Below are 250420 nucleotides of genomic sequence, written 5' to 3' on the forward strand. Positions count from 1 at the left end.
GCATAAGCACTTTCGATTCAATTGTTCATATTTTCATCAAGAATGCTGAATGTTAGAAATTAGTTGTAATTAGTTTTTTAGAGCTTGTTGTAATAGTGTGTTCAAGATCAGAAGAACAAAAGAAGGAGAAAGTAGAGGGAATATTAGAATAGCTAAGTAGTTAAGGGAGTTAGAACTGTTAGTAGTTAGTTGAGTTAGTTGTAAAGCTTCTAGACTTGTGCTAAGCTTCTACGAGCTGCTATATAAACAATGTAACTGATGCACTGAAAGTAATGAGAAATAATTCAATGTTTGTTGAATATTGAAGCTCAATCTAGTTTTCCAACATAACATCACTCCTTTTTATCGTTAAGATCGCTTGATGTATTTAATTCTATGAATTTCTTTAAAAAATATTGTTAAGTGTATTAATGACAAACTTTTAGAAACGAGTTTAAAATAGTAATAAGCGTATATTCTTTTAAGATATAATGATAAAATTATTTTCAATGTTTATATAAATGATCATTTTAATTATATTTTTATTTAATAACGGATGTAACATGTGTTATATCATCCATGGTAACATGACATGTCATCGTCACTTAACCTAAAGTAATTATACAACACATTATTTATAGTGATGATGCGTTATGTGCCACATAATGTTATATTACTCAATTAGTTATTGGCTAAAAAAACAAATTTGATAAGTTGAGTGATATTTTATAATTTTTAATAATTAAATAATCAGACGAGAAAAAGTTAGTAATCAGGTGACTATTTACACAGTAAATATAAATTTTCCTTTACTAACAACGTATCAAATGATTTTCCTCTTAGTTTAACGATATATAATACTTCAAACTTTTTTTAAAAAATTAATATGATCTTTGAATTTTTATTACACTTAATATGATATTGACTTGTTAGTTTACAACAATTTTAGTATCAGATAATTTCTTAAAAATTAATATTAACTAAAAGATAATATCAAATAAGTGTCAAAATGAAAATTATTTTTAAGGGATATATTTGAATTAAAAAAAACCTAACAAACAAGTGTAATAAAATTCCAATATATAAATATATTTGCTCCAAGTAAAGTGGAAAAGAACTAACAGGCTTTCATATTAACACCAGACGATTCCTAAAACATCACATTAGTTACAGCCAACTGCAAGTTTCAACACCATACCATACATTTGTCTTCAAAACACTGTATACGAGAGAAAGAGCAGAAAAAAATTGTTCACAAATTTAAGAATAAAAATAAAATAATCATAAAAAATATTCTTTCAATCATCATTTTTTTTATAAAAAAAAGTTCTTTCAAGGTTTCAATTTCAACCCAAAGAACGGAAAGGAAAACCCAGAAAGAAAATGGCAATGGTGACTGTATCCAGTTTAGTTTCATTGCAAAAGGTGAATGTTTTTTCTTCTTTTTCTTAATATATTTTCCTTTTTGTTTTTTATTTTTTTAAAATAGAAACTAAATCTGGGATTAAATTACTTTAGTGACAGAGTCATGGATTCCATGTAATTTGCAGAAGGGGAGAAAAGGGAAGAGAAAATCACAGTAGTTACCCCTACAAAGTCGTCGAAATTACACCCCCGCCCAAGTCCCTTGGCGTTCGTTCCTTCCCTCCCGTTAGTCCCACTTTTTTTCTTTCCTTCGGAATCATAAGTTTTCTGTCTTCTAATTTACTGTCATTTTGTTGTCTTAATTTCTTTTGTTTCTTTATTTATTGATTTGGTCGGAAAATTAATCATTTGGAATTGTATCTCTATATTTTTTTAGGCGATTTTCCCCAAATATCACTTGACAGGTTTTTATTTTCCTGTCAGACACATATGTAGGTTTATTTTCGATGTAATACTATTTACAAAAAGACGCGATCCATGTACCGTGTCTAACGCTGATGTGATGCTACATGTTGAAAGGTGCGGCTCATGCACCGTGCCTCATGTAACGTGTAAAAATCGAGTGTTAATTTTTTAAATATTTTTAAAACGATGCTAATATGTAATTATTTTTTATTAGGGTGATATTTGTGTAACAACATCAACTTTATTTTTTTTTGTGTGTGAAAAAAAAACTTTCTATATTAAAATCTTTAAATATTTTTTTCAAATTATTTTATAACTCGATAAATTTTGATTTTTGTATGAAATTACACAATACATATAATCTAGTATAGAAAAACTTTGAGGGTAAATAATTTAAAATATGAATAATTTTATAAAAGTTTTATAACTAGTATTTCTTTTACAAAATGATGATGATAATAAGAAATATTTTATAATTTAAAAAATTATAAATTTCATATATTTTTGAAAAATTTATTAACTTTTAAAATTAATTGTTAAAAAATAAATTTTTAATTACAATTGAGAGATCAAATGAATTATTATTCGTTAATTATTGTTTTTTTAACAATAGTTAATAATATTTATTCATTTTTAATAAAATTATAATTTAATATTTATTTTATATTTTTTAAAATTAATATTAGAAAGAATATTTTAAATAAAGATGTGATATTTTACATTCTTTTTTATTGAATTTTATTCACTTTTAATTCTTTTTTTATTACATTTTTATTGAATTTTAATTATATGAATTATAATTCAAATTAATAATTTATTCTACTATTATTCAAATTAATTAAGAAAAATTATGGTAAAATGTTTCTAAAAAAAGTATAAATACATATATGAAAATCTAAAGATTTTCCTTTCTTTTGTGCTACTCTCTAAACTTGTAACAAAATTCAATAAAAAAATGTAAAGCTAAAAAATATCACTTACATATTTAAAATATTCTTTCTAATATTAATTTTAAAAAATATAAAATAAATATTAAATTCTAATTTTATTAAAAATAAATAAACATTATTAACTGTTGTTAAAAAATAATAATTAATGAATAATAATTCATTTGACTCCCCAATTGTAATTAAAAGTTTATTTTAATATTTTTTATATTTTTAAAAAATTAATTTTAAAAGTCAATTTTTTAAAAAAAATATATATAATTTATAATTTTTTAAATTATAAAATATTTCTTATCTTCATCATCATTTTGTAAAATAAATACTAGTTATAAAATTTTTATAAAATTATTCATATTTTAAATTACTTACACTCAAAGTTTTCCTACACTAGATTATATGTATTGTGTAATTTCATGCAAAAATAAAAAAAAATTCGAGTTATAAAATAATTTGCAAAAGAATATTTAAAGATTTTAATGTAGAAAGTTTTTTTTCACACATAAAAAAATAAATAAAGTTGATGTTGTTACACAAATATCACCCTAATAAAAATAATTACATATTAGGCATCGTTTTAAAAATATTTAAAAAATTGACACTCAATTTTTACACGTTACATAAGGCACGGTGCATGGGCCGCGCCTTTCAACACGTAGCATAAGACGAGATGCATGGGTCGCGCCTTTCTATAAAGAGTGTTAGATCGGTAAATAAACCTGCATGGTGTCTAACAGGGAAATAAAAACATGTCAGGTGATATTTGGGGAAAATCGTCATATTTTTTATGGGGGAAATGAAAAAAAAACAAACAAACAAAGGTAGTAAAGCATTTGAATTTAGGTTAAATTTATGACTACAAAATTGACAAAAGTATGCTTCTTTTCAAAACATAATGTTGGTTTTTAAATCATGTGTTTTGCAGTAGCTTTTTTTTATGGCATTCTTGATTATTTTACATATTTAAATTATTATTTTTTATGAAAAACAAACATGAGATAGCAAGTTTAGTCTTACACTAAGAATTTGACTAGCTTTTCCGAATTCAAGTGGATTATGTTGCGTATTACTCGGATAAAGGCGATCAAAACTCACTAAGATTTTGAATTCGCTGTCTTAAGTTCAAGTTGATTATGTTTTGCCTCTTTCTTAGAGAAAAAACAATCAAATGATTCCCGATCTAGTTCTAGAGTAAGACATATAATGGAAGAAGATATGTTATAGAAAAAGTTGATTACATTTTGCCTCTTACAGTGAGAAAGGCAATCGAACAATTCCGTACCATGATCTTAGAGTATGTATGTATGTATGTATGTATGTATGTATGTATGTATGTATGTATGTATGTATGTATGTATGTATGTATGTATGTATGTATGTATGTATGTATGTATGTATGTATGTATGTATGTATGTATGTATGTATGTATGTATGTATGTATGTATGTATGTATGTATGTATGTATGTATGTATGTATGTATGTATGTATGTATGTATGTATGTATGTACGTACGTACGTATGTATGTATGTACGTACGTACGTACGTACGTAATATGATGACAAATGTTGATTATGTTTTGCCTCTTGCTCAGAGAAAGGTGATCGGATAATTCTGGATCATGGGTTTAAAGTAAGATATCTAATAGAAGATACATGATGGAAATGATGTTTCCCCATGAAAGCAAAGTTTTTACTTGTTTTGCTCAACTGTGAAGCAAGGTATAGTTCTATACCTGTGAGGGATGGCACTTTGGACTTTGGTGTCGAATCTTTGTTGTTCAGGATGTAGTAAAGTGAAGTCGAAGGTGAAAAGTACAGATTTGATATTTTCCTAGCGTTTTAGAGATTCTAGTATATGCAAGTGAAATTGATTAATGATTAGTGAGTTTATGCAATGGCGACTGTCTGAAAGCTGTATGGGATATGTAAATGCTGGATAGTTTATGAGATCGGATTGAAGTAGTGGTAATCAGATTTTCAGCTTTTGATGATCTCGTTTGTTGTTTTCCTCCCTTCCCCTAATTCAGGTCTGTACTGATATCAACGGCACGATGATACCGAGACATCAGGAACTTGTAATCGCTTTTGGATAAGTGAACGAGTGCGAGTCTCAGGCAGGGGTTTATGTCTGACACATACCATATATTAGGATGGACTATCGATCTCTCTTGTACTGATGTTCGAGTTTAATGAGTTTGTAAATGCCAATGGCGATTCATTATGTGTTTCAATGGGGACCGATAGGTCCGATACAGTTGTGAAACTCAAACTCAAAAATCCTTTATATCATCAAATCACTGTATGGGTATTTATGTTCCATCTCTGTTAGTTCTTGTTGCAAAATATTGAAAAATAGTGTTGTAGTATTATAATCTAAAAAAAATTTCGTTTCAATAATAAAGTTAAAAAAAATGTGAAATTAAAATAGAACTTGTAATCGGATGAAATTGAATGTGTAGAAGAAGAGTTTTGTTGAGGCCTGAATGAACAGTTTCCTTAAGACAGATTCGTCCTCTCCTCGGTGCTTTGAGTAACGTTGGACGCCGGTCTCCCAAGATACAACAACAAACGTTCACAACAGTAAGCACAACCATAGTGAACAATCGAACACAATCTTTGTCTTTATCTATCACCGGAAAATGACTTTTGAAGAATTGGAGAATTGAAAGGAAAGTACTTAAAAGAAAATAGTAAAAGTTGTGTGTTTAAATGTGTCACAACTTAGCCTTTATATAGGGAGAGGATTGAAAGGTTAAGACCTTTATTGAAAGGTTAAGACCTTTAAATGAAATGACTTAATCATTTGATTAAAAATCATAACCTTTTAATCAAAAGGTTATCATGGAAAGACATGACCTTTAGAGTGAAATGAAATAACTATTTTCATGAAAAGACTTAATTATTTTTCATGAATAGTCATGATTCAATCAATTCATTTATATTTTTTCTATAATCCCCCACATGAATGAATTTGATTGTTTAAAACATTGACTCGATGTAGTGATAGATTCTACGTTCGATATTTGCATAGGATAGGTAGGCGTCCCCCTTTGAACCTTCCCTTGTGAAAATATGTTTACCTTACTGGCTGTCCAGTAGACGTGATGTCCTTGAACTGTCTTACCGTTTGTGTAAGCGATGACATACCTCACACAAATATCTTACTGACAAGAGTTTGGTTCTCATGGTTATGTTCATTTAGACGTGGTCATCTCCTGGTTCTATAAGAGCTTAGAGAACTATGCCCTAATAGTCTCTTTGAAGCGACTCCACTTCACTCTCACATAGGTGACTTATGTTGTTCGGTTCAACGAAACAAATATTGGTCATTAAAAGCATTGCTTAACCTTATCCACATTTTAGTCACTGTTTTAATCATAGGAATGGGCTTGGGGATAAAACCCCCACAGTGACCTCACCAGGTTTATGCAAGTAGGTTGTCCCATTGAACCTAGATCTTGGGATCTCCAGTCAACTAGGTTGGGTTTTCTTCACATAGAGCCTTAACAATTCATGGGCTTTAGTCTCATTCCTCTTGATGTTTTATCAGCTTGATCTCGATTCAACCCTTTGGTTAGCAGATCCACAATGTTATCTTTTGATCTTAAAAAATCAATAGAAATAACTCCAGTTGAGACCAGTTGTCTAATGGTATTGTGTCGACGTCGCATGTGTCTCGACTTACCATTATACATTACATTTTGTGCTCTACCAATTGTTGCTTGGTTATCACAATATATACATATTTTGGGTACATGCTTTGGCCATTCAGGAATATCCTCCAAAAAATTTTGTAATCATTCTGCCTCTTCTCCAGTTTTGTCCAAGGCTACAAACTCAGATTCCATCGTGGATCTGGTTATAATTGTTTGTCTTGAGGATTTCCATGACACAACTCCTCCTCCCAATATGAAAATATAACCACTTGTGCCTTTGGTATCTTGAATATCATATATCCAACTGGCATCAGAGAATCCTTCTGACACAGCAAGATCTCTAGAATAATGCAATCCATAGTTTCGAGTATATCTGAGATATCTCAATACCCTTACAATTCATTTCCAGTGTTTCTCCCCTGGATTGCTTGTAAATCTGCTTAAACTGCTTACAGTGAAAGCAATATCAGGTCTAGTGCAACTCATAAGGTACATTAGACTGCCTATGATCCTTGCATATTCCACTTGATTAACACTTTCACCTTTATTTTTAGATAGATGTTGACTTGTATCTATCGGAGTTTTGGCTACACCAGAATCATCCTTGCCAAAATTTTCAAGAATCTTGTCTACATGGTGTGACTGAGTCAATATGAGACCTTCAGATGACCTTTTGATTTGGATGCCCAAAATCATGTCAGCAAGTCCCATGTCTTTCATGTCAAATTTTGAATTTGACATATTTTTGGTACGTTTTATCATTTCATTGTTACTTCCAATAATGAGAATGTCGTCAACATAGAGGCATAGGATTACATATCCATCAACAGTGATTTTGACATACACACATTTGTCACACTCATTTATTTTAAATCCATTTGATATCATAACACTATCAAAATTTTCATGCCATTGCTTTGGTGCTTGCTTAAGTCCATATAATGACTTTACCAACTTACATACTTTCTTTTCTTGTCCTGGAGCTACATAACCCTCAGGTTGTTCCATGTAAATTTCCTCATCAAGGTCTCCATTAAGAAAAGTTGTCTTAACATTCATTTGATGTACTTCTAAATTCCGTAAAGCGGCTATTGCAAGTATCATTCTTATAGAAGTTATTCTTGATATGAGTGAATATGTATCAAAGTAATCAAGACCTTCCTTTTGTCAGTACCCTTTAATAACCAATTTGGCCTTGTAATTATCAATTGTTCCATCTGCTTTCATTTTTCATTTGAAAATTCATTTAGAATTTAATGGTTTAATTCCATGAGAAATATCCACTAATTCCCACGTATGATTTTGCATGATGGAATCAATTTCACTTTTGATGGCATATTTCCAAAAATTACTTTAAGATGAATGTATAGCTTCGCTATAAGTTACAGGTTCAGTCTCTAGGATATAGGTTAGAAAATTTGATACAAAGGATTTTTCTACTCGTGCCCTTTTACTTCTTATTGGCTCTATCTCGACTTCAACCTCTTGTTGGAAGTCTTGATTATTTTCATTAATAGTTTCTAAAGTTCGTTTCCTTGAACTTGAGCCAACTTCTCTAATTTTACAAGGAAATATATTTTCAAAGAATGAGGCATTTTTAGATTCTAATATCGTATTCTTGTGAATTTCTGGATTCTTTGATTCATGCACAAGAAATCGATATGCATTGTTGTGGTGAGCATAGCCAATAAAAATACAATCCACTGTTTTAGGACTTATTTTCATTTGCTTTGATAAAGGAGTCATTACCTTTGCAAGACACCCCCACACTTTCAAGTAATTATAGGAGGGTTTCTTGCCTGTCCACAACTCATATGGTGTCTTGTCTTTTTTTCTTGCGAGACACCTTATTTAAAAGGTAATTTGATGATAAGACAGCTTCCCCCCACATGTTCTGTGACAACCCAGAACTTCCTAGCATAGCATTCATCATTTCCTTTAATGTTCGATTTTTCTGCTCTGCTACTCCATTCGATTGAGGAGAGTCATCATGAATAATACAATGTTGTGCTCAATATTGACCAAATGGTTTAACGTATTCACCACCACGATCACTTCTCACCCTCTTAATCCTTTTGTTAAGTTGGGTTTCAACTTCTTGCTTATAGAGAATAAATTTTTCTATAGCTTCATCTTTGCTTTTAAGAAAATATACATAGCAATATTTTGTGCTATCATCAATGAAGGTAATAAAATATTTATTCCCTCCTATAGTTTGAACAAATTTTAAGTCATAAACATCACTGTGTATTAGATAAAGAGGTTTTTGTATTTCTTTCAACGGATTTAAATGAAGACCTTGTTAGTTTAGCTTCAACACATGTTTCACATTTATGATTATAATTAACGTGAAATGGAGGAATATGTTCTAAGTTAATTAATCTACGTAAAGTATCATAATTAACATGTCCGAGTCTACCATGTCATAAATTTAATGACTCAATCATATAAACAGAAGAAGAAGAATCATTCTTATTTATATTTTTAGCTTTTACAGAGATAGCATTAAGTTTCCACATATTGTTCAATACATATCCCCTTCCCACAAATATTCCCCCTTTTGATAAAACTAACTTCTGGGATTCAAACACCATCCTAAAGCCATGTATACTTAGGAGGGTCCCAGAGACAAGTTTCTTTCGTATGTCAGGCACATACAACACGTTTTGAAATTTCAACTCTTTGCCAGAAGTCATCTTTAAAATTACAGTGCCTTTCCCCTTGATCTTGGAAGTTGCAGCATTGCCCATATAGAGTTTTTCTCCTTTCTCACAAGAAACCAACTCTGCAAAGGAGTCCTTGTCACAACAAATATGGCGTGTGGCACCAGTATCAAGCACCATTATCTTGGATTTGAATCAACCATGTTAACTTCAGAGACCACAACACATAGGTCAAGTTCAGATACTTAGAAATTTCTGTCACAACATTAGCCTCTTTTGTTCTAGACCTTTTTGGAAGCCTACATTCGGATGACATGTGTCCCGTCTTATTGCAATTAAAGCATTTCCCTTGGAATTTTTGCTTCTTAGAAACATCGCCTTTTGGTCCTAGTTTAGACTCAATTTGAGCTTGCTTTCTTTTCTTGAAGTCCTTTTTTGACTTCCACCACATTTGCCTTGACAATGTTATGATTGACTGTTTTGTTTAGCCTTTTAGCCGCACATCGAAGTCTCACAATCAGATCTTCACTGTCATTTCTTTTCTCTTATGCTTAAGATAATTCTTAAAGTCATTCCAAGCAGGCGGAAGTTTTTCAATAATGGATGCCACCTGAAAGGATTCACTTATAATCATCCCTTCTGCGAGAATACCATGAATGATCAGTTGGAATTCTTGCACCTGATTCACAACAGTTTTAGAATAAACCATTACAAAGTTTAAAAATTTGGCAACGAAGAATTTCTTAGCACCAACATCTTCAGTTTTGTATTTATGGTCCAATGATTCCCATAGTTCCTTAGTCGTTTTCTTTACGCTGTATACTTCATAAAATGCATCAGATAAACCATTCAAGATGTAGTTACAGCCTAGGAAATCAGAGTGCTTCCATGCTTCGGTAATGTTGAACGCGGTTGCAGCATCCACTTCATCCTCTCTAATAGTAGGAGGATCATCCTTCAAAAATTTGGCCAGATTCAATGTCGTCAAATAAAACAACATTTTTTGTTGCCATGTTTTGAAATTCTCTCCATTGAATTTCGCAGGCTTTTCATTATGACTCATGGTCATAGGTAACGTTTGGCTCGCAGCCTGAGTCTGTGTAGCGACAATCACATTAGATTGTGAATTGGATGAAGTATCAGACATTTTTCTGTAATCAGAATCAAAACCGAAATAATAAATATAATATGAAACGAAATATATATTTACCTAAATATATTACCACAATAATATGTATGAGTTTAGATTGAACTACAACACAAGGAATCTGTCTTAAAATTGTTGCAAAATATTGAAAAATAGTGTTGTAGTATTACAATCTTAAAAAAATTCGTTTCAATAATAAAGTTAAAAAATGTGAAATTAAAATAGAACCTGTAATCGGATGAAATTGAATATGTAGAAGAAAAGTTTTGTTGAGGCCTGAATGAACAGTTTCCTTAAGACATATTCGTCATGTCCCCGGTGCTTTGAGTAACGTTGGACGTCGGTCTCCCAAGATATAACAAAAAATGTTCACAACAGTAAGAACAACCGTAGTAAAAAATCGAACACAATTTTTATCTTTATCTATCACCGGAAAATGACTTTTGAAGAATCGGAGAATTGAAAGGAAAGTACTTAAAAGAAAATAGTAAAAGTTGTGTGGTGAAATGTATCACAACTTAGCCTTTATACAGGGAGATGATTGAAAGGTTAAGACCTTTATTGAAAGGTTAAGACCTTTAAATGAAATGACTTAACCATTTGATTAAAAATCATAACCTTTTAATCAAAAGGTTATCATGGAAAGACATGACCTTTAGAGTGAAATGAAATAATTAAGTATTTTCATGAAAATACTTAATTATTTTTCATGAATAGTCATGATTCAATCAATTCATTTATATTTTTCTACAGTTCTGACGATTAATTGTTTCCACTGCATCAGAATTTGCAGTGCGGGGAGTGCGTGACAATCGAAGGCCAAACATATATGATCTCAGCCGTAACACACCGGTACCAGCTTCGTAAAGGAAAGCATGAACCAAGCGAGAAGCGGCTCGATGTTCTGTCGACAGGGAGATACACCTTAAACTTATATCTCGAAAACTTGCTAGAACAGTCTTGATGCGTAGTTTTCTTATTGTTAACGTTCAACTAATGTATGAATCCTGTAGTTGGATAATGATTGGTTATGAAATTATTCTCTCATTATCTTTGCATCAAATCAATATGTTCAACTAGAATAACGAAAGGGGTTGCGGATATTGCGATTTGAATCCAGAATTGCCTAGATGCCATCTCTTAAAACGAGTTGCACAAGCCCATCCGAGCAGAGCCGAGCCCCGGATTTACTAGAAGGCTCAGTTTTCAGTTTTAGTGCTAATTTATGCCAATTCTTGCCATTGGAAAATTTGTTAATGTTAGATAATCATCAAGTAATGCAAAAGGAAACAGCTTTCAATGGCCTATACCAATATTATTTACAGATATTTCATTTCAATTGCCCTGAGTAAGCCTATAATTCTAAAGGCTAAACTGAAATCATCCTAAAACAAAATAAATAATAACAACAAATATTTATAAATTAAGCTTGTTTATCATCTCTTGAACCAGTCTGAGTGTAGTTCCATCAACCTTCTCTCCATCAACATCGATTGCCTGCATAATCTGCTCCATAAGTTCGTGTCTCGACTGTTTACTCGTTGAAGCGTAATCTGTGCAATCTCTGAGAAGAAACAACAGATCCCTAGCCATGTTCTTGGCTCCCCAAGTTCCATCAACACTGAGTTGAAGCAGTCCAGGCATTACACCTTCCATTAATATCAACCCTCTGTATCTATCCCTACAGCTTTGGCATATATGAAGAAGGATCCCAACAGCATGTTCTTTGCACTGCGGCGAACCTTCTTCCATCGCCTCAACTATGATCCGTATCGCACCGGCAATTGTGGTCGTCTCAGAAACCGCATCCTCCGATGAAAAGACGATGCTTTCAAGTAATGAAATCGCCTTTTCAGTCAAGTCCGATGATTTCTCGTAACCGTGGATGAGTTGAAGCAAGGTATAGATTGCACCGGAAGATGCAATCAATGGGATTATTTGATGACAAGTTGAGAGATTCTGGAGTGTTGCAATGGCGTCTACCCTTGCTTGAATACTGAAGAGAGTATTATTAACATCGTTCAGGATTTGTACCAGTAATTGGATGGCCCCTGATGAAGCAATTACCAACTTGTTTTGTTTACAAGAAGATAATATCAACATTGCTGCCATTGAAAGCTCAACGAGTTCTTCACTTTCACATTGAAGAAGCTCTAACAACACTGGTATAATCCGAGATTTTACAATCCGGATTTTGTTTCTGATATTACAAAAAAAAAAAAAAGAATGAGAAATTTGTCTAAAGAAGAATTGGTCAAATTCTTTAGAAATTCCCTGTACTACGCATTTTTACATATTTAGTCCCTTTTTGAAATGTGTATTTTTTAGTCATGAGCCTAACCTTTTCCCATTAATTCTCTCAAGTAATTTGACTTCACTTGTTTTTTTAAAGCATGTGATTACGTGACACATACACCTTTACGTTATTGTATAAGTTAAAAATATGGGTAAACTACATGTTTAATACCAAAACTATCATTTTTATTTTGTATTGGTCACTCAACTATTATTTTCTTTAAACTATACCTAATGTTTTGTTTTGGTCACTCGTAGTTAAAAAATTAATAGAACTATTGATGTAATATTTTTTTAACTTTTTTCAATGGTGACATAGTATTACCTTATAGTGATACATCAACATCAATGTTAGTTATTTTAAAGGCGGGAGATCAAAATGAAACCAAAACATAACGTAAGGTTTGATTTTGAAACAAAAGTAGTTTGGTGACTAAAACGAAACAAAAGTGATAGTTAAGATACTAAATATGTAGTTTAACCTAAAAATATTATACTTTCTCTTTTTTTATGTCTTAGATAGATTTAAAATAAAAAATTGAAAATCCACATTATAAGAAAGGATCAAACTGTAGTGGAGGGACTAAACACATATCAATGCATAATACAGGGTCCTACATAGTTTGACCAAATAACTGAGAAATTCATTGGATTCTGCAAGCAAAAGAAAATGGAGGAAAAACGACACACCTTTCACTGCCAAATGCAAGGCCAAGAAGGGCTAACAAAGAAGCTTCAATGGCTTCAAAATCTTGTGATTGAAGCATTGAAATCAACGGTGGAATAATCCCAGTGTCAGCCAATCTATGCCTTTGTTTGCTACTCAGTTTACTGAGTTGAGACGCCGCTTGAATCTGCGATTCTCTATGGCCATTGCAGAGGCTTTCCACCACCCAATCCTCCATTGACAATAGGAAAAAAAAGAAATATTTCTCTTAAAAAGATTGAACTCTCTGTGGTATTATCAACTTGGGGAAATGCAGAGGGCATACAAATAGGTTATTCGGTCCTGGTTGCTTCAACAAGTGATCTTAAGCTTTTGTGGGCATCCATTGTTTCAACTTGAAGCAAGCTTCCTATTCTCTTTGGTCAGCTTTTTTTTTTTCTTTGGAAAATAATACAAAATAGTCATACACAATTAAATGATTCCCAAGCATGAATCTTTAACTTGTATAGAATCAGACACCCTTAGCTTTTAAAATAAATAAATAAATTTTCTTTTCTTTTTTTATATACTAGAAAATATTACTGATTTTCGTATTAAACTTTGGGTTTATTTTATTATTTGAAAATCAAATAAAGATCTTTTTTTTTCTCATTGGCATTTATGGTAGGAGAAGAATAGTGTATGGGGAAACTAAGGATTGCTTAAGAAGGTAAAAAGTAGTAGTAATTATATGTTAGAGGTTTCTTGGGGCTTTAATTTATGGAAGAGTGCTTAATGGTTGGTTAGGGTATTCATTTTGGGAAACCGCTAAAGATTTTATAATCCATATTTTTTTATTAATAATTAATATTAAATGCGGGTTTAAAAAAATTAAATCCCAAAGTTAGAATCAGAGACAAAGTCAGAATTTTAACTAAAGTAGAATATATAATTAACCATAAAAAATAAGTATGACAAAGTATAAGTAACCATAAAAATGAGGGGATAGAATCAAAATAAACTAAAATTCAGAGTAATTGTTTAATATTTAATTATATATTTTTAATAAAAAAATAGGGGAAAATGGCCTCTGGACGAAGCATACTTGGTTAAAATTTAAAAAAATATATATAATTTTTTTTATAAAAAAACATATTCAAATTATAAGTGTTGGTCATTTTTTTAAATTATTTTTAACATAGTATTAATATTAATATTAATATTAATTTTATTTTAATATTTTGATATAAAATTCATAAAGATATTTTCTAATTTTTTAGAGGTCAATTGAGTCCTCTTTTATAAGAGTGATATCAGCGTTGATTAATATATAGTTTAATTATGAAAATAGCATGTGTTATGTATTGCCTATAACTTTAATTACTCCTTTTATTTCCTTTAATTATTTGGGTGAGAAGTTCCTAGAACAAACTACCCATAGTTGTTATGACTCAATATTGAGGTCTTTTTGGCACCTAACTCCTATACTCTTTGTATTATGATATATTTATATATAATGATTAAAACCAAATATTACACAATTTTATTATTTTAATTTAACTTCACTAATTTTTATTTCTATAATTTTATTCTATTCATAATTATAAGTCACTTGATTAAATCATTTGATCTATTATCACATTAACAAAGAAAGAGTAGTAGGATTATAGGGCTTACTGGAAACTTCAATTTTCGTATCCCAAAAGGAAAATAATTAAATAAAAAATATAGTTTTTTTTCAGAAATGCATGGGATATGGGACCATTGCGTTATTTTTAGCTTTACTTTCGCCGCTATTCGGCTGCATTGCCTTTACGGAAAATATTTCTCAAAATTTCATGATGATTCATCTTTCGAAGTTTTGTATTTAACAAAATAATAATTGCTCTTCCTCCCTCTATTTTCTAAATTCGTAATATACCATATAATGACACACAAAATTATAAGCTTAAATAGTTAAACCCCATCGAAAATAACGAAAGAATTAAGTACTCGATATACGAAACAACACTTAATTACCTTTTAAATTAAGAATTATAATCAAGTAAAATTCTATCAATATCCTTAATGGCCCCTTAAGTAATGAAGTAATATGGGACATGATAAATGAATTAGAAAAAAAATGATGATGTGATAGTGGACATGAAAAATGATAATGTATGAGAAATTTAATTAACATTTAGTTTATAAACGTTTTTCAGATTTTTTTAATAATTTTTTTTATATATTTTAAACATTATTTAAAAAATAATTGATTAATGAATTAAATAATAAAAATTATAAAAAATTGAATACTAGTTATAAATAAAAATATTAATAGCAATCTAAATATAGTAGTATTTGATTTAATTATATTCTAAATATAAAGACATTTAGAGCACGAACCAAGCGACTTTTGTGGTAAAGGGTGTAAGCGTTTAATGTTTAGAGGTTGAGAGTTATCTTTGAACATATATAATCTTAATTAATATATATATATATATATATATATATATATATATATAAAGACATTTAGAGGATTACATTTCATTGCAAATATATATCACACTATGGATCTTGCCATTTTTTATCGTTGAAGTGGGTTGGGTGTAGGGGTAGTAACAAGACAGGTCGATCAGGTGTCGTAACCGTTTTTACCCGGAGGAAAAAAGATCGATACCGACTCGAGGTTTCTCTTTGAAAATCATTACGAAAGGTGAGGAGTCGCCACCAATCATTTAAGGCGAGATTGGAACACCACAAAAATCGGATGCTTTTAATAAAACATTTTTGTTTTTATCAAAATACCGGGTTTGAAGGTCTATGAAAATCCAGAAATCAGGTTCGGGAGTCGGTTACGCATAGGGAATGATTAGCACCCCCACAAGCGCCCAAAAATTGGTACCCAGTTGATTACTCCATATTTAAAATCAGAAATTTGGAGTTCGATATTTATTTAATTTAAAAATCATTAAGGATGCAAAGTTGAAAAGGGTATTCGTTTATCGAGACCGATAGCATTTGCCCCCGAGCGTAAATGCGGGAGATCAGCTATTGTGCCTAAGAACCGAATATTGCCTCTTTTTTTAGAAAACATGATGTGGTTTTGAAAAGGATGTTGACTTATTCAAGGAATTACTAGTAGTCACCCCCTGAGCACAATCGCGAGAGATATACTATTAATTCCTTAATAAGTGAACAGTACCTTAGATTTGTAAAAACAATGCAATCAAACAAAATTTTATTTGTCTTAATTAAACTAAAAGTAAATTAAGGCATTTCCTAACTTAAAGTGTCAAATTATGAAAATTAAAGATCCTAGGAGCTCAAATTTAAAATGTAAGTTCTAGTATTAATACTTAATGCTATATATTAAAATGAATTAAATATTCACGTATTATAAATTTTCCTTTTATAATTTTAAAATGATCGAATATTATCCTTAGTCAATTTATTTCGATTTGAGTCAAGTAATGCTTGTGAGGGTAACATACTATTCATGTAAAAATTGTCATATACTCAAATAAATGTTTGAACCTAAAAATAATACAACAATAATACATGCACCTGTAAATACGAATATATATATATATATACTTTATAAACATGCTAGTGGATTCCCAATATTTTAAAATGGTTAAATTTATGTATTTTGCAGGCATTAAAATATGTAATAAATATCTACAATGCTTTTTCATGTAACAACTTGAAAGAAGAATGTCTATCGTATTATGCCTAGTATATGCATGAAATATTGATACAAAAAGAAAAAAAAATCAAGTTCTATTTAATATTTAAATACACGCAGATATACGGCTACACAAACACCATATAATACCTTAGATGAAATAAACGTTTCAAATATATTAATAACTATAATTGAGTGAAACAAAACACGTCACTAGTAGTTCATATCACACTCACACATGCATATATATATTTTCTGTTATCAAGGACGAAAACAGGAAATAACAAAGACAAGCAAACCAGAATGCAAGATATTAAATAAATGAAATAAGCCTACTATAGGACTAAATTGAGAACTAATGAAAATGCAAGTCAAATGTAGAAAGTAACAAAAATGCAAGGAATTAAAAATGAGGATTAAAATACAACATACATAAAACCTGATGACAAAATAAAATTTAAAGCACCTTGATTTTAGGACTAAAATATAAAGCGCGTAACATACATAGTCAAAATTAGAAATCAAGAAGCCTCGATTTGGGGATTAAAATGAATTGAAGCAAATATGGGCATGGTTCCTGTAGTAACAAACCCGCGCGATCTGACCACTCCCAAAATGCTGCTGTTTCATCAGGCTAATAAATAGAATATATGGGGTAAAATTAAACCCTAGCCTCACTTAGTATCCTCTGCGCTGTTCCTCTCAACTCTTCTTCTCTTTTTCTCTTCTTCATCTCTTCACTTTCTCACACTCTCCTCGACAGCCACCTTCAAAACCCATCAGAACCAAAGCTGGCCACCGTAAATCGATGGCCATTTTTACTCTGATCTCCCCCTAGCACGACCGAAAGGTCCAAATAACCAACCTAATTGACTTAAAAACCTTATTCTCCCTTCTAGATCAAAAAATCCGAAACTAAAACCTATTAAATCAAACTCTAAACTCTATGAACGACTCTCAAAGCATGGGAACTTCCATCTTCGGTGACTTTATACTTCTCAACCGCTCATCTCTTCCACTTCGATCGACGCTTCTTCTCTACTCCAATGAAACTCCAAACATCATAAGGTAAATAGATCTCATTTCTATTTCATTTTTATTTTAAAATCTCAACCGATGAGAGCTAACCCAAATATACTACAGGCGAGGTTCCAAACGACAAGATGAATCGACCTATTTCTGGCGACGCGAACTACTCCGATGGTTTTAAGATCTCCAAAGAACTCGAATAAACAAGGTAAAACGCTAAAACATCTCTACTTGAATGTTCATTTTTTATTTGATTTTATTTTCTGTTTTTTTTATCTCTTAAGCTCGCAAATAAATTAATGGAAACCGACCCTTTTATGCCTTGGATTACAGTAGCTAAACCAACATGCAAACTGTCGTTCATCAGCGACAGTAACCTCACCAAAGCGTGGTAAATTCCGCAAAGGGAACCCAAACGTCTCAGGTAAATAAAATCATGCCTTCTCCCCTTTATGCTTTTATTATCTGTACACTTAAATACAACTAAAAAACAATATAGAAGGGCTTTGGAAATAACAAATATGAAATTTCTTTAATGCTATTTGCTTGGTTATCTCAAATGGTTATGACATTAGTTTCCTTCAATTTCCTTAGGTCGAATGGCTGCCATGGGTTTTTATCATTTTAATCGAATGGTTTGTGGAAAATTAGTTGATAATGTATACATTGCTATAGGTTACTGGTGTCGATTTTTCATATTAGTACTGCTTTTTTTTTTACATTTTGCTTCGAAAATAAATAAATAAATAAATACATGCAAAAGTTTAACGCATACTGGAAATCAAAAAGAAATAAAATACCTCAGGAAATTACCACTGACTTTCGTTAATTTCACGAAAAAGAAAGGGAGTGAAACCCTTTGCTTACAGTGCTTTCAAAAGATAAATATCATAAACCCCTTTCAAAATTTCCCTGAATTTTTGTGTTTTTCCTTTCCTCCCCCTTTCTTTCTCACCAAATGCCTTCCCTTTTTATTTTCCACTTCTCTCGAATCCCTTGTCCTCTTGTTGCATGTTGATTTTTAGTGGGGATTAGGTTTGTATTAGGTGAGATTTGATGATGGGTTTAGGTGAAATGAAATCCCAAAATTTTCGGGATTAAATTGCTTTCTTTTTCTTTTGACTTTGGTTGCTGCTGATGATATTTTAATTGCTTGTTTGCAGGTCTTGGTTGGCACAAGCTGGGTCAGCATGGGCGCTCGTGGGTGGCCAACATGTAGTTGTGGTGGGATATGCACAAGCTGCTGCTCGGTTGGAGAGATCCACGTAGGAGGCATAGATGACTGTGGTAGAGTTGTTGCCACTGGGTCGGGTCTTATAACCTGTAAAAAACAATTATATTAATAATAATAATATAATAATAATATTCAGGACAAAAAAACGAGTGTCAACAGCTGCCCCTCTTTGTCCTATTTTTGTGTCAACAAGAATAGGGAAAAGACGAAAAGACAATACGTTTTTTTGTCTGGTCAACTTCATGGTTTGAAATATGATAAGGGATATGCTACGCTGTCACTCAGGGAATATCAGATCTGGGGATGTTAATCCACTCCACTGTTCTTCAGGGAAGATTAAATCAGGGTAGACTTGTTCCGCTGTCACTCGGGGAATATCAAATCTTAAAAGAGATGGATCTGTTCCGCTTCCTCTGAGGGAATATCAGATCTGGGAAAGTTGATTCATTGAATCAGGGTAGACTTGTTCTGCTGTCACTCAGGGAATATCAAATCTTGAAAGAGAGATCTATTCCGCTTTTTCTGAGGGAATATCATATATGGGAAAGTTGATTTATTGAATCAGGGTAGACTTGTTCCGCTGTCACTCAGGAAATATCAAATCTTGAAAAAGAGGGATCTGTTTCGCTTCCTCTGAGGGAATATCAGATCTGGGAAAGTTGATTCATTGAATCAGGGTAGACTTGTTCCGCTGTCACTCAGGGAATATCAAATCTTTAAAAAGAGTGATATGTTCCACTTCTTCTGAAGGGAATATTAGATAGATGGATTTGCTTCACTATTCTTCCGTGAAGGCTTAAAATGGCCCAAAGGATTTAAGCATCATGCTCGAAAGACTTACTGATGACCCGAAGGATTTAATTTTGGAAATAGTTTACTAGGTAAGAAACCTTTCTTACTTTTCAAAAATTTCAATTTTAGATTTAAATGAGAAACCTTTCTCATGTGAAAAAATCTTGCCTGAAGGTCTTATGGATGACCTGAAGGATTTATAAATTTTGGAAATATTTTACTAGGTAAGAAACCTTTCTTACTTTTCAAAAATTTCAATTTTCAAATTTGAATGAGAAACCTTTCTCATTTTTTCACTTATAAAATAACTTAATGGCTGGGGAACATACCCCACTTCAAAGTAATGTTTTCTCTGTGGATTGGACCCACCCTCTTCTTCAGGTTCACCTCTTCTTTAGGTTTACCTCTCTAAATACGATTTCTTGCATTTGAGGTTTAAATTCTAGATTTATTGGGATTTGGATATCATGAATCTTTTTTCCTTGAAAGATCTGTAAAAACCAAATATTTATGTGTGAAATGTGAATGCAATGCAATGCATTTTTTATGCAAATGATGTTCTCATGCATATATAAATGTTGATTCAATTTTCCTTTAACTCCAAAGTGGGAAACTAAGCCTTCTTCCTCTTGATCATTCTTCTCTAGGGTTTATGCAGACATCGATATAATAGCTTGAAGCTTCTAAAGATTTGCCCAATCATCTTGTCTTTGTTTTCTGTCTTTATTTTGGAGGAAGTGTTATCTCTCTCGAATTTTTGTTGCAGTCAGTAATATGATCTTGATGCCCCCTTTTCATCATTGGCTCAATTACATTTTAGAGTTATTCTTATAGGACTCTGCCATTGATTTATGATCAACTGATTTGACTTACGAGTTAAGCTCTGCTCAAATTCAGTGTTTTCCCATGACATTTCAAATTGTGAGACTCATTCTCAAGGTCTTCTTGGTATGAACCTTGTTATCTCAACATGATATGGGTTCCTAGTCATGCCCCAATGTGGGTACTCATGGCTCCCTTCGTGCCCAAAATATCTTAACCTTGAATGTCTCAATCTGGTGTCACTACACAGTAGTGTTGTCAAGTAGTTTGAGGGTGCTTCTTCACATTGTCATAAACACTTAAGAAGTGATCAATTCTCCTAACAAAATGTCTTGCATTTTATACAAGATGTAATATGTGCCCCTTCTGAATAATGAGGTCATCTTCTTCTTGATAAGTTATTGACAACGTTACAAATAAATGTTACAAGTTCATATTCTTCATCCACTCTGATCTCTTAGACCATCTACTTCAAGCTTGTGGAATGCTTCATGTTCCGACATTGTTTATTCTTCTTCCCCAATAGAGGCACAATGAGCCTCATCGGCTTCAAGAACATTTCACATTTGAAACTGTCATGTTTGAAAATGTTTTTTCCCTTTCTCTTATTTTAGGGATCAAAGAATAAAAGAATTTTATAAAACATTGCCTCTTAATTCAGGCTCACAATCAAATCAAATCATAAACATGAGTTAACATAATATCAAAAGAATCAATAGCTCTTTAATGTTTTCAGGGTTATAGCTCTTTGACAAGTGTCAAAATCGAGGGGTTGGCTTCCTATTTTCTAAGGTTTCGACCACCAAAATGTCATTTCTTTCTTGATCATTATGAACATTGCAACATGCCCTTCTTTCTTGGCTTGGTATTTTAATCGGATGCGGACCAAATGATGCAACTAGCATAATCAATTACTAGACTTTCTAGAACACTTCTATTTCAGTTCTCTGAAATCTTCCATTTGTTCAAGCTTCGTAGACTCCTCTAACCATGGAAGTGCAGAAATATCGATCTAAAAATGAAATTCCTGAGTGCTCGTGTGAAATTGACTATAACAGGTGTTCCTTAACTCCCTTAGTCCATCTTTACCGAAATTCCTTATTCATAAAATTGACTTAATTTGCCATTGTCTGGCCAGCTGAAATCAGCTTTATTGTATATATATATTATAATCGCCTTTATCGGGCTAGCTGAAGGGTTCATCTCATTAAAAAGTCTTCGACCTGACAATCGCAGTGGAGCAAACACCGAACTACCAAGTATCCGATCAATGTCATGGTTTGAATATAATTTATTCATAAAGCAAGGGCTTTCGAGTTTCCTCTATAACCAATTGCCTTAGCGGAATAGCTCAGCTTTATTGTATATATATATAATTATATTTTGGGTCTACGGATTCAATTTCTTAAGCTTGTCAAGAAGAACCTGTTATAGTCTAGGTGTTATTGAAAGTCAGAAAATCTATCTTTAGAGTTAAATTTCCAAGCAACTGACCTAAACTAGATTCACCTACTCGGCTATTCCATCTGTCAAGATCATAATCATCATTGAACATCATCAACAAAAGTGTGGTCTAGTCAATTTTGTAACATCATATACAAGAGATGCCCCATGTTGTCCACTCCTGTACATACCTGAATACCAAGCCTATTGTTCATTCCCTTATAATAAAAGAAGGTTGTATCGGTCCCTACAATAAAAATGTATGGTGTTCGATTTTATCTTCTATGAATAAAGTCAAGGTCCTTGTTTTACCAGGTTTCAACCTTGTCATTTTGTCAAAGATTTATAACTCTAGTCATTTAAAGAATTTTTAATTCAGTTGATATTCAAAGAATTTCAAGTCGTAAATTCGATTCAATGCTCACCATCCTTAAAGTAATATAGATTCATTTAAATATCCTTACAAACATAAAGATGAGAAAGAAGTAAAAAAACAAGTTCAAACAAGATGCCGCAAATGGAACATGCGATTGTGGTGGATCATAACCTTCACTTGTTCAGCCAGAATGCCCTATTTTCCCTAGAATGATGGGTGCCCAGTCGGATTAGGATTTTTACCCTTACTCCCCATTTCTCAATCATATCTCTTGTCAAGACTCATTTGTCAATGAGCCTTTCTATTTCTTCCATCAATGGTATGCACTTGTCAGTATGATGACCCAATGCCCCTAGATGAAAATTACAAGCACTATTCGGGTCATAGCCATAAGCGGATGAGCTAGTCTTCATTCTTAAAGGTCTTGGAGTGAGGTACCGATTCTTGATTAAAGGGGATAACAAGTCAGAAATGGGATCTTGAAAAACCTTGAGGGTCGTATTTTCCCAAGATATTTTTTGCGGCCAGTCTCGGATTACCTCTTATTTGACTTTTTTCTCGTCACTTCCCACCTCTATCTTCTGTTTTAGCATCAGAGAGGTGCCGAGAGTTGAGTCCTTTATCTCTACCTCACATACCTTGCTTTTCTTGATTTCGTTTCTCCTTTTTCACATGTACTTCACTTGTTTCGACCCCATCAACTCCATTACGAGGGTTGACTTAAAACTGTTTGATTGAAACAGACTGATTCTTACCATCCACCTTTATAACTCAATAAGCCAAAATATCTTGTACTTGTCGTTTGAAGTTATTACAATTCTCGATAGAGTGTCCTCGAGCTCCAGCATGATATTCACAAGAAACTTTCTCATTATACCAACTCGGATAAAGGGGTAGCAGAGGCTTAGCCAGACGTGGAGCAATCAGCTGGCCTTGGAGTAGCTTGTGATATAACTGGCTGTATGAAAGCTCTTTTGACCTCACTTTCTCCTTGCCATTATTATGAACAGATATAAGACCTCGTGATTGATCACTGAAATACTCGCTTTGAAGTTTTAACGTTTGACCAGCATCTTGGGAGAGACATTGGTTTGTAGATCTCCCTTCATCGTCAAGTTTTAAGCTTTCGGGGAGTTTAGGTTTTCCATTTTCAAAGCCTAATAGCCCTTCAGTGATGAGGTTTTGAACTTAAAATCTCAGGATCGTACAATCTTCTGTAGAGTGGCTAAACTCTCCAATATGATAATCGCATGAATTTTTGACATATTGCCAGTCTAGACGCGAATAAGTATTGTACCTCGGAGGAAAATGTATCAGGAGCCCACTTTCAAAGAGAAAGGGTAACAAGTCTGAGTATGAGATCAAAATCAGAATCAGGGGTATCATCTTCTTCTTCTTTCTATTCTTTTTGGCCTTCTTTACTGGCATTTGAACCTCCTCTATGCCTCTCTTCTTTGAGTCAGACTCAACTTTTGTGTTAGCAGTTTCACCTTCAATTTTTTCTTTTCCACGCATGATATCGGTCATATTTCCTAGAATCGTGATCGATTCTTTGAGTTGACATAGATTACCACACTCCCTAACAGGTTCTTGATCACTTGCTATCATCGCATTGGCTGCCCCACTAACATTCATATTCTCACTTAAAGTCATCATATTTTCTTGCATAATAGGGTCCTCTAATGATTTCTCCCCATGTATTACTGTAACCATCATGCTCATCAACTTGGACATATGTTCCCTGGACTCAACTCGAAACTTTCTTGCTTCCTCAGTCATTTCTTAATGTGTCCTTACGAGTTGTTCTTGGATTCTCTCGATCCTACTAACACGTGCTAATATTTCATTCATTTCTTTCAATTTTTTTTTCAGAAACACGCCTCGGGTAACTTCAGTTTGCTTTTAGAGCTTCTGTCACATTATCTTTCATGAGTTATTCTCATGTTTTCATGATTGATGCATGTAAAAAAAATTTAAATTAAAGCAATGCGAATGAAAATGTGAATGCCAAATTCAAATGCAACCCGATATTGATTCCAAAATAACTTAGTTTATATAAAAAGTACTCAACAACACACAACGTCTAATCACTCAGGCAAAGAGATTATATCGACATAAATACTAAACGTAGAATCTTGCCTTATTCCCTAATCTCTCGAGCTCTATCATCAATCCCATGATGCGCCGTTTTTCCTCTATTTCTAGAATCACGAAAACTCTTAAAGCTGTCGCTTCTTCAGATAATTCGTAGAATTGGCGAGCTACATTATGGGTCTGATCCATTGCTCTCTCCATTGCTTCATGTTGCCTTTGAATAGTTTCCTGAGCCTGCCGTAGAGTAATTCCAAGCTCTGGATTAGTTAAGGGTCGACTCTCTTCTAGCTGTTGGATCCGCTGATGGCATCTATGCACTATGACTTCTAATTCAACAATCTTCTCTTTTAAGGCCTGAAAATATTGGTTTAGCGCATCGAAATTCTCCTGGACCTTCTCTTTCTCTTTGGCCAATTATTTTATCACTCTGTCCTTCTTAATCATTTTGAACTCCCATATTGCCTTCTCATCCGAGAAGCTTCTCTGTTTTTTTCTCTCTCCAAATTCATCAATCGTATTTCCTCTTTTAACAGCTCGGCTTCTGTCGGGAGCCTCCTCAATCGCTCCTCCATAGTCCACTTGTCCTCTAAATTTGGCTTAGGTGTGTTATTGTTAATTCTCTGTGACCTCCAAACCTCATAGGTCGGCGTGAATACAAGCTCTATCATCTTGAAGCTCAGGCATTGAGGCTTCTGCCAAGCCGCATAGATCTTTGAAATCCACTCTCGGTAACCTGGAGTAGAGAAAGAAAACTATGCCTCTTTCAGGCCGTGGGTAGCTGGTACGAACTGTCGGGTACCAAATTGTCTGAGTGCAATTAGCGGAGTATACCCGATCGCTCCCCATAATCCGTGCAGCATTACAAAACTATCGTTACCACACCTGAAAAGTATGTCCTCTTTGGGTAACCAATAAGCCTTCCATACTATCTCAGTATCTTTCATGTTACGGAGAGATTCAACCCAGTCTTTCCTCTTACGATACTCTGGGATCTGGCATTTGTTGAGGAAATCCACTAGAGGCAAAAAATTTGATTGATGTCTCTGAGCCCAGCCTTTCTCGACTATCCAGGAGTGGCTACACCATCAAACTAGTAACAATGAGGTACATCCGGTGAACTGACCTCCCCCCAATCGTCTACACTGGTTCAGTGACAAGAATGTTTCCACAAGGATGGCTGGTGCAGGATTCTTTCTAGCGATAGCTTCGACGAAATCGATTAAGGCGATGTCGAAGTGATCCTCATTCCTGGGAAAAATTACCAAACTATATACCGCAAGGGCGAAGTGATCTCTTCTTCTTTTCGATGGAGTTTACTAGTAAATTAGACTTTTCAACTGAGCCCAGAAGATTCCCTCATCACGAATGTACTCTTCGACCCACTCCTTGGTTTTTCCCGTCAGCGTTATCATCTTGGTTATGATCCCCTTAGGTCGAATTGTCTTGGTGTAAATTGAATGTCTTCTAACATTCGGGATGTTCAGCAAAGCTGTATACTCCTCCAAGGTTGGGGTCATGTCTACTTTACCAAAAGTGAAAAACATGTAAGTTGGATTCCAACACTCGGCAAGGGCTCAAACCACCATCGAATCTATTGGTACTCTCAGTAGCTCTACGATGTCGCAGTATATCCATCTGAATATTGTCTTCTCATTATCATCCCATGTAAGCCAAATTATTGATAACTCAGCCCAGTGTGCCTGTCTAACTCGAATAGTTACCTTTTCTGGCAAAACTGAATCTTCGGTAGTGACAAGGCTATCCCCAAATTGTATCTGCCCATATTCAAACTAGGTATGAACACTGATTACATTCTCAGTCCCATCGGAAGACATTGCTGCCTTAAGCTTTTTTATAATAACTAGGTGATCTGAGAATCAATACCGTTTATGAAATGATGTGATGTGACAATGATACATGCAAAAATGCAATAAAAGAAAATCAATCTTAATAGAAACAAGACAACAAGAATCAAATTAGTTGAAATGATTAGTCAAAAAAATATATAATCTTAAATATGACTTAAAGTTGAGACTAAAAAATAAAACATACAAAGGAAATTAATGGTCATAACCGCATGCGTTCTAGTTCTCCTAGGTTATCCACATGACTTTAACGGGGTAGGCTTACTAAATTTTGTATATGAGGTTGGGTTCTAGAAAATGGTTCCCAAGCCGTCTTTACAACCTGATAAGGTTGCCCCCCAATTCTGGCCCATTACAGACTTGCGAATCGGGTTCAGCTTAGGGGATCACACCACTAAAAGCGTACCTCGGATCTGGAATCCAGATAGGCAACTTAGGATGCTTTCCAGAGATACTTTGTCAGACCCACATAAGAAAGCCCAATGCTCAATGTGAGGTGTGACGTTTCTCTCTACTTAGGTATACCGGGATTGAGCTCGGGTTTAGAGCTATGATATGCAACAATTCTAAATATTTCACAGAAGTGTAAGCATTAATCAGAGAGAAAATCATTTTTTTTATTTTTTGAAATAACATAATGAACCATAAATTAAACAAGATCGAACTCGTAATTTCCAAATAATCAATATAGGGTAACCACCTCGTGGCTCGACTCTTAAGTTGTTTTAAAAACCAAAAGTCCCCAGCGGAGTCGCCAAGCTGTCGTAACCGTTTTTTTCCCGGAGGAAAAAAGACCGATACTGACTCGAGGTTTTCTCTTTGAAAATCATTTCAAAAGGTGAGGAGTCGCCACCAATCATTTAAGGTGAGATTGGAACATCATAAAATCGGATGCTTTTAATAAAACATTTTTGTTTTTATCAAAATATCGGGTTTGAAGGTCTACGAAAATCCAGAAATCAGTTTCGGGAGTCGGTTACGCGTGGGGAAGGATTAGCACTCCCACAAGCGCCCAAAAATTGGTACCCAGTTGATTACTCTATATTTAAAATCAGAAATTTGGAGTTTGATATTTATTTAATTTAAAAATCATTAAGGATGCAAAGTTGAAAAGGGTATTCGTTTATCGAGACCGATAGCATTTTCCCCCGAGCGTAAATGCGGGAGATCAGCTATTGTGCCCAATAACCGAATATTGCCTCTTTTTTTAGAAAACATGATGTGGTTTTAAAAAGGATGTTGACTTATTCAAGGAATTACTAGTAGTCACCCCCTGAGCACAATCGCGAGAGATATACTATTAATTCCTTAATATGTGAACAGTGCCTTAGATTTGTAAAAACAATGCAATCAAACAAAATTTTATTTGTCTTTATTAAACTAAAAGTAAATTAAGGCATTTCCTAACTTAAAGTGTCAAATTATGAAAATTAAGGATCCTAGGAGCTCAAATTTAAAATGTAAGTTCTAGTATTAATACTTAATGCTATATATTAAAATGAATTAAATATTCACGTATTATAAATTTTCCTTTTATAATTTTAAAATGATCGAATATTATCCTTAGTCAATTTATTTCGATTTGAGTCAAGTAATGCTTGTGAGGGTAACATACTATTCATGTAAAAATTGTCATATACTCAAATAAATGTTTGAACCTAAAAATAATACAACAATAATACATGCACCTGTAAATACGAATATATATATATATATATACTTTATAAACATGCTAGTGGATTCCCAATATTTTAAAATGGTTAAATTTATGTATTTTGCAGGCATTAAAATATGTAATAAATATCTACAATGCTTTTTCATGTAACAACTTGAAAGAAGAATGTTTATCGCATTATGCCTAGTATATGCATGAAATATTGATACAAAAAGAAAAAAAATCAAGTTCTATTTAATATTTAAATACACGCAGATATACGGCTACACAAACACCATATAATACCTTAGATGAAATAAACGTTTCAAATATATTAATAACTATACATGAGTGAAACAAAACACGTCACTAGTAGTTCATATCACACTCACACATGCATATATATATATTTATTTTCTATTATCAAGGACGAAAACAGGAAATAACAAAGACAAGCAAACCAGAATGCAAGATATTAAATAAATGAAATGAGCCTACTGTAGGACTAAATTGAGAACTAATGAAAATACAAGTCAAATGTAGAAAGTAACAAAAATGCAAGGAATTAAAAATGAGGATTAAATACAACATACATAAAACCTGATGACAAAATAAAATTTAAAGCACCTTGATTTTAGGACTAAAATATAAAGCGCGTAACATACATAATCAAAATTAGAAATCAAGAAGCCTCGATTTGAGGATTAAAATGAATTAAAGCAAATATGGGCATGGCTCCTGTAGTAATAAACCCGCGTGATCTGACCATTCCCAAAATGCTGCCGTTTCATCAGGCTAATAAATAGAATATATGGGGTAAAATTAAACCCTAGCCTTACTTAGTATCCTCTGCGTCGTTCCTCTCAACTCTTCTTCTCTTATTCTCTTATTCTCTTCTTCATCTCTTCACTTCCTCACACTCTCCTTGACAACCACCTTCAAAATCCATCAGAACCAAAGCTGGCCACCGTAAATCGACGGCCATTTTTACTCCGGTCTACCCCTAGCACGACAGAAAGGCCCAAATAACCAACCTAATTGACTTAAAAACCTTATTCTCCCTTCTAGATCAAAAAATCTGAAACTAAAACCTATTAAATCAAACTCTAAACTCTATGAACGACTCTCAAAGCATGGGAACTTCCATCTCTGGTGACTTTATACTTCTCAACCGCTCATCTCTTCCACTCCGATCAACGCTTCCTCTCTACTCCAATGAAACTCCAAACATCATAAGGTAAATAGATCTCATTTCTATTTCATTTTTATTTTAAAATCTCAACCGATGAGAGCTAACCCAAATATACTACAGGCGAGGTTCCAAACGACAAGATGAATCGACCTATTTCCGGCGACGCGAACTACTCCGATGGTTTTAAGATCTACAAAGAACTCGCAAATAAATTAATGGAAACCGACCCTTTCATGCCTTGAATTCCAGTAACTAAACCAGCATGCAAAATATCATTCATCAGGGACAGTAACCTCACCAAAGTGTGGTAAATTCCGCAAAAGGAACCCAAACGTCTCAGGTAAATAAAATATGCCTTCTCCCCTTTATGCTTTTATTATCTGTACACTTAAATACAACTAAAAAACAATATAGAAGGGCTTTGGAAATAACAAATATGAAATTTCTTTAATGCTATTTGCTTGGTTATCTCAAATGGTTATGACATTAGTTTCCTTCAATTTCCTTAGGTCGAATGGCTGCCATGGGTTTTATCATTTCAATCGAATGGTTTGTGGTAAATTAGTTGATAATGTATACATTGCTATAGGTTACTGGTGTCGATTTTTCATATTACTGTTGCTTTTTTTTTTACATTTTGCTTCGAAAATAAATAAATAAATAAATAAATACATGCACAAGTTTAACGCATACTGGAAATCAAAAAGAAATAGAATACCTCAGGAAATTACCACTGACTTTCGTTAATTTTACCAAAAAGAAAGGGAGTGAAACCCTTTGCTTACAGTGCTTTCAAAAGATAAATATGAGAAACCCCTTTCAAAATTTCCCTTTATTTTTGTGTTTTTCCTTTCCTCCCTCTTTCTTTCTCACCGAATGCCTTCCCTTTTTATTTTCCACTTCTCACTGAATCCCTTGTCCTCTTGTTGCATGTTGATTTTAGTGGGGATTAGGTTTGTATTAGGTGAGATTGGATGATGGGTTTAGGTGAAATGAAATCCCAAAATTTTCGGGATTAAATTGCTTTCTTTTTCTTTTGACTTGGTTGCTGCTGATGATATTTTAATTGCTTGTTTGCAGGTCTTGGTTGGCAGGGCGTTCGTGGGTGGACAACATGTAGTTGTGTGGGATATGCACGAGCTGCTCGGTTGGAGAGATCCACGTAGGAGGCATAGATGATTGTGGTAGAGTTGTTTCCACTGGGTCGGGTCTTGTAACCTGTAAAAAATAATTATTTAATAATAATAATAATAATAATATAATAATAATAATAATAATAATATTCAGGACGAAAAAACGAGTGTCAACATCGGGTTTTAATCAATCCAGACTCAATTTGATGTAGTCCTAATAAAATTTTGTTTTGTTTTATTTATCTTAAACTTGAATTGAAAATGTAAGAAATTCAATTTAATATTTTTTATTTTATTTTATGTATTTTGTTAAAAATTAAATTTTATAAAATTTTTAATTCACAAATGCATATATCAATCTTAAAAGTAAGATAATCAACATCCTACAAATATTAAAAAAGTAACAAGTTACTCGTAAACTTATCGAGTTGAGTCGGTCGTTGCTTGACTCTACACGTTAAGATCTCGAGTTGAGCTCGAATTCAAATTAAATCAACTCAAGTCTAGTGTTAACCAAATTTTGATCGAATCGAACTCAAACTCCTCACGAATTACTCAACTCAATTAACATCCATGTAGTTGACTATCCCTAACCAGATGTGTCATCTGATGATTGAATGTGATTGTTATAATGTAGTTGCTTGGCTTAGATATCCAACTAGGGGCCCCTTATATATTAAGAAGCATGCCTCATTTAGGAATTTATTCAATAGAGACTTTCCTATATGGTTATTTTTAATTTCCTTTAAATATTCCTTTATGGTAATTAAAAAAACACACGAGGTTAATTTCTTCATTGATTCTCGGATCTTAATCATTAATTCTCTCTGTCTTCAACCATGACCTAATCTTTATATAAAAAAGCATGAACAAAGTTACAAAATTATGTCAAAAACAATTAATCAAAACACTCCCAGTGTTCATCAGAAGCAGATGAAGATGTTTTTCTAGATCCCACATCGGATTATCAAAGCTTCTCTAATTCAACCTCAAGAAAACGAAAAAGAAAAACAAGAAGAGGAAAATGCAAAAAATCGCCATTTTCATCGGACGATCCTTCGGTACGTATGGCAATGTATGTCGCCATGGCCCATGCAGGCCTCGTTTTAACCTAATTCTTCTCTTCGGCCTCACCAAGCTCCTTCAAAACTACTGGTGACCGATCCAATGGGCGTCCTTTGTTCCATGCCTTTACGCGAGCTTCAAACGTTAATGGTCGCATTTTGGGCACACCCTCTTAGCCTAGGCCTTTTCGAAACCTAATCGCCATCCCGATAGCCATTCTACGTGCCACCACCGCCTCTCTCCTCGACTCGCACGCCGTCTTCCTCCACCTCATCAGTTACCGCTCCTCCTCATTCCCTCGGCGGGCGGCATCCGGTCGTAAAAAAGCACGTGTAATCGGATTCTTCCAAACTTATGCAATGGCTCATCGCTTTTGGCCTTTTCGTTATTCTTACGAGGGATAGGGTTCTTCTATATCCTTGCTATTACACTTCCTTTTTTTTAACTTATATATCTGGTTTTGCAGTCATTATTAAGCCTGGCCTTGCTTCAACTCTCACAAAATCGCATCGGCTCGAAAAAGGAAAAAATTAAATTATATTCAGAATCATAGAAGTTTTCTCATTTTTGGCAAGTTAGATCAAAAGATTACTTCAATGTTGTTCAATAGATTGAATACAATAGTGGGAATGGCCTAATTTTGTTTTTGATCTTTAACTGTTCAACATAATGTGACAGAGATCGTCGATGGTTTCAAGCAGTATTTGTGTCGACATCACAGTTTCCGCCATTAATAATGAAAAGTCTGATGCAAAAGGCATGTGTACGAGACCCTTCACAGCATTTCAAACTTGTTCTCGTGTTAATCCTCATCGTTTCAGGCGCAACTGGATTGGTAAATTTCATATTCGAACTAATGGTGTTTCTATGGTTTTTGTATTATATTATTGATAGATAGTAGTTTAGCTATCTAAGAAACAAGAAATGAACTGAAATCTTTGTAATTCTTTTATTAATGAAAAGCTGATCTCTCATGAGTTAGAGAGTAGCTATTTATACAAGCAAGAAGAAAATGTAACTGTTGTGCAACAAACCATTAACAATTTAACTGCTCATAACAAGAAGCTAACAAACTGTTCTAGAATTATTCTATAATTTATAGCACATGCTCGTATACATAAAACTAACATTCACCCTGCTTTATTAACTTCTTCAGTATTTGCCTCAGTTTCTGCAACAAACTTCTTGACTTCAATATTCCCCTTGTCATTCCCACTTTGTAAACCTGCAGGAAGCCCTCTTAGCTGTGTTACCAAGAGTCTTTGTCTGTGCTTGAGAAAAGAGGCAGAAGACAGTGGCTTTGTCAAAACATCTGCCACCTGCTTATAAGCTGGAACCTCATTAACCTGTAAATGACCATCAACAACCATTTCTCGTACAAAAATCAAGTCAAGCTCAACATGCTTGAACTTAGAATGCTGAACAAGTCAAGCTCAACATGCTTGAACTTAGAATGCTGAACAGGATTGGCACAGACCGCAACAGTGTTGGAATTATTACACCACAGGGTAGCTTTGCCATGTGGAACCACGCACAACTCTTGTAGTAATGACTCGATCCAAATAAGGTCAGCAGCGACAGAAGCAACACTCCATACTCAGCTTCAGTCGGAATGAGAAACAACTTGCTCTGCTTGGTGAGCTCCAGGAATGAGATTTCCACCAAAGAAATGTAGTAGCCAGTCATGGAATGCCTATCATCAGGATTAGACCCCCAATCTGCATCCGCAAAACCAGTCAGAGACATGCGAGAAGATGCTGTAAAAAGGAGACCATAATCATCGTCCTTGAAGATAACGTAAAATCCTCTTAAAGCCTGAAAATGGCTATTGCGAGGTGACTGCATGAACTGGCAGACTTTGTTTACTGCAAAAGCAATATCTGGCCGAGTGACTACTATGTATTGAAGAGCTCCTACAATGCTTCTGTATTGGGCTACATCTTCAATGGGATTACCGGCAGCAATGACAACTTACAATGGAGACCATGGGAGTAGGAAGGCTCTTGACATCATCAAAACCATGCTTATGCAACAGCTCACGAATATATTTTTGTTGAGTCAAAGACCATTGTCATTAGAACACACCTCAATGCCAAGGAAAAAATTAAAAGAGCCAAGATCTTTTAAAGAAAATCGTGCATGCAACTTTTCAATAACCATTGCACCTCACTAGCATCACTCCCTGTTAAGATGATATCATCTATATACAAGCATGTAGACACACTACTAGTTGACTTTCGAACAAACAAAGATGAATCAGATTTAGACAAAACGATCTTTCAGAGACCAGATACTCTCGAAGGCTCTCAAACTAGGCCCGAGGAACTTGCTTCAAGCCATAAATTGCTTTATGTAGCTTGCAAACTAAACCATCACCAGCTTGCACAAAATCAAGAGGCTGAGTCATGTAAACCTCTTCAATCAAGCCCATTTAAAAAGCATTATTAATATCTACTTGACGCAACAACCAACCTCTTGTCATGCAAGAGTAAGAATCACTCGTACCGTTACAGGTTTCATACTGGACTAAAAATCTCATGAAAATCAATCCCTGGTCGTTGAAGAAACCCCTTCGCAACAAGACGAGCCTTGTTGTACCGAGACACTGAGCCATCGCATTACGCTTCACCTTAAAGATCCATTTGCAGTTGACAGGTACACTCTTTAGGAAGAGAGACCAGAGACCATGTGTTATTTTGCATCAAAGCATCAAACTCTTGCTGTGCAGCTTTCTTCAATGAGGAATCTTATAGCTTCTTAATGGACGACCGAGGCTCTTCATCAAAGTATTCAAAATGCAGAACACGAGTTTTCGAATGCCATCTTTGGCCTTGGCAACCATAAAGTGTGTTATGAGGGACCCGAGATGGAGGGCAAACAATAGCCTCAGGCACACGTGCAGGCGAGACATGTGCATCAATCTCGTGGGCTAGGGAATCTCGTGTAGTCAAACAACTTGTTCATCGTTCTCGTGAAACAGAGGATCACGTGGATGGTTGCATGAAAGGAACCACGTTGAATTAATCGAGCATGCATTGAATATGAGTTGATGGAGAATCACGTGAGTTGCTTCCAAATAACGTGTGGTCCCAACACTTTTTTCCTCCTTTGATTTTTCTCATGCGCTGAAACAGCTTCCACTTGCGCACTAGTTGATGTGGTCCCATGAGTTTCGTCACCCATGAGTTGAAGAAACACGCTGAAATGGAGCAGCACAAAGGCTGTCCGTATGTGTTCCACTTGCTGTTAGAGCACTTGTTGATGAAGAGTGCACATGGTATGTGTTCCACTTGCACTTGTTGATGAAGGGCACATGGTGTGGGTTGTCTCCACTTAGTGGTGTGGTCTCAACTCCTTGATTATCGGCATTTGTTGGAGACAATGGTGCAACATGTGGGCCATTTGCAAATAAAAAACCATGTGTTGATAGTGGAGCACCATGCATAGAATCAATTGCACGTGAAATGTTTTCACCTAATGGAGCAATCATTGAAGACACTGGCGCAACACGTGGGCCACTAGCAATCAAAGAATCAAGCGAACATGTTGAAGGAGCATGCATGGGACCAAGGGCATTATCAACACGCATTGAAGAAGCATCATGTATGGGACCATGAGCATTATCAACAGGCATTGAAGGAGCATCACATGGGTTGTTTCCATTTAATGGAGCATCGGTTGATGGAGCAGGTGATGGTGGAGCAGGTGCAGGTGGAGCATGCTCTGGTGGAGTATGTGATGTCTGTGCAGGGAAGACAAGAGGAATAATGACCGTGGAGACTCCATTATCAGAAGCAACACCTGAAAAATTACACATTTCATAAGGAAAAACAATTTCATCAAAAACAACGTGCCTCGAAATTATTACTCTGCCAGAGTCATCCAGACATTTGCATCCCTTATGAGTAGTGCTATATCCTAGAAACGCGCACTTCTTTGATCTGAAATCCAGCTTATGACTATTAAACAGACGCAAGCAAGGATAGCAAGCACAGCCAAACACCCTGAGAAAAGAATAATCTGGCAAAACACGATGCAGAACTTCAAATGAAGACTTGTCATGCAACACAGATGTGGGTAATCATTGATAAGATAAACAGCAGAAACAAAGGCATAACTCTAAAATTTCTGAGGTAAGGAAGCCTGAGCTAACATTGTCAATCCTGTTTCAACAATGTGCCTATGCTTCCTCTCAGCCTTACCATTCTGCTCCGAGGTACCAGGGCACGAGAGACGATGCTGCACTCCATTGGCACAGAACCATTTTCGAAGTGGTTGATACTCCCCACCACCATCATTCTGCAGTGCTTTAATTTTATATCCAAACTGTACTTCAACAAATTTTGCAAAATCAAGAAAACATTGAGCCACCTCAGACTTACGTTTCAAGAGATACACACAGGTATAACGACTACAAACATCAACAAAGGAGACATAATAATGAAATCCCTTAGTGGAGCATACAGGAGCTAGTCCCCAGACATCAGAGACAACAAGTTGGAAAAGCTCATTATATTCAGTCAAAGATTTACAAAAGGGCAACTTATGAGATTTCCCTTGCATACAAGCAGAACACACATTCACTGCTTCAGTTTTATTGAAAACAAAACTACACGACTTCAAAACACGTTTAACAATATCAAGAGATGGATGGCCAAGACGTTGATGCCACAATTTCAAAGACACGTGTGACTTTGAGACATTATTCACCAAGCAAGAAGACCTCTGATCCTCACAAGGCAGCAGCTGATACAGCCCATCATCCGTGAGCCTCCCTCGAAGCAGAACCACTTGAGTCTGAGCATCCTTCACAAGACATTCAGAATGGTGAAATTCCATGAAGACACCATTGTCACGTGTGAACTGAGAAACAGACAACAACTTTTTCTTTATGTTAAGTACGTGCAGCATATTTTGTAAAATTAAAGGCTTCCTATTTGAGCTCAAAAAACCTTGACCAACATGAACAATTGGAATACCATCACCATTACCCATAAGCAAGGAATTACCACATGTATAAAGAGTACCTGATTGAAACACAGAAATGTCATTTGTTACATGATGTGTAGTACCAGTGTCAGGGTACCACAAGGAGTCGGTTGATGCTGAAGAACAAGTCCCGGAGTATGTTGGAACAGGGGACGCATATGCTGAACTAGGAGTCAAAAAGGAGGGGGATGTACCATGAGGACCATAAGAGGTATTCGAAGCAAAACCAAGAGAGAAGCCAGGAAAGGGATAATATCCAGGAGCATACGGGAAGGAAAGTAAAACGGAGTGGGAACAAAGTTCGAACGAGAAGGCATGGAAGTTACGGTGTGAGCATAAGGTTGTCCACCAGATTGCGAGTGTTTAGCAGAATTCCCAGCATCAGTGGGCTTCGAGCCATTCTCTTGCATTGACTCAGACCCGAACACACCAGTGTAGTCTCTATCAAAACGATGATAACACTTTTGGTCCACATGTCCAAACCGGCCACACAACTGGCATTGAGGACGATTATTATTACGCCCTCGACCTTGACCACGATATCCATTCGACTATCCACGAGATGGATGATCCTGTGATGACCCAGTATTAATATCCTGAGTTCCACAAGAGTCAGTTTCAGCAGTAGCACCTTCCCGAGAGTGAAAAACAAGATTTGCAGAAAAGTTTTCACTCAAGAACATCTTCTGTCGAGCCTCACAATCTAACAACATCTCAGTAAGAACATCAAGAGAAAAATTTTCTCGTGATGCAATTGCAATAATGGACTCAAACTCCATTGTAAGTCTAGCTAACACAACATTAACATGTTCTTGCTCAGTAACCACACTACCTGAAGCATTCAACAAATCACATATGGATTTGACTTTGGCAAGATACTCCCTAATCGTCAAACCAGTCTTTCGCTGGGAATGAAGATTATGGCGAAGAGAAGAAATCTTGGCACTGGAACGAGCACCAAACAGACGAGATATAATATTCCATATTGACATTACAGTTGTAAGTCCGGTCAAGTGAGGCAGAACCTCTGTACTCACAGTAGTTAAAAGCCAGGAAGCAAGCAGTTTATCTTGCTGGCGATGAGCTGCAAACACTGGATTCTCTTCAAGTTGTCCAGATGCATTAGTGATGAACTCATCTGGTGCAACAGAACCGGCAGAGATGAACCTCAGCAACCCATAGCCATCAATTATCAAAGCCATTTGATGCTTCCAAAGAAGGTATATGGATTCAGTGAGTTTAACAGTGTCATGCTTTGGTATGTGTTGAATGCCAAACATACCTCGAGAAGTTCCAGGACTCAGGGAGGAAGTATTCGGAGACACATCCTCGGGATCAACAGTCAAATCAACCATGACGCCAAGAATACACGATGTGAGAACTTAACCTCGTGCAGCTACTGGAATGAAGAAGAAACAGCGGAAGAAAACACCCAGGTATTGGCGAAAGATACCATGATAGATAGAAGTTTAGCTATCTAAGAAACAAGAAATGAACTGAAATCTTTGTAATTCTTTTATTAATGAAAAGCTGATCTCTCATGAGTTAGAGAGTAGTTATTTATACAAGCAAGAAGAAAATGCAACTGCTGTGCAACAAATCATTAACAACTTAACTGCTCATAACAAGAAGCTAACAAACTGTTCTAGAACTATTCTAGAATTTAAATAACATGCTCGTATACATAAGACTAACATTGATCACTTCAAATTCAGGAGGGGTAATGGATCATGTTCTGGGAATGTTACCGGTTTCGAAATCAACCCGAAACCGATGTGCTCAAGTTCTGGATCATGTTGTTAGCAGTGTATTATTAGCCACTGTGAAGCTAACATTGTTCCAAGGGTGTTTTACTTATCTCTTGTGCAGATTTTACCGGATTCATTTCCTTTATATGTCGACATTTCTAGCTATTTTCAATGCTCTGTTGCCGATAACACCGACTTGGATCTCGTCGATACCAGCGACGACTCAATTGGCAATGGAGTCGAGATATATCGAAGCTATCTTACTTACAACGGTTCATATGATATTTTTGGATTATGGAACAATGGCCATCCAATATGAGATTCCGGGACACAATGCTTACTTGACCGGCCTAAGCATCTTTGGCGGCATTGCTTTTTCCCATCCATTTTAGAAGTACCAATGCCCTCTTCCTTTTGATTATATTACTAAAAATGTTTTGAATTGTGTTTATAATATCATAATTTTTGTGATATTGTTTGAACTTGCAGGGAGCAATTATGGGACCTTTAGTGATGACAGTGATCATTGCTTTGAAGAATCTTTATGTGGAGTTTGTTCTTGCCTTTTGATCCTTAAAACAGTCATTGATTTGTATAATTTGCTACGCATTTTATTTTTATAAATTTTAATCTCTGTTACTCTTTAGAAAACCCTTAATCTAAATTGCAGGTTTTTTTACATGCATGAACTGAGCTGGTTAACAGTGAGATCAACTAGCTTTGAATCTGTGTAGAATATGTTTATTTTGTTTCACTTTTTTATTGTAATTGGAGATCCTAATGATTTTATATCTGTACTCATATTAAGTTAGATTTCGGTCTCATTTCTTTTCCAGATTTCAAACCAAAAGTCAAGAATAGAGTTGTGATTACTTATATCCACCCCAAACCCATATACAATTATATGGGTAAAACATTTCGAGACATGAATTCAAAACTTTATATATATATATATATATATATATATATATTTCATATTGCACATCATAAAACTACAAAATTTTACATTGATTTATAACAGTTAAATGAGCGTAAGTGTAACTTAATGACTGTGATTAAAAATAAAGAATAAAGATATTTTTATAAAAATAAATAAATAATCTCAATCATCAATTTACATTAATCCAATAATGTTAAATCAATATATAAATATATTATGCAAGTTTTCCTAGTCATATGTATATCAATCATAATGCTCAAGATTGTTTTTCTATAAATAAATCTACGTCGTCAAGATGGCGTCAACTCAGTATATTAATATAAACTTTCTAATAATATTATAATAGTAGATTAATTAAAAACAGGAAATCCCCGGTAATAAATTGGCCTGTTCTTGAAATCCTTGTCGATTCTTGTGAGGGTGGAACGTTCAAGTTCAAGGGACCTTGGTTTCCAATCTTGGACTTAATTCTCACAAGCAATCCCATGAACGTCAATTACATTTTCTCCTAATATTTTCCAACTACGTAAAGGGCTTCGAGTTCAGAGAAATTTTCGAGCCCTTTGGTGAAGGAATCGTCACTTCAGATTCTGATCCATGGAAGAGCCTGTATGCAATAATGGTGAAGAACAACATGTACTTGAACTACCGGGACATGGTTTTCAGACATGTTTTGGAGAAAGGTTTGGTTCCGGTTCTTGAACAAGCTGTGAAACATGGAACTAAGGTTGATCTTGAAGATGTTCTCCAGAGGTTTGTTTATGATAACATTTGTTTGTTGACTTTGGGATTTGACTCGAAGCTCTTTAGGTTTCGTTTCCCGTGGTTCCGAGCGAGGTGTCTTTCCATGACGTAAAGGACTGTTTGTTGCTCAGATATGTATTGCTATTAAGTTTTTGGAAGCCTCAACAATGCCTGCAAATCGGGGTGGAGAAAAGGCTGAGAGAATCTTTGGAGATTGTCCATCGTTTTCTTTAAGATTGCATTGCCATGAAAATAGGAAAGCTGAGGGGGAAAGTCATTGTTGAAGATGATGAATTTGATTTTGTGACAGCTTTGTTGGTCGAACAGGAAAAATTGAGTGTGGGGGAGCCACTGCATACAATTTCATGGCAGCTGTGAAACATACTGTGAGCGCGTGTTTATCTTAGTTTTTCGGCCTTACTGCAATGAATCCATCTGTGAAAACCAAGATTTTGGGCTTACTGCAATGAATCCATCTGTGAGAATCAAGATTTTAGAGCAGATCGAATCAAGTCTTACGACAAAGTTATAAAGACCGGAACACAGTCACGTCTTTCATCGGTGAAGGACTCAATGGATTCACTTACATACATGGGGCCATGTATGAGACATTAAGACTTTATCCACATGTACCTGTGAATCATAAAATTGCAGTCCGGCCGGATGTTCTTCCGAGCGGTGACGGTGTCGATGAGAACGAGCGAATCCTGATTTCATACTATTCAATGGGATGGAGCAAAGAAATCTAGGGTAAAAATTGCTTCGAATTCAAAATGGAAAGGTGGATTTCTGATAAAGGAGGCAGCTTATTGAAATGGTGGAAGGGCAGCTTATTGAACCAGGCAAATGCATCATACTTCGCATTGGAAATGGTTTGAAAGTTAGAATCAAGAAAAGAGTTCTGATTGTATCAGAAACATGAAAAAGGTAACACTAGCTGCTCTTAACAGCATCTGTGTTGTGATATTTGAGCTATTTTTAGCCAAATTGTGAACTAAAATAAAGTCAGTTGTGTGTATTAGTTGTTTGGTTCCTATGAAAATCTACAAATTTTCAATCTTTTCTACCCTTTTTCATCTGATTGCATCAAACAAGATGGACAACCCGAGTCTATATGATGTCATGTCAAACACAGATCTCACACCACACTGTAAGACATATTAGAATTGAAAGAAAGAATTCCGAAATTCGATAAATTAGAATTGAAACCTTGAATTAGACCTTTAAGTTTAGTGATCAAGTTCTGCAGAAAGGTTCTGCCGACTTGAAGGCTTAAATTGACATCAAAGCTACATATTTTTTTAACCAGCTGCATTTCCATTGTCATCGGCCTTATTAATCAACAGCCCTATTCCTAGAACCTGGATATCTAGAACAGAGAAATCAAGGACATCCCAAACTTATCTTTGGCATCCTTGTCAAGTGGATCATCTCCCAGATACAAATTGATATAAGACCTGCAGAGAAGTTCACTCTCGACCTTGGATATCACTTCTCCCATCACTGCAAATCAGTGCAAAATACATAATAATACTTGAGATATCAGAATAAACTATTTCATCTTAAAACACTCACCCTTCATCTTTAGAACATAGACTGGAAGCCGAGAAATCTCGATAAGGGAGCCCGACGTTAGCTTGATGTTATCCGATACTTCTCCCAGTGAGTTCTGCTCAAGGGTCTTAAGAGAAGTGAAGGGTTGTTATTACTTGTTGGCTAGCTCGTCGTTCTTCTTTCCACCGTTTAGTTTCTTGATGTATGCTCCAAGACCTTCCCCAAATTTCTTTCTTGCCATGCTCATGGTAATGGTAAGGCTGGAAAATACTATCACCAATCTTACAACCATTTCTACATCACTGTCGATGACCAATTGATAGAGTTCATTGTTGGGCTTTTCCGGGGCTGTCCCAATCAGGGATTCAAATTGCGGTCGCGGTCACGTTTTCGGTCACGTTGCATTTATCGCGGTCGCGGACGTAACGATGCTATCGCGGACGTAAATTTTTTTTAAATTCGCAAAACTTATTATAAAATATAATAATTATAATTATAGAAAATCACTTTTAATGATTTTTAGAATATTTTGTAACATTTATAGATTTTTATTAATACATAAACACAATTTTTACCATCATTAATTATTTTTCTATTTATTTATAAATTTCTTAAGAATATTATATTAACTTATAACAAATAAAAAATAAAAAATATTAAGTAAATAATAAGATTTAAAATATGAATGTGATAACTAAGAATAATGATTAAATCTAATGTCGACACCGTCTTTCGACCCTCCTTAAATTTCTCAAATCTAACAGTTCGACATCAAACCATTTTCCCACGACATTTACCCAAATTATGTAATAATTAAAAGGAATCTATCACACAATTATTAAGAGGTGCATCCACGTGCCTTCTGTTCTAAATTGTAATTAAAACCAGTGTTTGACTCAGCTACTCACCAGCAATTCATCCACCATACCCACTCTTCGAAACCCATTGTCTTTTCCTAACTCAACCGATCCAACTGGGTTGTTAGAACCTTTTGGCTTTCAGAGACAAAAAAAGTTCTCTAGTTGATTTTTTTAAGAATAACTCGCTGCTGCCTCTGATGCTTACTTCCCTAACTTTGGAATTACCGCAAGTTATAAATATTTATCGCCAAATATGGATGTTTCTCCCTCCATGAAGAAGGCTAGCGAGCTTGATATGCAATTCCCACCCACAAAATTTCATTCCAGTTGATAAACTAAGATATAATATGGTTTTTTCGTCTTTGAATTGTCTGTAAAAAAAATACTTTTTTTTGTTTAAGTAACTGTGGTGTTGGTGATATTTGATGTTGTAACGGAGATTAACGAAAACATGATGTGTTATAGCCGCGATCGATCGTTAACCGTTAAATTACGGTAGTTATGGGTGTGATTCCATTTTACACCGTGATTTCGACTGATATCGATAACGGGAACCGCCGATTCCGCAATATAACGACCGTTATACCGTTACACGGCCATTTTTTTAATCTCTGATCCCAATCTTCGACTTCAACACATCTTTCAGTTTCTCATTGTCTGCATACATCCCTGTAAAATCGTTGAATGTCCAGTTCAATATTCAGTTGGGACATTAATCAAACACATGGTAAACAAAAAAACCAACAAAATCTTCTCTTAGCATATTGATTATTCAATGATCATCATGCAACATATTGAAGAAAATTTACCAAAGCCATAAATCTTGATGCCCATTCTAAGTATAGATTTCTTCCTGACACCAACGCAGTTGAGTTGTTTCCCGTCATCCAATTTAACTGGGAATGGAACCCCAGTCTTCGGTTCAACTTCAACTGCAACTTCCTCTTCTTTATTTGCCGCCTCACTTCCATTTGTTTCCTTCCCATCGATTACTTCTTCGGCAGCTTTGGCGATGGCATTCTCAACAGTGGTCGCCATCGTAGAAACTCGAAAACAGTGAAGCTGGTTGATGTTGTTGTTGGTTGGAAATTTTGGAGAGAATCCATGGGTTTATTAATAGAGAAGGAGCCATGAAACGCATTTAATTGGCATCAAAGTGGGGAAGTTAATTGTTGGAAATTTATCCGTCAATTGGATGTAAAGCTCCACTCAATCAACTTAAATTTTAGGGTAAACTATACGAACGGTCCAAATTAAATGAATTATGCTCAATTTTTACCTGTCAAAATTAGGGGTGTGTAAAAAAATATTTCGATCAATTTGATCTGAACTATTTATCTGATTCAAAAATTTGAATATCTAATTTAATTTTTAATTTTTAAATAACTTAAATCAAATATTTGAAATAAAAATAAATGATCAGATCAAATATAAATAGAATAACGAATGTACTTTATGAATATCAATTTTAGTCCGGTGAATGTATGGGTTGAGGTGATGTTGCATGGGTTTGAGTTCAATTTTTTCGCTTAGACTATCTATTTTTTTTATAAGTTCAGACGAAATATAGTGGTAATATTTATAATTTATTTTTATTATTTATGATACAAAATATTATTTTTCATTAAAATTAATTTGTATTAATTAAGTTTAATTTGATTTAGATAATTATAATTATAATTTTATACTATTAATTGTTAAAATATATTGATTCTATTTGATTTTCAATTCAGTTGTTTTTTTCTCAGTCCTAACGAAAGTGTATTATAGTAAACATCTATTCCATGATGTATTATTAAGATCTAAACTTATATTATTTAGGTATGCATGTTTTATCCCATTAAATGATTGATGGTTAACATAAAATTTAAAAATTTTAATTAAAAGAAAACAGTAAAAACCAAAAAGTCAAGAAGTAAAATGTAATACCCCAAATAATAGGCCAGTGATTAAATTGAAAGGAATTAAAAATTTGGATGACTAAATTGATTAATTGATAAATATGAGAATGAGTTGGGAATAGTAGTTTAGACTAAATTGTAGTGATGAAAGATTAAAAATGGCATTTTTGGGTATTTGGAATAAAATGAATTTAAAATTCATTCTATATGGTGTATTAAGTAGAGAAATAAGGAAAAATGGAAAAAGCAAGGTCAACACTCTCTTCTTCTTCCTCTTTCACGTAAGAAGCTCTCAACCCTAGTTAAAGGTGAGGTTTTAATTTGATGGTTTATCCTTTCATTTTAGGTTGGTTATTGAAGATTTGAGTATGATAGAAGCCTAAGGAATGATTAAATGAGATTAAAACTTAGAAATTATGGAAATAATGGAGATTGTAGAAAATGATTTTGAAATGATATGTTAATAAATGAGTGTTTGTTGATGTTTTCTGATAGATTTGACTTGTCGAAGAGGTAAATAAGAGATTAGAAGCATTGGATAGAATTAAGAACATACTAGGAAAAATGGTGTGATTCTTAGAATTTAATGTTCTTGAAAGATTTTAGATGTTTTAAGAGGTTAGATGAAGGAATATTAGTATGGATAGTTAAAGAAGAGTTTAATAGTATTATATAGTGTTAGTATAACGAAATTTGACCCCATTTGGGTGATACGAGTATCGGTCCTGATAGAACAATACCGATATTATAGGCTAAAATGGGAGGAATTTGCTAAGAAGTATCGAACTGATTCAATCAGTATCGATATCAAAGGGGGTGTATCGATACCGAAGGGAAGGTATCGATACCATTTCAAAACAGAATGAAAAAATGGTATCGATGCCATAATAGAGTATCAGTACCATAATATGGTAGTATTGATACTATGGTAGCGATATCAATACTGAGGAGACATAAATTTTAAAATAGGTTGATACTGTTGTGGAAAAGTTGTTAATAGATGCTTTTAAGTAATGTTTAAGTATAATTGTTAGGAGATATACTAACAATTGACATTGAACATGTATTTAATAGATGTTGAATAGATCGAAATCAAGCTCCTGAATCAAGTAAAACAAAAGGCAAATGCCAAGTTTCGGAGTAATCAGCTTCACATATTGGATACCGAAACGAGGCAAGCCAGGTGAGTGCTTTAATATAAGTATGCGAGATGAAGAATATTCAATTTAGTATGCTTTAAATTTATATATGTTTATAATAGTGATTATGATATCTTTATACGTATGAAAAGAAGATTATGAATAAGTTTGAGTATGAATTGCTCTAAATCGAATCCATAAACTAAAATGCATGAAATGATGCATTAAGGCATGAAAGGATGCCATAATTAAAATGCATGAAAATATGGATTAAGGTATAAAAGGATGTCATAAACTAAAATGCACGAAAGGATGCATTAAGGCATGAAAGGATGTCATAATTAAAATGCATGAAATGATGCATTAAGGCATGAAAGGATGCCATAAACTAAAATGCATGAAAGGATGCATTAAGGCATGAAAGGATGCCATAATTTAAATATATATAAATGAATGTGTTAAAACTTGAAAAGAGACATAATTGAAGCTAATAAACTAAAGAGAAGTGTGTTGGACATACCAAAGGTGGTTATCAGATTAATATGAAAAAGGTTTGGTTATGGTAAGAAGGACTTGTGTAATTCCTATGGATGTTATAACTTAGTTTGAAGTCAAATAACTATGAGATACTTATATATCCATTAATGTTCTTTACTATATTATATCTCACTAAGTAATTGCTTAGCGTGTGTTGTTTCTCACGCGTAGGTAAAATCAAAGATTAACTGAGTAAGAAGTGTTTTTGTAGCTGTGGTGATCATCAACTAAGATGGACTCATCTGTGACACCAAGACAATCTAGTTTATTTTGGAAAAAACTTTGTTGGCATGTAATCACGATATTTAAATGTTTTCAATTTAATTAAGTAAAACTTATAATAGTTTGCAATCAAGGTTTTGTTTTATATTAAAATGTTATGTTTTCAGAAAAAAAAATATTTTCGGTATTTTCAAAAGAATAATTATTTTAGACTAATGTGACATCTATATCTCATGTACGGAAGGGTATACGGGAGATGGGTGTTACATTTATTGGTATCAGAGCTACAGGTTTAGCCGATTCTCAGCCGAAACCAGTTTTAATTTTAAAGTAGAAAAGAGGATTACATGTCATAAAGATTGTCAATGTTACTAGTATGGTGTCATTTTAGCGAAATTGATGACACCCCTTATTAATTGAAATGTTATTATTATGTATGTTATTATAGATGTAAGAATCTTTGAATTCGCGAAGAGCTGGGGGACAGGAGATGCAAGAAGGAACTGATAGTGAGAGCTATGAGGCAAATAGTGAACAACCTATCCCCTCTGAAAATGCTAGTGCACCTCAAGGGATTCTGGTGCCTGAGATTAGAACTTTCATGCAAGCCCTTGATGCCTTACTGACTCGGTTTCAACCTCCCCCTGCTCCTCCAATACCGAGAATGTTAATCCCAAAAGAGCTAAAGAGCTTGGGAGCACCAGAGTTTCGTGGAGAATAGAGGTAGGGTTCCATGGAGGCAGTCTTGTGGTTAAATGATGTTATATTAATGCTCGAGAGTCTTCAATGCACGGATTCAGAAAAGTTGGGAGGAGTTGTGTCTTTACTTAGAGGATCATCTCGAGTATGGTGGTCAAATACTATGATGTATGCACCACTGGAGCAAGTGACCTGACAATTTTTCTTGGAAGAATTCAAGAACAAGTACGTGGGTGAACAATTCAAAAGGGCAGTGTTTCTAAAGTTCCTTAATCTGAAGCAAGGTGATCAAGTTGTATATGAATTTGAGGTTGAGTACAATAAGTTGAGCCATTTTGCCAATGAAGTAGTTCCAAATGACAAGGCAAGACACGACTGGTTCATAGAGGGTTTAAGGCCAAAGTTGAAAGAAATAATGTTGGCCTTGAACTTGCCAAGTATACAAGAAGTCATAAACAGAGCTAAAGCTATTGAAAGAGATTAGAAGGAGACGTTAGCTGCAAAGCAGAGTGTCCAGATGGGGAAAAGAGTGGGAATGCCTTCCACTCCCTATCATGTTAAAATAGGCAAGGGCTCGAGTTCCATATATTCAGATAGAGATAGTTTTGCACCAGTTTCACAAAAAATAGACAATCTCAAGTTTTTTCTACGAGCTCGGGTAGAGCACCAGGGGAGAGAATTTCATGTCAAACATGTGGAAAATTACATAGTAGATCATTCAGACTTCTGAGCGGATCTTGTTTCCAATGTGGCAAGACTGGTCACTTTGCTAGAAACTGTCCTAAGAAATTTGGGGATAATTCGGCGCAGTCTGAAAGATCAGTGGCATCCTCAAATAGAAGTAGAGGAAGAGATAGATCCAGGGGACAAACGAATTCAATGCAGAGATAAGAGACTCGGGGAGTCGCTAGAATTTACAATATTAAAACCAATGAGGATCGGGATGAACCTGAAATTATGATAGGTATTTTTATCTTTTAAATGAGCCTATATTGGTTTTAGTTGATCCTGGTTCTACACATTTATACATTAGTACCAAATTGGTTAAAATTAGGGGAATCCCTTTAGAACAAATTGTGAGTGAGATGATAGCGGTAAACCCCATGGATCACGGTGCAAGAGTCACTAGAATATGTAAAAAAATGCCCTATAAAGATCCAAGAGATTATATTTTCGGCAAATTTGATGGAGTTGCCCTTCGATGAATTTGAAATTATTCTGGGTATGGATTGGTTATCTTCACATTATGATAGGTTGATTGTCGTAAGAAACACTTGTTCTTAAAGGATGCTGAAGGTTAAAAAAATCGTAGTGATCGGTGAAAGAATGAAATCACCTTCAAAGGTGATATCATCCATGATTATCAGGAAGATGATGTCGAAGGGATGTATAGATTTTCTAGCCAATGTGAAAGATACTAGACTTCTAGAAATTAAAGTAACTGATATTCCCACGGTTAGAGAATTTCTGGACGTTTTTCCTAAGGAGTTACCAGGATTGCCTCCAGATCATAAGGTAGATTTCAGGATTGAGATTTACCCAGGTATCGAACCCATTTCGATGGCTCCATATAGAATGACTTTGACTAAATTGAGAGAATTAAAAGTCTTACTGCAAGAATTACTAGATAAGAGATTTATAAGACCTAGTGTTTCTCCTTGGGGAGCACCTGTGCTGTTTATGAAAAAGAAGGACGAGTCTATGCGATTATGTATCGATACTGTCAGTTAAATAAAGTCACAATAAAGAACAAGTATCCTCTCCCGAGGATTGATGATTTGTTCAATCAATTAAAAGAAGCAACAGTGTTTTCTAAGATATATTTAAGGTCAGAGTATCATCAACTAAAGATTAAAGAGGATGATATCTCAAATACATCTTTTCAGACTCGGTATGGGCACTATAAATTTGTAGTGATGCCATTTGGTTTGACTAATACACCGACGACCTTCATGAATTTGATGAACCGAGTATTCCAACCGTATCTGGACCAATTTGTGGTGATATTTATAGATGATATCTTGGTATATTCCAAGTCAAGAAAAGAGCATAATTCTCATCTTTGAGTAGTTCTTCAGACATTCCACGAGAAGAAGTTGTATGCCAAATTGACAAAGTGTAAATTTTGGTTAGCCAAAGTTGCTTTCATGGGTCATATAGTCTCTACCGAAGGCATAAGAGTAGATCCAAGAAAGATTCAAGCTATAGTGGATTGGCAACCTCCAAAAAATATTTCTGAGGTCCATAGTTTCTTAGGACTTGCTTGTTATTATAGACGGTTTGTGAAGAACTTCTCAATGTTAGCTTTGCCACTAACTAAATTGTTACGGAAGGATATGCCATTTGTCTGGACGGAGAAATGTCAAGAAAACTTTGAAAGGCTCAAGATGATAGTAACAGAGGCCCATGTACTTGTACAACCTGAGTCGGAAAAAGTCTATGTTGTGTTTAGTGATGCAACCCAAAATGGATTGGGTATGTGCTGATGTAAGATAGAAATGTTGTAGCTTATGCTTCAAGACATTTGAAGAATCATGAAAAAAATTATCTGACGCATGATTTAGAATTGGCGGCAGTTGTGTTTGCACTGAAAATCTGGCGTCATTATCTGTATGGTGAGTGGTGTTATATTTATACAGATCACAAGAGTCTAAAGTATTTATTGACTCAGAAAGAATTAAACTTGAGGCAAAGAAGATGGATTGAGCTTCTAAAGGATTACGATCTAATCATCTATTATCATTCGGGAAAGGCGAATGTGGTATCAAATGCATTAAGCTGAAAGATTTTTGCTTCTTTACGGGCCTTGGATGTGCATATGTCATTAAACAAGATGGTGTCTTAATTGTTGAGCTTAAGTTAAGGTCGATGTTTTTGGATCAGATTAAAGAGTTACAAAATCAAGATGAGAAATGTTTGGCGAGGATGATACAAGTCGAAAAGAATGATACCAAAGACTTCGAAATAAGAGTGGATGGATGTCTATACTACAGGGGAAAACTTTTTATTCCCGACGATAATGATTTGAGGAAGGATATTTTTTGCGAGGCACATTATAGCCCTTTAACTATGCACCTAGACGGGAATAAATGTATCAAGACTTAAAGAGTCGTTATTGGTGGCCTGGCATGAAAAGAGTTGCAACAGAGTTTGTTACCAAATGTCTGACATGTCAGCAAGTGAAAGCTGAACATCAAGTGTCATTCAGGTTACTGCAGCCAATAACCATTCCTAAGTGGAAATGAGAGCGGGTTACAATGGATTTCGTTTTGGGGCTACGTTATTACCAGGTAAAAAGGACTCGATATGGGTGATAGTAGATAGATTAACCAAGACAGCTCATTTTATCCTAGTTCGAGTAGATTACTCGATGAATAAGTTTACGGAGTTGTATATAAAAGAGATAGACTGCATGGAGTGCCGATTTCGATAGCATCCGATCAAGATCCAAGGTTTACCTCAAGGTTCTGGAAATCTTTACATGAATCATTGGGTACTCGATTGAACTTCAGCACATCTTTTCATCCGCAGACATAAGGGCAATCAGAGCGAACTATCCAGATATTGGAAGATATGCTAAGGGCATGCGTGATTGAATTAAAAAGATCATGGGATAAGTATTTGCCTTTAGCTGAATTCACATATAATAATAGTTATTAATCAAGTATTAAGATGGTCCCGTATGAAGCTCTGTATGGGAGGAAATACAGAACACCATTAAATTAGTTTGAACTGAAAGATCGAGACCTGATTGTCCTGGATTTGATGAAAGATATGAAGGATAAAGTGAAACTTATCCAGAGCAATTTAAAGGTAACCTCAGATCGCCAGAAATCCTATGCATATTTGAAAAGAAAAGAAATAGAATATCAAGAGGGAGACAAAGTATTTTTGAAAGTATCACCATGGAAGAAGGTATTACATTTTAAGCGAAAAGGAAAATTAAGTACGAGATTTATTGGACCGTATGAGATATTGAAAAGGGTTGGACCGTAGCTTATCAATTAGCTTTGCCTCCGGATATGGACAAGATCCACAATGTTTTCTATGTATCGATGCTTAGAAGGTACATATCAGATCCATCTCATGTTATCAGGCCAGAAGAAATAGAGATCCGACCATATTTAACTTATGAGGAGGAACCAGTGAGGAACTTGGCTAAGAAAACTAATGAATTACGTAACAAAAGGGTTTCGTTGGTTAAAGTGCTTTGGTAGAATCATAAGGATGGGGAAACTACTTGGGAATGAGAAGAGGATATGAGAAAACAGTTTCCACACCTCTTCGTTTCAGGTACTTCATTTAAATTCGATGACGAATTTTCTAAAGGGAGAAGAATTTTAATACCCAAAATAATAGGTCATTGATTAAATTGAAAGAAATTAAAAATTTGGAGGAATAAATTGATTAATTAATAAAGATGAAAATGAGTTGGGAATAATAGTTTAGACTAAATTGTAGTGATGAAGGATTAAAAAGGGCATTTTGGGTATTTAGAATAAAATGAATTTAAAATTCATTCTATATGGTATATCAAGTAGAAAAATAAGGAAAAAACAATGTCAACACTCTCTTCTTCTTCATCATCTTTCACGTAAGAAGCTCTCAACCATAGCTAAAGGTGAGGTTTCAATTTGATAGTTTATCATTTTATTTTAGGTTGGTTATTGAAGATTTGAGTATGATAGAAGCTTAAGGAATGAGTAAATGAGATTAAAACTAAGAAATGGTGGAAATAATGGAGATTGCAGAAAATGGGTTTTGAAATGATATGTTAATATATGAGTGTTTGTTGATGTTTTCTGATAGATTTGATTTGTCGAATAGGTAAATAAGTTATTAGAAGCATTGGATAGGATTAAGAACATATTGGGAAAAATGGTGTGATTCTTAGAATTTAATGTTCTTGAAAGATTTTAGATGTTTTAAGAGATTAGATGAAGGAATATTAGTATGGATAGTTAAAAAAGAGTTTAATAGTATTATATGGTGTTAGTATAACGAACTTTGACCCCATTTGGGTGATAATCAGGTTGAAAACTAGAAATTCTGGGAACGGGTATCGGCACTGATATAACAGTACTGATACTATAGGCTAAAATGGGAGGAATTTGCTAAGAAATATCGATATTGATTCAATCAGTATCGATACCAAAGGGGATGTATTGATACCGAAGAGAAGGTATTGATACCATTTCAAAACAGAATGTAAAAATTGTATCGATACCATAATAGGGTATCGGTACCATAGTATGGTAGTATCGATACCATGGTAGGGGTATGGTATCGATACTGAGGAGTCAGAAATTTTAAAATAGACTAATATTATTGTGGAAAAGTTGTTAATAGATGCTTTTAAGTAATGTTTAAGTGTAATTGTTAGGAGATATAAGTGTAATTGTTAGGAGATATACTAACAATTGACATTAAACATGTATTTAATGGATGTTGAATAAATCGAAATCAAGCTCCTGAATCAAGTAAAACAAAAGGCAAAGGCCAAGTTCCGGAGTAATCAGCTTCACATATTGGATACCAAAACAACTCAAGTCAGGTGAGTACTTTAATATAAGTATGCGAGATGAAGAATATTCAATTAAGTATGCTTTAAATTTATATATGTTTATAATAGTGATTATGATATCTTTATACACATGGAAAGAAGATTATGAATGAGTTTTAGAGTATGAATTGCTCTAAATCGGATCCATAAACTAAAATGCATGAAATGATGCATCAAGGCATGAAAGGATGCCATAATTAAAATGCATGAAAGGATACATTAAGGCATAAAAGGATGTCATAAACTAAAATGCATGAAAGGATGCATTAATGCATGAAAGGATGTCATAATTAAAATGCAAGAAATGATGCATTAATGCATGAAAGGATGCCATAAACTAAAATGCATGAAATGATGCATTAAGGCATGAAAGGATGCCATAAACTAAAATGCATGAAAGGATGCATTAAGGCATGAAAGGATGTCATAATTTAAATATATATAAACGAATGTGTTTAAAACTTGAAAAGAGGTATAATTAAAGTTAATGAACTAAAGAGAAGTATGTTGGACATACCAAAGATGGTTATGAGATTAATATGACAAAGGTTTGGTTATGATAAGAAAGACTTAAGTAATTCCTATGGATGTTATAACTTAGTTTGAAGCCAAATAACTATGAGATACTTATATATCCATTAATGTTCTTTACTATATTATATCTCACTAAGTAATTGCTTAACGTGTGTTGTTTCTCACGCGTAGGTAAAAGCAAAGATTAACTAAGTAAAAGCAAAGATTAACTGAGTAAAAAGTGTTTTTGTAGCTGTGGTGATCATCAACTAAGTTGGACTCATCCGTGACATCAAGACAATCTAGTTTATTTTGAAAAAAACTTTGTTGGCATGTAATCACTATATTTAAATGTTTTTAATTTTAATTAAGTAGAACTTATAACATTTTGCAATCAAGGTTTTGTTTTACATTAAAATGTTATGTTTTCAGGAGAAAAAAATATTTTCGGTTGTAGACACCCGTTTTTGACATGGCTTAAAAAAATATTATAAATATTATTATTATTATTATTTAATTAATATTTTGATGCATACCACATACAGACCCGAGACATCTCCCCAGCAGTTTCACGACATGTTCACCAACAGGCCGTATCACGTGCACCATACTAGTAGTGACAAGATTCAAGGATATGGGCACCATCCTCAATTGGATTTATCTGCATGATGGAAGGCTAAAAAAATTGTTAGTGGAAGTTATAGACCCACGCAACTACATTCTACCTAAACCATCACCAAAGTCAGCAAATCCAACAAATCTCACCTAACCCATCAACATCTTACCAAAACGTAAGAAAAAAAGGAAAGGAACAAGGGATTCGGTGAGGATGGAAACCATAAAAGGAGGAGAGAAAAAAGAGAGGGAGGGAAGAAAAACAGGGGAATTGAAAAAAGATCGGAATCCTATTCGAAACACTGGTAACAAAAAGAGGGGGTTTCTTTTTCTTTAAAGAAAGAACTGTAAACAGGGGAAATATTCCATCTATCTATTCGAAAGCAATAAAAGTATTTTTGAGGTAATCCTAGTTTCGTTTTCAATTTCCACTATATATTACTTTATTTGTTTTTTTATTTCGAACCCAAATCAGCAGTAGAACAATATGTTCTTTATGTTTATAACCATTTTCATATTCCAGTAATTAACCCAAAGAAATCAACACATGTTTGATCATAAGTAAAATAAGTAGGTTGATATAAAAATAATAATATAAATAAAGAGGATTTGGGGTTTATTTACCAAAGATGTTCGGGTTCCCTCACGGGAATTTACCACACTTTAGTGAGGTTACTGTCGCCAATGAACGACAGTTTGCATGCTAGTTTAATTGCTGTAATTCAATGAATGTAATAGTTGGTTTCCATTAGTCACTATTTGAGAGTGTAAGAGATAAAAAAATCATAATAAAAAAACGAATAGTCAAGAAGAGATTTCTTTGCTTACCTTGTTTATTCGAATCCTTATCGTTTTTTTTAAAAGCTGTCGGGTAGTTTACGTCGCTGGGAATAGGTCAATTCTTTTCGTTTGAAACCTTGTCTGTCGTGTATTTGCGTTAGTTCTCACCTTTCAAAACTTTAAAATAAAATAGAGATAACTTAGATTGTTTACCTTTTGAAGCCAATAGTTGAACTCTTTTGAACACATCCTTTCTTTGTAAGACTAAAGGAATAATCTTGAGAGGTAAAGGAGGAATCAAAACATCTGCAAATAAACATAATAAAAATATAATAGAAAATAAAACTAAAAAATGAAAGGAAAGTCTTCTAAGATCTGTTATTAGGCAACCATAGATATGTATAAGAGAAAGTGGAGTTGATTTTTGGGCTAGGAACCGACCAACATTTAGGAGGGTGTGAGCGGCCGAGAAAGATGAGCGGGATTGAGAAGGGTTTCAATTAGATAATACCGAAGAATAAGAAAAAGATGGGAGAAGAGAAATGAAGAAGAAAAACGGCACAGAGGGAGAAACAAATAAAAATTAGGGCAAATTTCATTTTAAAATAATATGTTTATTAAATCTTTAAAATAACGTCTTATGAATGTCAGGGAAATATATATTTCACGCATGGCCTATTTGTTATGTAAACCATTTAGGTTTTACTTGTAACTCATTTTAGTCCTAAAATCAAGTCTTTGATGTTTTAATTTGGTCTCTTCATTTTATGTATATTTTATTTTAGTCCTAATTGTTTGTTTATTTAATTTTGGTTGTTTAGAAATTTAACCTCTAATTTTCTGCATGTTTCTTAGTCCTATGCATATTTAAGGTTTATTGTGATGTTAGTTCCTTACAATGGTGTTTTGTTTTGTGTCAGTTTCATTTTATAGTATAATTCTGGAATTTTCCCTTAATTATTGTATGGTTTGTATTTAAAATACTAAAGATATTTAATCAATATTTTAATTTGTATAGTTTTTTTAAAAATTTGTAGTTTGATGTGGTATGTTTTATTTTTTTAAGTCATATTGATTCATAACACATTAATATATATGAATAAGTTATAATATATAGTTATAAAATATGTATATAATTCTTGTATAAAGATGTCATATTGCATGATAATTTTTCTTATTTATTTAATATTTTTATGTGAATGAGTCAATGTGGTTCTATTAATTTGTTTTTTTTTTATTTTTTATGCAAAACTCAATTTTTAATTTATATTTAATTCGTATTTTATCACTAAAGAGAAATATTTTTTTTATGAATGAGAAATATTCAAAAAAATTTATCGAGTTAAAAGATTTTCTTTAAATTACTAGTTCGAAGCAATTAATTAAATTTCAATAAATGGATCATAATTTAATTTTATATTTAATTCATGATTTTCACAATTTACGACAACGGGTAAGCGAAACAGTACCAATTTTGGGCGCTGTGGGGGTGCTAATCCTTCCCCACGCGTAACCGACTCCCGAACTCGTTTTAAACAAATCTTTGGTAAACGTAGGCCAACTTTTGTCTTAAAAAATGATTTTTCTTAAAATTGTTTTTAAAAGACGTTTTTAGGTATTCGACCTACCTAACCCAAAGGTTGATGTCGACTCTTTTTAATTCTTTTTAATTTATTTCAAATTACTCCAAAATCACCCATTTTCCAAAATTAAAAGTCGTAACTATTTTTAAAACAATCAAACGATTGTCCCCTCAGAAAAACGGTTACGACAGCTTGGCGACTCCGCTGGGGATCAGAATTTTTTAGAGAGTCAGTCTGTAAGTCACTTACACATTGTCGTTTGGTAGAAATTATGAGTTCGAGTCTTTAGTTAACTTATGATCCTTTTATTGAAGTTTTTAATTGCTACATTTTATTATTGTCTTACTAACATTTTTATCTTTGTTTTCAGATTTGTCCAAAGTTTTGTCGAATGGTTTCATTTTCCTTTTGAGTCAAAGGGTTGAATGTTCCTCCTCACACACGTCACGAGCATTTGCATAACATAAGCTCTATACCCGAGCTCCGAACCTTTCTAAGTGGGGGCGAAAGCGACGCCTTCGTGAGAATTTATTCTCCGTGCAGGCCTAGCAAGTAACCTTCGGTATTCATATACCTTATGTTTTCGTGAGAATTTATTCTCCGCATAGACATAAGGGAATGTATCCTCTCGAATTGAACTCAATCCGTTTAAGCCTATAATGGGTGAGGATTGAGGGTTTGGCAGCCCAAGGGGGCACTAACATCAAGGACAATTCGAGTACCTTTTTTGTTAGAAACGGAACCACGCATATAATGAACCGTAGAATGATCACCTGAGGTATAGATATATCGAACCTATGTTTGTCAGTAGGTACCCAAAATAGGTGTACACAAAGGAGGAGCGTTTCTGAACTTTTTCTTTTTTGCTTTAAATATTGTTTAATAACAGCATGCGAACTAGATACCATGTGGTTAGGATTAATTTCTTGAAAAATCATTGTGGGTATATAACATGTTTGGGTAGATATCATGACGGGGTAGGTGTTATATTCATCTTTAAATGACATTTTTATTTGTATTCAATTTTTTTACTTACACTAATTCATTTTCATTTTTTGTGTTTTTTGTTATCTGCATTGCATCATTCAAGATTAAGGGTGTTGATCTTTAGTTAATCGTCAAATTGGAAAGCTTTCAATAATGGACGAAAAGTATTTAAATCAAGTAGTTCAAAACTCTGAGGTACGACAGTGGGCTGAAGCATTGCAAAGATTGGAAGGGGACAGTTTGCCAGCTGATCACATGTCAGATTTAGCGGGTTATGCTTCCGTTTCTCTTAAAAGAAATGACATCCAGGACTTACGAGACATTTGGGAAAAATGGGAGTCGAGTAAGTAGCGGCAGTTTTACCAGTGTTATGGGGATATTTCCTATCTGCTATATGTTGATATAGATGATGAGTTAATCCGAGCCTTGATTCAATTTTGGAATCCAGGGTACAACTGTTTCACTTTCAATAAAGAAGACATGGTTCCTACCATCGAAGAATATATTGCCTTGTTACGCATAGAGGATGCTCAAGAGAATCAGATTTATTCCAAGTCCATCAAAACTCAACCCTTCAGAATCAAATTAGCCAAAATCGCAGGAGTGCGTGAGGAATGGGTGGTTGCTCGTACCAAACAAAAAGGTGAAAGTGAAGGCATTTCTTGGATTGCTATTAAAGGAATCATTCAAAGTCATCCTGACGAGAAGGTGCGATTTGACCTCTTTGCACTGGGTATTTATGGCTTAGTCATTTTCCCGAAGGCCTTGGGATTTATTGAGGATGCAGTTGTGGATTTATTCGTGCAATTACAAAAAAGGGTCAACCCTGCTCCTGTAATTTTAGCAGAGACTTTTCGATCCTTGAATGCTTGTCGAAGGCTTAGAGGTGGTCGATATTCAGGATGTGCGCAATTACTATATGTCTGGATCCGTAGCCACTTCTGGAAAATTGAAAAAATTTCATATCATCGGTTTAGTACAGGTTACTCGCCTTTGAGAGAATTTCTAGAGAAAGATTGGCCAAAAAGAGTCACTAAAGACATGTGGATATATGCCCTTAAGAATATGCAAGACAAGGATATCGTTTGGCGTGCCCCTTGGCAAATACAAAGTGAGTTCCTCTATAAATGCGGTGACTATAATTGGGTGATGTTGTTCGGTTTATGGGGAGTAATTGGGTACGCACCACTTTTGGTTATGAGGCAATATGGTGGCCATCAATTTATCCCAGTCACTGCTGGACTGCACTCATCTGAGTTTGTATTCTATGGAAATAATTACAAGAAAAACATCTCGGATGCAGTTAGAGGATGGAAGAAGACTTTCTGTACTAGAGCCGATGCAGCCAAGGTAATGTTGACGCCAAATTATGAGGAATGAATTCAGATAGTCCCATCGGAGATAGAGATCCTAAGAGCAGAATTCGAAGCTGAGAAAGAAGGTTGGTCGAAAGAACTAGAAGAGATTCGACAAGATAAATTCATGTTGAGTATTGATGTTGGCTTTCATGCCGCACAATTTGCAATGCTAAGAAAGAGAAAAGAAAAAGTAGATTCGGAGTTGAAAAATCTGAAGAAGGGTTACTACAAGCTGCAAAAATCTAGGATAACAATTGGATCAAGTAGAGCATCAGCCCAGTTAACCAAAAAGTTAAACGCAGAGAAACATCGAAGTAGAGATTTGAAGGAAAAAAACGATCGTCTACTCAAGAGCTTGGAGAAAGGGAAAGAAAAAATAGAAGGGCTTGAGCTTGATAAGAGGGAGCGGATCATAAGATACAAGGCCGAGAGTCGCAAAGCTATGGAAGAACTAAAAAGGGAGAAAGATCGAGTCAAAGAGCTAGAAGCTAAGAAGACCATCACGATCAGGGGATTTGAAACTGAAATAAATAATATGCTTGTCAAACTTGATATTAGAGGACAAAAAATCGAAGAATTTGATATTAAAAGAAATAGGTGGGAACTAGAAAAGAAACACTTCAATACTAGGCTCGAAGCAAGACAAGAGACAATCAACAGCTGAATAAAAAGGTGTGGAGATAAAAATGTACAAATACAGAGTCTCAATCGAAGAATGCAGGAAACAAAAACGAGACTTGAAGAGGATCTGGCTCAATGTCAGGCTAAAATCACAGAATTCAATAATTATATCCTGCAACTCGAAGAATCCTTGTTCCGAGGAAGGATTATCATGGGACCAAGTAACCTTCAGGAAAGTTATGAAGAGAATGCCTTACTGTGAAATCGAATTCGAAGCCTGGAAAGCACACTGTAGAGTTGTCAAGTACGAATCACTGAGCTAGAAGGAAATCTCCAAGGAACTATTGAACAGTGGAAAACATCGAATGATTTCTATGAAGAACAGAGTGCAGATAGAAGCAATATGGTAGTCGAGGCTATAATACAGATGAGTGAAGTTGCCAGATACATTGGGGAATTAGCTGTCGAAGCAAAGGTCATCGAGCATCACATCAATCCAGTTTCTGAGTTTGGGAAGAAGATGTCTTGGTTGATTAAAGAAGTTGTCGAACTTAATCGGATGGCTAGGTCGTATATGTAGAAGTGAACTATTGTGTAATAAAAACTTTGTGTTCCAATGGAAGTTGTTCTATGATAATTAACTTTTTGAGATCAATACCTTTTACATACATTCATTCTGCATTACATTTATTTTAAATATTTTGCATTAATACATGCATTCATTCATTAAAACACCAAAAATAATGTAAAATATAATTTTCAATCATTGTAGTTATTCTGGCATTCAATTCACACCCGTACGGTACTTGGAATACAACTAAGAAAATGGAAGCTAGAATGATTCAACTTGAGCAAGAACAAAAACAAGCTCAAGAAGAAATGAGAGAGAGATTAAATAAGATGGAAGCAGAGATAACAAATTCACAAACTGGTCTACTACAAAGGATGGAAGAAATGTTTAAGAAACATTCTATAGGTAGAAGGATCACGAATGGCCAAATAACGTCATCCAAGCAAGATTTATCATATCCTCCAGGGTTTGAACCAGGGGTATCACATCATGCGGGGTTTACTTCTGATTCCCAGCACCCACCAAGGTTTACACCAGAATCTGGTCCTCCTCCTGGTTTCACACCTGTACACATCTCTGCTCACCCTTCGGTACCTCAAGAAACACGACCTCATGTATATGTCAGCAATGAGAATCAGCAACACCATATGGGATCTGCATTCCCAAACAATTATCAGCCTGTTAATGAACACTTAACTCCAGATCTAAATGAGTTAGCTGAAAAGGAAAAAGCCAATGAACAAATAACTCAACAGTTGAAGAAATTGGAAGAAATGGTAAAATCAGTAGAAATGATTGAACCGTTCTATGGGTCTGACGCCAGAGAGCTGAGTTTGGTCCCAGACTTGATCATCCCTATAAAGTTCAAGGTTCCTGAATTCGAAAAATACAATGGATCCACTTTCCCTTCCTCTCATATTACTATGTTTTGCCGGAGAATGGCTGGCCATATGAATGATGAAAAATTATTGATCACTATTTTCAAGACAGTTTAACAGGTTCTGCCGCCAAGTGGTATAACCAATTAACTAGGGCTCACATCAAATCATGGAAGGACTTGGAAAAAGCATTCCTAAAATAGTATCACCATGTTACAGATATAGCTCCTGATCGGTGGACTCTTCAGAATATGGAAAAAAAGAAGTAATGAGACTTTCTGACAATATGCCCAAAGGTGACGTGATGTTGCTGCCCAGGTCCAACCCCCTTTACTCGAAAAGAAAGCTACTATAATTTTTGTCAACACTTTGAAAGCTCCATACTTGGGGAACTTGCTTGGAAATGCCACCAAAAATTTTGCTGATTTGATCATCTCTGGTGAGCTCATCGAAAATGCTATAAAAAGTGGCAAGATAGTAGTAGCTGAAGGGTCTATCTCCAAAAAACCTGTATACCGGAAAAAGGAGAATGAAGTTGCAAGTGTATAGCACAAGAATACTGCAAATAGTGTCACAATAACCCAATCAAGGGCGGAGAAGAATGATATGAACACCGTCAGAAATAATTTCAAGGGACCTCGCAAGGAGAGAGAAAAAGTATCATTCACACCACTACCCGTACCCTATTCAGAGATATACGCTTCATTATTAAAAGCAGATGTGGTACGCCCCTACCATTTGACTCATCTTCAACCACCGTACCCTCATTGGTATGACGCAAATGCACATTGTGATTTCCACGATGGAATTGTTGGCCATTCTATTGAGAATTGTTTTGCCTTCAAAAAGATAGTGCAAAATCTCATTAACACAGGAGGATTACAGTTTGACTCACCAGATGTAAAAAAACACCCACTACCAAATCATGGAGGCAAAGGGATAAATGCAATCCAGGAGGAGAATAGGAGGAAGGCAAAGAAAGACGTTCATGAAATTAAATCTCCTTCAGTTGGGTATTCCAACAACTCTGTCAGGCTGGCATGATTCGACAAGATCCTAAGCCAAAGACCAATGAGTGTGGACACTATTGCAAATATCACCAAGAAGAAGGACATGAAATTCAGCTTTGCCCTGAATTCAGGGGGTTATTACAAAGATTGATGGATAATAAGGAGGTAGAGTTCTTTGAGGAAGATAAGGAAAAAAGAGAAGAAGATGTCTTCACGACAGAAAATTCTGAGCCCGTTCACAGAACAAGTAAGCCAGTGGTCATTACTGTGAAACCATCAGCAATGAATTCTGGGTCGTCAACACCAAAAGTTGTAATCACAGCTCCTTCACCATTCTCATTTAAAGACACCCGTAAGGTGCCTTGGAACTACACTGCCAATGTTTCATTGATAAGGGAATCTGGTTCGCTAGAGAAAATAAAGGTAGTTGAAGGTGAAGCACCAGGAGGCAACTTGATGACTGAAATAGTGAATGAAGTTGGTCACTTCACAAGAAGTGGGAGGTGCTATTCTCCTGAGATATCGAAAGAAGTAGACAAAGTGAAAGCAAAAGGAAAAGTTGTAGTGGTACCGCAGAATATATTCAACGATAAATCCCCACCAATGATCAATGAGCCGGTAACAGAAACACAAGCTCAAGAATTCTTGAAGTTTCTAAAACATAGTGAGTATAGTGTAGTTGAGCAGCTACACAAGCAACAAGCACGGATTTCGATTCTGGATTTGTTAATAAATTCAGGTACATCGGAATGCTTTACTGAGAGTGCTCAATCAAACGTTTGTGCCTGAGGATATACCAGTGAACAAGTTGGATCAATTGTAGGGCACATAGCTGCTGACAACTACATAACTTTCACTGATGATGAAATTCCTGATGGAGGAATGGGATCGGTAAAAGCCCTCAATATCACAACTCACTGTCATGGTCATGTCTTACCAAGTGTTTTGATTGACAATGGGTCTGCACTTAATGTTATGCCTATGGCCACATTACGAAGGTTACCGGTGGACAACTCACATATGAGGCCTACCAAACATTGTCAGAGCCTTTGATGGAACTCAGTGGGATGTGCTTGGAAAGATAGAGGTACCACTGTTGATTGGACCAACTGTCTACAATATTGATTTTGTGGTGATGGACATCAACCCATATAATTGCTTGTTTGGGAGGCCATGGATTCATTCTGCAGGGCAGTCCCTTCGTTCTTACACCAAAAATTAAAATTAGTGTCAGATGGTCAGTTGATTAGTATTGGGCAAAGGAAGAATTATTGCTTCTGTGACGACTGACGCCCCATATTGAGACGAATGAGAATGCTCTAGAGTGTTCTTTCAGAGCCTTAGAATTTGTCAATGCTACTTTTGTTGCTGAAGGAAACAAGATTCCTCGCCCACGTTTATCTGATTGTACTAAGATGATTGTGCGAGAGACTCTAGGAAAAGGAGCCAAGATAGGAAGGGGTCTTGGTAGATACCTGCAAGGGACTTTATATCCCAAATTTGTCATGATGAAGAGCGATCACTTTGGGCTAGGATTTAAGCCTGATTTTCAGCAAAGAAAGAAAGAAACGAAAAAGAAAGGTGAAATAAGAGATCTAGACTGAAAGGAGAGGACATTCCATGGGAGCATAGTCTTTTCCTCCTCTGATGAGCTCTTTCAAGTTTGGAGGAGTGTTTGATATAGAGCAACAGTTAACCAGAGAGCTTGACGAAGAAGAGCAGATGAAAGACAGAAACTTGTTCAATGAAGTTATGGAGGGTTTGGTCATTAACATGATAACTGGGGATGATAAAGTAGGAAGATATTTGGTTGGAATCCTTGCTTCCCAGGGGAAACACTGAAAAATTGGACTGCAGAGGATCTCCCTATAGTTTTTAAGATTAATTCAGAGTAATACCCAGTACTAATCTTATACTTGTGCCCGCAAGTATTAAGGAATTTTCATAAGGGCAGCTATGTTAACTCTACTTGCTTTCAATAAAAGACAATCTTTGTTTCTTAATGACCATCATTATTTTATATTTTCATTCTTTATTCTTTATTCTTTACATTCATTTCATAAATTTTGATCTCCTTCAAAATATATATTCGATTCAATTTTTCCCTTTGTAGGTGTCACCATATCAATATCATGAATGTTTATGAATTTAATACTGAGATAAACTTTGAGCAGCCCATATGTCTGGAAGAAATCAATGAGTGTCAAGATGAGGTAGAATGTGATGTTCCTAACGAACTATTAAGACTGGTAAAAATGAGGACAAACAGATTTTACCTCACCAGGAAGAAACTGAGGTTATAAACTTGGGAACTAATGAGATAAGAGAGAAGTAAAATTGGCAGCACACTTTCTGCTGAGATAAGGCAAGACTTGATAGATCTTCTTCGAGAATTCAAGGACATCTTTGCATGGTCTTACCAAGATATGCCAGGGCTGAGTACAGATATAGTAGTGCACAAGCTTCCGATAAAGCCTGAGTGTAAGCCAGTTCAGCAAAAGCTCAGAAGAATGAAGCCAGAAATGTTGTTGAAAATTAAAGAGGAAGTGATAAAACAGATTGATGCAGGGTTTCTTCAAGCGGCAAAGTATCCAGAATGGGTTGCCAACATAGTCCTGTGCCAAAGAAAAATGGTAAAGTTCGCATGTGTGGATTACAGAGATCTTAATAAGCAAGCCCGAAGATTTCCATTACCTCATATAGATACTTTAGTGGATAACACTGCTGGTCATTCGTGGTTTTCTTTTATGGATGGCTTCTCGGGGTATAACCAAATAAAAATGAACATTGAAGACATGGAAAAACTACATTTGTGACTATGTGGGGCATATTTGCTATAAAGTGATGCCATTTGGTTTGAAAAATGCTGGGCAACTTACCAAAGCTATGGTGACTCTTTTCCATGACATGATGCACAAAGAAATTGAAGTGTATGTGGATGACATGATTGCCAAGTCCAGGACTGAAGGTGAACACATTCAAAACTTGAGGAAGCTTTCCAAAGGTTAAGGAAATATCAATTGAACTTAATCCAACTAAATGCACATTCGGGGTAACGTCAGGGAAACTCTTGGGTTTCGTGGTAAGTCAAAAAGGAATTGAGATTGATCCAGATAAAGTAAAGGCCATTCAAGATCTTCCACCACCTCGTACACAGAAAGAAGTTTGAGGATTCTTAGGAAGGTTAAATTATATATCTCGATTCATTTCATAATTAACTGAAAAATGTGACCCAGTTTTCAAATTGCTTCGAAAGAACAACCCTGAAGTTTGGAACTACGAGTGCCAAAAGGCTTTGGAGATAATCAAGGGATATTTGTCTAATACTCCAATTCTGGTATCACCAGTCCCTGGTAAACCATTGATCCTTTATCTAACGGTCTTTGAAAATTCAATGTGATGTGTATTGGGGCAACATGACGAATCTGGAAAGAAAGAGAGAGTTATCTATTATCTAAGCAAAAGTTCACTGATTGTGAGATTCGATACCCGCCAATTCAAAAGCTATGTTGTGCTTTGGTATGGACTACTCGAAGGCTCAGGCAATACATGTTATACCATACTACTTGGTTGATATCTAAGCTTGACCCTTTGAAATTTTTAATGGAATCGCCAGCTTTAACTGGTAGATTGGCTAGATGGCAAATGTTGTTATCAGAATTTGACATTGTATATGTGAACCAAAAAGCAATCAAAGGGAGGCCATAGCAGATTTCCTTGCAAGTCGTGCCTCAAATAATTATGAGTCCTTAAACTTTAATTTTCCAGATGAGGATCTGATGTGCATCACAACCAAGGAGGAAACAATTTCAGATGATAAATCTTGGAGGTTGTATTTTGATGGGGCATCTAATGCTTTAGGACAAGGAATTGGAGCAGTACTGATTTCCCCGGAAATGTCTATTATCCTTTTACAAGCAGATTGGAGTTCTTTTGCACCAATATATGGCAGAGTATGAGGCTTGTGTCATGGGGTTAAGAGCAGCTATAGAAAGAAAAATCAAAGTGCTCCAAGTATATGGAGACTCCACTAGTGGTGTATCAATTGCGAGGAGAATGGGAGACGAAGGATCCAAAGTTAGTGGAATACCGAAGATTGATCCTTGAATTGGTAAAAGAATTTGAAGATGTCACTTTCAATTATCTCCCTCGAGAAGATAATCAAATGGCCGATGCTTTGGCCACACTTGCTGCAATATTCCAAGCAAATAGAAGAGTTGACATGATGCCAATTAATATGCAAATGTATAATACCCCGACACACTGTTATGATCGAAGAAGGGTAGATGGTCGTCCATGGTATTATATATTTTGCAATACATCAAGCATCAAACTTACCCACAATATGCGTCTGAGATCATAAAAAGACAATAAGGAGAATGGCTGCGATATTTAGATGGGGAAGTTCTGTACAAAAAAGGGAGTGATCAAGTTTTGATGAGATGTGTAGATGCCCGAGAAGCAAAGGTATACTTGAAGAAGTGCATGAAGGGATATGTGGAACACATGCAAATGGGCTTGCTATGGCCAGGAAGATCATGAGATATGGATACTATTGGGCCAATATGCATTCAACTGTGTTGATTATGCAAGAAAATGTCACAAATGTCAAATCTATGGGATAAGATTCATACATCTCCGTCACCTTTGCAAATGATGACCACACCATGGCCGTTTTCTATATGGGCATGGATGTCATTGGGACAATTACACCAAAGGCTTCGAATGGACATTGTTTCATATTTGTGGAAATTGATTACTTCACTAAGTGGTGAGGCTGCCTCGTATGCAAATCACGAGATCTACAGTTTGTAAATTCATAAAAAAGGAGATAATTTGTCGGTATGGATTGCCAGAAAGAATGTCACAGATAATGCGAGATCTACAGTTTGTAAATTCATAAAAAAGGAGATAATTTGTCGGTATGGATTGCCAGAAAGAATTGTCACAGATAATGCCACTAATTTGAATAACAAGATGATGATAAACTTTGTAGTTCAAGATAAAACATTCTAATTCAGTGACCTATCGTCCAATGATGAATGGAGCAGTGGAAGCAGCAAATAAAAATATTAAAAGGATCATCACAAAGACCACTGATACTTAAAAGATTGGCATGATAAATTACCTTTGCCTTGTATGCATATGAACTACAGTGCGGACTTCGACAGGGGCAACACCTTTCTCTTAGTATATAGGATGGAAGCAGTCTTGCCAGTGGAAGTAGAAATCCCATCACTTCGAATTTGAAAGAGGTGAAATTGGATGAAGCTGAATGGTTCAGGCTCGGTTTGACCAATTGAATCTCATTGAAGAAAAGAGAACAAATAAAAGATGAAAAAATGAAAAAAAAAGAAAAAAATGAAAAATGAAAAAGAAATGAAAAAATGAAAGAGAAAAAGGAGGGTTTGAGATGAAAACCGCAAAGGACATCTTGAAACCAAGGAACTTTGAGTTGAAAACCTGAAAAGGCGCTCAAAAGCATTTTGAGATTAGGCATCAGACAACTAATCTTCTTGAGGATATTTTGAGAGAAGCTTCACATCTATAGACATTTTGGCAATTCTTGAAGTCCTCCAGACAGAAGCTCAACTCAATAGTTATATCAAGTGGATTGATTTAGGAACATTCGTGCTAATGATCCATAAGGACATTTGACTTATGGTTTTAAATTATTATTCATGTTATTGCCATAACTTTGTAAATTCAATTTCTTGTCAGTAAATTCGAAGTTTGTTATTTCAAGTTCCAATTTTATTCATTCTTCTTATAAGTAGATTGACATGACATTAAAAATAAAATTTTTGGTATTACTCTGAATTAATACTTCCATATTAGAGATTCTAGCCCTATGATTAAAAAGATTAGGGTATGATATGGCCAAAGAAAATGCATGTGTTGAGAAAACACATTGAAAACACTGATATTTTGATACGCTGACAAAGATGAGCAGTTCAAAAGGAAACATAAAAGGATTTGCATGGGAACAAGAGAAATGAGAATTTGCGTAAAATAGCCCAAGCAAATGTGGAGGCAAACGAAAGGACAAATGACGCATTTAAAATGAAAATTTGCAGGACCACAAAGTTCATAATAATAAAATGCCATCATGCATACATCAGTAAGCATCTATAAATAGGAACATGCTCATTCATTCATATTCATTGAAATGCTTTGAATGTTTTGACAGAAATTCAGAGAGTCAGTAACAATTAAGATCCATCACAGAAAGAGATTGATCAACATTTCCAATGAAGAGTTTATAATGAGAAGAACTCATCCGACAGAGGGAGAAGAAGTTCATAATGAAAGAGCCTATTCGACCTATCACTCGATTCATGGCGTTTCGAATCAGTGACACCGCTTCACATTAGATCAACATTTCCATAGTTCATAGAGAAGAACTCGTCCTAAAGGAGAAAGTTCATAATGAGAAGAACTTGTTCCTTTCAAATCCATCAAAGAAAGATGGATTAAAATTTCCAATGGAGAGTTCATAATAAGAAGAATTCATCCAACGAGAGAGAATAATTCATAATGAGAAAAACTTGTCCAACTTCGCATAGTGTTTCCAATGGAGAGTTCATAATGAGAAGAACTCATCCGACAGAGGGAGAAGAAGTTCATAATGAGAAGAGTTTGTTCGACCTATCACTCGATTTACGGCATTTTGAATCAGTGACACCTCGCTTGAGGGATTGACATTTCTATTAAGAGTTCATAATGAGAAGAACTCGTCCTAAAGGGAAAGTTCATAATGAGAAGAACTTGTTCCTTTCAAGTCCCATCACAGAAAGATGGATCAACATTTTCAGTGAAGAGTTCATAATGAGAAGAACTCATCCAAAGGAAGAAGAAGTTCATAATGAGAAGAACTTGTTCAACCTTGGTTTGATTTCATCACAGAAGGAGGTGGATCAACATTTTCAGTGAAGAGTTCATAATGAGAAGAACTCATCCAACAAGAGAAGAAGTTCATAATGAGAAAACTTGTTCAATCCAACGCTTTACAACGAAGGATATCAAAATCAACGCTAATAAAAAAGGAAGATCGGACAAAAACTGGTTGTCTTTTTCATCTTTGCCCTATTCTTGTTAACACAAGAATAGCAAAGAGGGGCAGCTGTAGACACCCTTTTTGACCTGGCTTAAAAAAATATTATAAATATTATATTATTATTATTTAATTAATATTTGATGCATACCACATACAGACCCGAGACATCTCCCCAGCAGTTTCACGACATGTCACCAACAGGCCGTATCACGTGCACCATACTAGTAGTGACAAGATTCAAGGATATGGGCACCATCCTCAATTGGATTTTCTGCATGATGGAAGGCTAAAAAAAATTGTTAGTGGAAGTTATAGACCCACGCAACTACATTCTACCTAAACCATCACCAAAGTCAGCAAATCCAACAAATCTCACCTAACCCATCAACATCTTACCAAAACGTAAGAAAAAAGGAAAGGAAACAAGGGGATTCGGTGAGGATGGAAACCATAAAGGAGGAGAGAAAAAGAGAGGGAGGGAAGAAAAACACATTGAAAAAAGATCGGAGAAAAAAAATTGTTAGTGGAAGTTATAGACCCACGCAACTACATTCTACCTAAACCATCACCAAAGTCAGCAAATCCAACAAATCTCACCTAACCCATCAACATCTTACCAAAACGTAAGAAAAAAAGGAAAGGAACAAGGGGATTCGGTGAGGATGGAAACCATAAAAGGAGGAGAAAAAAGAGGGAGGGAAGAAAAACAGGGGAATTGAAAAAAGATCGGAATCCTATTCGAAACACTGGTAACAAAAAGAGGGGGTTTCTTTTTCTTTAAAGAAAGAACTGTAAACAGGGGAAAATTCCATCTATCTATTCGAAAGCAATAAAAGTATTTTTGAGGTAATCCTAGTTTCGTTTTCAATTTCCACTATATATTACTTTATTTGTTTTTTTATTTCGAACCCAAATCAGCAGTAGAACAATATGTTCTTTATGTTTTAACCATTTTCATATTCCAGTAATTAACCCAAAGAAATCAACACATGTTTGATCATAAGTAAAATAAGTAGGTTGATATAAAAATAATAATATAATAAAGAGGATTTGGGGTTTATTTACCAAAGATGTTCGGGTTCCCTCACGGGAATTACCACACTTTGGTGAGGTTACTGTCGCCAATGAACGACAGTTTGCATGCTAGTTTAATTGCTGTAATTCAATGAATGTAATAGTTGGTTCCATTAGTCACTATTTGAGAGTGTAAGAGATAAAAAATCATAATAAAAAAACGAATAGTCAAGAAGAGATTCTTTGCTTACCTTGTTTATTCGAATCCTTATCGTTTTTTTTAAAAGCTGTCGGGTAGTTTACGTCGCCGGGATAGGTCAATTCTTTTCGTTTGAAACCTTGTCTGTCGTGTATTTGCGTTAGTTCTCACCTTTCAAAACTTTAAAATAAAATAGAGATAACTTAGATTGTTTACCTTTTGAAGCCAATAGTTGAACTCTTTTGAACACATCCTTTCTTTGTAAGACTAAAGGAATAATCTTGAGAGGTAAAGGAGGAATCAAAACATCTGCAAATAAACATAATAAAAATATAATAGAAAAAAAACTAAAAATGAAGGAAAGTCTTCTAAGATCTGTTATTAGGCAACCATAGATATGTATAAGAGAAAGTGGAGTTGATTTTGGGCTAGGAACCGACCAAACATTTAGGAGGGTGTGAGCGGCGAGAAAGATGAGCGGGATTGAGAAGGGTTTCAATTAGATAATACCGAAGAATAAGAAAAAGATGGGAGAGAGAAAGAAATGAAGAAAAAACGGCACAGAGGGAGAAACAAATAAAAATTAGGGCAAATTTCATTTTAAAATAATATGTTTATTAAATCTTTAAAATAACGTTATGAATGTCAGGGAAATATATATTCACGCATGGCCTATTTGTTATGTAAACCATTTAGGTTTTACTTGTAACTCATTTTAGTCCTAAAATCAAGTCTTTGATGTTTTAATTGGTCTCTTCATTTTATGTATTTTATTTTAGTCCTAATTGTTTGTTTATTTAATTTTGGTTGTTTAGAAATTTAACCTCTAATTTTGCACGTTTTCTTAGTCCTATGCATATTAAGGTTTATTGTGATGTTAGTTCCTTACAATGGTGTTTGTTTTGTGTCAGTTTCATTTTATAGTATAATTCTGGAATTTTCCCTTTAATTATTGTATGGTTTGTATTTAAAATACTAAAGATATTTAATCAATATTTAATTTGTATAGTTTTTTTAAAATTTGTAGTTTGATGTGGTATGTTTTATTTTTTAAGTCATATTGATTCATAACACATTAATTATATGAATAAGTTATAATATATAGTTATAAAATATGTATATAATTCTTGTATAAAGATGTCATATTGCATGATAATTTTCTTATAATTTTAATATTTTTATGTGAATGAGTCAATGTGGTTCTATTAATTTGTTTTTTTTTTTTATTTTTTATGCAAAACGTCAATTTTTAATTTATATTTAATTCGTATTTTATCACTAAAGAGAAATATTTTTTTATGAATGAGAAATATTCAAAAAAAATTATCTAGTTAAAAGATTTTCTTTAAATTACTAGTTCGAAGCAATTAATTAAATTTCAATAAATGGATCATAATTTAATTTTATATTTAATTCATGATTTTCACCATTTACGACAAACGGGTAAGCGAAACAGTACCAATTTTGGGCGCTGTGGGTGCTAATCCTTCCCCACGCGTAACCGACTCCCGAACTCGTTTTAAACGAATCTTTGGTAAACGTAGGCCAATTTGTCTTAAAAAATGATTTTTCTTAAAATTGTTTTAAAAGACGTTTTAGGTATTCGACCTACCTAACCCAAAGGTTGATGTCGACTCTTTTAATTCTTTTTAATTTATTTCAATTACTCCAAAATCACTCATTTTCCAAAATTAAAAGTCGTAACTTTTTAAAACAATCAAACGATTGTCCCCTCAGAAAAACGGTTACGACATCGGTATTTTCAAAAGAAGAACTATTTTAAGAGTAATGTGACATCTATATCTGTACGGAAGGGTATACAGGGATAGGTGTTACATAAAGAAATTTCCTCCCTTCTATTATTTGTATATCATGTAGACTATGTATATTGTTTTAAGAGATATATTAATACAGAAAAAATTATAAAATCATTTATAAATGTGATTGATAATTTATTTTAATTAGTATAAAAAATAAATCATTTAAAAATAAAAAATATAAATATTATTTATTGAATTTTTAAGAAAATATTTCGAATTGAATAATTTTAAAAATAAAAGGTACGTTAATTGGACGAAAGAATACTACGCACTACGGTTGTTTTTCAGACAAAGATTCACCAGGTTAAAAATAAACAACTATAGACGTAATAATTCGTTTTCATGTCATTTCCATTGCAGTGCGATGAATATTAACGCGTTGAAAAACAAAAACAACTCTTCTTCCTTGCGATCTTAAATAATCAATCTCTCTCTTTCTTTCTCAATAGCCAGTAACCACATCCCATCAACCATTTCTCGATCCACACTCTCTTCCCAATCCTCCATTAAAATCTTCCTTTATATAATTCAACCTTCCCCCTTTCACAGTTCACTTCTTCACCAAAAAGAAATAAAGAAGAAGAAAAACATATTTTGTTTTAATTTCTTGTTGTTTGTCTCAGTGCTTGATTCTTAGCTGAAAGTCTTTTCTGTTTTTCTGTTAGCTCTGTATTATATATAAAATTTTGTTTTGTTGCGACTTTTTTATAATCATTGCCAATCATCGAAGGACAGTTCTTGATTATTTTTTTGGATCTGAAATCCATAATTTTGGGATGGGTTTATTGTTGTAAAACTGTGGAAATAAGTAAAATCCGGAGTTTGAGCCTTGTGTATTGCTTTAATGTATACAAAGGCATGACCCTGGTAACTTTGATTTTCAGCTATGAAAAGTTGTGCTTTTTAAGTTTCAGAAGTGGGATTTCCCCCCAAAAGGGTCTCTTTTTGATTGATCAATAAATGGTAGTTCTTCAATTATTGTTAAAACAAGGGTGGTTTCAAAAAGATGGGATCTGGGAATGGATTTTTTTCAACTGAAGAGTTCAATTTAGATGCTAAATGGTTGATTGATCCTCAGCAGCTTTTTGTTGGTCCTAAAATTGGTGAAGGAGCTCATGCTAAAGTATATGAAGGAAAGTAAGTAATTTTTCGTTTGAAATTCTAATTAAATTCAATTTATTATTTCCTTTTTGGGGTCTTTTAAATGAATCGTACCCATTTAAAACTTTGGTATAAATTTTATTTATAATTTGAGTAGATATGATAATAATTTATTATAAAAAAACTGGAAAAATTTGATCATTAATGCCTGTTATTACATGTCAGTTAACTTATGTTTTGTTTTCTCCATTTGATTTTTTTTAGATACAAGAATCAAAATGTTGCTATTAAGGTTGTTAGAAGAGGGAACACCCCAGAAGAAATTGCAAGGAGAGAAGGAAGGTTTGCAAGGGAAGTTGAAATGTTATCCAGAGTTGAACACAAAAATCTTGTCAAGGTTTGTTGATTCATTATATATGCCATTGATTCTTGTTGCTGAATATTATGTTGTTTCGGGTTTTAGTCAATATTCGATGAATCCGCAAAGTTTTAGGCTAACATAAGCGCACATAGACCCACGTCAATAGTCATAGCAGAGCTTGTGAAGGTTTGTTGAATCATATATATGCCATTGATTCTTGTTGCTGAATATTATGTTCTTTCGGGTCATAGTAGATATTGTTGGTGAATATCTGTGAATCCGCAAAGTTTTTAGGCTAACATAAGCACACATAGGCCCGCGTCATAGCAGAGCTTCTGAAGGTTGTTGAATCATATGTATTCCATTGATTCTTGTTGCTGATATTATGTTCTTTCCGGTCATAGTCGATATTGTCGATGAATATCTGTGAATCTGCAGAGTTTCTGGATATTAAGTGGAAATAGGCTTGTGTTTGGCAGAGCTTGTGAAGGTTTGTTGAATCATTACATATGCCATTGATTCTTGTGGCTGAATTTTATGTTCTTCCGGGCTATAGTCAATGTATTGTCGATGAATATCCTAGAATCTGGAAGTTTAGGTAGATTAAGAGGAAGTTGTGTCTTAGCAGAACTTGTGAAGGGGTTTTTTTTGGAATCATTATATATGCCATTGATTGTTGCTGAATTTTATGTTATTTTGGGTTTAGTGGATATATTGTCGATGAATATCCGCAAATCCAGAAATTCTAGGTTATAATAAGCGGAGATAGACTTGTCTTAGCTGAGCTTTTGTTTATTTTCCAGTTTATTGGAGCTTGCCAAGAGCCCTTTATGGTGATTGTAACTGAACTCCTACTAGGTGGGACATTGCGGAAATACCTTCTGAACATGCGACCAAAGTGCTTGGACATGTGCGTAGCGATTGGATTTGCACTTGATATTGCTCGTGCAATGGAATGCATACACTCACACGGGATCATTCACCGGGACCTGAAACCTGGTATGATCATAACAATTTTCTAGGCGCGCTTTTATGTTCAATGAGTTGCATTTTCTAGTTCTGTACCTTATAACTGGTCTTGTATTAACTGTGACTAACCAAGAAGAACCAATTTCATAATGAGTTCTCTTTTAAACTGTGAACCAATGCATCATGTTTTATTGTTCGTGTTCAACGGATTGAATACGTTATTAAGATTCCAACGACTAATTTAACGGACAGAAATGAAAGCAATAACAATCTTTATGCCAATTTCATTACCATACTGCGGTATCACCTTTTATAGGTTTGCATGGTCTTGATAAACTATTTCCTATTGCAGAGAACCTGATCTTGACTGAAGACCATAAACGGTTAAACTCGCGGATTTCGGTTTAGCTCGGGAAGAGTCATAACTGAAATGATGACTGCTGAAACCGGACATCGTTGGATGGCTCCAGAGGTAATATGGTTGAATTATTCTATCCTTTTTCTCCACATAAATGTCAGGTTTCTTTATGTTTAAGATTCTGACTCCTTACATATGCTAACAGCTTTATAGCACGGTCACGTTAAGGCAGGGAGAGAAAAAACATTAAAACAATAAGGTGGATGCCTACAGCTTTGCTATCGTGTTGTGGGAACTCATCCATAACAAGTTGCCGTTCGAGGGCATGTCAAATTTACAAGCAGCGTATGCAGCGGCTTTAAGGTAATGAATGATGTGTAGTCTTGTTTTGTAGTGATAGTCTCGAGTACGAACTTCGGACAACCTTTGAAAATCTCTGCCTGACACTATAAGATTTCGGATTAGAAATGATCGATGACCTCTGTTGCCCATTCGATCAGTCGGACTTTAGTAAGTCTAACTGAAGTGATATGGGCATGTGTTTCTTCAAATGCAAGTAGGGAATTCTGATATAGGCATGTTGGTCTGAGTTTTAACTATGTTGTTTCGAATGTTCGGCCTAGTGCTGAGGACCTTCCGGAAGATTTGGCATTGATTGAGTTCATGTGGCAAGAGGATCCGAATGCTCGACCGAATTTCACCCAAATCATACAGATGCTATTACACTATTTGTCGACCATTTCACCGCCCGAGCCGTTGATGATGCCGCCCAAAAGAACAACTTCAGAGAATGTTGTATTCCCGCCGGCGTCTCCAGGAACAAGCTCGTTGATGGCTGCTAGAGATGATGTGGTGGAAACCCCGAAAGCAGCGGAGGAAGACGACATGCCGGGAGGCTTATTCTGCTTTAAAAAGTGTTACTGATCCCTTTGAAGGCACAATTTGATTTTCAAAGGGCAGTATCGCCAAATTAATTTAAGGAAAGTTCAATAAGGTAAATTTGTCTCAATCTCTAGATATTAGAAACAAAACAAAAAAAGAGTTGATTAATCAGATTAATTTAGTTAAAAGTCTGTTAACTTTGTGTACTGATTTACATTAATGGATAAGAACTTTTGGTGGTAGGGGTTGCCTTGATGGAATTATTGTGTTGTTTAAATTGCGATAAATATTAAAATTTTATAACATTAATCAGAAAGCCCAAATCTTTTATTCAACCATCTTAGCACACAATGTCCTTTTTAAAAAGGAAAAAGGTCAGTGCGTAGCCTCTGTGAAAAGCGGACAGGAAATCTTTGCATGGTACAATAAAGCTAAGTCCTTTTTAAAAAGGAAAAAGGAAAAGTTTAAACGCCGTTGCCGGGGATCGAACCCGGGTCACCCGCGTGACAGGCGGGAATACTTACCACTATACTACAACGACTTACGTGCTTACTATTTTAATATATAATATAAAATAAATGAAGGACCAAAAGCAGTGGAATAAGGGTCAAGCGCGTAGCCTCTGTGAAAAGCGGACAGGAAATCTTTGCATGGTACAATAAAAGCACAAAGTGCATGCAGGTGAACATTCAAATTATTGTATTCGTTTTTTAGTGTGTGTATATTTGTTTACATTGTAAATTGATGACTGGAATAGTTGAGAAGCCGCGATTCTCTACTTCACAGAAGCATAATTATGTGTATAATTTAGGTATTTTTTTATTATTTTTAATTAATAATTTATTTTTGTCTTTAAAATTTTATAGGTTCATATCTTAACATAAAATTATGTGTTTGTTCGTATTCTTGGTGCTCTTCAGCGAAGTTGAAATCCCCAAACAAGAAACATAAAACTGTTGGAGATTCTGTCAGCACACAAGAATCATTTGCTAGTAGACAAGCAGTTGAAGAAGGAGGAGATATGAATTGGCTTGAAAACTGGAGCAATTACAACCTGCTCCGCACACAAATAGGTCGAGAAAAGAAACAAAAATGTACAGCCAGCCACCATTTTTAATCTCCTTTGAAGATCAGTTTTCTTTTAAAAATATAACTATAGTATATGATCCTTAGCAACTCAACATATATAGGAGAAACTATACCAGGGGAAATTCCTTCAGCACCCTTTGTGTTGGTTTTCTCTGAAACAACCATATTAGGCTTCAAAGAATTCAAAGCATTGAAGGGTGTGTTGAATTGTAAATTCAATGTTTGAACAAACACATGAAAAGTGAGTTAGAAACAACTAAAAATGTAATGTAATTATGAGGTATGTCAAATAAGAATACTTCTAGAAATGTGAAGAGTCTAATTAATATAAATAAAGAAATACAATGAGGAAAAATAACATCTATTTAAATAGAACATGAAATTCAACGGTTGAATTATTAAAATATCAATATATAAAAACTTATTTAAGTATTTAAAAATAAGCTTACTTTTACAGTAACATAAGTGGAGGTAAAATGAGGAGAAAATTGTGAATATAAAATTAATTAGGAAAACGTTGTGAATGCAACATAAACTGGCTTTGTTCCATGTTTTTGCATTTTCTGAGACAAATTGTAAGGAAATTAAAAATACATAAACTAGGCATGAACCATCTTATCTTAGTAGTCAAAGGAATCGTTATTGTTCCTAAAAGTCACATAACAGCGCCTGTAACAGAGTGATTGAGCGTTCACTGTCAAATGATTGATAGTATTTAGAACAAATACTAATCTTAGCTTAATAAAAAATACATAAACTAGTATAATTTAAAAAGAGTAAATTATCGCTTTCAGTGAGACGATAAGTCTTAAAAAAATCATATTGGTATATGAGTTATACCTATAAGTATGAGTATAACCTAAAACTTTGAAAGACTATAATTTAATTTTGAAAATAAATTAAGGGTAAAGTATAGTAATGGTCACTAAACATTTCTGAAGCTTGCATTTAGGTCCCCAACTTTTAAAACTTGCATACAGTCCCCCAACATTTATTCCGTTTGCATATGGTCCCCCAACTTAAACCCCATTAGAAATTAGGGTAATTATATAAAAGGTTATTGAACTTTTTAGACACTTGAATTTAGATCCCCCAATTTTTAAAACTTGCAAAACAGTCCTCAATTTCATTCTAAACCCCATTTCCAATGTAATTCAATTTTATTCTAAACCCTAAATCTAAAATAATTCAATTAAATTCAATTATAAATATAGTTAATATTTAATTTAATTTAAGGTGTAATTTAATAATTTAATTTTTTTAATCTAGTTAGGTATATGAATTTAGTTTTTAGGTTGAAATGACTTCATAATCTAAACTGGTTCAAATAAATTTTAACGTAAATATTAAATTAAACAAAAAGTATAGTCCAAACATCAATTTGAACTAATAAATCAAGTTCAGAATCTTTGATTAGACTAAAAAATTAAATATAAAATTAAATTAAATATTTAATTCGACTAAAATCTTTTAGTGTCATACTGCACCTTAAATTTAAAGTTGAATATAATATATATATATAATATTAAAAAAATATATAATGTATTTTTTTTTGGGTCATAAATTCATTTTAAGTCCAAAGTGCAAACTTTGATTTCACTGAGGCCCAATATGTAAAATGCGGCATTTTGGATCTAACACGTGGCAAGAAACAAAGGAAATAAAAAGTTCAGTTATAATTCTTCCACGTGTCAAAACTGGTCCAAAATAAAGCAAAAACGTACAAGTGAAAAAAAAATTCAAATTATCCACCGATTTTCGTTTTTTTTTCTTTCTCTTGGTTATTTTTATTATATACTTCGATATTAGAAAGATTTTCTTATTATAATACAAATTTCTAATTCAAACTTTATTGAAAGAGAAAAAAAGAGTATAAATTTTGATCAAACAAAGGATTGAATGAAGTGAAAAGACTGTGTGGAATGAAGTAATCTGGCAAAACAAAAACATTGTATTTCAGACGAAGATAGGAAATAATATTTGAACGATGTCGTCGCCGGGCATTGCTTCAATCTTGGAAAACACAGGGAACTCGATCGGTTAAGGAAAAACAAAGAGGTGCTTGTTGAAATCAACAAGCTTCACAAAAGCTTCAAGCTAGTAAATTTTCTCAACTTCTCTTTTTCTCCTTTAGCTTCAAATCTTATGATCTGGGTCTGTTCTATATTATCAAATGGTGTTTTTTAAGCTTTTAGTTGTGTTGGCTCTCTGGTTTTTTTTTTTTTTTCCTTATTAAAAACATGCTTTTTTTAGGTAGGGTTGGTTTAAAAGAGGTTAAATTTCGTTGATGATGGATTTTATTGACAAGGGAGTTATTTCTGTTATACATATTATTGCTGATTGTTTTAATTTATGACTTTTTTTTGTTGGTTTATTGAAGAAAAAAGAACTATAGTAATCTGATCAGATAGGAAAGGAATATAGTTCCTATTTGTACTTTGATTTGTGACTTGGTTTAAAACTTAATTTGAATCTAAGTTTTAGTTTAAACTTCATAGCTAGCAAACGTTTGAGGTAATTTGGGTGTAGAGGGTTTCGCCTCTTTTTATCAAAAAATGTGATTTACCTGAAATGGCTGCTCACAGGGCTTAATTTTCATGGAAATTGTGTGTCTTCACTCATTACATACTTGTAAATCCATTTTGAGAGTGGTTAGTTTTGTGTACATGTAGAATAATGTTCAATGCTTCATGTATAATTTAGCTTATAGGTGTGAGCTTCAAATATCCATTTCGTTGCTTTAGTTCGGATTTTGTTATTTTCTTAACATAAACTTACTCATGGTATCTATTTTTTTCGAAAATGTCTTGATTGATTTAATTGAGAATGTTAGCATGAAAGAGATCCAAGTTCTAAGCTTACTCCTGATATCTAGTTTTTCGTATTGAATTGCAACAAGACGATAAATGATTTTTTTTTTTGTCAATTCATTGGGGTTTAAGGAATTTTGAGATCCATATGGTCATTACCATTTAAAAGCTATACTCTGAATCAACTATTTTCTTGGTTTAAGAGTATTTTTTTTCTTCCTTGTTTTGCTTTATTTCATGTTCTTATTAACTATTACCAATTGTTTTTTGCTAATTTTGAGCTTTGATATACCTATGCAGCTCCTGAGTAGTTGAAACCTGGTGATTCTTCATTATCAAGCTAAAAAGTTTATATACTCAAGCTAAAGATCTTTCAGAGAGAGAAGTAGTGTACGTTCAGTATCTCTATTTTCTACCATTTCTTTGTACTGAGCATGAACTTACTGGTTCGGTTCGGCAGGCCTTTTTAAGATTCTCATTACCGTATTTTGTTTATGAATACCTGCGTTTTGGCATTGGTACAGGATTTCCAGCTCATTAGTTTGGTCAACTTGACACTTATCTGCCATCTGGACCTCCGGGACAACAACGAAGAAAGATGGGTGCGTGCTACCTTCCATGTCTGTATGAGACATTTAAGTTGCTTCTAACCTCTCTGTCGAGTTCTCTCTTGCATGACGATATTTAGGGATCCTAGCACGTACATTCTTATAATGCCTGAGGTTATGGTCCTCTCATAACCATCTTGGCAGTTGATTGAACTTATCCTTAAACTTGTGGAAGGGTTCGATTTAGTTATCGAGTAATCAAAGAGGATGTTAAGATATAGCTGTAATTTTCTGCAGTTTGATTTTCTCCATCCTCTTTTGTTTCTCTTTTCCTTCCTTGACCTGCAACTTTTGTTTAGTTTAACGAAATGCGTAATTGCTTGGCTAATTCCTATGAATTTCTTGTGTTTAAATGACTAAATTTGCATACTATCATGATAGCTAAAATAAATAAGGACTCGACAATTAGTTGAAACTACGAAGTCTTTATGATCTCTCTATTCTTTTGAATCTAGAAGGTTGAATATATGGCATGTGCCAAAGCAGAAAGTCATTTTCATGTGTAGATTTCTGATACTAGAACTAGTGTATCGAACGGCCCATTTATGCTGCTAACTTTAAACAAATTGCAGATGGCAATCAAAAAAGGAAAAGAAAAATCTGATTCAGATATCTCTCGCATTTCTCCTTCTATGCGGAGTCATATGAGGCTTGTGTTAGTCTCAAAGATGAACAAGTAAGCTTGTAGACCATAATTGTCTGTGCAGCTCTGTCACAATCTATTCAACCGTTGTTTTTGGTTCTTAGACCAAATTTACTTTCCCTTACCTCTTGTACTCAGGTAGCTGCAAGAGTCACCGCAGATGCTGAGAAGGATGAGTGGTTTGTTGTAAAAGTGACAAATTTCGATGAGAAAAACAAAAGTACGGTTCATATAGGACATTTCATTTTGGCTTGCGCAAAGATCCTGTCCAGAATCTTCTTTATTCCTGTTTCTAAGTTGATCTTCATATTTGCAGATTTGAAGTATTGGATGAGGAGCCAGGTGACGATGAAGAAGGTGGCGTCCAAAGGTAAGGTTTTTATACTTCGTTCCATATCATGTTCTTATTCATTACTTTTTGGTCCAGGGGACTCTACCCTGTTTTTATTTGTTTTGATGATTGAGACTGAATTACGAGATTTATATCAAGGCTCAAATTCTCTTATGCAGTCAATTTTTGAATCAATGTTCGTTGGTAGCTTCTGTTTTTCAGTTTTTCATATAGCTGGAACTAGTTCATCCAGAAGATCTCAATTTTTGTTACTGCGATTTCAGAAGTACAGCTGCCTGCATCTTGCATTATACCATTTCCCAAGAGGAATGATCCTCCTAGTACTCAAGAATTTCCTGCTGGTAGACATGTTTTGGCCGTTTTATCCGGAACAACCGCACTCTATAAAGCAACCGTCGTTAGTACGCCTCGAAAGGTAACTATTCCTGTCACCACCATCATCATTCATACCCGATATATACTTTAGGATCAATTCATATTCTTTACTTTTTTCTTGTTCATTTGCTAAAACAAAACTGACTATTACTTGTGTGCATATTCTTGGCGGGCTGTCCCACCGTATCGTGTCTTTCCAGAGGAAATCCGATGAGTGAGTAACATCCTCCATACTGATGAGTGAAACCCTGTTGCTTTGCCTGTTTGTGTTCGGCCTCATTTGTTAATCTTCCCCATAAACAATCTTATTACTAATAATAATAATCTATTATTTATCATGTGTTACTGAAATGCATGGCCATTCTTTTCGGTCTCGTGTAGGTATTTACTGGAATTTGATGATGATGAAGAAGACGGAGCTTTGCCGCAGAGGATGGTACCATTTCACAAAGTGGTTCCATTTCCAGAAGGACATAGACAATGAGATGTGTGTATAAAAATGTGTCTAATAATTCCTAGAGTTGGCGCCTAAACCATGTTAACGAGGATTTTCACGTGTTGGATCAGTAATGAAAGATGCCAACTTGTATCCATTTTCGTTAGTTAAAGGTCTTCAATGCTTTCTCAATAGTAGGTTAGGGTTTCCATCGCACTTGGACTCGAGCATTCGACTAGATAAGGATGCATTTTACTTGAGGAGCGGCCGTTGCACTCTATAAGGGTTTAAACCTCCGTATACAAGATCCGGAAATTGAAATTGATCATACTCGTGCTCGGACGCTAAAGTCCGGAAAAGCAATATTTCTATTGGCCCTCAATATTTTTAATACTTCTCAAGGTCTTATTGTATGATTTGAGAGCAATTTGAACGTAACAAACCTTCAATACATGAAATGGTGCTCCAAATTGTTTTTTTTTTTCACCAACGCTAATCAACAATGATTTTTCAGTATCAAAGGTCTTACTGCTTCTGACATGCTTGAGTGATTGGAATTGCCGGGTCTGATAACGATCCTTGAGTACGATCTGCAACGTATTGATTTGCAACCTGAGAGTAGTGAACTCCATCCCAGCTTACAAAGGCAGAAGGGTTTTTGCATGAAGCTCCGAATACTTCGGTTTTGTTGACGATTGCTTTGTTCCCGCACCATACATGATCATAGTTCACATGATATCCGCAGCAGGGATTTAATGGATCTGCCATTCCTATAAACCAAGCTTAAACTAATAAAGAAAAGCATTCAAGCATATATTACAGCAAAGATCGAAGATAGCCTTGCATTGCGTTTATGTCGCTTAGATGCAATCAATCCAAACCTTAATCATCAACAAAGTAAAAGCTTGATTGTATAGCAATGGGAGATTACCTAGATTAGCATTGGCAATCATTGAAATCTTAGCGGAATAGACATCCACAAGTGTAATCGAAGCTTCAGGGAGCTCCGTTCGTAGCTTGATGATTCTGTCCTTAAGCTGCCTATTGAATTCCATTGGCCATTCATTTTGCTTCTTGACACAACCGTACTGGTCAACATATCCGGGGTCGGGTCTAAGTATGTAGAAAAGTTAACCGGCAAGCAACCAATCGACCATGTTGTGTCCAGAATGTCCTCCCTCCTTGCTTATACAGACGCTGGATTTTAACAAACAGATCAGTCTGATTTTGCATCTTCTCGTAAAAGTTCTAAGAATACTGCTAGTTGAACATAAATGAAGCAAAATGTCAACAAGAAAGCCATTGACACCATAAAAACTGTCATGATGTCCAACATTGGCAGTTTTAACCAAAAGACTCGTTACTCGAAAAATGTACCGGATTCAGATGTGATACTTCAAGAAGAATAAAAATCTGAAACTACATGGACCGAAAGACTGGAAATTACTTGGACGCTGACGCTAGCTGGTTTATCATATCTGGCATTTCTGCACGCAATTGATCAAAACTCAAGCGCCTAAACCCAACGAAGATCATTTTGGCCGATGTCTTGAATCAATGTTCGTTGGTAGCTTCTGTTTTTCAGTTTTTCATATAGCTGGAGCTAGTTCATCCAGAAGATCTCAATTTTTTTACTGCGATTTCAGGAAGTACAAGCTGCCTGCATCTTGCATTATACCATTTCCCAGAGGAATGATCCTCCTAGTACTCAAGATTTCCTGCTGGTAGACATGTTTTTGGCCGTTTATCCGGGAACAACCGCACTCTATAAAGCAACCGTCGTTAGTACGCCTCGAAAGGTAACTATTCCTGTCACCACCGTCATCATTCAGTACCCATATATACTTTCGGATCAATTCATATTCTTTACTTTTTTTTGTTCATTTGCTAAACAAAATGACTATTACTTTGTGTGCATATTCTTGGCGGGCTGTCCACCGTATCGTGTCTTTCCAGAGGAAATCCAATGAGTGAGTAACATCCTCCATACTGATGAGTGAAACCCTGTATTGCTTTGCCTGTTTGAGTTCGGCCTCATTTGTTAATCTTCCCCATAAACAATCTTATTACTAATAATAATAATCTATTATTTATCATGTGTTACTGAAATGCATGGCCATTCTTTTCGGTCTCGTGTAGGTATTTACTGGAATTTGATGATGAAGAAGACTAGAGTTGGCGCCCTAAACATGTTAACGAGGATTTTCACGTGTTGGATCAGTAATGAAAGATTGCCACTTGTATCCATTTTCTTTAGTTAAAGGTCTTCAATGCTTTCTCATTAGTAGTTTGGGTTGCCATCGCACTGGACTCGAGCATTCGACTAGATAAGTGATGCATTTTACTTGAGGAGCGGGCCGTTGCACTCTATAAGGGGTTTAAACCTCCGTATACAAAGATCCGGAAAATTGAAATTGATCATACTCGTGCTCGGACGCTAAAGTCCGGAAAAGCAAAATATTTCTATTGGCCCTCAATATTTTTAATACTTCTCAAGGTCTTATTGTATGATATTTGAGAGCATTTTGAACGTAACAAACCTTCAATACATGAAAATGGTGCTCCAATTGTTTTTTTCAACCAACGCTAATCAACAATGATTTTTCAGTAATCAAAGGTCTTACTGCTTCTGACATGCTTGAGTGATTGGAATTGCCGGGTCTGATAACGATCCGTTGAGTGTACGATCTGCAACGTATTGATTTGCAACCTGAGAGTAGTGAACTCCATCCCAGCTTACAAAGGCAGAAGGGTTTTTGCATGAAGCTCCGAATACTTCGGTTTTGTTGACGATTGCTTTGTTCCCGCACCATACATGATCATAGTTCACATGATATCCGCAGCAGGGCTTTAATGGATCTGCCATTCCTATAAACCAAAGCTTAAACTAATAAAGAAGAAGCATTCAAGCATATATTACAGCAAAGATCGAAGATAGCCTTGCATTGCGTTTATGTCGGCTTAGATGCAATCAAATCCAAACCTTAATCATCAAAAAAAGTAAAAGCTTGATTGTATAGCAATGGGAGATTACCTAGATTCTTAGCATTGGCAATCATTGAAATCTTAGCGAATAGACATCCACAAGTGTAATCGAAGCTTCAGGGAGCTCCGTTCGTAGCTTGATGATTCTGTCCTTAAGCTGCCTATTGAATTCCATGGCCATTTCATTTTGCTTCTTGACACAACCGTACTGTCAACATATCCGGGGTCGGGTCTAAGTAGAAAAAGTTAACCGGCAAGCAACCAATCGGACCAGTTTTGTATCCAGAATGTCCTCCCTCCTTGCTTATACAGACGCTGGATTTAACAAACAGATCAGTCTGATTTTGCATCTTCTCGTAAAAGTTCTAAGAATACTGCTAGTTGAACATAATGATGAAGCAAAATGTCAACAAAGAAAGCCATTGACACATATAAAACTGTCATGATCCAACATTGGCAGTTTTTAAACCAAAAGACTCGTTACTCGAAAAAGTACCGGATTCAGATGTGATACTTCAAGAAGAATAAAAATCTGAAACTACATGGACCGAAAGAATGGAAATTACTTGGACTGCTGACGCCAGCTGGTTTATCATATCTGGCATTTCTGCACGCAATTGATCAAAACTCAAGCGCCTAAACCCAACAGAAGATCATTTTGGCCGATGTCAAAGGTGTAAAGCGCCTTAGCAAAGTCCTCAGATCTAGGAAGTTTGTCTTTCTCAGAAGGATATTTAGCTAAGGATTACCAAAGAACAGGATTAAAACAGTGTCAAATTTTTTTTTTTGTTAAATTTCATATCAACATTCTATCAAACACACAACTTGTAAATTCAACCTTGCTTGTACATTTCAGCAGCCCCTTGCTTTGAACTGTTCAAATTGCACAACCTGATATCTAAAGAAAATGGACTTATCCCATACTGATAAATGGTCTCATTTGGCCTTCTAATGGTTGATCCTCCGGTAGCGAAATTCGCCCCATGCCTGAAATTTGCTCCCAAGGAATTCAAGTATGCATGAAGATATGGCAACTTAACCCACTCAGCTGCCAAAAGTAAAGAACAAAAGAACAAGATTTAGACATGGAAATATAATAAGTTCTCTATGAACTGTTCTTTTGTTTACCTATGAAGTCTATGAGGCGACCATCACAGTCTCTACCAGATGGTTTGTGAAAATAGGGCACGCCATAAGGAGCTCGGATTGGTTCAAAAGCAGCTGAAATCCCACCAGTGTCTGAGTTTGAGTCACCAAAGTTGTAAATTGCAGGGAATGCACATGGGGGCACTGGTAAGCCAACACCATTTACACTCAACACCCACCAGGAAACTAAAACCCCAGAGGTTAAAACACCCCAAAGCTCCATTTTTTCTCCTACTTTAGCTCATTCTAGCAACTTCCCATTTTATATATGGAAAAGAGCTAATCTACCTTTTTACCACTTTGTCTTGGGTTAAAACTTGATGATCAACCGGATCATCTGCCCCATTAAATGATATCCAGCCACATGTGTCCACTGTTGCAGACCGGACAATCTTTTATTGTCAAAGCTTGCACATGTTTTGGACCATTTTGTCTTGAGAGCTGTACACCGTTTGATGGCCTTGTTGTCTTCTTTTACAAGTGAGATCATATCTTGTTTATCTTAGTGACAAGCTTTTCTTGTCGGTGTTAGGCAAAAAAGAAGGACCAAATTGTAAAAGAAAAAAAGAGCTTCATTTTCTAGGCCTCGGGCCTTAAAATTGGATTTGGTTGTGCTCCAACAGTGGGATACATCATCCATGTGCATAACCTGCCAATTACAAAAGCTAATGCCACAGATCAGTTGCAAAATTTCCAAATATGTACGCATTTATTATTTTATTTCCTTAAATATATGTCATCTTTGTGAAAAACGAAAGATCTGATGATCTTAATGGGGATATTCTTAGAAGTTGTTTTTGATTTACGATCTTGGAATTCCAAGAGCTTCTTCATCAAACAAATCATATTACTTTGGCAATGTTTTATATAAGAGATTTGAAGTTCCAAATTTTCTTTGACCTAAAAAACAAATAATAGTGATTATGTGACCTTGCTTCATACCATTTGTCAATTCCACAAGAAACATTTGTTTTTCTTCTTCTTTCTTTTTTCTACAGTGTCAAGGGAACTTGATTATATTTATTTTCAAAATTCGAGTTTAATATGAGATAAATGTTAAACTATTTGACTTTTTTTAGATTTATTTATCTAATAAAAATGATTTTGATAATTATATTAAATTTTAAACACGATTATTTATGTTCGAGTTTAAGTTAGAATTTAAATTTTCTAATATTTATAACAAATAAAATATTTTAACCCAAACAATTATTGAATTCTACTTGCAATGAAATTTGGGCTTTAAAATGAAAATAGATTTAAGCAGGCTGAAAACAACACAACTAAAGACATTAGTTGGCCCATTTCACTATCATTTTAACAAATACGATATTCCTCTTCTCCCCGTTTTTCTTCAACTTGAATTTGAATACCACCCCGTGTTTCCTTTTTCCTTTTATCTCAAGAAACCAGTTCAGGTTTCAGGTAAATCAATTGTTTTTCTTTAAACCGTTTTAAGATTTTCACCCCTTTTAATGATGTTTTTCTAATAGTAATTTGTATTTGTTGGGATTTGTTTGTTTCTTACGATTCCGTGAAAGTAGAGAGCAGTTTGGGATAAAAATGAGTAACCCATCAGCAGGAACCTCTTCAAAAGCAAAAGTTGGGTCATCACAGCCTTCAGAAGCTTCTTTCAAGCGCAAAAGAGGAGTTTTTCAAAAAGATTGTAATCCAAAGTTTCCTCATTTATATCCCAATTCTCTTAATTTTCCTGCAAGTTTTTTGCCCTAATGATTTCCATTGTTTTTCTACAGTGCAGCATATGATGTATGGCTTTGGAGATGATGCCAATGTAAGTATTCCTCAGAAATTTGGAATTGAGCTCTTTTCATTGCTTAAATTTTCCCTTTTTTCTTGTCATTTTTATGGATCATGATTTAGATGTGGATGAAAATAAAACTGAAAAAGAGTAACTTTTGTAAGCTATATATATAATGTATTTGCTGTGTTTTCTAAGTTTTTCCCAATATTTGGAGGGTTACTTTTAAGGAAAATAAGAGTTGAAGCAGCCTAGTAACGGATTTCATCCCAATGTTATAGCTATGAGTTTCAACATATTTCACTCGAAGGAAAGAGGTAGTGTATGTGCAAATGTCGGTGACGGGTTCGTAGATTGTTTGTTGGCGTTACTTATGGTTTCAGATCTTTTGCTAGACTAACATTTATCAATTCCTTCCAGTGCTTTCCTCTAACGATTTTGGTTTTGATCAATTCTATGATGCAGTTTTGGAGTATAATGTCTCTAAGTTGATTTTGATGGCTAATGTTTATGTTCCACTATCAATGAAGTATTTGCTTGTTTAAATACTTAAACATATAAGTTCGGAAGATAAATCCCAATACATGCAAATAAAGCTTGAAATCTCATTTTATGGATGCATCATTGGGAGAAATGTTCATAAAATTGCCCACCTTTGCCTGCTTTTATGCACTGCAGCGCCGGAGCTGTGCATTGTCCGTGCATGGTCTTCCAGAAACATGATTGTTATATATCCGATCACAACTTTGAACTTCATTTGTTGCATTTTCAGCCATTTCCAGAGACTGTGACCCTTGTGGAAGACATTGTCGTGGAATACATAACAGATATGGTAAGTCTCTATGGTTTTGCCTTTTGATATCTTTGGTTAATGAGATGTCAGTATCTGTAATATGTTCCTATGATCCCATCTTCCTCGTCATAGGCACATAAAGCACAAGATTCGGATCGAAGAGAGGAAAGCTATCTGTTGAAGATTTTCTGTATCTAGTTCGCAAGGTAAAACTCTCAATTATATTTTGATGTGCTGTCTTTCACATGATTCGATAAATTTGTTTTAACAACTATGTCAGCGATGATAATCTAAGCATGTTTCCGGCAGTGGTTATTTTTCCTTTGATGTTTATTGTAGTGCTTAGAAGAGTAATGTCAATAATCGGTTTGATTCTGCAGGACACACCGAAACTAAATCGATGTACGGAATTGCTGTCGATGCAAGAGGAATTGAAGCAGGCTAGGAAGGCATTTGAGGTTGATGAAGAGAAGCTGGCAACATTAGAGTAGCCTATTGGCCTTTTATTTGTACAGATCAAGATTAGTGCATTGAGCATTGCAAACAAATGATTTTGTTACAATATAAAAGTGTAGACATGCCAATGGGTCGGATCATGGCCCGAACACTTTTTTTTTCTTGTCTATGCTTTTTCACCCGAGGCAATCTAGGGCATAAATTTGTAAATATCCCTATATTCATGTATTTGAAAATGTGTTGGAACTAGGATACCATACCATCTCTTTGAAAGAATCCAAGCAACTTAGAATAAATTGCCTTGCTTTTTTGTTGCATATCTGTCGAGATTCATTAAATAAATGCCTTCTAAACAGTTTTTTACCAATAAAACTTGTTTAAAAATACATATGAAAAACTAGAAAACAGTAAAACTAATACCAGTTTAGGTAGTTCAACAATAGCATCCCTTTTGAGTGTAAGAAAATAAAAATCACTTCCAAAAGCTCTTCTTTTCAAGGGTTGTGGCCATTTGCAGCAACTAGCAGGCAGTATGTTTAATATAGCTCCCATCCACATCCCACAAGACGATAATTCTTCTTCATCTTTGGTCTTCTAATCCTATTTCAAATTTCAAGGAAAGCAAAAATCTTCTTCTTGAATGGCAATCTTTCTTCCTCTTACATAAATGACTACTACTTCCCAGTTTGCAACTAAAGAAAAGGAAAAACATAAATCAGTTTTAGAGAAACAGACAAAGCTTGATAGCTTTTTCTTACCAATACAAATAGCATTCAACACAAGTAGGCTATGTTACTTGGACTAGGATGTAAGTGTCAAGATACGATAATATGCCCTCCATTTATATGTTCCAACTTTTTTCAAGTTCCTCTATATGTTTTTGTTGGGTCATATTGTCATATACCCATTTCCAAATATCCCAATATGACGACTACGAGCAATATAGCAATCGGCAAATGAAGGGATAAAAGTGCATATGAACCAACAGAAATCAAGGGGAAATATTTAGGTTAAGAAAATACCTGAGAGAAAAAATTGTAAATTCACATTGCCATAAACCATCATCGCTCCACAAACTTCTTTCGTGCAATTAACACTCTTTCCTTACCAACGGAGGGAGCATCGGCTCCTGGTTAAACTTCGGATAACCAGCAATTCCACCTCAATGAAAGAATAAATTTCCGGATATGATCTATTACTGAGTTTTTATCCCTTATAATGACGAACCCATTTAGCCTCGGTATTCTATCCATTTCAATCAAGATCCTCTGCGCTACAACCACGCTCCTTCATCTCAGAAAAGACTGCCCAAGCATGAGAAGATCATATGTTCTTGGGAATGTAGAGAAAGCTTCGCACCTACAAAGGCAAAAGTGATAGCATGGTGCATAGTTAGGCCAGGAAAGATGAATAGACATATGTGATTATCAGAATGACGATATATGACAGAAAGAGGAGGGAAATGGATTAAGAATGTATAACTGAATTACAAGTTTATGCATACCAATCATGAACAGTTCCAATCAAGCCTCGGTCATAAATAATTTTCAATCTTGCAGACATTTTGACGGGAGCGGCATTCATTACCCAGACATCTTTATCTTTAAGGGCAGCAGCAAAACCCCCAAGATTGGAGTTCATATCCATGATATTTCTGAAGGAATTCTTCTCTATAACAGATTTCATCTGCTTCCAGTATCCGATCACTCTAGAACGCCATATTCTCTGTATCATAAGTGTATCTCAGTCATCAAAATCCAAGGGTATATAGAGGAAAGTAACAAACAAATCAAGATGGGAAAAAAAGCAGAGACAACTACAGCACTTGAAATTCTCCTACGATCTTAAAAATGTACAGTATCTTCATGGAATTCTTCAGCACTAACACCGATTTCTTCAAGGCGGGGTGGTGGTGCAGTAAGCCTTTGAGGCCAGGGAAGTAGTCCACTCCATCTTTCTTTGTGCATCTCTGTAGCATCAAGCAAGAGTTGAGTTCACACTTAATAGTTCCAATTATATCTCCAATTTTTAGGACCGTAAACCACTAATCCACTATTATGTTGTTATTATCATAATATGTGATCATATATGAAGATAAACAATATGAAATGTCCATAGACCAGTAAAAAGAATTAGAATAAGAAAGCACTCCGCAACTATCAATGCCATTGTATGCATGGCAGTTCTACTTACTTGCAGAGTATGGAGTGATGCATGCCTTCATAGACACATTCCAACTAGCATCTGGGTCATCTCCAGAATTGCACAAAGGAGGTTGAGTCCCGGGATCTCTCTTCAAGTAACAACTGTTGCTCAGAGGCTTAGACCATATAACAGTTTGGCCTCGTTTTGCAGCAACTTTCCAGTACATTCGTTTCAGAAGGCCGTATATTGCATTCCAGATCTTTCTATTTTCTGGGTCTTGTTCATAGGCTTCGGGAGAAGAATAAGCAAAGTACCCTCCTGGTCTCAATAATCTATCAAGTTCCAATAGGGGACTACCATCTCTCTGAAGCCAGTCTATACGGCATCGGGAACAATGAGCTAGCTCAAATGATCTGCTTGGATAAGGAAGACTTTTTGTTCCCAACACACCAAGTGTTGAAGGGATACCCCTTTCTAATGCAAATTGTATTTGATTCTCATGTACATCATTAGGTGCAAGGGACGTGGCTATGATATCAAGCGGAAGGAGATAGGCTCCAAAACCTGCAACTCCGCATCCCACATCAAGAACATTTTGTATATGTCCGCCATTGTGCAGTTTATCAACAGGAAATTTCAGCATTTACACAAATATAATAATTCAACATCAAGCTATAAACAAGTACATAAACTTTTAGAAAGCTAAAATTTTAAGATCAGTCAATATAAGAATCCTTAATCCAATAAGCCAGTAGGCTATACCTGAGCAAGACCAACAATATACTTATAAGCACCATCATGAAAATGGATTCCACCACCGGGAAACTTTATTTTCTCCCCATCAACAATCATACAATGCTGATCTGATTTCTCCTCCGCAAGATGTGTATGGGGAATATTTGCTTTCCACACTTCATCTCTACTAGCAGGCCATCTTATAGAGATCTGAAATTCTAATATCAATTACATTGGTATCGAAACAGACTAAATTACATCAATCCAAACTACATCAATCCAAACTCTTAGACCATGCAAAGAAAAAAACCATCACTCACCTTGTAATCCTTTGGCGGCGGAATCAAGCAATTGTAACGACGCTCCGGCGGCGGACAATGCCGCTCATAGTGTTCCATTACAGACAAATTAGGCTTTAATTTCAGCTGGTATATAAGGTTTCTATCTAAGCAGGGTATCAACTCAGAATATTTTATGTCACATATCTGTAAACTCATAAATAAAATCATTTAGTCAGATTAATAAACAAAATCCAAAAGAAACTCAAAGTCATTTGTCATATGAAAAAACACATGAAAAATAAAAGAAAAAAAAAATCTCAACGAAATAGAAAGCTAATAAAAATGCAATACTTACAGGAATGCTTTTAGGAGCTTCCAGATAGTACCTTTGCTCGTCAAGCAAATCAACCAAATCCCGATGCCTTGAGAACCGACCGACCCATCCAATAGGGAACCATTATCATTGGATCTCCTCGACCCAGGAGCAAATGAAAATCCATAATACAAACAAACCAACCCGAGAACAGCGATTAAGCCTATTAAAATATATGTTAACAGTTTCGTAGTGTGAATTTGATCGTTCTTTTGCTTCATCTCGTGAACCGAAAATCCCAAAGTCGACACGATCCAAATAAAAAAAACCCTACAATTTCTTCTTCTTCTTTTTGTTGAGTGTTGAAATGAGAGTGAGAGTGAGAGTGATAAGGAACAGCTGTCTCCCCAGATTTAGCCGAGCTGATTTTTCTCGGGATCGAATTAACGAGGATACGGTGATGTTTTTTTAACGGTTCTTACGGATGGTTATCTGCGGTCAAGTTGATTCGTTAGAGAAAAATAAAACCAATAGTATGATTACACGTGTCAATACGTATAAGGATCAGGTTTGCATTTTACTGAGGAGAACTGAAAGGTCTTTTAAAATGTAGTCATTATATTACAGTATTACGCGCAGAAAGAGAGTGTGCGATATACAAGTCAAATTGAAATGTTCCGTGCTGTTCACGATAAATATGAGAAAGTGGGAGGTTGGATTGACGTTTCTGTTCTTCGCAATTGTGTAACCGGCTGTGGAAAATGGAAGTGGACAAGACTCTAAGGTCAGCTTTCGCTTGTGACCGGACGTGGGTTTAATTTTACCATCGTATCCGCATAGATTGTATCAACGGTTAAGTGATCAATTATTGTCTATGATTTTTTAAAAGCGACTATAAATAAATGGAAGGGAGATAGGTAAAGATATAAAATCAAAAATAATAAATTATTAAAGAAAACTTCACTAAATACGGTAGAAATGTCGACAAAACAATTTAAATATGTCTGATGATAATATAGGTGGCAAAAGATTGATACATAATATTTCTAAAGATTGAATAATGTCACGACGATGCTCACGATTACTAACTGTTTAAGTTTTGGATGGTGTTTATTCATCGACTACTAATTTTGTAGTGACTATATTAACGGATTCCGTATGTGTATGATACTAGGTATGACGTCTTCTATTAATTTGTGAATGATAAGTCTCTATGACTAGAGTTACATAGGATAATATCTTGAATATCCTTCCTAAATTACTTATTCACGAATAGATAATGTAACATTTTCAGAGTTTTGACTAAACTATGTAAACATGCATGAACAAACGTCAAAGCAAAACGTATTATAGACATGTAATTCAACTAAGTAAAATAGTTGTGTAGTCGAAACACAATTTAGATATTAAACGAAATTAAAAATATACACACAAGACAGTCTCAATCAGAATTTAGTTAATGGTTAAACTGAGATTCACATTTAAATTCACAATCATCATCAAATAAGCAAACGAAAACGCAAAGACATAACATTAAAAATAGAAAACAATTCAAGAAGAGTGGCGCTGCTTCAAACTCCAACGATAGCGACAATGTCTTTCTAGGGTTTCTATATATGTGCTTTTATAAAGCTCCTTATAAGATTTTTTTCAGCCTCAAGCCCACGCTTTCTTCTTATCCAAGTTATTGACGTGGGCCAAATGGCGGCTATAATCTATACACGATGATGAAGCACATTTCTTCTTCATGTCTACGACCACGGCATTACTTCCGGCAAAATGCCTTCTTCTAGTTGAGATAGAAATGCTACCTCTGTTTGCTTTTCTTGTTTGCGTTCACCCCCCCCCCCCCGTAAAACACAAAAAAAACTATCCAACAACAATAAAAAATTAATAAATAAACGAAATTAGGTGCGAACCAAGCTCCAATACAAACTACATGCAAAACTAACTAATTTAAACTGTAAATGCAGCTAGTTTACTTCAGTGCGAGCAAATAACTGGGTCTAAATAATGCAAATATGAACTCTTTTCAAGAGTTAACAGATATAAAGCTATATCACGATGTCTGTTTGTATTTTATGGATTGTATTTCATCGGTGATACTATTTTGTGACTATATTTTTCAACATGCTTATGTTATGAATGCATGCAATATTGTAGAGTTCTATGTAGCGTTGAACTGTTTAACTCATTTGAAATGTGTTTATGTTCATAGGTTTTTAGGTGGAGATTTAAGGATATGCAATCAAATCAAAGTTTCAGACGAGATCTCTTCAAAGTACATATTGATTTATTATAGTGGGCATGTATATTCGTTAACCTTACGTCATATTTCAATCGATAAGTAATTTTATAAAACTTATTGTTGATACTCTGTTTGTATTACTTAGAGCTTCATATGTTTTATAAACTAAACTTATTATTACTATTTTGGATGCAATGATTATTTCTTTATGATTTGGGTAAATACTGAAAAAAAATTAGTTACTCACTTCAAACATTTCGTGTGATACTCGAATCATCCATATTCGGGTTTAGTCGAAATAAGGTGTTACACAACATATCCTATAAGCACTAATTTTGAGCACAGTATGGGTGCTTCAACCTCCATCACGTGTAATCAATTTTTGAACATGATCATGATCTTAGTGAAGATGTAGACTAGCATTTAATTACGAGAGTATTCGGTCGTACTCAAGCCAAGCGATCGATGGCAGTGGTAGAAGTATATGCATTTTAGGGTAGGCACGTACCTACCTTTAGTTTTAAAAAGTGCGCCTAAGGCGCCGGAAAAATCGTCTCTGGAGGTACAGGTCCAATACGGCGGGCGCACACTTCTTTTAACCCTAATATTAGGTTTTATAACCTATCACAAATAGTAATCCAAATTGACGTTCATTTACATGTTTTTATAAATAGAAGAGTTCAAATCCTAATACATATATATAATTGATTTATAAGTCTTTTAAGTACGAAATTGCGATCTCGTCCTGCATGTTGCATCTAGGCTCCAAGGATCCTTTACATCTTGGTGCTTCTTGCACCTTTTATAATTAAGTTCATCTTGAAATTCAAATTTCTTTAAGTTAAGTTATTTTATTAATGGCGACCACCATGAAATTTTATTTGTGTTTATCTCATTCGATAAATTTATGTTATTATTATATACATGCACACTCTAAAAAATATTTATGGATCCACCACTAATCAATGACGATTCGAACTTTGAATATAATAAAATAATTTTAAATAAGTTTCTAGAAGGAAAAAAAAGAAACAAACGAAGTTTCTTTTTGACAAGAAAAAACAAGGACTTTGAATAACAGATTGAACCTTGTCATGTTCATATCCAAATCTATAAACGCTAACATAATTTCTCGCTGATTCAAAACACTTCCTATTTGACAGCTCTTCACGTCAATTCAAATCTATATATGCATGCTGAATCGCCATTGGAGAACGATACTTGCAGGTGTTCTAGAAGCAGCAATATTAAATGTTTCAAAACTACCATGTTCATCAAGATTTAATTCAATTTTGGGTAAACTATATGTTTAATATCTAAATTATCAGTTTTGTTTCGTTTTAGTATCTAAACTTTTATTTGTTTCAAAATTTTACTTAATTTGTTTCGTTTTGATACCTCAATGTTAAAAACATAGCATAACCTATTACAACATGACACCTTTTTATGAGTAAATTATATCATTCATCACTCAATTATCTTCTCACTCCTATTTTGGTCACTGAAGTTTATTTTTTTAATTTAATTACTTTACTTTCAAATTACTCCTAATTTAAACACTCTAACTTTCAAATTTGATTTTTCTGTTTTAATTATATATTAATAAAATAATAACAAAAAAATGTAATGTCACAAAATTTATTAATAAAATAATAGAGTGATAAAAACATGGGCAATTTGAAAGTTGAGTAGTCAAATTGAAATTTTTAAACTTTGGTGACCAAAATAGAAGTGAGAAGACAACTAAGTAATGAATGATGTAATTTACCTATGAAAAAATGTCACGTGCACCGGTTCTATTAAGTTTTTAACAAAGGAGTACTAAAATGAAACAAAAATGAATATTATGTATGATTATGAAACAAATAAAAGCTTAGGTACTAAAACTAAACAAACTGATAATTAAAATACTAAATGTGTAGTTTACCCTTCAATTTTTCACCAACTGCATAATTTTTTTATTAATTTAATATCCATTCACTTCTTACTTAACAAAAATAAAAATATCATCGGTTTTTATTTTAATTATTTTTATTTAATCTAATTAATATTCAATTGGTAAATAATTTTTTATTATTGTAAATCTAAAGTATAAATAAGATTACTACTCTAAAAGCCTATGAAATTATAAAATAAGGAGAATTAAAAGTTCATACTTATCAAATTTATAAAAAAAATATAGTAATTAAATAATAAAAGGTACTTCACACGACAATAAAATGAGTAGGGTTGAGCAACGAAACCGAGAAAACTGAAAAACCGACACGAATTGAGTAAAACGGTTCGGTTCGGTTTGGTTTGACTTTAAACGATTCGGTTTTCGGTTCGGTTTAAAGGCTTCATTTTTTTGATTCGGTTCGGTTCGGGTTTTCCATATAGAACCCATTTGTTCCATATTGAACCGAATAGGCAATTTTTGTAAAAAAAAATTATAGTTTCAAGTGATTTTTTTATTAAAAAACCGATAAACCGAACCGAAAAACCCAAACCGTTAAAAAAACCGAACCGAACCGAAAAAACCGGTTTCGATTTTTTCGATTTTTTAACTATTCGGTTTCGGTTTAAATATTGAAAACACGTTTATTTCGGTTCAGTTCAATTTTTGATAAAAAACTGAACCGAACCGAACCGAACCGAATACACCCTTAAAAATGAGTAGATCAGATATTATTTTTTTATTTATTATTAATTAATTATGGAATAATATACGAATTATTAAAAAGTAAAAATAGAAAACTTAAAATTGAAACCATAAACAAAGTTTAATGGGTTATAAATGGTTTCATAGATTGAATAGTAATTTTGAAGTTTCAGTGTCAGATAAAAAACCAAAAGTGAATCGGCTTGAGTTGTTGTTGTTGTTAGTATGTTGATGAAGAGTGATATTTTCGGAGGTATAATAATACCAACACAGTATCGAAAGGCGAGTTTAGTATCAAAAGATGCTTTGCCATTTTTTCTCTTCTTTCAATAGGTTATGGAGTAATCATTGATCAATGAACTCATCTGAATAATTTCAAAAGCAAATAAGATACCCACATCCTACACTCAAGCTCTCAGTAAAATACTAAGCAACTTCCTCAAGGGCACGGGATATTCTCTTCGTCCCAAAGTCATAAAGTTATTGACTTTTCGCTTCTAAACTTCATTTTTTTCTCCCTTCCAGAATATCACTTATCTGGCATGAGTTTCTGAATTGGTCTCTGGAATATTTGGTAGAAATACAGTAAACTTTGAAGTTTCTCCGAAGATCTAATTAGTCTCTATCCTTGTATATAATATATGCCTGGTGGGGTTTTCATTTTTAATTGGTTTATACAGATTTCGTGTACTGGATCGATAACAGTGAAGAGCAGGGTTTTGATTCTTGGAGACTCCATTACTCAATCATCATTCTTTCGTGGCATCTTCTTGTTATTGTCCTTTTGGTTTAAAGCTATCCTTATATATTTAGCTTTAGTTGTTGATGAATTCTTCGTAAAATCGGAGTTAATGGGGATTAGTAATTCAAGGGAAGGGAGTTGGAGGCAGGGTTCATTGAATCGTTCAAATTCATCATCATGGGATTCTTATTTGTGGTATAATCAATATTCATACGATCAAGAAAGCTCGATTATTGCGCCGCGGTCACCGTCCTATTATCCACATATGAAACACGAGCCAGCGTATTTTCCACCGTCCGGACAAGTGCTGCAGGATTATAATCCGTCTTCACGAGAACGTGGAAGTGATAGAAGGGTGCTGCAGAGGAGGTATTCGACAATTGCAGATAACTACCGCTCCTTAGATCAGGTTAATATCTATTATATATTGCTTTCTTTTGTTACAAGTTGATGGAGTAATTCCTTAGGTGACAACTTTTTCCATTGAGTAGGTGACGGAGGCTCTCGTGAATGCTGGCCTTGAATCGTCGAATCTCATTGTTGGGATCGATTTCACGAAGAGTAACCAGTGGACAGGTTAAGATCGATGTCTTAACCACGCCAGTAATGTATGTTATGAGCCATTGTAAAACCTGCTGAATGTGGCTTGTTTTGTAGGTAAAAGATCATTCAATGGCAAAAGTTTGCACCATATTGGAAATGGTTTGAATCCATATGAACAAGCAATATCAATCATTGGGAGAACCCTAGCTGTCTTTGATGAGGATAACTTGATTCCTTGTTTCGGATTCGGTGATGGTACGTATCTACTTCGGTTTTTAACCGAGCCTGTTTATTAATGCTGATGCTAAGAATGTACTCACATTTGTTGGCAGCATCAACACATGACCATGATGTCTTCAGTTTCTACCCGGACAAGAGATTTTGTAACGGCTTTGCTGAACTCTTAAGCCGATATAGAGAAATCGTGCCTCATCTACGTCTTTCAGGTTTCTATTAATCTCTCATTTTTCATCGGTGTTTCGATCTGCCTTTTGAAACTAATCTGATAAATAACTATTATTCTTGCAGGACCTACATCGTTTGCTCCTATCATTGAAATGGCAATGACCATTGTTGAGCAGAGCTGTGGCCAGTACCATGTGTTAGTGATAATTGCCGATGGACAGGTATTATTTCCGGTCTTTGCTGTAGTTTCATACCGGTTTAATATGACGAATACCAGCGGTTGTTTCAGGTAACTGGAAGTGTTGATACTAGGCATGGCAGGTTAAGTCCGCAAGAGCAGAAGACGGTTGATGCCATAGTGCAAGCAAGGTAAACGTTATGGATCCTGCTTTATTCAATTTATTTATTTTCATTGCAAAAATTGTTTCTTACATTTTGTTTGGCATATTACAGCAAGCTTCCGCTTTCAATTATAGTGGTCGGTGTCGGAGATGGACCTTGGGATATGATGAAGCAGTTCGACGACAACATACCAGCTCGAGCCTTCGATAATTTCCAGGTAAATTCTGATTGCATGCTAGATGTTTCATGTTTGATATTGTTCATGCTTCAGTTATTAAGGTTGTCCTCGTGGTGTTCTCTTTCCCTAGTTCGTAAATTTCACGGAGATCATGTCAAAGAATATAGCTCCGTCACGCAAGGAGGCGGAATTCGCTCTAGCTGCTCTAATGGAGATCCCATCACAGTACAAGGCGACTATTGAGCATAACATTCTGGGGTAATACTCACTTCTCCGTAGTTCATTTTAAGCCTTTTGCAAACTCAAGTGGCGATGGCAATTTTCAATTTACTTGTACAGTGTTCGAAAAGGAAATGTTCCGGAGAGAATTCCCCTACCTCCGCGTACATACGGTGCTGCATCTTTCAACAGCTCGAAACCATCTCACCTCACCGGTTTCCGACCAAGTGTCCCTCCGTATCCCGAAGATACAACTTCTACTTATGATAGCCAGGTACAGGAATTTCATAGCATTCTTCCTTGGCATTCAAGACAAGGTTTGGAACATATAAATGTTCTGTAAATAATGTTCAAGGCTAATCCTTTAACTGTTGTTCTGAACAGCTTTGTCCCATTTGTCTTAGTAACTCGAGAGGCATTGCATTTGGTTGCGGGCATCAGGTAACATGTCTCTAATGCGATTTTCCCTTAGTTCTTGCCATGGATGTTTGCAGAGATTATATGACCATTTCCTTTTGTTTTTGTTTTCCTCAGACATGTGAGGAATGTTCGGAAGAACTCGAAACCTGCCCAATATGCCGGAGTCCGATCAGATCGAAACTAAAGCTTTACTTTTAATCGTTCTATACTACAAATTGTTCTTTTTATTTTGTTGTTTGAGAATATGCAAATAGTGAATAGGCTTTGCAAATAGTGAATAGGCTTGACGAAGTATTTGTATATATTAAGATATATTGATTGAAAAAATTATTTATTTTTCTCATTATTTCGCTTCTTAAATTACGATCAATATTCTTTTTTTTTTTGTAGTTCACATAATTATATTAAATAATTATCTTGAATTTTTTTATTAAAAATATAATATTATTGATAAGAACAATATTTTAAGTGGAGTTAAATACTATAAAGTTACACACACTATCAATCTTCGCACATCCCCGGCCGCCAAACAAGCCTGGGAGGCTTCAAGTTACCGACGGACCGGCAATTTAAATAAGGTGATTTTGAAACCCTAAATTCAACATGAGGATTTCTATTCACTCCTGAGGATTTCTATTCACTCCTGAGATTTTCAGTTGTCTGCTCCCTGCTTCTGCATCACTCTGCTATGTTTTTTTTATCGTATTGCTTGCTACTCTGTTTCATCGAATTTTGTCAAAAGGTATCCGTTTAGCAGAAATAGCGGACGGTTATCGCTGCGATTTCCCGTTTCTGTTATTTGCGGAGTGAAATTTTCTCTACACCGCTATTAATCTCTTTAGCGGTGGCGACACGGCTATTTTAAGTATTTGAAATATGACGATAGGTTTGCTGAAACTGACAAGGAAGCTTCAATGGTTGAAGAAGAGAAACAAGTGGCTTATGATAATGATAAAGATGATGACTTTGATTATGAAAATAGTATACCCGACAGCTATCAGAAGAAGAAGAAGAAGAAAAAGACGAAATTGTTGAAGGAAACTGCTGAGGCTGATAATCGTGGGGTTTTTATTTAAGCAGAGTTCCACCACACGTAGATCATGTCAAACTACGCCAATTGCTTACTCAGTATGGGGAAGTACTTCGGATTTATCTCACTCCTTCTGTTGAGTAAATATACATGAAATTCACAGCTCAAAAATGGGTTTTTTCTTTAGTTGTCATCTTTACGAAGGATTGGGTTTTATTAGTTTTGTTATTGAACCCCAAGTAAATGGTAAACGCCCTAGACCCTCCAAGGTTAAAGAACAAAGTTTATTGCTAATTTTTAAAGATTTCCCCTTATGTGTGGTCCTTTTTCCCCCTTAAAAGCTTGAAGATGTTGGTATGATACGGTTCAACAATGGGTTTATTGTTTCCCCCCCTGTAGGTGGGTTGAATTTGCTAGGAAAGGGATTGCAAAGAGGGTTGCTAATATGTTAAATGGTGAACAAATTGGTATGGGAATTAATTGCAATGCCTTGTTTCTTCCTTTTAATCCATATCTATGTTGTTTCGACTGTTCATTTTGCTTCGAATATTCATGTTGGACACTCATGTCCAATGCATATTTGGATATGGGTTAGAAGTAATATTTGTGACGGACACATACCCATATCTGACCCTCATACCTGAAGCCGAGTAACTTAGATATTAGTATTTTGTGATTTATATGGGTTGTTCTTATATTTGTGATCTTTTTACACCTTGATCAGGTGGAAGGAAGAGGTCGTCTCTTTATTATGATCTTTGGAATATCAAATACTTTGAGCAAATTCAAGTGGGACGATCTTACCGAAGATATTGGTAATTTGTTGGTTTATGTCTTTTTGTTTTGCAATGATTTTAGTGCCTATATACACACACACACACTACTGTGAATGTGTGTTGTCAGTTGTGGCGTGTCTAAGTTGATTTCTTTTCTCATATAGCTTACAAGAGCGCAATTAGGGAGCAGAAGCTAGCTTTAGAGCTCTCTGCTGCCAAGAGGGAGCGTGATTTCTATCTCTCAAAAGTTGACCAATCCTGTGCCCTAAATGCGATTGAAGAGCGAATGAAGAAGCTAAACGACTACATTTTTCATGTAACTCATTTGTTGCCATTGATGATAGTTGTAGATTCGATATATCTGCAATTCTACATTATGTGGCCTTGAAGAAATTTACAAAACCAAATACGTAATTTTGCATGCATGTTGAGTTCCTCGTGTTTCTGACTCTCTACAGAAGCAGAAAGTGCAAGAGGAGTCTGGAATGAATTCTGAGCTGCCGGTTACCCAGAAGAAGGTGATTCGTCAATTCCGGCAGTAAAAACCAGTTGCAGTTGGTTCATCTCAAGGCAAACCGCGACTCTCTAAAGATTTCCTTGCTGGGGTAAGTGTAACTTGATAACCAAGTAAGCGACAACTGTATTTGTTTTCTTTTGTAGTTTGTTCTCTGAAGCTTTCGTCCTGTAATCATTGCACAGATATTCACTGGTTCTTAGTAATCAAGAGCACAAAGTTCTCTAAGTGCTAGGTCGGCACACAATGTCCGAAGAGTAGCAACTGTGTAGGTACTTATCTATTTATCGTTCAATTATTGAAATGTTGTTCTCCTCAAGAAGCATTAGAAATAGAAAAGTTCATGGAATATTTGTAGTCGTTCGAGTTTTAATCCGGTTTTACATAAAGGTTGAACAACAGTTTCCTTGTATTTTTGGTATGATTTATCTCAATATGAAACAATTTTGGATGAGGGCTCATCTGACTGGAATTCTGTTCTGTTTCTAACATAAATTGGTTTACCCCTGCAGGGTGGTAAGGGTGTAAAAACTGGAAACTAAATTGGAATAAGAAGTAAATATATTACTATGCAACTGCCTCGAATTTAAAAAGAGACAAAGATGTGAATTCCGAGTTTCGTAAAAAATAAAAAGGGAAGACAAGTTCTATAAATCCAATGTTCTTATGTTGAACAACATCTTAAAAGAATATGAATCAAAGCAAAGTGATAAGAAATGAATTGGGTTGAAGGGATCTAATACAGACACATATTCTTTTGTCTACTGACTGCAACAGATACCTCTCTGACCAATGGATCCCTCTCTAGCACCAGTTATACCTTGTCCTCGTCCATAGCCGATCTTGATGCCAGATGACTGCATTAAGTTCAATGAATCGGTCTGTAAGTGAGATGTACTTATGGAGTTCTTATGAATGGAAAACGATAAAGCCAAGACCATCTAGGGATTTATGTAAATGAAAATGCTTCTTCGACGGATTAATGTAAATGAAAATGCTTCTACGGATTAATGTAAGTGGAAATGCTTCACACATTTGGAGGGTCCGGTATGGATGTATTATAGTTTTCTTTTAGTAGATTATATTCTTATACCTCATCGGAAACGTTAAAGATCCCTTCCTTAATGTTCTGGAGTATCTTTGCAGCAGTCATGATGAAGGCCTACAAGATCATGCAATATTTTCATTCGAACATTAATTAAAGAAAAATATAAAGTTATACAGTGCCGTATTAGTTGGGTGTGAGAGCCGAGTACGTTCAATTTTTTCTATCCATATAAAATATAGATGTCGAACATGAGTACTTACAGGAAAATAAAAATGTTGGAACAATATATATTATGTACCACTTAGGGGGGATAACACTTACCTCCTCGGCATTTTGAGATGTCCTTGCAGACGTTTCCAAGAATAAAAGCTCATTTTCGTTTGCAAACTGCTCACCCTCTTCTTTGCTAACCGCCCTCCGGTGAGAAAGATCACACTTATTCCCGATCACCATGACGGCCATGTTCGGGTTCCCATGCTGTCGAGCATCATCTAACCAGCTCATCAGATGATTAAACGTCTCTCTCCTGTTCCAACAGTGTTACTTTGCAGTTCAGTTTCAAATGTTGAAGAACTAGATTTGACCAGGGGAAAAGAAAAACAGTAGCTGTCGGAACTTGGAACCTTCATTTCTTTACAATTATATTGTTTGGACTCTTCATTTTACTTGAAGTATTTATATCCGACACATGAAAAAAATTGAACACACTTGCATTAATTATTTATTCTAACACCCGAATCGGAGCGATATAGATTCAAAACTCAATACTCGAGCAGAGTAAGACAATTTGGCATCTCACCTGGTTATATCATAGACCAGAAGGGCTCCTGCCGCTCCTCTGTAGTAAGATCTAGTGATGGATCTAAAGGATTCTTGGCCAGCCTAAAATATATAAATATACATATATGTTTATCAATTTATAAGAAAATGAAAACCTTATAAATATTCATTTATAAGCAAATGAAAAGCTACATTTCATTTGGTTCCACATTCCTTGAGTAGGAAGCAACTACCAAATGAGTAACTAGTCTCCTTTTCATGGAGTTATAGGAAACAAATGAACAAATACCTATGTCTAATGTATCCGGGTACGGGATACAGGAATGAGATATTGAATACATACTCATTTCAAACCCACATAATAAACTTAAAGAAAATTGAACAGACAATACTAAATACATATTCGTATCTGACACCTACACTCCAATAGGAGTAAAATAATTCAAACCATAAACCAACCCAATACCAATCATTCCGCGTAAAATAAATTTAAATTCCTACGAAATTTTACTCCAAAGTAAACCCATATTTCCCGTCACCAACTTGTGATCCTAAACAAAATTCATCTATGCCCAACGGCCAAGAACTTCATTAATTTTAAACACCATTTTCCCTAAACAGTCAAAGAAAACACATGAACATAATATTTTAACAGAATTTCCAAAGTTACTCATAGCCAACATCTAAAATTGGTAAAAACAAATGAATACTCTTTTCACTAGAGAGAACAAAAAAAAAAGGGGAAAAGCATCTAACGGTATCCCAGATTTGAAGCTTAATGGGTCTGTCATCAATGGAGACCATCCGAGCACCGAATTCAACACCGATGGTTAGATCATGAACCGGTTGGAATCTCTTGTCCGTAAACTGCAAGAGCAGACATGATTTTCCTACGCCTGCACCACAAACCAATCAGTCCCCATAAAAAAATACTAACAAAGAATCCCAAATGCAGAAATTTAAACAGAGAAATACGGTGTATAGACGAACCAGTGTCACCGATGATAATGTACTTGAAAAGATAGTCGTAAGACATGGCTCTATACGACGACGTCTCAACCCCTTCTTTTCTTCAAAATAAGCTTGATCGGTTAAGTTTTTCCGGATTTTGTTTTCATGGAGAACTTTTTTTCTTCTTTCTTTTCTTTATTTTCCCCTTTAATTTGATGCTCTAAAATGATCGATCAATCAACCAAAGTTTCAAGTAATACGATGATGGTAATAATATAATGCATTCTCACGGATAGAGTGACACATACTAATTAGATATAATAGGATAAACATGATTTAAGTTAATTAAATTCACGAGTACTTATCATTTTAGGGAAAAAAGTTTAAAAGTTACAAATGTTATCGACTGTAGAACATTGTTTTGTTAAATCCTCCGACTATTAAAAGTTATAAAATACATGTAATTATGAGGCGTTATTTTGTTGAGTCCATCGACTATTAAAAATTACAAAATTATCATCTCACTGTTCATATGTTCCAAACTCATCTTTTTTTTAAAAAAATTGACAGTATGAGCTGGACGTTAACCTACTGGCTAAGATATGCTAAAATCTTATCCCAAAATATCAAACGACTATCATATCTCAGTCATAATATTAATATACAACTCAGATGACCTTCAATCTTTTACCAAAAAAGGACGAGTTTAGAACATATGAATAGTCGATAACCATTTTGTAACTTTTAATAGTTGAAGAACCCAACAAAACAACATCACATAGTCAAAGGATTATTTTGTAATTTTTAATAATTGAAGACTCAACAAAACAATACACTATAGTCAAATGATCATTTGTGTACTTTACCCTATTTATATTAACTAATAATTCTATACATCTTTAATTAAATTATTCAATTAAAACATTGTTATATAATAAGTTCAAAAAATATACGCAATATCTACTTTATACAGAAAATGTCACTAAACAAGAGGATAAAATCGATCGAAATTATGAAAAAGAAATGTAAAAACATTATAAGATGAGGATTATCGTGAAAATTTTACGTTATCCGAAGGATTATTCTTAAAATAAACGAGGTTTGGGAAGGTTTATGCCTATAATGTGTGTGTAAGATTACCAAACTGGATCACATCAAATCCCAAAAATGTTAAAAGATTTGATGTTTGGATCTCTATCTATGAAGTTAACAGGCATCGTGTGAAGCGAAGATATTGAGGGTAAGAAGCCCATGTTAAATCATCTATCATTACTAGAATGTTAAAATAAAACTCTCAAAAGCTTCGGTTTAACCAACAAAATCTAGGTTTAAAAGATGAGCAAATTGCATAACACTGATCAGAAAGTTGTTTTCTAAAGAGCATAAATGAAAGCCAACACGTCTGCTTCACTCTTCCATGGCGTCGCCTCCTTCAATAATCTCCACTTTCTCCTTAAGTGGAATGATTTTTGTCAAGAGAACCTCTGCAGCAATAGAAATTAGCAAGAAAATCAAATAAAATATCATAGTGACTTGGAATACTGATGTTCGACATTTTCTGGTATAGATACAAAGATATAAATACATGAAAAAAACTAAAAAGAAAAAGAAATGACATGAATATACCCATGTTGGATATACAACCGTCTTTGTAACTGACATTTAAACGAATCCGAATAACATAGAATAAACAACTATTATGGCCATTAGGATGGCCTTGCTTTGACATTTGAGTTTTTTGCTATCGACCAAACATGATAGTAATCACAGTTCAATCATGCAACATCCAAACCTTTGATAATAGAAAAATGACATTTTGTTGTTGTTTTAACCGAAAGTGGAAACACAATGAAATGTTCTTCATGGTTAAAATGGATTGAAATTGTAAAGAACATTCTAACCTGTCTTCTTGGGAAAAGAATAGCCCCTGGAGCTGGTGTAAGTTCGAGGATTAGGCTGTAGATGGTTCCTCAAGTATTCTTTGCCACCCTGAGGATTCATTAAAATGAGAAAGTTGAGATCAAGATGAATGTATGGTGTCCCTTCGAACAGAACAAAAAGAGGTTAGTGAGTAACATCAAACCTTAGTTATTACACAAACATCAACATTGCTTCCACTTCCGAGGTCATTGAAGATACCAGAGCATATAGCCTCAGTGACAAGTTCAATTCCTTCATTTCTCTGCAAAGCGAAAAAAAAAACAGTTGACTTAATATCATCTACAGATCAAAATAGGTGTAGTTGCTCCAAAAACGAACACTGCTGATTTATTTTACTTTGTAACTGCGAACACACAAAATATTTATTTTACATGGAAAACAAATCACAAGAGATTATATTGCAAACAAACTGATAATCATAGAACATGTTAGGGTAGTGTACCCCTTGATCTTCAAGAAACCAAAAGAAATGAATAGTTGTACTTACAGTAAGGCCTTCTTTGTATTTTGATTCAAATACTGCCATTGCTGCCAGGGAACCGGAGCCCATTGTAGCAAATGGCAATGTGTCAGTTGACCCATGGGGGTATATCTGCAGAATTTAAGCAATTGCTGTGATAAGAAACTACACTAATAAAGAAGGCAAAAAACTACTGTCCTTTTTAGGTGCCGAATGGTTGGAAAACACTCACGGTATGCAAATGAGGTCCAGTGACATCAACACCACCAAGAACCAAAGCAGCAGAGACATAGCCTTGGTAACTGGACAAGATACAAAGCAGTTAGAATCACATATTCTAATATAGACAATGTAGAAGTATGTCGGTAAAAAAATATAAAAAAAAAGAAAAATCACTTGAAAAGGTGTCTCTTGAGAAGGGTCAATGCTGTAACAACCCTCGACTCTCTACCAGTATGATAGCGGTGTAACTGGAGCTGCGAGCTGACCATGTCTGAGGATATGCATAAAACCGAAACAATGGGTTAGCTACAGTAAAATGAGGATGTGAAAATGACAGTTATAAGTGAGGTGCTCAAGCATTCAATTTGAAGAAACTACTGATGTTTTTCAAACAATATTAAACACTAAATTTAGGAAATACCAGTTACTGCCTCTGTATCAGCAGCAGTTCCAGCACCACAACAGTAAATGTTTGGGGCCATGTAATGAATTTTCTCACAATTCTTGTCACAAACGATAGGTCCTTCAGTTGCTCTTGTGTCTGCTCCAAGAATAACACCATCCTATACAAAATTTCAAGTGAAATCAGTGCCATTGCTTAAGTGGCATCAGAAATAAGCTCGATGGAACATACAAAACAAATAAGGAGAGAGAAGCAGAGCAAATATCAGAATTCAGGACAGTACATATGACAAGTTTAAAAATAGGGAAAAGAAGATGGCAAATAAGGAAAAGAAGATGGCATTGGGCAATTTAACAATAATATGGCACCAACTCTAGTTTTTTTTTTAAGTTCTGCAGCAGATAATAACCTACAACCATCATCTCAGTTTCTGTCTTACGAGCTATATTTATCAACAATATAGCCCACAAAGAACCACGGCTGCCATTTAACTTTAAATCAACCAAGAAGCCAATCACATTGGTACTTTGTTCTCTCTATTTCGGCTTTTCAAGGGTTTGTTTCAATAATAAAAATCATGAGCCTAAAATCACGATAGCATAGATATACCTCACAAAACCTTCCACTTCAACAAAATCCTAAATCCTACAGCTATAACCAAACTATTTCAAAATTCACCATCACATAACCCACTTGGAAATAATCAACCACAAGGAAAGACTAACAACACTAAAAATTAAGCATCTCTATGTCTATAGCAAACTATCGATAGTAAAATTCACCCCTTCCTCGATTTCTTAATCTAAACATCGATAACAAAAACCACAAACAAATTATTGTAACTTCTCATTATCAACCAACCAAAAACCCAAATGAGTATATAAATAATACACTAACTGTAGCTAAAAGAAGCAATTTTTACCGTAAGATAACAAAACGCACAAAATCCCATATATTGGAATTTACATACACACTGAAATCAGCTAAAAGTGAACCAAATTATCATGGTAAAACAAAAAAAAACAGAAATTAATTTTTCTACTAAAGTTAGTACCTGAAAGATCAAGCCAACAATAGTTGTACCCGTTTTACGAAATGAAGGCGGATTAACACCTTTCTTAGCAAGCATCTCGTTTCTTTTACAAAGATCGAAGCTGAATCCACCCTTCGGAGGAACTTCAATCACAGAGTTCGACATGTTTCTTTTTTCCCCTTGAATTAATTGTTTCTTTGACCTAAAAACAAAGGAGCAAATTCAAATCTGACTAAAATTTAAACCTAGAAATAAAACAGAAGGATTAGAACTTTGATTAAAAGATGGCGCAGGAGAGCTCACCGGAAAAACTGAGAGAGAATCAAACCAGAGATCAGAATTTGGAAGTTAAATGAAGTGAAGACTGGAGTGATGGACAAGAAAACCTATTAAGCGAAGAAAAAGAGAATTTCCCTTTTTGCTAATAAGGGTCTCTTTTATTACTTATTTTTAATTATGACAAACTTCAAAATTTAAATCTTCAAATGTGGCTTTAAATTTATTTTTATTTGCATCCTTTTAGTGGACTTATCACAATTGGACCGGATCACATTTTCTTTTAGGTTAATGGGCTTTAGCAATTAAAACTTCAAACACTCGGCTAACAAATCATAAAATTATTTCTGAATTAGTCATGTTTTATTAAATAAGAAATTAATTTAAAATCATAGTGTTTGGATTTGAGTCGCAATTTGTTTTACATATTTTGATTCGAAATAGATAAAAAGTTAAGACTTAATACATGAATTGATCCCTAAAGTGTGTATATATATATATATGTATATTACTATTTTGGCCCCTGAAGTTAAAACTCACGAAAAAGGGTTTGATCTGACATTCGAGGAGTATCATGACATGCTTCATGAAGTCGATCAACCACGTTGCCGCGGGTTTGAGTCCCTGATCAACATGAGGATCCCAGGAAACATGGAGAGTGCGGCTGCATCTTGGAGAAGTACATCGGTTTGCTCTGCTGCCATGATGCACATTGAACAAGGGGCTGGCCTTCATCGTTGTTCTCCCTTTATAAACTACTCATTGCCACCAATTAATGGTGTCCTTATGGGATTCAAAATCTGCAATTCCCTCGTAAATTTCACTTGAATTCCCATTCCTCTACACTATCAAGGTTTGTGTTTGACATGCAATGAGAATACCACTATATGGTCTAATAGTTAAGATGAAATAATCATGTTTGATTTTCACGTTGTTAGAAAGGATACATAGTATAAAAGGGAGAATTTATTTCTCATATTTTAGAAACTCCTTTTGCTTTGCTTTGCTTTTGCGTTCCCTTCTACATTCTTTAGCTGTGAGCCAAGTATAAGAAATTAAATCACATTTCGCAAACAAATATCAAGAGCCCTTATAGCTCTATGGCAGAGCGTCAGTCTTGTAAACTGAAGGTCTGTAGTTCAATCCTGCACGAGGGCATTGTGATTTTGTTTAAATAATATTATAAATGAATAGAGTTCTGGTCCCCAGAGTACGCACGTGTTCTCGAGGCTGCGAGGAAGAATACTGATTGAAGAGAGAAACCGAGGAAGAATACTGATTGAAGAGAGAAACCGAGGAAGAGTACTAACAGGCCTCTGAGACCTCGCACTTGGAAAGGTCCCGGAGCAGTGGCAAGTGTGGATTGCCACGAGAAGTCGAGGAAAAGCATCAATCATCAGTTGGAAAGAGCTCGCAAAACCGTTGATCGGCTGGATAGAATAAGAACAGGGTGATACTTTCGTGTATAAAAAAGTAAAATGCATGCAGTGCATAAGTTGTTCGCAATCTGATTTCATCACTTTGCTCATTAGTACGTAGGCTGCATGGCACTAACCATGTTTATCTAACCATATTATAAGAGAACAATCACTTAAAAAGAAGGGAAAAAAACTGACATTGGAACCTTCATTCATTCAACCCTGCAACCCGTTTAGTTAACACCGGCACAACTACATTTTGCTTGAATTACCAGGGGGCTTTCAGTTCAGTCTTCTCTCGTTCATACTCTCTGATTGATGACGAGCGACCGATGAAAGCTACTTTGGTGAACTGAAACCGATAACAGTCAATGTTTAGCTGGTGGAATTTTAAAACAGGGATAACTTTGGTTTCTGCTCGCTGTGTTCAACTATGGCGGACGGTGGAAGACGAGCGACACAGATCTCATGTACTGTTGCAAATAGTGGAAACAGTTCCAGCCATCCGCGGTGGCTTAAAACTTGATACACCTCTCTAGCTGTGGATACACCCTAGATAGAAGATAAAAGATTAATTTAGTATCAACAAACAAAGTATCCAAAAGCATCTTAGAGAACAACTCAACATTTCCTAACTTTTGGATCGACAGGATAGACACGGTCTCTTATTCATCAGCAAACAAACCTTTAGCATGCACCAGGTAAGGATATCTGCAATTTTTCAGTAATATCCAGACCCGACAAACAGTTTTAAAATATAAATTTGTTTATTGTTGGCACTACATCCGAGTATTACTATCCAAATCCCCTTTTTTGATTTATTTTCAGGATCATAATTGTTTAAGATCTACCTGTAATTTCTGGCCCTGCAGCATCTCAGCTTCAAGCTCATCAAAAGATCTGCAGATGAGAAGCAATATGATAAAATTTTGTAACATCTTTAACACTCACCTCGAGTCTCCAGTAACATAGGATAATGGTATGCGTCCGATATGGGTACAATAATCTTTTTTCTGAGATTTTCATATATTTGAAGGAGTATATCTCAATACCCGTTTCAAAATATGTTGGACATGGGAGTCAAATATGGGTACTGCAAGAAAAAATGAATAACCGGAGAAATATGAGTTAAGGCAGACCTTTTTCCTCCATTCTTAGCAAATGCCTCAGCAACTTTTCTGTTTCTTCCTCCAACTGCCAACAAATGGCATGGTTTTAGTATCAAAATAAGAATAATTTTGTCAAACAGAAGGTACGAAGACACCGGGTCAAGCTCCCTTTTCATTATTTTTCTCTCTGTAGGACAGGATCTTAACCCAAAGATACTGATTTCTTACAGCATGTTGTGATGACGTCAGCAACTCCACAACTTTCAAAGAAGGTACTATCCCTAACAGATGAAAATAACAACTTGGAGAAAGCTATCATCTCTCTCAGACCAATTCGCATTATCGCAGCCTGATAATTTGCAATAACAGTGAGAAACTAGACTGAATAGTAAGACCGATGTTGAAAACCGTATGTACTAACCTTCGTGTTATTTCCCATGTTCCACAAAGCCTAGTGAAGATATTAATTTTTTATCCATATTATTATTATTAGTATTTTTATTATTATTATTATTATTATTATTATTACTATTATTATTATTATTATTATTATTATCATTATTATTATTATTATTAAATATATATTAAACATATATATATATAAATAATAATTACAGACCAATTACAACTGGACCGGCCCAGTTACAAACAAACCAGAACCGGTCCAAATCAAACCAGAAACCCTAAACATTTGGGTTTCCAGTTAGGGTTTCCTAACCCTAATCTAAACCAGCCGCCATCTTCAATCCCAGCCGTTGGATCTGGTTTGATCCAACGGTCCACAGTTTGCCAGAGGAAACCCTAGGGTATCTATACCCTAGGGACACGTCCCAGCGCCGCCGCTGCTGCTTCCAGAAGCCTTCACTGCCGACACTTTCTCGCCGCCTCCGTAGCCGCACACGTCTTCCCCAAACGGTGAGTCACCACTGGGAGTCCGGTGACTCACCAAAGAGCATTCTTCGGACCGGTCCGACGGCTACAACAGTGGTGGCTATAAAAGCCACCACCCCAACCTGAAGAAAAAAAAGAAACAGAGACAGAGGCAGAGACGGAAACAGAAAAAAAGAGAGAACATAGAGAGGAAAAAAAAAACAGAGAAAAAATATACTAAAATATACCAACGATCTCAGTCAACATCAACGCAGCAAGGAAAAAAGAGAGAAGAGAGGAAAGAAGCTTACCCTGTCATCGGAGAACCCTAACCGTCACCGGATCTCACCGGAACCTTCGAAACACCGAAGGTACTTTTGTAGATTCGCTCCGATTGGGAGCTTTTTAGGAGGAAATAATACCGGAACCGTCCTTAGGACGGTCCGATCTATCTATTAGTATAAAAATATTTTTTTCCGGCCACCGCATCCGGTGGCCGGCGGTGATAATCACGGTGGCACACGGTTGCCGTCCGGTGACCGGCTTCCCTCCGGTGAGGGAAGCTAGAGAGAGGCGAGAGAGTTTTAAAACTCTCTCAGTTTAGAGAGAGAGTGTGAAATGAAAAATGAAGGCTGGCCCTTTGGGCCAGCCGGTTTTGGACCATATATAGGCCTTCCCGAACGACGTCGTTTCGGGAAGGACTATGCGCGTAATTATACAATAGTTAAACCCTGTCCGCAGTCCTCATAATTTGTAAAATTTACATTTTAGTCACTAAATTGAATTTATAATATTTTTAATTCAGTTTTCGAATTTTAATTTCTTTTTATTTTAGTCCTTCATATTAAAATAATATATTTAGGATAAATTACAGATTTAATCCCTTAATTTTAATAAATAATATTTTAATCCTTCGTTTATATTTTTAATTTATTTTATTTTAATATCCGAATTTTAGATAATTTTATTTTAGTCACTAAATAAATAAAATAAAGAAATAACATATTTAATCCTTATAACTTTGATTAATATTGAATTAAGTTTTTAATTTTATTTTTACTATAATTTAGTCATTTAATTTATAAGTTTTCATTTATTTTATTGCTTTTAAAATATATTGTTTTAGTGGTATTTTTATTGTTTTAATTTTATTTGTTTATATTTTTTAATATTTTATGTATTCATAAATATATATATATATATAAATCTGGAATAAATTTTAATGTTTATTTTTAATATCGAAGAAAAGGACAGTCTTAATACAACTGGATGTCCTATTCTGATATTTTTTAAACAATATTATTTAAATTAATATTTATCAATATCAAAGAAAAGAGCTGTCTTAAGGCACCTAGAAGTTATTTTCTGATATTTTTAAATAAATAAATATTTTTTATATAATTTTGAAATAATAGAATTATAAATTAAATATATTTTTTTGAATTTTTAAATTTTAATAATAGAGACAATTTATAATTAAAAAGTACCAATTTTGGGCGTTGTAGGGGTGCTAATCCTTCCCTAAACGTAACCGACCACGAATCCCTTTTTATTATTAAAAAGAACGAATTTTTGGTTAAAACGCAGATCAGTTTATCTTTTAATTGATGTTTTCTTAAAAACTCTTTCAAAAGATATTTTTTAGGTATTCGACCTACCTGACCCAAAAGGCCGATGGCGACTCACAAATTATTTTCAAAATTATTTATTCACATCAATTTCCCCGCCAAATAAATATTTCGTGCCCGGACGAAAACCGGTTACGACAGCTTGGCGACTCCGCTGGGGACCGGTCAAACTTTTAAAAATCAATTATAAATTGTCTCTATTAATTAAAAATTAAAAGTTCATATATTTAATTTTTAATTCTTTCTTTTCAAATTTTTTATTTATTTATTATTTTTATAATATTTATATGTTTTATTTTATTTGCAAGTATTTTATTTCAGTATTTATTTTTCTGTCAAAGGTTTGAACATTTCTCCTCACACACAACACTTGCATTGCATTACATAAAGCTCTATAATTGAGTTGTCCCTTTTAAGTGGGAGTGAAAGCGAAGTCTTCGTGAGAATTTATTCTCCGTGTCAGACCTAGCAAGTAACTTTCGGGGTTCATATGCTCTATGTCTTCGTGAGAATTTATTCTCCGTGTCAGGCATAGAGAAATGTATCCCCTCGAATTGAACTCGATCCACTTTAGTCTGTGATGGACTAGGATTGAGGGTTAGCAACCCAATGGGGCACTAACAAGGACAATTCGGGTACCTTTATTCTTAGATCTGAAACCTTGCATATAAAAAACCTTAGAAACTCTTCCGATCAGAAGTCATGCCGAAATTTTGTCCAAATTAGGTGTACACACAGGAGAAATAAATTCTGACTTTCCTGTTAATTTATTTATTGTTTAAATTACATGTTTATTTAAATTATTTAAATTCAGAAAAAAAACGTTTAAATAAAGAATATTTATGTAAATGTTATTATTAAATTTTCTTTATTATGTAAACTAATTTATTTTCTTTTTTCTGTGTTCTTTATTTTTCTGTTTGCATAGCATCATACATGATAAAAGACATTGATCCTTGTGTTAATTGTCTCATTGGAAAGCCTTCATCTATGGATAAAAAGTGTTCAAGTCGAGTAATTCTAAATTCAGAAGTAAGACAGTGGGCTGAGAATTTACAAAGACAAGAAGAAGACAGTCTGCAGGATGATTATGTATCTGACTTGGCCAGTTATGCTTCAGTTTCACTAAAAAGAAATGATATGCAAGATTTGCGAAGCATTTGGGAAAGTTGGGATTCAAACAAAAAATTGCAGTTTTATCAGACTTATGGAGACATCCCATATTTGCTCTATGTTGAAGTTGATGATGAATTACTCAGAGCCCTAATTCAATTCTGGAATCCAGGGTACACTTGCTTCACTCTCAATAAGGAAGACTTGGTCCCTAATATTGAAGAATACACAACTTTGCTACATATCGAAGAGGCGTTGGAGAATCGAATCTATTCAAAGTCAATTAAAACTCAACCTTTTCGAGTTAAATTAGCAAAGATTGCCGGGGTACGAGAAGAATGGGTAGCAGCCCGTACAAAACAAAAAGGCGAAAGCGAAGGCATTGCTTGGACCAACATTAAAGAACTTATTCAGAGCCATCCAGACTCTAAAGTACGATTCGATTTATTTGCTCTGGGTATATATGGTATGGTCATCTTCCCAAAAGTATTGGGATATGTTGAAGCTGCAGTGGTAGATTTGTTTGAACAGCTACCGAAAAAGATTAATCCTGCTTCTGCAATTCTAGCAGAGACCTTCAGATCGTTAAATGCTTGTAGAAAGTTAGGAGGTGGACGATTCTCGGGGTGTACCCAGTTGTTATATGTTTGGGTCCGTAGCCATTTCTGGAGGACAGAAAAGGTTTCATACCGACGCTTTAACACAGATTACTCACCATTAAAAGAATTTCTGGAGCAAGAATGGCCGAAAGAAATTAAGAAAGATATGTGGATTAATGCTTTTCGAAATCTGCAAAGTAATGACGTTGTTTGGCGAGCCCCGTGGCAAATCCAAAGGGAATTCATTTACAGATGTGGTGATTACAATTGGATAATGCTGCTTGGATTATGGGGAGGAATTGGATATGCACCACTTTTGGTTATAAGACAGTATGAGGGTCGTCAATTTGTACCTGTCACTGCTGGATTGCAGTCATCTGAATTTGCATTCCATAGCAAAAATTATAAAAGAAGTATCATGGAAGCCGTTACAGCTTGGAAAACAACTTTTTGTATCCGAGCTAAAGCAGCAAAAGAAATGCTAACTCCTGATTATGAAGAATGGAGATCTGTCAGAAAAAATGAAAATATTCCTCTACCAGATCAAAATGAGGATATCTCTATGGAAGATCGCATTAAGGTGGTTCCATCAGAGATTGAAATCTTGAGAGTTGAGTTTGAAGCAGAAAGAGAAGGCTGGTCGAAAGAGTTAGAGCAAATGAGACAAGATAAAGCTATGTTGGGGGTTGACATTGACTTTCATTCATCACAATGTGCAATGTTGAAAAAAGATAAAGAAAAAGGTGAGGATGAGTACAGAGCCTTACAGAAAAATTACCAGGAGTTATATAAATCCCGAAAAGCATCAGGACCCAGCCAATCGACGGTACAGATGACCAGAGAATTGAATATCGAGAAAAGACGAGTTGAAGATCTGAAAGGAAAGAATAGCCGTATACTCAAAAGCCTTGAGAAAGGAAAGCAAAAAATGGAAGATTTTGAGGTCGACAGAAGAGAGCGAATTATAAAACACAAGGCTGAACACCGCGAGATCATGAATGAAATGCATAGAGAAAGGGATCGAGCCAAAGATTTAGAAGATATGAAGAATGACATCTTTAATAAGTTTGAAGGTGAGAAAAATAGCATGTTCAAGGGATTTGAATCTGAAATGAACCAGTTGATTGCTGAACTTGAAGTCAGAGGCCAAAAGATGGAAGAATCCAATATTGAAAAGGAAAAATGGGAATTAGAAAGAAAAAATTTCAACACCAGACTTGGGGTAGAACAAGAAGTGGCTAGCAATTGGATGCAAAGATGCAGAAACAAAGATGTTCAAATCCAGAAGCTTAATCAAAGAACGCAAGAAGCACGAACAAAACTGGAAGAAGATCTGGATCAGTCTAGAAACAAAAACTCAGAGTTTAATGCTTACATTTTGCAACTTGAAGAATCATTGTTCCAAGAAAAGGTTCGTCTAGGACCTAATGATCTCAAAGGAAGTAATGAAGAAAATGCTTCACTGCGAAGACGCATTAGAGATCTTGAAAAAATTCTGCACAATTGTCAAGTCAGAATCACTGAGTTAGAACAAACTCTTGAAGGGACGAATGAACAATGGCAAAAGTCAACTGAGTTCTATGTCGAAAGAAGTGAAGAAAGAAGCAATATGGTGTTCGAGGCCATGGTACAAATGAGCGAAGTTGCTAGATATGTTGGGGAACTAGCTGTTGAAGCCAAAATAATTGAGCATCATGTTGATCCAGTTTCTAAGTGCGGAAAGAAGGTGTCATGGTTAATGAAAGAAATTATAGAGCTTAATAGGAAAGCTACGCCTTATCTGTAGTTATGAACTATTATAAAGAAACTTTTGTATGCCGATGAAAGTTGTTCTATGACAGTTAACTTTTTGGGATCAATGTTTTTACATACATGCATTTTGCATACATTCATCATTCATTTCATAATTTTCGCTATGTATTATTATTTTATTTATTAAGTTAAAATTTATTAATTAAAATTTGAAAAAATAATATTAAAAGATTTTTCAATCGCAGTTACTCTGGCCAAAAGAGAAATACTACATCACTACGGTACTAGACAAGCTACTAAGAGAATTATGGAGGATAAAATACAGCGTATTGAGGAACAGCATCATAAAGAACAAGAAGAAATGAGAATGAAGTTGGAAAAAATTGAAGCCAGTATTGCAAATTCACAAGACAGTATGATGAAGAAAATAGAGGATATGTTTAAAAGGCAGGCTATCAGTGGAAAAATGCATGAAAATCCTGTATCTTTTGACCAAGATCCTATGTATCCTCTAGGTTTTCCACCAGAACCAATTTATCATTTTGGTACTACACCTATACAAATCAATGCTCGTACATCTGCATTACAAGAAGTCAAACCACATGAAGATCAACAAGTGGATCCTGCATCTTCAAGCAAAAATCCGCTTATATCAGATGTGAAAATAGGGGATCTTAATACTGATCATTTGATCCCGGATTTGAATGAGCTGAATGAGAAACAAAAAGTAAATGAAGAGCTGACCAGACAGATCAAGAGCTTAGAAGAACGAATGAAATCTGTGGAAATAACTGAATCATTCTATGGGTTTGATGCTAGTGAGTTGAGTTTGGTTCCAGACCTAATCCTTCCCATCAAGTTCAAGGCTCCTGAATTTGATAAATATGATGGTACTACATGCCCTTCATCCCACATTACTATGTTTTGTCGCAGAATGGCAGGATATGTGAAGGACGAGAAATTGTTAATTCACTGCTTACAGGATAGTTTGACAGGACCGGCTTTAAAATGGTATACTCAATTGACCAAAGCTAACATTAGATCCTGGAAAGATTTGGCTAAAGCATTTTTAGAGCAGTATCGCCATGTAACAGACATGGTTCCTGATAGATGGACTCTCCAAAATTTGGAGAAAAAGAATAATGAAACATTCAGACAGTATGCCCAGAGATGGCGTGACACTGCGGCCCAAGTTCAACCACCTTTGTCAGAAAAAGAGGCCATAGTAATGTTTGTCCATACATTAAAGGCTCCTTATTTAAACCATCTAATGGGGAATGCAACCAGAAATTTTGCAGATTTGGTTATTTCTGGAGAACTTATTGAAAATGTCTTGAAAAGTGGCAAGATTGAATCAAATGATGGGTCTAGTTCCAAAAGACCTACTTACCGGAAAAAGGAGAATGAAGTCAACAATGCCAATTCTTACAGCAAGGATTCATCGAAAAGTGTTACAATAACCCAGCCAAGGGTTAAGAAAGAGGAAACAAACACTAATCGAGCAGAGTCCAGAGGATCTCGAAAGGAAAATGAAAGGTTGTCTTTTACACCTTTACCAGTACCGTATGCAGAGATCTATGATTCGCTGTTAAAAGCAGATGTTATACGGCCTTATCCTTTGGTTCCCATGCAACCACCATTCCCTCCTTGGTATGATACAAAGGCACACTGTGTTTACCATGAAGGAATTACGGGTCATTCCATTGAAAACTGTTTAGCATTCAAAAGGGTGGTTCAAAATTTGATCAACACTGGGAAGTTGGAATTCAATACACCATCTGCATCAAATCATCCATTGCCAAATCATGGAGATAAAAACGTGAATGTAATTCAGGAAGAGAACAGAAAGAAAGCAAAAACTGACATTTCTGAAATTAAATCTCCGTTTGTTTGGGTATTCCAACAACTCTCTTTAGCCGGTATAATTCCACAACAATTCAGGCCAAAGCAGAATGAAGGCAAGAATTATTGTGAATATCATCAGGAGCAAGGGCATAAAATTCAACTATGTCCTGAGTTTAGGGATTTGGTGCAAAAATTGATGAACAACAGAGAAATAGAATTCTTTGAAGAAGAACCGGAAAAAAAAGAAGATGATGTTTGCTCATCAGAGGATTCTAAACCAAGTCAAAGAATAAATGATCCTGTGACCATTAATGTAAAATCATCTACGGCGATTCCTGCACCAATAAAGCCGAAAGTAGTTATTACCACTCCTCTACCATTTCCATACAAAGATACCCGCAGGGTACCTTGGAATTATACTACCAATGTTTCAATGGTAGGAGGATCTGTTTCTCTAGAAAAAACAGAAGAGAAAATACAAATTCTGAGTACCACATTGACGTCTGAAGCAGTGAGCGAGGTTGGTTTCTTTACAAGAAGTGGGAGATGTTACTCTCCCGAAACATCCAATGCTTCAGAACAAGTGAAAGCCAAAGGAAAAGCCATGGCAATACCTCAGAAGGTATTTGAGGATGAATCCCTTCCAGCATTTAATGAGCCTGTGACAGAAAAACAAGCTCAAGAATTTTTGAAATTCTTGAAACATAGTGAGTATAGTGTGGTTGAACAACTACACAAAACACAAGCGAGAATTTCTATTCTTGATCTATTGAGGAATTCAGAAGCGCATAGAAATGCTTTGATGAAAATCCTCAATCAAACATTTATCCCCGAAGATATATCCCTCAATAAACTTGACAGAATTGTGGGACATATAGCCGCTGACAATTACATAACGTTCACGGATGATGAAATACCGGAAGGCGGAATGGGGTCAGTAAAAGCTTTGAACATCACGACACATTGTCATGGTCATGTGTTGCCAGGAGTATTGATTGACAATGGATCCGCTCTCAACTTGATGCCTCTAGTCACACTTCAAAGAATGCCTATGGATCAATCACACATGAAGAGTTATCAGAATGTAGTGCGAGCATTTGATGGAACTCAAAAAGAAGTGCTTGGGAAAATGGAAATACCTTTGTTAATTGGCCCAGTCGTGTACAATGTTGACTTTGTGGTGATGGACATCCACCCCACATATAATTGTCTATTAGGGAGGCCATGGATTCATTCAGCAGGAGCCGTTCCTTCTTCATTACATCAAAAATTGAAATTTGTTGTTAATGGACAATTAATATGCGTCGGTGCTGAAGAAGAAATCATTGCGTCTGTAACCAGCGATGTTCCATATATCGATACCAATGATGATGCTCTTGAATGCTCTTTTCGAGCTCTTGAATTTGTAAATGCAACCTTTATTGCAGAAGGAAGCAAAATCCCATATCCCAGATTGTCTGATTGCACCAAGATGACGGTACAACAAACTTTAGGCATCGGAGCTAAAGCTGGGAGAGGTCTAGGAAAGAATCTTCAAGGGATTTCAGTTCCTATCAGTATAAAGATGAAAAAGACCGTTTTGGGCTGGGGTTTAAGCCCAATCTTCAGCAAAAGAACAAAGAGATGAAAAGAAGATGTGAAGATAGAAAGGCAAAATTGAAAGGGGGAGAAATCCTTTGGAAACACATGTCTTTCCCACAGTTGAAGACCACATTCAGATCAGGGGGAACAATTAATGTGGAACAGCAGCTTGTTGAAGCCTTTAAAGAAGAAAAGTTGACGAAAGATCAAGACATAGTTGAAAAAGCTATGAATGGATTATTTGTCAACATGATCATGAATGACAACAAGACTGGCAAGTACTTGGATAGGATTCGCCCATGTTTTCCTGGAGAAACACTCACCAATTGGACCGCTGAAGATCTTCCTATAGTTTTTAATATTAATACAGAGTAATATTCAGAACTAATCTTTATGTTTAGCTCAAAAATATGAAAACTTTTTGTTATCTTGTAAAAGAAATTATGTTAAATATAAGGAATTTTCTTTAAAATTTTCAGATGGCAATCATTCTTTACATTTTATTACATTTTTACATTTCATAAATTTACTATATTCTTTCGGAAATATGTCCGACTTAAATTTGCAGGTGTCACCGTGTTAATAGCATGTGTATTCCTAAATTTAATCCAGTGATAAATTTAGAGCATCCTATATGTCTGGAAGAAATCAATGGTTGTGAGGATGAACTGGAATGTGATGTTCCTACTGAATTATTAAGATTGGTAGAAAAAGAAGACAAACAAATTCTACCCCACAAAGAAGAGGTTGAGACTGTGAATTTGGGAACAGATGAAGAAATGAAAGAGGTGAAAATTGGTACTACTCTGACAATCCAGATAAAACAAAAATTGATAAATCTCCTTCAAGAGTTCAAAGATATCTTTGCCTGGTCTTATCAAGATATGCCTGGTTTAAGCACAGATATAGTGATACACAAGCTTCCAATCAATCCAGAATATAAACCGGTCCAACAAAAGCTCAGACGAATGAGGCCAGAAATGTTGTTGCAAATCAAAGAAGAAGTGATGAAACAGATCAATGCAGGTTTCCTACAGGCATCTAAATACCCAGAATGGGTAGCCAACATTGTTCCCGTACCAAAGAAAAATGGGAAAGTTCGAATGTGTGTGGATTACAGAGATCTCAACAAAGCTAGTCCAAAAGATAGCTTTCCATTACCCCACATAGACACATTGGTGGACAATACTGCAGGGCACGCATGGTTTTCATTTATGGATGGATTTTCAGGATATAATCAGATAAAAATAAATCCTGAAGACATGGAAAAAACAACATTCATAACCATGTGGGGCACATTCTGTTATAAAGTGATGCCATTTGGATTGAAAAATGCAGGGGCAACGTATCAAAGAGCCATGGTAACTTTGTTTCATGACATGATGCACAAAGAGATTGAAGTATATGTAGATGACATGATTGCCAAATCCAGAACTGAAGAAGAACATATTCAAAATCTGAGGAAGCTTTTCCAGAGATTGAGGAAGTATCAATTAAAGCTCAACCCCGCAAAATGCACTTTTGGGGTAACTTCTGGGAAACTTTTGGGATTTGTGGTCAGCAAAAAAGGAATCGAGATTGATCCAGATAAAGTCAAAGCAATTCAAGATCTTCCACCACCCAATACAAAAAAAGAAGTTCGAGGATTTTTGGGAAGATTAAATTATATATCTCGGTTCATTTCTCAATTAACTGACAAATGTGATCCAGTGTTCAAATTACTTCGAAAGAACAATCCTGAAGTCTGGAATGAAGAATGTCAAGAAACTTTGGATATTATTAAGAAATATTTATCCAATGCCCCAATTTTAGTATCACCAATGCCTGATAGACCATTAATTCTCTACTTAACGGTCTTCGAAAATTCGATGGGATGTGTACTAGGACAGCATGATGAATCTGGAAGAAAAGAAAAAGCTATTTATTATCTGAGCAAGAAATTTACTGATTGTGAAGTTCGATATCCACCAATACAAAAATTATGTTGTGCTTTGGTGTGGGTTACTCGAAGACTCAGACAATATATGTTATACCATACTACTTGGTTGATATCCAAACTTGATCCTTTAAAGTTCTTAATGGAATCACCAGCTTTAACAGGCAGAATGGCTAGATGGCAGATGTTATTATCTGAGTTTGATATTGTATATGTCAATCAAAAAGCGATAAAAGGAAGTGTCATAGCTGATTTTCTGGCCAGTCGTGTATCAAATGATTATCAGCCTTTGAACTTCAATTTTCCCGATGAAGATCTGTTATGCATATCCATGAATGAAGAAGTCAGAACAAATGATGAATTTGCAACTTGGAAGCTTTATTTTGACGGAGCATCTAATGCTTTGGGACGAGGAATCGGGGCAGTGTTAATTTCTCCAGAAAATGTTTATTATCCCTTTACAAGTAGACTGGAGTTCTTTTGCACCAATAATATGGCGGAATATGAAGCTTGTATCATGGGATTGAAAGCAGCTATAGAAAGAAAAATCAAATTTCTCAAGATATATGGAGATTCATCGTTAGTGGTGTATCAATTGCGAGGAGAATGGGAAACAAAAGATCCCAAATTGTTGGAATACCGAAATTTTACCCTCGAATTAGTGAAAGAATTTGAGAGAGTTGCCTTCAATTATCTCCCTCGAGAAGAAAATCAAATGGCAGATGCTTTGGCTACATTAGCTGCTATGTTTCAGGCAACTAAGAAAGTTGATATGATGCCAATCAAAATGCAAGTATATGAAATTCCTGCACATTGTTATAGTGTGGAAGAAGAGGTAGATGGTAAACCATGGTATAATGATATCCTGCAATATATCAAAAATCAAAGTTATCCACCAAATGCATCAGAAATTGATAAAAGAACTTTGAGAAGAATGGCTGCTGGATATTTTCTTGATGGAGAGATTATGTATAGAAGAAGCAGTGATCAAATGCTATTGAGATGTTTAAATACCAGCGAAGCTCGAAACGTCATTGAAGAAGTACATAGTGGAATATGTGGAACACATGCAAATGGTCTTTCCATGGCCAGAAAAATAATGAGATATGGATACTATTGGGCTACCATGTACACAGATTGCATTGATTATGCAAGGAAATGTCATAAATGCCAGATATATGCAGACAAGATTCATGTACCCCCATCTCCTTTACATGTAATGACAGCACCCTGGCCATTTTCTATGTGGGGAATAGATGTCATTGGGGCAATCACACCAAAAGCATCGAATGGACATTGCTTCATCCTTGTGGCAATTGATTATTTTACCAAATGGGTTGAAGCTTCTTCATATGCCAATATTAAGAGGTCCACAGTCTGTAAATTCATAAAGAAAGAGATAGTTTGCCGGTATGGCCTACCAGAAAGGATCATTACAGATAATGCTCTGAACCTGAACAACAAAATGATGACCGAACTGTGTGCACAGTTTAAGATCAAACATGCAAACTCAGTGGCATATCGTCCGAAGATGAATGGGGCAGTTGAAGCAGCAAATAAGAACATCAAGAGAATCATTACAAAGACTACTGAAACTTACAAAGATTGGCACGAGAAGTTACCTTTTGCTCTATATGCATACCGAACTACTGTTCGAACATCTACTGGGGCAACGCCTTTTTCTTTAGTCTATGGGATGGAAGCAGTCTTACCAATTGAAGTTGAGATTCCATCGCTTCGAATATTGAGAGAAATAAAATTGGATGAATCTGAATGGATCCAAGTTAGATTTGATCAATTGAACCTTATTGAGGAGAAAAGATTGAAAGCTGTTTGCCATGGACAGATGTATCAAAAACGGATGATGAAGTCTCATGACAAAAAAGTACATCCAAGAGAATTCTAAAAGGGTGATCTAGTACTAAAAAAGATCTTGCCTATACATAAAGATTTCCGTGGGAAATGGATGCCTAATTGGGAAGGGCCATACGTTGTGAAAAAGGCCTTTTCCGGAGGAGCATTGATCTTGGCAGAAATGGATGGAAAAATTCTGAGAAATCCAATAAACTCAGATTCTGTCAAGAAGTATTATGCTTGAAGAAAAAAGAAAAAAGAAAGAAAAGAAAAAAATAGAAAATGAAAAAAAGAGAAGAAAAAGAAAGGGGGTCAAGGTGAAAACCCGCAAAGGGCATCTTGTAACCAAAGGAAGGATTTGAGTTGAAAACCTGAAAAGGGCAGCTCAAATGCAGGTTGATATTAGGCATCTGGCAATTGAATCCTCTTAAGATTTTGACAGTTTGGGAGAAACTTCACATCTACAAGCATTTTGACAACGTTTGAGATCTTCCAGACAAAAGCTTACATCATTACTCTAAATTGTGTCAACTTGATTAATTTAGAAATACTTATGCTTATAATTTGTTGAGACATTTGAATTTTTATTCTTATGCTTGCCATAACTTTGAATACAATTATATCTATTTCAATTTCAATTTATTTGAGATTCAATTTATTTTTGGAAATTCAATTTATTCTTTTCTATTGAATTAACATAATTTTGAAATAATTTAAAGATTTCTGAATATCACTTTATGTTAATACTTTTGAATACATGGAATACAAAGTAAGCAAATCATCACTAGCTTAAAGCCATGAACATCAAGATTATTACACGAGATCCTACCGACAACAAAGTCGAATCCGCCAAATCTACTCATCAATTGCTCCAACCGATCACCATTCAGTTCTTGCACATCTGTTTTCAAAAAAATACTAAGACAATAGAAGGTGATCTTTGCAGCACTGATTCCAACAAAAGGAAACAAGACATTGATATCACTGGGAAATATGTCTCTATACAGATCCTTGTGTATGGTTTTTAAAGAAAACTAGAAGCATTTCCACCTCATCAGGTTCAAGTGGAGCAACTTTATTCCTTCCAACCCATACTAGATTCCATTTTCAGCATTCATCAAGAAAATACTTCTGGACACTCAAAGGAAGGCCATCATTTCTTTGTCAATGGAAAAGCATCAGCACATGGAGGAAGCAGAATAAAGAGAAAATCTGTTCTTAATTGGCAGAATTATGAATATAGCCCTTTTCAGTGTAGTAGCATGGAAATGCTTCGAATCTACAAATTCTGGCTCTACATCGAATAAGCATTGTGATATCCTAGTCCAAACATTAAATGAAAGATGAATTTGCCAATAGCATCTTCTGGAAGTGTTCTTTGAGTTATTTGATCTGGTTGGACAGAACCAATCATTGAATTTGGAAGATGAATATGCTCATAGCATCTTCTGGAAGTGTTCTTTGAGTTATCTGATCTGGTTTGGCAGAACCAATCATTAAATTTGGAAGATGAATTTGCTCATAGCATCTTCTGGAAGTGTTCTTTGAGTTATCTGATCTGGTTGGACAGAACCAATCATTGAATTTAGAAGATGAATTTGTTAATAGCATCTTCTGGAAGTGTTCTTTGAGTTATCTGATCTGGTTTGGCAGAACCAATCATTGAATTTGGAAGATGAATTTGCTAATAGCATCTTCTGGAAGTGTTCTTTGAGTTATCTGATCTGGTTTGGTAAGAACTACAGAACCAATCATTGGAATTAAAAGATGAACTGCATGATTATCTTCATTAAAAAGCTTCTTTTCAAGCTTCCTCTGCTTCTTCCTTTTCAAAAATCATAGCCCGAGTTTTGCCTTTGCTTGTAATTGGGATCATTGCATAATGACTTCCTATTTTTTACCAGAAGAAGTGCATCAGCAGCCTTAGTCATTTGAGCGGCACATATAAAATTTGCCAATTCTGCAATTGATGAATCTGGACCACATTTCTCCAGGGCTATTGAAGTTTCAGCCCATGATAATCCCATTTTTGTCAAGTATAACAGTTTATTCTTCTCATCAGAATCAGAAGTCAAGATTTCTCGGTATTAGAAGAACTATCGATATCTGTGAAATCATCTTGAAAGGTCACTTCATAATCAGATGAATTGTTATCAGAATCAACATGTTGCCTGAATGCAAGCTTTTCAAGAGCCTATACTATTGAGTTTTATTCTCAAGAGGTTTTGTGACATTATATCTACATCTACATTTGTCAAAGATGATAGATTCTTTGTTTTGAAGAAGAAAGATCTATTGGGTTTTTACAATTGAAGAAATACTCAATTCACCAATCTGAAATCAAATAACTTAACATTCATGCATCATATTTTAGGTGTTTACAAAAATAGGTGCATTTTCATTCATTTTCATCTATGTTGAATTTTTAACAGGAATTTCAAAGATTTTAGCAAAGATTCAAATCTATCATTTGATGGATTATCATTGCCAGAGAAGGTTCATAATGAGAAGAACTCATCTGAAGAAGGAAGAAGAAGTTCATAATGAGAAGAATTTGTTCAACCTTTTGTTTGAATTCATCACTTGATGGATTATCATTGCCAGAGAAGGTTCATAATGAGAAGAACTCATCTGAAGAAGAAAAAAGAAGTTCATAATGAGAAGAATTTGTTCAACCTTTTGCTCAAATCTATCATTTGATGGATTAACATTCCCAGAGAAGTTCATAATGAGAAGAATTCATCTGAAGAAGGAAGAAGAAGTTCATAATGAGAAGAATTTGTTCAACCTTTTGCTCAAATCTATCACTTGATGGATTATTTTTTCCAGAGAAAGTTCATAATGAGAAGAACTCATCTGAAGAAGGAATAATAAGTTCATAATGAGAAGAACTTGTTCAATCTTTTGCTTGAATTCATCATTTGATGGATCAACATTGCCAGGTAGAGTTCATAATGAGAAGAACTCGTCATCTGAAGAAGGAAGAAGAAGTTCATAATGAGAAGAACTTGTTCAATCTTTTGCATGAATTCATCAATTGATGGATCAACATTTCTGGAGAAGTTCATAATGAGAAGAACTCATCTGAAGAAGAAAGAAGAGGTTCATAATAAGAAGAACTTGTTCAACTTTTTGCATAATTCTATCGCAGAAGGAGATAGATTAGCATCAGCCTTTCTAGAAAAAGTTCATAATGAGAAGAACTCATCAAGAGCTTATTCAACCTTTTGAATGACTCTATCACAGAAAGGAGGTCATCATCATCCCCAGCAGAAAGTTCATAATAAGAAGAACTTATCTGGAGAGAGAGAAGAATTTATTCAATATCTCCATCATGATCAAAGTAAAGTCAAAATGGATAAAAAAATTTTATTATCTTTTCATCTTTGCCCTATTCTTGTTAACACAAGAATGAGCAAAGAGGGGCAACTAAAGATATTAATTTTTTATCCATATTATTATTATTAGTATTATTATTATTATTATTATTATTATTATTATTATTATTATTACTATTATTATTATTATTATTATTATTATTATTATTATCATTATTATTATTATTAAATATATATTAAACATATATATATAAATAATAATTACAGACCAATTACAACTGGACCGGCCCAGTTACAAACAAACCAGAACCGGTCCAAATCAAACCAGAAACCCTAAATATTTGGGTTTCCAGTTAGGGTTTCCTAACCCTAATCTAAACCAGCCGCCATCTTCAATCCCAGCCGTTGGATCTGGTTTGATCCAACGGTCCACAGTTTGCCAGAGGAAACCCTAGGGTATCTATACCCTAGGGACACGTCCCAGCGCCGCCGCTGCTGCTTCCAGAAGCCTTCACTGCCGACACTTTCTCGCCGCCTCCGTAGCCGCACACGTCTTCCCCAAACGGTGAGTCACCACTGGGAGTCCGGTGACTCACCAAAGAGCATTCTTCGGACCGGTCCGACGGCTACAACGGTGGTGGCTATAAAAGCCACCACCCCAACCTGAAGAAAAAAAAGAAACAGAGACAGAGGCAGAGACGGAAACAGAAAAAAAGAGAGAACATAGAGAGGAAAAAAAAACAGAGAAAAAATATACTAAAATATACCAACGATCTCAGTCAACATCAACGCAGCAAGGAAAAAAGAGAGAAGAGAGGAAAGAAGCTTACCCTGTCATCGGAGAACCCCAACCGTCACCGGATCTCACCGGAACCTTCGAAACACCGAAGGTACTTTTGTAGATTCGCTCCGATTGGGAGCTTTTTAGGAGGAAATAATATCGGAACCGTCCTTAGGACGGTCCGATCTATCTATTAGTATAAAAATATTTTTTTCCGGCCACCGGATGCGGTGGCCGGCGGTGATAATCACGGCGGCACACGATTGCCGTCCGGTGACCGGCTTCCCTCCGGTGAGGGAAGCTAGAGAGAGGCGAGAGAGTTTTAAAACTCTCTCAGTTTAGAGAGAGAGAGTGAAATGAAAAATGAAGGCTGGCCCTTCGGGCCAGCGTTTTGGACCATATATAGGCCTTCCCGAACGACGTCGTTTCGGGAAGGACTATGCGCGTAATTATACAATAGTTAAACCCTGTCCGCAGTCCTCATAATTTGTAAAATTTACATTTTAGTCACTAAATTGAATTTATAATATTTTAATTCAGTTTTCGAATTTTAATTTCTTTTTATTTTAGTCCTTCATATTAAAATAATATATTTAGGATAAATTACAGATTTAATCCCTTAATTTTAATAAATATATTTTAATCCTTAGTTTTATTTTTAATTTATTTTATTTTAATATCCGAATTTTAGATAATTTTATTTTAGTCACTAAATAAATAAAATAAAGAAATACATATTAATCCTTATAACTTTGATTAATATTGAATTAAGTTTTTAATTTTATTTTTACTATAATTTAGTCATTTAATTTATAAGTTTTCATTTATTTTATTGCTTTTAAAATATATTGTTTTAGTGGTATTTTTATTGTTTTAATTTTATTTGTTTATATTTTTTAATATTTTTATGTATTCATAAATATATATATAATAAATCTGGAATAAATTTTAATGTTTATTTTTAATATCGAAGAAAAGGCAGTCTTAATACAACTGGATGTCCTATTCTGATATTTTTTAAACAATATTATTTAAATTAATATTTATCAATATCAAAGAAAAGAGCTGTCTTAAGGCACCTAGAAGTTCTTTTCTGATATTTTTAAATAAATAAATATTTTTTATATAATTTTGAAATAATAGAATTATAAATTAAATATATTTTTTGAATTTTTAAATTTAATAATAGAGACAATTATAATTAAAAAGTACCAATTTTGGGCGTTGTAGGGGTGCTAATCCTTCCCTAAACGTACCGACCACGAATCCCTTTTTATTATTAAAAGAACGAATTTTTGGTTAAAACGCAGATCATTTATCTTTTAATTGATGTTTTCTTAAAACTCTTTCAAAAGATATTTTTTAGGTATTCGACCTACCTGACCCAAAAGGCCGATGGCGACTCACAAATTATTTTCAAAATTATTTATTCACATCAATTTCCCCGCCAAAATAAATATTTCGTGCCCGGACGAAAACCGGTTACGACACCTAGCATTTGGTAGTAGGATTGATATTAGTTCACAAGCAGAATTAGAAGGATGAAACCGAACTTAGACATTATTGTGATTGTACCGGCTGCTATGCCACAACATTCTTCAACGTGCGCATAGTTCAACCCCTTCCACATCCTGAACCTGTTTGTCATGAAACACAAAGGCAGAAATTATAATTCATTTTATGATATCTTCCTAGTTCCTTTTGAATGATTCATCATAGCACTAAATCCGACCATTAAAATTTAAAGTTATACCTAGAGTAATTGAAACTGTAAACCAATCTATAAGTTTGATGTTTAATTGAGACTCGAAAGAAAAGGTACATTAATGGTACTCACAGGAGTGACAATGAAATATGGGGTACAGAATAACCGGACCCATTGTTCTGCAATATCTCGCTTGTCTCGGTACCCAACCGTTGCTTCACTGAACTTCTCCACAGCGATCTAAGACTCAACCAATACTTATAGAAAACAAATGACAAAGTGGCAAGGGATGTGACCTTCTCAAAGTAAAATCAGCGATTACCTCGTTCGCGATATTCGCCCCCATCAGAACGGAACAATTGATGCCAAGCTGCTCAGTAATAAGAGTGGAGATCATGCAAGGGCCTTCCATCTTAACCTCCATCCCTTTAATAAGTGAAATAGCCTCACCATCTTCCCTCACTTTACCAACAAGCCTTTTGCATATACCCTCCATGAATTGATGGGGGTTTACGAAAACCAACAAGTTTGCATCTTTAACTGCATAATTTCCAGTATCACCATAAACAAAATGAACATCTAACCCTTAATACAAGCATTTACTCGGGTTCGAGTAGCTCAAGAAGAATAAAGAGTCGGAGCAACACGGAAAACAAGCACTCAAAAGTCTACAAATCAACAAGAAATCTAAAGAAAACAGCAAAATAAGTACCTGCGTTTTCGAGGTCTGGATCTGCAATGACATTTTACCAAGTTTAATACCAGGGAGGTATTTAACATTCTCCTGTTGAAACAAAAGAAAATCAGACCATCTATATTGAAACATTTGAAGAACCAAATAAATTGCAAATAAAAATGTCTTTAAATGCTTACGTTAGTTCTATTAATGACATCTGTAAGCTCCATGAAAAGAGTTGAGCTTGAGGGTGTTTGAAGCAATGAGCTTAGCAGCAACACTGCCCCAATTGCCACTACCAACAACAGTGACCCTTGATTTGTAATCTACTTGAGCATCGTTGTTTACAGTGTTGGACGCTTTATGGGGTGCTTCGGTTTGGGTTTCAGTGTCTTGTGGGACTTGTTCGAAAGCAGGGGCCATCGAAAGAGAAATGAGAGGAATTATAAGAAGAAAAGATGAGAGGAAATGAAGATATGCAGAAGAAGAAGAAGAAGAACAAATAATAATAATGGAAAGAGAGGAGAAAGAGCATGAGGGGCGGAGATGACACTGCACGTTGTCGTGAGAAACTATGAAACAAGTGTTTATCTTTTATGTTCTAATGAATTTGGCGATGTACTCTGTGCCCCTTTCGTTTCTCACTGAACGAACTGTTTCTCAATTTTTTTATTTGATTTTTCTTTTTGTTTTTAATAGATAATTTGATTAATTACACGTTTAGTACCTAAATTATTTATTTTATTTTAGTACCTAAACTTTTATTCTTAAGGCAGTTCATTCTAGATAAAATCGTATTGAAGACGTCTTATTATTATTTTATTCGATTTAGTGAAAATAAATATACGGGAAAAGAATCATACATTAATCATGATACAATAAAATTAATTCTGAAAGAAAAATAAAATAAAATAGGAACCTGTAAAAATAAGACAAAAACATGTATCCGATATATATTATTTTTTGTAAAAATAAAAGTATTTATTAAACAAATAAAAATAAAATTTTAAATCTATAAAATAAATCGTAAATTAATGAAATAGATAAGCAAAACATAGATGATTAGTGATTTAATCGTTTGTCAGTGTAAATTAAATTGACATAAACAATAAGTAACCATAAAAAGAATAAATGAAATTATATGTTAAATGAAAATATATAAAAATAAAAGGAAGATGATGATGGCAGAGTCGAGGACCGTTGACAGTTTGATTAATCTTTTATCATGTACCAAAGAAACGAAAGAAGAAGAAAAGCAGTGCCGCCACGGAACCTGGAAATAACTACACCTGTCTAGATTATGAGATTAAAGAAGGCCAATCAAATCAAGCCACTAAATTAATAGTATAACAATGAACCCGATCTGTTTATGATTCATGGTTTTGGATTGATTGTAGACCTGAGACAGATGATTTGGTATAATGAATTCGAAAAAGGGAATAGTTGAATGAATTCAACGAAATTTGGGATTATGAGTAAATCTCAATTCCTTAATCACATCTCAACAACTCTTGCTGTAAAATTTGTATGACATCTAGCAACGCTACAATCCTTACCTTTCAAGTTCTCCCAGAGGAGAAAAACCTTTTTCATCAAGAAATGAAATTTCCCTTACATAGAAATGAATGTTCCTATTGTACGACACATAAAAGGATTTATTAGAGAATCATTTGAAGTAGAAACCGATCGGGGTGGCCGTGACTGGAGTTCAAGGAGCTCTGTCAAAGGGCCTCGTGTCATTATAACAGATATCCCACACGGCTTCCATGGCATCCTTCGCGGCTGTTTCGGAGCAGAAGGGGTTAACGGTCAATGATTTCAGAACTCTTCTTCTCACACAGTCCTTCAAAACCAAAACATAAATCATTTAGATTCTATACAGAATATAGAAGAAGGAAAGACCATAACTAAGTTGAAGTGAATGATGCACAGCATTAATGAGTCATTAGCAAGATAGAGGTGGGTTTCCATCACAAATTTCTTTACTTCTAGCTTTGTAAGTACAACAAATAACACGCTGGAACTAACAGTGCGCGACTAGAAACCTTGTTACTTGGATTTGGGTTTGAGTGTTAAGTACAAGCATTGGCAATAAGGATTTTCCAAGTTTTTCCATATATTGTAGGGTCCTTATCGTATTCCTATACCCATTCCGAAATGCATTAGACACAAATATGCTAATAAAAGGGAAGAGTCGGAGCAGTGACTAGGAAGAAGTAGATGCAAAGGGCTGGTCCGAAATATATTTCTCAAGATGAATCTGTTATGCACAGAGGAGCCAACTCCTCTTCGTCTTGAAAATTCTGCTTCATAGAGCTATTTCGTATTTTACAAGAAAAAGATTGTAAAAGGAATCAAAAGTAGTGACTGAGTTCTTTTAGGAAATACAACCCCTTAATGTTTTATTCGGATTCATGTTCCTAGCACAACTCCTACTTGGGAGTAAATAAGATAAAGATACAAAATAAGAGGGAAAAGAACTCACTTGTTCATGCCCCCTTATCTTCATAAAACCCCGCAGCAATTCCCGTTTGTAGTGGCAATCGCCACTTAGATGTCCAGCACGAATCTGCAATAACAGAAGAAAAAAAATTTGAAGACATCTACTTACCCAAGTGTACCGAGGGAGCCCGGATACAAGTAGAAACCAAATGCAGGACATTAAACTAAGACAGTTTCCGGTTTGACAAACCTCACTACAAGCATGATGAGCACAATTAGACCAGTCCAAATTCGCAGCACGGCATTCATCATATGCGTGAATAAGCTCATGTATAACTACTTGATTGACATCGTCTTGCAGTTTCATATGGTTGCTACACACCACTATCTAGAAACACACGAAACTTATAAAAGAAAAAACATTTATAAGAAAAGCAATTGCAATATTTCATTAAATAAACCATTACTCATTCTGTATTAACGGATTAAGAGTTTATACTCATTTTACAGTCAAATTACCGTGGTCGATAAGCTGCTTGAATTGAATTAACTCAAAGCTACTTTTCTAGTATAAAGAAAAATAGTAAAGAGGCTTACCCATCACCACGAACATAGCCTCCACCCATCTGCCGGTCGCAATTAACTGCCTTGATGAAATTATCTCCTAATTTACACCCAGCTTTCCATATGCTCCATCAAAATTTAACCATTGGAGCTATTCCAAATATACACACAAAATAATGATAAATGACACATTCAATCGTATATAGATTTGACTGGTGCTGTGAAGTGCAAGGAGACATATTATATAGAACTGAGAAACTTGCAAATTCACTCCAACATGGCAAAAATTTGTAAAAGCTTGAATTTATTTGTTACTCACTCTTCTTGATAAACCTCAGAAACTGAATTGACTAAAAAGAGAACTCAAAACCCATAAATCCTTAACCTTGAATGAATACTTCAATCTACAAAGCAACGAAAATTGATACTTAGTTGACAGGTCTCTCGACTCCTTAGGGAGGTGTCTTAGTAGTGTCGTCCGTTGAGCAATTAATGAGTACCTAGTGTGGTTCACACAGTTTAGGAAACCATGCAAGAGCCACGGATTGCTCACAATGACAAGGATTAAATCTCAACGAAAACCCATGTCCTAATGCATGTAGGACATTTTTAAGGACTCTTAAACACTAAACAGATTGAAATCCAATAGGATTAAATTCAACGAAAACCCCATGTCCTAATGCATGTAGGACATTTTTAAGGACTCTTAAACACTAAACAGATTGAAATCCAATAAAATCATAAATTCAACGTAAAAAAGTTGAATAAAAAAAGTGAAACTTTAGTCCGTCTACTTTGAATCATTTATGGCGTTCCTCACCAGTGCATCCTTTGGATTTTTTGTATGGTTCTTTATTTTGGTGAATTTTGGGATAAAAATCCCTGATCTAAACCCATAAAACCTGAGAACTCCATTCGAGTAAGTAAAACAACAAAATTGAACATTTCCCATTGTTTCTCCATGAATAACCACCAATAATAGAACATTTGAGTATTAACCTAAAGCCTCGGATTAAAAAAAAATCATAAACCCCGAGAACTCCATTACGGCAAGTAAAGCAGATAAATTAAGCATTTCCCAAAGGTTTCCTATGAATAAACCACCAAATATTCTCAAATGAATATTGACCTAAAACCCCAATAAAAGAAAAGCTCGCAAACACTAAACGTGAAACCCATGAAAATCATACATTTAAGAAACAAAAAAAAAGGATTAAGAAGGATTTGAAACTTTACTCCGTAGACTTCTTTGAATCATGCTTTGGCATTCCTCAACGGTGCTTCCTTTGGATTTCTTGTAGGAATCTTGTTCCATATTTCACTGTTGGAATTTTGGGCAATAATCAAGCACCCCTATAGTTTGTGCGTCTGGTTTTTCTTTAGGATATGTAAACTTCAGGTCACTGAACTTGGTAACTTGTTTCAACTTATCCTTGATTTTTTTTCAATTTAATTCTTAAACTAAATAAATATAAAATCTTATAAAAATAACCCGTTTTGTTTTAAGCCTAAAAACCATTCAGAAAGAGGTCAGTTAAATAATTTAAAAATATAAATTTAATAAAAATATTATAACTTTTTAACTTTAAAAAAACTCATTGTAATCGAAAAAAGCCCTATTATTTTTTTTCTGAATCTCCTTTGTAAGATTGAGTTCTGTTTCGTATATGATTTTTTTAAGAATCCCTCCATAGTTAAAATCTTAGGTCGGATACAAAGACTTCTGAAAATTTATATTTTTTGGAGTGGTGTGATATGGCCTCTGATAAGTTTTATGCAATCTCTTTTGACTTTTGTAAGATTGACCTTTATTATTCACATCAAGTCTACAAGAACCCCTATGTAGTTACAACCTTGAAAGAATATTTTTGGATACAAAGGCTTTCGGATTCCTACAAAATCATGATCCTTTGATATAATTTATGATAAATCTTATTGTCGCAACCGTCTTTCGGTTGGGCCCCGGAATTGGGCTTCGACTTAGGAAAATGGATTGGAGTCGCCACCGATCATTTATTTAAAAATAAATGGGTTGATCGGATACCCTATTTCTTACCTGATCTGCGTCTTACCAGAAATATGTCGGGCTCGGGAGTCGGTTACGGTCAAGGAAGGATTAGCACCCTTGAACCGCCCTTTCGGTACTACGTAATTTCCAGTTGTCTTAATTAAGAAAAATAACAAGTTAAATTAAAAGGTAAAGTTTCGACCCCAATTACTTACCCTTTATTGATTTGAAAATATCCTTAAAAAATCGAGAAATGTGTTAGATAAACAAGGTAAATAAAACAAATAAGGGAAAAGGGAAAAATAAAATAAATAAAATAAATAAATAAGATAAAGGAAAAAAATAGTAAAGTAATATATATAGTAATATTTGAAAAAGGAAAATATATATATATATATACATCAAAGAAAAAGGAAAATATATATAAAAGTATATATATACATCAAAGTATTAAAAAAGAAAAGTTACCCTTCACTTCACCGAAAGTGAGGGGCTTTAGTCAGAAATAAGACAAAAAAATGGGTCATCTAGGTTAGTAATATATAATATTTTTAATAATAATGATAAAGACACAAGATTTTTTAAAAAAAATATAATAATATAAAAAAAAAACGAAATAAATATATATATATATATATAAAGTTATAAGATATACGTAAATAAAAAAATAATCAAATAAAAATAATTAAGAATATATATATATTAATAATAGGTATATAAATCAACCATTAAAAGTATAAAAAAATATATGACTAGATAAAGATAATTACAATATATATAGTAATAATAGACTTATAAGTAGAATATTAAAGAAATATATATATATATACATATAATAATAATAACATAAATAATAAAAATAAATGAATAAAATATCCATATAATAAATAAAGGTACTAATATAGATTTTTAAAAAGCTATTTCCCTCCTTTAACCGAAAATCAAACCGGTTTTTCAAAATAAGCCTCGGGGTAGATCTAGGTTCGAAACTTCGAAACCCTACCCATTTTGGTCATCGGCGCAACCCACGTTTGGGTTATTCGAACCAAATCTCAAGAAAAATAACGTGCACATGCAAAAGAAAGAAAAAAGAAAATGCTACCTTTTATTTCCTTTTCGAATCCTTTACAATAGCTTTGCCTTTGTATCTTCCCGTGCTTTCCTCTATGTTTTGTGTGTAAATCGTGTGTTACAATAGTGAGTTACAATGGCTATTTATAGTGCTTGTGGATCCTATCTTTAGGAGTTTAAATAATAGTAGAACTCTATCCTATTTTTTGAATCCTAGTAAAATTCTATCCTATCTTTAGGAGTTTGAATTCTAGTAGGACGAAAATGTGTGTTGACAGCTGCCCCTCTTTGCCCATAGTCGTGTAACGGGGATAGGGCAAAGATTAAAAGACACACTTTTCGTTCGGTGGAGTTGAAAATTGACTATGATGTTTCAATAACTCCCTGTCGAATTGAGTTACGGATGACTCCTCCATCGTGAAGTCGAGTTCATCTTGAAATGATATGAAATTAAAGCCGTAGTTCGGAATTTGAATCAGCACGTGGCTTCCCGTTACCCTTCGGTCTTCTTCTCGGTTTAAAGACCTTGGATCGGAATCGAACTCAGAAATCTTCATTGACAGATATCTTTTTCTTGACTTAAGCTATGCTGTTTGAAAATGGTTGCTTGTCACTAAGGCACGGCTAACCCAGGTCCTCTTCTCGACTTGAAAACCTCGACTGCAACCGGAAAGTAGTGTGATTGATGTGTCATCGAGCTGAATGGAGTCGAACTCGACAATTTTGATGGCAGATAATCTTTCTTTGAGTTGGATATCCTTCGTCGTGAAGTTGAAATCCAAGTAAGTAGCATTGTTCCAAGTCCAATATCCTCCGTCGTGAAGTTGAAATTGGCTCTGGAACCGGGAAATTGTTTGTTGACAACCAGCCGTCCCTTCGTTGTGAAGTTGAACTTGTGTTGTCTCGAGTCCAATATCCTTCGTGTGAAGTTGAAATTGAATCTGAATGAAATTTTGTTGACAAGCAGCGGTCCCTTCGTGAAGTTGAACTTGCGTTGTCTGGAGTCCAATATCTTTCGTTGTGAAGTTGAAATTGGCTCTGGGATTGGGAAGTTGTTGTTGACAAACAGCGGTCCCTTCGTCGTGAAGTTGAACTTGCATTGTCTGGAGTCCAATATCCTTCGCTGTGAAGTTGAAATTGGCTCTGAATGAAATTTTGTTGACAAGCAGCGGTCCCTTCGTCGTGAAGTTGAACTTGCGTTGTCTGGAGTCCAATATCCTTCGTTGTGAAGTGAAATTGGCTCTGAGATTGGAAAGTTGTTGTTGACAAGCAGCGGTCCCTTCGTCGTGAAGTTGAACTTGCATTGTCTGGAGTCCAATATCCTTCGTTGTGAAGTTGAAATTGGCTCTGAGATTGGGAAGTTGTTGTTGACAACCAGCGGTCCCTTCGTCGTGAAGTTGAACTTGCGTTGTCTGGAGTCCAATATCCTCCGTTGTGAAGTTGAAATTGGCTCTGAGATTGGAAAGTTGTTGTTGACAAGAAGCGGTCCCTTCGTCGTGAAGTTGAACTTGCATTGTCTGGAGTCCAATATCCTTCGTTGTGAAGTTGAAATGGCTCTGAGATTGGGAAGTTGTTGTTGACAACCAGCGGTCCCTTCGTCGTGAAGTTGAACTTGCGTTGTCTGGAGTCCAATATCCTTCGCTGTGAAGTTGAAATTGGCTCTGAAATTGGGAAAATTGTTTATTGACAACCAGCGGTCCCTTTGTCGTGAAGTTGAACTTGCGTTGTCTGGAGTCCAATATCCTTCGTTGTGAAGTTGAAATTGGCTCTGAAATTGAGAAGTTGTTTGTTGACAACCAGCCGTCCCTTCGTTGTGAAGTTGAACTTGTGTTGTCTCGAGTGCCACGATATTCTCCGTCGTGGAGTTGAAATCGCGGATGGCCCCTTCGTTGTGAAGTATAGCTTCGAGCTAGATATCATTCGTCGTGAAGTTGAAATCCACTCTCGAGCAAATTGTGTCACTTTGAGTGCAATATCCTTCGCCGCGAAGTTGAAATTGACTCTAGCTAAAACCTGAAAAAGTTATGCATATATGTGATGCTATGGATGCAATGCTCTTAGGTGTGCCTAAAATGCATATGCAACATATGTTATCTTGGGGCTCTGGAGAGAAATCTCGATCTCCAGTTGCCTGTCTGGAATCTTGATTCTTGAATCTTCAAATTTTGATCCATGATCTTGAATTCTTCAAATTTTCAAATCTGATGTGCACATTCTATTTTTGATTTGAGAAATGCTTCTCGACCATCTCAAGTATGTGCCTGAGCTGAGTGTAACAGTTCAGATGATGCTTCAAAAGAAGTTGTCTTGAAAGAGATAGAATTCGTTTCAAGGGAAACGATCTCAAAGATATCTGTTGTTTCAAGGGAAACGGTCTTAAGGGAGACAAAATTTTGTTTTAAGAAAAACTGTCTCAAGAGAGATAAAACTTAGTTCCAAAAGAAATTGTCTCACGGGGAGATGAAATTAGTTCCAAGGAAAACATATTCAAAGATGACGCTTCAAGAGAAATTGCCTCAAAAGCGACATAATTCGTTTCAAGGGAAACGATTTCAAAGATATCTGTTGTTTCATGAGAAACGAAATTTTGTTTTAAGGGAGATAAATTCAAGATTTTGTGTTTCAAGAGAAACTGTCTCATAGGAGACAAAATTTGTTTCGAGGGAAACAATCTCAAAGATTTTGTGTTTCAAGAGAAACTGTCTCAAAGGAGACAAAATTTGTTTCAAGGGAAATTATCTCAAGAGAGACGAAATTCATTTCAAGGGAAATGTTTTCAATGTTTATGTTTCAGGAGAAACTGTCTCAAGGGAGACAAAATTTTGTTCAAAGGAAACTGTCTCAAGAGAGACAAAGTTTGTTTCAAGGGAAACTGTCTCAAGAGAGACAATGGTGAGCACGATTCCCTTCGTCGTGAAGTTGAAATCGTGGGTGGCCCCTTCGTCGTGAAGTTGAGCCAGGAATTGGATATCCTTCGTCGTGAAGTTGAAATCCAACTTGAAAATGCGAACTGGATCGATTTTGAATTATCTCTCGAACTCGTCTGAAGTTGATTCTAAGATCTGTCGATCTTTCAATATGTCAAATTGGTTGAAGTGTAGCTTCTTGCTGCTGAGTTAAGCAACCAACATAAATCTTTAAAGGTGCTTTTGATTCGAGTATCCTTCGTCTTGAAGTCGAAACTTGACTCTAAAATCTGCAAAAATTATGTATGTGGGAAGAAAATGATAGATATGACACTCTAAAATGTATACATAAGATGCATGTAACATGAATTGGTTATATTTTATCTCCTGAAAAGGTCTGATAATTCGCATTAGGATGATGAATCCCCAAAGATGCCTCAATATCCAAAAATGCCCCAATATTTGATGTTGAATCTTCAAAGATGCCCCAAATGTTCCTCATTTCTTGCTTCATCATTGATTATAAGCATGAGCTTTGTGTTTGAGAGTCACATGTCATTTACCAAGATTCACTCTAGAGAGACTGTCTTGTTTGAAAAAAAAATGTTTTTCTTTCTCTTTATTTTCAAAGTCATGAAAATATCAATTAAAGAGTTTCAAAAAATGTTTAATCTCAAGTTTTAAAAATATTGCCCTATCACGGTTTTACAATTGAGACGAATCATAAAACTAGAGTTAATCGGATATCAAAGAATTAATTACAATGTTAATCCTTCAATAAATTATAGCTATTTGACAACTGCCAAGATCCAAGCTATCTTTGGAGATAGTCAAGTAAGGAAAGGATAAAAAGTCTCAAGTTATTGTGTTTGGTCAAAGGTTTGGCATTTGATGCTCAAAGGTTTAACATTTGATGCTTAAAGGTTTGACATTGGATGCTCAAAAGATTGATGGGGTAGCTTGCATGCTCCTCTGCTGGAAGTGTTCCCTGACTCCCAACCTTTGTTGTCACACTCGGATTGTGCGATGCCTTATCAAGGAATTTGTGATCGCCTCAGTTGCACAATTTTTATATTCGAGCCGCCTTTTCAGGTTTTCAACTCGAACCCTCCTTGGTTTCAAGACGCTATTAAGGATGTACGTCTTGAACCCCCTTTCTTATTTTTCTCTACCATGCATTAATTACATTGTTTTTTGCAAACAAAGATTAATCCTGATGGGCGGGATGAAATCTGAAGATAGTCTCTTCTGTTTAGAAATCCATGTATGATTAGAAGGGACTTTTAAGGCACGTAATGTAGGCCAGGGTTCGTGGTTATGAAAGAAAAGGATAAATAGGCCTAAACAAGTGTTTCAGGGTATTGAACCAAGGATCAATTCATTCTGATGCCTTCAATCATGTCTTGCTCAATTTGGATCTGCTCATATGTGTTTCTCATGGATTTTCTCTGGATGTTCCATGATCTTCGAGTGAAGTGATTCAGAGATTCGGGAATGATTGTGCTTGATCAATCTTATAGTTTGAAGCTTGATGTGCCATTTGTCTTTAGGGAATCTTTGCATGTGCTTTTTGTCCCTTTTTCTTTTTGATTTTTGCTCTTTTTTCCTTTTGTTCTTGTTTCTCTTTTTCTCTTTTTCTTTGTTTTTTTTTGCTTTTTTGCTTCTTTTCTTTTTTGTTCTTGATTAGATCTCCGCACTTGCCATTTGGTCCACCTTTTGGTGTCTCCTTTTGATTGATGTCTTCACTCATGTGAGCAGATTTCTTCCACCTTGCCCCCCAATGTGGAGGGTGATCCTTGGTTAGGGTTGGATCAGAAGAAAATACTACAAGCTCAAAAGGGGACACAAGGGATATATATTTTCTCCTGTTGTGAAGGATAAAGAAAGAAAGCCGTTCATCATTTCATACATGGAAGTCCTCACAGAAAGGTATCCCCAGGGGGATAGATTTTCAGGATTAATTCTATTCACATGAAAACAGTGTAATTAACGCGTGATAGAATTATTTAGGATGAATTCTTTTTTTTCCCCAGATGTCTCAATGTTCAAGCTCCCCGCAAGATGCCCCAAGTTGTGTCTTTAGAATAAATCTCATGTTCAGATGAACAACTCAATGCCTTGGGTTAAAATGTCAATTTTGAGTCTAAAAAGGCAGTGATGTGATCTTATTGACTCAAAGAAAAGTATGGGTGTATCAAAAAGATAAATGCAATGTTCAAGAATTTCAAAGGGAGGTAATGTCAAAATTTGGTTTTTTGGTAATGGTCATGAGTTATTTTGGGTAAAAAAAAATCGAGGTATTTTATTTTGGGGTTTGAGATAGGGTAAGAAAGGTCTAATCTTGCCATATGTCAAAAATCTATAATTCTTGAAGAATTAAAAGAATCCTTAATTCATTTAATATTCGAAGAACTAAAGATTAAAATTTGCTCAATTGCTCCACCTTAGAAAGTAGCATAACTTCAATCGTTTAACATGAAAGATCAGAGGCGTGTTCAAACAAAACAATCTTCTAAGTGCAAATGGTATATGCCATGCCCCCTTCTTCGGCTGTCCATGCCCCTGAATCCATCAGAGTTTGGATCTTGCGCTTCAGTGCCTTACAATTTTCAGAGGAATGTTTGGGGATCCTTATGTGGCAACAACTTCAACATTGTAGCCCTTAGGAGATGGGTACTTTTTTCTCAGATCATCCTGGCAGGCTTAGTCCTACAATCAGCTGATCCAGCTCCCCCTGTACTGATTTCAGTTTTTCTTTAATTGTTAAAATCTTGCTTTCATGTGGTGTAATATGGTTAAGACCACTTCATCGAATCCTCCGTGACTTAATTTCATGTTTATGAAAATGCTTAAAAATGTAGATGAAGATGCAAAAATGCAAGAATGCATGAAATGTTCGAGGCATTGATCCAAGAAATGTGCCTGTTATTATGAATAATCCTTATTGGGGACAAAAATGTTTTATCTTTTAAGAGACAAAAATATCCTGACAGCTTCTGACATGTTGACTAATCTTCTGCTTTCGTCTTTCACCGGTTGAATAACCTGTCGAACCGCTCCGACCTCTCTGGATGAACCGTGAAAATGTTGAGTTGTTTTTCGTACTGGTCCAAGAAGTCTCGAATGATCGCATCTCGAGCATTTACTTTTGTTGAGCCTGTTCCCAACGAATTCGTCATTGGAGCCCTTAATTGATAGGAACTATGTGAAGTTCATTAATATGTTTCTTGAATTCGCCAGCAATGGTCTCCAATTTCAGCTATCATTTTGCCATTGTCGTGTTCAAAGGGACTTCCAAGATACATAACCTTCATCCTGCCCCTGCAACCTCTGCCAGTCAGTTCTTCAAAGATAAGCTTTCATTGTGCTGATGTAGACCCGGTTCATTCTGAGTCCTTTATAATGCAGCAGAGTGATATACTCTTCAATTGTGGGCACCACGTCTTCTGGATTGAATGTGACACATAGTCGCCTTGTAGACTATCCTCTGTATTCATCTCTTGTATTACAACACCTTTGTTCATGGATTCAGATTATTCGAGTTTTAACAAACACGTTTTAGTGGATCAATACCTCTTTTAAATGATGCAAGTGATGAAAAAAAAGAAAAGAAAAGAAAGATGAAAAGAGTTAGTGAGGTGAAAAATAATAAAAAATGATCATGAAATGAAAAATCCTACCCCACATGATATCTACCCCACATGCTTATTATTCCTACCGGACATGATCTCTATCCGCATGCTAATCTCAAACAAATCCTAATCGCATATTTGTCTAGTTCGCATGCTTTGAACATAAAGTAAGACAGGAAATAAAATCAAAGCAGCCTAAGGTTTGGAATGAGGCTTTGGGGTGAGCTCTAATTCTCCATCATCTCCCGGTTTAGGTTCTAAAAAAACGGTACCCGAGTTCTCCTTGCCGGTGCCCCCTTGGGCTTGCCAGACCCTTAGTCCTAAACCCATCACAGGCTTGTATGGACTAAGTTAAACTCGAGAGGACACATTCCCTTATGCCCGCACGGTGAATAAATTCACACGAAGACATAAGGTATATGAATCCCGAAGGCTACTTGCTAGGCCCGCACGGTGAATAAATTCACACGAAGGCGTCGCTTTCACCCCCACTTAAAATAGGGTTTGGAGCTCGGGTATAGAGCCTTAGATGAAAAAAAACTTTGAAGGCTGAAATCATGAGAAAACGATTAGTCCAACTATTTACTCGAAAATAATCAAAAGTAAGTAAAAAGGATCGAAATATTACCTTAAAATCTAAACTTACCCTTTTCGTTAAAAAGACAATTAGAAATTACCTTAGCCTGACTCACTTACCTCCCCAGCGGAGTCGCCAAGCTGTCGCAACCGTCTTTCGGTTGGGCCCCGGAATTGGGCTTCGACTTAGGAAAATGGATTGGAGTCGCCACCGATCATTTATTTAAAAATAAATGGGTTGATCGGATACCCTATTTCTTACCTGATCTGCGTCTTACCAGAAATATGTCGGGCTCGGGAGTCGGTTACGGTCAAGGAAGGATTAGCACCCTTGAACCGCCCTTTCGGTACTACGTAATTTCCAGTTGTCTTAATTAAGAAAAATAACAAGTTAAATTAAAAGGTAAAGTTTCGACCCCAATTACTTACCCTTTATTGATTTGAAAATATCCTTAAAAAATCGAGAAATGTGTTAGATAAACAAGGTAAATAAAACAAATAAGGGAAAAGGGAAAAATAAAATAAATAAAATAAATAAATAAGATAAAGGAAAAAAATAGTAAAGTAATAATTATATATAGTAATATTTGAAAAAGGAAAATATATATATATATATATACATCAAAGTATTAAAAAATAGAAAAGTTACCCTTTCACTTCACCGAAAGTGAGGGGCTTTAGTCAGAAATAAGACAAAAAAATGGGTCCTCTAGGTTAGTAATATATAATATAATGTTTAATAATAATAATGATAAAGACACAAGATTTTTTTTAAAAAAATATAATAATAATAAATAAAAAAACGAAAATAATAATATATATATATAAAGTTATAAGATATATTACGTAAATAAAAAAATAATCAAATAAAAATAATTAAGAATATATATATTAATAATAGGTATATAAATCAACCATTAAAAGTATAAAAAAATATATGACTAGATAAAGATAATTACAATATATATAGTAATAATAGACTTATAAGTAGAATATTAAAGAAATATATATATATATATACATATAATAATAATAACATAAATAATAAAAATAAATGAATAAAATATCCATATAATAAATAAAGGTACTAATATAGATTTTTAAAAAGCTATTTCCCTCCTTTAACCGAAAATCAAACCGGTTTTTCAAAATAAGCCTCGGGGTAGATCTAGGTTCGAAACTTCGAAACCCTACCCATTTTGGTCATCGGCGCAACCCACGTTTTGGGTTATTCGAACCAAATCTCAAGAAAAATAACGTGCACATGCAAAAGAAAGAAAAAAGAAAATGCTACCTTTTATTTCCTTTTCGAATCCTTTACAATAGCTTTGCCTTTGTATCTTCCCGTGCTTTCCTCTATGTTTTGTGTGTAAATCGTGTGTTACAATAGTGAGTTACAATGGCTATTTATAGTGCTTGTGGATCCTATCTTTAGGAGTTTAAATAATAGTAGAACTCTATCCTATTTTTTGAATCCTAGTAAAATTCTATCCTATCTTTAGGAGTTTGAATTCTAGTAGGACGAAAATGTGTGTTGACACTTATGATATGTCAATTGAATTTATTTATCTAATAATCTATAAATAATCATAATAATTTTATTTCTGATATTAACATTACTACTCGTTATAAATTTTTCAAATGTATATTATTTAATTTTTAATTCAATGACTAATTTTTTTAATAATAAAGGATTTGACTACCGACCCTAAACCTCTAACCTTCGACGAAATAATCTTCCTACTCTCGCGACGCCTCAATCCAAGGGAAGAAAAAAACAAAAAGCAGTGGATGAAATAGCCAAATTGGGCTGTGTTTCTTCACTTCTTTTCTACTTGAGTGAGAAACCTATCCTGGATCTCCGACATAGAACGTATTTTTCTATTTCTGAAGTTGCCGGAGACTCGCTGCTTTTCTGATTGTATTTGTTGTTTGAAGTGCTCCAGTAGACCCACACTGCTCGCTCAGTTTTCCCACTATAGATTTACTTCAATAAAGATCTTCTTTAAGGTACCACTCGTCTTGTTGTTGTAGAATATTATATAAATCATCATCTGGAATTTCCATAAAATATTGTCCACCGTAATTTCTTTTAACTATTATTTCTCCCAACCTGCTTTTAGTTCATCTTTCCTGTAAACTATTCGTGTCGCAAACGGTGGAGGTTACTCCCACTAAGCTTTTCTGAAGTTTCCGTGAAAAAAGAAAAAAAGAAAAAAAAAAGCAGCAACTTTCATGATCGTGCAAAGTCCTTTTATCTATTCATAAGAAAATAACAGTAAAATCAACACTTTACTGCAGTTGCATTGTTTCATTACAACACCGAAAGTACAAACTCTATGGTATTAATAATCCAATTTATAGAGCAACATGCAGAGGTTGTCGCTTCATATAACATTCTTAGCTCTATATAACCAAACCCCAATACTATAAAAATACATTTCAATAATATCTAACTCATCCCGGCCCATTCCCCACTATTACAAGGATCCTTCTTACTCTCTTTCCATTTGTGTTTTCTCGCATGCATGCATACATACATATATGTATGTATAGTCTGCGGCTAAGTTAAAAGCTAGCAGTGGGATCCAATCCTGCAATTTAATGCACCGGCCGTGGCCGTCATTGGACCCACAAGAGAAGATGGTCTAGCACTCAGACTTGAAGCCCTTGCATAGGTCGACGTTGCACCCGCTCCTGTCTGCCTGAAGAAGGCTCCGTTCAACATCAAATCCCCCTCCGACCTCCAGTTCCAGCTTCGCCACTCGCTCTCTGGCGCATCCTCGTGTTTGGTCACCTACATATGATAATCATTATTACATGATTGTATACACACCAAATTCTTGACCATTTTTTAATGATCAGGTCTTTGAAATTAATCACCTCTTTCTTAGAACTGTCATCTGGTGCTAGAAATCTTCCCTTGGCTGTTGATGGTAGGGTTTGCACTTCCACCGATGGCGTACATCTCCCAGTGTGTAATCATTGTGCACTACATGAAAATATCCGTGTCGGCACCTGTAATTTACTAACCATGAATATTTATAAAGGAAAAGAATCGGAACCACGAAGAAATTAGGGATTAGCTCACCTTGGCATTCTTTGTACCAGACCTTCTCCAAAGTGGTTAAAGGCAACTGTGGCTTGCATGTCTTTGTCTTGTGTATAGTCTGTGTCCCAAAAGAATGACTTTATCATGATGGGTCATGTAGTTGTTTGAGATGGTGACTGCAGTGGATCCATGGATGACATCAATCAGTCCATCTTGACAATTTGAGAGCGTACAATGGTCAACCCATATATTCTTGCTATTAAAGATGGATACTCCATCACCATCGGATTGATCCCAATGTCCAGCATGTTCAGGTGAATCTCTTATAGTGCTACTCCCTCCTGGCTTACAATCATGTATGTTGATCCCATGGATGATGATGTTCGATACGTAATGTATGGTAATGCATGGCCCTCCCGATATATGAACGCTCGCTCCTCGTCCATCGATCGTCTTGTAAGAATTCATCACCAACTCTTCTTTCAATGTAATCACCATATCTCTCTTGAATATGATCCACAATGGCTCATCTTGGATCACAGCATGCCTTAAAGTACCCGGTTTAGGGTTCACAGGGTCATCATCTCCGGCATCCGTAACGACATAGATTCGACCGTTTTTACCACCCATTGCATTTTTTCCGAATCCGATTCCACAATCAGCTAACTTCTGACGGTTACGCTCCCAATTCGGATTGCACCTCCAACAATCATCAATGGGGTTCCCTGATCCACATGATAAGTAACCCAAGTTCCTCCTAGAAGCATTGATACTCCTACAAAACAAACACATAGTAAAATGTCAGTCATATAAATCCTACATAAAACCGATAGCTAGAAGGAAAACGTTAACTTGAGTCTCGATATATTACTTATGGACTTCATCCACGACTGATTCGGGGTCTCGAACTGCAGAAGAAGAAACAACATATGGAACAAGGAGGGAAATGAAGAGAATGTGGAAGACTGAAAATGTTGAGGAATCCATTGTGTTTGTGGAAAACGAAGGAAGAGATGGTGGGTTAAGGCACTGCAATGGGGGTTTATATAAGGGTGAAAGCCGAGATGTATGGCGTAATTAACCTAAGCCAATGAGTTTAAGTGAGTCCTAATTTCAGGGTTTTTAGCCTAAGGAGTTGTAGGTAGTTTAAACTTTAAACCGTCAATCAAGCGTAAAGAAGTTCAAAATACATGTGAATTAAAGTCAATTTTATCTTCTGCCTACCTTTTATTTGCCTAATTATATATTCCAAGAATTATATTTATGTTTAAATATATTCAGACACACAAATATTGATATTGACATTTTTAAAACAAAAATAAGACATTTTAACTACATTTTATCGTACGTGTCTAAACCTAAAATACCGACATATTATGTTTAGATCCCAAATCAAACCTTAATAAAAGCAAATCCAATATATTTTGATTTTGGCAATGGTAGTCTTATTTGAGGAAAAATGACATTAATACTATTAGATGCTTAATTTGATCCATAATGTGCTCCACAAGAAAAAGGAACATGATTTGCCAACCATTTCTGGAAAAATTGCTGATCATAGTTCACATTTTATTTTATTTTTTACATTAAACTTTAGAATGTTGGTTGCTTTTATTTGACTTGCTAAAACATGTGATACAAAGCTAGCAATCTTGACCCTTTTTGTCTCATTGTTCCTTAATATCAGCAAAGCACTGCCAAGTCAAAAATATAGTGCATAGTGTAAGTGTTTGATTTTTAGCACAATAGTATTCGACATTGGAGATTCGAATCTATCATCAAATCAGGCAAAGACTGCTACAAGTCTTTGCAGCTAATCGAACTCTAATTTCGTGCACTGCAAGTTACACTGCCCAGCACTTTCACGCTGTGGAAGAGGAAGGTCAAAGCCTGCCGATATATAAGCATGATAAGATGATTTCTAAATGTCTGTATATAATATTCAAAATAATTTAAAAAAATCAATAAACCAAATATATGATGATCATTTAATTCTGTTTGTGGAGTTTTTTTTTCAATCTACTCCAAGTGAGTCTCGTAGATATTTGTTTTTTTAAATAATATGTGGTGATTTATAGGTAGCATTTGTTTAGATTCTTTTTTAGTTATTGATAACGTATACATTTTGTAGACATATAACTACTCAAATTCGAGTCTTTTAGAAAGAACAACACTCTCTTTTGCCACTAATATCAATCAATGAATTTGAGCCTTGTAGATTAAAATTCTGAAAATGGTGATGTTTATCAGATGAGACTCTGTTGCTGATATTAAGGAACAATTAGACATAAAGGTAACACTTATTTTCCTTGGCATCATTTTCTAGCCACCAAATTTTCCTCTTTTCGTGTAAAAAGGGAAAATGTCAATTAGTATCAGCATTGATTTCCATTAAGTTGTTGGAAAAACTTGTTCCATTCGACCTAGTTGAGCACGCTATGGATCTAATCAAGAAAGTTGGATGCATTAAGGTAGGCAGAAGATAAAAAATACTGTAAACACATTACGGCTACTGTTTACATGAAATACAAGGTCAATAAATTCAATAAAATTGACTTTAATTAACTGTTCTTCTAATTTCTTTACGTTTGATTAACGGTTTAAACTACCCGTATGAGTCCCAAGGCTAAACAATCCTCAAATTACGATTCATTTAGGCTAATTACGCCATACCTCTCGGTTTGCACCCTTTATATAAACCCCACATTGCATAGCCTGTCCAACTCGCCATCTCTTCCTTCTTCACCACTAACACAATGGATTTCTCAACATTTTCACACTCTCACATTCTCTTTATTTCCCTCCTTGTTCAATATCTTGTTTCCTCTTCGGCAGTTCAAGACCCCGAATCGGTCGTGGATGAAGTCCATAAGTAATATATCGAGACACTGTCAATGATTAACGTTTTCCTTCAAGCTATCAGTTTTATGTAGGATTTGTAAGACTGGCATTTTACTATGTGTTTGTTTTGTAGGAGTATCAATGCTTCTAGGAGGAACTTGGGTTACTTATCATGTGGATCAGGGAACCCCATTGATGATTGTTGGAGGTAAGACCCGAATTGGGAGCGTAACCGTCAGAAGTTAGCTGATTGTGGAATCGGATTCGGAAAGAATGCAATGGGTGGTAAAAACGGTCGAATCTATGTCGTTACGGATGCCGGAGATGATGACCCTATGAACCCTAAACCGAGTACTTTAAGGCATGTTGTGATCCAAGACGAGCCATTGTGGATCATATTCAAGAGAGACATGGTGATTACATTGAAAGAAGAGTTGGTGATGAATTCTTACAAGACGATCGATAGACGAGGAGGGAGCGTTCATATATCGGGAGGGCCATGCACTACTGATAGGGAAGCGGTGGCGGGTTGATGAACGTTGCTCTTGTTGAAGAATCAAACCTAGAAAGCTCTAGACTCGATGAAGAACAATGAGAAATGAATAGAGAAGGTGGCGTCAATAGCTAGGGTTCTTTTAGGGTTTCTTTGAGGTACTGAAAACAAGGTAAGAAACAATATTAGAACAAGATAAACAAAAGATAAAGAAATTGAAAATAAAATAAGATAACAAAGAAATCAAAAGATCTCCCTTATGAAGGTGAACGGTAAAGATGATGATGGTAAGGATGGATTTGTGGAAAATAGATGGATAAGTGTCCTATCGAGCCCTCCTAGTCGCAATGAAAAGGCAAACACGATAATATGGCTCTAACCAACCCTCCTAGTCGCGATGAAAAGGCAAATTGGAGTGTGAAGATTAATCTCCCTCACAATAACTTGAAAGAACTCAATGAGAAGAAGCTTCGAAGGCACAACGCAATCAACACTTGCAAAAACGAACTCTCGTTGTATTATTAATCAAAGAAATCTGAATTACAAAGTTTAATGAAGCCTCCTTTATAGGGGCTGAGTTCTAAAGGTCCTAAATAACTAATGAATAAAGTAATAATAAACTAAAATATCTTAACTCAAATTCCTAATAAAAATAATAACTAAAGATAATATTTTTAACCCAACCTTAATTCCTAATAAAATAATAAATATAATCCTAAAAGATAATGCATCATCCTATATTAAGTTATATTACAAATAATCAATAAAAATATTAAAAATTCGTAATATTTACAATATCCCGTATTAATCCCGTATAGGATTTTCTGCATGCACCATCTTCAGTAAAATAGCCATATCTTGAGTTCCCGATATCGGATTGATGCAATTCAAGAACCGTTGGAAAGATAAGAGACAGACGGTCGTATCTAAAGAAGACATCTTGACTAAATAAGATCAGGATCCCATTCAAAAAGTCGTCGTAGGTCTACTTCTGTTCTGATCTTCTTTTCCAATGCTTGGACGAGTTGATCATTTGGAAGAGTTATTACTTCTTCATTTGATGTGAGCCTTGTGATGCATGTATCATCCTCCCTTTCTTCAAAAATATTCGACCTCGAATCTGAAACATTAAAGGGAGCAACATTAGAATCGTTTAATGATTCATTCACATTATACTTACCGAATAGATATGCTTTGAATATTCGAGACTTTGTTCTTCTAATAGGTTCGAGTAGAAACATTAGTCCAAAGAAGCATGTATTATGGACTCTGGTGCATGTATCATTCCCCCGCTCCTCAAAAGGATTCGTCCTCGAATCTAAAAATCCAAAAGAAAGAGATTTAGATGTGTTGAAAGAAAAACTTGTGAAACATTTACCAGGATCAATGTGATGTGTCTTTATGCGTTTTAGTCGAGGTTTCTTCTTTGTAGGAACTGATTTCTTGAAGTCTTGAAATCCTCTTTTGTATACAAGTCTTGTAATCTGATGTTTTGGTTGAAATTCAACATGGCGCCGGCCACTGTTGGCTTTATGTATGATTATTTCAGATAATTTCTCCATGGTTTTATTTGTGTGTGGCGAGAATGAGTGTTTAAAAACCATGTCAACTGGTTTGTTAAAGTAATCCCTTACGTCTCCTAAGTGGGGTTCATGAATTAATGATTCCCGGGAGGAGCTTTGTGGACTGTAGAACCTGTTTAGTTGGCAAGGAAACTCATATACAAGATAAAGCTCATTAAAAGCACTTTTAAAAGTATGGGTAGAAATATCAAAAATATCCGAGTTATCGTGATATAAATCTTTGATATGTTCAATTCTCGGAATAGTAGTATGATTTTGATAGGTAAGAGTATACCTTCGTGGTAGTGTATCGTCTACTGTGTTTTGCTTACCTCGGTATGTTACGCACTTAAAGAAGTTGTGTTTAGTATGGATGACAACTTCACGAGCCTTACCTTTGGACTCTCATAAATCATGACTCTTCATTGATATAGCATAGTGATTAGGGCTTTCAGGTGGTAACCCGTCAGGAGGGTCACCTAGCACTATTTGACAACTCTTGGCGATAGAAGATGGTGTGGGCCAGTCTCGTGTTGCTTTTACTTTCTCATCATTTACATGGATTCCCTGTGCATGAACTATAAAGCATGTGGAGTTGTTCAAGTCATGTTTCATCATTAAGATGACGTTACGACTAAGGCTTTCATGGATGTAGCCTTTTTGTAACAAATTTAACTCTTTGGTTTCTTCGAGATTATATGTTTGACGAGGTATGATGGAACCTTGAATTAGATTAGTTTGGTGTTGTTTTCCTTTTTCCAGTGGTAATCCATCAGGTGGATCATCTAATTCTTCTTGAAAATCCTGTAACAAAGATGAAAACACACTAGGCAAATCCTTGTTAATGTTAGAAATCGAAACAATTGATTCTCTAAAGCGAACAAGGATGAAAGGTTGTTTGTAAATAATGTTCTCTCTCAATTCTTTTGTGCTCACACATAGATTTTGAGTCACTCTTTTCTTCTCACAATTAGGTTCACTCATCTCCCATGGGTCATTATTCTTTTGGCTTTTGTAACTAGTTACCTCGTTTTCTTTTGCCTCTTTCTCAGCTTTTTCTTTTTTTGCTTTTCCTACCTCCTCACAAATTATCATTTGATCTTTAGGGGCTGGAAGTGTGTCATTATTTGCTGGTCGTTCTTTCTCCTTGTCAGGTTTGTCATCTCTTAGCTTTTTAAGAGAAGATGGAGCAGAAGACGAGGAAGGATTTGAAGGATTACCTTGGTAAGAGGATGGAGTACCTTGGTAATATTCTCGGAATCTCCTTTGGATTTGTACTTCGATTGTCATTTCTTTCTTTAGTGTATATTCAAGGTTTTCGTACCCATGGAGGTCAAGAAGATCAGTGATGTTTGAGTTCAAGCCGACGACGAATCTTGACACGGTGACCTCTTCTTTTTCGGTTATGTTAGCCCTATTGAGTAAGGAATGCATCTCTTTATAGTAGTCTTCAACTGAACTTCTACCTTGTCGAAGTCGGTGTAGTCGTAGTTTAACTTCTCGTGTATAATGTGTTAGTAGGAATCGCTTCCTCATGGTTTGTTTTAGGTCGGTCCAAGAAGTGATTGTTGGAATTTGGAAATTCTGGATCTTTTTCCTTGTTTGCATCCACCAAGTTCGAGCATATCCTTCGAATTGCATGGTGATGAGGGGAACTTGTTTAGCTTGGGGGTAGTCATGGTATGCGAATATGAGATCAACTTTTCCTTCCCAATCGATGTACCTGTCCGGATCGTTGTCTCCTTTGAAAGACGGGATCATGAACTTTGGTTTTGTAAAGAGTTTGAGTGCTTGGAAACGTGGTTGTTCTCGCCTGGGTACCAAAAGTTCAGCATTGTTTAGTCTTGGATTCTGGTTTGGTAGATCCAGTTGTGGTTCTTGTCGTTCTCTCACGGTATTGGTAAGTTCATCAAATCTTTCAACTTGAGTCGTGAGTCGTGCAAGTGCGGCTAAGATAGCCGTAAGTGTCTTGTTGTTATTGTCACACATCCTGAAATCATAACACTCGAAAGAAAATTTTAAAGTAAAATAAAAATAAAAGAAAGATAATTCAACAAAGCAAGAAACCTCACAAGTCACTCCAAGAAAGTAACACAACGAGAGGCAAGTAAGCCGATCTTGTACTCTTTAAAACTCACTTTACCAAGTAGTCTTTCACAGTTCGTATCGGAGTTTGATTACTAGCAAAGGCGATAAGAAAAATCTAAAAGCTCTAAGAGGCCAAACAAAGGTTAGACTCCAAGAGAACGAGAATGCAAACTCTTTAGTCCTACTAACACAAGGAAGATAATGTGTTAGATAATGCAAAAAAACAATAACAGGGAAAAACAAAAGAACCTAAAGCACTAAGAGTCAAAGAAAAAAAGGACCAAAGGGTTACCGGTATCCAAAAATTCTGGAAAAATTCTTGAATGTCTTTCGATGCGTTAAGAAACCACCTGTAAAATTTATGAACCAAATACCTTCATTAGTATCCAGTAGACTCTGTTGAACGGTGAGTCCTCAAACAATCTGTTTTTCTTGTTCACTTTGTTCGAAGTTGTTCTTGATCTCCAAAAATTTGATTTTTTGTGTGAATGATCTCAAAATATGGAGTTTCAATATGGAAAATTTCACTACAAAATTACTCCTGTAGAATTTTCAAGAAATTCGACAATATTCTAGACTGAATCTGCCGATAAAACTTGAATGATGTATTTGAAGGATCTAATGAACTCTGATCAAAGTGAATTTTGTATTGGAGATTAAAATTAAGATGAATATGATATCTGGAGAAAATCAGCATTAAATACCTTTGTTTGCAATTTTTTTTTGAAATTTTGGCTTTTTTTTGTTTTTTTTTTGCTTTTTTTGGTTTTTTTTGTTTTTTTAAAAAAAATAGCAAACTAACAAGAATGATTTGAATCTAAATTAAAATTAAATAAAAAATAACCTGAAACGATGAATCTTCTCTGAACTAGCTCCGTTAGGGTACCTTGACGGTGTTGTGTGCAAGAACAAACAAGATTGCTTGCTTCTTTCCAAGAATCGGCCCAAATCTGATACCAATTGATAGGGAAGTTGTGGCGGGTTGATGAACGTTGCTCTTGTTGAAGAATCAAACCTAGAAAGCTCTAGACTCGATGAAGAACAATGAGGAATGAATAGAGAAGGTGGCGGTAATAGCTAGGGTTCTTTTAGGGTTTCTTTGAGGTATTGAAAACAAGGTAAGAAACAATATTAGAACAAGATAAACAAAAGATAAAGAAATTGAAAATAAAATAAGATAACCAAGAAATCAAAATATCTCCCTTATGAAGGTGAACAGTAAAGATGATGATGGTAAGGATGGATTTGTGGAAAATAGATGGATAAGTGTCCTATCGAGCCCTCCTAGTCGCAATGAAAAAGCAAACACGATAATATGGCTCTAACCAACCCTCCTAGTCGCGATGAAAAGGCAAATTGGAGTGTGAAGATTAATCTCCCTCACAAGAACTTGAAAGAACTCAATGAGAAGAAGCTTCGAAGGCACAAGGCAATCAGCACTTGCAAAAACGAACTCTCGTTGTATTATTAATCAAAGAAATCTTGAATTACAAAGTTTAATGAAGCCTCCTTATATAGGGGCTGAGTTCTAAAGGTACTAAATAATGAATAAATAATAATAAACTAAACATATCTTAACTCTAATTCCTAATAAAAATAATAACTAAAGATAATATTTTTAACACAACCTTAATTCCTAATAAAATAATAAATCTAATCCTAAAAGATAATGCATCATCCTATATTAAGTTATATTACAAATAATCAATAAAAATATTGAAAATTCGTAATATTTACAATATCCCGTATTAATCTTGTATAAGATTTTCTGCATGCACCGTCTTCAGTAAAATAGCCATATCTTGAGTTCCCGATATCGGATTGATGCGATTCAAGAACCGTTGGAAAGATAAGAGACAGACGGTCGTATCTCCAGAAGACATTTTTACTAAATAAGATCAGAAGGGATGCATGTGAGCCTTGTGATGCATGTATCAATTACCATACATTACGTATCGAACATCATCATCCATGGGATCAACATACATGATTGTAAGCCAGGAGGGAGTAGCACTATAAGAGATTCACCTGAACATGCTGGACATTGGGATCAATCTGATGGTTATGGAGTATCCATCTTTAATAGCAAGAATATATGGGTTGACCATTGTACGCTCTCAAATTGTCAAGATGGACTGATTGATGTCATCCATGGATCCACTGCAGTTACCATCTCAAAAACTACTGACCCATGATAAAGTCATGCTTTTGGGACAGAGTGATGACTACACAAGACAAAGACATGCAAGTCACTGTTGCCTTTAACCACTTTGGAGAAGCTCTGGTACAAAGAATGCCAAGGTGAGCTAATCCCTAATTTCTTCGTGGTTCCGATTCTTTTCCTTTATAAATATTCATGGTTAGAATATTCATGGTTAGTAAATTACAGGTGCCGACACGGATATTTTCATGTAGTGAACAATGATTACACACACTGGGAGATGTACGCCATCGGTGGAAGTGCAAACCCTACCATCAACAGTCAAGGGAATCGATTTCTAGCACCAGATGACAGTTCTAAGAAAGAGGTGATTAATCTCAAAGACCTGATCATTAAAAAATGGTCAAGAATTTGGTGTGTATACAATCATGTAATAATGATTATCATATGTAGGTGACCAAACACGAGGATGCGCCAGAGAGCGAGTGGCGAAGCTAGAACTGGAGGTCGGAGGGGGATTTGATGTTGAACGGAGCCTTCTTCAGGCAGACAGGAGCGGGTGCAACGTCGACCTATGCAAGGGCTTCAAGTCTGAGTGCTAGACCATCTTCTCTTGTGGGTCCAATGACGGCATCGGCCGGTGCATTAAATTGCAGGATTGGATCCCACTGCTAGCTTTTAACTTAGCCGCAGACCATACATACATATATGTATGCATTCCTGCATGTGAGAAAACACAAATGGAAAGAGAGAGTAAGAAGGATCCTTGTAATGGTGGGGATGAGTTAGATAAAATGAAATGTGTTTTTATAGTACTGGGGTTTGGTTATATATAAGAATGTTCTATGAAGCGACAACCTCTGCATGTTTCTCTATAAATTAGATTATTTTTTTTGAATTAATCTGGTACTTGATTTATTGACCGAGTAATCTAATTCGGAGACTGCAAAGACGAGGACAACCCTTTCAACTCAGTTGCTCCATTCGCAAATGTCGTAACATCTTTCGGTTGGGCCCAAAAATTGGGCTTCGACGTGAATTAAATAAATTGGGAGTCACCACGATTATTTACTTTACGAAAAGCGGGTTGATCGGATACCTTTTTCTTATTTGATCTGCGTCTTACCAAAGATATGTCGGATTCGGGAGTCGGTTACAGTCAAGGAAGGGTTAGCACCTTGAACTGCCTTTCGGTACTACGTAATTTCCAGTTGTCATAAGTAAGAAAATTGAAAGTTTAACTCAAAAGGTAAAATTACGATCCAAATTACTTACCCTAATTCGATTTGAAAATATCCCTTTTAAAAAAAGGCGAGAAACAGGTTAGAGGAAAAAGACGATGAAAGTAAATAAATAAAACAAAGAAAACACATAAATAACACGAATAAACAAAATGAGATAAAAAAATAAGAAAATAAAAGAAGTAAAAGTAAAAATAAATAAGAAAAAAGAATGAAGTAACAAATCTAATAATAAAAAAAACAACAATAAAAATAATGAGGAAAAATACGAAGAAAATAGAAAATAAATGAAAAGAAAAAACAATCACATAAAATAAATAAAAAAATTGTAAGTTAAAAGTAAAATAATAATATCAATTATAATGATAATTATAAAAATATAAATATATACGTTAATAGCAAAAATAAATAGTAATAATACTAGTTATATGAATATATATATATATATATATAACAACTTATAAACAAGGTATCAAAAATAATAGTAATAATAGTAATAAATAAAAAAAGAAATAAAAGAAATTATAAAGAATGTGAAAATCAAAATATATATATATATATAAATAAAAAATAAAGTATAAATGAAATAAATAATAATAATAATGGAAATATAAGTAAACATATATGATATTAGTAGGAGATTAAATTAAAATAAAAGCTAAATTAGTGGGCAAATGTCAAAGAACATTGAAGATTAAAACCGGAAAAAATAAAAAAAGTTTTTAATTTTTGTACAGATTTTCGCACTCTCACTCCAAAAATGTAATTTGTTTTTTGCGAAATAGCCTCTGGGAAACGTAGATTTGAAATCAAAGTTTCGAAAAACTCCCTCCGGGTCATCGGCTAAAACATTTGTCTTTGGGGGGTTCTCAAGCAAAGAAAACGTGATTAACAACGTATGCAAGTGAAGAGTAAAGAGAAACAAATGAAAGGTAAAAAAAAGCTTTCACCTTTTACTTCGAATCGTTTACAATAGCCTCGAAATCACTTTTTCTTTGCTCGTATTTTTCTGGCATTCCTTTTGTGTAACTCCTGTGTGTTATGGTGTGGTAATTACAAGGCTTATTTATAGTACTAAAAAAACCTATTTTAGACTAGTATTTGAGTCCTAATCCAACTCTATTCTAGACTAGTATTTGAGTCCTAATCCAACTCTTCTTTGTTGGTTACATAAAGACTCCTCGATTGGTAGGACAAAATTTGGTGTCTTCAACTGCCCTCTTTGCTCATTACGTGTAACGAAAATGGAGCAAAGATTACAAGACCAAATTTTGTCCATATCGAATATCCTCTTTCGTAGAGTTGAAATCATTGTGAGGTTGAGTCAAACTTGGAAAATTCTGAGCAAGAAATCCTTCGTCGTGAAGTTGAAAACGAGCTCAAAGCTTTTGACAAGTGGCTCTGAATCGTCTTTGGCTCAAGATACTTCGTCGTGAAGGTGGAACTTGACCTGAAGACTTTGGTGTTGTGATGTTACAGATGACCCCTTCGTCGTGAAGTTGAGTCAATCCGTTGGGGTATGATATCATTCGTTGTGAAGTTATATGTATATGGCCCCTTCGTTGTGAAGTTGAGCCTGAGAATTGGATATCCTTCGTCATGAAATTGAAATCCAATGTAAGTTACGTTGCTCCGAGTCCAATATCCTCCGTCGTGAAGTTGAAAATGGCTTTGGAACTTGTTAGGATTTTCGTTGAGTCAATCCGTTGGGGTATGATATCATTCGTTGTGAAGTTGTATATGTATATGGCCCCTTCGTTGTGAAGTTGAGCCTGAGAATTGGATATCCTTCGTCATGAAATTGAAATCCAATGTAAGTTACGTTGCTCCGAGTCCAATATCCTCCGTCGTGAAGTTGAAAATGGCTTTGGAACTTGTTAGGATTTTCGGAAGCTCGAAACGACAACCGGAACGATTTGCAAAGAGGGGTCGGAACAGTTTTGTGTTTAGGGAGTAAGGAGATTGAAAGATAGAGAATTGCACAGCGATTTATAGTGGTTCGACTTTCTCAAACAAAGTCTACGTCCACTACCTTAGCTCCTCACCAAGGATTTTCCAACAAATTCACTAATTTGTTCTTTCTTTTGAGGATAAAGAGTAACCTTACAAACTCCCTAGTTTTCCGGGCTAAACTAGAACCTTTCCCTAGCTTTTACACGGGCTAAGCTAGAACCTTTCCCCTTAAAAGGATAATAAATGTAAACAAGAAACCTCTCTAAGGTAGGTGTTTACAAGATTGAGCTCACAAGAACAAAATATTTACAAGAGAAAGAGCCGTTGGGGATGTTTGGAGCGTTTGGGGATGATTTTATACTCAAAAAGGTTGCCCAGAATGGGGGGAATCGGTACCCCTTCATAGGGAATCGATACCCCTTCATAATATTCAAATATTATGACCGTTGGGCTGATGAACAGTGAGGGAATCGGTACCCCCTTGGGGGGAATCGGTTCCCCTTTTACAAACTGGAATTTTTGAGCCTCGGGTTACTGTTCAAACAGTGATTTACTGTTCAAATAGTAATGTACTGTTCAAATAGTAAATTACTATTCATAAAAACATTTTTGTGCTCAATTTTAAATTAAAAGAACTTTGAATTATTTTTGTAAATTTTGAATAAATTCAATTAAGTCCAAAAACATTTTGTAAACTCAATTCAAGTCCAAAAACCATTTTGTAAATTCAATTCAAGTCCAAAAACCATTTTGCCTTAAATTGTTATATCGAAACATAGTTTAACAGAACTGGGAAATTGTTTGTTGACAGTCAGTCGCCCCTTCGCTGTGAAGTTGAGCTTGTGTTGTCTCGAGTCTAATATCCTTCGTTGTGAAGTTGAAATTGACTCTGAAATTGGGAAGTTGTTTGTTGACAACCAGCCGTCCCTTCGTTGTGAAGTTGAACTTGTGTTGTCTTGAGTGTTGAGCCTGGTAATTGGATATCCTTCATCTTGAAGTTGAAATCCAAGTAAGTTGTATTGCTCCGAGTCCAATATCCTTCGTCGTGAAGTTGAAATTGGCTCTGGAACTGGGAAATTGTTTATTAACAGCCAATCGCCCCTTCGTCGTGAAGTTGAGCTTGTGCTGTCTTGAGTTCAATATCATTCGCTGTGAAGTTGAAATTGGCTTTGAAACTGGGAAATTGTTCATTGACAACCAGTCATCCCTTCGTTGTGAAGTTGAACTTGTGTTGTCTCGAGTGGCACGATATCCTCTGTCGTGGAGTTGAAATCGCGGATGGCCCCTTCGTCGTGAAGTTGAGCCTTGACTTGAATATCCTTCGTCGTGAAGTTGAAATCCAAGTATTGTATGTTGCGGGTGGACATGATTCCCTTCACCGTGGAGTTGAAACCGTGGATGACCCCTTTATTGTGAAGTTTGGCTTCGAGCTAGATATCCTTCGTCGTGAAGTTGAAATCTACTCTCGAGCAAATTGTGTCGTTTTGAGTTCAATACCCTTCACCGCGAAGTTGAAATTGACTCTAGCTAAAACCTGAAAAAGTTATACATACATGTGATGAATATATGTTATCTTGGGGCTCTGGATAGAAATCTCGATCCTCGGTTGTCTGTCTGGAATTTTGATTCTGGAATCTTGAAGTTTCGATCCCTGGTCTTGAATTCTTCAAATGTTCAAATATGATGTCTGTTTTTTATCCTTGATCTGGGAAAGGCTCCTCGACCATCTCAAGTATATGCATGAGCCTTGATCGGCTTCCGAGTATATATACTTTTCAATGAATCTTTGTACAGTAATATGCAAATATCTTTTGCATAAGTAAATAAATCATTAAGCTTAAGCTCAATCCAAGATGCTCAAAAGGAATTGGCTTGGAGAAAAAAAAAAGATTGTATTTTATTCATGAGGAAAAAGGAATAAATAATACATGACAAATATTCTGGAAGATGAAGACATGATGAGGTGTAAACGAATGTCTTAGATTTCAATAATGTGGGCACTTCTGAGCTGAAAAGCCGTTAGGTGACCTTGAATACAGCTTTTGCCAAAGGATCTTTGAGAAAGCGACAACATTCAGGAGAGTGCAACCTTTCTCCGACTTGTTGAGTCTGTGGAAAATTCAGGTGCTGGGGAGTTTCAACTGTCTGGATTTCTTGAATTATCCAAATCGCCCTTTCGAGTTTTCAACTTGGACCCATCCTTGGTTGCAAGACGCCCTTTGCGGGTTTTCATCTTGAACCCACCTTTTTTTTTTCTTTCTCTTTTTTGTTCTTTTTTCAATTTTTTCAATTTAGGGCGCCCTTTCGGGTTTTCACCCTAAACGTTTTTTTTTTCATTTTTTTGTTCTTTTTCCATTTGTTTTACTTAGGACGCCTTTTCGGGTTTTCATCCTAAGCGAAGTATTTCTTGACTATATCCGAATTGATGGGATGCGACAGTTTGGGTCCGTCCATTTCAGCCATGACAAGGGCTCCTCCGGAGAAGGCCTTTTTCACGACATAAGGTCATTCCTAATTTGGCGTCCATTTCCTCGGAAATCTTTCTGGACTGACAAAATTCTCCTTAGCACCAGATCTCCTTCACGGAATATTCTTGGGCGTAACTTCTTGTCATGTGCTCGAATCATTCGTTTCTGATAGATTTGACCATGGTGAATGACTTTCAATCTCTTTTCATCTATCAGGTTAAGCTGATCGTATCTGGATTGCACCCATTCTACGTCATCCAGTTTAACTTTTGTCAAGACCCTTAATGACAGAATTTCTACTTCAATGGGCAGCACTGCTTCCATTCCATAAGCTAATGAGAATGGAGTTGCCCCAGTCGAGGTTCGTATTGAGGTTCGGTAAGCGAACAAAGCGAAAGGTAACTTCTCATGCCAGTCTTTGTAGGTCTCGGTCGTCTTCTCCACTATCTTTTTAATGTTTTTGTTTGCTGCTTCTACTGTGCCGTTCATCTTTGGTCTGTAGGTAGTAGAATTATGATAATTTATATTGAGTTGCTCACAAGCAGCTTTCCTCATTCTATTGTTCAAGTTTGTAGCATTATCGGTAACGATCCTTCCAGGTAAACCATACCGACATATGATCTCTTTTTTCAAAAAACTTACAAATAACGGATTGAGTGACACTGACATAAGAAGCATCTTCTACCCACTTGGTGAAATAATCGATGGCTACAAGGATGAAACGATGACTACTCGAAGCCTTTGGATGGATTTGCCCAATAACATACATGCCCCACATAGAGAAAGGTCATGGTGACGTCATGACATGAAGTGGATGAGGTGGAAAATTTATTTTATCTCCGTAAATCTGACATTTATGACATTTTCTAGCGTTGTTGATGCAATCACTTTCTAGTGTAGACCATAAATATCCGCATCTCATTATTTGTCTCGACATCATATGCTCATTTGCATGTGCTCCATAAACTCCGTCATGTACTTCTTCCATTATCTTTTTGCCTCTTAGTATCAACGCACCTTAACAGAACTTGATTATGGCTTTTCTTGTACAAGACCTCCCCATCAAGGGCGTATCCAGCTGACATCCTTCTAATGGTTCTTTTATCAGTTTCGGTGGCTTCCTCTGGATAACTTCGATGCTTGATATACTGCAAAATGTCGTAGTACCAAGGCTTAGTGTCTTTTACTTCTTCAATCTGGTAGCAATGAGCCGGGTACTCATACGACTTCATGTCAATTGGCATCATTTCAGACTCCGCGCCAACTTTGAATGCGGCTGCCAAGGTAGCCAAAGCATCAGCCATTTGATTCTCTTCTCTTGGCACATAGTGGAAAGTGACTTCATCGAATTCTTCGAGCAGATCCAGTATTAGCTTCCGGTATTCCTCAGTTTTGTATCTTTGGTTCCCCATTCTCCACGGAGCTGATAGATTACTAATGTTGAATCCCCGTATATCCGCAAGGTCTTTATATTTTGCCCCAGTGCAGTTCGAATTCCCAAGACATAGGCTTCATATTCTGCCATGTTATTGGTACAATCGAAGTTCAGTCTTCTAGTAAATGGGTAGTGACTCCCTTTTGGAGAGATCAGTATTGCCCCGATACCATATCCTAATGTATTGGATGCCCCATCGAAGTACATTCTCCAGGAACTGTTTGTTGAAGGACCTGTTTTTTCTAAAGATAAAGCCATTAATTCTTCGTCTGGGAAATCAAGGTCTAATGGCTCATATTTCTCATCGGTTCTGTTTGCCAAGAAATTTGATATGGAACTTCCTTTTATGGCTTTTTGGCTCACATACTCGATGTTAAATTCAGACAATAACATTTGCCATCGGGCTAACCTTCTAGATAGAGCATGTACACCCATCATGTATTTTAGTGGATCTAGCTTGGAAATCAGCCAAGTGGTATGATACAACATATATTGTCGGAGTCTTTTTGTAGCCCAGACTAAAGCACAACAAACCTTCTCAATAGGAGGATATCTGGCCTCGCAATCGGTGAACTTCTTGCTCAAATAGTAGATGGCTCTTTCTTTTCTTCCAGATTCATCATGTTGATCCAGGACACACCCCATTGAGTTCTTAAATATGGATAGATACAAGAACAGAGGTTTGCCCGGGATGGGGGACATTAAGATAGGAGTATGAGACATGTATTCTTTCACCTTCTCGAATGCAATCTGACAGTTTTCAACCCACGCTCCAGGGCTATTCTTTCAGAGAAGGCGAAAGATTGGATCACACTTGTCGGTTAACTGAGATATTAAACGAGCTATGTAATTCAATCTGCCCAGAAAACCTCAGACTTCTTTTTGTGTTCGAGGTAGAGGTAGATTCTGGATAGCCTTAACTTTGTCAGGATCAACCTCAATCCTTTTTGGCTGACCACGAAGCCTTAACAATGGGATACTGATATATATCAATGTATAATTATATAGATATCAAACATGAACAAGTTTCAGGTAGTGTATCAAGTTAAGATTCGATTGGAAAAGAGGAAATCATAAAGTGGATTGAAACTTAGTGAGGCCAAGGTAAGTGCACATTATTTAATATATGATGTTAAATGGAAAATAAGACTTATGATAAGTCTATTTCCAATAGTAAAATGCATGAATTCATAGAGGTATGTGTTTGTTATGATTTATATGTGTGCATGAGTATATGTGTTATTGATATGATTCTATGATCATAGGATGTAAACTATGTGATAAGTGATAAGTGACTATATGGAATTATATGAGAACAAGAGATGACAATGATTTACATGTCATATGAAAACCACAGAAGTGTTATAAGCAAAGTGACATATATGTGATAAATGAATGATATGAAAAGTGAGATAAACAAAGTATGGTTGATATAGGGTAATATAAGAATAGCTCATAGGTTATATGATAAACATGGAACCATATAGGAACATTAATTGAGTACTTGATAATAAGTCATAGGTTATATGAGAATATATATGTTATGAGAAATGACCCATGTGACTAAGTGTGAATTGATATAAGTATGTGAAATGAAGTTATGGGTATATGTGTTATATGTTACATAATATGACATGCGAGTTACATGAACAAATGAGAAATGATATAAGTCATATGAAACGATCTACGTGAATACATGCACTTGTGATACATGTGATATGATATGAGATATATGGTTACACATACATGTGGTATGTGACAGAAGAGAAATAGCAAGTGATATGAAATGCTATAAATGATAATGCCCATGTTATGTGATATGAGAGCTAGGGGTATAGTTGGCATGCCAAGAGTCGAGGGTTTACCTATATCTTTCGAGACATATGGACAGTTTACCTAGGTTCTTCGGGACCTATGGACAGTTTACCTAGGTTCGTCGGGAGCTATGGACAGTTGCCGAGGTTCTTTATGACCTCTGTATAGTTACCGGGGTCTTTGTGACCTCTGGATAGGTCATTCGGGACATTTATACGAGCTGTGGTGATAGCATAGTGGTGCACAACCTCAATAGACTCACGTATCTACAGTTCTCACATGTATACCATGGGCTAATAAAGAGATAATATTAATAAACTGGATATGATGATATGTTTGTTTCCTTATGAAAGGTTATGTGTGATATATGATGGTACAAATGGTAATTATAAGATTATGCGATAAAAGGAATCAATGATAGTGATAAGAATGAAGATGATGATATAGTTGCTTGTGTGTTTGATTTACGATAGGATATATGTTTTACATGACATGATATATATGTTATATGGTATACGTGAGTACCTGTTAAGGTATATGTGAATGAGTATAATTGATTGACACGATGATATAATAACAAGTCTATCAGATATATAATATGGACATAAAAGATCATAGGAACAGGAGATAAGAGATATGAATGATAATAACAGTATATGAGTTGTAAGAAATGATTACTAGTAAATGTTTACATTATATGTTTATTGCCTCACTAAGTCATAGACTTAGCGTGTGATTGTTTCACACGTAGGTTACAGAAGTGAGAAGAGTAAAGAGAAATGTGAAGCAAGACAGGTCAGTTCCCCTTACCGAAGGTCAGATCAGAAGAAAGATGAATAATATGTATGTTAACAACTAAAGTTTTAGTTGGCATGTATTCAAAATAATGTATTGTATAAGCTCTGAATAGTTTTATAAACGTTTTGAATAAGTTATATGTTATAAAAAGTTTTAAATTATTCACTAATTTTGTACAAGCAAAAGTTTTGAAAAGTCAATGTGATACCTCAGACTCAGATCCGGGTCGGATACGAGTTGGGGGTGTTACATTTAATGGTATCAGAGCTAAGGTTTAGCCGATTCTAGGCTTAAACCGAAGTCAAATGAGTTTTAAAAATGTGTACATGCCAACATAGAGTGAAAATTTCTGATCTGATAGGGTAAGGAGGGTGTTGTCTTGTTAATAGAGTTAAATTGTTATGTTATATAAGATAAGTGAATATTTGAGAATGATTTAGGAGATATATGTTATGATATGAATTGGATGATCATATCACAATATGTGATAGAAGAATAATATGAGCACATGAATATATGAGAGCTTCCAAAGTGAATCACAAGGCGATAGACCTGAAGGTAATAGCATTCACCTGCCCTGGCAGGCAGGGAGAAGAGCGAAAACCTCAGGGAATGCCTGTATAGAGAATGTTTCATGATGTTGAATGGATGTATAGAAATAGTTAAAAGATTTAAGAGCACCTGAGTTCAAGGGTGAATTCGAGAAAGGTTTTGTTGTTACAGACATTTGAATAAATGATATGAAGATAATGTTAGATGGTTGTTATTTCTCCAAAGTGGAGAAGTTAAATTGAGAAGTTTCGTTATTATGAGATAAAGTTAGAGTATGGTCGACAAATGTCACCATAAGAACGTTAAAAGATCAAATGATTTGGTTAGAATTGTAGAAGAGTTTAACAATAAGTGCATCAGTGATACGTTTATAAAATGAATGAAATCAGAGTTATGGATTTGAAACAAAGAAATAGTATGGTGTATAAGCAAGAGTGTGGATATGATAAGGGTTTGTACTATAGAAGAAAGAGTTAGCGTTGGCTAACGAGATTACATGCTGAAAAATATGTTGATCATATGAATGAGATATAGTGAAGGAAATAACGATACTTATGGTTGAGGGAAAGTAAGGATTGAAAGAGAAGTATAAAGTAATATGAAAAGATCATGTGTATTAAAGTACAGACAAAGATTAAGAAATGATGAAAGGTAGGATGTGTATGATTGGTTGACTAGGGTTTGTGCCCTAGATTGAACAGATGTTATTGACTAGATATTATAGTAAAAGTGATAGAGTTATAAGATTGGAGGAAAAGATAGAGATGAGTATATGTAATAAGACAAGAGTATATGAATATGAAAGGAAATATATGAATTATGTATAAGGAGATTTCAATTTGGAACAAATAAAGGAATAATGGAATAAATGAAGGAAAGATTAAGTAAAGGAAGTAGCATGAGAACATTAGAAGATATGTTCTTACTGATATGTTCAGTGAAAATTCGAGGACGAATTTTCTTTAAAGGATGGGAGATTTGTAACATCCTCAATACCGGGTTAGTGATCAAATTATAAAGTTTCAGAATTTGGTGCCTATAGTAGAACCATGGATTAGTTCAATGATTTATTTGGAAATAAATCATAAAAGTTATTGGTAATTATTAAATGAAGTAAAGGGTAAAATAGTCAATTGACAAGGAAAGATATTTTCTCCCCTTTATTAGGAGATTAACACGTGGGGGAGAAGAAGATGAAAACTCTCTTCTTTTCACTTGTTTCTTCTTCTCCAACGTGCTCAAGCTAGGCAAAGGTGAGTTTCTTTATTTGTTGATTATTAACTGAAATTTAAGGTTGAGTTTTGATTATTAGGTGATAATTAAGCATAAAAAGAGCTTAAATTATCTTGAAACAATAAGATAAAGAGAATAGAGGGGATTAAAGAAAAGAGATGAATAAGTGAAATCTTGAAAGAGGGTTTTTTAATGAGGTTTTAGAGTGAATTTGACTTGTCATCAATCTAATTAACATGTATGAAGTATTAAAATTGGATTTGTAACATGTTAAAATTTGGGTATGATTCTTGAATTTCTTAAGAAGAATAGGATATGGAGGTTAAAGAAGTGATTATTGAGTAGAAATGAGGGCAAATATGTATATGTAAGTAAGGAATATGAAAGGGGATGAAATGTGAAGCATTTGAGTTGAATTAAATGGATTTTCGGGCTTAAAATGCAAATTCTGGGCAAGGTGTATCGATACATTGAATGTGCATCGATGCACTCTTTAAAGAAGAAACATTGAATGCAAATGGTGCATCGATGCATCCCTTTAAATGAAAACTCGAAGGTAATTTGTGTATCGATGCAGGGTAGTGCATCGATGCACATGTTAAAGAATGCATCGATGCACTATAGCAATTTGGGGGGTAAATTGAAATAGGCATTTCTTCTGGTCTAAGAAATGATAGATTAGATTATAACAATGGGATACTGATATGTATCAATGTATAATTATATATATATCGAACATGAACAAGTTCCAGGTTGTGTATCAAGTTAAGATTTGATTGGAAGAGAGGAAATCATAAAGTGGATTGAAACTTACTGAGGCCAAGGTGAGTGCACATTATTTAGTATATGATGTTAAATGGAAAATAGACTTATGATAAGTCTATTTCTAATAGTAAAATGCATGAATTCATAGAGGTATGTGTTTGTTATGATTTATATGTGTGCATGAGTATATGTGTTATTGATATGATTCTATGATCATAGGATGTAAACTATGTGATAAGTGATAAGTGACTATATGGAATTATATGAGAACAAGAGATGACAATGATTTACATGTCATATGAAAACCAGAGAAGTGTTATAAGCAAAGTGACATATATGTGATAAATAAATGATATGAAAAGTGAGATAAACAAAGTATGGTTGATATAGGGTAATATAAGAATAGCTCATAGGTTATATGATAAAGATGGAACCATATAGGAACATTAATTGAGTACTTTATAATAAGTCAAAGGTTATATGAGAATATATATGTTATGAGAAATGACCCATGTGACTAAGTGTGAATTGATATAAGTATGTGATATGAAGTTATGGGTATATGTGTTATATGTTACATGATATGACATGTGAGTTATATGAACAAATGAGAAATTATATAAGTCATATGAAACGATCTACGTGAATACATGCACTTGTGATACATGTGATATGATATGAGATATATGGTTACACATACATGTGGTATGTGACAGAAGAGAAATAACAAGTGATAATGCCCATGTTATGTGATATGAGAGCTAGGGGTATAGTTGGCATGCCAAGAGTCGAGGGTTTACCTATGTCTTTCGAGACATATGGACAATTTACCTAGGCTCTTCGGGACCTATGGACAGTTTACCTAGGTTCGTCGGGAGCTATGGACAGTTGCCGAGGTTCTTTATGACCTCTGGATAGTTACCGGGGTCTTTGTGACCTCTGTACAGGTCATTCGGGACATTTATATGAGTTGTGGTGACAGCATAGTAGTGCACAACCTCAATATACTCACGTATCTACAGTTCTCACATGTGTACCATGGGCTAATAAAGAGATAATATTAATAAACTGGATATGATGATATGTTTGTTTCCTTATGAAAGGTTATATGTGATATATGATGGTACAAATGGTAATTATAAGATTATACGATAAAATGAATCAATGATAGTGATAAGAATGAAGATGATGATATAGTTTCTTGTGTGTTTGATTTACGATAGGATATATATTTTACATGACATGATATATATATATATGTTATATGGTATACGTGAGTACCTGTTAAGGTATATGTGAATGTGTATAATTGATTGACAAGATGATAATAACAAGTCTATCAGATATAATATGGACATAAAAGATCATAGGAACAGGAGATAAGAGATATGAATGATAATAACAGTATGAGTTGTAAGAAATGATTACTAGTAAATGTTTACATTATATGTTTATTGCCTCACTAAGTCATATACTTAGCATGTGATTGTTTCACACGTAGGTTACAGAAGTGAGAAGAGTAAAGAGCAATGTGGAGCAAGACAGGTCAGTTCCCCTTACCGAAGGTCAGATCAGAAGAAAGATGAATAATATGTATGTTAACAACTAAAGTTTTAGTTGGCATGTATTCAAAATAATGTATTGTATAAGCTCTAAATAGTTTTATAAACATTTTGAATAAGTTATATGTTATAAAAAGTTTTAAATTATTCACTAATTTTGTACAAGCAAAGTTTTGAAAAGTCAATGTGATACCTCGGACTCGGATTCGGGTCGAATACGGGTTGGGGGTGTTACAATTCAATATGTTCATTCTCGGTATGTGCCTTGACAATCATGTTGTCGATATAAACCTCGATTTATTTATGCATCATGTCGTGAAACAGGGTCACCATAGCTCCCTGATATGTTGCCCCAACATTCTTTAATCCGAAAGGTATCACTTTGTAACAGAAAGTTTCCCATATTATGACAAAAGTTGTCTTCTCCATGTCTTCTGGGTGTATCTTGATCTGATTGTACCCCGAAAATTCATCCATGAATGAAAAGTAGTTGTTCCCGGCTGTATTGTCTACCAGAGTGTCTATGTGTGGCAGAGGAAAGTTGTCCTTGGGACTTGCCTTGTTTAGGTCCTGGTAATCGACACACATGCGTACTTTCCCGTCCTTCTTCGGCACAGACACTATGTTGGCCACCCACTCCGGATATTTAGCCACTTGAAGAAAACCGGCATCAAATTGTTTCTTGACTTCTTCCTTGATCTTAAGAAGCATTTCTGGTCGCATTCTTCTCAGTTTCTGTTGTACGGGTTTGCATTCTGGTTTGATAGGCAGTTTGTGGACTACCATATATGTGTCTAATCCCGGCATGTCTTGATATGACCAAGCGAACATCTCTCTGTATTCCTAAAGTAAGACTATCAGGTTTTACCTTGCTTCAGTCGAAAGAATTGTACCGATTTTAATATCCTTTCGATCTTCCTCAGTGCCCAGATTCAAGACTTCGATTGTCTCTTCATGTGGCAGTATTTGTTTATCTTCTCTTTCTACCATTCTCAACAATTCGGTAGGCAAGTTGCACTCCTCTTCAGTGTCGGATTCATCTAATTCCTCGAGACAAATGGCCGATTCAAAATCCACCTCCTAATCAGGATCATTAGTGCCCACATTATTGTTATCTGGGGATCTGAAAGAAGGGAAAATGTGCATGCGTGAGGGGAAAGTATCCCACATGAAATAGTCAAGAATTAAATTCGAGAGAAAGTGGAAATGAAGTATCGAAATGAAGAAGATGGACAATGGATTCAAAAAGAAATAAAGGAAAATTTGTTTGCCATGGGAAGAGGGAAAAAATGCATCTTTTATTGAATTTAAATATAATGTTTATTCACCCTTACAAAAGATCACCTATTGCCCCGGGTATAGGCAAATTGGGATAGTTCGAATATTACTCTGAAATACTCTTGTAAACAACAGGTAGTTCTTCGACCGATCAACGGCTAGGCACGAATCCAGGTGGCATAGGGCATATCCTAGGTCTAATTGTGTCGTCAGCGTTTCCAGTGGTTACGACATTGATGCTCAGATCTTTCAAAGCCGCTTCTAAATTGGACGTGGTCGTTTCAAACACATAACCACCTGACTTGAATGTGTGGCAAAGAGGCGGGAATGTCATGGGCTCCTCGAGTTTTTCCATCATAGCCTCAATTTGTCTCTTCTTTGCTCGAGTATTGTGTGAATGATGCGTATTTAATGCTTGCGGTGGTAAACTTGGTATTTGCTCTTTCTAAGACATATTCTGTTAGTTAATACGAATGTAAAAACATGGAAAATATAAAATGCAAAGTATGCAATGCATGATGTATGCAATTTAGAGGCATTGATCCAGAAAAGTGTTCATTATTGTAAACAATCCTTATTCAGACAAAAATGTTTTATCTTGTAAGAGACATGAAAAACAACCAAAGGTACGTTCGGACTAAATCCTCTAGACTCTGAATAGCTTCTAGTAGGTTGACAAGTCTTTTGCCTTCATCTGTCACTGGTTGAATGCCTTGTCGAACCACTCCGGCTTCCCTTGCCAGGCTGTGAAGATGACGGGCTGTCTTCTGTACTTGATCTAGGAAATCTCGGATGACTGCATCTCTAGCCTTTACCCTTTGTTGTGCTTGCTCCCAACGAAAACGCCACTGCAAACCTCTGTCAAATGGTACTATCTGGAGCTCGACCGCTTGCTTCTTGAATCCATCTATGATAGCTTCCAACTCGGCTATTGTTTTGTCGCCTCTCTCATGTTGTTTTTCTAGGTCATCCATCTGGATTCTCAAGCATTGGTTTTGATGCTGATTGTCTGCTAAGCGCCTCTGAGCAGTTTTCAACTGTTCCTTCAAAACTCCTTCATCAGACCCCTTAAGCTTTCTTTTCAGGCTGTGAGCTTCGTCTTTCCAATACTCAGATGTTACTTTCAACTTGGAGTTATCCTTGACTTTATCCTGATATCCCTTTCTCAAGTCTTCAAGCTCAAAACGGTCTCTTTCTGTTCTTTTTCCAGTTTGTCTGCTCTATCTTTCTGAGAGTCGGCATCTAGCTTCCATTGATAATATTAAACTTCTAGTTCCTTAACTTTCTGCTTCAGCTCGTTATTCACAGCTTCAAACTCTGCCTTGGTTATCTAAAGTTTAGAAGGGACAGGCTTGAGAAGTTCCTCCATGGTCTAGGTGTCCTCACTGTCTGGCACCGAGATGTTATCATTCTTTCTCAATCTTCGTCACTCTATATAATCCAGAGTAAGTATCTTTAGCAGCCACGGCATCCATCCGGAATACTTTCTTCCATGACTCAGCTGCTTCTTTGATCATCTTCTTATAACTGTCACCGTGATACACAAACTCCGATGTAGATAATCCATATATTGCTGGGACAAACTGACGTACCCCATACTATCTAAGTACCAACAACGGAGCATACCAACTGCACCCCAAAGTCCAAGTAGGGTCACAGTGATAGAATTCACACACTTGAAAAGAACATCACTGAGGAACAACCATGGGGTTCTCCATGTAATATCTCGGTCCTGAAGATGCGTGAAGACCTTCATCAATTTTTCCTTTGTAGCACCTTCATGCCATTTCATAGTGATGAACTCTCCCAAAGGTGAATAGGTGGTGCTAAATCGGCGGTAGGCAACCCCGTTAGTCTTCCAGAAGTGGTTGTGAATCCAGACGCTGAACACATCCAATGAACCTTCCTCCACCAGTTCTTCTACAATGATTAAGAGACCGAAAGGTCTTGACTAAGATGGTCGGTGCTGGGTTGACTTGTCTTGGAAGTTGTTCAAATAGTTCTACCACGGCTGCGTCGATGCAGACCAAAGTCTTCGGAAAGATAACCAGACCGTACAGACCTAGTGCAAAAAGGTCTATAGTCTTCCATTCATCAGGGTGGTTCTTCATTAGTTGACTTATGTGAATCCACTCAATTCCTTCCCCGTTACATTTGTGTCAAAGTCGATCAGTCACCCATTTTTCATCAACCCCTGCAATCTTAGCTAGTCCATTCTTGAAAGGCTGACTCTTGATGTGTTTGATATATGCCCTCTCTAGTCTGATGTTTTCGCAGTGCAGTAGGGTAGTATACTCTTCAATTGTGGGCACCATGTCCTCCTGGTTAAAGGTGAAACAACTATATCCCGGGTTCCAGAATTGAATTAATGCTCGGAGCAGGGGTTCATCAGTCTTGACATAGAGTAAGAGGGCAATATCACCATATCGTTGGTTGAACTTCTCCTTTCTCTCATTCCCCCAACAGCCCCAAATATTTCGCAGTTCTTGGACATCATTTTGTTTCATGCTGACAGATGCGTAACTAACAAGCTCTGACACATAATTTCCCTAAAGACTGTCTCCCTTCTCTTTCTGAGTCTTCTCGGACCATAGTCGTGCCTCAGCGTTTTTAATCTCTTGTATTACAACACCTTTGTCCATTAATTCGGATTTATTTTGTGTTTAACAAACGCTTTTTAAGGATCAATAGCCTTTTGTTATGATGCAAATGCTAGAAAACAAACACAAAGGCAAAAGGATTAGTAAAATAAAAATAAAAAAAATAATGATGAAAAAAACACAAAAAAGAAAATGGTTAGGGTAAAAATATCATAGGTTTTGGAATGTGGTTTCGGGGTAGGCTCTAATTCTCCATGGTTTCCCGGTTTAGGTTCTAAAAACGGTACCCGAGTTCTCCTTACCGGTGCCCCCTTGGGCTTGCCAGACCCTTAGTCCTAAACCCATCACAGGCTTGTGTGGACTAAGTTAAACTCGAGAGGACACATTCCCTTATGTCCGCACGGTGAATAAATTCACACAAAGACATAAGGTATATGAATCCCGAAGGCTACTTGTTAGGCCGCACGGTGAATAAATTCACACGAAGGCGTCGCTTTTACCCCCACTTAAGATAGGATTTGGAGCTCGGGTATAGAGCCTTAAATGAAAAAGATTTGAAGGCTGAAATCACGAGAAAACGATTAGTACAACTATTTACCCGAAAATATAATCAAAAGTAAGTAAAAAAAAGATCGAAATGTTACCTTAAAATTTAAACTTACCCTTTTTCGTTAAAAAGACAACTGGAAATTACCTTAGCCTGACTCACTTACCTGTCCCCAGCGGAGTCGCCAAGCTGTCGTAACCGTCTTTCGGTTGGGCCTCGAAATTGGGCTTCGACGTGAATTAAATAAATTGGGAGTTGCCACCGATCATTTACTTTACGAAAAACGGGTTGATAGGATACCTTATTTCTTATCTGATCTGCGTCTTACCAAAGATATGTCGGATTCGGGAGTCGGTTACAGTCAAGGAAGAGTTAGCACCCTTGAACTGCCCTTTCGATACTACGTAATTTCCAGTTGTCATTAAGTAAGAAAATTGAAAGTTTAACTCAAAGGTAAAATTACGATCCAAAATTACTTACCCTAATTCGATTTGAAAATATTCCTTTTAAAAAAAGGCGAGAAACAGGTTAGAGGAAAAAGACAATGAAAGTAAATAAATAAAACAAAAAAAACACATAAATAACACGAATAAACAAAATGAGATAAAAAAAATAAGAAAATAAAAGAAGTAAAAGTAAAAATAAATAAGAAAAAAGAATGAAGTAACGAATCTAATAATAAAAAAACAACAATAAAATTAATGAGGAAAAATACAAAGAAAATAGAAAATAAATGAAAAGAAAAAACAATCACATAAAATAAATAAAAAATGTAGTTAAAAGTAAAATAGTAATTTCAATTATAATGATAATTATAAAAATATACATATATACGTTAATAGCAAAAATAAATAGTAATAATACTAGTTATATGAATATATATATATATATATAAACAACTTATAAACAAGGTATAAAAAAATAATAGTAATAATAAGTATTAAAAAATAGTAATAACTAAAAAAAGAAATTATAAAGAATATGAAAATCAAAGTAAATATATATATATATATATAAATAAAAATAAAGTATAAATGAAATAAAAAATAATAATAATGGAAATATAAGTAAACATATATGATATTAGTAGGAGATTAAATTGAAATAAAAGCTAAATCAGTGGGCAAATGTCAAAGAACATTGAAAATTAAAACCGGAAAAATAAAAAAGTTTTCATTTTTTTTTTATAGATTTTCGCACTCTCAGTCCAAAAATGTAATTTGTTTTTGCGAAATAGCCTCTGGGGAACGTAGATCTGAAATCAAAGTTTCGAAAAACTCCCTCCGAGTCATCAGCTAAAACATTTGTCTTTGAGGTTCTCAAGCAAAGAAAACGCGATTAACAACGTATACAAGTGAAGAGTAAAGAGAAACAAACGAAAGGTAAAAAAAAAGCTTTCACCTTTATTACTTCGAATCGTTTACAATAGCCTCGAAATCACTTTTTCTTTGCTCGTATTTTTCTGGCATTCCTTTTGTGTAACTCCTGTGTGTTCTGGTGTGGTAATTACAAGGCTTATTTAGTACTAAAAAAAACCTATTTTAGACTAGTATTTGAGTCCTAATCCAACTCTATTCTAGATTAGTATTTGAGTCCTAATCCAACTCTTCTTTGTTGGTTACATGAAGACTCCTTGGTTGGTAGGACAAAATCTGATGTCTTTAGCAAACAACATGATTCGAACCTCTGACCTTACTTAAAAGATCTAGTGTCTCATTCCACTAGATCAACTAGTTGTTGGTCATAAATTGGATTATTAATACCATAGAGTTTGTACTTTCGGTTTTGTAATGAAATAATGCGATATCCGATGGGCCAGATATTATAGCTTGAGATCCGACCCATGAACCCATAAAAATTAACAAATTGTGCATATTTTTAAACACTTTTAACAGAACAATTGGTGACAATCAAGACTTGTAAAATCAAAGAGAGGGAATGAAGTAATTAAGGACCAAACCCAGGCAGAACTAGTGCATGGATTCATGTAATCTCCAGCCATATAAGTTGTTATCATAAAGGTGATTGATAAATTGTGAAAATAATACCATAAATATCTCTATATAGTCTAGAAATAAACAGAATTTAAGGGGTATCATCTTCATCGTACCTCGGGTGAAGCGTATGTATTGAAATCGAATGAAGTGAAAGAAGGAGAGAAAATTAGGTTGACAGAAGAAAAAGAGTGCACAAGGCTACCCATACACAGGCTTTTCTTTCTGGGTGTCGGAACCGCCTTTCGGTTGGGCCCGGAATCGGGCTTCGACTTGGATTAAACGAATTGGAGTCGCCATCGACCACTTCAAAATGAATTTAGGTGGGTCGAACACCATCTTACCTAATCTGCGTTGTACCAGAAACGTGTCGGGCTCGGGAGTCGGTTACGGTCAAGGAATGATTAGCACCCTTGAACCGCCCTTTCGATACCAATTAATTTATCGGTTGTCTTAGTTGCGAAAATTTAAAATTAAAATTAAAATTTAAAGGTATTCGATTATAATTGTTTACCTTTGATCGATTGAAAGTTCAACTGAAATGTCAAAAAAAATATTAGAGGACAAAATGAAAATAAATACAAGAAAATACTAAAATAAAATAGGTAACAGAGATAATTAAAAGTTAGTAAAAAATAATAAATAAATAATAATATACAAAAGTAAATAAAATAATAATAAAAGAAAAAAATGAATATAAAATAAAAGGTAAAAGGGTTAGTTAAAAAATAAAAATGAGAATAAAAAAAATAAACTAAAAACTGTAAAGAGGGATAAAAATAGAATGAATTAACCAAGGAGTATGGAGCAATTAAACTAAATGATAATTAAACAGTGACTAAAAAGAAAGGGAAAAAATTAAAAGGTAAAATTCAAACATCATATAAAATACCAAACTCGCAAAGATAGTGACTAAATCGCAACCTTCGCAAAATTATGAGATCAAAATGAAAATAAAATAAATCAGCATTAGTGACCACGATGGAAATGTACAAAATTCAAAGGGCCCCTCTGGTGGATTATCAAACTCAAAATTACAGCCCAGGTCCCCCCAAAACGCTGCGTTTTATGCATGGTATAAATGGCCAAAATTAGGCCCAAAAGCTAAACCATTATCTCATTTCTTCATTCCCTTCCTCTCTCTAAAATATGAGAAAGCTCTCGCCTCTTTCTACAGCTCCCTGTCCGGAGGGTGGTCGGCCCTCACCGACCACCGTCTGATGCCGCCAACCGCCGCGAGCGGTTAAAACCCAAATAACTCAAAACACTCCTCTCCACCCTGTAAACCAAAACCGGAGCTAAAATTCCACAAAATAGCCCCAAAACGCCTAGATCTATACCCAAAGATATGATTTTTACCTTCGACGGCGATTTCTCGGCTTCCCGGAGGCTCTTTGTGCTTCGCTATTTACTCGACTGTTTTTGGTTTTTTACCTGATATTTTTGTGGTCGTTTTTCATATGGTTGTGGTGTCTCGTGGTTTACTGTCGTTTTTGGTTTTTTTCGATATCCTGTGTTGTTTGGCTTTGTGATTCTCGACGTTGGTTGTTTGTGATGACTCTCTGTGTACTGTTGATCGTTCTCCCTCTGCGATGGTTGCCCCGTGTCTATTTATACATCCTCGATAGGGACTATTTCCGATGATATAAGGGTGTTCCCGTATGTTTTGGGCCTCACGTTGTTCTGTTCGTGGAATGGGACAAAGACAAAAAGACACAAATTTTCGTTCAGTGAAGTTGAAAATTGACTCTGAAAGAATAACCCCCTGTCGAATGGAGTTGCGGATGGCTCCTCCGTCGTGAAGTCGAGTCCATCTCGAAATGTTATAGAATTGAAGCCGCAGTTCGAGATTTAAATCGGGATGCGACTTTTCGTTGCCCAATTGTAGTCAACCTCAGTCTTCTTCTCGGTTCAAAGACCATAGTTAAAAATTCAATTGGAAAGTAATTCCTTGACTCCACCGTGTGGTTGATAGGCCTTCATTCTAAATGAAATCCAACTCGTCGACAGATGGCTTTCCTCGACTTAAGCTATGCTGTCGGAAAGTGGTTTTTTGTCACTACGGCACGGTTAACCCAGGTTTTCTTCTCGACTTAAAACCTTGATTGCAACCAGACATAAGTGTGATTGAGGCGTCATCAAGCTGAATGGAATCGAACTCGACAATTTATTGAATAATATCCCTTCTTGCCTTGAGCTATTATGTAAATTTGGTTTGCCTCTGAGCTGAGTGTAATCAAACTAGAAGGTATTCGATTGGCAGATAGCTCTTCTCGACTTAAGCTATGCTACAGATGATGTGCCTTGGAGCTGAGCGTAGTCGAACTCGAAGGTCTTTGGTTATCAGATAACCTTTCTCAACTTAAGTTATGTTGTAAATGATATGTCGTTGAGCTGAGCGTAGTCAAACTCAAAGGTCTTTGGTGACAGATAACCCTTCTAGCCTTGAGTTATGCTGTAAATGATATGCCCTCGAAGCTGAGTGTAATCGAACTCGGGGGTCTTTGGCAGATAGCCCTTATCGACTTAAGCTATGTTGCAAATGATGTGTCGTTGAGCTGAGCGTAGTCGAACTCAAAGGTCTTTTGTTGGCAGACAACCCTTCTAGACTTAAGTTGTGCTACAAATGATATGCCTGGGAGCTGAGCGTAGTCGAACTCAAAGGTCTTTGGTGACATATAACCCTTCTAGCCTTGAGTTATGTTGTAAATGATATGCCCTCGAAGCTGAGTGTAATCAAACTCGGGGGTCTTTGGTAGATAGCCCTTTTCAACTTAAGCTATGCTGCAAATGATGTGCCATTGAGCCGAGCGTAGTCGAACTCAAAGGTTTTTTGTTGGCAGACAACCCTTATAGACTTAAGTTGTACTGCAAATGATATGCTTGGGAGCTGAGCGTAGTCGAACTCGAAGGTCTTTGGTGACAGATAACCCTTCTAGCCTTGAGTTATGCTGTAAATGATATGCCCTCGAAGCTGAGTGTAATCAAACTCGGGGGTCTTTGGCAGATAGCCCTTCTCGACTTAAGCTATGCTGCAAATGATGTGCCTTGGAGCTGAGCGTAATCGAACTCGAAGGTCTTTGGTTGGCAAATAGCCCTTCTTGTCTTGACCTATATTGTAAATGTTGTCTTAAAAAAATGGGTTCCCTTCACAGGTCTAAGCCGGTCATAGTTCTTCATGTGGTTCCTCTAAGCTGGTCTGAACCAAGTAATATGATTTTTTGGATGACTCATCTTCACGGGAAAGTTCACTGATAAATTCTGTCCGCTGGAAATCTTCCGTCATAGAATTGAAATCTGGCTTGAAAGTGTTAACTGGAACATGCTGCTCTTTGTTGAGTTGAGCTAAACTGGATTTGATCTGAATTGGTTCTCGAACCAATCTGAAATTGATTCTGAGATATGTAGATATGTCAAGTTGATTGAGGTGTAGCTTCTCACTGCTGAGTTAAGCAACCACCATCGCTCTTTAAAGACACCTACGAATCGAGTATCCTTCATCCTGAAGTCGAAACTTGATTCTAAAAGCTGCAAAAATCATGTATGCTAAAATGAAGAATATGATGCACCTAGGTATGTCTAAGATGTATGTAACATGAATAAATTATGTGTTATCTCCTGGATGTAGTCTCGTGCTTTGTCTGCCAATCTAGTCCATGGAATCGATCGTGCCCCATCATCTTTTCAAGCTTGGGCTTTACAGACCTTTCATTTCCAAGACTGTTCTGTTTGAAAATGTTTATCTCTTTTTTCTTGTTTTAGGAGGGAAAATGATAAAAATGTTGTAAAATATTGTTTGCAACTGAATCAAATTGTAAACGTGAGTTCAAAGAATATCAAAGGAATCAAGAGCTCTTTTAATGCTTTCAGAGTTACAGTTCTTTGACAAATGTTCAAATAGATGAGTTGGCTTTAGGTTGGCCTCTTTTCTAAGGTTTTGGTAACCCAAAAATTTCATTTTTTTTAAATATCGCAATATGCCTTGGCATTTCAATTGGGTGCGGACAAAATGACGCAACTAGCGTTACTAGACCTTTTATTTCGGTTCTCTAAAACCTTCCATTTGTTCAAGTTTTGTAAGCTTCTCTAACAAAGGTAGTGTAGAAATATCGGTCTAAAAATGAAATTCTTGAGTGCTCGTGTGTATTTGACTATAATAGGTGTTCTTAACTCCCTTATTCCATCATTATCGAAAAATTCTTATTTAGATAAATTTGATTTAATTTGCCATTATCTGGCTAGCCAAATCCATAAAGACAAGGCGTTTAACCAATTGCTTAATAGGGAAAGCTTAATATTATAATCACTTTTATCAGGTTAACTGAATGGTTCATCTCATCACAAAGTCTTCAGTCTGACAATAGCAGTGGAGCAAACACCGAGTTGCCAACTGTCCGAGCAATGTCATGGTTTGAACACAACCTATTCATAAAGTCAGGGCTTTCGAGTTTCCTCTATAACCAATTGCCTTAGTGGAATAGCTCAGCTTTGCAGATTTAATTTCTTAAGATTGTCAAGAAGAACCTGTTATAGTCTAGGTGTTATTGAAAATCAAAATTTCATCTTTAGAGTTCAATTTTCAAGCAACTGACCTAAACTAGATTCGCCTACTTGACTATTTCACATGTGAAGATCGTTATCATCACTGAACGTCTTAAATAAAAAGTATAGTAATCTCATATTCAAAAGGATGCCCCATGTTGTCCGCACCTTATGAAAGGAAAATGTTATATTGGTTAATTGCAAGAGTAGGGTACGGTGTTTGAGGGTATATTCTGGGTAAGGTCAAGGTCATTGTTTTAAATCATGTTACTTTGTAAAATACTCGTAACCTTGAACCATTTACAGAGTCTCTTAATTCAAATGATATTCAAAGAATTGCAAATTTGCAAATATGATTCATTGCTTAACATCTTTAAAGTAACAAAAAATTTATTCAAATGTTCTTACAAAAACTTGAGAAAAAATGAAAAAAAAAACAAGTTCAAACAGAATGCCTCAAATGATGAAATGATCTTCCTCACTTGGATGCCCCCAAGTTGTTAAAGTCGATCCAGTTCTGGTTACGCATCTTATGTACGACTCTTTTGAATGCATAACAGTTCTCAATTGTGTGCCCTGGGACACCGTCGTGATATTCACAATGTGCATTCTCATCATATCACTTGGGGTATGGGGGCTTCATGGGTTCCACCAGGTATGGTGACACTACATGGGTGTCAAGAAGTTGATGGTAAAGCTCCTTATAGGTAATGGGAATAGGGTCGAAATGTTTCCTTTCCCCCCTTGGTTCTCTGGAATCTTGTTTAGAAGTACCTGACGGTACAGCTGTAGTAGATTTCGGTTTGGAGATCGTAACACCTTTACTGGCATGGTTGATGTTGTTAATCTCTCTATCCCGTTCTCGCATAGGAGGTTTTCTACTGGCCTCCCCAACCTTAATTTTGCCTTGCTTTACGATCGACTCAATCATTTCTCCGGCCATAACCAAGTCTGAAAAGCTTCCTGATGTGATCGCAAACAGGTGCCCGAAGTATGGAGCCTTCAGAGTCTGCACGAAGAGCTTTCGGGTTTCCTTTTCATCCAACGGTGGATGAACTTGCACAGTCAAATCCCTCTATTTTTGTGCGTATTGCCTGAAACTCTCGTTATGCTTCTTTTCCATGCTTTGTAGCATAACTCGATCTGGCCTTATGTCATTGATATACTTGTATTATTCCATAAATGACTTGGCCAGGTCCTTTCAGGCCTTGATATTTGATCGGCTTAACTGGTTGTGCCACCGAATGGCTGAGCCCGACAGACTCTCCTAGAAGCAGTGGATTAGGAGTTGGTTGTTTCCTCCATATCCTGTCATCTTTCGGCAGAACATGGTGATGTGAGCAGATGGATAACTATTCCCGTCAAACTTCTTGAATTTCGGGGACTTAAATTTCGGAGGAAGAACCAAGTTCGGGACTAGATTGAGTTCCACGACATCGATTTCATGGTAGTCATGGTCTCCTTTGACTACCTTCATTTGGTCCCCCAATTATTTGATTTTTTCCTTCATTTTCATTGCTTTGTCCTCTTCGTCCAAATCTAGTACATGGTAATAACTCGGATTATTCTTAGGGTTAAATACAGAAGACGAGGGCTTCGCTTTTGCAGCAGATGAGTACACTCGAAGTTCTGGTAAGATTTCAGGTGAGACAACTACTTGTGGGGTAGGTTGTATAGTTACCCCTTCCGGTGAACCTGACCTAGGCGCACTGGTATGTTGTAGGCCAACTAACTTAGCAACGTTCTGATCAACCAAGGACTCTTGGTTCTTTGTGATTGTTTCCAGAGTATTTCGACTGCTCTGGTTTATCTTGTCTTCTAGCTCTTTCTGTAATTTGGCCAAGTTCTCCTCTATTTTCTCGATTATTGCTTCTATCTTCTTCTTTTTCAGGCGGGTGTTATGCGGATGGGGTGTGTCCAATGCTTGAGGTGGTGTATCCAATATGTGTTCCCTTTTGATGAGACATGCATATGTTAGTTAATGTGAATGTAAAGAAAATAAAAAATGCAAAATATATCTAGATGCATAATGCATGCAATGTTCGAGGCATTAATCCAAAAATGTGTCTGTTATTAGAAATAATTCTTATTAGGGAAAAAAGTGTTTTATCTTTTAAGAGACAAAAAATATTCTGACAACTTCTGACATGTTGACTAGTCTTCCGCCTTCATCCGTCACCGGTTGAATAACCTATCAAACCGCTCTGGCTTCTCTGGATGAACCGTGCAAATGACGAGTTGTTTGCCCCAAAAAAAAAAATCTCGAATGACTGCACCTCCACAATTTATCTTTTGTTGAGCCTGTTCCCAACGAATACGTCATTGGAGCCCTTAATTGATAGGAACTATGTGAAGTCCATTTGTCTGTTTCTTGAATTCGTTAGCAATTGTCTCTAATTTTAGTTATCATTTTGCCATTGTCATCTTTGAAATGACTCCTAAGATCAGTGGCCTTCATCTTGTCCCTGCAACTTCTGCCAGTCAGTTCTTCAAATATAGACTTTCATTGTGGTTGATGTAGACCTGGTTCATTGAGTCCTTTATAATGCAGTATAGTGATATACTCTTCAATTGCGGGCATCACGTCTTCTGGATTAAATGTGACACATAGTCTCCTTGTAGACTGTCCTCTGCATTTTCATCTTTTGTATTACAACCCCTTTGTCCATTAATACAATTATTCATGTTTAGCAAACACGCTTTTGGTGGATCAACATCTCTTTTAAATGATGCAAGTGATGAAAATAAAATGAAAGAGAGAGAAAAAAGAGTTAGTGAGGTAAAAATAATAAAAAATAATCATGAAAAATAAAAGTCCTACCCCACATGATATCTACCCGAACATGCTTAATATTCCTACCCGGACATGATTTCTATCCCGCATGCTAATTTCAAACAAATCCTAACAGCATATTTGTCTAGTTCGCATGCTTTGAACAGAAAATAAAGCAGGAAACAAAATAGCCTAGGGTTTGGAATGAGGTTTTGGGGTGGGCTCTAATTCCTGTACTCTCCCGATTTAGGTTCTAAAAAAAGGTACTCGAGTTCTCCTCGTCGGTGCCCCCATGGGCTTGCCAGACCCTTAGTCCTAAGCCTATTACAAGCTTATGTGGACTAAGTTAAACTCGAGAGGAAACATTCCCTTATGCCATACGGATAATAAATTCACACGAAGGCATAAGGTATATGAATCCCGAAGGTTACTTGCTAGGCCCATCCGGTGAATAAATTCACACGAAGGCATCGCTTTCACCCCCACTTAAAAGGTTCAGAGCTCGGGTATAGATCTAGAGATGATAATTTTGAAAAATCTAAAATCATTAGAAAAACGTCAGTACAACTATTTACTTGAAAAATAATTAAAGGTAAATAATTAGAATCGAATAAATAAATTTAAATTTATAACTTTCGCTAAAAAAGACAACCGAAAATTAATTTCGGCCTGACTCACTTACCTGTCCCCAGCGGAGTCGCCAAGCTGTCGGAACCGCCTTTCGGTTGGGCCCGGAATCGGGCTTCGACTTGGATTAAACGAATTGGAGTCGCCACCAACCACTTCAAAATGAATTTAGGTGGGTCGAACACCATCTTACCTGATCTGCGTTGTACCAGAAACGTGTCGGGCTCGGGAGTCGGTTACGGTCAAGGAAGAATTAGCACCCTTGAACTGCCCTTTCGGTACCAATTAATTTATCGGTATTCTTAGTTGCGAAAATTAAAATTAAAATTAAAATTAAAAGGTATTCGATTATAATTATTTACCTTTGATCGATTGAAAGTTCAACTGAAATGTCAAAAAAAATATTAGAGGACAAAATGAAAATAAATACAAGAAAATACTAAAATAAAATAGGTAACAGATATAATTAAAAGTTAGTAAAAAATAATAAATAAATAATAATATACAAAAGTAAATAAAATAATAATAAAAGAAAACAAAATGAATAAAAAATAAAAAAGGTAAAAGGGTTAGAAAAATAAAAATGAGAATAAAAAATTTAAACTAAAAACCGTGAAAGAGGGATAAAAATAGAATGAATTAACCAAGGAGTATGGAGGAATTAAACTAAATGATAATTAAATAGTGACTAAAAAGAAAGGAAAAAAATTAGAAGGTAAAATTCAAACATCACCTAAAATACCAAACTCGCAAAGGTAGTGACTAAATCGCAACCTTTGTAAAATTATGAGATCAAAATGAAAATAAATAAATCAGCATTAATGACCATGATGGAAATGTACAAAATCCAAAGGGCCCCTTGGTGGATTATCCAAACTCGAATTACAGCCCAAGTCCCCCCAAAACGCTGCGTTTATGCATGGTATAAATGGCCAAAATTAGGCCCAAAAACTAAACCATTCTTCATTTCTTCATTCCCTTCCTCTCTAAAATATGAGAAAGCTCTCGTCTCTCTCTACATCTCCCTGTCCGGAGGGTGGTCGACCCTCGCCGACCACCGTCTGACGCCGCCAACCGTCGCTGTCAGCCACCGCGAGCGGTGACTTTTAAAACCCGAATCACTCAAAACACTCATCTCCACCCCGTAAACCTAAAACCGGAGCCAAAATTCCACAAAGTAGCCCCAAAACGCGTAGATCTACACCCAAAGATATGATTTTACCTTCGACAGCGACTTCTCGGCTTCCCGGAGGCTCTTGTGCTTCGCTATTTACTCGACTATTTTTGGTTTTTACCTGATATTTTGTGGTCGTTTTTTGTATGGTTGTGGTGTCCGTGGTTTACTGTCCTTTTTTTTCCGATGATCCTGTGTTGTTTGGCTTTGTGATTCTCGTTGGTTTATTTGTGATAGCTCTCTGTGTACTGTTGTTCTCCCTGCGATGGTTCCCCGTGTCTATTACAGCCCGATGGGAACTGTTTCCGATGATAGGGGTGTTCCCGTATGTTTCGGGCCTCACGTCGTTTTGTTCGTGGTTGGCCGATCATCCCGGGATGGGTCAGTCTCTCGGCCGGCGTTCTCCCTTTGACTGTGTAACCTCCCCTGCGGCGCTGACTGAGACCGAAAACCCTATCCCTTGATGGGCTAGTTCAGGCCCGTTTGGTTGGACCTTTGAGCTGGTTCAGGCTCAACTCTTGGACTGCTTGGACTGTTATTGGACCTGGAAACGGGAAAACAAAATAAAATAAGAAATAAAATAATAATAATAATAATAATAAATAATATATAATAAAACTATATAATATACATTTTTTTAAACTGTTTCTTTTTAAACTATATACTATATAAATTTTCAAATTTTTTAAAAAAACTATATAATTTTCAAAAATGTTTTAAAATTATATATTATATAAGTTTTCAAAAATGCTTTAAAACTATATATAAGTTTTCAAAATGATTTAAAAACCATATATTATATTTTTTTTTTCTAAAATTTAAAAACTATATCATATAGTTTTCATAAGTGTTTTAAAAACTATACTATATTCATTTCATTCAAAATGCTTTTTAAAAAAACTATATATATATATTTTCAAAACCGTTTGCAACTATAATATATAAATATATGTATATATATATATAATATGTGGACGAAAATTAGTTACACGGGTATGTTGTGCTCTCTATCTTCTGTCAACTCAAAAACATCATTTTCTTCTCAATTCCTAATCTGCCATGAAAACAAAAGATTTAATTTTAAAGATGAAAAAGGTATGATTTCATGAATATCTATAAACCTGAATTTAATAAGAACTAATATCTTATATCAAGAAATTGGCTAATTTGGTAGTCATCAACGTCATACTGATAGAAGCAAGTAACCGATCGTCGTCTTTAAATTTATAGCTTTATGTTCTAATTGGAGTAATTTGACTCGATGCAAAGTACGAAACTGAAACATCCAAATGCTGTCGACTTGTATTCGTCCATTCAAAAAGGAAAATCATTATAATCAACGGTAAATTATAAAACATTATACAATAATATATAAAACTCTAAAACTTTATATATATAGAGAGAGAGAGCTTTACAAATACAATAACCCTAACTGAATAAAATTATGTCATATAAATAATATGTGAAAAGGTAAATAATATGTGAAGTCTCTTAAATTTTTTTATTCAGTTTAATCCTAAAACTTTATATTTAATCCTAAATTAACCCTTAATTATTTCTAAATTTTATAATTTAATCAAATATCAATATTTATAATATTTTATTTTTATTTTTTATAATAAATAGAATATACCATAATCAAGTTTCTCAGATTATTTCCATAAAAATAAAAAATTTCAACAATTTATCAAATACACTTATAAATTAAATTTATAAAACTATACAATATATAAATCAAAATTGTTTTAAAACAGAAGGAATGTAGTACCTGTCAATGGGACCGTATGTGTTTGGGCATGCAAATGTACATCTTAGGAATGATTTTCAAATATGAAATCTTTTTCCTTCACTTGTTATTTAATGGTGTATTGGTAATGATTTCGACACTTGGACGGACCTAACTTTCGGCTTAAGCATTTAATTGAACTATATACTCCTCAATGGCCAACTTTTTATTATCCCTTAATAATTCACATTTAAATATTTTCCCTCTTTATTTATAATACATTTTCAATCGATAATACATCTATTCAAAATTAGATTATCGTCTAAATTAGTAAAGTTCGAGTCGGATGATAGATAAAATCTTTATAATTCAATTGAGTTGAATTAAGTGAGGTGGACGTTGAAATTGAACTATGTAGTCTGGATACAACCAAGTCCCTAACCTAATCCAAGAGAGATGTAGTTTATAATATGATCTGTCATACGCTAATGGTGTGATAAGTAGTGGGAATTTGTTGGTTTGTTGATCTCAATCTATGAAGCTTCTTCATCTCTTTAATGGCTGGATCTTGTAGTAAAACCACTTTGTCTTTCTCCCCAACACCAACCATGTGTAAAATTCATCATCCCCCCTTTCTTTCCCTTTGAACAATAGCCTTTGCTCTCTTGGCTCCAAACCTGACATCAATGACAATATCATCTTCAACTCCCCTGCCCAAAAAACAAACACTAATTTGATTAACGAATGTTTTTACAAGTACCGAGATTCGAACTTTATAAAAAAAAATTAAAGGCTTACCGAAAGTGGAAGTGCTTCGACGGAGATATCATGACATTGAGAACGGTTGATACTCTAATGACGATCATCCCTTGTCCGACGCTCGAACCGGTCTCTCGCCGTTGAACGAGCATCCCACCGGGCCTAAGTTCCCATTTGATTTCACTAATATTATTATTCCCGACACCCTTTCAGCACCTTTTACGTTGCCACCTCCATTTCCGAACTTAAAGCTGCCTCTGCAAAACTTCTTAGACTTCAACTTCATCATTTTCTTCTTCTTCTTTTAATAGCAGCTATGGATGGGAAGAGAGTGTTATGGGGTTTATATAATAGAATCAAAGTGATGGAGAGCTGGCACATGGGTGGTGGGTGCCTATGCACGCTTGCTTGATTGGCGGCCCAACCCCTAACACATAATTGAAAAACATAGGTCGGCTGCTAAATATTTTTGCTTATTCAGTCATGCACTTTAGGAATATTTTTTGGTTGGATTTTAGGGATAATAGAATACATCCGTGGTTATTAAGGTTCAACAAGTTTTTGATTCTATTTGATTTTATTATGTCTAATTTTTCTATAAAAGAATTCAATAAATTTTGATCGAGTCGGATTCAAGTTTAGATAAAAATACTTGATCTGAATTGACTCAAATATAATGTATTTTAATCTATATATTAAAAATAGATTATTTGACGAGGGTGTAATTGATTACTTTATATTAATCTAAACTTGGTTGGTTGGTCAACACTAAATAAGTGTCATAAATCATGATAAAAGATTGTCCATATCTTGCTTTCTTTGCTTTTACTCTTTTCTATTAGTCGTAACAAATAACTTAGGCAATCATCTAGTTTGAAACTTTTAATCATTGTAACAATTAACTATTCAGATGCAATAATTTATTATGGTTAATTTTGGTTAGGTGGGTCTTGTCTTTTGAGATGTCTTGAGGGTTTACTTTTTATGTATGGGTGGTTAGCTATTTATATGCCATTCAACTCTCAACCCATGTGGGAGCACATAGAGATTCCCATTTTTAAACACAAAAACTGATAATAAGCAGGTTGATCAAGGCATGTACACAACATTAATTATTTTGTTTGTCTTGCTAAACTAAAGGGTTACTGAATTCATGCAATTAGGTATTCAAATTCTGTCCAATTATGATTGAGTTTCAATTCTTATGGTTTACTCCATTTCTAATCCAAGTTGATAATGACACCCCATGTATGCAAGGAAAAGACATGGCAAACATGGACGGTGGTTGAATTTTGATTTGCCCTATTCTATTCATGCAAAACTCATTGCGATATATATTTTCTTATTTAAGATTATATTCTCTTTATTTAATAAAATAAAGCATCAATAATATATATAATTATCTATAAATGGAGGGTATAGTTGGACATTACAAATAGCACAATCCTTGAGCAAATCATATGATGGAGCATATATTCATCATTAAGTAGAAGCATGTGAAGAAATAATAGCAAGGCATGCCCCAAAAAGGGCAACTTGGGCAAATGCATTCCCAACCCAATGATATTGTAGATAAAGATTTTATGCTCATGAAGAGTGATTTGAAAGCTCAATCATTCAATTATATGTATATATATGATTTTATTAATAATCAAAATAATTAATTTTTTTGTTGTTGTAAGATTGAGATTTTTAATATCCAACATAGGTATCTTCCTTCCAAAGCTTGATTAACTAGGAATAATAAACAATTAACACCCAAACAAACTTCTCTACAAAATCTAAAGACATTAGACTTGAACACAATCTAGAAATTAAAATACCCCTTAATCATATTCCTATTATTCAAGACTATAAATTTAAGTAAAATATACAAATCTTTCTTGTTCATAAAGTTAAATTTATGATAAAACTAGTAAATTTAATCTGAATTTGAAAATTTGTTCGATGAATATGTTTTTTTTTTGTATAACTACTAGTATTCGATTTTTATCAATCTACTAATTCGGATTGGATACTGCAAAGACAAGAGCGACTTTCCCAACTCAATTTGCTCCATTCACAAATGCCAAGATTCGAACCCCTGATTTTACTTAAGGGGTCTAGTGGTTCATCTCAATAGACTAACTAGTTGTTGATCGAAGAATATGTATTTTATTCTAATAAAAGAAACTTAAAATAGTTTAATTCAAGAGCGAAATTAGATGTCATTTAGATCGAATTTGAATTAAATTTTTTTAAAAGAGTTGAAATGTAATTTTATCATTCTACTGACTTCTAACTCCAAATTTTTTTAGAATGATCAAATTAAACTGAATTTAATTAATAAAACAAGTTCAGTCCATTGGATTGAATTCTCAGCCTATTAAATAAGTTTATACATTCTTTGGATCCCAAAAGCCCAGACAATTCTCATAATAATTAGGGCTTAGTTGATCCGATTGGGCCTTTGTTTATCACATTAAAATGAAACCCAAAATCTGCCTCAAACTTTCCAGTAATCAACAACGTGTATAACTATTATTTGTGGGGCCATGCTAAGCACACGCCCTGAAAGAAATGAATGCTCCACGACAAATCCACGTACAACCTTAAATACGGTCTACATTCATCCACGTCATCAAACTTACTTTAAAAAACCTATGCAATCCACGGCACTGCAGCTACCAAAACTGAAAGTCCCCAAAATACGCCTCTTTATCCCCCAGCTGCCTCTTTCTATTTAAAGCCCATTTCAGTCATTTAATAAATATATAAAATAAAATATTCTCATAATTTACACTCATTTTTCAACCGCCACTGCGCTTTTCGTTTACGGTTTTTCATTTCCTCTAACAATGGCGACCAGTTTGATTCGTCGAGCGATAAATATTACGTCGCGGGTGTCGTCTTCGAAGGTTTCTACGGCAGCCCCGGCATCGTGGATGGTATTGGACCGTCCCTACGCCAGCGAAGCGGAAGCTCAACAGGTGGAACCGAAGTCCACCGGCCCTTCCAACATGAAAACCTTCCAAATTTACCGATGGAACCCGGAAAACCCTTCGAAACCCCAACTACAAGACTTCAAAATCGACTTAAAAGAATGCGGACCCATGGTGCTCGATGCATTAATCAAGATCAAGAACGAGATGGATCCGACGCTCACTTTCCGTCGCTCCTGCCGTGAAGGGATTTGCGGTTCTTGTGCAATGAACATCAACGGCTGTAACGGTTTAGCTTGCCTTACCAAGATTGAATCTGGAGCGTCGGAGACGACGGTTACGCCGTTGCCGCATATGTTTGTGATAAAAGATCTGGTGGTTGATATGACCAACTTTTATAATCAGTACACGAGTATTGAGCCTTGGTTGAAGAGGAAGAATCCACCGCCTGCGGCGGGGGAAAGAGATTCCGCAGTCTAAAAAGGATAGAGCGAAGTTGGATGGCATGTATGAGTGTATTTTGTGTGCTTGTTGCAGTACGAGCTGTCCAAGCTATTGGTGGAATCCTGAATCTTATTTGGGTCCTGCTGCTTTGCTTCAAGCAAACAGGTAATCATAATAATGATCATTTTTGTGTGGATTGGTTTTTGGTATTTATTTGATTGGTTGATTGGAAAGAAGCTAACTTTTGATTTCTTAATTAAGTTTTAGGCCTTAAAGGATATTGATTACAATCCCGTAGTGGTTGCTAACTGATTTTTGTCTATTGATTTTCTTCCCTTGTTATTATGTTTAATTCTCATATAATTTCATGTTTTTCACCCTGGGTGTGAAGGACTATTAGATACGTTGAGTTTATAAAGCTTTTTAACCATTTGCTCTCATTTGCAGATGGATAAGTGACAGTCGTGACGAATACACAAAGGAGAGATTGGATGCCATAAACGACGAGTTTAAGCTTTACCGTTGCCATACAATATTGAACTGCGCTCGTGCTTGCCCCAAGGGTCTGAATCCAGGAAAACAGATCCAACACATCAAGCAGCTTCAGCTGACTGGTGGTGCTTAAAGTTTCATACTTTACAATAATTTGTTGTGTATTTAAACCAATTAATCTGGATTATTTTTTGTGAGGACTCCTTGTGCAGTTTGTTTCATGTTGATGATGCCAATAATTGTATTCTGTACTTGGAACCCTTTTTTTCTTTTCATTTGGTATAATGCCAAATTTGATCATCTATAGCTATTTTCTGTGTTATTGCTTATATGAGGTCTAACAGATGAATTCCCTTTCACTTGATACATACTCCAGTTTCCTTAACCTGTTTCATGTTTTTGAATGCCCTTAAATTTCAGAAAATTCTTTATCAATAATTAATATATATGTAGTCTTGATCAAATTTTTAAGGCACATGAAGGTTGTGACAATGTGTTATTAATTAAATAGTAGTAATTACAGAAAGAAATGGTGCATACAAATATGAATTTGCTGTTTGGAAGGGATTTCTTGCTTTACAGCCTCTCCATTTCATCCGATTCTAGACATCCTGCAATAGAATTTAGTGGTATTGTGGGATTCATACAACTGACATGCGAGATTTTACAATCTTGTAAAACCTTATGCATGCTGGATATTTGATGATGTATTCTCATGAGCAGTCATCGCATTTGTGAAGCAAGAGAACGAGCTGAAATTCTGTCTTTCTTTTCCGGGGCACGCATGAAGCAACTGTTCTTAATTGAAGATTTCCGATGAGGAAGAGAATTTTTGCTTTCAAAATTGTTTGCTTTGCTGGGAGTGGACTTTCTTCCTAGGGCAGGTGGTTCTGGTTTTGTCAATGTAACCTATGAAGAGGAACAACAGAAAGTAAATAGGAACAGTTTAGCTACGAATTGATATTATAGAACCGAGTTGAACAAGATAAATTGTTTACCTTTTGAATCTGATCTTTGGGTGTTCCTTCTTTATAAAAATCTGGCAATGGTCTTGCTTTGAAGCAAAAGCTTTGTCCTAGTTTCTTGAGTTCCGTCCCTGCTTTTTCCTGCAACAATATCAGTTAACTCAGATATGCTCCACTTGATGATTTCATCATTTGATCCTATGAAGAAAATAAAACCTTGAGAGTTGTTTGCTGCTGTACTTTTTGTTCCTGAGTAACATTGAATTTCTCTTCAAGCCTCTGGAAAAAGAAGGAGAAAATGGTAAACTTTTTTTTTTTTGAAAGATAAAATGGTAAACTTAATGAATTTATATAATTCATTGAAGCACATCATATTCGTCGTATATAAATGACACAATAAAGGTAAAGCAGATGGTTTATATTGAGACTTGCCTGTTTTCTTCTAGCAGCTCTTTCTTCAGTTCTCAAACCGAAGGATGCAAATATACCAGGTGACTCTGATTTGTTTCTGCGGCCACTCAAAATCCTTGAACAACTGGCCAAAAAAAGCAACAAAAACATTATGATTTCAAACTCCCTTTTGAAGAACCATTTATAGGTAGTTAATTTGACTACGAAGAATTTGCAGTAATCAAAGAAAAAAAGGGTTTCTTACTCTGTAGGAAGAAAGCTCCATTTCCCACGAGCTGTTTTGCTGACACTGGCTGAGGAGTTAACTGGTGTTCTACCACTGTGAAGGATTTTTAAAGATAAATGTTCTAAACATTCCCTATTTTCAATAACTAGAATCTTGGCTTAGTTTTATATTGGGTTACCTTCGGTTTTCGGACCAAGGGGTGGTTGAGGATTGTTGCAGTTTTCCACTTATAGAAGCCTTCAGTAGATGAAAACCCAGGTGATCAACCATGAAAACTAGAACTAGAACACAATAGTAAATTGTAAACTAAAATAGAACCTTGTTTGGAGTTCTTAAAGGTGTTGGACATTCTTTAGATGCTTTGGAGCTCGAACCAATTCTTGAGCCATCGATCTTCCTGATGATTGTGGAAGTTGATTTACCGAGTTCTTTTGCAGGGCTGAAGTTGATAGACTTGTGGCTTGATTTTGGTGTTGGTCTCTTTCTTTCAGATATGTCAATTGCAGATGGCTTCTTGACCATTGGAGTGAGATTGTTTCCATTGTTGGGACGAAGTGGAGCTTTGAATATTGCAGGTGAAGATGGCACCTTGGATGTCCTTGCATTAGCTGACACCTTTGAAGATGAATGTGAAGGTCTCCTCTTGCTTGTTACCTCAGATTCATCTAGATTTGTTTTGCCATTCTGCATCACAGCAGCAGCAACATAAAATCTATGTTACTCAAACTCAAGTACTTGATACACTTCAACTATCGACACACGAATGTTTCAAAAAGACATGGTTACTTCAAGAACGACATCGATCTAAAGCAACATAGATGTAAAGACAAGTACATTGAACATTTTGAAATCAAAACAAACAAACAAAAAATTGGAGATTTAGATAAACTTGTTCACCTTAAGTAGAGGTTTCTCCATTTGAGTTCCTTCACTGAGCTCCAATTCTTATTATATTCATTAGCTGACACCATTGAGGAAGAAGAATGTGAAGGTTTCATCTTGCTTCTTACCTCAGATTCATCTTGATTTGTTTTGCCATTCTGCATCACAGTAGCAATAATTCTTAAGTTTTTCATGTATTTAGAGAGGTTTATCTTCATTCTCATGTTCGAAAATATATGGAAACAAAGAGTGGCATAGAATTGTTTACCTTAAGGAGAGGGTTCTCCATTTGGGTTCCTTCACTAAGCTCCAATTCTTTATCATCTCTAATTTCAGCCTTATAAACAACCCCACTCTTTTCAAAAGATTGATTTTTCATATTATTCTCCAAAAGAATTTGGGGTTCATCAACTGCAGCAGCTGCTACCCCCATATTTGTGCTCTCAATCTTCACAAAATCTGAATTAGTCTCTTTACATTCGTAAATGGAGCCAGTTTCTGGTCCTTGAGCTTCAGTTTCAGTAGCATTAATGGCTGCACTATTCTTGGCTTGTTCAAGCAAGGCGGCTGCTTTCCTAGCAGCAAGGGTCTTATAATGAGCTTCAAAGAAAGCTTTCTTTTGAGCCACTGAACCAGGCCTTGCATATCTCTCAGCTTCTTCAACATATTTGTTATGAGAAAACGTTGACCATTTCTCCCAAGACAAGGATTCCGACATGAATTTCCCGAATGATATCGACTGTCCAAGAACTGGGTTTCCCTGAAAAAAAAACACCGAGAAAGAAGCCATTTTTTAAAATTTGGAAGCTTTAAGTTGAAAAAATCTAAAGGAATGTCCATGAAAGCTTCACTGTAAAATCTAAAGGAAGAATCTTAACTGATTTTGAATGAATTGGTAGCATAATTTTATATGATAATGAATGGAACTGACCTCCTTGGAATCATTGGGAATGCCTGCAGTATAAGAAAATGGTTGCATGAGACAAGCTGAGTCTCCCATGTCTTTGCAGATATTTCCAAATCACGAATGACCCAAATCTTTAACAATTATTCTATGCAGTGTCTTCCACAAAACTATTGAAAAAAGGGAAATCTTTAAAAAAAAACCGTTTAAATTTGAAATTCAAATGATAATAACACTAGTGGAGATGAAAAAGGTGAAGTTGAGATTTTCTTATCTTATTTTATTATCTAAAGTGGGGTCATGAAAACAACGAGCTTCCATGTTTAATTAAAAAAAGACTTGTTTTTTTATGCTGGGGCCCACTTGTCGAAGAACTCCATGAAAATCTTTTAAGTTTTAACGTCCATATCGTTGGGGAAATTTTTTGAATTCGGATACAGAACAAGAACCCCAACATGTTTTCAAGTTTGGTCTGGATTGTGGTTGATTCTGATGATTAAATTTGGAGCATGATTTTTGGCAATATTTTTTCCCAAGCTTTTCCACAACACAAAGTGAAGGATGTTAGGTTTGCTTAGATGTTCCAAGTTAAACAACCGGTGGTTGAAGCATCGAAAACTATGTCCACTTTAGGGGGTTTAATTGTTGGGAATTCTTGCACGTTTTGCTTACTATCTGCCATCAAAACCACCATTCTTCGAGCGTGTACAAATTTGAATACATCAAGAGCAGATATACTCTAGCTTTCAGGAAGGTGGACTTCAGCATATTCTAAGGGTGTGTTTGGTTCACAGAATATAAGATTACTAGTGGGAATGTAAGATTATCAGTGGGAATATAAGATTACTAGAGAATAGGATTACTGGGTTGTGTTTGGTTGACTTAGCAGGAATGTAAGATTACCGTGTTTGGTTAAAGGAATAAAATATTATTTAAATGTATATTTGACCAAATTGTCCTTATTATATATTTGTTTTTTTAACAAATTAGAAAATATTTATATATATTCTTTAAAAAAATTAAATTCATAAAATTTATATAGTTTTTTTTTTACAAAATTGGAAATATAAAAAGGTTTAATAAAAGGGTAAAATTTTATTTTAACTCATGAACTTCATATAAAATTTTAATTATAGATTTTTTTTATAAATCTAAAATAGTTTAAGAATAAATTTATAATTTAACATTCGTAGAATTTTTATTATTCAATGACATAAGAAAAATATTTAAAAAAAAAATTTAAGGACATTTTAGTCCAAAACGCCGGTAATCTAACAATACCTAAGGAAAGGGAGGTAATGACATTCACGGTAATATACTCCAAAAAATTCACTATTGGTAATCTTACATTATCGGGAATGGAATTCCCGGGCTAATCAAACGGGGGAATGTGAATTTCATTCCCATGGGAATCTCACATTCCCTCATCCAAACTCCCCCTAATTGTAATGTTAAGGTTCAATATTATCATTTGCTGATTATCTTTTTATGGGTTAAATTCTGTTATTAGTCCTTGTACTATGAACAAATTGCAGATTTAGTCTGTATACTCTAATTTGGTCATTTATGATTCTTGTATTTTGAAATTTTAAAAGAACCATTGAATATGTTAAGTCAAATTTTGTTATAAATGTTTGTATTTTACATAAATGGTAGATTTAGTACTCTGTTCTCCAATTTGATCAAATTTAATCTTTGTAATTTAGTCATATTATCTTTATACCATTTGGTCTAAAATTAAAAGTTTAAACTAGTTCGACTAAATTAGAGTGTAAGAACTAAATTTATAACTTAGGCATACTAAAGAGACTAATAAGAGAGTTTAAACCTTTTTCTCTATTCTCATATTGTTGAAGAAAAGAAGCAACATCTAGTAAGTTTAAACTCAAAGTTCCGTATTAATAATCCCTTTTTCTATTTGAAATATACAAAAGTTCACCTTCAAAAAGAAGTAACATCTAGCAAGAGTGAACAAATTCATTCATGATTTTATGATGCATTGGATGAAAAATATTACTATGGATAAGTAAACTTCAACAGTGCCCTAAGACTCCATGGCAAGCTTGAAATCACAATTCCCGAACAAAATTCAGACAAAAACTGCATGTCTATATGTTATGTAAACAAGAAGAACAATTTCGACCAAAGATCCGACTTGTCTGGTAGAAAACGATTGAAACCTTGTATTGGCTTCCTCCTGTAATAAGATAGTTCTTCTGATCTCCAACTGTCATGATTCATGTTATCAACTCTTTATTGCTCTAAGGCTTGCTTCAAACCTCTATTTCAAGTAATACTTCTTCTCTACAAACCACTCGGGGTGTTACAAAGATGCATCAGATTTTCGGGTTTGCCAACCACGATTGTTCATTTTCAGGAATCCGGTATAAGATCTTCTCCGGTTTTTGTTACTTTTACCTTTCGTTGTTCCCTTGCTTCTGTAACTGGAAAACACTACCAACATGACTAATGTAAAACCTACCCCGGAAAACACCCATAAAAGAATGATCCAGAACCTTAAAGTACTAAACAGTCCATCCCGGACTTTAGTTAGAGATGATTCTCGATAATGATTTCCAAGTTCCAGATCGCTTTTCATTTCGTTGTTCTCAGCAAACCTACCGAATTTCCTCGAACTTGTGACATTATTTGTTGTATCCGATTTTGGATCAGATAAGGCAGTAGGTTCAGGGCAGTTTCTTCTCTTGTGATGCAGATGCAATGCTTCGTTTAATGTTTTTGCACATTCGATACTGAGCAGGTCCCGTTGAAGTGAGTCCTCATCGGTTTTTTCTAGTGTTGAAGGATCAGGTGGGTCTGGAAACGTAGCCCAGCATCTGTTTACCATATCGGCGTCTCTCCAGTTTGCCTTACTGAAGCTCCAATTCCCGACTTTAAATTCCAAGCCATAGTGGAAAACTCTGTACTTCACCCCGGGTTGAGGAAAATAACCCGGATATATTAATATCTCACTACTTACAATATGCCGTAACTGCAACTGCATGATAAGACAATACTATTAAAATTAAACTCAAGCAGCATATTATCGTCTTTAATCCATGATCTTGTGACCTAATGAATGTATTTGACATCAAGAGTTATCATTAGTTCCTTAGAAGTTGACTGAAAATGATACCTCGGCTGCACCGAATGAGTAGCCATACATTTCACTGATCCACCCAGATGCGTATATATCTCCAGTTATGTTTGTTGCATAATGAGCTCTGTCAGCTCGGACCTCCTCGGTTTTAAGCAACCATAGCAGAGCAAATTCCCGGAGATCATCAATATGCATGACTGATCCACCCAGATGCGTATATATCTCCAGTTATGTTTGTTGCATAATGAGCTCTGTCAGCTCGGACCTCCTCGGTTTTAAGCAACCATAGCAGAGCAAATTCCCGGAGATCATCAATATGCATGATTATAACACCTCCAACTTTGTCACAAGCATCGGGATGGCGAGTATGAAGTTTTGCAAGCTCATTGTCGCAGCCAATAAGGTACCTATCATGCAAAGCCATAAAATAAGTAAAGCAGGTTCATACAAAAACAGACAGAAGAGATAAGATTCACAAAGGGTAATCCAGAAATAAGTTGAAGATAGACATCAATCCTTGTTCCCCTCGACTTACTCATAAGGGGTTGAAACCGGTCGACCGCGTGCTGAGTTGAACTCCCACGGTGTAATTGGGCCTCTCAATATCATGTCCGCATCAAGAATAACAATGTACTCGGCATCAGTATTTACATGGTTGAGCCAGTGAACAACAGCAGCTGGTTTATTAATTGCGGGATACCTGAAATGGATCGAGCAACAAAAAGTGTCATACGTTAAACGAAATGGCTATACCAATGACTCGATTTAGGAAGCAGGTTGGTTCTCAAAACATGTCAAAACTAATAAACCCCAACCAATCACCCACTAGTTTTCAAGGCTTAAACAATTTTATAATCATAGAATCAAGCCGAATGTCAGTTCAAAAGCTAAGAGAACTATAGATCTAGAATTACCAGTCACCCGTGAGTGGATGGAGGCTCATCGAAGGGACATAATGAGTAGGTGCCAGGTCATGGCCTTTATAATGCTTTAACTCTTCATCTGTACAGCTGAGAAGACGTGTGATATTTCCGGGCTGGCCACTGAGGTGAAAACTGTGCATAAGTCCTACAGTCTGCCAATCAAAGTAAGGAATGCATTCCGTGGAAAATAGAGTGTGAATTTTCGGATATGGTTTTGTGGGTTCATCTATTTCTTTTCGCTCCTCAGCCACCTCAATTTGTACCCTGGGAGGAGTAGGAAGCTTCGGCTGAGTAAGTTCTGCGAAAGTTTTGCTTTTCAAAAAGCTTAGATATTTGACCACTTTGGCTTCGGGCATCCATTTCTGGCATGTTGTAAGAGAAGGCCCTCATTCAAAGTATTAATACACTCTATACTAAAAAATAAGCCACGTCTTTATTCAGATCCGATTCCATAGCTTTCACCTGCATAAAGAAATGATATACTAAATATCCATTATAACAGGAAAGTTGTAGTAGATGCATTAAAGATAATTGTAAGAGAAAAATGCATTACATGAAAATAAAAACAAACACTTAAGCAGGCGTTGTAGTGATTCATTCATTTGTGTTCTAGAGGTTAACATACTTCTCGAGGATAAGGAGGTTCTGAAAAGAGTCGACCGCAATCATAAACAATACCATCTTCATGGTGTTGTAATTTATCAAAAGACCAGTTACCCACACTAAATGGCAAGCCGTAATGTAGAAGAATGGGCTCAACACCCTGTAGTGGAGTATATCCCGGGTAGATCATCAAGTCGTCGTTGATCTTATGCCTAAGTCCAACCTGAAAAACAAAGAACGTAACCATAAACAAAGATGGATATAGAGATATCACGAACAGCACAGCTGACGGAGAAATTTTCTGTTCTTAATATGTGGGGTAAAAGAATCAAAATAACGTACTTCTGCTGCACCAAACGAGTAACCGTACATCTCACTAATCCAGCCTGTTCCATAGATGTCACCAGTTATATTAGTCGCCCAGTGAGCTCGGTCTTCACGTACTTCTTCAGTCTTGGAAAGCCACAAAGGTGCCAGAGCTCGAAGATCATCTATGTGCATGGCTAAAAGCCCACCAACCTTTTCACAACGTTCCGGGTGCTTTGTGTGCAATTTCGCCAGAATATTATCACATCCTATCAAGTACCTGAAATACCAAACAATTACAAATATCTAAATTTAGAACATAGAAAAATGAATGTTGAAGCAGTGTCACAAGTACAATCCTCTGTTTCAGATTAGTTAGCATAAACAAATGAAAAGTTTAATACCCGTAATAAGCAGCAACAGGCCTGCCTCGCTCCGCGCCAAGTTCCCAAGGTATAATTGGAACTCGGAGGATCATGTCCGCATCCAAAATTATGACCCAATCAACATTCTGTGCATCTTTACTATGTTCGAGCCAGTAGACAACTCCAGCAGGCTTGTTAATTGCAGGGTACCTGCAGACTTAAAAGAAGAAAATGTCTGTTATTATGCCTGGAAGTTCTTCCATGACTCGAACCGAAAATAGTATAAAAGCTTCTTCGAGCCAAATCAAGTGAAAATTCGGAAAAGCGATGGAATCCACAATCAACTCATTACTCCATACAAAGACATAATTCAATCAGAAGCAGTATATGCTAGAAGGAATCAGTATATGCTAGAAGGAATGTTAAGTAAACATGAAACATTGGAAGATGTTTATCATTCTTGAAGATTTAAACATGTGAAAACAAGATTCACAACAACATTATTTCATACACCACACATATTTTGTTTCAATTAGTGTAAGAAAAATAAGAATAAAAACCTGCTAATCCAACACAATAGAACTTTCAATCCCTAATTTGATTCATCAAAATGTCCTAAAAATTCAAGACTTTATATCAAACACCTGGTTAGCATCAATTAAAAGAAAGAGTGATCAAAAGTCAAAACCCAAACTTAAACAAATAGAAAAATATGCTAAAAAATGGGATGAAAGGCAGAAACTTTTACCAGTCACCAGTTTTTGGATGTCTACTCATAGAGGGGACTTCAAGAGTGGGAGCCAAATGCATCCCTTTATAATTCATTTTCTCCTCCTCCGTACAGCTGAGTAACCGGGTCACTGGTCCGGGTTGCCGGGCCTTCCTGAAGCTATGCATGAATCCAACCGTTTGCCAATCAAAGTAGTTCTGGCATTCCACGGAGAACAGAGTGTGGATCCTATATGGAGCCTCAACATCCGGTTTTTGACCCGAAATAGAACCACCCAAAAAACTCAGTAATATGATGAAAGCTAAGAACCTAGCCATCGGAGGCATGAATCTGAGAGCCTGATTAAAAAAGGGTAGTCTCCAAAAGATCTGAATTTCATGAGATTGTAATAAGTCAAAACGTTGAAAAAAGATCTACATTTTTATAGGCAGCTCATGAACAGAGAACATGGAGGCAACGAAATGGTATTAAAAAAATGGAAAGATTCTCCGAGGTAACTGAAAATTATTTTTTTTTTAAATGTAAAATGATAATTACGAATATAACAAGCTTCGATCTCACTCATCAAACGAAAATTAAAATTAAAATCAAATGTTAAATGATATGATATGAAGTGATTGTTGTTTCATTATTGCACGACACTTCACTGCCTAAGTTTAAAACAGTTCAACTTTAATAGCTTACCTTTATTAGATTTCTTTTCTCTTTTACGCTTTCATAATTGCTTTTTCATTTTTTAAGAAACTATTTGATATAAAATTAAGATCTCCATTTTTTCTTAATACCAAATTTTATTTTTTATATAAAATTATTTGATATATTACTAAAATTAATTAGTTAATTGTTTGATAAACAGTAAATTTTATGTTCTTAAGAGTTGCTTAAATGGTAAATGACTTGATATTACTTAAGCAGATTTTGAGTTTGAATTTTTGTGTATACAAAAAATTTCAACAGAAATTCTCGTTGGAAGACATACCTACTAAAATTAGGTGTGTAACTCAAATTGATTCGGATTATTCATGACACAACTTTGGGAATAAAAAACGCAATAAAGAAATCTCTGTTTATTTCACAGTTTTATATTTATTAAGGTAGTGTATTATCTTAGGTGACGTTTGGTTGTTCGCTGGAATATCTTGGAATTAAAGCGAATTGGAATCCAATTCCACCATTTTCCCATGTTTAGTTCAAGTTTTCAAAGGGGGAATTTGAATCTAATTCCATCAAGGGAGGGAAAGTAAATTACATCCATAACATGATGAAATTAAAATCATTTGGAGGAGGGAATATGAAATTTGACCATACTACCCTCATCAATTTTTTGGTATTCGGGTCGGATTTTTTTAAAAAAAATCGGGATCGGGTCTGATTTTTTATTAAAAAAATAGGTTCGGGTCGGGTTTTTTTTTTAAAAACAATTCGGGATCGGATCAGGTTTTTTTAAGTGTGATATTAGGGTCGGGTTCGGATTTAGGGTGAAAAATACCCGACCCGAAAAAATATATAATTTTACCTTATATATTTATGAATAATTACAATAATACCCCTCTATATATAATTTTTTCAATTAAGTTACAGTTTTTATTAAATAAAAATAATTTTTTTATTATTTCGGATCGGGTCGGGTCAGGTTTCTAATTCATATATTCGGGACGGGTCAGGTCGGATGAAACTTTATTTTGGACGGATCGAGTCTCGGGTGGAGATTCCCTTGTTCTCAGGTCGGGTTGGGTGAACTAAAAACCCGTCCCAACCCGACCCATGGCCATCCCTAATTGGGATGATTTTAACCTATGATATTTATTAGTATAATTTTTATAATTTATTGAAATGAATAATCAATCAATAAAATAAAATTTTAATATTTTTAAAAAATTTATAATATATTGCTACATGTAAGTTATAAAACAAACTAAAATTAAGCAAAAAAACAAAAAGGGCAATTCTGTCATTTCACATTACTGAAATCAAATTCATCTGACATGTATGCGAATCAAACAGAATATGAAATTATATTTCAATTCAATTTTCTGTCAACCAAACATGTTTTAGATTCAGATTTCAATTCCTTTATAGATTTCAATTCCCTCAAAAATATTCCAGCGAACCAAACGTGATTTTCTATTTTTGAAATAATAATACTCTCAAAACAAATAATTTCCACATTAACTTCGAATTAATTTAATAATTATTTTAAATTTATTTTTTTTTTGTACAAAAGATAAACCTACACATATATCATAACGGTTAGTTTGTGCTATTTGATGAGTATAATCAATACATGAAAATAACCTTCTGAAAATTCAACAGTTTCGTATCCGACGAACCCAACCCAATAAAACCGAGCAAAAAAAGCACAGTATAATCATCGGCGAAGTTCAAAAAATTTAAAGCCAAACAAGTAAAACATTTCCTAAACCAATAGTTTTATTATACTCACACAGACAAAATGCAAAGCAATTCACTAAAAAAACCCTAGAAACAATGGCGATTATCACAACCCGAAGCTCTTTTAGGTAAGATCATCTTCTTCCAGTTCTTTAGCTTTAAGCCTTTCCTTCAATCCAGTAAAAGGTCGTCTTGCAAGAATCCTGCATAGCATTATACAGAAACAGCAAGCACGTTAGAATTGCAATTTTAGGGGTCAGAACCCGAACCAAATGGATCCCCTTACACCACTACAGCCAGACAACTGGTTCTTTATATCTTATAGACATAATAGTAAAATCAGTCCTCATCATTACATTGCCTTCCAAATTTTACCCTAAACTTATTTTAGAGTTAATTGCATCACATATCCTCAAAGTATGACCTCATTTTAAATGATCCTTAAACTTTTGAATATTCCAATTTTATCATTAAGCTATGACTATCATTCTAAATTAGTCCTCAGACTTTAAAACATTTCAATTTAATCCCTAAACTATGACATTCATTCTAAATTGGTCCCCAAACTTTTTGAACATTCCAATTTCATCCCAAACTATATTTATATACTAATCACATCCCTTGTTGATAAAATCATTACACCAAGTCATATTATTATATGTTTGAAAAAACAAAATTTAGGTTAAACTATGATTGAAACTAATTACACATTTGGATGAATTTGAGAATAAAATTAGAATATTCAAAAGTTTATGACTAATTTGGAAAGAGCTTGTAGACACATCATTTCTGGTCCAAGACCAACAAATTAGGGACAAGGCCCAAACAACCAAAACCCAAGTGGCCCAAGACTTGTTCCAAGATTAGGGTTTCCAAGAAACCCTATTGCGCCGCTCTCCGTCCATCAGTTCATCCCAACACCGTTCCAGCCCCACAACCGCGTTCTCCTCCGGATTTCTCGGCACCAATGTCAAACATGCAACAACCATTAGACTTTAGGAAGAAAATGGAGACTAAAAACAGTATTTTATTGTCCTATAAATAAATGTAACGTTTACACACATGGGGACACAAGGATTACGCGCAAAATACCAGAAAAATACTATACAAAGTTAAAATCTTTTGTAACTCGTTTTGCAGTGAAATAATAGGTAAAAATCTTACCTTGCTTTCGGTTCGTTCTCTTGCATGCATGTCGTTTATACTCCATTTTGGTTGATTCGAAACAAAAAGCCAATGACAGAGGAGGGAGGATTTTTCGAACCTTCGTTCGTAGATCTACTCTCTTCGAGGCTTGATCTAAAAAAACTATTTAGATTTTTGGAACGAGTATACGAAGGGCTTTTAAAAAAAACAGAAACTTTTTATATTTTGTCGCCGGTGAGCGGCGGTTGGCGCCGTTCAACGGCGGCTGGCAAGGCGGCGCAACGACCGGAATCTGGAAAATGGGGTGGTTGTTCTTCAGCTTGAAGAACAAACCAGAGAAAATAACAAATGGGGGAAGATGTTTCTGTTTGGAAATGAGAGAACAAATGAAGTTTAATATTTTTAACTTAAATACTCGGCCCATTAACCCGATTTAGATCCGCGCGTTAACCCGACCCATTCTGCAGGATCCGCGTGTTTTCGTTAAAAAAGGGAAACTACACTTTTAATCCTCTTGAATTTTTTAAGGCTCAATATGATCCCTAACTCCGATTTTAAACTCAATTTTATTTCGAATTTAACTTTCTAATGACTTTCTTTAAATTTAACCCCTTATATATATATATATATATTTCGCAATTAATTTTTATTTTATTTAATATATATATATTGTTATTTATTATTTATTTTTTTCGTTATCATTATTGTTTTCATGTATATAAATATAATATATATATATATATATATATTTCTATTATTTTCTATATTTTATTTAATTTCGTTTTTATTCATTATTATATTATATTTTTTTTTTAAAATCTTTGTCTATTATTATTATATATATATTATATTATTATTATATTACCTATACAAACCTACCTACCCCACATTTGTTTCATTCACTAAATTTTTCCTCCCCCAATTTCGTTGAAATGATAGGAGAGTTGTTTAATATTATTATATTATATATATATATATTTTTAAACATTACCATATATATATATTATTTATAACTATTATTTTTGTAAATCTTTACTTATGTATATATATACATATTTTATATAATTAATATATATATATATTTCTATTTATTTTCTATGTTTTTATTTAATTTCGTTTTATTCATTATTATTATATTATATTATTTTTATTTTTTTTAAATCTTTTGTCTTTATTATTATTATATATATTATTTTATTATTATTATATTACCTATACAAACCTACCTAGCCCCACATTTGTCTTCATTCACTAAATGTTTCCTCCCCCAATTCCGTTGAAATGATAGGAGAGTTTATTAATATTAATATTAGTATATATATATTATTAATATGATGTTGTTTTTTTATCTATTTATTTATTTATTGTGTATATGTTATTCTTACTATTATTATCTTATATTTAATTTACTTCATTTTTTTATTTTGTTTATTATATTTTATTCACGTTATTTATTTATCTTTTTTTATTTTTTTGTTTACTTTATTTATTTATTTTATTTTATTTTCTATGTTTCTTTATTGAGAAAATCGCCTCAGTGACCAAAAAAAAGTTATAATATACGATTTTAACCAACTTTTTTTGGATTTGCCAAAATGACCAACAAAATCGCAACGCGAAATAAAAATCGCAACGCGATTCCCAGAATCGCAAATCAGTTTCCAAAATCGCAACGCGATTCTTGAAAATCGCGATGCGATAGTACAAATTCGCATTGCGATTTTCAATAATCGCAACGCGAATATGAAAATCGCAACGCGAACACATAAATCGCAACGCGTATCCGTAAATCGCAACGTGTATCCGTAAAATCGCAACGCGTATGGGTAAATCGCAATGCGTATCCGTATATCGCAACGCGTATCCGTAAATCGCAACGATAATACATAAAATCGCAACGCGTATCCGTAAATCGCAACGCGATATTTAAAGCGCCATTATAATCGCTACGCGTATTTTATTTTCAAATTACAAAAAGAATATTAAGACAAAATCCCGTAATCGCAACTCATAACCTAAAACCTAAAATCACAACTCAGTCCCATCTCCATCTCTCACTCTCTACGGCGAAGAAATCCGTCCCCATCTCCGAAGATTTCCGTCCCCATCTCCGGCGAAATCCCTCACAACCATTCACGGTCAGAAATCCCTCACAATATTCAGAAATGGAAAATCAACCTCCGAGGGTTAGTTTTTTTAATTATTTTTATTTTGAAATGTTTGCATTATTGTAGGTTTTTCATATTGAAACTGATGATAAGTTTACTGGTCATTTCAATAATAGATTAAGCATTTCACTTAGATTTCATTTCGCGTTAAGATTCTCTCGTTGCGATTTTCATTTCGCGTTGCTATTCTCTCGTTGCGATTTTCAAGTTAGTATTTGTCTTTGTCTTTGTTCTGTCTTTTGGTTGAAGTAATGCAATCCATTCAAGTTTCAATTTGCAGAAGAGTCGCAACGAGATAAATGAAAATCGCAACGAGAGAATGACTGTCGCAACGAGAGAATCGCAACGCGAAATGAAAATCGCAACGAGAGAATCGCAACGCGAAACCAAAATCGCATTGCGATTTTCATTTCGCGTTGCGATTCTCTCGTTGCGATTTTCATTTCGCGTTGCGATTCTCTCGTTGCGATTTTCATTTCGCGTTGCGATTCTCTCGTTGCGATTGTCATCTCGCGTTGCGATTCTCTCGTTGCGATTTTCATTTCAACCAAAAGACAAAACAGTGTTGCAAATTTTAGTTTCAAGAATAAACTACTACTTTTTATGTTTATTGTTTTTGGTATATCTTCACAGTGTAGTTTTTGGTATATCTAACTTGGTATGTTTATTGTTTTTGTAGAAATTTTTTTCGGCTCAATTGACCTTGAGAAATAAAGTCAGCCTGGCCACTACAATTGCAAAGAAGCTTTCACCTGCTCAAAGACAATTGTTTGAGGAAACCTGCTTCGGGCCATGGCTGAGAGTACAGCATCCGGGTGGAGATGCTAATTTGACCCATTTGTGGCTTCAGACCATGACATCAAATCTACCCGACAGTATACAACGTGGTGAGGAAGAGATATGGTTTCATTTTCCACCAGCGTATACTTGCTTTGGGCGGAAGGAGTTCTGCTTAATCACTGGTCTACGATTCGGACACGATGATGTAGGCTGGTACACTCGTCATATCGCCCGCCCATCATGGTTATCCCGGGTTTTTCCGGATGAGTCAATGGAGAAGCCGAACCTACATGTCGACGACCTGAAGAAATTATTTAATAAGAAAGCTGGTTTCACTCGGATGGAAGACGCCGATGTTGTCCGAGTATGCCTTCTACTACTTGTGTATGCCGGCTTTTTAGGCAGAGAGGCCAGACAACCTATTCATCGGGAGCTAATAATATTGGTAGAGGACCTGAATGCATGGAATCTGTTTCCGTGGGGTTCGTATATATGGAAAGCTACCTGGACTAAGTTGTCGTCTGCCTTTGATGACCGCAAAAGTTTGCGGGGCGATGGTCCAAATACACTTTGTCAGGCTTTGTTTGGGCCTTTAAGGTAAGAATTTCTATATAATGTTTCTAAAATTATAATTAATTATTTAACAATTACTAATTTTGTTATTATATTGTTTGTAGATTTGGATATTCGAGGCTTTCCCCAGCATGCGTACATATGCAATAAAAACGTCAAATGATATTCCCAGGGCTATTTCCTGGAAGAGGAAAACTCTGTTGGATTGGGAAGACTTAATACCATATGCCACAATAAATAATGTAAGTTAACACAAATACTTTCATATAATATAAACAAGTTATTAATAGTAGACGTTTAACTTTGTTTGAGTTTATATTTTAGGAGGCCAACATTCCATTACAAAGACTGTCACCCACGGAGGAAGAGCTTGCCACTGATTGGTGGCAAGCTAGTCAGAGTTTTTTGATGGCACGGATGATGAGCAGCATCCACTTCCTCCAATTCGAGAGCCATCACCTCACCTAGAGCCATCACCCGATCGTGACGACTATACACCTCTAGAACGAGAGCCATCACCTATCCCGTCACATCATCGAGCCTCTTCTCCACCATCACCTCATGATAGGCGACCGGCAAAGATGCCACGACTCCTATCTCCCTGTTCTCCACCTCCACCTCAACGGGATGAGTCAAGGGAGTTACGTGATGAGGTCAATGCCTTGCGTGAGGAGATCGGTACTCTACGCGATAACGATGGTGCATGGCGTGTGGAGGTGTCAACTTTACGTGGTGAGGTTGCCGCTCTACGTGAGATGATAGTATCGTTGCAGAATGAGGTTCATACTCTACGCAACGAGGTAAGTTTAAGATTTTCCATATTTAACTTAATGATAAATTTACTCGTAATTTCACTTAGATTAGCCATTTCACTTAGATTGCTTAGTAAATTTATTCGGTTGCTGCCAATTCTGCTAAACTGTGTATTCTTTAACACTGTGAAATAGTATTTGTCTTTGTTTGTCTTTTGGTTGAAAGTAAATTTATTCGGTTGCTGCCAATTCTGCTAAACTGTGTATTCTTTAACACTGTGAAATAGTATTTGTCTTGTTTTGTCTTTTGGTTGAAAGTAAATTTGTTCGGTTGCTGCCAATTCTGCTAAACTGTGTATTCTTTAACACTGTGAAATATATTTGTCTTGTTTTGTCTTTTGGTTGAAAGTAAATTTGTTCGGTTGCTGCCAATTCTGCTAAACTGTGTATTCTTTAACACTGTGAAATATTTGTCTTTGTTTTGTCTTTTGGTTGAAAGTAAATTTGTTCGGTTGCTGCCAATTCTGCTAAAACTGTGTATTCTTTAACACTGTGAAATAGTATTTGTCTTTGTTTGTCTTTGGTTGAAAGTAAATTTATCCATTCAAGTTTCAATTTGCAGAAGAAGAAATAGTTTACTTTCGCAACACGAAACTTAAAATCGCAACGCGAAACCAAAATCGCAACGCGAAATGAAAATCGCAACGACAGAATCGCAACGCGAAACCAAAATCGCAACGACAAGATCGCAACGCGAAACCAAAATCGCATTGCGATTTTCATTTCGCGTTGCGATTCTTTCGTTGCGATTTTGGTTTCGCATTGCGATTCTGTCGTTGCGATTTTCATTTCGCGTTGCGATTTTGGTTTCGCGTTGCGATTTTAAGTTTCGTGTTGCGAAAGTAAACTATTTCTTCTTCTGCAAATTGAAACTTGAATGGATAAATTTACTTCAACCAATAGACAAAACAAATACTAACTTCAGGGTATTAGTTTGAAACATATTTTCTTTGTTATCTGATGCATTTTGTGAACTATGATAGAATAATGACTTGGGTGAATACAATGCAAGTTTGAAACATATTTGTCTTGTTTTCACTGTTTAAATATCATGTCTGTTTATTTACTGATTTTTGTATTTAATTATTTAGCGGCCCGATAGAGTGGATGCTTTACGTCGGGTTATGCTTGCACGACGGAGTTCACGCATCAGACAGCGTGCACGTGCTATTAAGTCTCCGTACACCCCAATAGTGCGAAGACACCGCAAGAAGAAGCCCGACTCGCCTGTCATCCCTCAAGAGTCCACTCCTATCGTTGAAGAGGCCCCCCATATCATTCCTCGAGAGTCCCCTCCCACCGTTCAAGAGGCCACTGTCATCATTGAAGAGGTCCCTCCCACCATTCAAGAGCCCGATTCACATGGCGTCATATGTAGGCTTCTTGAGAAACCCTCTGTCGTGCCGGACATGATGGATTCAAGTTGGCTCTCGTATGAGTTACCGGCCAGTACCATACCGGTATCTGAAGAGGAGAGGGAACAACTACCGGACACAATTTTGGATAACACCCTTTGGGCTAAGACTGCAGTTGATTTTTATCTACATGAGCGGAGCAAGGGGTGTTTCACTGACATATGCAAGCTCACCGATGATATCTTTTGTTGTTGCTTGAACGGCCTGGTGGGGCGTATTATTAGGGGTCGAAGACAATGGCTATTTCGATGGGGGGGTAAGTCTTATATTTTTCTTATATTTCAATTTGATTAATTTTTTTTTAAATTTATGTAAGTCACTAATATATGTCTTTTTTTGTAAAACAGCATATCGATGCGTGGGTGACACGTCTTCTAATAATAAGAAAACTTAAGAAAAATAAAAATATACGATATACAATAATGCCGACGTCTTTTCACGCCGTTCACTTGAAGAATGCACGAGATGAATCATTTGATTTGGGCAATGGACAAGCTAAACTTTATCCTGCATGGTGGGAGGTCGATAAGGTTAGTATTTATTTTAGATTGAGTTTAAAGGTTTTATGAAATAAGTGCGCAAATGAATGAATTATTACTTATGATTGCAGGTGTTTATCCCTGTTTTGGAACGTAAACATTGGATTCTCGTCGAGCTTCAGCTCCCATCCCTTAAGACAATAGTGTATGACAGCATGATAAATTACATATCATTGGCTGATTTAAGAGATGTTATTAAGGGATGGAGCTCTCATTTGGCTAAATTCTTGGATGCGATCAATTATTGGACTCGTTCTGGAAACAAGAAGCCAAAGAAGCTCAATATTACAGTTATTAGAGACGAGACCGCGCCACAACAAACGAGCGGAGCCAGAGGAGATTGTGGTCCTCTCGTATGCTTGGCGTTGGAGCGTTTGACGACGGGAAGCATCAAGTATCTACCTCCCACCGATAGAGATAAAGCTGCAGTAGGCGTGTGGTTTCGGCATTATATGGCTAAATCGATATATACGAGACGCTGCCTACCTGCATCCGCGTTATAAAAATGTCCATAAACAATTGGTAAGTTTATATACTTTTGGTTTGAAAATGTTTGGTTAAGTAACTAGAATTCAATAATTTGTAGAAAGTGTTGTCTGAACAAATGTTTGGTTTCTGCAGGTTAATCTCAGAAGTGAACTGCGTGAAAATGATGTCGAGCTGTAAAAGTTGATTCAATAGTTTAATTGATTGTTTTTTGATTGTTTAATTGATTTGTAAAAGTTGATTCAATAGTAGATGATCGGAAATAAGAATTATTGCTTATTTTTTGATTGTTTAATTGATTTGTAAAAGATGATTTGTAAAAGTTGATTTGTGTAATTGATGCGAACATAATTCTTATTTGTGCTTGTTTAATTGATTGAAATGTAATGGTTGATTTTGTTGATTTCAATCTGCATTATGTTGAAGGCAAAAATGACTATCGCAATGCGAAATGAAAATCGCAACGAGAGAATCGCAATGCGAAATGAAAATCGCAACGAGAGAATCGCAATGCGTTTATAATTTCGCATTGCGATTATCTCGTTGCGATTTTCATTTCGCATTGCGATTTTCATTTCGCATTGCGATTCTTCGTTGCGATTTTCATTTCGCATTGCGATTTTCATTTCGCATTGCGATTTCCATTTCGCATTGCGATTTTCATTTCGCATTGCGATTTTCATTTCGCATTGCGATTCTCTCGTTGCAATTTTCATTTCGCATTGCGATTTTCATTTCGCATTGCGATTCTCTCGTTGCGATTTTCATTTCCGCATTGCGATTTTCATGTTGGGATTTTCATTTCGCATTGCGATTCTCTCGTTGCGATTTTCATTTCCGCATTGCGATTTTCATGTTGCGATTTTCATTTCCGCATTGCGATTTTCATGTTGGGATTTTCATTTCGCGTTGCGATTGTATTTCCGTGTTGCGATAGTCAAATGCATGCCTAATAGTGATAACAACTGAATAACAAGAGTTGGTTAAGTCAAAATGGTTGGCCTGAGTCATTAATTCAACTGAAAATGTTAAAAGTTCACACATAAAATCCACATAATACAACGTTTGCATTTAAAAATCACCTAAGTTAACAGTCTCAAAAGGTGAAGCCAATCGTGATTGGGATTTTAAAGATGAGTGCCTTTTGCTTGACACCATATGAGCTTTGGATTTTGATGAGGATCCATATTTTGGTAGAGGAAAAGATGATTTTGATGGCACTGGTGATCCACATGTCAACCTTGTATGACCACTTTCCTTGCACCGACTACATGTCGATCTCTTCTTCTCTTCACCCTTAGACGGTATACGATCGTGACTTTTTGGTCGGCCAGGTAGCCTTCTGTCCATGGCTGGTGGCAAAACTGTTTGTAAGTCATCTGGTATGTCCCACTCAGAAGGATGTGGAATAGGGTAGACAATCTCGGCATAAGTCTGTCGATAAACTTCTGTAGTGTAGCAATCCATAGCGTATGCGCTTGAATCATCTTGGTTTAAATGAAGAGCAACTTTTATAACATGGCCACACGGATAACCAGATGTTGCCATTTCATACAACTACACGTCTTTGCATTTAGATCGACTAGCCCATTTAAGTTATTATCCAGTACTTGAAACAAAGTGTTTGAACATGGTTCAACTCTCCATGACGTTGACTTCACAACACGTTTCGTTATCTTTTTTTCAGTCCATGGTGTAACACGATGTTCCAATGTTCCTGTAAATTTAAATAAACAATACTTAGTAAAATATATAAATATGATAAGTTACGAATTCAAAGAAATAATACCTGCATGTTTCTTTTCTTGTAGTACCACTGTTGAATAGAGGCTCGAAAAAACTCCATTAACATAGTAATGGGTAATTTCCGGGAATGACGACTTAGAGCGTTGATTGATTCTGCACTATTAGACGTCATGAAACCATATCTTGCTCCAAGTTGATGTACTCTTGACCATCTTTCAAACCCGACATCTTCTAGTGTTTGAGCACACTGAGGCAAAACACGTCTTAAACAATTTATATGCTTATTGAAATCCACTTCCCGATAAGCTTTTACAGCCTTCTAGTATGTCCATTTGTGCTTTTTTATACCAGCAGACCTTGATTTTAGATTTCTATACAAATGAACACCACAAAGTCCATGAAAGCATCTGGGAAACCCTTCTAACAGCGTTGTCAATTGAGTTTGCCCTATCGGATATGATTGTCAGATTGCTAATAGGACCTATGCAATCCTAAGATGCCCCATAAACCATGTCCATGAATCAGAGGTTTCAGATTTGCCAACCCCGTAAGCTATTGGCAATATCCCATTGTTAGCATCCATGGCTACTGCTAATAAGTTTACTCCAAGGTATCGACCTTTCAAATGTGCTCCGTCAACTATAATAACTGGGCGCATGCAAGTAATAAACGAACGAATCTACAAAATAATATACACAAGAAATATAATCATTTAAATGTGAAATGCATGTAACTAACAAAAATGAGTCAACAAAATTATATTGATTTACTAACCGTAGCACCAATGGCGATAAACAGCAACTCAAAGCGTCCATCTCTATCTGTTTGATATGAGTTACCGACCCAGGATTTTTCAGCTTTAAATTGTGACAATAAGCCGGCAGTTGGGCAAACGATGCTTCTGGCGACCCCCTCAACAATTCCAAGGCATAACATTTGGCTCTCCAAGCTTGAGAATATGATATACTAATCTTGAACCGAGCATTCATGTCAGTCATAATTTCATGTCCCCGATATACCCTGCCATTCAAAAACATTAACTCAGCCAGAAAACCACCCAACACCTTTTTGTTTGCCTGTCTATGGTGAGGAAAAACTTGGGTTCTTGAACATGTATGTTTATCAATAAAAGTCCTAACTTGAAACATTTTGCAATCTTTTATTCTCTTTGCAATCATACGCCACGTACAGTTTTTGTCAATCATACACCTTGTTTCGAAACGATCTTTGCTTGATTTGTTAACTTTTAGTTGATAGCCATCTTCCACACATTTTGTATACAAAGCTATCTTCAAGTCTTCCTTTGTATCAAAACAATCATCTTTCTTGACACGAATAACTTTTGTGTAACAATCAACTGCTTTCTTTGCCAACTCTTCTTCCGGTAACTGAAGTAATTCTGGCATATTCCAGTTATACTCCCGTGGCATTTCTTTTCTTCGGGGACTTTTTCTTCTTCTTTTTCTTCTCAGGATTATATGAATTACAGAATGGATGTTCAACATGTTCATTCACAGTCGTAACTTCCTCCTCATTATCATCAACAACATCTTCCTCGGCAACGGGTGTTTCATCATCAAAATTCGGGTATTGACCAATATTAAATCATTACACACATGGTCTGTTTCTTCTTCTGAAACATCATCAAAATCCGTGTATTGACCAATATCAAAGTCCGGATATTGACCAAGACCAAATTTCGAATACTGACTAGTACTTACAATTTTTTCTGTTGGCTCATCATCGTCTAACTGGTCAATACGAAAACCGGAATTTGGTGCTGAAAGTTGATTGGGATTTGGATTAGAGAAAGGTTGTGGGTTTTGAGAAAAACTTAGTTGATTACTACCCGCTACTGACCCAACAATACTACTTCTAGGTTCAACAACATACAATGTAACATCATCTTGTGAAACACTAATGTAAGCAATGAATCGTTCAACATCTTCATTGTCGGTTAACAAATAAACTTTACCATTTCTCTGATAAGATAGCCTAAATCCACTTAGGGGCTCTAAATTCAATTTATTTGAAACACGTAGCATTAGAGTTCATAAGTTAACTTTTGTAAAGACAATTTTAGTTGAAGATTCATGGGTAAAGGCATATATTGTAAAACACCATGAACATTATCCCATGACCCTCCAAAACACAAATCTATCCAAACATGATCAGATGATTTCATGGTTGTAAATTAATTTACTAAACAGACGAGCTGCGAAACTAAAACCTGTTGCCGGATTGGGAAGGATGTCGTGGATATAGGAACGGATGTCGCCGGAGAGAGTGATAGATGGAGATGGAATGAGTTGCGATTTAGGGATTTAGTTTATGATTTCAGTGTTATATACCCAAAATTTCAGTGTTGTGATTTACAGATTCTCGTTGCGATTTACGGATTATCGTTGCGATTTACAGATTCTCGTTGCGATTTACGGATTATCGTTGCGATTTACGGATACGCGTTGCGATTTACGGATTATCGTTGCGATTTACGGATACGCGTTGCGATTTACGGATACGCATTGCGATTTACGGATACGCGTTGCGATTTACGGATACACGTTGCGATTTACGGATACGCGTTGCGATTTTATGTATTATCGTTGCGATTTACGGATACGCGTTGCGATATACGGATACGCATTGCGATTTACCCATACGCGTTGCGATTTTACGGATACACGTTGCGATTTACGGATACGCGTTGCGATTTATGTGTTCGCGTTGCGATTTTCATATTCGCGTTGCGATTATTGAAAATCGCAATGCGAATTTGTACTATCGCATCGCGATTTTCAAGAATCGCGTTGCGATTTTGGAAACTGATTTGCGATTCTGGGGATCGCGTTGCGATTTTTATTTCGCGTTGCGATTTTGTTGGTCATTTTGGCAAATCCAAAAAAAGTTGGTTAAAATCGTATATTATAACTTTTTTTTGGTCACTGAGGCGATTTTCTCTTCTTTATTTACATGTTTATTTTATTTACCTTTTATCTTTACTTTTTCATTCCTTTATTCTTTTTATTTTACTTTCTTTATTTTATTCATTTATTTTTATTTGTACTTTTATATCTAACACATTTCTTGACTTTTTAAGGATATCTTCAAATCAATCTAAGGTAAGCAATTTTGGATCGTTATTTTATCTTTTAATTTAAACTTTCAATTTTCTTAATTAAAGACAACTGGAAATTACATAGTACCGAAAGGGCAGTTCAAGGGTGTTAACCATTCCTTGATTGTAATCGACTCCTGAATCCGACACATCTTTGGTAAGACGCAGATCAGATAAGAAATAAGGTATCCGATCTACCCATTTGTTTTAAAATAAAAGATCGGTGGCGACTCCAATCCATTTTCCTAAGTCGAAGCCCAATTCCGGGGTCCAACCGAAAGACGGTTCCGACAGCTTGGCGACTCCGCTGGGGACAGGTAAGCGAGTCAGGCTAAGGTAATTTCCAGTTGTTTTTTTAATGAAAATGGTAAGTTTAAATTTTAAGGTAACATTTCGATCATTATTGCTTACTTTTGATTATATTTTTCCGAGTAAATAGTTGTACTGACCGTTTTCTAATGATTTCAGCTTTTCAAACTTTTTCATCTAAGGCTCTAAACCCGAGCTCTGAACCCGTTTTAAGTGGGGGTGAAAGCGACGCCTTTGTGTGAATTTATTCACCGTGTGGGCCTAGCAAGTAGCCTTCGGGATACATATACCTTATGCCTTCGTGTGAATTTATTCTCCGTGTGGGCATAAGGGAATGTTTCCTATCGAGTTTAACTTAGTCCACACAAGCCTGTGATGGGTTTAGGACTAAGGGTCTGGCATGTCCAAGGGGGCACCAGCAAGGAGAACTCGGGTACCGTTTTTTAGCATCTAAAACGGGAGACTATGGAGAAATAGAGCCTATCCCAGAACCTCATTTCCAAACCTAGGATATTTTTACCCTAATCATATTGTTTGTTTGTCTTTGTTACTTTTTTCCATTTATTTCATCATTTTTTTATATTACTAACTTTTTGCCTTTGTGTTTGTTTTTTAGCATTTGCATCATAAAATAGGCCATTGATCCACTAAACGTGTTTGTTAAAACTTAAATAATCTGAATCTATGGACAAAGGTGTTGTAATACAAGAGATTAAAAACCCTGAGGTACGACTATGGTCCGAGAAGGCTCAGAAGAAAAAGGGAGACAGTCTTCAAGGAAACTATGTGACAGAGCTGGTTAGCTACGCCTCTATCAGCCTAAAATAGAACAATGTGTAAGAACTTCGAGACATCTGGGACAGTTGGAAGAACGATCGGAAATAGAAGTTCAGTCAGCGGTATGGTGACATTGCACTTTTGCTTCATGTTAAGACCGATGAGCCCTTAATCAGAGCCTTGGTTCAATTCTGGAACCCGGGATACAGTTGCTTCACTTTCAACCAGGAGGACATGGTACCTACCATCGAGGAGTATACTACACTATTGCACTGTGAAAACATTAAACTGGAGCGAGCCTACATCAAACACATCAAGAGTCAGCCTTTCAAGAACGGACTGGCTAAGATTGCAGGAGTTGATGAAAAGTGGGTGACTGACCGACTATGACACAAAGGTAACAGGCAATGAATTGAGTGGATCCACATAAGGCAACTAATGAAGGACCACCCTGATGAATGGAAGACTATAGACCTTTTTGCACTAGGTCTGTATGGCTTGATCATCTTTCCGAAGGTTTTGGGATGCATTGACGCAGCTGTGGTAGAACTGTTTGAGCAACTTCCGAAACGAGTCAACCCAGCACCGACCATCTTAGCCGAGACTTTTCGCTCTCTCAACCATTGCCGAAGAGCTGGCGGAGGTAGATTCATTGGATGTGTTCAGCTCCTTCAAGTCTGGATTCACAACCACTTCTGGAAGACTAACAAGGTTGCCTACCGCCGATTCAGCAATATGTATTCACCTTTGGGAGAGTTCATCACCGTGAAATGGCATGAAGGCGCTTCAAAAGAGAAGTGGATGAAAGTCTTCACTCATCTTCAGGATCGAGATATTGCCTGGAGAGCCCCCTGGTTGTTCCTCAGCGACGTTCTTTTCCGGTGTGGGGACTCTGACACTATGACCTTACTTGGACTTTGGGGTGCAGTTGGGTATACTCCGTTGTTAGCACTTAGACAGTATGGGGCACGTCAGTTTGTTCCAGCGACATACGGACTAGCTAGATCAGAGTTTGGGTATCATGGTGACAACTATAAGAAGATGATCAAGGAAGTAGCCGAGTCATGGAAGAAAGTGTTCCGGATGGATGTTGTAGCTGCTAAATACATGCTTACTCCAGATTATTTGGAATGGCGAAGATTGCGAAAAAATGACAATATCCCGGTGCCAGAATATGAGGACACCCGGACCATGGAGGAATATCTCAGGCATGTCTCTTTCGAACTTGAAATAGCAAAAACAGAGTTTGAAGCTATAAAGAATGAGCTGAAGCAAAAGGTAAGAGAGCTCAAGGATGAGCGATATCAATGGAAACTAGATGTCGATGCTCAGAAAGATTGGGCAGACAAGCTGGAGAAAGAACATAAAAAGATCTGTTTCGAGATCAAGAACTTGAGAAAGGAGTACCAAGATAAAGTCCAAGATAACTCTAAGTTGAAAAGAACCTATGAATACTGGAAAGATGAAGCTCACAGTCTGAAAAGGAAGTTTGAGGGGCCTGATGAGAGAACTTGGAAGGAACAACTGAAGACTACTCAAAGACGCTTAGCAGATAGTCAACATCAAAACCAACGCTTGAGAATCCAGGTGGCTGATCTGGATAGGCAACATGAGCAAGCGGAAAAGACCATAGCTGAGTTAGAAGCCATTATTGATAGGTTCAAGAAGCAAGCGAACGAGCTTCAGATAGTGCCTTTCGATGGAGGTTTACAGTGGCGTTTCCGATGGGAGCAAGCTCAGCAAAGGGTGAGGGCCAGAGATGCAGTAATCAGTGATTTCCTATATCAAGTTCAGAAGGCAGCCCGCCATTTGCGTGACTTAGCAAGGGAAGCCGGAGTGGTTCGACGAGGCATCCAACCAGTGACAGATGAAGGAAGAAGACTTTTCAACCTACTGGAAGCTGTTCGGGGTCTAGAGGATTTAGTCTGGATATACCTTTAGATTGCTTTTATGTCTCTTATAAGATAAATCACTTTTGTTTAAATAAGGATTATTTATGATAATGAATACTTTTCTGGATCAATGTCTCTACATTACATACATCATGCATTACATACTTTGCATTTTATATTTCATGTTATTTTTATATTTCTATGTTTTTACATTCGTATTAACTAACAGAACATGTCTCAGAAAGAGTAAACACCAAGCTTACCTCCACAAGCTCATCCGCACAACACTCGAACAAAAAAGAGACAGATGGAGGCCAGAATGGAAAAACTCGAGGAGAACATGGCAAGACTGCAAAAGGAACTGGAAGATAAGATGGCTCAGAACAGTCAAAGCACCCTGGAGTCCATCAAGAAAAACCAGGAGTCTTTGGTTGACCAAATCGTGGCCAAATTATCAGGTTTACAACAAGCTAGTACAGCAGAGGGAGGTTTCTCCGAGGGGGTAACCATATCACCAACCCCACAAGTTGTTATCTCACCCGGATTATTACCCGTGGACTCATCCGCAACTAAAGGGAAAGTTGCATTACCTGGGGACTCATCAGCTACCAAAGGGAAGGCTGCGTCAATTGTTAAGATACAAACTTCTGCGAATATCCCTGACAATCATCTGGATGATTACCATATCCCAGATTTTGATGAGAAAGATAAAGCCAAAGGGATGGAAGAAAAAATCAGGATATTGGAAGACCAGATGAATATGGTCCAAGGAGACCATGATTATTATGGAGTGGACGCAATGAAGTTGAGTCTAGTTCCAGATTTGGTGCTTCCACCAAAGTTTAAAGTTCCTAAGTTTGAGAAGTTCGACGGGAACAGCTGCCCTTCAGCCCATATCACTATGTTCTATCGGAAGATGACAAGATATGGGGGGAATGACCAACTCCTGATACACTGCTTTCAGGAGAGCCTGTCCAGTTCAGCTATCCGGTGGTACAACCAGCTCAGCCGAATTCATATCAAGACGTAGAAAGACTTAGCCAAGTCTTTCTTGGAGCAGTATAGGCATATCAACGATATGAGACCAGATCGGGTTATGTTACAAAGCCTGGAGAAGAAACACAACGAGAGTTTCCGACAATACGCACAACGATGGAGGGATTTGGCTGTGCAAGTTCATCCACTATTGGATGAAAAAGAAACTAGAAAACTGTTTGTACAGACCCTAAAGACACCTTACTTCGGACACCTGGTGGTAATCACATCGGGAAGTTTCTCAGATTTAGTCATGGCCGGTGAAATGATCGAGTTGGCCATTAAACAAGGAAAGATTGAGGGATGAGATTCCAGTAAAAAGCCTCTCATGAAGAATAAAGAGCGAGAGATCAACAATATCAACACCTATAACGCTAATAAAGGTGTTACGATATCAAGTTCGAAAACCACTGCAGCTGTACCATCTGACGCTTCTGCTCAAACTCAAAGAGAATCAAGGAAAGAAAGGGAAAGTGAGTAGTTCGATACCATTCCCATGACATATAAAGAGTTATACCAACAGCTCTTCGACACTCATGCGGTGTCGCCTTACCCAATGGATCCAATAAAGCCCCCTTACCCGAGATGGTATGACGAGAACGCTCACTGCGAATATCATGGTGGTGTGCAAGGGCATTCGATCGAAAGTTGTCTCGCATTCAAGAGGCTTGTACAACGAATGCGGAACAAGAATTGGATCACTTTCAACTATGGAACCTCGAACGTCACCCAGAATCCCTTGCCTAGTCATCCGGAGACCGGGATCAATGCAGTCACCACCAAAACCGGCAGGAGAATCAAAACTAGTGTTTCGGAAGTTAAAGCTCATTTGGCTTGGGTATGGAGTCAAATGGTAAAGGTAGGGTTTTTTGCACCCCAGTCATGTGCAACAAAGAATGAATGTGGTAACCATTGTTGTTACCACTGCGAAAAGGGGCATAAAGTACAAGAGTGACCGGAATTCAGATCATTAGTCCAACTCATGATGGACCGAAAAGAGCTGGAATTTTACGAAGAAATTCAGGATTCCCCAGAAGAGGATGTTTGCGCTACCGGAGAATCATCAAACAAGAAATTTGGTAGAGGTAGTCCTTTGATAATTACCCCTAAAGCAAAAATAACAACAACAACACCAGCTAAGGTGGTTATTACAGCACCTCGGCCTTTTCAGTACAATGACAATAGACAAATGCCATGGAAGTATGGATGTCAGGTGAGTACTTCCGAATGATGTGATAGCAAAGTGGGGCAAAGACCACTTGAGCCTTTCAAGGAAGATGTACTAGCTATCAACGAACCCATAAAGGAGGAAGAAGCTAAAGAATTCCTCAAATTCTTGAAGCATAGCGAGTATAGTGTTGTAGAACAGCTCCACAACTTGCAACACGCACTTCAATGTTGGCACTTTTGTTAAATTCAGAGGCACATCGGAGGCACTATTGAAAGTCCTAAATCAAACGTTTGTGCCACAGAATATACCGATCACAAGATGGATCGACTGGTGAATAATATTCAAGCTGATAATCTCATCTCATTTTCAGATGATGAGATTCCATCCGGAGGAAGAGGCCGAACAAAGGCATTGCACATCACCACATATTGCAAAGGGCATACCCTACCAAGTGTCTTAATTGACAACGGTTCAACCCTGAATGTAATGCCTTTAGTCACATTAAAGAGACTTCCAATAGATACATCACATATGAGAGCCTGCCAGAATGTGGTCCGAGCATTTGATGGGACCAAGAGAGAGGTTATTGGCAAGATCGAGGTACCGTTGACCATCGGACCAGACACCTACAATATCGAGTTTCTAGTGATGGATATTATGCCTTCCTATAACTGTCTTTTAGGAAGGCCATGGATTCATTAAGCAGGTGCAGTATCATCCACGCTGCACCAAAATGTTAAATTTGTTATTGATGGGGCCTTAGTAATTATAAATGCTGAGGAAGATATCGTGGCAAGCGTGACCACGGAGGCCCCATACATCGAAGTAGATGAGGAAGCGGTAGAGTGTTCACTCCGCTCCTTGGAGTTTGTGAATGCCACCTTTGTGGCAGAAGGAAGAAGGATTCCTAAACCCCGACTTTCCAAGTGTACTAGAATAGAGATCATGCAGACTTTGGGAAGAGGCGCCAGAATCAGAAAAGGGATTGGGAAGCATCTGCAAGGAATGATTAATCCAGTCCTTCCTATTTCGAAGCTTTATCATTTTGGGCTTGGTTTTCAGCCCAGTCATCATGAGAAGAGGAAGGAGATCCAGAAGAACCGGGATAGAAGAATGGCCAAGTTGATTGGAAGTGAACTTCAATGGGAGCCCATGACATTCCCGCCTCTTTGCCACACATTCAAATCAGGTGGTTATGTGTTTGAGACCACCTCATCCGACTTAGAAGCGGCTCTGGAAGATCTGAACATCAATGTCATGACCACAGAAAATGTTGACAACGCAGATAGATCCGGAGTTTACCCTCTGCCACTTGGGTTTGTGCCTAGCAATTGGTCGGTGGAAGAACTACCTGTGGTTTACAAGAGTCTTTCAGAGTAATATTCGAACTATCCCTATTTGCCTATACCCGGGGCAATAGATGATCTTTTGTAAGGGTGAATGAACGTTATTGTTTAATTTCAATGAAAGATGCATTTTTTTCTTTCTATGGCAAACAAGTTTTCTTTATCCTTATTTTGTTTCTTTTAAATTCATTTTCTATCTTCTTCATTCCAGTATTTCATTTCCATTTTCTTTCGAATTTAATTCTTGACTATTTTGTGTGGGATGTTTTCCTCTCACGCATTTACATTCTTTGTTTCTTTCAGGTCCTTAGATAACGATAATGTAGGCACTGATGATCCTGATCTAGTGGTGGATTTTGAATCAGCCATTGTCTCGGGGAATTTGATGAATGTGACAATGAAAATGAGTGCAACCTGCCTACTGAATTATTGAAAATGGTAGAAAGATAAGATAAACAAATACTGCCAAATGAGGAGGCGATCGAAATTCTGAATCTGGGTACTGAAGAAGATCGAAAGAAAGTTAAAGTTGGCACAACTCTTTCGGCTGAAACAAGACAAAACTTGATAGTCTTACTTCAAGAGTACAAAGATGTGTTCGCTTGGTCGTATCAAGACATGCCGGGATTAGACACAGATATGGTAGTCCATAAACTGCCTATCAAACCAGAATGCAAACCCGTGCAGCAAAAGCTGAGGAGAATGCGACCAGAAATGCTCCTTAAAATCAAGAAGAAGTCAAGAAGCAATTTGATGCCTACTTTCTTCAAGTGGCCAAATATCTAGAATGGGTGGCCAACATAGTGCCTGTGCCAAAAAAGGACGGGAAAGTACGCATGTGTGTCGATTACCGGGACCTTAGTAAGGCAAGTCCCAAAGACAACTTTCCTCCGCCACACATATACACTCTGGTGGACAATAAAGCTGGGAACGCCTTCTTTTCATTCATGGACGGATTTTTAGGGTATAATCAGATCAAGATGCATCCTGAAGATATGGAAAAGACCACGTTTGTAACAATATGGGGAACTTTCTGCTACAAAGTGATGCCCTTCAGATTGAAGAATGCTGGGGCAACTTATCAGAGAGCTATGGTGACCCTGTTCCACGATATGATGCACAAAGAAATTGAGGTTTACGTTGACGACATGATTGTCAAGGCACAAACCGAAAATGATCATGTCGAGAATTTGAGAAAGCTCTTCTAGAGATTGAGGAAGTTCCAACTGCGACTGAACCCTAGCAATTGTACATTTGGGGTAATATCCGGTAAACTGTTAGGCTTCGTAGTCAGCAGGAAAGGCATTGAGGTTGACCCTGATAAAGTTAAAGCTATCCAGAATTTACCTCCACCTCGAACCACGAACACAAAAAGAGGTTCGAGGTTTTCAAGGCAGATTGAACTACATAGCACTGTTCATATCTCAGTTAACCGACAAATGTGACCCAATCTTCCGACTTCTCCGAAAGAACAACTCCGAAGCATGGGACGATAATTATCAAATTACATTCAAAAAATAAAAGAGTATTTGTCTCACACTCCTATCCTGATGTCCCCTATCTCGGGCAAACCCCTGTTCTTGTATTTATCCATATTCGAGAACTCAATGGGGTGTGTCCTGGGTCAACATGACGAGTCTGGAAAGAAGGAAAGAGCCATTTATTATTTGAGCAAGAAGTTCACCAATTGCGAGGTCAGATATCCTCCTATCGAAAAGGTTTGTTGTGCTCTGGTCTGGGCTACAAAAAGACTCCGACAATATATGTATCACACTACTTGGCTGATTTCCAAGCTAGATCCATTAAAGTACATGATGGGTGTACCTGCTCTATCTGGAAGGTTAGCCCGATGTCAGATGTTGTTGTCTGAATTCGACATCGAGTATGTGAGCCAGAAAGCAATCAAGGGAAGTGCCATATCAGATTTTTTGGCAAGTAGAACCGATGATAATTACGAGCCATTAGACTTTGGTTTCCCAGATGAAGATTTGATGGCCATATCTTTAGAAGAAACAGAGACTTCGACAGACAGTTCCTGGAGAATGCATTTTGATAGTGCATCAAATGCATTAGGACACGACATCGGGGCAATCCTGATCTCTCCAGAAGGGAGTCACTACCCTTTCACTAGCACTAAACTTCGATTGCACCAATAACATGGCAGAATATGAAGAATGTGTCTTGGGAATTCAAGCTGCACTGGGGCAAGATATAAGGACATTGCGGGTCTACGGAGATTCAGCCTTAGTAATCTATCAGCTCCGTGGAGAATGGGAAACCAAGGATGTAAAACTGATAGAGTACCGGAAACTAGTCCTGGATCTGCTCGAAGAGTTCGATGAAATTACCTTCCACTATGTGCCAAGAGAAGAAAATAAAATGGCTGATGCCTTAGCTACCTTGGCAGCTGCATTTAAGGCTGGCGGGGAGTCTGAAATGATGCCAGTTGAAATGCAGTCATATGAGTATCCAGTTCATTGTTACCAAATTGAGGAGGTGAAAGACACTAAGCCTTGGTACCATGACATTCTACAATACATCAAGCATCGAAACTATCCAGAGGAAGCTACCGAGACTAACAAAAGAACCATTAGAAGGATGGCAGCTGGATATGTCCTTGATGGAGAGGTCTTGTACAAGAAAAGCCATGATCGAGTCCTGTTAAGGTGTTTCAATGCTGAAGAGGAAAAAATGATAGTAGAAGTACATGATGGAGTTTGTGGAACACATGCAAATGGACATATGATGTCAATACAAATAATGAGATGCGGATATTTCTGGTCCACACTAGAAAGTGATTGCATCAACTACGCTAGAAGATGTCATAAGTGTCAGATTTACGGAGACAAAATAAATGTTCCACCTCATCCACTTCATGTGATGACGTCACCTTGGCCTTTCTCTATGTGGGGCATGGACGTTATCGGGAAAATACATCCAAAGGCTTCAAATGGTCACCGTTTCATCCTTGTAGCCATCGATTATTTCACTAAATGGGTAGAGGCTGCTTCCTACGCCAGTGTCACTCAGTCCACTATTTGCAAGTTTTTGAAGAAAGAGATCATATGTCGATATGGTTTACCTGAAAAGATCATCACCGATAATGCTACAAACTTGAACAACAAAATGATGAAGACTGTTTGTGAGCAATTCAACATAAAGCATCACAATTCTACTACCTACAGACCGAAGATGAACGGAGCAGTAGAAGCAGCAAACAAAAACATTAAAAAGATAGTGGAGAAAACTACTGAAACTTACAAAAACTGGCATGATAAGTTGCATTTTGCTTTGTTCGCCTACCGAACCTCGGTACGAACCTCGACTGGGCAACCCATTTTCACTAGCTTATGGAATGGAAGCAGTGCTGCCCATTGAAGTAGAGATTCCATCACTCCAAGTCTTGACAGAAGTCAAACTGGATAACGCAGAATGGGTCCAATCCAGATATGATCAACTTAATCTGATAGAAGAAAAGAGACTGAAAGCCATTCACCATGGTCAAATCTATCAGAAACGAATGATTCGAGCACATGAAAAGAAGGTGCGCCCGAGAATATTCCGCGAAGGAGATCTAGTGCTAAAAAGAATTTGGCCAGTCTAGAAAGATTCCGAGGAAAATGGACGCCAAATTGGGAAGGACCTTATGTCGTGAAAAAGGCCTTTTCCGGAGGAGCACTTGTCCTGGCTGAAATGGACGGACCAGAACTACCACATCCCGTCAATTCAGATGCAGTCAATAAATACTTCGCTTAAGAGGAAAACCCGAGAGGGCGTCCTAAGTCGAAGAAAGAAAAAGAAAAAATGAAAAACGTTTAGGGTGAAAACCCGAAAGGGCGCCCTAAATAAAAAAAGAAAAAAAGAAAAAAAATAATAAGGCGGGTTCAAGATGAAAACCCGCAAAGGGCGTCTTGCAACCAAGAATGGGTCGAAGTTGAAAACCCGAAAGGGTAATTTGGATATTGACTCAAGAAATCTGTACAATGGAAATATCCAGGCATCTGAATCTTCTGCAGACTTAACGAGTCGGAAAAAGGTTGCACTCTCCAGAACGTTGTCGCATTTTCAAAGATCCCTAGACAAAGGTTACGCTAAAGGTCACCTAACGGCTTCTCAGCTCAAAATGCCCACATTATCGAGATCTAAGACATTCTTCATTCATGTATCATTTGTTCTTTTTCCCTTATGAATAAAGACAATCTTTTATATAAATCAATTTCTTTTTGAGCATCTTGAATTGAACTTAAACCTAATGATTTGTTTACTTCTGCAAAAGATAATCACATATTACTGTACAAAGATTCATTGAAAAGTACAGGTACTCGAAAGCCGATCAAGGCTCATGCACATACTTGAGATGGTCGAGAAGCATTTCCCAAATAAAAAATATATAGAATGTGCACATCAGATTTGAATATTTGAAGAATTCAAGATTCTAAATGCAAGATTCCATACAAGCAACCAGAGATCGAGACTTCTCTCCAGAGCCCAAAACGACATATGTTGCATATGCATTTTAGGCATACCTAAGAGCATTGCATCCATAACATCACATATATGCATAACTTTGCAGGTCTTAGCTAGAGCCAATTTCAACTTCACAACGAAGGATATCTATCTCAAAGCCAAACTTCACAACGAAGGGTCATCCACGGTTTCAACTTCATGGCGAAGGGAATTGTATCCACCCGCAACATATAATACTTGGATTTCAACTTCACGATGAAGGATATTCAAGTCAAGGCTCAACTTCACGACGAAGGGGCAATCCACGATTTTAACTCCACGACGGAGGATATCGTGCCATTTGAGGCTTAACTTCACGACGAAGGGGCTTCCCATTTTCAGAACCAATTTCAACTTCACGGCGGAGGATATTGGACTCGAAACAATACAACTTACTTGGATTTTCACTTCACGAGAAGGATATTCAAGCCAAGGCTCATTTTCACGACGAAGGGGCCACTCACGGTTTCAACTTCACGACGAAGGGAATCTTGCACACAAGCAACATCCATCTCTAGATTGGATTTCAACTTCACGACGAATGATATCCAACTCGAAGAAGGATTGTCTGTCAAAAAACATTCCAGTTTCAGGGTCAATTTCAACTTCACAACGAAGGATATTGGCCTCGGAACAGCGCAACTTACATTGGATTTCAACTTCACGGCAAAGGATATCCAATTCTCAGGCTCAACTTCACGACGCAGGGGCCATATACGATTCCAATTTCACAAACATATTGACCCAACTTCACGACAAATGAGTCATCTGTGACACATCAACACAAAAGTCTTCAGGTCAAGTTTCACCTTCAAAACAAAGTATCTTGAGCTAGAAGGCGATCCATGAGTCACTTGCCAAAAGCTTTAAGTTCAATTTCAACTTCACAACGAAGGATATTGTGCTCAGAAGTTTCCAGTTTAACTCGACCTCATGATGAGAGAGTCATTTCATATTTCAGTTCAAATTGACAAACCAGCCTTAACATCGAATTTCAACTCTACAACAAAGGGCATTCGATATGAACGAAATTCGTGTCTTTTAATCTTTGCTCTATTTTCGTTACACGAAAACAAGCAAAGAGGGGCAGCTGTAGACACATCATTTCTGGTCCAAGACCAATAAATTAGGGACAAGGCCCAAACAACCAAAACCCAAGGGGCCCAAGACTTGTTCTAAGATCAGGGTTTCCAGGAAACCCTATTGCGCCACTCTCCGTCCATCAGTTCATCCCAACGCCGTTCCAACCCCACAACCGCGTTCTCCTCCGGATTTCTCGGCACCAATGTCAAACATGCAACAACCATTAGACTTTAGGAAGAAAATGGAGACTAAAAACAGTATTTTATTGTCCTATAAATAAATGTAACGTTTATAGACATGGGGACACAAGGATTACGCTCAAAATACCAGAAAAATACTATACAAAGTTGAAATCTTTTGTAACTCGTTTTGCAGTGAAATAATAGGTAAAAATCTTACCTTGTTTTCGGTTCGTTCTCTTGCATGCATGTCGTTTATACTCCATTTTGGTTGATTCGAAACAAAAAGCCAATAACAGAGGAGGGAGGATTTTTTGAACCTTCGTTCGTAGATCTACTCTCTTCGAGGCTTGATCTAAAAAAACTATTTAGATTTTTGGAACGAGTATACGAAGGGCTTTAAAAAAATAGAAACTTTTTATATTTTGTCGCCGGTGAGCGGCGGTTGGCGCCGTTCAACGGCGGCTGGCAAGGCGGCGCAACGACCGGAATCTGGAAAATGGGGTGGTTGTTCTTCAGCTTGAAGAACAAACCAGAGAAAATAACAAATGGGGGAAGATGTTTCTGTTTGGAAATGAGAGAACAAATGAAGTTTAATATTTTTTAACTTAAATACTCGGCCCATTAACCCGATTTAGATCCGCGCGTTAACCCGACCCATTCTGCAGGATCCGTGTGTTTTTGTTAAAAAAAAGGGAAACTACACTTTTAATCCTCTTGAATTTTTTAAGGCTCAATATGATCCCTAACTCCGATTTTAAACTCAATTTTATTTCGAATTTAACTTTCTAATATGACTTTCTTAAATTTACCCCTTATATATATATATATTTCGCAATTAATTTTTATTTTATTTAATATATATATATTGTTATTTATTATTTTTTTTTTTTCGTTATCATTATTGTTTTCATGTATATAAATATATATATATATATATATATTTCTATTTATTTTCTATATTTTTATTTAATTCTTTTTATTCATTATTATATTATATTATTTTTTTTAAATTTTTTGTCTTTATTATTATATATATTATTTTATTATTTTATATACCTATACAAACCTACCTAACCCCACATTATCTTCATTCACTAAATTTTTCCTCCCCCAATTTCGTTGAAATGATAGGAGAGTTGTTTAATATTATTATATATATATATATATATATATATATATATATATATATTTAAACATTACCATATATATATATTATTAACTATTATTTTTGTAAATCTTTATGTATATATATACATATTTTTATAATTAATATATATATATATATATATATATTCTATTTATTTTCTATGTTTTTTATTTAATTTCGTTTTTATTCATTATTATTATATTATATATTTATTTTTAAATCTTTTATCTTTATTATTATAATATATTATTTTATTATTATATTACTTATACAAACCTACCTAACCCCACATTTGTCTTCATTCACTAAATGTTTCCTCCCCAATTCGTTGAAATGATAGGAGAGTTTATTAATTAATATTAGTATATATATATTATTAATATGATGTTGTTTTTTATCTATTTATTTATTATGTGTATATGTTATCTTACTATTATTATCTTATATTTAATTTACTTCATTTTTTTATTTTGTTTATTATATTTTATTCACGTTATTTATTTATCTTTTTTATTTTTTTGTTTACTTTATTTATTTATTTTATTTTATTTTCTATGTTTCTTTATTTACATGTTTATTTTATTTACCTTTTATCTTACTTTTTCATTCCTTTATTCTTTTTATTTTACTTTCTCTATTTTATTCATTTATTTTTATTTGTACTTTTATATCTAACACATTTCTTGACTTTTTAAGGATATCTTCAAATCAATCTAAGGTAAGCAATTTGGATCGTTATTTATCTTTTAATTTTCTTAATTAAAGACAACTGGAAATTACATAGTACGAAAGGGCAGTTCAAGGGTGTTAACCCTTCCTTGATTGTAATCGACTCCCGAATCCGACACATCTTTGGTAAGACGCAGATCATAAAGAAATAAGATATCCGATATACCCATTTGTTTTAAAATAAAAGATCGGTGGCGACTCCAATCCATTTTCCTAAGTCGAAGCCCAATTCCGGAGTCCAACCGAAAGACGGTTCCGACAGAGCTTAATGGTTGAAGGATAATTAGAATATTCAAAAGTTTAAGGACTAATTTAGAATGAGAGTCATAGTTTGAAGATGAAACTAGAATATTCAAAAGATCAATTTAAAATGAGGATTATAATATGAGGACGTATGATGCAATTAACTCATTTTTTATAATGTCAACCTCATTGTTCAAAATTTCCAAATAAACCATTTTTATTCTTTATAGGTAACAAAATTAGTTCTCAATATTTAATTATTTTTCAATTTTGCCCATAAAATTTTTAAACAACATCAACCTTGTTATTTCAAAAAATTCAAATAAACCTTTACTATAACCGGGTACATCAGATTCGAACATCCGATCAGAGTACTGCACATAACATCATATTCGAACATGATATTCATTATTAGTATTCAGATTTAGACAATCTAATGGAAACATATACAATAGCAGTTTCTCCTTTCATTAAACATATAAAAAGAACAATTAAGTTAAAAAAAACATCGCATTTTCTCAGTCCACAAGAAAAGGGAAGCAACAATAATATCGAGATGGAAAGCAAATCATTTGTTTCGACGAACAATCCCTCTTTTACCTGGAAAACAAGTTGAGTCCAGAAACTAAACCAATGATGAATGCTCCTCAAAAGAATACTTACGTTATCCGAGCCTCCGAAAAAACCAAGCAACACAAAGATGATCCTGACTAAGAGATTAAGACAGTGTTCTAGAGGGACTAACTCGGGTAATCAGAGGTCTTTCGATGACTTCCTTTTAGATGGATCCCGGCTGAGTCCATGCTTCTTCAATGATTTGATATAATCTCTCATGAGGGTAAACTTGTTGCTCCCAAGATTATAGAAGTAGTCCCAAGAATATATTCCGGTTTTATGCAAATCATCGAAAACTAACCTGATCCGTCCACCCGGAAATAACACAAGTATCAATAAACAAGGGAAAACTCATTCAATCCAACCATACGTAAACTCTATCAAGTAAAATGATCAAACGAATAACTTAGAGAAGCTACCTAACCCCATAGTTTCCTACAGGTTCAGCAGACATTATCCCGACATGGCGTCTTCCGGATATAACCTGAGAAAGGAACCTCAAGAAATCACAAACCAAACTTGCTCATCTAAAAGAGAGAGAAATTAAAAACCTTTTCACCGCCGATTGACCGAATCTTGCCATCAGCAGCAGGGCTGTAAACTCTCAAAAACTCTGCTGACAAGCTAAACTTGATGCCATTTGCATACTCCACATCTACCTGAATTCGTTTTTCAACATGGCACATGAGAATTTCAGTACGAGGATAGATATACAATCTACACAGCATGAATCAAAGAAAATTTAATGTCACTGCCATTAAAAAACAGATTAAGCAATATATATAACTCGAAATTCTGAAGAAAAGAAAACGTAAATTCGCAAGAAGGAAATTCAATAATTCGACAAGTAAACTAATCTATAACTTTTTTTGGCAATTTTCATAATCACCCAAATGATTATTTCCACTTCCAAAGAGACAAAATAAAGCAAAAATCAAATGGGTGCTCAAAAAACTTATGTAGATAAGATTATATACCTAAAGAAAAAATAATACGAAAATAATTGGAAAACATAAAATATACACTTTTGGGTGCGTTAAGAGAGAAGCTTTTGAGGTGCGGTGCATCAACGAGAGTGTGGATCCTTTGAATTGCTCTCCGCATAGCCATAGATGAGCTGAACTGAGCTAACATTGTTTTGTTCGAACTGACTCGCTTTTTCTAGTGGGAAATACAGATTGTTGGATCTGATCCTTGCTTTTGTTGGACAATTTTGGCCCATTACGTTTAATATTTTAGGCTACTATTGGGCTTCATTTATCATTATTTTCTTCATTTCCCCTTCATTTTTAGACTTTATATATATATATATATATATAATATTTAAACTATATTTTTTTCAATTTTGATACATACAGATTTTTTATTAAATTTAATCCTTAATTTATTAATTAGTCTAAATTCTAAAAAAATTAATAAAAGTGTGACGTGCTATGATCTTATTAGTTTTTTAAGTGAGCTGTATAAAAGATTGTAAATTGTGACCCTCATTATAAATTAATTGTTTTATTTTTGAGATAAAATTTAATTATTTTATTCAATTGTGATGGTTTAATTAATTTATATATAAGAAACAAACCGAGTGGTATACACCCTGTGTTTATGTATCAGTTGGTCTAAACAAACTCCAATAAAGCTTTTTCTAAAAGCACATATCAATGTTGAAGATAATATTAAAATATAAATATCTCTGAATTCTAATAATTAAACTTTAAAAAAATATTTTTTAATTAATGAATAATAATTTAAACCAAACCAAAGTAGAGAAAACTTTATCAGGTTGGCCCTTTCACGAAACTTTAATGTATTCTAATGCAGTTGGCAATAAATAAATAAAACAATGAAGTCATAAATTATTTATCCAAAATTTATATAAAGCAGTGACGAAAGCAGTGACGATTGCATTGACGAAACTTGAATATTTGATGATCATGTAGTGATCTCATGATTAAGTTTAAATTATTTGGTGTTCTATAATTATTTAGTCAAATCTGTCACTATAATTTGTTATGCTGTCAATTCATACCATTTCTTTTCCCATTTTACTTTTGCTGAGGCTTGCTTTACTAATCAGATTGACCCTATGATTATGAGAAAATGCTACGACCAAACATACGTAAGAGATACGTCTACGTATCACCAAATAATGAGTACGAATTTATGCACAACACTTGCGATACTTGTGAAAAAGCAAAAGCTTGGAATCTTTAATAATGATATATGTGACAAACTGATAATATAAAGAAATTTATACAGTTTCACCAAACCACAGAAATTTCTTTAAAAACATGGCTTTCTTGATAAGAGTTTCACAGCCTAAACACAAACCTTCATCAATCTGAATCACTTTTCTTTTCCCAGGAGGAATGAATTTTTGGTTCCAGAGGAATAAAGTTTTCATCCCATGAGAGAAATGAATCCACACAATCAACCCATTGCTTCAAAGAGTCTTCTTCTTGAGCCATTGAAGGATTGTTGGATCCTTCCATCAAAAACGAAGATGTGTATGAAGAATCCAAATCGAAGCTTCCACACAACATTACGTAGTCGTTCAACAAATCATTTGTTTCACCCAAAGTCACTTGAATTTCTTCAACCTCCTTGCATGGAGCATCATCCGACTTTGACCTATCTTCTTGTTTCTTATTACCATCGGTTTTCTCGACAGGCTTGTGTGTCACGGGGTCTAAACCGAGCAGCTTTCTTGATTTTAGTATTCCAATGATTCTTGATTTCATTGTCGGTTCGACCGGGAAAATGCGAAGCAATCTTAGACCACCTGGAATTAAAATCTCAACATCTGCAATCTGTGGTTATATATTCATGAACTGGGTGATGTTTTTACCTGTTACCGAGACGAGAATGAAGAAGAACAATCTCATCTTCTTGGAATTCCGTAAATGATCCTCTCTTAAGATCTGGTCTAAGATAATTTATCCATCTTAATCTGCAACTTTTCCCCCATCTTGAAAGACCTGCATTGTACCATACAAATCAGACCAAAAACATAACTATAATAAGCACTTGATATGCAAGAAGAGAAACATTACCGGCAAGCTTGGGAACATGTCGCCAGAAAGGAATAGTACCATTGTTGAAGATAAAGTTCATCAGCTTATGATCTTCGTTGATCGTCCATGGACCTCGTTTTAATCCAACTTTATCGCAACAAGGCTTTCCTCCCATTTTCAAAAAAACAAAATAGAAATCTGAAAAGGGTCTTTAGATGCTAAGCTAACTGATGTTGTACAAGAAAAGAAAAAAAAAGACAAATATAGATGATGATTGAACGCATGAATGATTTACAAGTGTGTATATATATGGAGTAAACGTGGGTCGTTTTCGTTGACAAATTTTATTCGTGCAACTAGCCTTTCTTCTCCTCGGTTTTCGATTAATTTACATTAAAACCAAGGAAAGTTTTAAGACAGTTTCAGGGATTTTGTTTTCTGCCCAGTTATTGATGCTGGAGATGTTCCTTCACCAGATACCCAAAGTGCTCTCTAATTCCAACCCTGGATTTACTTGAGTTTTGTAAAAGGAAAATTGCTCCTACTCTATTCTTTTTAAATAATTTAATTTAACATAATATTATCCTTTAATTATAATATTATTATCATATTTATAATGATTTTTTTAGTAATAATAACTATTTTTATTGAATAAATAAGGAGGAAATTCAATAAAAAATATAATATTAAAGAAAAAAAGTTTATAAAATATACAATAAACTAATCGCATCAACTTGACATTTTCTCTTAAAATAATAATAAAAAAATAATTATTAAAATCATGTGATGATCTAAAATAGGAATAGATCAATAAAATAGTCAACTAAATATAAATAAAAAAGACAATAACGAATTCAATAATTAAAAAAGTGTGGTATAAAAATAGATAAAAATATTGAACAAATAATGAAAAAATATAACAAAATATCCATCAAGGTTATAACTAAACTAGACAAAAAAAAAAAAGTAAAGTAAACTCACTCGTGTTTTTTGTTCAAGATAGTTTTAGTTGGTAATGAGAATGGTTAAGTCAGCAGTCAAACTCTGGGTTAGAAAACAACAAAACTGAAATAAAAACTCATGTCTTTCGTTCTTAGTTTTTCTTTTTCTTTTTTTCGTTTGAAATCAAATTAATGGTGTTTTAAGCAATCGTCTCCTGTTTTTCCTGTCTCTGTTTCTTTAGTTAAAATAATTTGCATCGTTTCGGTTGTTAAACGACTTTTAAGTTCTAACTAATCAAAATAATAATAATAATAATAATTATTCTGATGATCTTTTTTCACAAGAAACTTCAAAAGTATAATTATACGATTATCAAACCAGTATCGTATGTTATTGAATTATATTAAAATATCAAATGATAATAGAATGATAGTTAAATTTAAATTTTTATAATTTTTATAATATTGTAGTGATTCATTTCTAATAATTCCATAAATTTAATGATCATTTCATAATTTTAAAAGTTCAATAATTAAAATGATCATTAAATAAATTTAATAACATTAATTTGCAAGGAAATCGGAACTATTATTCATTTTAATATTACAATATTTTAAAATACATTTTCTAGTTAATTAGAATTGATGGGCAAAAAAATTATAATTAGGATTAAAATTAAATAATAATTAAAATAAAATTATTAAACTCAAATAATAACTCAATACATTTTTACTTTTTAATCAACAAGAATTTAGAGATTAAATATTATCTGCATAATTCGGACATTTTAATCTTATGATTTCCCAGTAGTTTCCCCCGTCTTTCTATCTAACACTGTAAATAGAATTGTGTTACATTAAATGAATCAAACTATATTCGCTACAAATAGTACATTTTAATTCACATGAAACCAATAATGTTATTGACAACATCTCAATAAGGTGTGCAGTACTCAAAAGAAAGTATTCTCAACGCACTAATCTAACTCCGTTGTTGGATGATGATGACATCTTACATTTACATTCAACAACCAAACCCATTTTATTTACGTTAAACTATTGTTTTTCCTTTAATTAAATACGGTATAAGTTTATTTCTTTATGATAATTTAAAATAAATTTTTAAAGATTTAGATGCATGAAGATTTTTTTTAAAACACTTTTTATTAAGACTTTTTCTACCGATAGAAAGAAATGGAAGACGAATTTTCGAGCAAAGAATAAGAGTAATTCTAATAGATACATAATTTATAATTTAAAATATATGAAAAAAATGAATAATTTAATCAATCGATCAAATATAATTATTCTTATAAGATTTTCATTCTTGTACTAAAGGTAAATTTTATATTTCGTCTTTTATTTTAATTGTTAATTTTAAGAAAAATAATGACTTGATCACCTATATTATCAATCTCTTTTATATAATTACTGAACTAAAATAATCATTTATTTTATAATGAACATATTAAAAATAATTTTAAATTGGATCCTTAATACTTTGAAATTTTTTATTTTTACACTCTCATTAGAGAAACAAAAAACTTTCTTCCTCCAAAAAATTATCTTCTTTTAACTCGCATTTAGCCAAATTGTCGGTGTTCTCGCTAATGATGAGAAACTTGGGAAAATTTGAGAGCTATCTAAATAACCAGAGTTTCATTGTCAACCGCCAAACACAGCAACCACAAGAAAACTCACCTCATCGACAGCCCAACAAAGAGCTCCGGTCCCAAAATCCACCGATACATCACAATCAGTCACTGCCACAACCCTGCTTTCCATCCCTGCATATATCAAGCCCACAATCAGAGACCACAATACCGATCTTGTTCCCCCATGATCGAGCCGGTATAAAAGACCATTGTCACAAAGCGAGCTATATTTGTGTAAAATTGAAGTTTCTGACGTATATACATATTTACTAAAGCATACTAAACACAATTCTTTAGACGTTTACATAAATTGGTATGCTTCAATTTGTCATTGTCAAAAGATCTATCTTTCGATGGTATTCTTCTAAATTGCAACGTATGGTGCAAGTTCTCTGAGTACGCACGTTGAGCTGCTACTGTTCTATAATGTATCATGTCTGTTCAAGTAATGGAAAGTAAAACAGGTATGTGACTGGTAAGGGTGATTTGTAAGTTTCATTTGAGCCTTTGATAAGTTGGTTGAATATGGTAGGATGTGGAAATCATCTCCAGAAAATAGGTGATCCTTTCCACTCTGTAGGTATTGTTCTACCATTAAGAATCTGCTTATGAACAAGGTGATGGGAAGAAGATTGATGGCAGAAGGTTCTTGTAGATGTTGAGCGAGGAAGCCTGGTAGGACAGTCCCAAATTGAGGTGAAGATGTTTATTCAAAGGTACTTTTGTGGTGTTTATGCATCATATTGTAATGCTGATGCATAAATCATTTCATAGTTGCTTAAGCATGGCCACATTTAATTCAGGTGCTTCCAGAGAAATTAGTTGAAGTCCAAGATTTTTGCTTGGCTGATGTTCTCATATAACTTGAAGTCCACTATTACCATATTTGGAACCAACACTTATGTTATTTTGGGTTTCATCTTGAAAACCAACTACCATTTTCCTATACGCCCAAATAAAACCCAAACCAATTTAACTAAGTATACACCATTAATCTCAAACCCTCACATTAACCTAAGGGATGTTCTTAAAACGGTAGTCAGTAGGTCAATGGCTTTGATATTAACGGTTCAAATGAGTTAGGGATGGGCATTGTAACATCCCAAAATACGGGTTAGTGATTAAATTGTAAAGTTCAGAATTTGGTGAATGATTTGTTCGGAAATATTTCCTAAAAGTTTATAGTAACTTATCAAGAATTAAAGGGCAAAATGGTCATTTTAGCATGAAAGATATTTCCCCAATAATATGAATGAATCACGTGGGGGTGGGGAAAAGTTATCTGAAAACTCTTTCTTCTTCCTTTCTTCTTCTCCAACCGTGAAAGCTAGGCAAAGGTAAGGGGTTTTCTGATTTGTTGATTATTTGTTAAATTAAAGGTTAGGTTTGATCATTAGATGATAACTAGCTTAAGGAAAGCTTAAGTTGTCTTATAATCAAAAGATGAAGAAGTTATAATAGATTTAAGAAAATGAGTTTTTATATGAAATTATGGGAAAGAGTTGATAAGTTGAATTTGAAGTTAAATTTGACTTGTCATCATGTTAATTAAGGAATATGAAGTGTTAAAATTGTATTTAGAACATATTGAAATTTGAGTATGATTCTTGAATTACATATGAATGATAGAATTTTGAAGTTATAGATGATTTTCATGGATATAAGTTGGTTTAAGTAATGGTAGTTGAGTTTAATGACATGATAGAGGTTTAAAATAGAAGAATTAAGTGAAGAATTGATGATTTTCGGGGTTAAAATACAATTTCTGGGTAGAGGGAACCGATACCCTGTGAAGGGAATCGATTCTCCCTCTTGGACGAAAATTCCAGTATGTGCAGGGGGAACAGATTCCCCCCTGGGGGGGTATCGATTCCCCGGGAACAGATTCCCCCTGGGGAGGTATCGATTCCCCCATAAATGAAAAAATGGAATTTGATTCATTAAATCAGTTTAAGTTATTAACATCAAGTTTAAAGTTTAGGCTTCTGATAGTTGTTTTGAAATGATATATTTATGTAGATATTGACCCTAAACAAGTTCCGGAATAATCAAAGGATTATAATCGAATCAAAGCAAGGCTAAGGTGAGTGCAATTTTAATTGTACTTATATTATTGAACGAACATTGGCTTGCGATGAGCCAATGATGGAGTTACTACGGTAAGAAGTGACTCTTAAAATGTTATTTGATATGTGATTCTTATATGTACATGAATACATGATATGCATAAACATAAGAGCATGAAACATAAGATATATGATATGATATACATGATTATATGCATATGTGATATATGCTATGAGATATGACCAATGTGAAATGAAATAAGCTATGTGAATATATGAAATGACATATGAATATGCAATATGTGATATGATATGAAATATATGGTTACACATACATGTGGTATGTGACAGAAGAGAAAGAATAAGTGATGAGAAATATATTCATAATAAATGCCCATAGTATATGATACGAGAGCTATAGGTATAGTTGGCATGCCAAGAGTCGAGGGTATTGTAGTCCTTCGGGACGTAGTGGTCCTACGGGACATATATAGCAGTCTTTCGGGATGAATACTGAACCAATGTTAGGTGCCCCATGAGGGAATTTATACGAGCTGTGGTGACAGCATTAGTGCACAACCTCAATGTACTCACATACCTCTATTCTCAATAATATACATGGGCAACAACAACAACAACATCAATATAATTGAAAGATAAATTAAAGTGAAAGTGGCACAAGAAGGTAAGTTTTACATGTGCATGATATGCTTATATATGTTATCGTGTAATAGATACATGCATATTGAAATGTCATGATCAAATGATAAGAATGCACATTCATGAATTTGTTGTTAAATGTTTATTTATTGCCTCACTAAGTCTATGACTTAGCATGTAAGTGATTTACACGTAGGTACCAAGAGACGAGAAGAACAAGAATAGAAGTGGCAAAGACAATATCATTACTACTAAGAGATCAGATCAGAAGTAATCGACAAAGTAGGTATTTGTTGTGTATAAAGTGTTGGCATGTAATAAGTCGTTAATTACGAGTACTCTGATTGAGTTTGTATTTTGTGGTCATTTTTATGTAAATTAACTTATTTTGTTTTAAACAAAGTTTTAAATTTCTCTGTTTTTCAAAAGAGTCAAAGTTTGAAAAGTCAATGTGACACCTCAGACTCGTATTCAAGTCGGGTACGGGTTGGGGTGTTACATTTAATGGCATCAGAGCTAAGGTTTAGTCGATTCTCGACATAAACCTGAGTTTAGAGCGTTTTATAAGGTATACATGCCAACAAAATAGTGAAAACTTCTGATCTGATGGAATAGTAAGTGTACTGTCTTGCTAATAAAATTAAAATACTATGTTATATTAGATATATGATCATAAGAGATTCTAAAGTTAAATACAAGGTGATAGACCTGAAGGTAATAGCATTCACTTGCCCTGGCCAGGCAGGGAGAAGAGCGAAAACCTCAGGGAATGCCTGTATAAGATTAGAGAGTGATTCATGATGTTGAATGATATTATGATGTGTTTTAATTTTATACTTCTATAATTCATAGAATAAATGTATTGAAAAGAGTTGAGAACACCTGAGTTTAAGGGTGAATTTGAGAAATGTTCCATTGTTATGGAAATTTGATTAAATGGTAGGAAGATAACATTAGAAAATTTTCATTTCTCTAAAGTGGAGAAGTTAAATTGAGTACTTTTATTACTACGTAGGTAAGCTAGAAGTATGGTGAATAAATGTCACCATAAGAGGGTTAAAATATCAAGTGACGTGGTTATCATTTGTAGAAGAATTTATGAATAAGTACATGAATGATCAGTTCATAAAACAAATGAAGCTCGAATATATGAGATTAACAAAGAAGTTACACATGCATGTGTATGAGTATAAGTTTAATAAGTTAAACAGATTTATTGTTGTGTTGATTTTGATTAGGAAGGATAAGGAAGAACATGTGATTGGTTGTTTAGGGCTTGCGCCTTAAATTAAAAGAGTGTTACTGGTTTTGAAATTGCTCTCAATTCAAGAAATGATTAATCGCGTTAAAATTCTATAGAGAGCTAAGAATAAAAGGATTAGAGAACAAAAACTTCAGATGATTAAGAGAATTAGTGTTTAATAGAGTTAAGCACCATTAAAGAAAGATAGAGATTCTAGCTTTCAACTTCAAACCAGATATGAATTAGTTGCATTCTCCGCCAGAGAATCAAATCAGATGAGAGTCAGACAGACTAAAGCGGTAGGGTCTGATATTTGAATATTAAATAAGGAGTTAATTGATGATAAGTCAGGGTTAAAGACAATCTTTGTGAATTGGGTTAAAAGCTTTGTTAGAAGTTATGAAAATTGAAGAAAAAAATTATTTTAAAGGGATATAAATAAGTTTAAGTATGTGTATGTGAGATAAGGATTTAAATGTTCAAGAGAAGATATAGAGTAATAGAAAAGTTTGAGAATGAGTAAGTCGGTGAACAATTTATAAGATAAAGGAAGTTATAATGTTCGATTTTAATCAGAGAAATAATATTGCGTGTGAGTAAAAGTCCAAGTTTGAAAAGTTGAGTAAGATATCATTGGAAAATATATATATATATATATTTGATTGAAAATATGGTATATATATATGTATATAATTTGATTGAAAATATGGTATATGATTGAGTGGATAAGGGTTGTACCCTAGATTAAAAATTAAAGATTTCGTTTAAAAAATTAAGGTGCTATTAAATAATGTTAAAGGATATCCACTATTATAAAGTGGGGAATTTAGATGAGATAATTTAGTTGCTATGCAGTTGAGCTAAAATATGGTAAATAAATGTTGTAATGGGAATAATGGAAGATTTATTGATGTGAATATTGTTTCGGAAAAAGTTTAATAAATAGATATGTCAGTAATTATTTTATAAGATGGAAGATGTTGAATTGTTGAGAGTGAACAAATAAAATTTCATGATACATGAGAATGAATGTGGATTTGATAAGTTAAGTAAACAATTGTTGAGATAATTATGATTGGAAGAAAATAAAAGGTGAATTAATCAAGTATGATATGGATTTGAATATGGTTAGGTATTTGGATCATATATATATGATTAAGGCAATGAGAAGAGTATTTACATGTTTTAAAAGGCGCTTTGAGGAATAAAAAATAATAATGCAAGTATAAGAAAGGATAAAGAATAAAGTTATGTGAAAATAATGTTAAATATTAAAGTTATGAAAATGTGATAAATATTAGTAATCAAATATAAGTGTTATTATGATGTTTTTCATATAGATATGAAAAACGTAATGGAGTAAAAAAATGAATGAAATGATTTAGATTGCAAGGAGATTTTGATTTGTGAAGGAATAAAGAGATAAGGAAATTAAATGATAGAGTTTAAAGGTTTAAGAATGAAAAGGGTTATGATAAGGTGTAAAGTATAAGTTTGGTATAAAAGTAAGAATTTTTCAATTCTAAGTAGAAAGGATAAAGAGTTATGAATTTTGTATCAGAATTTCAGTAGAGACTAAATTTGGAGGTTTATGAAGAAACTGATTAAGTTAGTATCCTTTATCATACTGAGGTAAATATTCTTGGATAAGTATGTAAGGTTATATGAAAGATTGTTGGATTTTGTAAATTGCATGCCTTAATTATATCTGATGAAGATTTAAGATTATCTCAAAGTTGTGGAAATCTTTGAAAAGGTCTTAGGAATTTAAATTAATTGTAGCATTGATATCTATGCATAGACAAATAGTGAGTTTAACAGATTATTCATACTTTAAAAAGGGTATGTATGATTGAGTTCAAAGAATCATGGAAAAATTATTTATCTTTAGTAGAATTTGTCTATAATAATAATTATCAATTGAACATTAAGATGACTCTGTATGAAGTTTTATTTGGGAGAAAATATCGGACATCATTAATTTGGTTCAAGTTAAATGATCAAAATTTTATTTTCCATGATTTATTGAAAGTGGTTGAGGATAAAGTAAAGATAATTTAAGATAATTTCAAGATGACATCTAATCGACAGAAGTATTAGGCAGACTTGAGGCAGAAATAAATTCAATTTTATGAAGACGATAAAGTTTTCTTAAAGTATCGTATTAGAAAAACAATTAATTATGCAAAGGGGAGCGTATAATAGAGTTTAAAAGATCGGAAAAAGAATGTCAGACTAAGTTAACCTAGTGTAACATGTATTGGTTTAAGGTTGTGTTTCTTAGCCATGTAAATATAGTAAAAGAGATAAGGATTTATTTATATGTATGAAGGAAATTTGAGATATATTTGAATGATAGTATTCTCTCTAATTAAGTTGTTAAAGATAAACATGTTACTTTTGAGATGATAAAAAGAGTATTGACATCAATTTCAAGATTGATATGAGTAAAATTTAGAAAGAAAGGTGTATAATAATTTGGATGAAGATGGTATAAGAATAAATGTTTGGTTTATGTTGTAAGTCATTAGAGATTGATGAAAGAAATCAACGGACTCATGATGTTGAGTGATAAGGATTGAGATTACCGTATGGATGGAACCTTATTATTTCCATGATGAGCGACATTATATTTATACGAATTTATAAAGATTAAAAGGTGTAGAATCGAATAAGTGAAAAGATAGGAATGAATGTAATTCCTTGTTGATTGAAAATAAGTTTAGTAATTGCATCCACGAAGGGAAAGTTAAAGACTTAAAGTCAGATAATGTTGTCATAGGAAGAGTTATTAGTGAGTTTATTTAATGAGTAGTAGGTTTGCAAGTAAAGAAATATATCAAAATAGTTTTTTTTGTGACATTGTGTAAAACAAATGCTGGAAACTATTAAGTTAGTTGAATAGAAATATTGAGATTTTGTATGGACGGATTGGATCAAAGAAGTTGAAGAAAAGTGAAAAAAAATTAATTAAGATAGTGGATAGTTAACAGAAGTTCTATATATATATTTAAAAAAAATGAAATTTCTAGATAGGTGATAAAGTATTTATTAATGTCTTGTTCCGAATAAGATTCTCTGTATAGTATAACTCAGTCCTACATTCATTGGACCTTATGGATCTTTAAAAGAGGTGGATCTGTAGTATAATATGGAAGTGCAAATATGATATAAGTAGACTGTTCCCATATATTTGTACAGTGAAAATTCGAGGACGAATTTTCTTAAGGGGGAGAGATTTGTAACATCCCAAAATACGGGTTAGTGATTAAATTGTAAAGTTTCAGAATTTGGTGATTAAAGTAAGATGATTGAATAGTTCAATGATTTGTTCAGAAATATTTCCTAAAAGTTTATAGTAATTATCCAAAGAATTAAAGGGCAAAATGGTCATTTAGCATGAAAGATATTTTCCCCAATAATATGAATGAATCACGTGGGGGGTGGGGAGAAAAGTTATCTGAAAACTCTTTCTTCTTCCTTTCTTCTTCTCCCAACCGTGAAAGCTAGGCAAAGGTAAGGGTTTTCTGATTTGTTGATTATTTGTTAAATTAAAGGTTAGGTTTTGATCATTAGATGATAACTAAGCTTAAGGAAAGCTTAAGTTGTCTTATAATCAAAAGATGAAGAAGTTATAATAGATTTAAGAAAATGAGTTTTTATATGAAATTATGGGAAAGAGTTGATAAGTTGAATTTGAAGTTAAATTTGACTTGTCATCATGTTAATTAAGGAATATGAAGTGTTAAAATTGTATTTAGAACATATTGAAATTTGAGTATGATTCTTGAATTACATATGAATGATAGAATTTTGAAGTTATAGATGATTTTCATGGATATAAGTTGGTTTAAGTAATGGTAGCTGAGTTTAATGACATGATAGGGGTTTAAAATAGAAGAATTAAGTGAAGAATTGATGATTTTCGGGGTTAAAATACAATTTCTGGGTAGAGGGAATCGATACCCTGTGAAGGGAATCGATTCCCCCTCTTGGGCGAAAATTCCAGTATGTGCAGGGGGAACAGATTCCCCCCTGGGGGTATCGATTCCCCGGGAACAGATTCCCCCTGGGGAGGTATCGATTCCCCCCTAAATGAAAAAAATGAAATTTGATTCATTAAATCGGTTTAAGTTATTAACATCAAGTTTAAAGTTTAGGCTTCTGATAGTTGTTTTGAAATGATATATTTATGTAGATATTGACCCTAAACAAGTTCCAGAATAATCAAAGGATTATAATCGAATCAAAGCAAGGCTAAGGTGAGTGCAATTTTAATTGTACTTATATTATTGAACGAACATTGGCTTGCGATGAGCTAATGATGGAGTTACTACGGTAAGAAGTGACTCCTAAAATGTTATTTGATATGTGATTCTTATATGTACATGAATACATGATATGCATAAACATAAGAGCATGAAACATAAGATATATGATATGATATACATGATTATATGCATATGTGATATATTCTATGAGATATGACCAATGTGAAATGAAATAAGCTATGTGAATATATGAAATGACATATGAATATGCAATATGTGATATGATATGAAATATATGGTTACACATACATGTGGTATGTGACAGAAGAGAAAGAATAAGTGATGAGAAATATATTCATAATAAATGCCCATAGTATATGATACGAGAGCTATAGGTATAGTTGGCATGCCAAGAGTCGAGGGTATTGTAGTCCTTCGGGACGTAGTGGTCCTACGGGACATATATAGCAGTCATTCGGGACGAATACTGAACAAATGTTCGGTGCCCCATGAGGGAATTTATACGAGCTGTGGTGACAGCATTAGTGCACAACCTCAATGTACTCACATACCTCTATTCTCAATAATATACATGGGCAACAACAACAATATAATTGAAAGATAAATTAAAGTGAAAGTGACACAAGAAGGTAAGTTTTACATGTGCATGATATGCTTATATATGTTATCGTGTAATAGATACATGCATATTGAAATGTCATGATCAAATGATAAGAATGCACATTCATGAATTTGTTGTTAAATGTTTATTTATTGCCTCACTAAGTCTATGACTTAGCGTGTAAGTGATTTAAACGTAGGTACCAAGAGACGAGAAGAACAAGAATAGAAGTGGCAAAGACAATATCATTACTACTAAGAGATCAGATCAGAAGTAATCGACAAAGTAGGTATTTGTTGTGTATAAAGTGTTGGCATGTAATAAGTCGTTAATTACGAGTACTCTGATCGAGTTTGTATTTTGTGGTCATTTTTATGTAAATTAACTTATTTTGTTTTAAACAAAGTTTTAAATTTCTCTGTTTTTCAAAAGAGTTAAAGTTTGAAAAGTCAATGTGACACCTCAGACTCGTATTCGGGTCGGGTACGGGTTGGGGTGTTACAGGCATGAGACCCGAATTTGATGAGTTTCTATTCTATCCGATTTGGTTGGGTTGAATTTTTAAAAAAATCGAGGTCGGATCAGGTTAGGTTGAAGTTTTTTAGAGAAAGTGTTCAGGTTGAGTCGGGTTCAATTTAGGATGAAAAATATTCGAGCGGACTCAAAAAACATATAATTTTACCTTATATTTAGGGATAATTATAATAATGTCCCTCTATATATTATTTTTTCAATTAAATCCTTATTTTTAATAGAATAGTTTTTTAATAAATAAATTATTTTGGGTATGGTCGGATTCGGATTTTATCTTAAAAATCGGGTCGGATTCGGATTAGATAGAGGATGTATATTTTTCAGATCAAATCGAATCAGATGAAATATGCATAATTTTCGGGTTGAATTTTATCAGATCTAGTTGACCGAAAATCCGACCCTACCCAGCCCATGCCCATGCCCTACAAATGACCCCTTCTACGATTCTATAAGACGGCTAAATTATAATGCTATTTGTATTTTCATTTGTTTAGGGAATGTGGAATTCAGTTTTTGAAATAAGAAACTTGATACAACTATTCATGTACTGGATTATTTACATGAATTTCGATAAATTTATAATCTTATATAGGTTTCAACATTTTTGTGGATTTTATATTATTATTTTATACCACATTGTATGTTATATTATGTTTATAATATTTAATATTATGAACAAGAAAACGTATGAATACATTTTTTTCTTCTTCTAGGTAGAATTATTTAAGAAAATTTATGAATACATATTTAAAAATAGAAAAAAAATCTTCTTCTAGATAAAATTGTTTAAGAAATATATGGGTACATATTTAAAAATATAAAAGGCAAGGCTTTGAGTGGATTGTAAAATGGCATCATCCCTGACTGAACGTGGGGGTCATTATTGAGTATTGACTAATACATTGCATTCATGCTTAATGCCCACCATCTGTCCCACGCACCAAAAGAACAAATGAATCATAAAAAGTACAATCAAAGCTTTGAATTTTATTTCTATCCCCAAACAAATCTTTGAATTTTATTAACACACGTCACGCGGTCTACCCACAAGATGGTTTTCGACGAAAGAAAGAAGACAGGAAATGACTATTTTTTTTCGTATAAATTAATTATTCACATTTCAATGAATGATTGATTAATTTAGATTTTCTATTATAAAAATTTAGTGTAAAGACGATATTTTTAATTCAAATTAGTATACTCATAATAATATGATTCAAATATTTAATATTATATAAAGAACTTTGTTATACTTCTTATATATATATATAATGTCAAATCATAGGTGAATCTAAAAATTTTAAAAAAGAATTTAAAATTTTAATATATATTTTTAAAAAATTAGATATACAAATTTTCTTATTTTTTTTCATTTATTGCAATATATTGAATTAAATTTAAATTATTTTCTAAAATAATGGTATATATAACTGGACATGATCATAAAATAAACTCATATTATTATTTTCATTCCTCGTAATATTTTTATAATTTATTATAATAGTTCAATTTTTTTTAAAAAAATATTATCTTAAGAGGTTCTGAATTTGAGCATCAACTACTACAATGTATTTAAACATTCACTGTCAAATGATTGAAAGTATTTCGAACATATATTACTACTTGTAATCATCGTGAATTAATAAAAAAAATTAAAAATATTTTTTAAATAGCTTTTTTAGGCTATGATCTTATTGGTTTTATTGCATAGGAAACATTTTGAACAAAACTTATTTTCTATGTTAGGTGCCTAAATTACCTTTTCTTTAAAAATCAAATTATATACCTAAATTATAATCCGTGATCACTTTCATCCCCATCATTTAAAGTTACATATTATATATATATGGTTGCCCTCTCCATTCCAAGGTTTCGTTTTGACTAATTCGGACCGACCAACGTTGTACACTTAGTTTTGGTTAGTGAGTCTCCTATATAGATTTTTTGTATACACAAAGACTTGAACTCAAAACCTTACTTAATTGATATTAAGCTGTTAACCAATTGAATCAACTCTTGCCGGTAAAGTGACATATTATATTAAGAAAACATCACATGATATTATCAAAATGGCACACGTGATGAAAAATAAAAAAGTCTAAAATATTTTTATAATGCAAAATTAATAAAAAAATTCTGATAAAATACAGAAATTATGGAAAATTATAAATTATAAAAAAAAATAGAAAGTAAGAAAGTAACACACACACATATATATATTTATAAACTAAAATTTTCAAATATGTTTGAATAATGTTTAAAAAATATTTAAAACACTTTCTAATAGTGTCAATGATGTTTTGTAGTTGTGTCAGATTATCCTAAAAAGTTGTGATAATCGTGGGTTAAAGTGATTATTAATTATAGTTTAGGTATTGGTTTGACAAAAATGTAATTAAGTGCCTAACTCATAAAAGTGATAGAGTTTAAGGTTTTTATACGTAATAAAACATTTTCCTTTTATAATAATTTATTTTAATTATTTTCAATTTTCTTGTGTCAATACAATTAGTTATATAAACTATATAGTTTTAATTTAATATTTCGATTTTAATTTTAAAATCCGTTTTTAAAGAAATAAATCGTGATACACTATATCAATTTAATCAGCACAAATATATTTGCAAACTTTTGCAGATTAATGGAAGAGTAGAAAAATGTATAGAAAAAAAAGAGAAGTTTCATTACATGAAATATAATATATTCAATATTTTAAAATTTAGTACGATTTCATGAAATTTGTTTTAACTTAATATGAATTTCTGAATTACTTGTGTAAGTAAAAAAAATTCTCTTGCTGGTACTGACTCTCCGGCAACCTCTTGGAAGCCCCAGCCTAATTCTGACAATACAAAGAAGGTGAGATTCAAGGAAATTATTTGATTGCATGGTGTGCCGATTTCGATTGTTTTGGATCGGGATCCTAGATTTACATGGAGATTTTGGAAGACTTTACATAGAGCGTTAAGAACTCGATTGAAGTTTAACTTAGCGTTTCATCCCCAAACAGATGGACAGTCTGAGCGGACTATCCAAATTCTAGAAGACATGTTAAGAGCCTGTGTGATCAAATTTAAAGGGTCTTGAGAAAAATATTTTCCACTTGTCGAATTCGCTTACAACAATAGCTACCAGTGAAGTATCAAGATGGCTCCCTATGAGGCTTTATATGGGAGAAAGTGTCGTAAGCCCTTGAATTGGTATAAGCTTAAAGATCGATAAGTTCTTGGTCCTGATTTGATTAAAGAAGTGGAGGAAAAAAGTTCAAGTAATTCAGAACAATCTTAAAGTGGC

The 250420-nt window shown here is 35.1% G+C and overlaps 12 protein-coding genes, 2 long non-coding RNA genes, 2 other non-coding genes and 12 pseudogenes across 18 annotated transcripts; 9 read left to right on the top strand and 19 right to left on the bottom strand.

The window, feature by feature from the left end:
- The first annotated feature begins 1256 nt into the window (after positions 1 to 1256).
- LOC120147672 lies at positions 1257 to 11269 on the top strand. Its single transcript, XM_039160982.1, has 3 exons — positions 1257 to 1404; positions 1504 to 1629; positions 11006 to 11269. Exons 1-3 carry the CDS (start codon positions 1363 to 1365, stop codon positions 11183 to 11185), a joined length of 348 nt encoding a protein of 115 aa, XP_039016913.1. The 5' UTR covers positions 1257 to 1362; the 3' UTR covers positions 11186 to 11269.
- A 233-nt stretch (positions 11270 to 11502) lies between these two features.
- On the bottom strand, positions 11503 to 13448 carry LOC120147674 (U-box domain-containing protein 39). The gene is made up of 2 exons (XM_039160983.1): positions 13207 to 13448; positions 11503 to 12421 (listed from the first exon to the last, which is right to left on the bottom strand). Exons 1-2 carry the CDS (start codon positions 13419 to 13421, stop codon positions 11638 to 11640), a joined length of 999 nt encoding a protein of 332 aa, XP_039016914.1. The 5' UTR covers positions 13422 to 13448; the 3' UTR covers positions 11503 to 11637.
- Positions 13449 to 41273: 27825 nt separating this feature from the next.
- Positions 41274 to 43401, bottom strand: LOC120147514 (annotated as a pseudogene).
- Positions 43402 to 55607: 12206 nt separating this feature from the next.
- Positions 55608 to 68810, bottom strand: LOC120147571. Its single transcript, XR_005518291.1, has 3 exons — positions 68734 to 68810; positions 57728 to 57731; positions 55608 to 55620 (listed from the first exon to the last, which is right to left on the bottom strand). It is a non-coding gene; the product is annotated as an uncharacterized LOC120147571 (long non-coding RNA).
- Positions 68811 to 71773: 2963 nt separating this feature from the next.
- Positions 71774 to 75343, top strand: LOC120147570 (annotated as a pseudogene).
- A 227-nt stretch (positions 75344 to 75570) lies between these two features.
- TRNAD-GUC lies at positions 75571 to 75642 on the bottom strand. Its single transcript has one exon. It is a non-coding gene; the product is annotated as a tRNA-Asp (tRNA).
- A 3792-nt stretch (positions 75643 to 79434) lies between these two features.
- Positions 79435 to 89131, top strand: LOC120147515 (annotated as a pseudogene).
- Positions 81844 to 85786, bottom strand: LOC120147738 (annotated as a pseudogene).
- Positions 83875 to 84547, bottom strand: LOC120147736 (GDSL esterase/lipase At5g14450-like). Its single transcript, XM_039161044.1, has 2 exons — positions 84449 to 84547; positions 83875 to 84282 (listed from the first exon to the last, which is right to left on the bottom strand). The coding sequence occupies exons 1-2, from the start codon at positions 84471 to 84473 to the stop codon at positions 84035 to 84037; spliced, it is 273 nt and encodes a 90-aa protein (XP_039016975.1). The 5' UTR covers positions 84474 to 84547; the 3' UTR covers positions 83875 to 84034.
- Positions 86943 to 88747, top strand: LOC120147734 (annotated as a pseudogene).
- LOC120147737 lies at positions 88965 to 92484 on the bottom strand (annotated as a pseudogene).
- A 5058-nt stretch (positions 92485 to 97542) lies between these two features.
- LOC120147730 (E3 ubiquitin-protein ligase RGLG2-like) lies at positions 97543 to 99978 on the top strand. The gene is made up of 11 exons (XM_039161037.1): positions 97543 to 98067; positions 98150 to 98234; positions 98316 to 98456; positions 98534 to 98647; positions 98730 to 98827; positions 98896 to 98975; positions 99060 to 99165; positions 99257 to 99384; positions 99466 to 99619; positions 99730 to 99786; positions 99880 to 99978. Exons 1-11 carry the CDS (start codon positions 97558 to 97560, stop codon positions 99961 to 99963), a joined length of 1557 nt encoding a protein of 518 aa, XP_039016968.1. The 5' UTR covers positions 97543 to 97557; the 3' UTR covers positions 99964 to 99978.
- A 1098-nt stretch (positions 99979 to 101076) lies between these two features.
- On the top strand, positions 101077 to 102546 carry LOC120147735 (pre-rRNA-processing protein ESF2-like). The gene is made up of 5 exons (XM_039161042.1): positions 101077 to 101262; positions 101520 to 101610; positions 101736 to 101887; positions 102030 to 102176; positions 102271 to 102546. Exons 1-4 carry the CDS (start codon positions 101248 to 101250, stop codon positions 102111 to 102113), a joined length of 342 nt encoding a protein of 113 aa, XP_039016973.1. The 5' UTR covers positions 101077 to 101247; the 3' UTR covers positions 102114 to 102176; positions 102271 to 102546.
- A 277-nt stretch (positions 102547 to 102823) lies between these two features.
- On the bottom strand, positions 102824 to 105075 carry LOC120147732 (ras-related protein RABB1b-like). The gene is made up of 6 exons (XM_039161040.1): positions 104904 to 105075; positions 104670 to 104809; positions 103933 to 104015; positions 103455 to 103659; positions 103179 to 103247; positions 102824 to 102942 (listed from the first exon to the last, which is right to left on the bottom strand). Exons 1-6 carry the CDS (start codon positions 104947 to 104949, stop codon positions 102847 to 102849), a joined length of 639 nt encoding a protein of 212 aa, XP_039016971.1. The 5' UTR covers positions 104950 to 105075; the 3' UTR covers positions 102824 to 102846.
- Positions 105076 to 106098: 1023 nt separating this feature from the next.
- On the bottom strand, positions 106099 to 109378 carry LOC120147731 (proteasome subunit beta type-7-A-like). Of its 2 annotated transcripts, none has more exons than XM_039161038.1 (9): positions 109225 to 109378; positions 108945 to 109097; positions 107909 to 108050; positions 107662 to 107758; positions 107498 to 107567; positions 107293 to 107397; positions 106948 to 107046; positions 106766 to 106853; positions 106099 to 106348 (listed from the first exon to the last, which is right to left on the bottom strand). In XM_039161038.1, the coding sequence occupies exons 2-9, from the start codon at positions 109086 to 109088 to the stop codon at positions 106272 to 106274; spliced, it is 822 nt and encodes a 273-aa protein (XP_039016969.1). In that variant the 5' UTR covers positions 109089 to 109097; positions 109225 to 109378; the 3' UTR covers positions 106099 to 106271. The 2 variants fall into 2 exon arrangements, with proteins under 2 accessions (XP_039016969.1, XP_039016970.1); XM_039161039.1 differs by having other exon boundaries at positions 108945 to 109125; positions 109227 to 109339.
- Positions 109379 to 110285: 907 nt separating this feature from the next.
- TRNAT-UGU lies at positions 110286 to 110357 on the top strand. Its single transcript has one exon. It is a non-coding gene; the product is annotated as a tRNA-Thr (tRNA).
- Positions 110358 to 110882: 525 nt separating this feature from the next.
- LOC120147733 (glycerol-3-phosphate dehydrogenase [NAD(+)]-like) lies at positions 110883 to 131234 on the bottom strand. Its single transcript, XM_039161041.1, has 8 exons — positions 131051 to 131234; positions 130861 to 130968; positions 130599 to 130660; positions 112148 to 112177; positions 111955 to 112075; positions 111757 to 111811; positions 111469 to 111517; positions 110883 to 111169 (listed from the first exon to the last, which is right to left on the bottom strand). Exons 4-8 carry the CDS (start codon positions 112163 to 112165, stop codon positions 111008 to 111010), a joined length of 405 nt encoding a protein of 134 aa, XP_039016972.1. The 5' UTR covers positions 112166 to 112177; positions 130599 to 130660; positions 130861 to 130968; positions 131051 to 131234; the 3' UTR covers positions 110883 to 111007.
- Positions 130622 to 131827, bottom strand: LOC120147516 (glycerol-3-phosphate dehydrogenase [NAD(+)]-like). The gene is made up of 5 exons (XM_039160871.1): positions 131620 to 131827; positions 131441 to 131461; positions 131051 to 131268; positions 130861 to 130968; positions 130622 to 130660 (listed from the first exon to the last, which is right to left on the bottom strand). Exons 1-5 carry the CDS (start codon positions 131825 to 131827, stop codon positions 130622 to 130624), a joined length of 594 nt encoding a protein of 197 aa, XP_039016802.1.
- A 1020-nt stretch (positions 131828 to 132847) lies between these two features.
- Positions 132848 to 135813, bottom strand: LOC120147431 (mitochondrial inner membrane protease ATP23-like). The gene is made up of 5 exons (XM_039160813.1): positions 135647 to 135813; positions 134444 to 134561; positions 134097 to 134235; positions 133890 to 133973; positions 132848 to 133247 (listed from the first exon to the last, which is right to left on the bottom strand). The coding sequence occupies exons 2-5, from the start codon at positions 134470 to 134472 to the stop codon at positions 133113 to 133115; spliced, it is 387 nt and encodes a 128-aa protein (XP_039016744.1). The 5' UTR covers positions 134473 to 134561; positions 135647 to 135813; the 3' UTR covers positions 132848 to 133112.
- An 11299-nt stretch (positions 135814 to 147112) lies between these two features.
- Positions 147113 to 148642, bottom strand: LOC120147655 (annotated as a pseudogene).
- Positions 148014 to 157475, top strand: LOC120147654 (annotated as a pseudogene).
- A 30758-nt stretch (positions 157476 to 188233) lies between these two features.
- On the bottom strand, positions 188234 to 188950 carry LOC120147582 (annotated as a pseudogene).
- A 2435-nt stretch (positions 188951 to 191385) lies between these two features.
- LOC120147647 lies at positions 191386 to 193566 on the top strand (annotated as a pseudogene).
- On the bottom strand, positions 193182 to 196167 carry LOC120147518 (annotated as a pseudogene).
- Positions 196168 to 198175: 2008 nt separating this feature from the next.
- LOC120147648 lies at positions 198176 to 202412 on the bottom strand (annotated as a pseudogene).
- A 1852-nt stretch (positions 202413 to 204264) lies between these two features.
- On the bottom strand, positions 204265 to 205818 carry LOC120147649. The gene is made up of 2 exons (XR_005518303.1): positions 205470 to 205818; positions 204265 to 204508 (listed from the first exon to the last, which is right to left on the bottom strand). It is a non-coding gene; the product is annotated as an uncharacterized LOC120147649 (long non-coding RNA).
- A 25979-nt stretch (positions 205819 to 231797) lies between these two features.
- Positions 231798 to 233314, bottom strand: LOC120147704. Of its 2 annotated transcripts, XM_039161015.1 has the most exons (5): positions 233147 to 233307; positions 232675 to 232782; positions 232543 to 232607; positions 231907 to 232424; positions 231798 to 231808 (listed from the first exon to the last, which is right to left on the bottom strand). In XM_039161015.1, exons 1-4 carry the CDS (start codon positions 233255 to 233257, stop codon positions 232262 to 232264), a joined length of 447 nt encoding a protein of 148 aa, XP_039016946.1. In that variant the 5' UTR covers positions 233258 to 233307; the 3' UTR covers positions 231798 to 231808; positions 231907 to 232261. The 2 variants fall into 2 exon arrangements, with proteins under 2 accessions (XP_039016946.1, XP_039016947.1); XM_039161016.1 differs by lacking the exon at positions 231798 to 231808 and having other exon boundaries at positions 232395 to 232424; positions 232548 to 232607; positions 233147 to 233314.
- Positions 233315 to 234456: 1142 nt separating this feature from the next.
- Positions 234457 to 235309, bottom strand: LOC120147519 (myb-related protein 315-like). The gene is made up of 3 exons (XM_039160872.1): positions 235174 to 235309; positions 234976 to 235098; positions 234457 to 234902 (listed from the first exon to the last, which is right to left on the bottom strand). Exons 1-3 carry the CDS (start codon positions 235307 to 235309, stop codon positions 234457 to 234459), a joined length of 705 nt encoding a protein of 234 aa, XP_039016803.1.
- Positions 235310 to 250420: the final 15111 nt, after the last annotated feature.

The sequence above is a fragment of the Hibiscus syriacus genome, unplaced genomic scaffold (genome assembly GCF_006381635.1).
Source record: "Hibiscus syriacus cultivar Baekdansim isolate YM2019G1 unplaced genomic scaffold, ASM638163v2 tig00110940_pilon, whole genome shotgun sequence".
NCBI classification, from domain to species: Eukaryota; Viridiplantae; Streptophyta; class Magnoliopsida; order Malvales; family Malvaceae; genus Hibiscus; species Hibiscus syriacus.

Excerpts from the sequence above, each read along its gene's own strand:
- LOC120147672 (XM_039160982.1), top strand. The coding sequence starts at position 1,363 with ATGGCAATGGTGACTGTATCCAGTTTAGTTTCATTGCAAAAG. Across the intron at positions 1,405-1,503 it reads GTTTAGTTTCATTGCAAAAG|AGTCATGGATTCCATGTAAT; the intron begins GTGAATGTTTTT and ends CTTTAGTGACAG. Across the intron at positions 1,630-11,005 it reads GCGTTCGTTCCTTCCCTCCC|AATTTGCAGTGCGGGGAGTG; the intron begins GTTAGTCCCACT and ends CCACTGCATCAG.
- LOC120147674 (XM_039160983.1), bottom strand. The coding sequence starts at position 13,421 with ATGGAGGATTGGGTGGTGGAAAGCCTCTGCAATGGCCATAGAGAATCG. Across the intron at positions 12,422-13,206 it reads CTTGCATTTGGCAGTGAAAG|AAACAAAATCCGGATTGTAA; the intron begins GTGTGTCGTTTT and ends TTGTAATATCAG.
- LOC120147736 (XM_039161044.1), bottom strand. The coding sequence starts at position 84,473 with ATGATTGCCAATGCTAAGAATCTAG. Across the intron at positions 84,283-84,448 it reads TGCCAATGCTAAGAATCTAG|GAATGGCAGATCCATTAAAG; the intron begins GTAATCTCCCAT and ends TTTGGTTTATAG.
- LOC120147730 (XM_039161037.1), top strand. The coding sequence starts at position 97,558 with ATGCCTGGTGGGGTTTTCATTTTTAATTGGTTTATACAGATTTCGTGT. Across the intron at positions 98,828-98,895 it reads TGATAATTGCCGATGGACAG|GTAACTGGAAGTGTTGATAC; the intron begins GTATTATTTCCG and ends CGGTTGTTTCAG. Across the intron at positions 99,166-99,256 it reads GAGCCTTCGATAATTTCCAG|TTCGTAAATTTCACGGAGAT; the intron begins GTAAATTCTGAT and ends CTCTTTCCCTAG.
- LOC120147735 (XM_039161042.1), top strand. Across the intron at positions 101,611-101,735 it reads CGATCTTACCGAAGATATTG|CTTACAAGAGCGCAATTAGG; the intron begins GTAATTTGTTGG and ends TTTCTCATATAG. Across the intron at positions 101,888-102,029 it reads TAAACGACTACATTTTTCAT|AAGCAGAAAGTGCAAGAGGA; the intron begins GTAACTCATTTG and ends GACTCTCTACAG.
- LOC120147732 (XM_039161040.1), bottom strand. The coding sequence starts at position 104,949 with ATGTCTTACGACTATCTTTTCAAGTACATTATCATCGGTGACACTG. Across the intron at positions 104,810-104,903 it reads CATTATCATCGGTGACACTG|GCGTAGGAAAATCATGTCTG; the intron begins GTTCGTCTATAC and ends TTTGTGGTGCAG. Across the intron at positions 103,248-103,454 it reads CATCTCAAAATGCCGAGGAG|GCCTTCATCATGACTGCTGC; the intron begins GTAAGTGTTATC and ends ATGATCTTGTAG.
- LOC120147731 (XM_039161038.1), bottom strand. The coding sequence starts at position 109,088 with ATGTCGAACTCTGTGATTGAAGTTCCTCCGAAGGGTGGATTCAGCTTC. Across the intron at positions 108,051-108,944 it reads TTGTTGGCTTGATCTTTCAG|GATGGTGTTATTCTTGGAGC; the intron begins GTACTAACTTTA and ends AATTTTGTATAG. Across the intron at positions 107,568-107,661 it reads CTCAAGAGACACCTTTTCAA|TTACCAAGGCTATGTCTCTG; the intron begins GTGATTTTTCTT and ends TATCTTGTCCAG.
- LOC120147733 (XM_039161041.1), bottom strand. Across the intron at positions 111,518-111,756 it reads GCTAAGAATGGAGGAAAAAG|ATCTTTTGATGAGCTTGAAG; the intron begins GTCTGCCTTAAC and ends TCTCATCTGCAG. Across the intron at positions 111,170-111,468 it reads TGCAGGGCCAGAAATTACAG|GGTGTATCCACAGCTAGAGA; the intron begins GTAGATCTTAAA and ends TCTTCTATCTAG.
- LOC120147516 (XM_039160871.1), bottom strand. The coding sequence starts at position 131,827 with ATGGCCCCTGCTTTCGAACAAGTCCCACAAGACACTGAAACCCAAACC. Across the intron at positions 131,462-131,619 it reads TTTTCATGGAGCTTACAGAT|ATCCAGACCTCGAAAACGCA; the intron begins GTCATTAATAGA and ends ATGTCATTGCAG. Across the intron at positions 130,969-131,050 it reads GGGCGAATATCGCGAACGAG|ATCGCTGTGGAGAAGTTCAG; the intron begins GTAATCGCTGAT and ends GTTGAGTCTTAG.
- LOC120147431 (XM_039160813.1), bottom strand. The coding sequence starts at position 134,472 with ATGGGTGGAGGCTATGTTCGTGGTGATGG. Across the intron at positions 134,236-134,443 it reads GGCTATGTTCGTGGTGATGG|GATAGTGGTGTGTAGCAACC; the intron begins GTAAGCCTCTTT and ends CGTGTGTTTCTA. Across the intron at positions 133,974-134,096 it reads CTCATCATGCTTGTAGTGAG|ATTCGTGCTGGACATCTAAG; the intron begins GTTTGTCAAACC and ends CTGTTATTGCAG.
- LOC120147704 (XM_039161015.1), bottom strand. The coding sequence starts at position 233,257 with ATGTTAGCTCAGTTCAGCTCATCTATGGCTATGCGGAGAGCAATTCAA. Across the intron at positions 232,783-233,146 it reads CTCTTAACGCACCCAAAAGT|GTAGATGTGGAGTATGCAAA; the intron begins GTATATTTTATG and ends AAACGAATTCAG. Across the intron at positions 232,425-232,542 it reads GTAGGAAACTATGGGGTTAG|GTTAGTTTTCGATGATTTGC; the intron begins GTAGCTTCTCTA and ends TGGACGGATCAG.
- LOC120147519 (XM_039160872.1), bottom strand. The coding sequence starts at position 235,309 with ATGGGAGGAAAGCCTTGTTGCGATAAAGTTGGATTAAAACGAGGTCCA. Across the intron at positions 235,099-235,173 it reads ACATGTTCCCAAGCTTGCCG|GTCTTTCAAGATGGGGGAAA; the intron begins GTAATGTTTCTC and ends GGTACAATGCAG. Across the intron at positions 234,903-234,975 it reads TCTTCTTCATTCTCGTCTCG|GTGGTCTAAGATTGCTTCGC; the intron begins GTAACAGGTAAA and ends TTTTAATTCCAG.